Source organism: Squalius cephalus, assembly GCF_949319135.1.
Source record: "Squalius cephalus genome assembly, chromosome: 10".
Lineage (NCBI taxonomy): Eukaryota > Metazoa > Chordata > Actinopteri > Cypriniformes > Leuciscidae > Squalius > Squalius cephalus.
Genome location: NC_137131.1, coordinates 7,248,290 through 7,471,095, shown reverse-complemented (window position 1 = coordinate 7,471,095; position 222,806 = coordinate 7,248,290). Strand labels below are relative to the sequence as shown.

General features: G+C 36.7%; 11 protein-coding genes across 23 annotated transcripts; 7 read left to right on the top strand and 4 right to left on the bottom strand.

Moving 5' to 3' along the window:
• The first annotated feature begins 4,957 nt into the window (after positions 1-4,957).
• Positions 4,958-30,517, top strand: cfap20dc (CFAP20 domain containing). Its single transcript, XM_079884710.1, has 17 exons — positions 4,958-5,037; positions 5,139-5,228; positions 5,975-6,068; positions 6,607-6,679; positions 6,966-7,080; positions 7,239-7,392; positions 10,507-10,656; positions 12,107-12,286; positions 12,451-12,564; positions 13,075-13,206; positions 19,964-20,277; positions 23,796-24,110; positions 26,109-26,279; positions 26,925-26,996; positions 27,913-27,974; positions 29,635-29,726; positions 30,220-30,517. Exons 1-17 carry the CDS (start codon positions 5,017-5,019, stop codon positions 30,330-30,332), a joined length of 2,262 nt encoding a protein of 753 aa, XP_079740836.1. The 5' UTR covers positions 4,958-5,016; the 3' UTR covers positions 30,333-30,517.
• Positions 30,518-33,095: 2,578 nt separating this feature from the next.
• LOC307166089 (protein FAM3C) lies at positions 33,096-37,908 on the top strand. Its single transcript, XM_079884229.1, has 9 exons — positions 33,096-33,492; positions 33,575-33,667; positions 33,770-33,808; positions 33,902-34,025; positions 35,531-35,589; positions 35,792-35,842; positions 35,955-36,039; positions 36,144-36,270; positions 37,564-37,908. Exons 1-9 carry the CDS (start codon positions 33,480-33,482, stop codon positions 37,657-37,659), a joined length of 687 nt encoding a protein of 228 aa, XP_079740355.1. The 5' UTR covers positions 33,096-33,479; the 3' UTR covers positions 37,660-37,908.
• On the top strand, positions 37,851-45,024 carry LOC307166091 (protein FAM107B). Of its 2 annotated transcripts, none has more exons than XM_079884231.1 (5): positions 37,851-38,305; positions 39,457-39,523; positions 39,923-40,127; positions 41,701-41,848; positions 42,949-45,024. In XM_079884231.1, the coding sequence occupies exons 1-5, from the start codon at positions 38,282-38,284 to the stop codon at positions 43,063-43,065; spliced, it is 561 nt and encodes a 186-aa protein (XP_079740357.1). In that variant the 5' UTR covers positions 37,851-38,281; the 3' UTR covers positions 43,066-45,024. The 2 variants fall into 2 exon arrangements, with proteins under 2 accessions (XP_079740357.1, XP_079740358.1); XM_079884232.1 differs by having other exon boundaries at positions 38,099-38,305; positions 39,457-39,514.
• Positions 45,025-49,345: 4,321 nt separating this feature from the next.
• Positions 49,346-73,091, bottom strand: camk1a (calcium/calmodulin-dependent protein kinase Ia). Of its 3 annotated transcripts, none has more exons than XM_079884894.1 (12): positions 72,971-73,091; positions 70,214-70,324; positions 57,626-57,757; positions 55,728-55,802; positions 55,452-55,590; positions 54,453-54,579; positions 54,088-54,163; positions 53,340-53,452; positions 52,948-53,026; positions 52,759-52,846; positions 51,830-51,998; positions 49,346-49,750 (listed from the first exon to the last, which is right to left on the bottom strand). In XM_079884894.1, exons 2-12 carry the CDS (start codon positions 70,297-70,299, stop codon positions 49,659-49,661), a joined length of 1,176 nt encoding a protein of 391 aa, XP_079741020.1. In that variant the 5' UTR covers positions 70,300-70,324; positions 72,971-73,091; the 3' UTR covers positions 49,346-49,658. The 3 variants fall into 3 exon arrangements, with proteins under 3 accessions (XP_079741020.1, XP_079741022.1, XP_079741021.1); XM_079884896.1 differs by having other exon boundaries at positions 49,346-49,740; XM_079884895.1 differs by lacking the exon at positions 72,971-73,091 and adding an exon at positions 72,591-72,679.
• Positions 73,092-73,966: 875 nt separating this feature from the next.
• On the top strand, positions 73,967-88,657 carry pbrm1l (polybromo 1, like). 7 transcript variants are annotated; one of them, XM_079883852.1, is made up of 30 exons: positions 73,967-74,083; positions 74,865-75,010; positions 75,108-75,205; positions 76,039-76,186; positions 76,354-76,506; positions 76,603-76,719; positions 76,864-76,932; positions 77,167-77,265; positions 77,353-77,438; positions 77,516-77,607; positions 77,774-77,981; positions 78,082-78,223; positions 78,328-78,410; positions 78,537-78,816; positions 79,247-79,352; positions 79,446-80,109; positions 80,718-80,929; positions 81,057-81,251; positions 81,442-81,599; positions 81,987-82,229; positions 82,323-82,468; positions 82,577-82,734; positions 83,295-83,478; positions 83,646-83,853; positions 84,198-84,396; positions 84,803-84,895; positions 85,645-85,809; positions 86,333-86,400; positions 86,965-87,166; positions 87,850-88,647. In XM_079883852.1, the coding sequence occupies exons 2-30, from the start codon at positions 74,876-74,878 to the stop codon at positions 88,011-88,013; spliced, it is 4,875 nt and encodes a 1,624-aa protein (XP_079739978.1). In that variant the 5' UTR covers positions 73,967-74,083; positions 74,865-74,875; the 3' UTR covers positions 88,014-88,647. The 7 variants fall into 7 exon arrangements, with proteins under 7 accessions (XP_079739978.1, XP_079739980.1, XP_079739977.1 ...); XM_079883851.1 differs by having other exon boundaries at positions 73,969-74,288; XM_079883850.1 differs by lacking the exon at positions 73,967-74,083 and adding an exon at positions 74,261-74,432.
• A 522-nt stretch (positions 88,658-89,179) lies between these two features.
• stau1 (staufen double-stranded RNA binding protein 1) lies at positions 89,180-103,709 on the top strand. 2 transcript variants are annotated; one of them, XM_079883787.1, is made up of 15 exons: positions 89,180-89,373; positions 91,261-91,545; positions 93,176-93,297; positions 93,380-93,560; positions 95,963-96,113; positions 96,255-96,426; positions 97,242-97,337; positions 97,417-97,629; positions 98,871-99,014; positions 99,441-99,587; positions 100,324-100,399; positions 100,538-100,860; positions 100,941-101,063; positions 102,562-102,641; positions 102,794-103,709. In XM_079883787.1, exons 2-15 carry the CDS (start codon positions 91,356-91,358, stop codon positions 102,879-102,881), a joined length of 2,106 nt encoding a protein of 701 aa, XP_079739913.1. In that variant the 5' UTR covers positions 89,180-89,373; positions 91,261-91,355; the 3' UTR covers positions 102,882-103,709. The 2 variants fall into 2 exon arrangements, with proteins under 2 accessions (XP_079739913.1, XP_079739912.1); XM_079883786.1 differs by having other exon boundaries at positions 89,201-89,373; positions 100,535-100,860.
• A 969-nt stretch (positions 103,710-104,678) lies between these two features.
• rdh20 (retinol dehydrogenase 20) lies at positions 104,679-109,317 on the bottom strand. Of its 2 annotated transcripts, XR_013822548.1 has the most exons (6): positions 108,774-109,302; positions 106,091-106,189; positions 105,833-105,981; positions 105,343-105,474; positions 105,009-105,188; positions 104,826-104,890 (listed from the first exon to the last, which is right to left on the bottom strand). XR_013822548.1 is itself a non-coding variant. In XM_079883788.1 (5 exons), exons 1-5 carry the CDS (start codon positions 109,224-109,226, stop codon positions 105,065-105,067), a joined length of 957 nt encoding a protein of 318 aa, XP_079739914.1. In that variant the 5' UTR covers positions 109,227-109,317; the 3' UTR covers positions 104,679-105,064. The 2 variants fall into 2 exon arrangements, 1 of the variants encoding a protein (XP_079739914.1); XM_079883788.1 differs by having other exon boundaries at positions 104,679-105,188; positions 108,774-109,317.
• A 3,263-nt stretch (positions 109,318-112,580) lies between these two features.
• Positions 112,581-119,518, top strand: LOC307165808 (somatomedin-B and thrombospondin type-1 domain-containing protein; the record flags this gene model as incomplete). Its single annotated transcript, XM_079883789.1, has 5 exons — positions 112,581-112,863; positions 114,680-114,871; positions 115,335-115,410; positions 116,871-117,053; positions 118,559-119,518. 5 exons carry the CDS (start codon positions 112,581-112,583, stop codon positions 118,674-118,676), a joined length of 852 nt encoding a protein of 283 aa, XP_079739915.1. The 3' UTR covers positions 118,677-119,518.
• Positions 119,519-122,019: 2,501 nt separating this feature from the next.
• Positions 122,020-157,413, bottom strand: kcnb1 (potassium voltage-gated channel, Shab-related subfamily, member 1). 2 transcript variants are annotated; one of them, XM_079883785.1, is made up of 4 exons: positions 157,144-157,395; positions 156,442-156,496; positions 154,421-155,082; positions 122,020-124,503 (listed from the first exon to the last, which is right to left on the bottom strand). In XM_079883785.1, exons 3-4 carry the CDS (start codon positions 154,994-154,996, stop codon positions 122,575-122,577), a joined length of 2,505 nt encoding a protein of 834 aa, XP_079739911.1. In that variant the 5' UTR covers positions 154,997-155,082; positions 156,442-156,496; positions 157,144-157,395; the 3' UTR covers positions 122,020-122,574. The 2 variants fall into 2 exon arrangements, with proteins under 2 accessions (XP_079739911.1, XP_079739910.1); XM_079883784.1 differs by lacking the exon at positions 156,442-156,496 and having other exon boundaries at positions 157,144-157,413.
• A 1,041-nt stretch (positions 157,414-158,454) lies between these two features.
• ptgis (prostaglandin I2 (prostacyclin) synthase) lies at positions 158,455-168,728 on the bottom strand. Its single transcript, XM_079883602.1, has 10 exons — positions 168,584-168,728; positions 168,341-168,464; positions 167,405-167,580; positions 166,693-166,839; positions 165,621-165,745; positions 165,303-165,484; positions 162,070-162,208; positions 161,120-161,301; positions 159,562-159,713; positions 158,455-158,721 (listed from the first exon to the last, which is right to left on the bottom strand). The coding sequence occupies exons 1-10, from the start codon at positions 168,646-168,648 to the stop codon at positions 158,577-158,579; spliced, it is 1,437 nt and encodes a 478-aa protein (XP_079739728.1). The 5' UTR covers positions 168,649-168,728; the 3' UTR covers positions 158,455-158,576.
• Positions 168,729-212,532: 43,804 nt separating this feature from the next.
• On the top strand, positions 212,533-218,626 carry oxtrb (oxytocin receptor b). Its single transcript, XM_079884025.1, has 4 exons — positions 212,533-212,677; positions 212,990-213,118; positions 213,717-214,773; positions 217,810-218,626. The coding sequence occupies exons 3-4, from the start codon at positions 213,852-213,854 to the stop codon at positions 218,034-218,036; spliced, it is 1,149 nt and encodes a 382-aa protein (XP_079740151.1). The 5' UTR covers positions 212,533-212,677; positions 212,990-213,118; positions 213,717-213,851; the 3' UTR covers positions 218,037-218,626.
• The last annotated feature ends 4,180 nt before the right edge of the window (positions 218,627-222,806 follow it).

The following is a 222,806-nucleotide window of genomic DNA, read 5'->3' as shown; positions in this document are numbered from 1 at the left end:
TGATTTTCTATCAGAGTTAGTACTGGCTGCATATAAAGTCCTAATTGTTGGTGATTTTAATATCCATATATAGATAATGAAAAAGACGCATTGAGATTAGCATTTACAGACATTCTAAACTCTACTGGAGTTAGACAACACGTGTCAGGACCTACTCATTGTCGTAATAATATTATCACACAGAATCAATGTTGATGCCGTTGAAATTCTGCCGCAGAGCGATGACATCTCACATCATTATTTAACTTAATTTAGCCAAGGTTGCAAAGTCGACTCTGTGTTATAAATATGGTAGAACTATCACTTCTGCCACTAAAGATTGATTTATAAATAATCTTCCTGATCAGTTTCATCTTGTCAGCATCCCAGATGGCTTAGAAGAACTCGATGTTGCAACAGAAATGATTGACTCTCTCTTTTCCAGCACTTTAGACACAGTTGCTTCATTGCGCTTAAAGAATATTAAAGGAAATAGTCCAACGCCCGTGGTACAACGAGCACACTCAGTCCCTTAACCCTCACTTAAGAGAGCAGCCAGAAAAATGGAGCGTAGCTGGAACAAAACAAAATTATATGTTTTTCGGACTTTGTGGAGAGAGAGCACGATTGCGTACAGAAAGGCCTTAAAAAACTGCAAGATCTGCTTATTTTGCAACACTTTTAGAAGAAAACAAACACGCCGCCTAGGACCGTATTTATTCGAAACAGTGGCTAAATTAACAAAAAATAAAGCTTCAACACCGGACGTTTCCAAACAGCACAGCATTTATGACTTTATGAACTTCTTTACTTACAAGATTGATAATATTAGAGAGAAAATTATAACTATGCAACCGTTTACTACAGTATTGCATCAGGCAGTGCATTGTCGTCTCCCTAAGGAAAAATTTAATTCATTCATTGCTATAGGAGAGGAAGAATTGTCTAAACTCGTTAAATCATCTAAATCAACAACATGTATGTTAGACCCTATACTGACTGAGATGCTTCCAGAAGTCATAGATCCTCTTCTTAATATCATTAATTCATCTTTGTCACTAGGATATGTACTGAAAACTTTTAAGCTGGCTATTATTAAACCTCTTATTAAAAAAACGCAACTTGATCCTACAGAATTAGTCAATTACAGGCCAATCTCGAATTTTCCTTTTCTGTCAAAGATACTAGAAAAGGCAGTATATCCTCACAACTATGTGTATTCTTTTTAGAAAGAAATGATATCTGCGAGGATTTCCAGTCAGGATTTAGACCGTACTATAGTACTGAGACAGCTCTCATTAGAGTCACAAATGATTTGCTCTTATCATCCGATCGTGGTTGCATCTCTCTATTGGTACTGGATCTTAGTGCTGCATTTGATACCATCGACCACTACATTCTTTTGAATAGACTCGAAAATTATGTTGGCATTAGTGTAATTGCACTAGCATGGTTTAAATCATACTTATCTGACCGTTATCAGTTTGTTGCAGCAAATGAAGAGATGTCATATCGATCAAAAGTTCAATATGGAGTACCACAAGGCTCAGTACTAGGACCGTTGCTGTTCACTCTGTACATGCTACCCTTGTGAGAAATCATTAGGAAGCATGGCATTAGTTTTCACTGTTATGCTGATGATATAAGCTCTATATTTCTTCGCGCCCCGACGAAACGCACCAATTCACAAAATTAACGGAATGCAAAGCTGATATAAAAAATTCGAATGACTAGTAATTTCCTACTACTTAATTCTGAAAAAAACAGAGTTTCTAATTATTGGGCAAAAAACCTCTGCACGTATTAACACGTCTAACAATTGATGGCTGCTCTGTCAAGTCTTCGTCGTCGGTTAGGAACCTGGATGTGCTCTTTGATACCAATCTTTCATTTGAAAGCCACGTTTCTAGCATCTGTAAAACCGCATTCTTCCATCTTAAAAGTATATCTAAATTAGTTAGGAACAGTTAGTTCATGCATTCATGACCTCAAGGATAGGTTATTGTAATGCTCTACTGGGTGGTTGCCCTGCATGCATAATAAACAAAAACGCAGAAACACAGCAGCTCGAGTTCTTACCAGAACCAGGAAGTATGACCATATTAGCCCCGTTCTGTCAACACTGCATTGGATCCCCATTAAACATTGTATACATTTTAAAGTATTGCTGACTACAAAGCACTAAATGGTTTAGCTCCGCAGTACTTGAGCGAGCTCTTAATGCATTATAGTCCTTCACGTCTAATGTGATCTCAAAATTCCGGCCAGTTGATAATACCTAGAATATTAAAATTGACTGCTGGTGGTAGAGCCTTCTCCTATTTAGCACCTAAACTTTGGAACAGTCTTCCTAACATTGTCCGGGAAGCAGACACACTCTGTCAGTTTAAATCTAGACTAAAAACGCATCCCTTTTTACCTGGCATTCATATAGAACATTACATTTCTATTATTCAAATCAGTTAATTGATTATTAGGCTGCATAGATTAGGTCAGCCGGAACCAGGGACGCTTCCTATAACACCTGATGTACTTGTTATCATAAGAATAATAGCATCTAAGCTAATGTTAGTCTTTCTGTTTATTCCGAGGTTTACTGAAGTCAGCTGGATCCGGGCTATATCCAGATCAGATGGTGGACCTGCGCCTGGACCCATCCAAACTTTGTTGTATTATTTTCATGTTATCACTGTGAAGCTGCTTTGATACAATCTGTATTGTAAAAAGCGCTATATAAATAAAGGTGACTTGACTTGACGTTTGATTCACTTGATTCAAAACTGAAACAACATACACTTCAGTGCAAAATAATGCACCATACAGTGAATGAGATTACTGATGAAAAATTGAGAATGTGCTTGACTAACTGAATCAAATAGACTTCATTTGTTAAAAGGTCATTTTGTACTGAAAATAATATATTAATAGATTACAACCGATAAAAACCAAGTTCAATTCTGGCCTTCAGATAACCATGGAAACATTTCAGCTTTATCTGAGTATTAAAATCAACCTTACACTGAGTAAATGTAAGCCTCAGTGCTCTCTGGTGGTTGGCCTTTACATTCCTATAGATATTAATATATAGCAATGATAATAATGAACGATTTCTGCATAGCAGACAGTTCTTCTTGTAACTGCTTATTAAAAATAGCTTAATTAAATGCTAAAGGCATGTTATTTTAAGTTATTTAGTTACTTAAGTTATTTAGTTATGAGATTATTTAAGTTATGAGTTATTTAAGTTATGAGATTTTTTTTATTTAAAAAAAAAAGCTTTCTAATCAATATGCAAAACGCATAACAGAATACACAACTCAACATTATTTAAACACATCCACACCAAAACAAACTTATAATTCAGTCAGTGCGCAATGTTTCATTTACATGCTGAAATAAATTAACATCAGGAACAACACTCATTCTAAGTGCATAGTTTAAAGGCACTCAATCATTTTTTTTTTAGTATGAACTCTGCAAATGTATTAAGCCAGAAAAATGATGTAAATGTATGTTTGCATCCATAGGCCTAAATAAGGCTATTCTTATAGGAAATGACAGCTCAGTGGTCACCTGTTACCTATAGGTAATTACAAAATAATGGGGTAATAATTTTCAGTATTCAACAGATTGCCTACATTCACAATGAAGTGGCACTCTTTGTGGTTTTGTATAGTGTTGTTAGCTTATTGATTGTAGGGTGTCTATTCAGGTATGTTTCAAGCTGCCATCAAATTACATATTTGACCTTCAGTGACAATGGCCTTAATTTACATTGCTTAGTAATAGGCTTATTAAAAACTGTCCAAAATCCAATTTGGGGAGCAGTTTGCAGTTGCTGCATCATTAGTATTGAAATGCATGTAAAGACCCACCATCTGCTCAAAGTTAAACCTTTGTCACACACAAACGCAAGACACGCTTCTCTCTCTAAATTATCTGTGGATAGGAACCTAACAGATAATATTTCTTTTTTTCTTTCTTTCTTTTGCACATTGCACAATGCATACTAATTCTCTGTTGATGCCAGTCTCCATAGTCACAGGGTAAAATACTGAAAGTTTAATCTCTGACTTACAAAAAACGCATGCATTTGACATTCACCATTCAACAATGATGAATGATTCACAATGCACTTAAAGCAGTAGGTCTAAGGTGTTGCAAGACTTTGGGGAAGATGTTATTTCTAACACATGCAATTGCACTGTCATTCAAACCTCACTAGTCAACTTTCTGTGTCTGCAATATTAAGACATTCTCCATGAGTAAAGAGAGGCATATTCAACATGACATAGAGAATGTTCAGGTAAAATCAAGTTAATTAATATAAATATATAATTGGTGATTGAGGAGATCTCCTCCTTCTATGTAAAGCTCTTTGAGTGCTGAGAAAAGGGCTATATACATGTAATGAACTATTATAATATAATATAATATAATATAATATAATATAATATAATATAATATAATATAATATAATATAATATAATATAATATAATAATATGGCCAATTCATACTAAAACAATGAAATGTATTAATAAAACTACACATAGCAATTATATTAATTGCTTAGAATCTCATTCTATTTCAATTCTATTTCCGGAATATTCAAATTCACATTACAGGTTTGCATAAGGAATTGGAATTTAAAATGCATTCTCTATTTATTCCAGAGTGCCACGGTGACAGCGTCCCGTTGCCATGGAAACGACCTGCCGCTGCACTTGCCTGTGCTGTGTGTATTAGCTAATCAGCTAACCAACTTAAGTGTTTTATTATTAAAGCGCTCTAACAGCCTAAATGACTAAACGAACCGAGAATTTTTAACACTGTTTTTCGTTCTGCTGGGTGAATGTGGTTAAAATGTGTTGTGCGGTAGTCTGATAGTTAACGTTAACGTTACCATTATGAAGGCGACTGCTAGCTGATATTAGTTCTATAGAACCGTCATTGTTCTGCAGTGGTTATGAATCAGCTTTTGTTTGTCTCGAAGAGGACATAATAAAGCATCCTTCACAATTCAATCTTTTGGCAGCATGTTTAGGAACGATTATCAGGTAATGTGAGTGGGCACTGAACTGTAGCTGCTAGTTCTATGCTGTATTCTGCAATTCTTTTCAGTGCTTTTCATTGTGTGTGTGTGTGTGTGTGTGTGTAGGGTGGTCTCACGGTTGACATCTTCAGTGCACAAGGAAAAGATCCTGTGGCAAAATGGAAACTATATGGCAGAAAACCTCCAATAACTAAAGTATGCATGTTTCAGTAATGACAGATTTTGCCATAATGAAAAGAAGAAAATGGAGTTTTTTAACTGGTCATAGAAAATATATAGCCTACAATATTTTTCAATATATTTTTTAGTATCATCATATTTTGCTGTGTTTCATAATCGTTTTATTCTAAATTTAGCTTAAAAGCCTACAATATAAGCAATGTAATGATGGCCTCCCATTTTGACAACTTACCTCATAGTAATGGGGGCATGTTGTCACAAGGTCAGCACGTGTTCAAAGAACTTATCTTTTTTCCCCCTAGGCAATTATATGTAGCCAAGACTCTAAGGCATGTCCATATAAAGAAACTGGCCTTCAAAAATAAACATAAAAAGAAAAGAAAAACCTTGGAATAAATTATTAAAAACCTTATTCAGTGGAGTAAAAAGGGACACACATTCATAGAAACACAGTTTGCATTCCAGAATCTGCCCTGTAAATCATCTCTTGAATTGGATGATGGCTATTATTTTACATTCTCATCTACTTGAAACATATCACGAGTAGCAGCAAAAAGAAGAACTAAAATAATACCATACCAGAGAAACCTGCACAGACCCTTGTAACTTTAAATATCTGCAAAAAGTCCATGCATTGCTTTTATGTTTATATATATATACTGTATATATTGAGATATCGTGGGTACATACAGTAATACTACTGAGGAAGATTATTTGAAGCATCTGTTTTATTATTTATTTTATCTTCTCTTTGTTAACAGGTGTTTGATAAAGAAGTGAAGGGCTTTGTATACAGTCTTGAAGGCAGCAGTCAAACACACAAGATGCAGTTACCTAAGGATAGCAAGATGGCTCGTAAGTGCTGTCAAAATCAGAATAAATCAGATTTACATTTACATTACATTTCAGATTTACATTTGCACTTACAGATTTCACATAGCTAACGAATGGCTAGCTTTAGGGCTCAGATTAATTTTAAAGATTACTTAAGTATTCTATTATAGTAAGGCTACTGTTTTTTTAGGTCTACAAAGCTAGATTAATCTTTAAGATTAACGTTAAACTGTATTCAAACATTCGTTAAAAAAGTAAAGAAAAAAGGCAAACCTCACAGAAGATACAAAAAGCTTACATAATATATTGTTAATATAATATATTGCACCTTTGTTAAAAGTGCCAAATTCTATTTTTGAAGTTTTAGCCTAGATCTGTTACTGTACTTAAGCATCTTCACAACATTGCTTTCTCATTGCAACAAAAAGATCAGTTTAATAATGCCAAGTGTTACCGTATTGTCATATAGGGATTGATTATTGTTGAATCACCAATTATATGTGTCTCTTTGTGCGTATCTCTTTCATATCTTAAAATCTCATGTTTCTTGTTCCCATAGTTGGTCTGATTCAGAAGTTTCTGAATCTACAGGTCAACATTCCTTTGGGAAAAGACTTTTCCACGGAGTTTCTGTAAGTGTTTCTTTTTAAAAATTAATTTAAAATTTAGTGTCATTGTTAACAGGTTCATCCGACATCTATCTTCAAGCTACTGAAAATAATCTTGTTGTTGCGCTGCTATGATATAGTTAAAATTCAGGGTGTATTACCATGGAGAGTGAATTAATTCACACTTTCAGGCATGCAGATACCACTCCTACACATTCTTGTTCAAACACACATGAGAAAATGATTAAAGATCTTTCCATCTGCTTCACAGAGCAAGTTATTTAGTTAACTTTGTAATGCTGTCTTCTAGAGTGACTGATGAAGAGCACCTAAAGAGAAGACTCTACTTGTCGACAGTTCATAAAGAGCTCTCAGCAACCCCGTTGCATGCGAGAATACCTCTAATGTGCCTCAAACGAAATACTGTAAGTCCTGAAGAACATTATGCGCTGCTGCATTCTCCACGACTATCTGCAAATGAGCAGTCAGATCATTCTGTCTTAGCTCTGTGAGATACTTTGTAACATGACCTGTAAAAAATGTTCTGGAGCTAGTATGATAAGGTACTACTGTCTGTGTGCAGTGGTGTAATCTGTGTATCGATCTGGACTCCCTCACCACTGAGATATTCAGAGGGAAGCGCTTCCTGTCTCTGGATGGCATCATCATCTCCGCCTGCTGTAAGGTTCGCCGCATCTTCACGATGAAGAATGAACCAGCAGACTGCGTAGATGGAGGTTGGGGAAAGCTTTACTTGATGGATACCATTTTGTAGCCCGCTTTTTAAAGTGTTCGTATTATGCTTTTTTTTACATTTTCGACTTTCTTTAATGCGTAATGTTGCTGTTGGAGCATGAAAAGTTTGCAAAGTGTGCAAAGTCACAAAGCACAAAGTCACTCCAAAGGGAGCTATTCTTAATACAAGTAAGCACTGTTTCTGAACTCCCTGAAACGCCTCGATTGTAGTCTTCAGTTTTCTTCTGGAAACGTACACGTCACAATATTCCTCATTTAAATAATTCCCGCCCAAGGCATATGCAAAAAAAAGTGCAGAGGCCTGGTTGAGTTAGTTAGAGGTGTGTTGAAACTCACGGTTATGGTACGGGACGTGACATTTCCGAAACATACTCGAAGCGCTTGACCAATCACAACACACTGGTCCAGCCAACCAATCGGAGCACATTGCGCTTTTTGGAAGGAGGGGCTTCATAGAGACAGGAAATCAAGCCTAGCATCGGTTCTGGCAGTCAAGCTCGCATACACGTCTACCTATAGGAATACAATGCCTTTCATCCCTATTTAAGGTCCAATCAGTATTATCAGCAGATTTAATTACTCTAATTACCCTCCTCAATCCCCAGCTCCTCTTCTCGTCCAGACAGGACTTGGCCTTCTGATATTCCTCTTCGATTCAGACTAATTTATAATAATAATTTGTTACATTTATATAGCTCTCTTCTGGGTACTCAAACCGCTTTACATATGGAAGGGGGGAATCTCCTCAACCACCACCAATGTTCAGCATCCACCTGGATGACACAACAGCAGCCATATTGCGCCAGAACGCCCACACACACCCGCTTATTGGTGGAGAGCAGAGAGAGTGATGAAGCCATTCAGTATATGTGGATGATTAGGAGGCCATGATGATGGACAAAGGCCAATGGGCAAATTTTAAAAGAACATCCTGGGAATTTTTTTTTTTTGTGACCACAGAGAGTCAGTACCTCAGTTTAACGTTTCATCCAAAGGATCGTGCTTGTTACAGTACAGTGTCCCCATCACTTTACTGGGGCGTTAGGACCCACACAGACTACAGGTTGAGCACCCCCTACTGGCCTCACTAACACTTCTTCCAGCAGCAACCTGGTTTTCCCAGGAGGTCTCCCATCCAGGTACTGACAAGGCTCAACCCTGCTTAGCTTCAGTGGGCAGCAGTCTTAGTCTGTGTCTCTCCACCAAAGTGTTTTTTCCCCACGTCTAGCATATTTTTCCAATTGTTTTCAATGGGAGGGTCGCATTTTTAAATAGGCAGGAGTGTAAGGAGGCGCTGAGTGTCTATTTCTATTATTTTACCAGTCGCCGAGAGTTGAAGAATGTTCAACTTTGGGTAAAACGCATCGCTCACCACTGACACTGTCACTTTTTACCCAGCCGTCCAATCACAATGGAGGAGGGGCGGGACAAAAACCACACCGACCAACCGCCACATTCTGCTTGTACAGCGTCAACAGATGACAACAACAAGCATAATAATGGAAAAAAGAGTCAGAACAAATACTTAACATTGTATCTACATTTTTAAATAGAAACAATACAGAAACAAACTATCTGTGAGATGAGATACTAGTAACACTACCGTGGATATTCCGTATCATAGCAAGCAAAGCGTCTCAACTGAAGAAAAAAAAAAGAGAAAATGCTCTCAAGCACCCACAGCTAGGCGTTTTCAGCTGAGCACCTAGCAGTTTCAGCTGGCTAAAAACGCTTTGGTGGACATGCGGCCAAAGGGAGTTATTGCTGCACTCAATTGGTACTCACCGCAGAGTCAAATGACGTCCAGCTCCTCCTCTCTGGAGCTCTAAGGGGGTGGAGGGATAGAGTTGTGGGTAGGGTTAGGGTGTGGTTGGATATTCTAGCTCCACCCATTAGGCCCACATTACATTCGCTAGCTACACGTAAGCTCCAGCCATTTGCCCTGCAGTGCACTCCCTGTTCTTATCTATGCTAGGCTGCATGGATGGTTGGAGAGTTCTTGCCCAGAACAGAACCACACCACCAAATTGTATGCTAATTGTCAATCATCTTTGACGATAGTGGTCCTCCTGACAGAGCTAAACTGAGCGTTACTGACAGACTGGAAAGAGAGGTGGTGCAATACTGTGAAATATGTGAAAAATATGTTTTTTTGAGAAATCAAACTTGAAAACCTATTCTAGGTATTCAGAACCTATTCTACTCCTAACTCCAAAAGACAAAATCAAGACATTGAAAAGGGGCATAATAGGTCCTCTTTAAAGTAAATTGTGTTAAGTGGCACTTTCCATTAATAGGGTAATGGTGTACCATTACTTTAATTAGAGCACAAAATCTAATGTTAAATGTAATGTTTAGCATGTGTCCTACATTTTGTTTGCAAACCTGTTGCTGCATGACTTTTCTCCTATTAAAAAAAAAAAAAAAAGAAAAATCCATAAACTTCCTCCTACGAAAATAAATCAGTTTCTGCAGCATGGCAAATAAAAAAAAATATCATTCCATTTTCTCAAAGATTGCATTATTGACTGCATTTGTTAAGCACACCCATTCAAACCTGTTTTTATAGAGAGGAAAAAATATAATATTTGTGACATTTTTGACATGTATGACAAGCATTTTTTTGTTGAGTTTATGAGAAATACGTTTATCAATAACAAAAAAGCAAACTAGTTAGTCACTAGTGAATAATTTAATGTAGGCTATAAATATTTTTTTTTGTATATTTAAAATAATTATATTTATTATGTGTTATACTAATATTTAATATTAATTATACAGTCAATGTTAATAATGTTAAAATATTAATTAATACTTATTTTTCACAAAAAATGAAATTAAACTATTCATATTCACAAAAAACACTGACAACAGTGTTGCAAAATGGCAAACCTCACAGAAAATACAAAAAGCTTAAATAATGTATTGTTTGACCTTGGTTGAAAGTCTGAAAGTTAAGCACCTTTTCACTGACCCTTTCTTGAAAAAGATAAAAAATTCATGGAAAGTGCCAAATACTTAGCCTTACTTTTTGACATTAAAAAAAATTGCTTTCTCATTGCCTAAAAACATTTACTTTTTGTATTTTACTCTAGGTTTAGGTTTAGAAATAGGAAATGGTCCAAAAGAGGAGATTCCCAGGAACTGTCAGTTTCCTAGTGAAGTTCAGCATGTTGTCCAGCTGGTGAACATGAAGACACTGGGACAGACTGATTTAAAGGGAGGACCTGCGAATTCAGATACTGGTCAGTTCCACATGCAAATACTTCATCTTTCAATGTAATTTCCCTTCTTTACTAAGTTTCTATGCATTTCTTTTTGAGTCTTTAACTCAACTGAGTCATAAAGTGTTGTGCTTTTCTCCTGTTCTTTGCTAAACAGAAGGTCAGTCCCCTCTGCAGAACTCTCCTGCTATTTGCTGTCTGTTAGTTTGCTGACAAGAGACACCTCTTGCCAAGAGAGCTCTAATCATCTCTCTTTAGTCACATACCTGTCCACTCTGCCAGCCCAGTGAGACCTTCATAGCTGTTCTTAGGGTTTTTATTTATCCAGACATCTGTTAGCCTCACATCACAGTGCCAGACTGCTGTCATCTCACCTTTAGATTCTAGAAAAAGAATCAAATAATGCCCTAGCAAGATATTAACAAGAGGTCAACTGACAAGAGGTGAACTGACAAGAGGTGTTGGACTGTAATGAGATCATATAAAATGTTTCTACATATACAAATATCGCAATCTCTAGTTCTACATTAATAATTTTTTCCCTGTTTTATCACCTAGTAACAATGTATCAAAACACCGTGGGCCTAGTATGAAACCGTGTAGTTGTGGCTCACAGCTTTGGATCCTGAGCTGGCTGTTATGCTGAAATGACAAATGGCAGTATTTTGTGTTTTGCTGCCAGGTTGCCATGACCTTAACACTGCTTTTTCTTGCAGCGTTGCACTAAATAACAATTGAAAATATGCCAATTCCAAACCAACAGATGGCAAGGGCCTCACAATTACAAGGATTATGAATATGAAAGCAGTTGTATTGTCATAGAGAATGCCGAGATGTTGTTAGTTTAAATACAAACAATATTACATTAACTATTTTAATACATCGTCACTTTGCTTGAATGGCAGATGTTAGAATACTCAGGGGTTAATTTGGGTTGAAACAATCCACCTTTGAATAGAAATTTTGCTTGATGTATTAGAAGTTATGCAATAACTTTACATAGACAAGAACCATAGATGCTTTTATTTTATTCTGATTTTATGGTTGATTTTTTGCAGACACATAAGGGATAAAGCCTGACACATGGGGTTATAGTCAGAAAAATCAAATTTTTCGATATGGAAAAGTTATTGAACCTTTAGACATAATATTTTAATAATGTAAAAAAAAAAAATTAAGTATTATATCTTATACATCAGGCTTTTATGGCTCATATATTATGATATTGTGAGAATTTGGAGCCCATACTCGTGGAGGAAAAAAAAGCACCACTATATAAACACCTATATATAAATATATAAATATATATATATATATATATATATATATATATATATATATATATATATTCTTTTTTAATCAAAGTATTGATCATGTTGATAATTTAGAGGCCTTAGAAATTTGCCTGGGCTATAGGGTTAAGTATATCAGCTAGGATTTGGTAAGCGTTTTGTGCATGTCTGTTTTCTAGAAGAGACAGGTGGCGTCAAGGCATCCATCACAAGGTGTCCTACAACCCAGGATTTCTCCCATATTGCTTTTGGTTCAAAAGTTATCGGACCTCCTCCGCTCACCGCCAGGAAGAGCAGCACATCTACAAATAGGAAAGAAGAAAGATCCAAGTCTGAATTGAGCCTCAATACACCATTAGGCAAATACATATTTATTTATTTTCTTGATACATAACATCTAAGACCTAGTGAGAGTAATGAAAATTTTAGTTCAGAGATTAGATTTTTAGTAATGATACATGAGTTGATGTAGTCTGGGGAAAGCAATCATTTTTGTACTATTATATTATGTTTCCAAATATAGGCAGAGCTGAAAATGTTCAGCCACGACCTCCACTTGAAAGACCGTCCGCTGAGAGAATGGGATCTAGGATACCACAGAGAATCCACAATGCAAGGAGAGAGAAACACAACACAGGTGACTTTATTTAAGTATATTATATACCGAGTCATTCAAATGTGTGGGGTTGAGACGAAATCCTGAACACCATGATACATTTTTTCAGGATTCTTTGATGAATAGAAAGTTCAAAAGGACAGCATTTATTTGAAATATAAATCGTTTGCAACATGATAAATGTCTTTACTGCCACATTTGATCAAAATAATGTGAATTAAAAAACTGAGCTCACCCCAAACTTTTTTTTTTTTTTTTTTGTAAGATGTTAGGTCACTCAGCTTTAGTATGTTCATATGTTTTTGTGGACTTTAAATATTCTTTGTTTAAAAGAGCACTTTTTATGTTTTTCAGTATTGATGTTTTGCATTTGGCAATCAAAATTAGCACTTTTTTTATTTTTAGAAATGTTAATCAGACCCTCCCCAAGTGCTAAGTGTTCTCTTGAATATAATTCCTTGTTGACTTTTGAAGTCTGCTGCTACTACAAAGTCATTGGATTTTATTTTAGTCTCATATGTACTCCCTAAGATAAAGAAGGTGGCAAAATTAGCCTGAACCCAAAGGGACCTGAGCTTCAAGGAAAAATTGCATTATCCTCACTTCAAACTCTGGGCTCTGATTTAACAGTAGAAGATGAATTAACCGATCCAGTTCTGCAAGGTGAGTAATTATGCTCCTTACATGTTACATGTAATAGTAGAGTAGGTTGTGTGGCTTGTTTAGGAGAGGTGGTCTACTTTTAAAATCATTAATTTAATTCTTAAGTGATCAGGCATATGATTTTCACCCGATGGGTGATAAAATGGGTGAAAGAAAATATAGACTTGTAAGCCTTTAAACATCCACATAGCAATCAACCACCCAGAAAACCACAGAAATTAACTAGCAACACCCTGACAATTGCCCAGAACACCCTTAAAGGAGAACTCCGGTCAATTTTAACATTGAGCTCATTTTTGTGTAAATTTGGAGTGCTGTCAGTAAAGAGAACAACGACAAAAATCGGTGTTGCCTACACCGTGTTATCCTCTTTTTAAAATTTGCACCCTGTCGACTTCAATGGGGCAAGTTTTAAACCTGCTTTTAGCCTCTTAACATCCTTGATGTGTCATTACAAGTGCACAGCCATGTTAGATGATTCCTTCAGAGTGAACACGGGTGAATCTGACTGCAGTAGATGTGAAAGATATGAAAGATACTTCCTGTTTTCGGTCCAGTGGCGGAGCCAGAGGGGGGTCCGGGGTCCCCAAAATGTTATTTGCTACTGGCAGTTGCTGATGCTGATTTAAAAAAAAAACTACATTCGCCGGCAGCGCGGCGCGCGCGCAGTTTTCAAACGGACGAGCAGAGGACGAGAGATGGTTGCAAGATACCGAACTTCACCGAATAAGAAAACATCATATTTGAAGTAAGTTTTTAAAGTTTAGCATCAGGGTGGTTTGCTCCGAATAGCCTACATTAGGCCTAATACACGCATATGCATTAACGCATATGCATTACCTTGCCGTGTGTAGCCTATGTTACAGTATACAAATGTTCTAGCTAATGTGAGGATAGGAGATCAAAACGCAGGCAAAGAAGAGCAGAAACAAGCGATATCATAATGCGATCACTATGAAGCTTTATGGGTGTAGGGTGTTGATGGACTCGATCTACTGTGTTTGATCATCATTATGAATCTGATTTAGATGTAGTCTGATAAAAATGCGATTTTCTCAGCTTTTTGCTCATGTTGCTTTTTATGAAACTTGCCAACATTCAAGTGTTGATAAAAAAAGACGCACGAAGCTAGAATAAAACAATTTTTTTTTTTTTTTTTTAAAGAACAGGGTCTGATCTTTCTTTTGGTATGTTCAGATATTCATACAACAAAATTTGCTGGGGTGCCATGAAATTGTGAAAATTATCACACCATTTTTTATAGGCTACTGGCAAGAAAGAGGTAAGATAAAAATGTTGGTAATTGGATGATGATTAGAATATGAATATGATTGGAATCATATTTTAAATTTGTCATATTTTTGAACAAGGTCAATTAAACATGAAAAGAAAGGGAGAGATATCAGAGTACTTTTTAAATAAGCACAAACATCATTTTATGAAAAAAGGTTGAACAAATTGCAACAGAAGCAAACTCAAATAATTTTGTATCCTCAATATGTCCTGAGTAAGGAAAAAAAGTCCAGAAGAATCCCATTAGGGGAAAGTTTCGAAAACTGTTTCTGGGGATTCACTTTTTATTTTACCTTTTGTCCTTTGCATTCTCCTTACCATTGTCTCCTGTTCTTCCCTCAGACTCATCCCCCAGAAACAGTCCCACGGACCCAGTCCCAAACCCAATCTCTTGCTTCTGTTGAGTTTGCTTCTGTTGCAATTTGTTCAAGGTTGACCCCCATTTTGGCTTAAAATGACTGGACTAACAGGCAGATCAGATGCAAACAGACCCCAGCCCTTGCATCACCACTGGCTAGTCAGAGTCAGTGTGGTCAGACTTCAGGACCAGCAACAGGTCAGAGCATCTACCAGACACAGGCAATCACATACCCAATTCAGGAATTTAAGTTGAGATGATTTTGCCAGATTAAAAGGATAGTTCACCCAAAAATGAACACAATTTTTTTTTATAAATTAAATAATTACAATTAGAAAGAATAATTATAAATTATTATAAAGAAAGAATTATGTTGTATTAAATCTTCCTAGGATAAGATTTTATATTGATGGGCAATACAATTGTTTACATTTTTCAAGTACATGTCTGCTTGATGCCTGCTATATCCAATTTAAAAAAAAAACTTTTTTTTTTTTAAATTGATTTTTTTTTGTAAATAAACGCAGCAGTACATAACAGACACATGCTACTCTATCTTATCTCCTTGGTGCTTCAGCTTTGTTTTCTGCAAATATTTTGGATGTTCAACACAAACAGAGTGACCCAATTCCTTCCATAAGCTTTTCCACTGTGTGTGTGTGTGTGTACTGTGTACCCCCGAAAGTATCAGTGGCCACCCCCTGGCCACCCCATGTATAAAACTCTAGTTCCGCCACTGTTTCGGTCGAAGTCCACAGTAGTCGATTGTCAAGTTCACGCGCGTGATCATAGGTAACTAAGCAACAGTGGAGAACTCGACAATCGACTACTGTGAACAGGAAGAAAATACAGGTATGTGCGCTGGCTGAATTAACATCACTTTTATTAATATCTTTCACATCTACTGCAGTCAGATTCACCCGTGTTCACTCTGAAGGAATCATCTAACATGGCTGTGCACTTGTAATGACACATCAAGGATGTTAAGAGGCTAAAAGCAGGTTTAAAACTTGCCCCATTGAAGTCAACAGGGTGCAAATTTTAAAAAGAGGATAACACGGTGTAGGCAACACCGATTTTTGTCGTTGTTCTCTGTACTGACAGCACTCCAAATTTACAAACAAATGAGCTCAATGTTAAAATTGACCGGAGTTCTCCTTTAATAACACATTGTTATGCCCAGACACCCACCCATTGTGATGGCGATTTTTGCACAGGAAGGCATCATTCACATTTTCTAAAGGTAGGGTAGGCAATTTCGGAGAGGCTAGCAATAGCTTTGAAAGCATAGATCCCATCCTCTCTTCAGAGCGCCCTCCAAAGTCACGCTTCCTTCAAAACAGATGAGACCACTTCTATTATTAATTGCTATCAGGATTTGAAGAGAGTTACACCCAGTATAACAAAAAGTGTTTATGAAATACATTGCCTACCCTAGCTTTAATGCACAGATAATGTACAAATGTAGTTTTACATGAATACAACTCCAATTATGGAATAGTTTGTGAACAATTTAGATCAATCTAAATGTAAATTAAACATGTATACAACTACAAAATGTTTCTAAAACTAGATCTGTACATCCATCCTGATCTCTCAGAGTTCAGCTCTACTTGTCTTGAAGTACCAAAGGCCTAGCAAACTAAACATACCAAATGAGTGATTCTGGAAGCCGCCTTGATGCCAGCGCTGAGAACACGAGCAGTTGTTCCACATTAACAATCCTTTCCTGCGGAGTAGGTCTAACTCTAACTTCCCTTTAGCAGAGGAAAGAGAGTTCATTAGTGGTAATGGGACATTAAGTACACTGTGTAGGTCAGAAAGAAGTCTCTGGGGTTCAGGCAAGCTTGCACCGTGGGCAATTAGAAAAGGTGATTACAATATAAGCCTGTTCAAAAACGTGCCAGGAATCGAAATATGCAAAACCCCTTGGAATGGTAAGAGCGAAGGCAACTCTTGAGAGGTGCTCTGTGAGCGTGCATGCTTTAATTAGATGAAATGATACTCTGTGAAGAGCTTAATAGAGCCTTTACATCACTTTATCTGACATGGCCATTATGTTGCCGTTTTCGTATTTCATCTTGTTTAGCTGACAACGTCATTATGATCCATGCATGTAAGCAAAACAAACAGAACAAAACACAGGCCAACAACCCATTAGAGCTGAATCTCAGTTTCACAGCTGTTTCTCTTAGACAGCAATGAAAATAAATGGAGACAAAAATGGAGTGATGTATCAAAGACCTTAGTGATAAGTCATAAGTCTCTGCTAGACCTTCAAAAGTGTCTCAATAGTCTCAAACTGTGCTCAGAATCTTTGCCAAGATTTCAACTGAAGTCGGATTTCAATGTAAACGTGAACATTTCTCATCAAATTCGTACAAAAAACAGATTATTTGAGAAACATTTTTAATCAAATTTTATATTTTTATATAAATTTTATACCTCTATGTCAACAACTGTCCAATTTGTTTCTATATCTCATAAGGAATCTTCGGAAAAATAAGTTGATAAGTTGTCCTATAACGCTTTTTTACGTGTGTAATGTTGCCGTTTGAGCATGAAAAAGGTCTGTAAAGTTACAAAGCACAAAGTCACTCCAAAGGGTGTTATTCGCAATATCAGTAACACTGTTTCTGAACTTCCTGAAACGCCTCGATTGTAGTCCCGAAGTTGTTGACCAATCACAACACAATGTTCCAGCCAACCAATCAGAGAACACTGTGCTTTTCAGAAGGAGGGGCTTCATAGAGACTGGTACTAAACAGAGCATTACTGCCAGACTAAGAAGAGAAGTACTGCAGCAATGTAAAATATGTGAAAAATAATGTTTTTGGAAAAATCAAGAATGAAAACCTATTCTAGTAGACCCCAAAAAACTAAATCAAGACTTTGAAAATCAAGCATAATAGATCCTCTTTAAATGAAACAGCCGAGAAGTCTTATGAGCTACAAAAGTAATAAAAACTTTTATTTGCTGTGATATGACATTGCATTCATCTAATAGTCCACAAAACATTATGAGAAATGTAGTGTCATCAGTATGACCTGTGCATTTGTGGTGGATGATGATAGTCATCAACCGGAGTAATTTAAAGCGCAAAACAATTTGTTCGGCTTTTCGATACCCTTTATTTGTCCTTGTCTCTAGGTACGAGAAAGTACAGCTCAGGTTCACAGTTCACACAACTTCACAGCGGTTTAGTCAGACTTTTTACTGCTCTGCATTTTGCTGAAGTAGATCAAAGCTCTGTACACTCACAGAGCAAATTCATCACTTGGTCTCTGCGGTGTCTTTTGCTCCCTGCTCTCTGGGTGTCTTCTCTTTGGTATGAGGGCATGCAGACCCCACAGGCACACATCGCCCGTCTGAATTATGATCTTACTGTACCATTGCTCCCTATCTACTAATGATGCTGTTTTTGTGTCAGTGGGAAAGCCAGAAAGTATCCCCCCACACACACACTCTCTCCCCTATTCCCAAACCCACACACACACTGGCAAGTTAATACTATTTTCTCTTTATTCTCTTAGGACCGCGCATGTGTATTCCTGCCATACACATCTTTAAAATATTCTTTTAATGCATCTCCCCCATTTATGTATATTTTAAGGCGTAATTAAAGCATAATGCTGCAGTTATAAAATCCAGAACAAATGAAAGAGGTTGGACGTATCCTATAAATTTCTACTCGCACACAGTTGGCAAGCGTAGTAGAATCTATCTCAATCTTCAAGGTTTCTGGTTCTGCTCTTATTTGCATATGCTCATTAGAATGAACGCAGGCGAGGAACATGAGTGCCAGTATAAAAAATGAAAGACGAAACATTATGTTTAGTAATTAGATCTCCATTATTGATCTTTATAGAGACAGTAAGTCAACGGAAAAAAGAGGAACAAGAAGTAGAAGTGTTTTCTCAACGTTATTACCATTGTTTTCAATTGGCCTTTTTTTACAGAAAGGTTGCACTTAAATAAACAAGGAAATTCTCTATGCTCAAATGATTTTCTGTTTCCTCTAACTGTTATTGTCGAAGAAATTGTAAAAACAAACAAAAAAATATATACACTGCCTTTCAAGCATCTGGTGTCAGTAAGAGTACAAAAAAAAGTTTATTCTTTAAAAAAATTTTTTTTAAATCTTACCGACCCCAAACGCTTGAAAGGCAGTGTATATAGAATTTGTATATAAAGTGTATATAATAAAGTTATGCTCTTGTGATTAAATAGCTGCATTTTTCAGCATCATTCCAGTCTTCAGTGTCACATGATCCTTCAGAAATCATTCTAATATGCTCAAGAAACATTTCTTATTATCAATGTTGAAAACAGTTGTGCTTTTTTTGTTGTTGTTGATTTTTTTTCTTTAGGATTCTTTGATTAGTAGAAAGTTTAAAAGCATTTGTTTGATTTTTTTTTAAATGACGTCTTTTCTGTCACTTCTATTCAGTTTAGTTTGTCCTTGCTGAATAAAAGTTTCCTTCAGCCATTTGTATACTGTCTGCCAAGGCAGGTTGCCAAGCCAGCACTTTGCATGTCTTGTGTCAACACCGACACGCCCCACGGAAGAAAGGGGTGGGGTGAGCAGTTGCTCATTATCATTTAAAGAGACATGCACTGAAACGGTCGCAGTGAACAGAGCTGTTTTCGGGGAGGTAAAAGGGTGGTGTTTTACACAACCATTGAAGAATTTTAACCAAAGTATGTTACAAACTTTACATGAAGACCCTAAAGAATCATACCAACTTGTGGAAAATGGGCATCCGATGACCCCTTTAAGTCCCACACTTTCAGTGCATTATACTTGGTTTGACATCTTGAAAGTGTCCAAATACTTTTTGTCTTAATTTCAAACAATATATTGTTTTATCAACTTAACGAAACGTCTTTGTGAAATTGTTACTTGAAAGGGGTTTCAAATGTATTTTTACTGTAAATTACACTTTTTTTTTGTTATATGATGCACAGGCCTAAGACCTGTAAATCAGCCAAGTAAAGCCAGACAGAATTTCAGAACAAAATACTAACACATACAAAGTACAGCACATTTAAAATTGCAACAAATGGTGATGTTACCTGTAAATCTTCCTGTCATATTTCTGCAGACTGTGCTTCTAGTGTGGATACATTTGGGTCAGCCTTCAAGCCTCCATGTGCTGCTTCACCTCCAGAGCGTGTGCTGACTACAGATGATGCTGACCTTTGTGACACAGAAACCGAGCTCTCTCTCTGCGACGAGGAATACGAAGAAGAAGTCTTCACTTTCTCCTCATGCCCTCACTCAGCCAGACGGAATCAGGCTAGCAGCAACCCTGTTGAGGATTTGACCTTTGGCCTTAAAGGTCACAAGCTGGTAACAGAAGGAGAGCGTAAAGATGCACGTCTGGAGGATGATTTCTTGTGTAGTGAAAGTGAAGAGGTATGGACACATAGACCACACACACAATTTAAAATGCAGAGACAGCAATACATTTATGGCTTTGAAAATAATTGATTGAACAGTTTGCTTCTGACATGCAATTAACAGATTCAAAACATTCAGAAAGTTGCTCAAGTAATTTGAGTATTTACTCTATTTGGTTAACAAGAGCGGCTAGCAGAGCTGCACAACTGATAATTAGAGCTAAATTGTGTTCAAAATAAAAAAATAAATAAAGTAAGCTTTTGGTCTCGTCCTACTCAGCTTATGAAATCACTAAGAAAAACTAGTTTCTGTCGGATTGGTACTATTTCAAAGAAATTAAGTTGAGATTTGTCATTTAATTCATTATTATAGAAAATTGACAGACAGACAGATATTTGAAAATGTCCTAACCATGAAAGTACTTTTTAAGCAATTAAATAAAATAAAAAAAATTAAAAATGTGCATATAAGGTCATCTTAATTTTGTCAATCCTGTACACTTTTTCTGAGACACCTCAAGAAATGATCAACTCTTCCTTTAATGCCACAGATGTAGTGTAGACATATGCAACCACAACATCAGAAACAATTCCCCAACTCCTTAACACCTGTTGCCTGCATTGTTTTCTTTCCAAGTTTCCTCTCAACCGACGTACAATCTAGTGGAATCAGCTGTTAATGATACACACACAACTTGATGGTTCCCCCCAGGGTCCCTGCCACTCTGTTAAGTAAATAAAGAAAACCATCAGTTTTCTTCAGTTCAGTTCATTTCTGACGAGACGGCATTGAGCTCCAAGGTGCTCCTGGGTTCTGCGTCCATTGAGAGGATCATCATTCATTTATTTGCAGTCTGTTTCGTCTCCTCTTGGGAAATCATTCTCATCTTTGGCATACATATGTTCCTCTGCACTTAATTAGAGATTTTTGATTGATACCACTGACAGATTTATTTGTTGTTTATTTCCCCTTCCGTTCCCACCCTTGATTTTTATTTTAATCTTTGTTTTTCATCTTCCAAAAAGCAGATGTCTGCATTTGTCTACTCATTACTAATGGGAGTTGAAAAAAATAAATGATAAATAAATGATTTGTTTGAACATTCTGAACATTATGTTTATGTTATACCTCTATAACTTGCACCTGTGTGATATTAAATCATTTCCACTGGAAGCAGAGGTGATTACATTCGCCTAATGACTTCCATTAATGCCACAGAGTTGTCAAAAGAAGATAGATGAAGGCGTAACATTTTGAAATTCATCTGTAACACATCTTAATAACCACTAAACACAACCTGAGAACATTCACTTTCTTAGATAACCTGCCTCGCTTAAATAAATTCATTGCAAATAGATATAGGGCTGCACCAGAATGATGCGCGTTTACTGAATGTCAGCACTACTCATGGTGAGAGGAGATTTTATTTTATTTTTTAATCCAAATAAATGCCAAAATATTGAAACCGGTCCCTCCAGGGGATATGAAGATGGAAAGAAAGAAGACAAAAACTCAGGCTGATTTGATGGCTCGGCTGGCCGTGCCCTTTTAGTGAGGTTGTCATCATTAGTGTGAAGCTTGCTGTTTAAGACCATTAGTGTAGATCAAAGCCTCACTAGTTTAAAGACCTTATCTGTTCCAAAACAGAGCAGAGACTGACAACTTTCCGGGCACAGTGTCGCCCTGATTAATTACAGGTAACTCTGATGTTACTTCGCGCGCGCCAGACTGTCTTGCGTTTGTGGCTATTAATGCGTTTCATCTGTGACAGCGTTGGCGTTTGTGGCTCTGAGATCCTTGCAAGAGATTTCATCATTCTCTTTATGACTCCATCACAAGTTTGTTATTAAAATTGATATTTGTAGTTTTAGAGGGAAATTTGATTTATTAATGCCTTTCCTTCCTTGTGTTAATATCCCAGGCTGAAAGAAGATAACCGAACGGAGTGCCGTTATTAATCTTGATATTTCATAACTAGTGATGATTGCTAAGGGAATTTATTTTCATTTTAAATTAAGCCTTAAGGATCAAACTTTAGTGCATAACTCCCCTAGTGAAAAAGAAATATACTAAAATGTAAATGAAACATATTTATTTTATGCTAAGTATTTTATGTACTTAATATAAATACCCTGCAATTGTACTTTTAGTATACTAAATTGGTATACTTAAAGTCTGCTAAATTGGAACAACTAATTTTGTACTTAATGCACTTTAGTTATCCGGAAATAGTGCTGGAATCCAACTAAAGATATGTTTAAGTATATTTGATTGTGCTAAAGTTGAACTATTGCAAGTATACTTTGTGTGCACTTTAAATATCGTGCATTTAAAGACTGATGTTATACAGAGATCATACTATACTAATATTGATATTAAAACACATTTTAGGATTAATATTAAGAAATGTGCATTGTGCGATAAAGAAGTACTCCAAATAAAGTTTAATTATAATATTTATATCAGTAAGTCTCAAACGATATGTCAGTAAATATGTTAATGGATTCGTAGTATATACTTAGTATGAAATAAATGTATTTTAAACACACTTTGGTATATCATTTTTTTCCTTTGTGCAACAGATATGAATAATACCTCAAATCGTGTTGTTTGTTGAGGACATGTGTGCTATTACATATTCTTTACCTGGTGGATGAGAAAACGAGCAGAAAATCCCATAGATTTTTTTTACATTAAAACCGACCGGAATATCATAAAGTCTTAAAGGAGCAGCCAGCGATTTCTGAGAAATGCTGTAGATATTTGAAATCACCAAAACAAACACGCCCCTACCCAAAAGGATCACACCCCTAACTTGATAGCTCCGCCCCCAAATTCACAAACACGCTATGCAGCACAGGTACCTCCCCCCTCAAGAATGGACACGCCCCTTACTGCTGATTGGCTACAAGTGTCTTTTGGTGCTCTGTCCAATCCACTTTCAACAGCGTTTTTTAGAAATCCCTTACTGCACCTATAAGGCCCATTCACACCTAGGACGATAACTATAACAATAATGACAAAGATTTAGTTCTAAAAATCGTTTTAAATACATAATAATAGCAGAGTCCACACCACACCTGTATCGATGACAGCACGGAGAAACGGTATCGTTGGAATCACTTTCAGAACGTTATTATTCCAGCTGATGAGCGATAAAAACATTGACAGGCAATCAGAATCCATTCCTCTTTAAAGAGCTCAAGCATTTAAAGTGGCAGACAAAAAACCTGCAGCACACGCTTAAAATAAACAGAGCGTGATCTTTTGTTGGTTTGGATGCTAGTTATCATTATATTTACCTTCATAATTATCATTCTTGGTGTGAACGGGCCTTTAGAGCTGAAAAGCGACCATCTAGCAACCATCCTATCATCAGAACACCTTTACAACCTCGTAGCAATGAACTAGCAAACACCCATTTATCTAACATCAGGCTTGTATCATGTTTTTTTTCTTAAAATTTTAAAAATGTCGTTATTTCATTCAAACTATTTCCTATAATAACAATCAATTCTTTTTTCCTTTTACAGGATGAAATGCAGACAGAGTTCCTCCATTCCATTACTGCTCCCCCACCACCTCCTTCAATACAAAAACACACAGTCCTACCAGAGTTCTCTTATGAGCCAATTAAGACTCAGGCCTCCACAGTCCGGCATGTCTCTAAAGGACCAAAGAAGCATGAACCCATGCGAATAGCACCAACCCGCTGTCTCTCACCGAGTTCCTCCAATAGACTGGATCGGTCCGAGGCTGGTAGACCACTGCCTGATGGAGATACCAGGATATCTATCAACAGATCATCTGTGCGAGAGATCTCACTGAACAATTCTGGGCTCCAAAAGGTGAGCCTGTTCACTTGTCTTAGTGTTTTTTTCCATTCAAAAAAAGTCAGCGTGGTCTGATAAAATCAAATCTACACAAGCATATATACACAAAAGAAGACATTTTGAAAAATGTCTGGTTTTTTTTTTTTGTCTATACAATGAAAGCCAATGGGGTCCAATGTTGTTTAGACTTAACATTCTTCAAAATATCTTCTTTTGTGTTCTGCAGAAGAAAGAAATACTTACAGATTTGGAATGACATTCATTGTTCGGTGAACTATTCCTTTGAGGAACTGCCAAAAAGTTGCAAGCATAATTTAGGTAAGATAGAGAAATGGGCCTCAAAATAAAGCAACCACTTGGGTTTTGTGGAGTGAACCCACACAAATCACATGGCCTGTGTTGGCCATGTGGATGAAATGTTTCTTAACCGTAGCAAGCATTCAGGGTTAGAGGGGATCAAATCAAGCACATACTTCAGCTAAATTAGTGCACTCCAGCAGAGTGGCTTGTTTATGAGGGCCTCGGTTTCTTATTGTAATTTCAGAACTGGTGTGGTTCTTATCTTCCCCAGAGGCTGGATATTTTAATCTGAATCCATTCAGATTGAGGGGAGTGGGTTGTGCCCTTGTATTGCAAATGGCTTGGACATAATGTTCTTTTGTCTCTGTGATTTTTAAAAGCATTTTTTAGGGGTTTTGAACTCCCAGGGAAATGGTTTTGCTCAGAGGTCGCTCTTTCTTAGCTCAGGGGTTACGCTACAACAAAATTACTTTGCCTCGGACATTTGACCTATATAGAAATAGACACAAATGAGACAATTGAGTCATGAGTCAAAACTTTGGAGTCTTGATCAGTGGGACTTCACCAGTATTGATGTACTAATGTGATGCTTCCATTGCAAAGCCAAAAAAAAAAAAATAATAATAATAAAAAAAAAGTGTTTAAATCTAATCTATTGAAGACGTCAAATAGATTTTTTAGGCGCGTCGAAAGATCACCACAGACACAGTACAATCCACATGGGATAATCTCACAGTATAACAAGCAGCTGTACATATGATACACCAGTGTTTTGCCAGTTTACCTCTTTTAATTATTTTTATAACTGTATCCACTGTGTGTCCGACTGACTGCACAGTATTCTTCCTTTTGATTCTAAACTGAACTCAAATGGCACTGAGAATTGGATAAGAGAGAAACATAAACCACTTAATTGGGGAAATTGAAACATTAAATAATGCTGATGGACCTGGGTCTGTGGAGTAGTGAGTTTGATGTGTCAATTAAACTTGAGATTCTGTGGGGTGCGGAAACAAATCAAAAATGAATATTTTGTAAACATTTACTCAACCTATATGTCAAGAAAAAAAAAATATTTTTTTGTCCATACAATGAAAGACGATGGGGTATAATGTTGACTCCTGCTGTATGGACAAAAACAGTGTAAATGTTCTTCAAAATATCAGAATATCCTGAAAATCCTGAAAAGCAGTAGACTTCAGCTAAATCTGTATTTGCTCTCCATTTCATCTCATTGAAGCCTAGGAGAAACAACTAGGAAATCAAAGAGAACTCATTAGTGTTCTTTCCTCTCTTAAAGGTTGGAACATGTTTGTTAAACAGAAACTAAAACTGGTTCAAGCATTCTGCACAACTACCAGACTCTCACTGCAGGTCTTAAATGGTGATCAACTAAATGGTTTAAATAGAGTTTGATGTGGGAATGAGGATCATTACGGGTGCCCAATAACACTACTTTCCCCCATTTAAACATGGCACATAACTTTGATGCTGCTGAAGTTTCTGGAAGGTCGCTCCTAGATCCAGGTAGGACTTCATATAAGTGGATTTCTAAGCAGCAGGCAGCCGTCCCTGCTGATGTCTTGGCCTTAATGGGGGTGCCAATTAGCTTGCAAGCTATGATTGATTGCTTGCTAATTAGCTATACCCAGTAACGATTTGTCTCACTGCAAAGTGGCACTGATGAAGTAATGAGATTTTGGGGCTTTACAGGTGAGTGTCGATGGGAGAGTTCAACCTTTGGGCTCCAGCAGGTGTGATCTGAGGAGAAGTCAAGATGAAGAGGACGAGGATGAGGAAGATGAGCTACGAATATTGGCAATTTTGAAGAGAGAGCAGGAGGAAGAAGGAAATATGGGCAGCCCAGGCCTTAGCGCATCACAGGTAGGATATTCATATATCACCCTAAAATCAATATTATCAATATAGTTATTTTATCATTTTTTTAATTTTTTTTAATATTTTAATATAAATATTTTAAATATTACCATTTTTTTAAATTTAATATACACGCTATTCAAAAGTTTATTTTTATTTTTTATAAATATTTTGCTTTGGAACTTTCTATTCATCAAAGAATCCTGAAAAAATATACCACAAAAATATTGAGCAGCACAACTGTTTTCAACATAGATAATAATAATAATAAACATTTCTTGAGCAGCATTTTAGAATGATTTCTGAAAAATCATGTGACAATAAAGACTGGAGAATAATGGCTGCTTTCAATTGTAATAATCCCCCCCCCCCCCCACACACACACAATTTTACTTTATTTTTGATCAAATAAATGCATCCTTGGAGCATAAGAGACTGTTTTGTTTTGTTTTTTACAAACCCAACCCAAATTTTTCTGCAGTTGTGTGTATAAATATATACAATATAGAATGGGTGTCTTAATGATACTAAAAACACTTTCTGTTTGCAATACTTCTAACTTGACTGATATGACACACCAGATTTCCAGGTTTTGTGAGATTCAATCATATATCAAAATACCAGTAAATAAACACTTTTATGCTCTTTTAGGTTCACCACTGCAACATAAGTCTGAGTGCAAGCAGCGATGACACCTCAACCTGGACTCAGTGTATTCCTTTGGTGGGCTAACAAACACACACACACACACACACACACACACACACACATACAAACACATTGCCACAATTGAGGACAGCTTGGGAAGGTCTAAATTCCTCCTTCATCATTAGGCCTCTCAGTTATCCAGAGTAATTTGTATGGATGAACTGTAGCTAGCGGGCAAATAACAGAGTGAATATTAAAAACTGGTTTCCTATAAAGAAGGGCAATCAAACAGTTTATATAAAATAAAAAAAAACACTGATTAGAGTGAAATAAACTCCCATGGCATAGCAATATCAGACCCTATCCATCAGTTGTCAATGTGGTTGTCGTCTGTTGATTAGAAAGATATGAAGCAACTGCTAATCATGCCTGGTATTGAGAAACTGCAAATTATAAGACTGTAAGATTGTGAAAACATAGCAATACTGCCACCATCAGGTTAGAAGACCTTGCACAATACTCGAGTGCTTCTCAACTGGTTTTGCTGCAGGACCCAGATTTCACATTGTAACATAATTTATCTGGCAGAAGTAAATAAAAATGTTCTTAAAATCAAACACCAAAATGTATCAGTATCAGTATTACTATGAACTGCATAGGCCCAACAATATGCAACATTATTAAAGTGACACATGCTGAATTGGACAACTGACAATTTTGTAAATGCATAAACAACAGCAGAAGTACGACTCTCCAGCCTAACACATGGAACGACATTAGTATTAAACTCAGAACAGAACTGCAACCCGATTTTGATTTAGGACCCACCAGTTGAGAACCACTGCTCCAAACTAAAGAGGCTTGAATCATTATTTAACAGCAAGGTAAACAGTTATCCAGAACATATTTTATTTTCCAACTAGACTGGAGCTAATAGTGTTAAAGAACCAGATTATAAATACACACTACTTATTTTCTCTGTGGTTTATAGCCAGTGGATCAAGGCCAGCACTATCAGAAAGAAATGAACCCTCTTCTTCACTCTAATCCCAGGTAAGAGAAAAATACAGATTTTTAGCCTCACTAAGTCTGTAAAGTTCTGTATAACTCTAAGCCATTATTCTAAGCTCTTAAGTGTTGAGGCTCAGTCGTGAATGAGTAATTTCAGGAACTTTATCATGCAAGTTCATAAGAGAACTCTTGTTAGCCCTCGGGCTCATGCACTTCCAACAATTCTGACTTCTAAAAAGTGGTAACGAAATGTGATAGGAACAGGGTAGCTTTTGGGCACTGAACATTTTGATGTTTCTATTGACAATTTTATCCAGTGGTTCCAGGGTACTAAAAAGAACTTTTGAACATCAAAGCATATAAAAAAGAAAGCATGTGGTGTGCTCCACAAAATTTGATACCAGTCTTCAAAAGATTTGGCTGCCATTCATTATATGATGAAACTGTCAGACTGTCATTACAGAGCATTGCAACTTTTGTCAAAAGTCTCCTCATTCTCCTCACTCCTCAGTTTTTGAATTACTTGAGAAATAGGAATAATAACAACAATAATGCCAATAATTTTTGTTATTAATTATATGAACAAAATGATATATATATATTAGTGTTGTCAAATGCAACTAACATCAATTTTTGTGCTTATATAATATGTGTGTGTGTATATAAACACAAACTTTTATTGATGCGCATATATATATATATATATATATATATATATATATATATATATATATATATATATATATATATATATATATATATATACACACAATATAAAGATATAAGATAAAAATCAAAGAATAGAGAACCTACATTTAATAATGAAAACAGATTAGGAGGAAACTAATTCTGTTATAATAATAATAATAATAATTTATATTATATTTTATAATTAATAATATTTAATGAATTATATAAGCAAAATAATAATAACAAACATTACTACTATTATTATTATTATTATTAGTAGTAGTAGTCATATAAGTATATAAATAAATATATTTTTAAAGATAAAAATCAATAAAGAAAACCTATACTGCAATAATTAAAACATGGTTTATGAGGAAACTAATTCTGCATAATGTAGGACCTTTAAATGTAAATGAACTGATCAGAAAAAAAATTGGAGGTCATTTTATTATTTTATATGCACATTTTGTACAATCCCACAGCATAACTATGGCTAGTTTCGTACGCAAAACTTTTCCTGTCAAGGATTGCTGCCCACACTGCCACGCCTCGGTGATTAATTAAGCATGGCTGTCAAGGACAATGAATAACCAGGAGTTATGCATGTGCTCAGAGGCTTGCATGTGTCACCTAGCTGTCACCGCTGCTGCAGAGCTCACTGGGAGGTCATCATCCACCTCCCTCCCGTCCCACCAGGGAGCCTGTCCATCAACACCACATGGTGCCTTGAAAAGTGTCATGTAAATGAGAGAATATGAAAGAGAGACTCTCTGCAGAAGGGTGTCTTTCATTCACAACCCGTGAACGTAACCTGTAAGCAGCAGAGCAGGAGTTTCAAACATGGGCTTTGGTGCAGCTTCGTACAATGATTCCAAAAGCTTCATTATAATAAAACTATATATCAGTGTCCATATAATATAATTCAGTTTTAGTACTAGGACAGATGCTCATGCCCCTTCAAGAGCTGTTTTATTTTAATATTTTAATGGCTATATGGTTAACCCTCTTGTAGAGAATGGATGGATGTCCTTAGCCCTCCGATAGTTCATCCAAATCAACAGATGGCCGATGAAAAAGGAGACCACAGCAAGGGCTCAACCAGAGGTAAGACAGCAGAAAAATCCCCATCCTGGGCGCATATGCTTTGTTGCTAAAAATATATCATGATCTAAATTTCACTTGCACAGAGAAGATATGTGCTCAAGTACAATTACTTTCATGATTTTTATGAACCCACAGTGATATTTCTTTGACGGTACTAAAACAGCAGGGTCTTAAATTGCAGTTGTTACTGCTCAGGAAGAAGAGTTTATACACTATATGGGGTAAATTGTCACAATGTGAACCTGCTATTAAATTGCCTATGAGAAATTATTGAATGGCTGTAATGTAAAAAGTAAAACGATTTTGAAAATAATTGGAGAAATGCAAAGGGTAACCTACATATATACAAATATAAAAACACAGATAGAGGAAAATAAGCAGTTATTTTATTTTGTTTAATTGAACTTTTGACTCAAACCCTTGTAACAACTTCCAAACTTTCCCTGAATTTTCTTATTTTTCTATGTAACTTTTTTCTCTATGCTATCCACAGGGTCTATGTTATACGACAACCGTGGAGAGGAAGAGTTTCTCAATTTGATGTATGATCCCTGCCTCAACTGTTACTTTGATCCACAATCTGGGAAATATTACGAACTGCTCTGATCCCGAGATGAGCAACATGTTGATCAATACTGCCACTATGTATGGTTTTAATTCAAGCACTATAATGTCCTTCCTAACAATGAATTTAATGGGTGTATATTTCTTGTAACTGTTTCTAATGTGATAGTTTTTTAGTGATCAATTCATATTCAAGCATGTTTGAGCTCATAACTGAAAAGTTAATAAACTATATGATTGAATCCATTTCAGAGTTTATTTTAGTTCCAACTTTTTATTCAAATTTATAGAATTGTTCCTAGACAGTAAAATGTACAACTAACTTAAATTGTAGATTATTTGTTCTAATTTGAATCACAGGTTTTAAATTAATCTCACTTTTTAATTAAAATGAACATAAAAGCAAAGCCACTATGATAATAAGACAATCTCTGTCTGCAACAAGTTCTGCAACCTTTAATATTGACGGAAGTCGAGCGCGTTCACGATTGACCAATCACACGCCCGTTGCTCCTTTACGTCATTTGACAGGTAGAATCGAATCACTAGGAAGTAAACAACTATAATGGCGAGAAAGTGTTTGAAGGTAAGCCACTGCTCAAATATGTTACTAAATTTGATTTTATATAGTGTTTTTTGGGAGCTCGCCTTCGCTTTTCCGTCATATCGCGAATCCAGACAGGCAGAAAGTTCGGAGAAACCCACCTCAGCAGCACCAAATGTTCAACAGGTTCGTTATCGACTTTCTTTCTCAACTTACTTCCCTGTAAGTTCGCATACTACATACTGACTACTGATGTCTTATTTTTCAGGTTATTAGACTCCATTCAGGGGTGATCGCGTCTGTTGTGGTCGTTACAGTTGCTGCAATAGCAGCTGCTGTCTTCATCATACGAAAATACTGCTGTCTGAAGAGGTATAGAGATATGTAACACTATGTGCTTTATGTGACAGTGCAACCTAACCTTTCAGTCCTTTCACCCAAAAAATATTTTTCAATAATTTACACGAAAGTTAATAATAAACTTATTAGTCCCTACAAAGTGATAACTTCATTTTGTGGAACCTGGTTTATATACTGTACACACACATATATGCATATACAGTCTGTCTATCTATGTGTGTGTGTGTGTGTGTGTGTGTGTGTGTGTGTGTATATATATATATACATTTCTATATAAATTTTTCTTTTTTTCTTTAGTAATGCAACATATAGATACTCAGAACTGCGAGAAATAGAAGAGCAAAACGCAGCCAGAGAGGAGGACGATGATTCAGATGAGGTTAGTACTTGTGGCATGTTAACAGTAGTTTATAATGGCTTTCAAAAACTGTATATACTTAATCACTTTTTATTCTTACTCTAGCTTTTCTTTCCACAGGACCTTTTGGAGTGAATCATGTAGCACAATCTATCCTTCAAGTTTCTCTTCCATTTTAATACTGTGACTTTATATGGCCAAAAGCATCACATGGGTCATTTAAAAACCACCAGGAGTTCCTGAAATATTTATCTCTGTTCTACCATTTTTCAGCACGGATATGTCCACCAACCAGTTAAATTTAGCTGGTTACATTTCGGAGGATTAATTGGCCTTAAAGAACTGTGGGGAAGGGGTTCAGAAGCGTTAAGATGCACATTAGAGATGAAAGTGACTGTGATTTAATTTCAGGCAAATAACTTCTGAAAAGAGCCGTGGCAGTTGTCGGTTATGGTGCCCATCGCTTAAAATTTGGTCATTGCTACTTTTTAAATGCACTCCTTGAAATATGTATTTAGTATTTTCTTGAATTTCTCAGTGCACGAGGAACGTTGCACCAAAGTCTGTTACAATGATTGTTCCTCTTTATTTATTGTGTATGTGTGTGTGTGTGTGCCTGATCTTTGCTTGACCTTAAAACAGCTTCTCGCTTTAATCTCAGGGTTGTTCCCACTGGATACTTTGAACAGTGCCACTAATACCAGAAGCACATCTTAATAAGTGGTTAACTGTAAACTGTCTTATCAACTGTAATGTTGCTGTAGAGTTTGCACTCCAGTGCCTTACTGTGTAATTTAACTGTGGTATGCGAATGAACAATAGTCTGCTTTACTATGCTGATAATGGTATTTACTATTGGCAGTGTTTGACTTTACCTGTATGTTAAGGTTATAGTGTTGAAAAAGCAATATTATGTGGGGCCCAGAGCTCCATAACTGTGTTTCTCAGTTCTTGATTTGGAAGTATTTTTGATGATTGAATTCTATATCTTTAGATGTTCATGTTTTCACCTGAGACTCAGATGTTTCCCCTCTAATGAATATGGTTTGTTTAACTGAGCAGGAATAAAATTATATACATTAATATTCCATGTGTGTTTGAGTATGCATTAACTGTTTTGTCCACAAGAGAGCAGTACACAATTGTAAAATCAGTGTGCATGCAATGACACTTCTCATCTGCAGCCATTTAACCAGCAGCCATATCACCCTGTAGCCCAAGACTGGTTGCCCACTGAAGCTTAGCAGGGTTGAGCCTGGTCAGTACCTGCATGGGAGACCTGAGAAAACCAGGTTGCTGCTGGAAGAGGTGTTGAGGACAGTAGGGGGCGCTCACCCTGTGGTCTGAGCACCGTCCTTCGCATGAGACGTTAAACCGAGGTCCTGACTCTCTGTGGTCTTTAAAAATCCCAGGATGTCTTTCGAAAGAGTAGGGGTGTAACTCCGCCGGCATCCTGGCCAAATTTGCCCCTTGGCCTCTGTCCATCATGGCCTCCTAATCATCCCCATATTGAGTTCATCTGTCTCCTCTCCACCAGTAAGCTGGTGTGTGGTGTGCGTTACATGGCTGCCGTCGTATCATCCAGGGGGATGCTGCACATTGGTGGTGGTTGAGGAGATTCCCCCTTCCATGTAAAGCGCTTTGAGTGCCGAGAAAGGCGATATATAAATGTAACGAATTATTATTATTATCTGCCTAGTTGACAGTCGGTTAGTTGAGGAATTACATTGTTTGAATTTAAGGCTGCAAATGTACCACGCCTTAGGGTACATCCTGTTGAATCAGGTTTCACGGGCTCTGTGAACTTTCAAACAGGAAACAACTCCGAGGTATAAGAGAGAGATAAAACACATTTCTTGTGGTTTGAAATCATTTTAATGTTGCATCAGGCCCTCGAGAAGCCGAGAATAGTTTGTGCTTCCAAAAAATGAGACTTACAGGTAAAGAAAAAGTTTTTGGCATTTCTGATTAATTTGTGTGATCATAATGATGACATATTAATTGTGATATATTCATTTACAGACTGTGTTTATGTTCTCGTAACAATGCTGATCATCTTAATATGGTGTTTCGCCGTCAAATGGTCAAACCACCAAGATGCTGCCAAACGATCATGTATGGTGACAGCTTGTGTCATGCATGAGAACTTTTGTTAAACCATTTCAGTCTAATTACTGTTATATTTTAATATGTCTAATAAGGGCCTTTATATTTCAGATGAAGTTAATGGTTTTGTGACAGACTGTGATAATCCAGGTAAGATTAATTTGTATGTTTTTGTGGATGGGAGTTGCATGGGTGATTGCAGTACTGTGTTTTTTCATGCAACTTGTTCATTTCTCTGTGCAGGTCTGTTTAAGGCTCATTTAAATTGCTGTCCACTTAAACACTGCCCTGCCAACTACTTCCCATTCCACCTTTACAGCGGTGTAGCCGATGTGGTGGCTGCAAAAATCTGCCTTAACAATACAACGTAAGAATCGTTACATCATAGCTTATTTATGAGAGACTAATACAGCGATAAAGGGATAGTTCATAGTTCACCTCATGTTGTTCCAAACCTGTACCTGAGTTTCTTTCTTCTGTTGGACACAAAACAAGATATTTTAAAGAATGTTGGTAACCAGACATTCTTCAAGTAGCCTATCTTCGTTTGTGTTCAACAGAAGAAAGAAACTCATACAGGTTTGGAACAACATGAGGGTGAGTAATTACTGACAAAATGTTCATTTTTGGGTGAACTATTCCTTTAAAGGAAGTTACAATAATCACCCAAAAATGAAAATTCTGTCATCATTTAATCATCCATATGAGTAACAGTATATAGTAGATATATTTTAAATAATGTTCATGCTGTTTGTCCATTTATCTGTTTGAAAGCTTACAGTGGTACAGCTTTCATTTATTAAAATATTTTTGGTGAATATGTTAATTCATCAATTGCTTAGTTCATTATGAAAACAGGTCAATTTAATCAGTTAAAAAGTATAAAATGGTTTAAATTAGAGGTCTGCGCGGGACTGTTTTTTAAGTCCCGCTCCCGCCCGCTCCCGCTGGGGTTATATCCCGCACCCACCCGTTCCCATATATACACTATTTGTTCACCCGCTGTCTGCTTAGAATAATTTTCTTCCCGACCCGACCATCCCGCTTTAATATAGATCTCCCAGAATTTCACTTGTACATTTTCACAGAGAAAATAAAAATGTAGTCTGCACAAACATTTTATTATTATTATTTTATTCGCCTTGTCAATATACAAAATTTAACATTTTGCTGCAGACAGTAGGGGAAAAAATATCGCAGCGAAAAAAAAAAAGAAGTGTAGGCTATTATTTTTATTCGTATTATCAAAATTCGTAACATTTTGCTGTTAAGCAAATACAATCAATGCATGACAGAAAGAACCGTTACTGGTCCGTGCGTGCAGCGCGTGCATAACGGTCCTGAGTAGCCTACAGGGCAGACTGTAGCCCGGGTGGTCGATAAGATTAAGATTAGGTAAAGCGAAGATATGCTGTTCTGAAAGAACGTCGGCGTCGGGAACGTGATATTGAATGACCGACCGCTCCCGTTCAAATTACACCAGAGTTACCGACCGCTACCGTTTTTTAGTCGGAAATTTAATCCCGCGGCGCAAAATATCTGGTCGGGTCCCGCGGATCCCGCGGGACAGCCGCGGGAATGCAGACCTCTAGTTTAAATGTGGCTAGCTGTTGAACAAGCAAGATTCAGATAATTACAAATGTACTGTATGAGATTATAACAAGTTGGATTTATTGATTATAAATGATATAAAACTAGTTGAGTATTTAAAGCACATTGTTTATAAGTACTATTACAGAAATGTCATTAGGCTACTTTATTAATACATGACTGACAAATATGCATCACAATGTGAAAGTGAGTAAATTACACAATTTTTCATTTTTGTAATGCTTATAGATGTTAAAATAGCACAAATATTCTTCTCTACAGCATCATGGGTGGCATCAGGAATAATGCAGGACAAGGGCTGAACATTGTGATAGTAAATGGTTCGTTTGCTACAAATAATTATGCAGGATTTAATTTTTTTTCTTGTTTATTTCAAAACATTTGAATTTTGACATGGAAATAAGTTTCATATTTTAAATGTGTTACTATATTTTATATGTATTTTTATACATGTTTACAGACAATTCATAATAATTATGGACATAAAATTCAATTTGAATAATTGGCTCTTTTTTTTCTTAGGTGGAACCGGTGAGGTTTTAAGACATGGTTGCTTTAATGTGAAATCTAAAGGTAGGTCTCTTAATGGATTTGTGCATGCAAGAAATCGAATCTATTAAATCTAAATTTACTTGAACAAATTAAGCTACCTTGACATACGGAAACACTTCTTTTATCCTTCAAGATCCCGAGGAATTACTTGCCTATCTAAAGACCCTAAAGCCAGGAAATATAGTGCTTGTGGCCTCACACATCGACCCTACACCACAGTAAAAATCTGACAGCCTTCAGACACCATCGACATGATTAACTAGGGTTTTGAGTTGAATAATTCATACATGTCTGACTTCCACTGCCACCATCTCTCTTCTAGACTGACTGATGAGATTAGAGAGATATTCACTGCACTGGGCAGCACTATGGTCACATCCCTGAAGCCCAGGGATAGCTGGGTATTCGCCGGCACCTATGGAATAAAGGAAGCTAGACCTTTTGAAAAGGTTGGAACGTCTTGTTCTTTTTTATTCCTTTTTAATTGCTTTCACAAACTGAGCAATGAGCTATTTTCTGTGTTAATTTCAGTCATGACAACTCTCGGGATAGTGTCAGGAAAACATTTTATTAATGTAAATGGAATATACATAGTTTGCTGCTGCAGCTAGAGAGAGGGAGACCCCTCCATAGCAGATCTAGGCAGGTGGTGCTGGGGAGGTGGAGGGCTATAATAAGAAGAGTTAGTCCATTCGTTTGGATGCGTCGTGGTTTTAAAGGGAAATAGTAATTAGGGTGAACACAATCCCAAAATTGGGAGCTTTGTCCCGCATCCCGCAAGACATTAGTGTCCCACGTTTCGTCATGTTGTAGATAGAGGGAAATAATCAACCCACGCATTCGTAGAGAGGGATTTTTCTGCTGAGGACAACTGCGTGGATGAAGAAAAGGAACCATGTGGACCTCATTAAAAGTCATTAAATATAGCTACACCAGCCAGGACAACAAAAACATACAAGTTCAAGATGCACTAAATCTGGGAAAAATGCATTTATTGTTTGCATAGTCTAATAAAGGAAAATAAACTAGTTGCTACTTAAAATGTGACACTTACTTATACTAGCATGTTATTCAGTTCATCATATTTAGTAGACTGAATATGTCCAGTAGAGTAAATTACATTGTATCACTCGAACCTGGGCAAACTGAGTGCCAGTCACAGAGCTGGTCACAATTAACAAAGCTTACTGATGATTTAAAACGTTATTCCAATGTGATGGCTTCCCAACTAATGTAAATCAATATTTACATAGTATAGTAAATTTATCCCTCACTCACGTGTCCCGCATTGTCTCGCAAAATCACATACTGTCCTGCAATAGAGCAATAAGCAGGTGGTCACCCTATAGTAATGAATGCGTGAAACTGATTGGCTTTGGAAGTTACAATGAAACAACAAATCAGAATGTGAATAGAGATTCATGGCTGAACTATTCATTTCTATAGAATTAACGTCTATTGTACAGTGTTATTTTAGTATTATGCAATATACTATATTATACCATTATATATATGCAGAGAGAGAGTTTAAGTTGTGGTCATTTTTATTTTATTAATTTTTGTACTTCAACTTCAACCTATTTTAGTTAGTTTCCAAGGCAGCATTTCTATTTTTGTATTTAACATTTCATTTAAATTCATTCCATTTGTTTTCATTGACATTTATCAGCTTTGTTTCCATAAATGAAAGTTTTTATCCACTGCAAAACATTTAAATAGGTTGTTTTCTCTGTTACATTTAGTTGATTCAAAATGATGTGGAGAGGAACGCGTATGGAGACTGGCCTGAGATGGGGGAGGTCATTGGCTGCTTACCCAGAATAACTGAGACTGAATGAGTCTGACACATTAGCCAACCTTAGATCACCACACTTCTGGGACATTTGAAAATGGGACATTAACAACTCTTTTTGCCATCTTCCCTCCCTAAGCAAATAAAACTGAAGGAATAGTTTACTCTCATGTTTTTCCAAATCCATATAACTTCCTTCCATAAAACACACAAGGAGAACTTTTGCATATGTTCAGCAACATTAAGAGCAACATTCTGTCATGATGATCATATTATAAAGCAAATAAAAATTGTGAAAGATAATAACAGAGCTGATTCTTTTTCTCACACTGAATGCCTTCACATTGGTTCTTTTATATCAAGGTAACACTGATGCTGTTGATATTAACAATGAGTGGAAGACGGGAAAGTGACATCAGTTTTAACACAATCTCTCTTTTTCTCTCCCCCTCCCTCTGCTGGATTGTAGTACCAGTTAGGGCACTGTATGCAGTCTGGGTTTGCTAAAGTGTGCTTGTGTTTGCGTGTGCGTGTGAGGGGTTTGCTTGGAGGGATGTAATTTCCCTCCTGCTTCTCCTCTTGCTCTGCATGAAGATAGCAGGTGGAATCCCGAAGAAGTTATTTCTGGAACAGTCCTGAGGCAGTGAGTGCTCTGCACCTTTGGAATCATGGGAGTGACCCATGGAAAGAAAGTAAGGATATTTTATTCCATTTTGAAGAACCGGTCTATTGCTATGTTATGAGTGTAAGAACGATAAAGAACTCTGATTGTAAATGGACAATAGACAACGTTTTAGGCTTAAATTTGTGAAATGTATTAGTTGAGTGTTTGTTTTTTCTGTTCATCAAATTTTTTCTGTAATCTAAAATACATATATATATATATACTTAAATGCGCACATTAAATACACTAAACTATGAGTTTTGAGTTCATTAGTTTCAGTTCTTAAGAATATGTGTGAAATCAAGGTGTGCAGAGTTGTTTTATTATTATTTATATAGTTTCATAGTTATAGCTTTTATTTTCAGTTTAATTTTCTATTTATTAGTTTTTTTTAATATTACAATTTATTTTTATTTCAGTTTAACTTTTAGTTCAGGAAAGATTTGATTTTTTTTAGATTTATGTCAGTGAATTAAAACGGCTTTTAGTAAGCCGTAATAGCAGCTAAACCTGCATTCTTCTCGGCTCGAGACATCTTAATCTGCATAGTTTACATGTGACTTTTCAGTGTAAAAAAGGCATATATTTGGTTGCAGTAACTTTAACAATAACTGATGTACTTTCCTTTGGTTATTTAGTCCAAGGACTCCTCGTGACTTTCCTGACACAATCACATTCTAGACAGCAGATTATGAAGGGAAAATGGAGAGTTTGTTTGGCAGGCCCAGTAATGAGGTGGCTAAATGCCAGCTGGTCCCAAAACCATTTTAGCCCAATATGATCAACCCAGCGTGGTGTTAACACACACACACACAATGCCTCCCTTGTGTTAGTGCAAGTTTCTCTCAATACACAGGGCTATTGTCCTCTTCATCAACAGCTTTAGTGATTATTTTCGATCGTTTGGATGCATAGATAAGGATGAGACAGTGCAATATCCACTTATTAACATAGTAATAGTGATAGCATGTTTTTTGGATACTGCTTATGATGGTAATACCATGGTATATAAATATGTTAATCGCACAGTAATATGGTATATATGGTACAATGATCACTATACAGCTCAGCACTGTGAAAAGCAGAAGGACACTGCAAAAGAAATGAAAGATTTGTCTTCTGTAATTTGTGTTGTGGTTAAATATAATGACTAACTATAATATCCATATTCTCCCACAGGCAGATCATAATCATCAAAGTCCTAATTCTGCCTGTGCTCAACCACTTATTGGACCTGGTGAATCAGGTTTTCTGTTTTTTATATTATTTGTTGCAATTACATGGACTAATGCACTGTAAAAAAAAAAGATGTGATCAATAAATCAACAAGTTTTTTCTTTAACTCATGAAAACAATTTAAACAAGTTTAAGTTTTATGTAAACAAAAAAAAAAAAAAAAAGACTTGTACAGCCAATTTGATAAAAATTGAAGGCAGCAACTGAATAAAGTTGAATTATGTGGATTTTCATTAATATTGCTCATTCTTTCTTAAACAATGTATTAATCTTTGGTGAATTTGATGCTACAGTCCTGAGAGGAATCCTATTTTTTTTTTGATGCAAATTAGCTCGCGATTTTCACCTGGTGGATGATATTGGCCGTTTTGTAATAGAAGGCTCTCTTTTGCTTCTCTCCCTCCATTAGATTTAGTCTCTGATCTTGGATCAGTGATAGATCCTGATCAGACGTGGGCCAGAGAAGAGGATTTAGACCAGAGCAAGTTGCTCCCAGAGCAAACGGACAGCGGTTACTATGAGGAGCTCATCAGGCCCAAAAAGCTCCACAATCCCATCAAAGCGTCCAAGTGCCATCAGGAGCTCCAGCGAGAGCTGATTATTACACACAAAAGGTGCAAACTGACCCAGATTTTGAGCTGAAAGCATGTTCACATTTTGAGGCATGAACAAAAGCTTAGTTTCAGCCTTAAATTATCACCTGACCCAATTTCTAATCTCACTTCAAACATGTGCCCGCAGCTGAGTTTATGTCTCCTTTGCATGTACATGTTCTGTCCAATAGATAGCAGTAAAGTCAAAGTTGTGCTTGCAGTTAAAGTCACCATGAAATCAAAATTGACCATTTTTTTTATTTCATGGAATATTGCAGTTTTATAAAAGATTTTTCCATGCACATCATTATTTTTTTTAAATTAATGTGCCCTCATAATCTTTAATAAAAATAACCTCCTCTCCCTCTTGCAGTGACATCTCTTCTCTTCTCTGATGATGTGTCACTCACATGACATCACAGCAGTAACAAACCACAATCGTCCAATCAGTTCGCGATGGACAAAGTCAAGTCCCGCCCCAATTTTTTTTTTTGTTCAAGAAGCCATTCACTCAGATATACTTCAGGGAAGACTATCTCAACTTCCATTTAATGCTGACTTTAATGTAGTTTGTGTAGAGGCTCTTCGGCGTGGATACTTATAAAAAGTCCTAATGCATTTTCTGAAAAATGAAATGATCGCTACATTTGGTGTGTTTGCTATTTGAAGTGAAAACAACTGATATCAAAACCGACACTACTTAATTCCTTAAAACACTCATAGCAAAGGTTCATCAGTACGTCATTACGAAAACAATAATCCTTTTTATCTTCACATCCATCAAGATGCCATAACTGGCTTTACCTCTGAAAAGGTTTTCCTTTTGATTGACGTCACTAAGGCTGCGTGGACTGTTAACCAATAGCTAATCAGTTGAGGTGCGTTCAATCCATATCAGAATTACCATAATTACGAGAGTCCACCTTGTAAACAGCGTTTACGTGGTTCACATCCTCATAGAATTATCTTCTGAGAGCTTCAACTTTTACCACATGACCACTGTAGATAATTTTTCCCTTGATAGTGTTGCCATAGAAACACACAATTCCGAGTCTAAGGACTTGAATGACTCCGAGTTGAACGCCATGGGTTGTCATCACATAATTAAGGCAATTACGACATGGCGCAAACGCAGTATTATTATTATTATTATTAGGCTATTGTATTTGTTTTTGCACCTTTATAAATTGAGACAGTCTTTTGTTCCCTATTGTGACGTATATCCGGAGTTAAACGGCTTCTTGAACGAGAAAAAATGTAGGGCGAAAGAACACGTCAATCAGAGAATAAAAGAGATGTCATTGCAAGAGGGAGGGGAAGTTACTTTGATTAAAGATTTACAGGGCACATGAATTAAAAAAAAAAAAGTTATGTGCATGGATAAATCACTTAAAATAAATACCGTAATATTCTGTATATTTTGATTTCATGGTGACTTTAAGGATGAACTTGATCTTCAGCCTCCACATCCTGATCATTCCCTTTTCCAGCCAATTACAATGAATAAACTATTTCTATAAAGAAATATATATATAAACACTATAAGTAACAATAACGTAATATGAGATTTAGTAACACTTATCCTATCTATCAGAGGAGCAGTGATGGAGGAGAAGCCAGAGTTACAGAGAGTTCTTGAACAGAGGAATAGAGCTCAAGCTCTGAAACAAGAGAGAAAACAGGAAGAAGGAAAATCACCCCTGGAGCAGGAGTTACTGAAGAGGCAGATGAGGTTAGAGAAGGTAAAACCTGAAATAACACCCCTCAAACGAAATTGATATGAGTATTCATATACGGTATTAATACTGTATTAATGAAATGCTAGGAAGCTATTCAAATGACTCAGAATATGCCCTGATTTTGTCCAGAAAATATTGATCTTTATGGTTAACTTGATTTCACCAAGTAGAACATTTCAATCAACCAATCAGATTTGAGGGATAGAAGGGTTGGGAGCTTCTACACCATTCCTATTCACCTATCATTTTCCTCTGATTTTAGGGATATATTATGGGTAGGGAAAGGGTTAGGACTATGTTTTTGGACAGGAATGTTGATCCAGGAACATGCCTTAATTGGCAAAATCACAGCGACCGATCTTTGGTCCAAAAGTTGTATTATGGATCATAATGTATATAACCATTTTCTATAACTTGCTCCTGTATACAGTAGTGTCTAAAAGTAATGTCTGAAGGGGATATTTTTGTTTAAAGACCCTACAAGTTCAATTAAACCATCAAAATATGAGGAAAATATATATTTTTAAAATGATGTAAAAACAAAACACTAAACTCAGTTAAGGTATTTATCTAACACAATTATTTGACAAAAAAAAGGCAAACTACAACTACATGTTTTATTTTACTATGCAAAAAAAATGCATAGAAAAACAAAAAAGCTCACAGCAAAAAGTATACACCGACTACAACATCATCAGTTATTAATATTTCATTGGTTCTCTCTTTTGTATTTGTATGTGTTCATAATTTCTTTGTAAGACAGCCCGGCCAAAAATTATGTCCACACAATTTGGCATGTTTCCTTATGTTATCACCAATAAAAAAAAAAATTTCACCCAAAAAATGAAAATTCTGTCTTTAATTACTCACCCTCATGTCGTTCCAAACCCGCAAGTTCTTCATTTGTGTTCCGAAAACGAACAAAAGCCTTACGGGTTTGGAACGACATGAGGGTGAGTAATTAAAGACAGAATTTTCATTTTGGATGAACTAACCCTTTAAAGATATTTGAATAAAGGATGTAGATTTTCCTAGGCTGGACATCACTTTTGGCTATTGCTGTATACCAACACCTCATATAGAGATTATTTCATTCTTTTAAGCTTGAGAGAGAGGCCGTTGAGCAGAGGGAAAGGTCAAAGGGCGCACCTGAGTTCATTAGGGTCAAGGAGAGTCTGAAGAGGACAGCGATCGCAAGTGCTGGGGAGAAAGAGCTGTAATCACACATCTACAACATCATAGATCTACACGAGTGTTGATGCACCTCCAGCTGATGATTTGACAGTTCTTCATTGTTTAGAAAGCTTGGGTTTGGATTTTGAATGAAATCAAAGAATGTGAAAGAACAATTTTGAGGACAAGAAAGTTGGAAATGTTGGCTAATGATATGTCAGTGTTACAAAATGTTAGGTACTTATAATGGTCTCATAAGATTTCATGTATTGCACCTTAATTGCTGAGTAGCGACTGTCATTTGCACACACAAGAACAGAATAACTCCAACTGGAACTGTATCTAGTGTTTGTGTATAGAAATGATTCGTCTGCCATATTTATAGATGACACACTTTTATGCTTTTTAATGGAGTTCCTAACAAATCTTGGGTCATGTAATCCTACCTACACAATGCAATGTGTATGTGAACAGACAGCAGTCATGTCCACTTTTTCCACAGTTATCTTTTGTTGTTTAAATATGTTTTAAATAATTTGGTATGTTCAAATGCACATACTAGTTTTGCAGTATTCATGTTTTCTATGTGCACGTTATAACATGGATCTCCTACTACGTTTAACATAATGTGCAGTATACAACCAGAGCATAGGACACTGTATCCCATAATGCAATGCGTTAAACTTGATTTTCCATTTCTAGCATGACGAATGAACTGCCATTGTCAATTGCAAATTATTAACATCTCTTTTTCTTGACTTACTATTTGATCAGACAGGAAAAGGTTAGATTACACAAAATTAGATTCAATTGCAAGAAAAAAAAAGTATTTTCTTATGGTCAGTATCACTGCATAATGCAAATTTCTTTACAATTAAGTCATTGTTGATTTATACTTTCTGTATAAGTGACTTTTTACTGTTTTGAACGTCTCTTTTATCTAATTTACAGATCAATAATGACCGGCCTCTTAAATTGCTTATCTCTCATAATGCAGTACTATCATGAAAACTTTTTCGTTTTATTTCAATTCGCACAGGTATTGTATTACTTTTTGAAACTGATAGGCCTCACTGATCTGAGCAGTTCCAAAAAGAAACCTGTGCAAAGTGAAAGTGAAAACAATTGATAGAAAGATTGAATCCAACATTTGGCAATAACATACCATAACAAAAGATTTAGAAGCAATTTTTTTTCAGCCAGTCATTTTTGACTGGGAACAAGGTGGGGAAAAAGTAAAAAAAAAATATCAAAAATATTTTGGAAAGTTATACCCTGTGTGAGTAAAGTCAGTAAATTTTAGTCCAATGCAATCACATTAAATCTAGGGAAGGAAATAGAGAGGCTAGCAATAGAGCTGGTAAGTCCCGCCCCTTCCGCTAACCCCACTGGACCTCTAGGTTGAAAAATCGTCAATGCAAGTGAATGGGAGAAAAGAATTATTTTCTGGTCCCGTTTGAATTTTGCCATGAATGTGAACATATGTTGTCTGTGAATTTTTAATATAATTTTTCGTGTAAAGAATGCTACAATTTAGCTGGTAGAAGTTTGATACGGTTAGACTGTGTGAGAGCACTTTGTGGACTACAACTCTTCGCTGCTTTCGACGCGAATCTGAAGAAAGAACAGCCGATTTGGTTTGAATGTTGACATTTGGGTACAAAACACACAGGCATCTCGATCTGTCTCCATAGATGATCGCAGCATTAGCCCGTGATTTGACAAGTGGAGGGAAAATGTGTTATGGGGTGACGTCACATAGGCGACATGTAGTCTTTCTCGTTATGTCTTTTCCACAACTGCTAGCCAAAGAATCATACAATATACTGTCAAACTCGTAACATGAAAAATTATATAAAAAATTCACAGACAACATATGTTCACATTCATGGCACAATTCAAACGTGATCAGAAAATAATTATTTTCTCCCATTCACTTGCATTGACGATTTTTCAACCTAGAGGTCCAGTGGGGTTTTACGGATGGGCGGGACTTACCAGCAAGCTAGCTTTGAAAGCATAAGATCCCAACCTTCCTATCAGAGCTCATTACAAAAATAGCCACGCCTCCTTGATGAACGCGCAAGGCCAGAGCAGAGTATCATGAGAGATGGCGTTAAATTACCTCATGTCGCAAACCACATAGCCTAGCATTACAATAATAATTAACGTAAACAACTTAAAGAGTTCTAACTGACCACTGCAGATTCATTTCAGCATTGATAGTGTTGACATAAATCCGAGTCTAAGGACGCAAACAGGTCCGGGTAACGTCTCGGGTTGCCATCTTGTAATTACGGTTATGGCATGTCGTGAACGCAGCATAAGCTCTTTGTTTCGGTTCAGGAGGAACTGTAAAAGATGGCTGCTGTTTGTTTGCGGCGCTCGGTGACTGTCTGTCCTCAAGTCTGCATGGAGCAGGGTGCGCGGAGATATGCAAATACATACTCTGATAGGCAGGTAGGACATCGTATCATTGCATTCGGACCGAACATTTTTTGGTCCTGAGACTTCCAATATTTAGACCACTTCTATTATCGATTGCTGTTAGGATGTGAAGAGAGCTTCAACCAGTATAACAAAAAGTGTTCATGTAAAACACTGCCTACCCTAGATTTAACTAGCATTTTCAGGAAAAGATAATCCTCTCTGGGTTAAAACGACCGGAACATAACATGAGGGTTTGCTTAAGAGCTTTTCCACTCATATGATGCTGACATCATAAAGCACATGATGTTGATCTCTCATGATGTAGCCTATGTTTTGGCTAACAACACAACATAGTTTTTTGTAAATATGTTTTGTACATTTTCTTAGTCTTTAAATAAAGAGATTTTGACATGTATTACAGTTTGAGTGTATTTTCTGAAAGTACCAACCACAGTCTGCCTTTGCATAGCACTTTGATGTGAACTTTATTTGCATTGTACACAAAGATTTTACTGAACACACACAATGCATAGACAAGGAGTGTTTATTCATAACGTGCTACTACCTGTATATCTTTAAGGGTACAAATCATTGGCTCTTCGTAACTCCATCGATAACACATGATGCATTGCATCCATACATTTGTAGCTTTTACAAAAAAGATATACAATATATGTATACATCTTCTTCCTGTATAATACACATACTGTATTTGTGTCTACTCTACACTTCCTGAACTTTCATGTGAAAAAAAAGGTCAAAACTGATCAAGGGAGGAATGAATTATCTACTAAAAACCCAGGGTGTAGCTTTCTTTAGTACTTTTCAAAGCCAAAGTAATTCATAGATGACTTCTAAATGATATTTAATCAGCCCTTCTGAGGCAGTTTGCATAATTACCATAATTACTATAACTGATTGCTGAACTGCTCATTAGACTGATGCATTTTTATACTTATTAAATCACTTATAGCACTAGGGTTTTAAGCAGTTCTGTTCACGGGTTTAAGAGGAAAATGTCTCTAATATCAGGGATTAGCTAAATAAATACCTTGTTTGGTCACACTTTACATTAGGTGTCTTTAATTACTATGTACCTACACCAAAAAATAAATACAATGTACTTATGGTGTTCATATTGTATTGCAAAACCCTTCAGCTGCTATTGAGGTGGGATACGGGTTTGGTTAGGGACAGGTTTGGTGGTATGGGTAGGTTTAATTATAGATAGAAATCTATAGAAATGACAGAAATTAATTACAGCTATAATTACATGCAGGCATTTAAAAAAATATATAAATACAATGTAAAAACATGTATGTGCACAATAAGTGCATTGTATCAAATCATTCATTTAAATGTTTATAATACACAGTAGTTAAAGACACTTAAAGTGGGACCCATTGATTTTTCTATTATTATTTTTTATTATTGTTGGCTTCAAGTAAGTAATGTGCTCAAATTGGCACGCATGCTGTATACTGATGAACAATGTTCTTTTTGTTTCAATCCAGTTTGAAAGTAAGGCCAGTATTGAGTTCTTAATATAATGTTAAATCAACCTTTTTGTTTTTAAATATAACATGTATATATTTTACAAAGAAAAAACAGATTAAGTCAAGTGTCAATATCTTGTTCCCTCTGATTTCAAAATGACATGACCGCAATAGTCTCATTTTTCATTTAGCATAGTGGAAAAGATATGAATATGTATATTTTATGTTTTGATCATCGCTCTTGTAAACATTTTTACGAGGTCATGCAAACATTAGACGTCTTCTGCACACGAGAACAGTGCAGATTATGGCCAGCGACCCAAACAAAAGATCAGCTCACACAACATGCACTGGAAAAACTGATAACCATAGACGGATAAATCATTTTGGTTGCAAACTTAATCAGTGTCACGACAAAGAGTAATCAACATCTGTTCCAAAACCTTCCAAGGCAGCATCGTAATTTAAATATAATCTCATAAATCACTGATTAAAAAGCAACAAATAGAGTCTCTCATGTGACGCACATACAAAACTCATCTCACAATTGATTAAAGTTTGATGCCAGTATGTTGCTAAGCTAACTTTAAAAAAGCATAAAGTCCTGTTCACACCAAGAACAATAAGTATATAGATAACTATATCAGCTGCAGTTTTTCGCTTTAAATGCTCTTTAAAGCAGGATGGATTCTGATTGGCTATTTTTATCATTCATCAGCTGGACAAAATCATTCTGTAAGTGATTCTAACGATATTGTTTCTCTCTGTGCCGTTATCGTCATAGTTGTGGTGTGGACAGCTGCTATTCTTTTATATTTAGAACGATTTTTAGAACCATATCTTCATCGCTAGTTATCGTCCTTGGTGTGAACAGGCCTTAAATCTAGATAGCTTTTCCAAATATTGGGTTAAATAGTAAGTACCCTCTAACAAAAATATAAGAACGGTTTGCTAATGTTCCCATTAAGTTATGAAAACTTTATTTTGAATGTTCTCAATGTTTTTTTCTTGGTTATATGAACGTTAGAGAAAACATTCAGGGAATATTTTCTCTATTTTATTATTTTGCAAGTATTATGAGAACGTTACTTTTGAATGTTCTCTGAACCATCTGAAAAAATGAGTAAGTAGTAACTTTTAGTAAACAGACCAATATCTAACTAAAATGTTTCCATGAATGACATATTAAATAACATTTTTGTGCTAATGTTTTGCTAATGTTATTAAAGACCAGATAACTTCAAATGAACATTCTATTAACGTTACTGGAAGAATTCATCACAACTTTAAAAGTTATCTTGCCAGAATGCCCTATTGGCCTGTTAGATGGGTTTTTTTATTGATACTTTTTGGTATTTAATCAAATATATTTACTGAACTTGTTGCACTGCATTATGAGATTGCCTTCTCCGCAAAGATTCTTGTCCAAAATAAGGTGTCTTAAAAGGCAGCATCATTTTGGACCAGGAGTGTTTATCCAATGCATCCTCACTAGGTTTTGAAATGGAGCTAGACTACTTTTGCCCCTTAAAGTCTAAAACTGGAAATTAAATCTTATTTGAAAACGTAGATTATCCAGGTTTGATACTGCATTTAATCTGGGTGTAAAAAAAGCTTTTTTTGTGGCTCAAATCTCTTAACCCCATCACGATTACCCAACTGTTCTGTCCACATGCTTCATATGAAGGTTTATACCCACAACAAGATCATGTGATATCCGTTTGAGCTTGGAAATATTCCTAGTCTGACTCCAATATGCAGTTTTTTACCACCAATTTGCACTCCAGAGCCAGTCTGAACCAGATCACAAAATCAACGACATGGACATCTACCCAACAGACTTTATAAAACAAAACCACAATGGGTTAAGCCATGAAAGGTTAAAAGCTTGTTTCCACCACTGAAAAAAAAAAAAAAAAAACTTTTTGTCTCGAGATATAAAGCCTGAACTGCAAGAAAAAAAGTTTGAATTGTGAGCTGACTTTTTTTCTCAGAATTGGACTTTATAACTCGCAATTTATATCTCACAATTCTAACTTTTTTTTCGCAATTACGACTATTGTGATATGAAAAATGTCAGAATTGCGAGATGTAAACGTGCAATTGTGAGAAAAAGAGTCAGAATTGTGAGATAAAACGTCGCAATTACCATTATGTATATTTTTTTCTCTGGAGGAAACAAGCTTCCATATGAAAATGTATTAATGATGACTTTATCTTGACTTCAATGACTTTATCTTGTTTCCTCGTGAATTTATCGCCTGAGCAAGTGGGGCTTATTAAGACATTAATAATTATTAAGACTGTATAACTAGTGGCTTTCCAAGAAAGTCCAAATTGCTACAGGGTACAGACCTGAACGTTTTCTTTAAAAAAAATAAATAAAATAAAATAAAATAAAATAAAATAAAATAAAATATTTAAACCTTACATAACATATACAACTTAAACACATTTTTGTCTTTGGTTGGGGTACAGAAATATTAATCAGACAAAATTAAATAATGGTTAAAATAGAATTACATATATCTGTCAATGAAATACCCAAGTCTGAATGTCTGGAACAATCACGCTCTCCTCATGTCATGTCCTACCAGCAGCACTAGTGCATGTTACCAGGAAAGCTCTGTGTTCCGGGTCAGACTGGAGCCGTAGACGTGCATGTGTGGGTTCCTCTGGGTTCCTCTGGGTTCTGCTGGGCTCAGAGTTCTGCTTCAGATCCTGCTGGTCGGTCGGCAGCAGTAAGCACAGCTTCTAAGACTATCCCGATCGGCACTGCCTCGACGCCCGTCTGTACTGGGGGAATCTAAACATAAAAGTTAAATGAAAATTAATAGCAGTAGGATCTTATAGTATATAAAATAGCATTTAGCCCGTGTTGTTATTGTAAACTATTAAAACTATTAACCCTCTGGTGCTGCTCGCTTTATTTTTATTTGAACTATTTGAACTACTTTAAAGGGATGGTTCGGAGTAAAACCAGAAGCCTTTTTTCCCTTGGTCGAACATTTTTAAAGTTAGAGCTTATTTCGAGATATCAGCCGGATGGCTTAGTGCAGGCGCTAACGGATCCAGGGATGTATCTCGTAAATTACCCCACTAATAATGCCCAGAATGGTACCAAACTTCTACAGTAGTACAAATAGGTTCTGTACTCATAAAACGAGGCATTGGAAAGTTTGTAAGTACATCAGGAGTTTATTTAAATAACACTTGCCTGATGGCTTTTGCTACCGCTAACCCGCACGTCGAGGTCACTTCCATGACTTGGGAAAAGAACGTAAAAGTCCTTGCAGAAAGCGATGCATAAGGATGTAGTGTAACGACGCCCAGTTCCAGGAATGCACTAATATTTTGTTGGTAGTACCAGTTTGCAACAATTATTAGTTGTCAACACTTCGAAAAAAAAAAAAAAAATTGTTGGATATACTGGCTTTCTGCCAAGACTTTTACGTGCTTTTCCCTAATCAGTGAAGTGACCCCGACAACCGGGTAACGTTAAGCGGTAGCATTAGCCATCAGGCTAAGGGGGCGGGAAAATGAAACAAAAAAAAGTTATAGAAGTTATAGAGACAAAAAGCCTGCGTGCTCGAAACGTAAAATGTGTGAGAGTCCACTATTACATTTTTTGCATTATTTACATTTAAAGGGGCTATGTGTAGTTTTTCTACTAAAATGAATCCTTTTTTTATTGCCTGTGTGTGAAGGGGTTGTAATCTCACATTAAAATGATCCACTTGGCAGGTTTTGCTATTACCTCTGAAAGCAAGTATTCCTATTTCTATGTGAAGGCTCCGGGTCGGATTTACCGCAAAATCCAGTGACGTGACTGAGACCTGCATGCGCGCTCCTGAGCCTCTCGCCTCGTTTTCTGACTTTGCATCAACGGCGACGACACTGCAACTTATGACATGGAGTCTGCTAACACTAAGAAATGACCTGCTCCCAGCACAACACAGACTCCAACACATTACATAGGCTAAATGCAGTCAATGTAACGTTATCATGGTACGAGCATGGAGCATTGGTTCAACGTCAAGCTGATAAAAGCAGCCTATTATTGTAACGTTGCAGTGGGAGTTTACCTGAGTTTCCAACATGTTGTGTGATGCTTTCTCCGGTGTGTTGCGTCTCAGTCTGGCCGATACCCAGAGTGCTCGCTCATGAGTTCGAGCACGCGCACGAGCACTCGCTTGTAAACAAATTGGTTGCAATCTGAAACATCACCACTAGAGGCCGCTGAAAACTACATATAGCCCCTTTAACAAACTCTGGTGCTGTTTGGTCATTTTGATTTGTTTGATTTTTTTAACTTCATCAGAATGGTACGAAACTTGATAAAGGTTTTGGCACTTGCTATGTGAACACACACACACACACACAAATAAATCATGGAAATTATTAGAAAAGGTTAAATGGTCTTAAAAAAAATAGCCACGCTTGTACGATTGTCCTATGTATGAATGGGAACTAGTGGAAACGTTTGATACTGCGCCCATACAAAATCTTACCGAAAGCTAATTTTTGGAGATATCAACCTCAAATTTGGAACACAACTTCTTTAGATTAATGGCTTTGATTTTCCCACAGTCTTAAAGTAAAAAAACTGAAAAAAGCACACCAAAGCTCATAACTTTTAACTGGCTGATGGAAAAGTATTTCTAAAAATCTAAATAATTAATTCCCACAGTACCTCATTTAAACGTCTTGCGGCAGATTTAAGACCGTGTATTAAAATGTAATGCCTAGCAGAAAAAAATACAAATATTTAAGACTTTTTAATGCCCTGCGGGAACCCTATACTAAAATTGGGACACATTAATTCTTGCATACTGTTTAGGATGGATTGTATGCGACTTTCATTCGAGAATGATCTCAAACTTACTGCTCTCCTCTTCCTCCTCCTCCTCCTCCTCCTGGTCGAGCTCTTTAGCGGGGAGGAGCAGGTGTCTGTGGTAGGGGCTGGTGCTGGTGATTTGGCTTGGCCCCTCTAGGCTGGTGCTCAGCTGCAGTCTCCGCATGTGTCGAACCACTGCTGTCGCGTTGAATGCTTGCTGCAAAGACAACAACAAACAATAACGGGCCTCTAAAATATGTTTACAAATTAGATTAATGAGGACAAAACTTCACTAAACATGATTTGTAGCAGCCTATGAAATGTATCATGTCACATGTAATCAGTGTTTCAATCACAAAAAGACATTAACTAAAACAGCTTGTAAGCAATGTCACGTTACATTAAATTTACCTCAGGAAAACCATTCAAAGCCCATAGCTCGGTAGTTAGCTAGAAAAATTAACTCTAGTGAGGAGCATTTTGCTAAATATATGCAGTATATTACATATAATTATATTTTTATTTCACCAGTTCTTGAACATGTAATACATGTTTGAATAAATCCATCCAATGTCATTATTATTATAAAAACTGACTTATGTGCAATTTAAATGCTTGTATAAAAATCTGTTGTTAATTTGAACCTGAAATATAGTAATGAACCAACTGATATGGCTCCCTGTATTAGTTGTTGTTAGAGATTAGTAGAATTTTTTTTTCCTTTAGAAAAACTGACAAGTACTGTACTTGATAATTATCCGGAATTTGATTGAATCGAATCGCATGCATGTGAATCGAAATCGAATCAAATCGTGAAATTTAGTCAATGACCAGGCCTAATAGTTATTCTTTCTCCTAAAATACCCTATGTGTATTGTAAGTTCTTCCAGCCTATTTCAAAGAACATCACCAGGATGTGTTGGGGTGGAATTGCAAATTGTGAAGAATTTAAAAGAATGATGTTGTGGGATTCTCACCTTCCATTTACTCTTGGCAAAGTTCTTCTTGATCTGAGCGCTGACAGACTCATGAATGTTCCTATCAAGAGCCGTGTCTCCGGAAATCCTTCAAAAGTAGAGATGGGGGATGGATTACAAAAGCAATTTTTGTGAAAAGATATACCGATAGTCAAAACACGCAGAACACTTATTTTTAGGTAATCCTACCATGGATGCTGTAAAGCCTGATCACATGTGTATCTCTGAGATGAATCTTTCTCCATCAAGTGACCGATGAAATCCTTCGCTGGGATGGAATATGATCGACAATATGTTGTCAAACAACATTCAAGCATCAAGAAAATAGAAATGTCCAGAATAGAGCTCAACAACAGTTTCAAGAAAGTGTTCGTCACTGTCTGCACTCCTATTGGTAGATTCTGCAATACGTCGCATTGCATGAAAACAAACTCGGCTCAACACCGTTGCATCACTAATGGTATTTTTACCTCTGAAAACCTTCTGTTGAGCTCTATAGGTGCAGGATCTGAGCTTTTCTTTCACATCAAAGCATCTCAAGATAATGATACTGGATTATGATTACAATTACATAGAACTACCTGAGTCAGAGATGTCGTCCCAGTACGGAGAGTCAAACTCATACTCTGCTTTGAGAATCTGCTCGAACAGCTTGGCATCGTTTTCATCGTAAAATGGAGGGTAGCCACATAAGCTGCAAAAGACAATGCTTTGTAAGATCAGCTGACTGTAATTTATCCCTCTTATGATTTGGCTATAAATAAATAAATAAATAAATATGAAATATTGATTTAGATTAAAATAAGAATTTATGTTGATTCATTATACATATCTAACCACAAAATGGTATGAATGAATACATAAATAAATGAGGACTCACAATCAATACTAATAATTAAATTAATTAAATTAAATAAATATATTTGTAAATTTAAAAAAATTTACCATAAATAAACAAATAAATGAATATGTTGATTCATTACAAATATCTTGGTTATCTAAAATGTTTTTAAAATGGAATAAACGAGCACTGACAATAAATACAAATAATTAAAATGAATGAAATAAATGAAATAAATATGTTCGTAATTTAAGAATTTACCATAAATAAATAAATTAATTAATTCCTATAAAATTAGCAATAAACAAATAAGTAAATCAATCAATCAAACAATGAATAAATGACTATGATGACCATATGACAAATGACCATACATACAAATGTATTAAATAAATTCAAGAATTAAAATTCAATGAATAATTATAAAATTGACAATAAATAAATAAACAAACACTCAAATAAACATACAAACATCAAGAAATGCTTACAGAATATAAGAAATCACTCCTATGGACCAACAGTCTACAGCTTTACTGTATGGTTTTTGTGCCAAAACCTCTGGAGCTGAGAGAGAGAGAGAGAGAGAGAGAGAGAGAGAGAGAGAGAGAGAGAGAGAGAGAGAGAGAGAGAGAGAGAGAGAGAGAGAGAGAGAGAGAGAGAGATTTCAGTGTTCGTTTTATTCCGTTTAGTTCACTTTCCTTTTAAGCGCTGTACAGAATGAGGGCAGCATCAAAGAGGCTGTTTAAAAATGTAAACACTAGACATTGTGCAGCATTTCAAATGACTGAGAGCCTCTAAAAACAGACACATTACCTTACTAAAGACGGTAAGTGAATATAGCCCTCATTCATACCTACGTATCCAGGTGTCCCACAGGCAGTTGACATCACACTTCCTGAGTCCTCGATCTTAGACAGGCCAAAGTCACTGATCATAATATTGGAGTCCTCCTCTATACTGTAGTACAACAGATTCTCTGGCTGCACAGAAAGAGAAAGAATTCATCTGAATTAATGCTGAACGTTTCCCTTGAATCACATTAAATCAAGTCACATCTTACTACATTTAATGCACAGCCATTTTCATATGCATAACCCTGTGTCCTAATCAGATGTGACAAATGATAAATCATATATCTTCCATGTTAAATGTGCAATATAAAGTAGCCTACCGTTCAAAAGTTTGGGGTCAGTCATTTTTTTTTTTAAAGAAATTAAAACTTTTATTCAGCAAGGATACATTAAATTGATCAAAAGTGACAGTAAAAGCCTTTTATAATATTACAAAAAATATTTTAAATAATGTTATTTTGAACTTTCTATTCATCAAAGAATCCTGAAAACTTTTATTATGGTTTGCACAAAAATTTTAAGCAACACAACTGTTTTCAACATTGATAATAGTAAGAAATGTTTCTTGACAACTAAATCAGCATATTATAATGATTTCTGAAGGATCATGTGACACTGAAGACTGGAGTAATGGCTGTATGGCTGCTAATATTTCACAATATCACTGTTTTTACTGTATTTTTTATGAAAAAATGCAGCCATGGTGAGCTATATACAGCATGCGGTAAGCGATACACTAGTATACCATTCCGAACAAAGCCTATTTCTGTCACATTGCTAAGCATCGCCTACTGTTAAAATCTCATTGCTCTGCACTTCTGCTCCACACAGCTGAATATTAAACATTAAATACTTTTTAATTGGCAGTGATTTTGTCCCTTTGTGGCAGCATTTGGCTTTCACCGAGGACAGAAAAAACATTGAATGCTGAATAATTTGTCATATTGCGCCTGCTTAGAAAGGCAGAGTGTGATTATAGGGAAAGAATATGTAAGCATTACCTTCAGGTCTCTGTGCACAATGCCCATATCATGCAGATACTTCACTGCATCTAAAATCTGACGTATGAGTTTGCTGGCATCTCTCTCAGTGTAGAAGCCCTTTTCAACAATCCTGTCAAAGAGCTCTCCCCCTGAAACACTGTGAAGACCCACGCAAACAAACTACAATTAGCACCTCCACTATAATGACACAAGCATTCAAGACACTGCAAATTAAACAAACATCAGACAATATCTTGGTTGGTGTGATCTTGAGTGGTGAGATTTTAAACTCACAGCTGCATGACCAGATACAAATGTGACTGACTTTCGAAGATGTCTTCCAGTGAAACAATATTCTCATGCTTTATTCTGAAAAGAAAGAAGAAGAGACAGCAATGATTAGAACTAGAGTTGTCAAAAAGTACCGACTTTGTTACCAAGTCGGAACCGAAATTTTCAAAATGTGATGCTTTGAGCGCTGTTGAGCGGAATCGGAAACAGCTCTGATTGGCCATTCATCGGGTCATCGGATATGTCTGTGATTGGCTACAATGATCAGCTCTTCAAAAACGTGTTGTAAATATACATCAATGACGCTTAAAAATTACGTTTAAAAGCAAGCGTCTATTAGCGGACTGCTTGTGCTTTTTTCCCGCTCCCGTTTTTTAAAACACTTTCAAACAATTCCGTGTGCTCCCTTGAGTTAATCATTGTAGCCAATCACAGACATATCCGATGAACGCGTGAACACAATGGCCAATCAGAGGTGTTTACGATTCCGCTCAAAGCGTCACAATTTTACAATTTCTGTACCGAATTGGTACCAAAGTCGGTTCTTTTTGACTAATTAGAACAGAAAATTGGCATTTAGACTTATCATATTCGCCTGACGGACAGTAAAACGGCTGAAGATCCAAACATTGTTTAATGCTCTAAAAATCTTTTTATGCTCTATCATGATGGCTTTCTTGCCATGATGGCCTATTTTTATATCATTTTCTCAGTGTCTTTAATGAAGCTACACCGGCCATAGCCTACTGTAATCAGACATTTATAATATTCTGCTCCATCTCCATTTGACTTCCACTCTTTTGGTTTCCTGCTTTCCATTTGATTACAGTTTTTCACACCAATGGTGGAATTCTCTCTCTCTCTCTCTCTCTCTCTCTCTCTCTCTCTCTCTCTCTCTCTCTCTCTCTCTCTCTCTCTCTCTCTCTCTCTTTTTCTTTGGTCCCTCTCCTTCACAATACTGCTGCGGGGAACCTCCATACCATCTCAGCCTCTGTGTGTGCTGTTGCCCTGGCAACAGAGACACTAAAAATAGGACTATCTCCAGTACTCTTGACATTTCCAGTGCACACTTCTACGATTTCTCAAACTATAGCACATTTTTATAGGATGTATAGCATTTACAAGAGCTTTTCTTCTCTCAAAGAGCAATATGGCTCTTAAGAGGAAAAGGAAGAGACCTTTCAGCATCTTGACTGCCACTTATTCTTAACACTAAAGAGTCAAGATCTCGGCAGCATCTGTCATGGCTATAGACATTATTCACAGCAGCGCCATCTTTGATTTTTAATGGGAATGAAAGCGAGGTTTTGAAGGATAGACACATCTCTTCAGTGGAGACACTAGGGGGGCAAGTGAAGGCCAATCAGATCAAACACTTTTAGTTTTTTACAGTGAATGAGTGTGTGCGTGGTAAGATATAAGTAGCTAAACATTTCATATTTGGCAACTTTTTTTACGATGGAAAAGTTTAACGACCCATACAGTGATGCAAACTACTCAACTTTTTTAATGTAATTTTGCCATTTTGAATTGAAAATATACAATCATTTAAATATTTATATTAAAAGAACGAGTAGAAACATAATTGTCAATGAAAATGTATTATTATATAACGTTATTATTGTGTGTATTTTAAATGTAAGTAGCCTACAAATCAGTTAATTGTAACCTTTAATATTATAGTGATGTACCAACTGGGTTTCTCTGTATAGTTTTCTTTTTGCAAATCATTTCTTTTTACAAATCATGAAATTTGTGCCAATGCCCGGCCATCCCTTATGAAAAAATGATCTGGTCTTCAGCTGGTTTAGATGTTTGGCATGCCAGTTGCCCATCCTGCCAAACAAACCAATTTAGACTGTTTTTTTAATGCAGTAGTTCATGAGAGAGTCGGTTCTGACCTGTGTAACACAGCAATCTCATTCTCAATGCTGTTCTCCTTTCCCTCCAATGCTTTCTTAGGGATGCATTTAATGGCCACGAGTCGCTGGGTCTTCTTCTCCTCAGCCAGGAACACCTCAGAGAACGCTCCCCTGGAGAAAAGCAAAGATGGAGTTAGTGCTGCTGGACATTTAACTTTCCCCATTGGACCCTTACGTTTTTTATACATTGACTTGAGAGTACAGAGAGTAGAGATAACCCAATATATCAGCCAGGACTGCATTTCTCAAAAGTAAATGCACCAATGGTCTCTATGATCTACTTAGGCTGCCAATGCTTTTGATAAACGCAGCTCAGGCTGACTAATACAACATTTCAAGATGATCGGCATCAGTCAATAATAATCAAATTCAAGAATTGTAAAAAAATATTCTTTTAATAATCGTAATTGTATCATGTATATCAATTATATTAATTATACATATACATTTTTAAGAATTGTAAATATTTATTGTAAATGGTAAATGATAAAAACAGCAATTATTATATGTTCTAAGTTTGCCACCAATATATGATATAAATATGGGGTTTGCCAGACCTGCAGTTAGGAATAAAAACTGAGAAATAAATGTAAAAAAAAAATGCATACGCTACCATTCAAAAGTTTGGGTTCAGTACAATTTATTTAATACTTGTGAGGGAAGTCTCTTCTGCCCACCAAGGCTGCATTTATTTGATAAAAAAAAAAAAAAACTGTAAAAACAGTAATATTGTGATATATTACAATTTAAAATAACTGTTTCCTATTTTAATATATGTTTAAGACTATTTAAAAATTCTTCACCATTCCTATGATGGCAAAGCTGAATTTTAAGCATCATCATTATATGCTTATATGCTGATTTGCTGCTCAAGTAACATTTCTTATATTTATCAGTGATGAAAATAATTCGTGGAAACCATAAAACATTTTATGATTCTTTGATGGAATGTATTTAAAAAGACATTTTTTGAAACATTATAAATCTTAACTGTCACTTTTGATCAATTTAATGCAACCTTGCTCAATAAAAAAAAGAATTTCTCTAAAAATATGTAGGAAAAAATGGACTGACCCTGAACAGTAGGCCTAGTGTAACAGCTCTAAAAGTTAATGCACATATGTTTTTCTAAATCATTGATGGAAAAAGCAGGTAATTTGTACCCGTCAGCGGTAACTCAACCCTGGCTGTTGTTCAACACAACAAAAAAGGGACTTAAACAGTTCTATCACCTTTTTCCCATGGTATTTTTTTCTTTGTGTGTTGTTTGTGCAACAGAAATATTGTGAACAGCTGATATTTTATCAGGTCATACTTGTCAGGTAGGGGAAGATGAAACAGTGTGCTGTAAGTCTGCACTCTCCAGAGGGACACAGGTTGTGCCAGAAAAAGACAAACAGCACAAGCTGTTTAATCATCCAAGTAATATTTCCATGTGTTTAGGCATCTGTGTATGTTTTTGTCTTATTCAAGCATCCTTTCAGGTTTTTAGCCTTATATGCAGACAAACACATTAATTCTCACACTCTTCCTTAAACACAAAGCTTGTGTGTTAAAACAAGCACTGTCATGTATAATCTAGCTGCCCCAAACACACACTCCCTAAACTGCCTTCTTAATCACAGAGGGAGCAATTAAACACAATTTGCCACTAAGGAAAAGAGAAATAAACAAGTCAGAGAATAAATGACAGTAGAGGAAACTTTCACTTCCTCACTCCCAAGGCTACATTTCATATATAGCTGTTAAATTATAATATATTTTGTATCAAACTTTTCAAAATTACAATCTCCTAAATATGAATACAAATAAGTACAAGAAAGTTTTGCAGCACCATGATCTTAAAGAGGCCATATTATGCCCTTTTCCAAAGTCTTTTGGGGTAAACTTGAATAAGTTTTCATGTTTGATTGTTCAAAAAACGCATTATTTTTCACATATTTTACATTGTTGCAGCACCTCTCTTCCCAGGCTTTCAGTAACACTCTGTTTAGTTCCTGTCTCCCGGTTCCTCCTTCTGAAAAGCACAATGCGCTCTGATTGGTTGGCTGGATTAGTGTGTTATGATTGGTCAACCACTTCATGTTACGGAAATGTCACACTCTTTACCATAACTGCAAGTTTCAACACACTACTAACTCAACCAGACCTTTTTTTGGGGGGGTATGCCTTGAGCGGGATTTATTTAAATGAGGAATACTGCGACTGCGATGTTTGTTCCCGGAAGAAACTGAAGGCTACAGTCAGTCGAGGTGTTTCATGGAGTTGAAACAGTGTTCACTGATATATAGAATAACCCTTTGGAGTGCACTTTGTAACTTTTCAGACCTTTTTTAATGCTCAAACAGTAACATTACACACTAAAGAAAGCTGAAAATTTAAAAAAGCATAGATAGTCTTTAATAGTATAAGAATGAACTAAAACTAAATAGAACACCCTAGAAAACCACCTAGAACATGCTAGCAACCGCATAATGATGCCCTGGGAATCACATGTAAAAACACATTAATGTTTACATTACAATACACTGTTCGGGTGCTGAGAGACTTGAAAGCATTATTAGATTAGCCAAAATGATTTGAAGAAAATATTTGCAAATATTCATTTAAAACTCTCAAAATATGTGTAAAATAAAAAAGGACAAAAAAAAAAAAAAAACATGCAATTTGAGAATGACAGTAAAATTTGTCTGAATGTGTGGGCCCAGTCATTATGCATCATGTGTGCAATTGCCAGTATTTTAAACATATTTTTAAATTTGTGCCTGTTTCATTGCATAACCCTGTAAGAGGATGATTTCAATTAAAAAGACATTATGATATGTTGTTGTTGAGATAATACAAATAAAATGGAGGACTCCAATGACCTGGAAGCCACACTAGTGAGTCATGGTCACAGCAGGGTTGTTTATTGAGAGAGAGCATCTCATACAGCGCTGCAGCTGTCAACAAACTTTCTACTGGACTCGTATCACAGAGTTATCAAAGTGCCTTAAGTGGAGTGAGGGGAGTGTGTGTGTGGGGGGGACCAAAAGGAGGTCGGGAAGAAAGAAAGAAGAAAAGAAAGCAAGAGGAAATGAAGAGAGCGAGAGCTGTGCTGTTGCCGTGAGACATGGTGTAATTAAGGCCTCCCATGGCTCCCTGTGGGTAAAGGAGGAGGAAGATGGGAGAGAGAATGGAGATTAGGAAATGATACAAGACAGCCTGTGTGGGTGTTTGGGTCTGTAAATAAGAAAATTGTTTCGCAGAGACATGTAGCTGATGGAATGCCTTACATATGTTATGAGGCCAATAATTTCCCAACAGCAGCTAAAATAGATAGAAAAAATGCCCACGGTGTAAAGTGTTTCTTTAGAGAAAACATCTACACTGAAAGGAAAATGACAAACATTCATATTCATAATACATGAATATTCATAATTCACAATTCATATTTACATTACACTGTAGTGTTTACATTAGATCAAATGTTTAAATATGGTACAACAATGCTGAGGGACTCCTACTGGCAATTATTAGATTAGCCAAAGAGAATACATTTTACCTAATATTTATTTAAAACTTTCAAAATATGTATGAAACATGTTTAATGAAGAACAACAACGCAAGGGCATTTTGAGAATGAAATTTGTCTGAATGTGTGGGCCCAGTCACTTTGCATCATGTGTATTTGAAAATCATACTGAAAAACATAACATTTTCTGAAGATACAGTTATTTAAAAATATGTTTGCTGCTTCATTATTGTTATGTCCTAGTGCCGTGGTTTCCAATATACATTTTGTTATACCCCTGCACCCCTAGTCCATCTCTGGTTCGTAAACTTTATGGGGGCTCGTCCGGGATCTAAAATACCCATCCCAAGACATTGGGAAAAAAATATGTTCATTGGAACTATGGTTTCGGGAAACTCTGACTCATTGAACTATACTGATAATGACGAAACTTGTGACCATAGTTGGCTAACGATGCTTTTGGGAAACGCACCCCTGGTAAATAATCTGTAAAGCAATAATACAATCATTCAAAAAGTTAGTGTCAGAACACGGATTTAATGTCTCTCATTATTATTCAAATCCCAGAAACAACTAAATTTTGTGTCTATTATGCTTTGGTCTTCCACTATAAATTCTCAATTTAATTTAAGTAAATTTATTGAATACCCTTATTTAAATTCGTTTTTTTCTTCTTCAGCAAATACAGTGCTATGCATAAGTTTAGACACCCATGCTAAAGTTGACTAAAAAGAGGAATAAAAAAATCATCTTTTGGAAATTGAACTTAATGCCTTAATTAAAAAAATTAGGAAAAATCCAACCTTTAAGGACACCAATTTTCTTTGTGAATGAATAATGTATCGTAAATAAATAAATGTTCTTCCTTAAAATACAGGGTGCATAAGTCTGGACACCCCTATGTTAAATTCCCATAGAGGCAGGCAGATTTTTATTTTTAAAGGCCAGTTACTTCATGGATCCAGGATACTATGCATCCTGATAAAGTTCCCTTGGCCTTTGGAATTAAAATAGCCCCACATCATCACATAGCCTTCACCATACCTAGAGATTGACATGGTTTTATTTCAGTTAGCCTAATAGCTGGTTTGATTTGCATTGAGAGATGATCTTATGGAAAGTACTCAGTGCTCCATGTACCATGTACTTAGTACTAAAAGTACTCCATGCCAATGGAGGCTAAGGGAACTTTATCAGGATGCATAGTATCCTGGATCCATGAAGTAACTGGCCTTTAAAAATAAAAATCTGCCTGCCTCTATGGGAATTTAACATAGGGGTGTCCAGACTTATGCACCCTGTATTTTAAGGAAGAACATTTATTTATTTACGATACATTATTCATTCACAAAGAAAATTGGTGTCCTTAAAAAGGTTGGATTTTTCCTAATTTTTTTAATTAAGGCATTAAGTTCAATTTCCAAAAAATGATTTTTTATTCCTCTTTTTAGTCAACTTTAGCATGGGTGTCTAAACCTATGCATAGCACTGTATTGATAATTTATAACAAAAAAGATAAACTTGCTACTTAGAATCACACAGGCTCACTACAACAAGCTGTTATTAATAATTAAAGAAAAATGCAGCATGAGTGGCCCTGTTTTCTTTTTTTATGGATGTCTTATTAAGGCTTGGGAGCTTTTTTGTAATTTTAGATTCCCTTAGAAAGCCGTTTAGATTTGGCTATAACTACTGACTGAAAAAAACATTTTGACATCATACCAACCTGACGAAACTTGCTAAATAAAACTGGCTTCCTGATAAACTAAGCGTAGTCAATACAAATTCTCCTTTCAAAACATCGGCCTCATTTTGTTGAGGAAGGTTGGGCATCAACAAAGGGACCTTCCAGACAAAAACAGCTTAGAAATTTAATTCATCCTCCTTCTGTGACATAAACTTTCATCTAAAAATAAAATATCTCATCCTGTCACTATAGCAACCAGTCCCCTTTGACCTCATATGCCCACTTTGTAAATAAGATGAGCACTGTGAGCGGCTGAGAACAAAACAGCAAAGTCAAATGTTTGAATTCTGTAAGCTTTGAAAGAGCACAAAGATAAACCGTACTCATATTTTGTTTCCTAAATATTTTCAAACATCAACTAAACACTGAAAAAACACAGAAACACTATCACAAACCTGAAATACTAACCTCTCGTCTTACAAAAAAACATACCTTCTTCTTACAGAGGTAATATAAACAAACTGTTATTTTCATATATTAGTTAGCGCAATGTCTTGAGCACTTATTCATATCATGTCATAACAAAGTCTCCAAAGTACCACCGTTCTTCATTATGTTGTTAACAGTCATGTACATTTGTATAAACTCTATAAATTACAATATGGAAAACAAGCAGACTGGATATAACTGTTAACACAACTCTTTTTATGGCTAGACAAAGTCTCTCAGTAAATGTAACATTTACATTTGTGCCGATTTGTAAATGTTCACCATGTTTTTAACCATCCTCTATTTAATCCATGGTCGCAGCTAGATAAACCAAAGCAGATACAATTTCCCCAGAATAAATCAATTGACTCCACTCAAAGAATTCACGGATAAACCAATTCCATAATCTACTTTAGAAAAGAGGCTTTCTGTCAACATTTACAGTTAAATCCTCTGAACAACGCCTTACTGGCAAACTAGTCATAACCGCATCACGCTTTGAAATCAAAGCTGGGTTACAGGTTTGCTTATGCAGAGAAACCGTTCCATTTTGTGTCTACACTTGCATTAATGCGAGATTAATAGTGCAGAACAGACAAAAGAACACCTTATGATTAATGACCAAACAGTGTGCGGTCTAAGAGTACAGAATGACAGAAACCTTTTGCGCAACCTTTCTAAAGATTAGCCTGGTAACATTTCCCACATTTACAAATACAGCTTCTGCATTTCCATTGGTACACCATACATCAAGAAAGGTCTCAAGGATTTGGACTTTCCCATGATATATCACTCTCTCTCTCTCTCTCTCTGTTTATTTCTGCTGATGGGGCAGACAGGTCCCAGCTGCAGCAATTTTGCCTACTACACAGTCCGCTTTAGTTCATTCAGCTCTCTGTAGAATTTGTTGTTTGCCGACAGAAGAAAACATCATGGCCTGTGGCTCTCAGCACAAAACTAAAATTGCTCATTGACATTGAGCACGTTTACATGCACACCAATACGCTGGTAGCTACCAAAAATCAGTTTATTGAAATAAACCGATTTAACAGTTTACATACAAATCAATAACCTGGCAATGCAAGTACAAGACTGTATTAAAAAACAGGTTATTCACCAGTGGTGACTTCAAAATGTCAATGAGAGACTTGCACAGACTCATTCTCCTCTCATATTTGAAGTTTCTACAACTGTACCACTTGTCTGCCCGAGATGAGATCACATTTTTTTATATTAATGTCTGTCTGAGTTTTCGGTATATTTCTCCTCCCATAGTGCGAAACTCCTCCCTCGCTGTGGCTGGATACGCTTAAAGGCCCACTGAAGTGCCTTAGAACGTGCAGCTTTGTATGATGTGTTGACGTAATTTCCACTGAAACAGGAAGCTAAGGTGGGGCATATTGAATGGCTCCTCCCCCTTTTCAAATAGCCAATAGCGTTTAGTTTACCTCACAGACTGCAAGTCGTACTTGACAGCACCATGGAAGCGACATTTCATTCTTAACCAACGTACAGTTGGAAAACGGAATACAATTTGAACGTTTGAGCAGCCGAACACACATCTCTAACCCATATTGCTCTGTGACGTGTCAACGGTCGCTTTGGCCAGGTGGTATCTGTAGCATAGGGAGCAGGACGCTTTAGATTCCAGAGAGCATTTGATTGGACAGAATTACCGGTGATGTCATAAAAATCCGTGATACATTTTAGTGGAAGTGAGAGACTTTAAGTTCTCCTAAATGCGAATTTTGTCATTGGTTTGGAACACACCAGCTTATTCATTACCAAAAGCTAACATATTCATACTAAAAACATTTCAGTGGGCCTTTAAATCTGCTGTATAAGGACGCTTTCCTGACACATCACACATGCCCAGTTCAAAAAGCCGACAGAACCCAGGTTAAGGTGTTTACATGCCCGGGTAATGGGCAAAAATCTAGCTCTGTCGCTTGGTTTATTCTTAAGCTGTTTATGATCTGATAAAGGAAAATGGTTACATGCGTTTACATAACCACACGTGTTGTCGGCTTATTAAGCATAATCGGTTTAAGAACGTGCATGGAAACGCAGTTCCATTTGTACACTAACTGCACTGCTCCAGTCCAATGCAAGAATATAATACATGTAGTCATAGAATCAAGCGGCTTGTCCGCAGACATGCTGACCGTCTGATGGATGTGACAAGCAAGACTGATTGGCTGGCTTGGATAAAATTGTCTGCCAAATGTGTAAATATATAAATGTAATGTACTGCAAGTTCCAGAAGTCGGGGAGCACACAGGTTTTTATCAGTTTGGTGAGAAACAATTCATGTTTGCAAGATACATACAACGGCTTTAATTTATTAAAAGAATTTGTGTAAAATCATTCTACTGTAAATTGTCACATTAAATGCAATGCACTTATTTATGTAACACTATAACACTAGAAGAACTAACACACAGTCTACACTAGAAGCGACCAATGTCACATTGCTTAAGGCTGTCAGTACTGGAAGTGACACTCAGCTTCGACACCTCAAGGCTTGACTTCAGGAGCAGTCACTTGTTTCCTACTTTATTTTATCAGAAATACATTAAAAATGACTTTGTATGAGCTATTTTATAATCACATAATGCAAGTGTTGCATAAAATCATGGTTAGACTTGAATTAGTAGGCCAGAATATACGCTAAACCGTTTGAAAGTTTAGAGTCAGTATGCTTTTTTAAAGTTTTTTGAAAGAAGTCACTTATGCTCATCAAGGCCTGCATTTATTTGATCAAAAATACAGTGGAAGCAGTAATTTTGGGAAATATTATTTCAGTTTTAAATAAATGTTTTCAATTTTAATATCTTTTAAAATGTAATTTATTGAATTGAATTCAATATTCAATTAATTTCGAGCATCATTACTCCAGTCTTCAGTGTCACATGATCTTTCAAAAATCATTCTAATATGGAGCACAAGAAACATTTATTTTATTATTATTATTATTATTTATTATGTTGAAAACAGATGTGCTGCTTAATATTTTTTTGTGGAAATTGTAATACATTTTTTCAGGATTCTTTGAATAGAGCAGCATTTATATGTAAAATAAATATTTTAACATTATACATGTCTTTACTGTTACTTTTAATGTGTCCTCGCTGATTAAAAGTATTGATTTCTTTCAAGAAAAAAATCTTAAATGGCCCCAAATTTTTTAACGGTAGAGTATAATGTTTCATAGCAGTCAATTAATGAAATTTGTAACTAAATAAAGTAAAAAAGTTCAAAAGGGAAATTCACCAAAGTGGCTGGAAAACCTGTTCGATAAATAGAAAAGTGGGATCCGTCAACTGAAGGTGCATTGCAGTTTGCCACAAGGGACACTTATTTTCAGACCTAACCAATCCTAAACATCACAAAAATGAAAATAACTGCGGTTGGCCACTTTATAAGTCATGGAGATGGTCTCTTTCTGTTGAAGTAGGTATTTCTTTGCCAGAATAATGTACAAAGTGGTTCATACTATATACTGATAGTCGAACACCAAGGTATTAAAGTCGGCATGATACAAAAGATGCAATAGTCGTATCCTCCCTATCGTATATCCGAGTGAAACGGCTTCTCAAACAAGAAAAAATGTAAAGCTGGACTTGGTTTTGTCCATCAGGAATTGATTGGATGGTTGTGTTTTGCTATTGCTGTGATCACATGTGAGTGATCCGAATTCGGAAAGGCATGGAAAATGAATAATGCATTCTATGGAGCCTCCAAAGGGACACGGTTAGGCTTGCTGCGGTAGTCGGTTACATTACAGTACATCAGATTTCACTTATCACAAAAGGATAGTAAGGAGAGCTGACTGACAGGATGATGTTGGAGGATTTGGTGCGCAACAGATCCTGAGCATCATTGACAAACATCTTATCTTGTAAAATGAGGGGTCAGTACCACCGCTCCCTATAGACAATGTACACGTGATCGCAAATTGGAAAGTGAAAGTGAAAAGCTAGAGTGCGTTCAAAATATTTTTTCCCATCACCGTGTCCCTTTAGGGGCTCAGTGGGGGGGCTCATAGTATTCGGCTTCCGGCACAACTATGTGAGTGACAGTTGGTCCCGCCCTCGCGCCAGTAAACGCATCATCAGAAAAAAGAAGAGATGTCGCCGTAAGAGGGAGGGGAAGTAATTTTCATTAAAGATTACGAGGGCACATGAACTAAATAATGGTGTGCACGGATAAATCATTTATAATGAATACTGCAATATTCCATAACAAATACGAATTTCATGTTGACTTTAAGGACTGAGGTATTGGTACAACATAGGTCAAGCTTAACAATTGCTCCACACAGTGATGCTAAGAATTTATCTCTGGTGATTGTGTAGCATGCACAGCTCCAAAGAAGGGGATTTAACATGAGGCTGGCCATGTGAACTCAAGCTGAAGTAAGCATGCCCAAATGATTATGTTATGCCATCTGAAATAGCAGTCATTCTGGCCGCAGGAGGGGAGAGACACTCATAACAACCCCCTGATGAATATTATATGCTTGTGTATGTGTCTGGGAATTCATCACAGCTCTACACTAGTGACTTTCCCCTCAGCAGCGCCTTGGAGGTTGGCGATGCGCTTGCACCCAGTATTCGCCGTCCTGTATCTCACATGCTTCGTGAATGTCACTAAGATGCGGCATGGCAGATCAGTCTGTCCATCTGTTTATCCCTCTCTCTGGCTCTCGTCCTCAGCCACGTCACCCAAGATGGACCGAACGTGACAGTAAATGTACACACTACACCCACGCACTCTGAGGTATAAATATAACTGTGACACAAAAGGGCTAGAGCACTTAGGGTCGACGAACGCTCTACTACAACTGGCTTCAGATGAATAATAGAAGCGTTTTAAGGTCTCTCACTACATGACTTCAAAACAAACTGAAATTTTTTGTAGTTGCTTTTGCAGGAAAACAAGCAGGAATAATATAAATTTAACAAATTCCCAATATTGACGGCAAATGAAAGCCCTGCTGAGTGCCACACTGAGGTGTCATTAATCACACCCGGCAAAGTGAGAAAAAGAGGCAACTGCTCCAACAGAAAATGGTTTCTGATGACACTCAGTGCCAATATATTCTGAATATTGTTTTCATAATGCCAACATGACATATTGCTATTCTTAACAGACTAAAACAAATGAAGGAGATCTACAGAGGAAGAGCAACAGAAGAAGATTAGATATGTAGGAATACTTGTTGATACCATAGTTGCAGGTGCGATTCAATGATGGTGGAATGATTCCCATATAGTACTAAAACACTAAAGATGTGATTTTCCTGTACTCATGATGTCCTTTCACTGATAAAAATGATTTTGTGGTGAAGTAAATACTACAGAAAAAAAACAATGTAATTTACATGAAAAAGTTAGTTCAGGCAAGAATAAAAAAAACGAAGTAAATTCTATATTAGTACTCAATTCAAGCGTGTAGAAATGAAAATGTAAATATCAACCTTATAAAATTAAGTAAAATTACTCAACTTTTCTGATACTGGTGTTCCCATCATGCACTGGGCCTTGAATAATTAATTCACTGATTTTTCACTGTTTTCCAGCTGTATTTACACTGTTTTATCATTGCTTTTGTTGTTAGGATTAGAAACTTGACATTTTGTGACATTTGGAGTTCATTTTCTACTCAAAATGACACATTCAAACACAAAAACGATCCATCAAATGTTACTGTCATTGTGTATTGTCTGCCAAGTATTGAGGTATCTGCGTTCACATGAAGCACAATCTCTAATCTGTAGATATGGTGTCTCACACAATATCTATTGTATTAATATATTGTTTGAGTGAAATGTATTGCAAAGGAAACTTCAACTAAATAGATATTACTCAACCTTTTACTAGCAAAGTTAAAATTACTTTCACTTAACTTAGTTAAGTCGAGTTTACTTCATTCCATATGTGAAATTTACTTAAAAAATATGTGTGCAAAAACTTGCCAAAGAAAAATTAAAACACTGTTTTTTTTCAGTGTAGATCTAATAGGGAAGCTATTAAATCAAATCATGTTTGGAGAATTATCATTAACTATGACTACAACTTACAACATAACTACAACTTTTAAAACTATTAAAAACATAAATAAAATATTAAAATATACAAAAGTAGAATTGTTACGGAGCCCCTAAAGACACATGCTGGTGTGAAAACATATGAGATGGGAGCAAAATATTTATTTAAATTATTTTGTATTCACTCACAAAAGTTATGTACTTCTGGGGGGAATGCAAAAGTATTGACATATATTTTTTTCCTCCCATCCCATATTTGTTCCATATCCATGTCTCTTTAGGGCAGGTTTGGGCAACTTTGGTCATGGAGGGCCACTGTCCTACAGAGTTTAGCTCCAACCCTAATCAAACACACCTGAACAAGCTAATCAAGGTCCTCAGGATTACTAGAAAGTTACAGGCAGGTGATTTTTTCAGGGTTGGAGCTAAACTCTGTAGAACAGTGGCCCTCCAGGACCGAAGTTGCCCATCCCTGCTTTAGGGGATCCATACCTTGGCAACTAAGTGAAAATAAGTTTAAGTTAAGCACTAAAAATACTAACTGGAAATGAGTGAAAACTAAAACTGAACTAAACCCAAAACTGAAATAAAAATTAATTAAACTTGAATAATTATTTTTAAAAAAATAAAATAATAAAAAGATCAACAAATCTACTACAAAAAGCTAACTCAAAATATGAATAAAAACGATAATAGCATATTAAAAATGCAAAGATAACACTGACTCAACTGCCAAATGCAAAAGGCAATTGCATAAAGCATTAATCAAACAAAGCTCTGGGCACTTTCATGGTAAATCGAGCAATTAATTTATTAAACACTCACGTCCCCAAGACCTCCTTGAAATCGTAATTTTCCTTGATATCGGTTGTCTTCTTTTTCCATCCATTTTCATCCTCTCCTAAAGGCATTGTATAGTTGATTTCCACTCAGGAACTAAAAAAAGACAGAAGTAGAGGTCAATGAATAAGTCAATGAAAAAGAAAATGTATAAGTTTAATACAAGACACAGACACACAGAACAGAGAAAACAATGTTTTAAAAAACCTGGATGTATATTTAGAAGAGTGTTTTTGGTTTCATGGCTATTATTAAATCGATTAAATTATTAAATGGATCAATGTGATTCAGCAGTATTAATGCTCCTCTGAGGAGCCACTACTGACACACACTTATTGATATTTCTAACAAGCTAGGTCGAATTAGGCTACATGAAACATGTAGTACAGCATCACACTGCAGTAATCTGAGCAGGTAGTGCATTCCATGAGTGAGTGAGTGAGTGAGTGAGTGTGTCTGTCTACCCATAATTTCCCCTTAAAAAGGTTTTTTATTTTATTCAACAAATAAACTCTCTCTCTCACACACACACACACACACACACATATATAATATACACACATATATATATACACACATAAATATATATATATAAAACTGTAAAATTTACAACAAAAAACAGCCAATGTTGTGACAATGTTTCCAGTTTTACAGGATGTCTGTATATTTTACAATTTATAACAGTATATTTTATTAAGTTATACATCCCCGGTTTCACAGACAAATCTTAAGCCTAGTCCCAGACTAAAATGCATGTTTGAGCGGTTTTAACTGAAAGCAACTTGTACAAAAATTTCTTAAAATATGTCAGTGCCATTGTTTTGTCTCAAGATGCACACCAGTTTTTCTACGGCACATTTATAAAAGCTACTTAAATAAATGTCCTACTTGAACTAAAGCCTAACTCTGACTTAATGTAAGCCCTGTTTGTGAAACCAGGCCATAATGTTTATACACCTACTTTAACTACCAAAAGCTGCCTTTTTACCTTAGAATACTGATAACCACCACAATAATACAGGTGGCACAATAGAACATGATGAATCAGAGTTCATTGTAAGCGGCTGTTAATAAAACATGGCTAATACTCATATAAAGACTATGCACAGAGTCATACACAAAACACTATCAGGGTAACACACATGATGACACTAAAATAATGCAATAATTTACTAAATAACATAAAATGTAACACAAAATACACTAATGCAAGAGCATCACCAAGCACCACCATGTTTAACTGTAGGCAGTGTGTTCTTTTCAGCATATGCTTCAATCTTCTTCCTCCAGACATACCACTGATCCATAGAGCCCAAAAGTTCCAGTTTTGTTTCATTGCTCCACATAACAGAATCCCAAAACTTCTGTGGCTTATTTATATGATTTTGAGCAAATTGGAGACTCTTGTACATTTGGGTCAGTAGTGGTGTACGTCTTGGAGTTCTGGCATGCGTTTAGTATGTGCCTTACTGTGCAAGCTGAAAGCTCAGTGCCTGTTGCCACCAAGTCTTGCTGCAGGTCTTTTGCAGTCACTCAAAGGCTTTTCTGAACCTGCATGCCTTCTCAGAAATCTGGTTGCAGCCATTGATAGCTTCCTTTTTCTGCCCCGTCCAGGAAGTGTAACCACTGTCCCTTTAACTATGAACTTGTGAACTATGCATTCATCGGTGTCTCTAGGAACATTTAGTGCCTTCTCTATCTTTTTGTACCCTGTTCCTTGTTTGTGAAGGGCGGTGATATCTTCTCTATTTTTTTTAACCATTCTTTTGACTTATAGCCATATTTCTAACATGCAGTCAAACGTGACACTCAACAAACCTAGCCAGTTCAGATATTTCATGTGTTCAAGCTCAAGCACACCTGGTGCAACTAATGAAGCCCTTGATTAGCTGGATCAGGTGTGCTTGAGACAACACCTATTTTGCAGATTTGTGCTGTTGTGAGGGATTCTATTTTTTTTTAAAAGGTAACACACACACACACACACACAATATATATTACACACTCTCTTTCACTGACCTTTAAAAAAAAAAAGAAAAAAAATCTTTATTTCGTACCCTGTTCATAGAAATTGCCAGACAAAATAACAAACAACTGAGCAGATCCGGCAACCCTTAACTCTCAAATTTATGCACATCGTAACTTTTATGCTTTCAACATCTTACAGTTACTTAGAGTAATCCCATGATGCTTGAACATGTATCATAGTAATTACATGCTATTATATAAACATCTGTACATTACTTTTAGCAAAGGAATACACATAGGCTACAACAAAACAAGGCTAAAAATCAACTATGATCTTAGGAAAACAGCTGTTTCACAGATAAATTGAAAACATACAATTCACAAAAACCCTTACCAATGTCTCAAAGTGCTCCGCATCTCGAGTCATTGAACAAGCAATGCACTATGCCAATGGATGCATATTGTTCGTGTATGTGTATAAGTGTGTGTGTATTCAGACACTGCGCATATGCGCATGCAGGAGTCTGATGCCACCTGCACTAATAATCTTCTATGAACAGACAAGGAAACTACATGAATTGACTGAAAAAAGGATGCGTTTTCTGTTTTAAATCGACGTTATCTTACACAGACACCTAATGCAACTGTCTGTAGGCTATTGCCCACATCATGCATTAAAGCTTGTGGCATTGCAGAAGATTATGCTTCTACATTTAAATCAGTTCATGCACATCAACCGCTGACTTCGAGGAAAACTTAAAATAAATGCAATACCTGATCGACTGCTCCTATGGAGGGATGGTCCTCTTCTGGCTCTTTATCTATCCGCAATTCTCTTTCGATGCAATAGTTGCGGGATCTACCCTGACGTCAAATAGCGAGTGGAGGAGGCGTCTTATTTGAATGATTCAATATAATGATACAATCCGGACTTCATGATACTATTCCCGAGTGCCATTCGCAGAACCCTACAGATTGTTGGACCACAATGGCAAATGACTTAACATTAACAAATTACAGTCAATGCATCAAGAAAATAAATAAATCCCCCAAAAATCGTTCAAAGTAGGCTACACACTTTTATTTTTACTTGTATTTTTTTTATCTTGAATTTGCACATTTATATAATTTTGAGTTAGTGTTTTTTTTTTTAATGAATTAATTAATTTATTAAGTAGGCGCAGAATGTTCAATTTGTGGCCTAAAGGCCGAAAAATAGCGTTTTCAAACAAATATTGGGTTCCCATGTAAATTTCCACTGTTTGTTTTTAAAGAATGCAGCATCTTGTTACAGTATTTCTAAAGATTCCTCGAAGGTAATTAATCAATTAAAAATGACACTTTTAAATTATATTAGAAGGCCTCTAATTTATTCTTTAGTTTTTCTTTTTTTTTTTTGTCTTTTATAATAGTAATATATTTTATACTATAAAATTATTATTTTTCATTATTATTATTTATTATATATCAATTATTCTTAAAAGATTTTTCTTTATTCAGCTCCATAACTATTTTTTTAATCCTTAATTCACTGGCTATGCTAAGTTTGATTACGTTGTAATTTTGGGAAAAAATGAATAAATAGAAAAAGAATACATTCTGGATAAACGAATAATTGAAAATAAAAAATTAAATCTGCTGAAAATGCTCATATTACCTCTAATGCCGTTTGTTTTCATTTTTAGTGAGTAGAAAAGAATATTCATTATTTAAAATGTTCTACATTTTCGGAAGTGGGGAGGGGCTTCTTGAAAGCACTTCCGGTTTCTTATGACGAAAGAGGCGGGACTTTGTTAGCTGTCCTACTTGCTAGCTAACAGTTGCCCACTTTGTTGCTACTGAAGGATAATTCCTAACTGCGCCAATAAAGTAGCGATTTTAATACGGGTAGGTCAGCGTATTTCTAAAGCCTTTTGTTCCCGAATGCATTAATTAACTTCAGCAAGATTAATATAAGAAACCCAAGTGCGCTTAGAAGTGAGTGAGTACGGGAGCACACCTCGAGACCGCTCTTTTGTTTGACTGAAAAACGGAGTGTCGATTGGCTGTTGGCGTTTAGGGATTGTTTACCGGAAGATTAGCACGCGGCTAAGTATGCTATTCCACACAACACTGCACATGCATATAGTCCAAAGCATAATAGCTTCGGTTATTGGCTGACTTCAAAGCTGGTATGAAAGAATGCATATGGGTGATGAATTAATACCCAAACCTTTCTTTGTCCTTCCTCAAGCAGGTGAACTGTTGTTTGTTTATGACTAGTAGCTCGTATAGACATTGTAAACAACATCTTGTATTGCTAAATAATACATGGTGAGGTACACATTTACAGTTAATAATGTTAGTTATGTAGTGGCATATAAAAATGGCATCTTTATAATCATGAAAATATTTCTTACTCTAAAATATTCCATTCTCTTTGAGCAATTCACAGTTGCCACATTCAAATGACAGAACGTTTTTTGGTCCTACTGTTGACATGTGCTCACTAAAAAGTATAACCATGTAAATTTATAGATAGATACTAACGATTGGTGCCTACGGCTTGACACACATGGAAATCTTCTCCACGAAATGATTTTTTTGAAGATCTCCATCAGGAATGAACATTCATTAGTCAAAAGTGGTGGAAGCCCTGTGTCTAAAAGGATGTTTGGGTCATAAACAGGTACTGCTTCAATGGGCTCCAAGAGAAGACGAGCCACCTCTCCCTCCAGCAGTGCCAGCGGAGGAGACTTCGACGATGCCACCTCATCCACCCCAGTCAGTGGATGGAAGAGGAGGAGAGCTTCCACTACTCCTTCTGTTGATCAAGTGAGTGCATGGGGTTTAGTGTATTCACGCTGCTTGCTTTGGCACACAGTTTAAATCACAATTTTTTTTTGTGACTTTGAATGTATCCCATCTTTAGATTGCTGTGTGCCATGAATTGTACAACACTGTCAGAGATTACAAAGACGACCAAGGCAGACAGATCTGCGAGCTCTTTGTTCGTGCACCAAAGAGGAGGTACGCGTATATTCCTTGCCTTTGAACATACAAATGCCAGTCAAATGTCTGGACACACCTACATGTTTTATACTTTTTTTTTTTTTTTTTTTTTGGAGGAAATTCATAAAACTGAATCTGATCGCATTCAGGGTTATTGTAGTCAACATAAACCAGAACAGACATTTCCGTTACTTGAAGTAAAATGTATGTTAACTGAAGTAAAATAAGTGTTTTGTTTTTTTTTCAGCTAATTGCCAAGGCAACATTTCTCAGACCTATTGAAAATAAATAACAAAAATGACAAAGACCACACAACAAAGTTACCAAAACTAATTTTCAAATGTTAATAAAAGCAATCTCATTGATACTAAAATAACACCGGCCCAATTTTTTCATTTCACAAAATAGTGTTTTTTTCTGGAGAAAATGTCCCAAAGTGTTTATATTGTCAGAATCCACTGTCCATTAAACATATTTTGCTGGACTGTAAATTTTCTTCCCCTTTGAGGAACTTTGAGGAACTTTTTCTTTTGATACTTTTAAAAAGGTTTTTAACCAAGTAAATCCAAATTTAGTCTTAAGTTTTTTTTTGGAGAACCTTAAACATCTTTAGTTTTATGTTTGAATAACTAAACGTGGCTCTCACCATGAACATAATCATAGAAGCTGGCATGGTGTTAAAAAAGGAAAGAGAAAGAGATAAAAAAGTTAAAGTAGTAATCACACTTTATTCTGTTTAATTCTTTTTAAAAATGAATTTTACAATCTGATGAAATAAATAATACTGATTTAATGCATGCAATAGAAAGTAACGTGCGCCTTAACCTCTCTTCCTATATTTCTTGTTTTAGGAATCAGCCTGACTATTATGAAGTGGTGAGTCAGCCCATAGACATGATGAAGATACAGCAGAAGCTCAGGGCTGAAGAATACCAGGATGTAGAGCAGTTCTCAGCTGACTTTCACCTGCTTATTAATAATGCCAAAGCTTACTATCAGGTGGGTTTGCATTTAATATTGAAGTCTCTGACACATTAATCAGTGCAGTCTGTCCAGTATTATAGACTGCTGATTAGCCATGGATGCATTCCACGAGCAAAACTGTTCAGCATCACAGCCACCGTCAACTCTGTAATGCTAATATACCTGTGGGTCTCTTACAACAGGCTGACAGTGCAGAGTATAGAGCTGCCGCTAGGCTTTTGAATGTCTTCCTGTCCACCAAGAATGAACTGCTACAGGGAGGGGAAGGAGAGGAGGCCGATGATGATGAGGAAGGGGATGATGTGGAGAACCCAAGTGCTTCCATGGAGGAGGAGGTGAAGATTTTTCCTATTTGTGGATGCTAGTAGTTTTATTTCTGTGCACATCCAGACTGATATCATCTCTTTCCCCTCTGTATGTCTGCTCAACAGAGACCACCAAGCTATCTTAAAGCCATACTGGAGCAGCTCTTGGAGGCCATTGTGTCATGCACTGATTCCTCAGGGAGGCTTGTTAGTGAGCTCTTCCAAAAACTGCCCTCCAAATTGGTGAGACCCAAGTTTGTGTACTCGCTTAATAAGGATAATCTAGTTTATAACTTTAATCAAATCTGACTTAAGTTCCACTTTGGTGTTGAATGTAGTTTACTTACATTGATTCATTTCTTCTTTTGCACATTCCTTCCTTCCCAGCATTATCCAGACTACTATGCTGTAATAAAAGATCCAATAGATCTGCGCACTGTGGCTCAGAGGATACAGGTATTTGAGGCTTTGAAAGCATTCTATCGCACAATAGCAATGGAAATATGCACATTTGGAGCTGGTATAATAATTTCTACCATGACATTACTGTCAGAGGCTGTTGATGTAATATATCTGTCATAATTGTATGTAATAAATAATAATAATATGATGTAAATTTTAAAGTCTTTGTTTAAAAATGATTATAACCTCTTGGCATCTTTATAATAGTAATGTTTTGTAATGTTGTAGGCGGGACATTACAAATCCATCAGTGCCATGGCCAAGGACGTTGATCTTTTGACGAAAAATGCCAAAACCTACAATGAGCCAGGGTCACAAGTTTTCAAGGTTTGTGTTCTTGTGTACCCTTGTTATCTATCATCACATACATTGAGCTAATTTTTATTTAACACACTCATTTCTATCTTTCTAAAGGATGCAAACACAATTAAGAAGGTATTTTCCCAGAGAAAGACCGAGATTGAACAGGCTGAACCCACTAAATCCAGCCTCCGTATCAGGTATGTCCTTTTTTCGTAAGCTTGTTGTTTTGAAGAGGCATGTTTTGGTCTGTAACACGTTTTGTGTGTTTTGCTAGAAACCGGAGGTCTGCTCAGGGTGACCGCCTGTCTGCCATCACTATGGCTCTTCAGGCTGGATCTGAAAGTGATGAAGACTCAATTCTCACAGGTTGCAATCCATAGTTCCCCTTTGACATCCATTTTCTAAGATTACTCTATAGCAATCTATTTTAGAGAGCCTGCCAACTCTACTTATGCAAAAATACATTGGCATGGTCCGCTTTTGAATGATTGTTCTTTGAAGTACCTTTGTCTGTCCTTATACTCTGTCTCAGGCACTGTGCGTTTTGACACTGGAGAAACGGAGGCTGATTGTGGTCTGAGTGCTGGTGACCCAATCCTCCAGTTGTACCAGTCAGTGCGAGGAGCACGAAGCGTTCAGGGGAAGCTTCTAGCTGAACCGTTCCTCCAGCTCCCAGTAAGAAGGGAATACCCAGACTACTACCATCAGATCAAAAACCCCATCTCCCTACAACAGATCAGGTGTGGATAACACGCATGAATATCTGATTATTTTAATCTTAAAGGTTAAAAAAGTCAAGTTTACTTTACACACTCTTTCCATGTTTTACATTTCTTAAAGGGATAAAATGAAGAATGGAGATTATGATGGAGTTGAGCAGATTGAGGCTGACCTTACACTCATGCTTGAGAATGCTAAACGCTACAACATGCCCAACTCCACAATATATAAACGTGCTCATAGGTTACAGCAAATAATTCAGGTCAGTCTGCTTTGATATACTTACAGTTCTGTTCCATAGCCAAATGGGCTAACTGAGGAATGATAAAATGAGGGTTAATTCTTTGGTTTTAATTTGTGTTCTAGCAAAAGAAAAGAGAGCATCGAGATGATGATGAAGGAGATGTCTCTACTGCAAATTCTGACGTAGGAAGTAGCAAAAGGAAAAGGTGATTTTTGTTGTTGTTGTTGTTGACGACATCACTTGCATTATTTTCATGAATATGACTTGCAATCAGTAATGAAAAATCCTTTTGACATTCTTACTTTTTGCTGACATAATCTGATCCTAACAGCCACAAGAAGAACACCAAGAAAAACCGAATGAAGACTCTGTATTCTGCAGTGACTGAAGCACGTGAGGTAGGCAGTGGACGGCGCCTCTGTGATCTCTTCATGGTGAAACCCTCTAAGAAGGACTACCCAGACTACTACCAGATCATCCAAGATCCAATGGACCTGCGTACTATCGAGAACAATATCCGCACTGAGCGTTATAACAATGAGGATGCACTTATGGATGACATGAAGCTTATGTTTCGCAATGCCCGCCACTATAATGAAGAGGGATCTCAGGTGGGCATTGTGACTACTCAAACTGAATGCTTTTCAACTTTATTAAATCAACTTTAAAGTTAAAATGCACAATCGATCAAAAGTTTGGGGTCCATAAGATTTTTTTCATGAAAGAATGTTTAAGTAAATGTTAATGTTTAAGCACCAAATCAGCATATTAGAATGATTTCTGAAGGATCATGTGACACTGAAGACTATAGTAATGTTGCTGAAAATTCACTTTTTTACTTATTTCTAAAACTTAAAAAAAATTGTAACTACTTCACTACGATAAGAATGAGACTTACGGAGGTGTTAAAGGAAGAGTTAATCCAAAAAATAATATTGTGTCATTAACTCACGGGTTCAAACCCAAATATAGTCTTAAAATCTAATAGACCTAATAATTTGAAGTTTATGTTTGTCATTACTTTTTTTTTTTTACCCACAGGTTTATAATGATGCAAATATCTTGGAGAAAGTTGTTAAGGATAAACAGAAAGAGCTCGGCCCTCCCCCAGAGGAAGATGACGTTGGCTCTCCCAAACTCAAGCTTCGTATGTTTTTTTGGGGGGCAAAAATACACTTAAATACAAATACACTAATAGAGACACAAATATTAGATTTAACAAATGCCTCTCTTTTTTTAGGCCGTAGTGGAGTTGCAGCCTCCCCTAAAAAGGCTCGTACACAGACAACACCACTCCAGCAGAAGCTTTCTGATCTCTACGAAGCCGTGCGCAATTTTACAGACAATCGCGGTCGGCGTCTCAGCGCCGTTTTCCTGCGTCTGCCATCACGTTCTGAGCTGCCTGACTATTATGCTGCCATTAAGCGTCCCATTGACATGGAGCGTATACGAAGCTACATGGTACAGGGGCGCTACCAAGACATCGACTCACTGGCAGAAGATTTCATCCTTATGTTCAACAACGCCTGCACCTACAATGAGCCTGAATCTTTAATATACCGTGATGCTCTGCTGCTCCATCGAGCCTTTCTGGAAGCCCGTCGCCGGATTGAGGATGAAGAGGATGGAGATGAAGGTGGTCTGGGTGGTTTGTCAGTTGCCTCTCTCGTGCGTGAGCTCATCCGTAACCTCTTCGTTTCAATGATGGGGCACCAGGATGATGAGGGCCGCTGCTATAGTGACTCTTTGGCGGAAGTTCCCGCCATTGACCCCGCTAACCCAGAGGACCCACCCCTCAATCTAGAGATTATTCGTAATAATGTGGATCGCGGCCGCTACAGGAGACTGGACGTGTTCCAGGAGCATGTGTTTGAGGTACTGGAGAAAGCAAGACGTCTCAACAGGTAAGCAGTGAAGAGTGTGAAGATCAGCTTTTCTTGTCATCATTATAAAAACGACTCTGTCCTGATTCACTCAGTCTTAAATTGTACAAATATCTTTCTTTCTGTGGAATTATGGAAGTATGCTGATTTTTATAAACTGAAAGGGAATGGGGTTAGGCTTTAAAAATGACTAAAAACACCTAAGTGTCAAAAAAAGGCTCCATATGACTTGTTGGCTATGTGCCAAGTTTTTGAAGCCATGCGATAGCTAGCTTTGTGTTTGGTGAAAATCTTCCCTTGCGTCGTATGTTTCTCAAACATCACTCCTCAATTCAGCAGTAAGTCATATTGGACCATCGTTATGAGCTGTTTGTTCATTTTCAAAAGTTCATTGTGTGGAAAACCGTTGCCTGGACATTCTGTTAAATTTCTCCGTTCATGTTCCATGGAAAAAAAGATATGTGTTTGGAATGACATGAGAATGAGTAGGCTACATGAGAATATCTTCATGAATAATTCCTTTAAGCTCCATTTTTGTCTAACAGTGTGAAGTTTGATGTTAGAGTCAACATGAATTGAACTTTGAAAAGGTAATCTGAGAATTCATAACAGCTATTGTGTGTTATCAGGACCGATTCTGAGATCTTTGAGGATTCTGTGGAGTTGCATTATTTCTTTGTGAAGATCCGTGACGAGCTATGCAAGAATGGAGAACTCTTGCTTACCCCAGCACTGAGCTACACATCCAAACATCTGCATTCCGACATAGATCAAGAGAAGCGAGAGAAACTGCCCCAAGAAATTGAGGAAGACCGACTGAAACAGGAGGAAGACAAAAAAGGTTTCCAAAATTGCTTCTAGCATTAGTTATGCATGTAACACCCCAGGATACCTTTTAAAGTCTTGCTGCTAAAATTACTCCCAAATATAGAAGTGTTCTAATGTGTACTTTGCTTTTATGATTTTAGCTCTTCCAGATGAGGACAAAGTAGAGGGTCCTGCAGGAAGCCAGTGGCCGTCAGGTCCTCAAAGCTCATATAGTCAGGACTGCAGTTTTGAGAACAACACCTACAGCGTGGGAGATTGTGTATATGTTCAGCCTTCAGAAGCAAATTTGCAGCCCCACATTGTCTGCATTGAGAAACTCTGGAAGGATGAAGCTGGTGTGCACATCTTCACTTTTTCTTTAATTGCTGCTCCTTGCTAATTCTCTATTTCTTTATTTTTTACTGATGTATCACCTCCATTTGCTGTGAACTTATGTCAAAACTCGCTGTCAAACTCATAATTATATATTTCTTTTAAATCATCCATTTTTTTGCATTAACATTTGGATGTGTTTGTTTTCTGCAGGTGAGCAGTGGATGTATGGATGTTGGTTTTATCGTCCAGGAGAAACTTTTCATCTGGCCACTCGTAAGTTCCTGGAAAAGGAGGTATTTAAGAGCGACTATTACAGCCGTGTGCCTTTCAGCAAGATCTTGGGGAAATGCGTTGTGTTATTTGTAAAGGTGAGTAACGAGCCACATTCAAAATATGTTTTAGATGGATTAATTAATAAGTTTATCTCACAGTTTCATAGACAAAACTTAAGCCTAGTCCCAGACTAAAATGCATTTTAACTGAAAGCAACTTGTGCTGACATTTCTTAAAATATGTCAGTGCCATTGTTTTGTCTCAAGATACAAACCAGCAATGTTTTTTTCTAAGGCATGTATGTATAAAAGTTAGTTGTCCTAATTGAACTAAGGCCAAATCCTGGCTTAATCTAAGCCATGTCTTTGGAACCAGGCCTATATGACCAAGAGGTTCCCAAAATACAGCCATAAGCCACAAGAGGCTCTCAGGCTCTTAAAGTATTGTGCGTTTAAGTCTGTTGAATGTGGGATTTTTTTTAGGAGTATTTCAAGTTGCAACCAGAAGGCTTTAAACCTGAAGACGTCTATGTCTGTGAATCCCGCTACACTGCCAGGACCAAAACCTTTAAGAAGATCAAGATATGGTCAATGCCGTCAAACTCTGTCAAACTAGTCTCTCGGGAGGTTCCTTTACCTGTAGTCAGAGTTGCGTCCATGTTTGTCAGTGCAAAAGATAAAGTGGCTGCTCTTCCTGATGGAGAGAGTGGTGGCTTCATCGAGAAGGTATGAATGATTGATTTTGAGTACAGTTCTTATTTAATTCTTATTTAAATTGATTTAGCATGTAATTTTTTTTTTTTTACTTACTCTCCACAGGAGCGAGAAGATGTTCCAGTTGAAGTGGCCAATGGGGAGCCGGGTTGCCAGTACTTTGAACAGCTCCACTACAATGACATGTGGCTTAAAGTGGGTGACTGTGTCTACATACGTTCTCATGGACTGGTGCGAGCACGAGTTGGCAGGTGGGCAAAATCATGCTTATTTTACCCAAAGTTCTCATTAACCAGAAAGCTTTGACAGTAATGTAAGTGTACAGCAATAGTCTGAGTTGTTATGGTTTACATGGACAGGATCGAGAAGATGTGGCTGCGGGATGGAGCAGCATTCTTCTTTGGACCCATCTTCATCCACCCTGAGGAAACAGAACATGAGCCAACAAAGATGTTCTACAAACGTGAGGTGTTCCTCAGCAATCTGGAGGAGTCATGTCCTATGACCTGCATCTTGGGTATGGGTGCCATGTGAATGAATTTATTGTAAATGCAATGAAATCCTAGTTTTATATTTATCAGATTGTTGTCCATCCACAACCCATAGCCCACCAAACTGTGGGTGTTCAAGCTGTGATAAAGGCATTTTGCCAACCATTATTGTCACATGCTGGTGCCTCTGGGATCATTATCATACTGAGAGACTTTTTATTTCACAAAGACACTAAAAATACAATTAAGACCTACTTCTTGTGGATGTCTGCTGTGATTTTATGGTATAAGACTAGCCACCTCAGAACCCTGAATTCATAATTGAAGCAGTGAAGGGTCGCTTGCCTTGAAAAAAGAACAAAAAACACCCAAGTGAAATAAATGATAGCAGTTTCAGGAGCAAATTTATCATGTTGACACTTGTTTTATCATATGACTGTGCTTGCTTACAAATAGGATTTATACTGGTGATTAAGTGCTTGAACATTTTAATATTAATTCCTTTGTTCCCTACCTTTTCTCAGAAAATTCTTAGAATAGAAAACTTACTATAGACCAAGTTTTTAATCTTTGTCTTTTTTCACAGGGAAATGTGTGGTCTCTTCTTTTAAGGACTTCCTGTCCTGCAGGCCAACTGAATGTCCAGAGGAAGACGTGCTCCTGTTTGAGAGTCGTTACATTGAGAGTGAAAAGCAGATGAAGAAGTTTAAAGCACTTAAACGTTTCTCCATCTCAGCCAAAGTGGTTGATGATGAGATCTTCTACTTTAGGTGCATTTTACTTTCCTTCCTTTGTTTCAGTGGGAAGTATCACACAGCCAGAGTGTGTTTATAGAATATGAATAGGTTATTTAAGAGTTTTTTAGTATGTCTTATTGCTGTTAGTAAAAATCATTGATTGTTTTATTTACTAACTGTTGCTTTAAATTAATTTTCAGGAAACCCATCGTGCCTCAGAAGGTGCCATCTCCCCTGCTGGATAAGAAGATTGAGGAGCTAGAAGCTAAGTTTGCAGACATGGAGGATCTGGATGAAGATATGGACGACCTGGATGAAGATGATGATGAAGCAGCAGTGACGCCCTCAATGCCACCCAGTCAGGCATCCGCAACAAGTGACATGGATATGCCTTATACACCACCACAGGTACTTCATACTCCCTAGAAATCAGCCTTTGCACACACTGTCCAGTTTGACGATATTAACCATTTTCCGATTATGGATGCATCACATAAATGTTTTTACAAAATTGCCTTAACCAAGTTAAACATGAAAATAAGTAAACATGAATCGATGCTCTTTAATATTGTAGATATTGTGATTGCTGTCTGTTTTTTCCTGGTAGTTATTTATTGACTCTTATCCTTTATTCAAATTCAAGTTCTTCAACTGTCTAATTTTAAGATGATCAGGCTCAACTTTTATTCCCCATATTTCATATTTTTAACAGTAGCTGTCATTTTCTTTACACCCCTGCTTACTATGCACAGTCCACGCCAAAGATAAAGGGTATGTCCAAAAAGGAAGGAGCCAAGCGCAAGATCAACATGAGTGGCTACATCTTGTTTAGCAGTGAAGTTAGGTCTATTATAAAGGCTCGTCACCCTGATTTCTCCTTTGGAGAGCTGAGCCGACTGGTGGGCACAGAATGGAGGAACCTGGAAGCTACTAAGAAGGTGGAATATGAAGGTACATCCTCAACACTTTTTGAGAGGTTGCACTAGTCCGTTGTTACCATAGTTACTAATTTCTATTAAGATAAGTATCCTGTCATACTCAAAGCAATTTTTACAAATCATTGCAATGAATGCAACCAATTCTGTCGCAATATAAGAGATGCATTTGATTTTTCCATGTGTCCATGTCTGACATTTCTTTTCAGATTTTAAATATGATTATTTTTCTTTCTTAAAAACAGCCAGCAGCTTGATATTTAATTTGCCCCCAAAAAATGTACGAGTAGCTAGCTATGGTAACTTGGTGTGTTTTTGTTTTCTTCTATTTGCATAATGCTTTGTATATGGCAACTGTTTATCTTATGGACAACATTACGTATACCGAAGAATCTGTAATCCAGTTATCAATGTTTTTCCAGAACGAGCAGCTAAACTGGTAGAGCAGCAGGAACGGGAGAGGGTCCTTCAGCAGCAACATCAGCAGCAGCAGCAGCAGGCTTCCCCAAGAGCAGGTACCCCAGTCGGCACAATGATGGGAGTGGTGCCTCCCCCAAGCGCTATGGGGATGCTTAACCAGGCCATGCCACCTGTGCCAGGTAACGCCAAATCTCCCCACCTTTGCTGAAAGAGACAGATGCAGCGTCCGGGCACCCTCCAACAATTCTCGTCCATTTGAATCTAATACCTCAACTCATCAATCATGTCACTATCTTCTCCATACCAGCGATGTGCCCTATTAATTCTGATTTAGTTAATTTTATTAAATGTCTTTTTTTTTTTTTGTCTTTTGTTTTTGAGTATTGCCACGTTCTTTTCTCTTTTTGCATGACAACCTTTTTTTATTAACCAGTAAACATGTAGAGCTCTTTTTTTAACAAGGCTGAATTAACCAGATTTAGGCCTGGTTTCACAAACAGGGCTTAGATTAAGCCAGGATTAGGCTTTAGTTCAATTAGGATATTTAAGTAGCTTTTATAAACATGCCTTAGAAAAAACATTACTGGTGTGTATCTTGAGACAAAGCAATGGCACTGACATATTTTAAGATATGTCAGAGCAAGTTGCTCTCAGTTAAAACGGCCCAAACATGCATTTTAGTCTGGCACTATAAGCCTAGGATGTGAAACCGGGGGTTAAATATTCACACTTGTAAAACTCTTTCTTCAACATTGATGTTAATTATTTTATAGTTGCATGACGTTTTAGTCGGCTGCATGTCATCAATGCATGGATTTTTTTTTGTGCTATCTCCTCACCCAAGGCATGATGGGAAATTATGGCCCGCCCTACATGCCTATGCAAGGTCCTTCTGACGGCATGATGGGCATGGGTGGCACACCACCTCATCCCATGGGGGTGCCCCAGCTGCCTTCCCAGCACTTCCTTCTACCAGGCATGGCCGGGTACCCTGGTATGCCCCATCCGGGTAAGAAGCACCCCGATTAGTCAGAAATCCCACCTGAAGATCTTCTGACCAGCTCCAATCCAAATTGAAAAATAGGAAATCTGGGTTTATCTTGGTTTGAACTCATGGCTTTGTTCCAAAAACCAGTGAGCTGCCTAGACAGCAAGGCAACTTAGATATTATCTAGTTATACTGAGCATAACAGTGTTTCTGCATGATCTAATTTTAGTTATATCCAATTCATAGGGTGGGAATATTCACACAACACCACTAACATGCTAATGATTTTTCCCTCAATGTCTCACTTTTTCTTTACACAAGATTTGTCACCTCCATTTCTCTCTGAATCTTTGTTTTTTAGAAACACCATTTGTTTGGGGAAAATGTAACTAGTAAAAACAATATTATTTAATTTATTATATAATTCCTAATATAATTAATTCAATCAGTGCACATTATTTGCAACCTTATTCATTGATGTTAAAATGTAAAGTTACGTGCAGTCATAACAGCATTTCTATATTAAAGACTGTTTCCTTCTCAGGAGTGATGGGTCCAGGAATGAACGGTATGGCTGGAAGTCCTGGTCCTGGAAATCATTATGGCATGCAGGTAAAGAATATATTTATGCAGCTTTCACTAGTGACACTAAAGCAGATGCAGTTTGGGACGAGTTTTCTAAACAACGTTTGAGTTACAATTTATTTATTGAGTTACAAGTTATCATTCAGCGTCTGTGATTTCATTTACCGATTCAGGCGGGACTAACATCTCCATGTTTAGGACAGAAGTGCGAGTGATTTGGCTCTATTTATTAATTGTATATATTATTTTTCCGTCGAATACCATCCATATTGAAACCAAACTAAAGCATGCCGAAGATTGTTGCGCAAACGGTAGCTCAGGAAGGTAAAAAAAAACATGAGGAGAAGCATTAGGGTAATACAACTTGAGCAATCACAGACATTCGCATTCGGACGGGCGTTGAGTTTGCCGAAAAACAGTAGGTAATTTGTCCTGGTATTTTTACAGAGGTTGTGTGAGAAAAACACACACTTGGGAGATTCGGATGGGATTAAAATCGTACGTCTGTGAAACATTTCTCTAACGACCTCCTTGAAAACTAGTCCCGTCCGAATAGGACTTCTGCCTTTACTTTTCTCTTTGACCTTTCAGATGGGTGGATATGGGCCAGGGCAACAAGCTCCACCACCATATCCAGGTCAAGGTCAACCAGGCCAGCATCCAACCCCACCTATGTTTGTCGCCCCACCTCCAAAACCCCAGCGTCTTCTGCATTCAGAGGCTTATCTGAAGTACATCGAGGGCCTCAGCGCTGAATCCTCCACCATTAGCAAGTGGGACCAGAGCCTTAAAGGTAAAAATCATGTGTGTAGAAATTCGAGAGTTGTTTTATTTTTTTAAATAATAATAGTTTTACTCAGCCAGGATGCATTAAATGTATTCTAATTGTAATTACATTATAATAAACATTCATAATGTTACAAAGGATTCCTATTTCAAATAAATGCTGTTCTTTTGAACTTTCTATTCATCTAGAATCCTGAAGAAATTTGCACGAAAATATTAAACAGCACAACTGTTTTCAGCATTGATAAGCATTTCTTTAGCAGCATATTAGAATGATTTCTGAAGGATCATGTGACACTGAAGACTGGAGTAATCAGCTTTGCCATCACAGGAATAAATTACATTTTAATCGTTATTTAGCAATTTTATTGTTTTACTGAATTCTTTGGCATTGTATATCAAGTTAGAATGGAAATTATATATTGTGCCTTACAAAAGAATTGGCATTGTTAAAGAAATTACTTATGTATGGTTTAATTTTTTCCCCTTTTCCCTATGCCACACTTTTGTAATATTTTTCCTCATATAATGTTGGTGTCTTGTAGCAAAACCATTCATAATTAGTTCATTTAAATTATCATTTTCTTTGACTGTTAGATTTAAATTGGCTGTAAGTCTTTTGTAAATGACTTCTGTGATGTTATAGCCAAAGCAACTTTGAATGATTCTTTCTGAATATCATTCCTTCAGCACAAAGAAAAGACTGCCGGCTCACCAGAGAGCAGGAGAGCCGTCTCCCTACTCACTGGCTGAAAAGCAAGGGTGCTCACACTACAATGGCAGACGCATTGTGGAGACTCCGAGACCTGATGATGAAAGACACGCTTAACATCCGGCAGGCATACAACCTTTAAACATTTATGTTCTACCCCAAATCTCAGGACTCTAATTTATGCAAGACTATTCTCCTACCAAATCTTTCCTATCATGACTCAAGATGTGATAAAGTATTATGTACTGTCAGAAATGTTTCAGCAATAATTATATCTCCTAGTTGTGTGCATATGTGTGAAAAAAATAAAGCTTTTAGCCACCTCTTTAGGTACGTATGACGCACTGGAATGAAGTCACTCGTGAAGCAATTTATAACTACTGAAATGGATTTGAGAAATGTGTCGCTTTGACTGTTACTTTAGATGAATTCTGGTTGAGTTTATGGTGTTTTTATATTGCTGAATATATCACCTCAAACAATGGCATCACCAATCCTCAAAGTTCTCTGGCTATGACCACTCTATACAAAGGCTTCAAATGGGCAAAAGTTGTAAAAGGTCACAGTAGCATTTTATAAATATATTTTCTTTTTATACAGAGGCAAAAATAAGCTGAGTTCCTCTTTATTTTACTGATAATGTAATTTGTTATTTTTTCATTGTGTACATATGAAAAAGCCTGTGATAAATGCTTTGTTCTGCAGTGCTTATTGAACACTGTTGCATTAATTAATTTCACCAATAAACAGCATTTCAAAAGGATAAAGTGTACTTCAAGCATGACCAAAACATGTTTGTGAGAAGATTGAGTTACAGCCCCTCCACCCACCACCACTAACACAAGGCCCGGCTCACCAAACCACATATCTAACTCGGCAGATGCAGATAATGTTTAAATACAAGTAATTAAATAGCCGAATGGTCATTTAAATTATTTAAAAAAATATTAAAAAACCTTTTCTCATAATTTTTTTAAATTTTTTTATTGCACTTCAAACTAACAAAGTCAATGTACAGTCAGAATTGCAATATATACAAAATGGAGAAAACAAAAACAAGCAAACAAACAAAAAACAGACAGCCAGGGGGAGGCTAAACATTATATAAAAATATCAAAGGATTCACAAACCGAAATATTTTTAATTGCTTTCTTATTGTGGGAATGAAAGATAGTTTAGATATATAATTGCATTTCTTTTTCAAGAACCAAAAACAAAGGTTTGGTTTTATTGTACTTACATTTATGTATATGGAATTTCCTTTTCTCATAATTTTAACCCCTCAAATAACTGGCGTGATGTCATTTCCTGGCAGGGGCGGAAAATATCGGGCTATTCTCTTTAGTGTTTGCCCTGTCTACACTCACCCTCTCTACCTCTTTCCCCGTTTTTTCATACTAAACCAGTCCAGAACCCCTTAAAAAAAGACGAAACCGAACTGACACTGCGCTTTAACATCGTAACTCATGGAGTAAATCACAACCGGGGAGAAATAAACTGAGGTGAGCTTTATTCAGCAGGAGCCTGCTGAGATGCGCGAGCTGCTAGTGTGTTAGCTCGAGCCATTCATATCAATGGATCTTCTCGCATATTGCCATAGCTGCTTTTCACTAAAATTCACATAGAATATTATGTAAACAGGGCTGATTTGGTAATGTCATGCTTGGTATAAATGTGTATAGTGGGTGTTTGTGTATATCGCTGGCTTCGATACTTTGCTTTGCAGGGGTAGGAGGAGTCTTGACAGCTGATATTTATTTTCAGTTTATGCGGTAGTTTTAAAAAAATCAAATATGTTAAAATTCAGTAGACTTTGCATACTGAAGTGTAGCAGGAGAGTATATTGTGCATACTAATTATATTTAAGCTGTGCTAATGTTAATTTATGAAATATCAGTTTAATTTTAAGTGACTGCCTGACTACTGTGTTAATGGATGTGTTAACCCCTACTGTTATATTGTCAACTTTTTTGCATATGTCTTTTGTTCTTGTTATTGAGTAGGCTTCCAGGAATTGTCAACGAATAAGAGCTCGTTGCCATGTCACTGTAAAATTCTGTGATCAAAACTTTGCTGGAAAACCTGTTCTATGGTCTTCTAAATGCATTTTGCACTCTGATTGATAGTTCATACTTTTTTAGCAAGTGTGCTAAAAATGCCCACCTTCAGATTGCAGTACCGTCCTTTAATGATTTTTATGGAGTAAATGTAAGAATAACTCTTATATTTTGTTTGGAATATTTAAAGATGAACATTTACTGGACTAAAGCAACTTCATGTTAAAATGTAAGCTCCAAATATGATATAACAGGCTTTTCAGGGACATTTAATTGTATATCTGTCAATCATCATTGTATTGCACTACATTAGCCTATAGGTTTTGCCCACCAAAATCTAAGGGTTTAAAATAAAACATGATATTTGGAGATACAGAGTGACAACTATATGTGTAGGCTATGCATTTTATGTAAGTAGTCTGTTATAAAAAATCTCTAATAAAAATGTATTTACACTATAGGCTATTAGAGTTTTCATATTACTTTTTGTCCATATAAATAACTGCAACTGCACCAAATTACATATTTTTTTCTCCTCTGAATATTTCTGAGGTGTTTTTTCCTCCTCCCTGAGTATGAGCTCCATATTCTCACTATATGAGCTATAAAGGCCTTATGTATTAAATATGATACAAAACATAAAACACATATGCAAACTTTTTAAAATATTTTTTTATCTAAAGGATCAATAAACTGTTAAAAAAAATTAGATCTTTCTTAAATCCTTCTTTAAAATCTTCTGCTAATAATTCAGCTTGAATAATTTAACTTGGACTCTTTTAAAACTTTTGTAGATCATTGTGTTGCTACGTTTAAATCTGTATACGCTGTTGGAACACCAATCGCCATTCAAAACCTTGACAACAGTTATGGCAACACTGGAATATTAAAATTAGTCTTCTTTACTTTTAAACAAAACAGTATCACATCAATAGTGGCAGTGCAAAGAAGTGAACAAGAACGATTCATTCACTTAACAAATTGTTCATAAACACTGATTTCTTCACAGATTTTTCACTACTAATATAGATATAGGCTACACTGCCAAGACAGTATCGTGATGTATGTATGCGTAAAGATGCAGCTTTTCATTTACTTTGTCATCCTAAAATCTAAGCTTACCAAATACTTTATGAACATTACTCTTTTGCTTTAGCACTAATATTTCATTTTTTTTTGGAAATGCAAATGTAGATTGATCTTTTGGTTGATTACGCATAACATGTCTATGATAACGAATTTTGATCCTTTTCATTTTTCCACTCTGCAGGTAGAGCTTTGCAGTCCTTCATTCTACAAACCCACTTATCTCATTCTCTCTCTTTCACATAGGCTACAACCCTTCTTTAATAAAGTTCTCTTCGTACCTCACGGCAAAGTCTATACCTGGTCATTCAATCAACCCATCTTCCTACCAGCCAATCAGAATGTCACAGCTTCAGTTCCAGACGCCTGTCAACACTGCACCCAGTGCCGCCCCTTTACAGCTGGCCCCGCCCCAACCTGGGTTCAGCATTCCCTGTGCCACTGCTCCCTTACCCTCAGAGAGTGCCAGTCACCCTTTACGAAACTCCGCCCTGCCTTCTGCATCCGCCACGCCCTTCTGCAACCCCACAGGTTGGTGATAAAGTGCTTGGTACTTTTTTAGACAAAAGGCATCGTTTTTTGGCTTTTAGCAAGAATATGTTAGCCTTACTGTCATTGCTCCAAAATTCGAATTTAGTAGATATAAGCATTCAAAACTTTGTCTCTCACTTCTGCCAATATGAATCAAGGATTTTGATTACATCACTCTTCTCGTCAGATTTCCTGTCCAATCAAATGCTCTTTAGAATCTACATTGTCCTGCCCCCAAATAGACGCTGAATCTGGGGCTAAAATTCGGTCACTTGTTTACACATTTTCTATTTTCTACATTTACTATTTTCTACACTATGGAACAATTCAGACAATGTAAATATGCTTTCCATTGGGGCGAATGAAGTCTGGTTTCGCGTTATTGTCACGTGAACCACTGCTCTGGTCCAGAGACACAATAGCACAGTGCAGATCATATGCGCGATTCGGCCATAGAGAATCGGCGCATACCAGTAAACGTATCGGACCCATTTGAATTCTACACAGAATTCTATATTTTAAAGCTATATGGAGATATATTAAAATATATAGAAGGAAACTGCGGCTTTGCCGAGCTCAATGGCTCTGGCCCAGCTGTGATATTAACTAAACGCTATTGGTTATTTCTAAAAAGGGGCGGAAATGTTCAATATGTCCCACCTTGTCGTCATATTTCAGAGAAAATTATATCAACACATTGAATAATGCTGCGTGTTTCAAGGCACTTCAGTGGGCCTTTAACTGTTAGGACTTGAAAACTTGAACATTTGAATTCTTCAGCTATGCCCAGGCCCACATGGGAATCTCAAACTTTTTTGTAAAGATTACTTTTAATAACATATTTCGCATCCACAACAATGGTTTGAAATTGTCTATTTAAACATGTTGAAAAACTACAGTTCAATAGTTTGGGGTCGTTATGGTTATTAAAATAAATTAATAATAAGTTAATACTTTTATTCAGCTAGGATTCATAAAATTGATCAAATGTGAAAGTAGAAGGGTCCCCGGAGGTCAAGGCAACGAGTTGATTGAAAGTTGATTCAGGGTAACCAGTGGCCCGGTTCTCTGGAGGGCCGGGTTGGCTGGGACAATAACCCCGGGCTTAAGTGTGGGCCCCCCAGGTTCGCCTGGTGAAAAGGTGTAACATTTATAATGTCACAAAAAAATTCTGTTTTAAAATAAATGCTGCTCTTTAAAACTCTTACTATTAACCCAAAATATTATGCAGCACAACTGTTTTCAGCATTGATAATAAGAAATGTTTCTTGAGCACCAAATCAGCATATTAGAATGATTTCTGAAGGATCATGTGACACTGAAGACACTGAAAATTAAGCTTTGTCAGGAATAAATTACATTCTAAAATATATTAATATAGTAAACGGTTATTTTAAATGTTATTATTTCACAATATTACTGTTTTTATTATATTTTTGAAACCTAAAATTATTTCTTTTAAAAACATTAAAACATCTTGCCACCGACCCCAAACTTATGAATAGTGTATTTTTCAGGCTTTTTTAATGCACATGCAAAAACATCAGTACATGGTTTTACCCTGATAACAAAATTATTTTCTTGGATTGGTTGAGTTTTAAAATGTTTTCTTTTTGATTTATTGATTTAGTATCTAACATGGCAAACCCTAAAGAGAAGACCCCAATGTGCTTGATAAACGAGTTAGCCCGTTACAATAAGATCCAACCTGAATACAAGCTACTCAGTGAACAAGGACCAGCCCACTCCAAGGTAAGACTTTACTATATACACAAACACACAAAACTATCTCTTCCCACCTGTCTGAATTTTCTGATGGTGTCTGTTGGGTCAGATTTTCTCAGTGCGGTTATCTCTGGGGGATCAGCACTGGGATGCAGAGGGGACCAGTATCAAAAAAGCCCAGCACTCAGCAGCATCATGTGCCCTTGCCGAAACTACTCTCCCCAAACCCAGTCACAGAAGCCCCCGCCACCCTGGCAAGAACCCAGATGGGATCTACAAGGGCTCAGAGTGTACGTCCAAATTTTTATTTTAAATTTTCTTTATCTTCTCAAAAGGACTAGTACTACGGAGCCCTGCACATGAAATGTGGTCAAAAATATATGTATATATATATTGTGGCCACGAATTAAGAACTCGTTTAAGTAAGTTGTGTGCACAATATAATAATTCATTCCCTCATTTTAAAGGGATAGTGAAAATTCTGTCATTAATTACTCACCCTCATGTTGTTCCAAACCCGTAAGACTTTCGTTTATATTCGGAACACAAATGAAGATCTTTTTGATGAAATCTGAGAGCTTTCTGTCCCTCCATTGACAGCTACACAACAACCACTTTGACGCTTCAGTTCATAAAGGGATCATAAAACTAATCCATATTAATTGAGTGGTTTAGTCCAAATTTTCTGAAGAGACACAATTGCTTTATATGATGAGCAAATTTAATTTAGGCTTCTATTCACATAAACATTCATCAACTCACACATCAGTTGTGGTAAACAGAAGCTCAAGCATGTTCGCTTGACGTGCGAGAACCAATGAGGTTCATTCTCGTGTTACACGGCACGTTTGAGCTTCCGCAAGAACCAATGAGGTTTGTTCTCGCGCGCCAAACAAGTTCGGTTGAGCTTCTGTTTATGTTCGCTAATCAATATAAAGCGAACAAAGTCTCTTCAGAAAATTTGAACTAAAACTAAACTAGGTTCGTTTTACAAACTTTTTGAAGCGTTGCGTAGCTGTCATTGGAGGGACAGAAAGCTCTCAGATTTCATTAAAAAGAATCTTCATTTGTGTTTCAAAGATGAACAAAAGTTTTATGGGTTTGGAACAACATGAGGGTGAGTAATTAATGACAGAATTTTAATTTTTGTTTGAACTAACACTTTAAGTAAATCGTGCAAACTATATAATTTGTTCCCTCGTTTTAACTAAATCGTGCGCATTATGTAATAATTTGTCCCCTCGATTTAGAAAATTGTGGCCACGGTGTACTAATTCGTTCCCTCATTTTGATTAAACTAAAACAAGGGAATTAACTATGACCTCGATTTAGTAAAACAAGGGAAGGAATTATTATATTGTGCACATGATTTAGTAAAACGAGAGAATGAATTAATATATCATGCACACACTTTACTTAAAACGAGGCAACGAATTGGTAAAAGGGGCTGACGCATTAGTAAGGCGTGGTAATGAATTGTTAATTTGTGGCCACGATATTGTTTTCCTGCATGTCATGTGCAGGGCTCCGTAGAGTATCACCCAAAAGTGAAAATTCTCTCATCTTCACATTGCCGAAACCTGCATGAATTGGGCTGTCGAGCTCCAAAAAGGCAAACAGTATCGTAAAAGGAATCCATATGATTTGCTTTGCTTTAGCAGGCTCTGTGTTCTGCAGAGTTTAGCTCCAACCTTAATCAAACACACCTGAACCATCTAACCAATTTAGGATTACTTGAAAATTACTGGCAGGTGTGTTGGAGCAGGGCTCTCCAGGAGAAGGGTTTGCTACAACTGCTTTAGAGACTTCAAATGTACAGTCACATGAACTATTTTCATACATGGTGAGTAGATGATCTTTGATTTTTAATTTTTGGGTGAACTATTCCTTTAAAATTCCAAATAAATGTCTACTTTGTTTCCACTTATTTTAACCTTGAATGTATCTGTTGGAGTTAATCTGTCTTTGAAGTAATGTATTGTTTAATGTATTTTTATTGTTATTTATTTATCATTAAATTGATCAAAAGTGACAGTAAAGATATTTAAAATGTTTCGAAAGATTTATGCTGTCCTTCTGCACTTTATATTCATCAAAGAATCCTGAAAAAAAGCATCACAGTTTCCACAAAAATTTTAAGTAGCACTATTTTTAACACTGATAATAATAATAAATGTTTCTTAAGCACCAAATCATCATATTAGAATGATTTCTGAAGGATCATGATAATGGCTGTGAAAATTCCCAGGACAAATTACATTATTATTATTATTATTATTATTTTAAATATTATCCCAAATTACAGTTCAAATGCTTGGGATCAGTAGGGATTTTTTTTTAAATTGATCAAAAGTGACAGTAAAGACATTTATAAGGTTACAAAAGATTTCTATTACAAATAAATGCTTTTATTCTGAACTTCTTATTCACCAAAAAATATTAAGCAGCACTACTGTTTTCAACTTTGATAATAATAAGAAATCAGCATATTAGAATCATTAATGTAATGCTCATGTACAGGCTGCTGGAAATTCAGCCTTGCCATCAGAGGAAAAATTACATTTTAAAATTGTAAAAATATTTCACAATATTGCTGCTTTCACAGTAATAGAATAAACCCCATGTAGGTCGAGCCCCATGAATGTTAGCAGTGCAAGCAGCTGTTTGACATGCATCTCTCTCTCTCATGCAGATAACGTAACCCACACTGTGGAGCTTAATGCACTTTGTATGAAGTTGGGCAAGAAGCCCATCTATAAGCCTATAGATGCCTACCATGGGATGAGACCAGCATTCAACTACAACATCAGAGCACCTGGCCCTTATGCACGCTCCATGCAGCAGTATGCACTCTCTATTTAAATATTTTGCCTTTGCTTATTGAATGATGTAAAATAGAAATGTTGGCTAAGATAGCCAGTGATTAATCTTATGTTTTGGCAGAAAAAGATAATATTATACTATTTCCCTTTTCTTTTGATCAGTTATTACTACCCATTTCCTCCTGTGGGGCCAGTACTGTATCATATGGAGCTGTCTATCGGTGGACAACAGTTCCACGGCAAGGGCCGCACGCGTCAAGCAGCCAAACATGATGCTGCGGCCAAAGCTATCAAATACCTGCAGAAAGAGCCAATAATGCAGCAACTGTCTGAGGTGAGTTCATATTTATAACATGATGAATTGGCTGATAGTAACGCCGGGTACACACTACGCGATTTTAGCCCCGATTTTCACTCGCCAACAGTTTTTGTCAAATCGCAGACGTATACCCAAAATCAGAGGCAAATCTTGACAGTCACGTAGTTTGTATGATCAAAAACGCGTCGCCGATGCCTGTGAGATATTTAGCATGTTAAATGTCTGGACTTGTCTGCAACTCAGAGTCATGTAGTGTGAAATGTGTTTTGACTGGAAATTACATTGGTGATGACCTACAGCCAATGAGAGAGCAGGATTCAAGTCAAGGGAAAGTTCAGGGGTATGAGTCATAGACCTGCAACAAAAACATCAGCATGCATGGCTTCTCTCCTTTATAATATTCTTTTTTTTCACTGTAAATTGGTGCACAGACAACTTGGGTCACATGCTTCTTACATGCATCATTTTAACAAGAAGAAATCCTGTCTCATGCATGATCTTACATTTATTTCCTGTATCAATTCTAGTGTTTGTTTGGGAGCGGAACGTAGACCAGACAGAGCTATCAGCGAGTAACATCTGACCCCCCCCTAACATGTCACCAATCTGTCATGTAATGTGCACACAACAGCAACTAAATGGTACTCCAGACAGTCGTGTAGTGCGAGAAGAACAGCGATCCAACAACTTTGAAAATCGTGCTGTGTGTACCTAGCATTAGTCATTCTTCAAAAAGGGCTGCTTTCAATTCTTGAACCTAGTAAATACAAGCAAAATGCAATTATATGATCTATTTAGTTAAATTGGGAATAACAATCTCTGTCATGTAGATGAAAGAAGAGCCAGTACAAGAAAACCTTAACAAATCCGAGATCAGCCAAGTGTTCGAGATTGCACTGAAGCGCAACTTGCCTGTGAATTTCGAGGTATGTCATGATCCCATCATGCATAGGCTACCAAACCACAAATTGTTCACTTTTCTTTAATTCTCCTCACTGTATACAGGTGCTAAAAGAGGCTGGGCCTCCTCACATGAAGAGCTTCATGGTGAGGGTTACTGTGGGCGAGTATTCAGGGGAGGGGGATGGCAAAAGCAAGAAGATCGCCAAGAAGCTAGCTGCCATCGCTGTGCTGGAGGAGCTTCGCGGACTGCCTCAACTACCGGTCACAGACAAAATACCACTACGCATTAAAAAGAAAAGCAAGTCCATTATTAAGGTAGATGAGGACTTATACTTTGATGGGTTAATTTGATGGCTAGAGTGCTGTTCTGTTCAAAAACTAAAAAAAAACTGAATTGATTTGTAATAGTTTGGCCTATTAAAATGTTAAACATTAATGTAATTATTAAAGTACCAAGTTAGAGTGTTCTTTCTAGTTATAGACCAGTACATCAGCCTGGGAACTTAAATTCTTTTTTATCGATTATATTTAATTCAGAGAGCATTTATTTGGCCAGTGACTGCATGTGCCTGATTGGCCAATTAGCTAAAGTGGTTTCAAAATGTACCAACTGCCTTAATGGATAAATCTTGTATACAAATATTCTTTAGTGATTTTGTTATACTACTGTTGAAAAATTTGGGGTCAATAAGATTTTTTTAAATGTTTTTGAAAGAAGTCTTTTATGCTCACCAAAGCTGCATTCATTTAAAGATACAGTAAAACTGTATTTTGATGAATATTTTGAAATATTACAATTTTAAATAATTTTTCTATTTGTAATGTATTCCTTTCAGCAGTCCATTACTATAACATTTCTTATTATTATCAATGTTGAAAACAGTTATACTGCTTAAATATTTTTGTACAAATCGTGACATTTTTTTTTTTTCTAGGATTCTTTAATTACCTGTAAATACCAACAAACAGCATTTATTTGAAATAGAAATCGTTAACATTAAAGGGTTAGTTCACCCAAAGATGAAAATTGTCATTACCCTCATGTCGTTCCAAACCCGTATGACCTTCGTTCATCTTCGGAACACAAATTAAGATATTTTTGGTGAAATCCGATGGGTTTGGAATGATATGAGGGTGTGTGAGTGAGTAATGACAGCATTTTCATTTTTGGGTGAACTAACCCTTTAAAATTGTCACTTTTGATCAATTCATTGTTGCTGCCAAATTGAGTATTAATTTCTTTAAACTTTAAACATTGACCCAAACTGACCCAAAACTTTTGAACAGGTGTACATATATGGGTGAATTCCTTTGTTTAAATATACAAATTTGACAATGTAGCTGAAATATCCCTAACTTAATTGATATTGTCTCAAATCAGGAAACGAGTGATGATACCAATGCAGACACTGGCTGTCATTCAATGTGCTTTTTCAGGCCTTTTATTGAATGAATTAAATTATTGGCCCTTTCATCATATTCTCATTAATCTAAATGTATTGATCAAGTGTGTCAATATGTATCTCTTTCTTAATGAATCTTGCACCCGCTCTCAGCTGCAGACCAGTCCCGAGTATGGTCAGGGCATGAACCCCATCAGCAGACTGGCTCAAATCCAGCAGGCTAAGAAAGAAAAAGAGCCAGAGTACGCGTTAGTGACGGAGAGAGGTCTGCCTCGACGCCGGGAGTTTGTCATGCAGGTACTCATCAGAGAGAAGATTCTGTTCTCTGACGTTTTTATAATAGTTCAGTGCACATTTTGTGTGAAGGCCATGTTCTTCTGGCCATCATTTTCATATACAACCTGCTTGTCAGAAATGTTCCCGGAAAAGTAATGTGCCCCTGTATCGCTTTCTGCTTTTTCTCTCATACTGAGTTACTCTGTATGGAGATGGTTTCTTAAAATGTTCATGCATTGTATACCCTGAAGAAGGCTCTTAAGCTGAAATGCGTTGGCATTTCTTAGTTTATTAAAGTTCCCCTTACCACTAGTGTTGCTGGATTCCCTTTTTGCACTTTTTATGTTGTCTGCTTTCATGCACCTTGTGAGCTGATAAAGTCGTTCCAGATCTAGCCTTACTAGTACTTACTGTTTTTTTTTTTTTTTTTTTTTTTTTCTCACTCAGGTGTCAATTGCGGGTCAGAATGCAGAGGGAATGGGTCCTAGTAAAAAAGTGGCCAAACGAAATGCAGCCGAGAAGATGCTGGAGCTTCTGGGCTTCAAAGTGCCTCAGCCACAACCATCCAAACCGGCATTGAAAACAGATGAGAAAGTGAGTGTCTGCTTATTAACAGCATTTACTTTGTATCAAAAACATGGTGAAAGTAGTTTCAGGGGTTTTCAAACTGGGGTCCTGTGCCTGAAGGGACTGAAATTTTTTTTTAATTTTATTTTTAAGGCTGTCAAAGTTAAGATTTGATGTTTAATCTAATGGGTTTTTTTTTTTACTACATTCATCAAAGTTTACATTACTATTTCATTCTTTGTAAATACTGGTCAGAGATCATTACTTTTACTTTTTAATTTTATTCACATAAGTAGTTCTTAACGGTGAGCAAACAAAACAAATCTGGATATAATTTTGTGTAAAAAGTAAAAACTAAAAGGTAAATATTTGCCAGATAAAACATGATCTGGAATAAAAAAGAACAAAAATATTTATTTTACAACAATATAAAAGCCAAGTATTTCATTTGGAAAATAATAATTTACATTTGTTTTTATAATATGATGCCTAATTTTATCACCCAGCTGAAATTTTTGAATACAGGGAAAATTTTTGCTGCTATATATGTGGAAGGGGGTCATCATCATATTTGGGTCTCCTTGGCATCAAACATTTTGACAACCCCTGAATTTATCCAGAAAATGATTATTTGCTCATTTTCATCTTGTTCCAATCCTGCATAGCTTTCTTTCCACCATGGAGCATAAACAGAAACGTATGAGTGCCAAGTGTTAGTGTAAAAGGTTATAGAGTACTTTTATTTTCATTTGTCTTTATAAAGGCACCTGCTAAGAAACCTGGAGATGGACGAAAAGTGACCTTCTTTGAACCGGGATCTGTGGACAAGACTGGTCTTGGTATGTGTTGTCCAGTCATTTGTCATATTCAGCTGCTATCATCAATATAGATGTGGTCATATGCACATGGTCCTTGTATCATTGTTCATTTTAGTGAATATTATTGCTTGCGATTGACACTTGCGTTTCTCAAAGCAGTCAACAAGGAGGAAGATTTCCGAATTCCTTTCCTCAGCCATCAGCAGCTTCCTGCTGGCATTTTACCTATGGTGCCTGAGGTGGCACAGGCGGTGGGTGCCAACCAGGGACCCCATGCAAAAGACTACGGTCGCACAGCTGCCCCCAACCCAGCCATGGCCACAGTAACTGCCATGATTGCCAATGAGCTGCTGTACGCTGGCACTTCCCCGACCGCTGAAGGTATACTAAAGACCAAAAACAGCTTGGCACACAGACCCCACGGACCCCTTACCAGACCATCCGAACAACTCAGCTACCTGGCCACTGTACAGGGATTACAGGTATTGAATATAATGACAACACACTTATCCTCCCCAATGATGTCGCTCAACCAGTCTATTTTTTTTTTTTTTTGTCACAGGTTGAATATAAAGACTTTCCCAAAAATAACAAGAATGAGTTTGTGTCTCTGATCAACTGCTCCTCTCAGCCCCCTCTCATCAGCCACGGCATTGGCAAGGATGTGGAGTCCTGCCATGACATGGTAAATAGTTTTTTAATCTTTTTTTTATTAATTGATACATTCAGCAAAGAGACATTACACTGATCAAAAGTGGAAGTTAAGGGTACGTTAACGTAATGATGTACTAAAAACAGAAAAGTTTATTGACTACAGACGACAACATTGTCAAAGCGATCCCCGTTCAAACGGACCCGCGACAAAAAGACTAAAAACGCTGCCAGACCAGTAGTTGGCGATGTCACTTTGTAAAGAAACACTGCGCACCTATAGACTGAACACTTAATACGCATGCGCATTACGTCACCATTTTCACAAATTCGCATTTTTGTAGTTTACACAGAGACGATTAACGGTATTGTTTTCAAAAACATGCACTTTGAAACCCCGTTTTCAAACGTTTGTTTTTTCAGGCCCTCAGAATGCTGTTGTCGTGTAAATGAATGACCAAAATGCATGAAAAGTTTTTAGTTGTAAACTCTTTGGTAAACGGCCCCTTAGACATATGGTGGCACATTTACTAAACGGCAAATTAGCGTGAGCGCAATTCCAAAAAAGTGCAGATGGGGGTGGAAAGTTCTGCGTGTGATCTACTGACAATGTGCACATTAAAGAACACAGATGCAGCTGGATCATTTCCATAATGACCAACGCATTCTACCAAGAGCTTGGTAATCGATATGTTCGGATGACATCTTCTGGCATTCCAAATAAATGAACAGGAGTCTGTTCTCTGCAATACTTCTCCAACTATCCCATGTCAAGCCTAAAATGGGTTAAGACATGCTTTTTTGGGCATTAAATAATTGCACCAGTAAATTGATTACTGCAAACATTAATTAATCATGTTGCATGGTTCATTTTAATCTGCTCCCATAAATGTTGCCTCTGACAGTAAAAACTCCTACAAATGTTTATGCAGTAAGGTCAGCTGCAAAAATAACTGTCCACGCCTTTTCACTGCTAATTTTATCTTTGGTAAATAAAATGCCAAAAAAGGATTTGCGCTAGGTCTGACCCTAATAATGTTACAAAAGATTTCTATTTCCAATAAATGCTCTTTTGTACTTTCTATTCATTGAAGAATCCTGAAATAAACAAAAAAATGTATTACGATTTCCACAAAATATTAAGCAGCACAACTGTTTTTAACATTGATAATAATAAAGAAATCCTACTTGGGCACCAAATTATCATATTAAATTTACTTCTAAAGGATCATGTGACATTGAAAACTGGAGTAATGGCTGCTGAAAACTCTGCTTTGCCTTCACAGGAAAAATTCAATTTTAAAACATTAAAATATATAAACCGTTCATTTAAAATCGCAGTAATATTTCACAATATTACTATTTTTAACTGTATTTTTGATCAAATAAATGCAGCCTTGGTGAGCATCAAATACTTCTTTCCAAAACATTTAAAAGTATTTTTATCTTGGTGGTGTACTTTAAATATTACTGTGGAAGATTTATCTCTACTTGTATCTTGCTTACTGCAATGCCTCTTTCTCTCTGGACAGGCTGCTTTGAACATCCTGAAGCTCCTGTCAGAACTTGACCAGCAGTCCAATGAGCGCACAGCTAATGGACCAATGTCAGGGTCAGTATTGTATGGCCTTATTAATTTTACATGAACATGAACTAGTTGTATTGATATTGGCATGCATTCACAGTAATGTTCTTTGTAGATGCCTTCCAGAGTGATTTGAACACAGTTTTTAGAATTCTTCTGACCCGTCTCCCCCTCCACAGGTGCAACAAACAGGACCTAGAGGGCAGTGCATTATTAAAACCGGCTAACACAAGCACCATCGGAAAGACTCTGGATGGCACAGTGTAGAATTGACCATTTGATTGGTCGCTTTATTTGCGAAACACTACAGAAAAATCAGAAGCAGAGTTTTGATTGGCTGCTCAAAAAGGCCTTTGAGTGATTCTGAATTTATCTTGGATTTAAATTCATTTAAAGTATTCAAAACTTGCAGTTGAACAAGATTGAGAGATGTTGATGTTTAATGTGCACATGCGGTGAAACATTTTTAAACGCTAAGGCTTTGGAAAAGTCGCCTCATCATATCCAGTGAAGTGGTGGTTTTGTTTTTGTTGTTAAATTGTAAAATGATAATTGTGAAGTTTGACGATTAGATTGGCTTTTCTTCATTGTTCAAAGGAAGTCATGTATTCTGTGTCATAATTTTATTTTATTGCTTTTATTTTTCTGTTTTTTTTTTTGTTTTTTAAACGTTGTATTATAGGAACCCATCGAGTTGGGTTGTATTAGCGCTGTTGTGAAGTGCAGTATAAAACCCCGTTGAAGGATATGATGAAGCTCTCAAACACATCTCTGCTGTGGCGGTTTTTCTTCAGTGCTTTTTGAGTTACGATGACGACCATAACACTCTCAAAAAAAAAAGTCATCTACATTTTCATGTAGGTCTGGGAAAATGTTATTGTGACTTCAGTGTAGAGCGTGTGGTGGTGTTTTTTGTTTTGTGTGTGTGTGTGAGAGTGAGTGAGTGAATGTATGTATAAAGCACGATATTGTTCAGTCATGTCAGTTAAACATGCATTCTCCTATCAGTGTTGACCCCACCCACTCTCTGCCAGTTGCATCCTGTTTTCCTCATGGAATACGAGTAAAAATGATGTGCCTCTTGCACAAAAAAAACTGTGTGTGTGTTCTGTAAATGCTACAATTGGGGATCTCATGGTCATGGAATACCTGTAAAAATCAGTTAATTTTAAAATTTAGATTTAAAGGCCTAAAAAAGGTATCTGAAGAATATCTAGAAAAGCTATATTTTATATTAGGAATCTATCTATTTTATTTATTTACTTTGCTTAAACCTTTCAGCTGTGCTGCCATTCTGGATTGCAGAAAAATAGGACACGGAAGGAAGTTCAACACTCTTACTTGAGCAATAAAAAACTAAACAAAAATTAAACACGTGATGTTTAATTAGTCATTTTTGCTTATTAGTATAGTTGAATTGGATCAGCGAAGGCCAGCGGCAAAGACAATGGTTAATAAAGTGAGATTAAATACATAAAGTATATTTGGGTAATTTAACATTAAATTGCAGGTTTGCATAATATTCTGTTTGCATTTCACTGTTCATATTCATTTTTAGGAACACTGAATCTGTTTATGAGCAAGTGAGAAAAGTAGATGCATGGATCACATTTAGTCTAGAACAATATGTTCACACAGCGCACACAACACTTCACTTACTCATGAATTCTCTCAACATGGGGACAGGAGAGGTGTCAGTCAATAAATGGGAAAACAAGTTCATTTTTCAAATAAGTTACACGTTACATTATTTTAAAAAATAAGATTGAAAAATGAATGCGCTACTTTACTAGTTACTTGAAAAAAGTAATCTGATTACAGAACTCGCGTTACCCCAAACATTGAGAGTGAGTGTGTGAAAATAGTTTTTTTTTTTCATTAATGTGTTTTTTTTATTTCAAAAAGGGACTGTGTACATTAATCAACATTCCTGAATGTAAATGTACCCAAATTGGCCCAAAGGCTAGTTTTCGTTGGTAGTCCCTGTGCTAGATGTTGTTAGGGCAAAAAACTAAAGAAAAGAAAAGAGAAAGAAAAACAACAACAATAATAATACAACCAGATGTGGAACTTGCGGTTTCTTTTATGTTTTTATGAACAAGTACAACAAGCAATCGTTTTCAATTGGAAGCCACAGGAAAAAAACACCTGTACACTCTTATTTAAATAGGTATTATGTCCAATGACCAGTCCCAATACAGTTGCATAAAAACACGTTTCAGATGTGAACCATATCAGTGGTTGTTGAACGGCTCACCCACGAGTGATTAGCCAGCCTGAAAAACAGAACAGCTAAATTGGGCCTAGATAACCAGAAGAAACCCATTTCACTTCAAACAGTGACATACCCACACATCCATAATAATATAAACGAATTCAAAGAATATTCCACACATTATTTGCTGCAGCTGTTCAAAAAAGACCCGTCAAATTTATAGTGTTCCAGATGTTTAAGCAGCCTTTATTGGGCCATTGGCTGCTCTTTTCTTCCTCATGGACTCAATGAATGGGTACATGCACTGGTCTGAACCCATAAAGCGATACGTCGCCACATTGGACTCCCATGGAAACAGGCTGCAAAGACAAATGTCATTCAAGTCAAATGCCGATGTGTAGGGCATCAAGGTTTGCTCTTGTATGGTGCCATAAAGGAGGCAGAATTATTTAGTATGATGCAGATGTGAATAGAAATAAGACTTCAAGCATGTTGATGTTGGTCTGTACTCACGCTCTGGCCAGGAAGGGCAGGTAGGTTATTCTGGGGATGCACACTAGCGGCTGGTCTATGAGAATGGCATTCATAGCCTGCTGTACGCAGTACAAGGGCTCCAGTGGAGGCAGGATCAGTTCAACCTCTTCCCTGTAGGGGGAGAGAGACGGCAACAGTCGAGTACTATGAAGGGCCATTTACTGTGATTTATACGTTCAGTGTAGACCTTAAGTGCAGTGCACTTGATATCTGAAGGATCATGTGACTCTGAAGACTGGAGTAATGCTGCTGAAAATTCAACTTTGCATCATAGGAATATATTACATTTTAAAATATATTCAAATAGAAAATGTTATTTTAAATGTATTTTTAAAAATACTTATTATAATTAATAATACTGGTTTTCTTGTATTTTTTAATCAAATAAATGCAGCCTTCTGAGCATAAGAGACTTTCAAAAAAAAAAATTTTTAATTTAATTTTTGAACAGTAGTGAATATACACTGACCTGATCCTGCAGCCATCAAACATGCCAGTGTCCACAACATAAGGGCACACAAGAGTGGTCTTCACTCCATCCACGTCCTCTTCCGTCAGCAGTTCATGGGCCAGAGACTCATGAAACCCCACCGCAGCAAACTTACTGGCACAGTAATCCTAAAATTCACACATACAGACACCACTAGATTAATGACATGAAAATTAGGAATAAATCAAACATTTTGAAGGTGGGTTCTGAATACTATGAAAAATGAGCCCTTCTCACCTCTACACAGGCTGTGCTGAAGAGTCCAAGGACACTGGCTATAGTGATGATGTGGCCATGATTATTGGCCTTCATCTGAGGGAGGAACGCCTTGACAGTCTACATGCAGACAAACAAAATAAAGCAGTTTGACATAGATATACCCTTAAAGGCATAGTTCCCCTTAAAGTTCCCCTATGCTATTTTAAAGGTTCCTAATTTTGTTTTGGAGGTCTCCTACAATAGGTTTACATGCATCCAAGGCCAAAAAAACTTTTCAGATTCAGTCTCTCTAAAACCCTCCTTTCCGAGAGCCTACTCTGTTCTGATTGGTCAAATGGCCCAGTCTGTTGTGATTGGTCTACCACTTACAGCACATGTCGGAAACTAAACGTCCATTACCATATCTGAATTTCAGCTCCGGAGGCTTGCTCAGCTCTTAATACACAGTGGTACGAACAGTAATGATGGTGTTGGTTATATCATATCAGTTTAACCAAAGTCCTTATCATTTGGAAGTGCATGCAAAGTGAATTTGCTTTCATAGCACAGAAAACTGCGTCTTCTCGACATGTCTACAACACAAACCTAACTCTTCCAGGAGCTTCAACTAAAGTGTTTGAGGGCGAGTCAAAGTAGACATTGTTCACGAGCAGCCAATGAAGACCATAGGCTGGAATTATGAAAATTTGTTACAAACCTACGTAGGTTTGTGCAGGAAGTAATTACTGACGACTCGTTTCAGGCAGTTCAGAATCGGTTCTTTCTTTTGGGAGACAATAAACCTGCACTTTGAAACTTTGCAGACCTTTTACATACAGTACACAAACAGCTATATTATCTTATTATTATATTATATTATTCTATAATATTTGAAAAAGCATAATAGGGGCACTGTCGTTCTAAATTCGTATGCTGTTGGTTTTTCTGTTGAACACAAACTGAGAATTCTATAAGAATCTTCATGCAGCTCAATGAAAACATCATAAAAGAAAAACACCATAACAGCACAATTAAAGTAGTCCACATTCGCTTTATTCTACGTCTTCTGAAGACATACGATAGCTTTGTGTAGTGAAGAGATTGAAATTTATGTTGTTATTCACTGATAATCCTCCCCACAGGCAAAGTTCTGAAATCTCATTTGGTTTGGTTAGAATTAAGATTTCTCAGACATTCCATTATATCACAATCAAAAGCATATGACTGAGAATGAGATTTCAGAGCTTTGGCAGAGGGTATTTGGTTTTGGATTTTGAGAGCCATGATTATTATGAATAGCTGCATGAAGGTTCTTCAAAAAAAATTAAATAAAAATTTTCCTACAGAAAAATAACAACATATGTGTTTGGAACATGGAAGGATGATAAATAAAGACTGAAGTTTTCATTTAATGAATATGTAAGCTATGATCTTACACAGACCAAACTCACCATTTTCAAGGCACTAACAAAAAATTAACACCAAGGATGTTTAGAAATGTACTATGGTAGTACCATGGTATTCTTTGTAAGGTGATCATTAGTTTAAATGGTAGTGCATGGTGCTAGAATGGAAGTTTTATCCTAACAAATGCTCAACGAACACTAACATTAACACATGTGATAAAATGTAGATGCACTGTAAGCTGCCTTGGAGTAGTGTGCCTGCCTACTGAATACATCTAAATGCAAAGAACCATAGCATCACCATCACTGAATGTTACGATCTCTTTTTGGCATCCAGTGCACACATCAGCTCAATGCTAACGTGTAGGCTGCTAAAAGATTGCTCAATGTAAGCATTAATCCACTTCGTACGTGGTCACGGTTATTTGCATTAAGAGGATCAGAGTGAGACTTTCGCTTGGTAAGAATATGTTTTATCAGAGAAGGGCTGTAAATAAGGCTAAAGGGATAAAATCAGGTAGGCCTAATTCCCACATTATGCATTCTATGCATATCAAGTAATACAAAGGCAAAGCAGCTTTATTTACTTCTAATCCAATTATTGTATTTGTTAAACTTCGGCATGTATGCGGAATGTAATTCAGTATTGTACAAGGTGTTCACATGGCATTGTACTATAATTCTCATCATTCTCAGCTTAGAAGATTCATTAATGTTGAGTCTAGGATTTTTTTTAAATGCTATTTATGCATCTTTATTTCTTCAAAGTCTATTGAGGTTTTTTGTCACTAAATTAACATTTAAGCAAATCCAAAGAGACTAACATGGTGAATTCAAGGCGAGGTATCCATTTTATAAGTTCATGCATTCTCTGGGAGTTGAAACCTTGACCTTAGTGTTGCTAGAGCCGTGTTCTACTGTTACAGGAAAATTATAGGCCTATATTATTATTATTGAAAATGAATTATTAAAAATTATTTAAAAGTACATATACTTTTTTTTAAATGAAGATAAACATATGTTGGTCACCCTCCGGTTGTGTTCCGGTAATTTTGACCTGGAAAGGGATTTATCCCCCAAAAATAGTTACCATTGGACTACATGCAACTTCCTGACTGTATATAGCATAAGCAATTTAAAAGGCCATTTAAAAAAAGGGGAATTTAAAGATCATTTAAAACACACACACACACACACACACACATCTTGGAACCAGGAAGATCATTGCAAAAACGGCTAAATACATCGTTTGAGATCATTTGTTTGAACTTTGAGGGTACCATTTTTTATATTTTACTTCAAACTTACAATCTTACCCAGAAGAGGGCGTGGCAGTTTACTTTCAGTGTCCTCTCCACCATGGTATCTGGGCAGTCCAGGAGTCTCTCACCGGCCACCACCCCGGCATTGTTCACCAAGTAGGTCACATCCCTTCCCACATCCTTCCGTACCTGGTCGGCAGTGCGGTACACTTCTTCTCGGTTTGTCACATCCACCGTGTACGCGTGTGCCTGGCCCCCTCGCGCCCTCACCATCTTGGCTGTCTCCTCATTAGCGTCTCCGTTGATGTCCCACAGCACCACTTCTGCGCCGTGTTTCGAGAACTCCAGGGCGAACAGGCGGCCCAGTGCTCCCCCAGAGCCGGTAATTAGCACCAACTCGCCGTCTATGGGCTTCGTACGTGGTCTCAGCACGATGCGCAGACAAGAGCGCAGGATGAAGTACACTACGTCCAGCATCATCATCTGTAAATCCATTAGGAAGATCATGGTGCCCAGGTAGATGTGTGTGATTGTTTGAGGTAGTGAGTGAGACAGCCAAGCTTGTCATTGGACTAGCCATGCCTTCCCCTCAGAGGCTGTTTAAATACTCGTCCTCAGGATTAGGGGAAAAACCTCAAGCCACTAATTAAACTGATTTTTGCTGTGAGAAAAGGTCTACTGCAAGACAGGACAGTGCCCTAAGGGAACACGGTGATGGAAAAAGATGCAATGCTCACAAAAGTACTGTGTTCCTCTGATACACTTTGATACAAAATGCAATATCCTTCATTCACCTCGAATGGCTGTCACTGATTATTTCGGTAATCGAGTAATCGGCTGATTATTTTGAAGATTATTCGAGTAATCTGATTTTTTTTTTTTTTTGTGGTAATAAAAATAGACCAAAGCAAAGACTTAAGCCTTTAAAATGATTTAAAATACATATAGTAAAAATGAGGCAATCATATTTGGTTTAAATAAAGTATCAAAAGCAAGTAGGCCTAATCATATGGTTTCATAGAACAACACTGTTAAAATACATAATATACATAATATAAACAATAATCTTATGTAGCCTACATTATGTATTATAACAAATGCCTTCAGCACTCCACACATGCAAATGATAGTTCGTAGAGCAACAATTACTGTGAATGGAGCCTCTCTGAGACGCATGTAAGTAAAAAAAAATAATGCATGTAAATCGCATTAAACCTAGGGCAAATGCCTTTTGTGAATTCAAAATAGCACTATGAAATAGTATGGTTTTTAAATTGTTTTAATACATTGCGCAGCCTTAGAAAACGGTCTAAGTGGTTCATGGATTCTCATCCGTTGAATTCACCAGGGTATCTGTACTGTACAGAATTTGTGTACACAACCATTGTATAAAATTATATAAAATATAAATAATCTGATTCTGAATATGTTAAAGCAGAAGAGTGGTGCTGTTCAGCTTCTATAAATCTATAGCAATTGTCTAATGTGCAAGTTTAGCAATGGCTAGCTTGAATGAACTATAAATCTCAGCATATTGCAATATTACATCAAAACATAAACCTTTAAACACTATCAATACCCACTTTCACACAAATTTATAGTCCTAACCAGCAGTGCCACAATATTATTGTTGATAATGTGATCTCATGTATGCTGAAAAAGCCACACTAAAACATAATGGAACATCATTGAGTTCCCTGAACCACAAAAACAATCCTGTGGACATTTGAAAACCACAACTGATATAATAGTAAATTCATTTTAGTAACTCTTCTTTTATTATTTAAAGAGTGGAATCATATAGGACTATGGAAGTGTTTGTGCTGTAAGGAGATTATGTGTGCGTGTAGCATTAATCTGTGTTGGTAATGCATTTGTAAGGCAATGCAATTCTTGCATGTTTTGAACAGTGTTAGTCTTGTTTAGTTATGGACAAAGCACTGTAGTCATGGATGGATCAAAGGTCTCCACCAGGTATTGCAAGCTTTAAATCAACTTAACCTCGCTTTTCAAACTCGCAAATGTCAAATTAATATTTATTTTAATGATATTTTGCATGGTTAAATCACATTAACATACTTTATACACACAGATACAGTATATCACATAGAAAATTGAGAGTTTTTTCTATTAAAAATTCAAATAATCACATGGTCAAAACCAGTGTTGGGGTAACATTACAAGCAACGTGAGTAACGTAATCAGATTACTTTTTCAAGTCAAATTACTTTTACATTTACAACCAAATACTACTTTTTCAAATAATTAACACAAGTTCTCACCCCTGTGGTTGCTAGTGCGCTCTTGCTGACTATCAAGTTAATGGTAAACAAACTGGAGTTACATGACATTGTTTACAAGCTGTTTTATTGGTTGAAACTCTGATTGAGCGATTACATGAGAGACATGATACGGATTTCGGCAAGTTGGACTGTATTCACCATATTTTCTGATATTCATTCATGTTTATTTCGTTCTTTAACGTAGTAAAAGTAAGATTCGCGTTCACTCGCGCTTCGTTTCGCTTGAACTGTGGTGATCTCGCGCGCCACTTCAAAGAGCGGCAAAACGGTATTTATCGTTTGAATTTTGTGATGAAGTGGACATAATTTGAAAGCTGAGACTTTGTTTCATATCGCAAGTAACAAAGCACAAAGCTTATTGCGATTTATTGGGCAAACATTCATGATATAACCTGAAAAGTGACCCACAGTCTCTGTTTCAACTTTCCCTCTGTACAGTAAATTTCCTTCAGCCTGAGGCTTATTCATTTCACTTACGGTGTGAAAGGGCCTTTACATTTGACAAAAATATATATATTTTGTTATAAAACAAAACAAAACAAAACAAGCAAGCCCAACTCAAGTAAGACAAAGTAACGCAAAAGTAACGTAACATTCCATTCCACAAAAAGTAACTAATTTACACAATTTTAGTAGGCTACAGTACTTATGTAATGCAATATTGTAATGAATTATTTTTAAAAGTAACTTTCCCCAAAACTGGTCAAAACTCATTTTAACATAACAGCATTTTTGAGTGTAAGGACAATTGTATTGTTTTTACTCTTAATGAAGCACAATTAAATTACAAGGACCTAGACTATAAATTAATTATACTTGAGACAAAAAAAGCCCAGTGGAATTCTATAAACTTATGTGAATACATGCAAAAGTTTCACAATATCAAAGCTCCCCTTATTTGTACACACACATCATTATGCACTTGCACGTGCCCATTTACCTCACATAACTTTTAAGTCCCTCTTTCTCTCTCTTTGCATATGAGTCATGGGAATGTGTATATTTGAGGCCCTACATTACAGCAGTGCCTATGGTATTGTTCTTTCTGCATGAATAGCCTCTAGCTACAGGAATTAATTTAATCCTCCCTTTTCACGTGTTTCAGCATCAATGGGCAATACTGGCCAGCTAAGGAAACATTGAAGAGAGTCCTCAAACACAAAATCAAAACTACTGTATATCCTAGAACAATTGTATTGGCTAAATGCAAACTGTTTTAGGTCATCCGTTACCTGCAATCTTTATCATTTATACAGGCCATTATTTTTTAAATTTGAAATGTAACTGCATAAAAAGATCAGTATACATTCTTCAAAATCAGAAGAAAGTCAGTCATGCGGGTTTGAAATGGCATGCAAATCATGACTTTTAGATTAACTAATCCTCTAACTTTGCTGCAAATGGTGAAGACATGAGTGTACTCAAGAGACTTTGTAATGAGTTTAACTCACCTTAAGTGCCATGAGGCCAAAAAAACCAAAACCAAAACCTCTGACTGAGCGAATTGTCACCTAAAACAGGCTGGGTAAATGTCACATGATAGAAGTCAATTACATGCATGAGATCCTCAGATGAGGGGAGCAACATATTCAGGCTGCTCATTATCATGTCAGCGTGCAGCTCCAGGGGCTCGTGGATGCTTTTCTACCTCGCTGTGCTGGTAACACTGGTGTCCCAGAGCGAAGGAGGTTGTCAGGATACAGGACTGTGTTGCTTTGGACAAAACCAGTCATGTATTACTGAAGACTGGAGGAAAGATCGCTCCTATGGGGAATGTTACTGCGACCAGGCATGCAAGACGACATTGGACTGTTGTCACGACTATGACCTTGCTTGTCCAGGTTTCTAGAATTTCATATTTTTCAGATGCCATGTATTAAAATTATAAAACAGATTCAGGCTGCTATAGGCCATGTCTGTGAGGCCAGATTTTATCCACAGCTTCTTGAACAATTTTAACAGGTTTAAAATGTATATGAAAATAAAATATTGATTGGTATTGTCTTAATTATAAACACACTGGCTGGTAGCGCAAATAGATTTACCTTACTGCACTTTGTTATTCTTATACACTGTAACAAATTATTTTCATGATTTATCACAATATTTTTTTCTTTTGTCAACAACTATGATAATTTATGTGGTTCAGATAACATGAGTTTCTGTTGATTAAACCAATGTCCTTCATCATATTAACTCAAATTTCTAATTTCCATAAACAATTTTAAGGAACCAAGTTACTTACTTTTTTAAGTTAAACCAACAATAATTTTTTTACAGTGAGGTCATTTCCCTATAGTGGCTAATGAATCGGAAGTCTCGCACATTTACTGAAAATAGCTTACTTTTGCATTGCAAAATAAAGTGGATGTTTTTATATGAATAATTTAGATGAATGTGTCAGGGATGTGCTGTAACTATATTTAAAACACTGGAGGATTGGACAAAGTTTTCAAACATCTTTTACTGCAGATTGTTTTGTGATCCTGTCACATTGTAATGTGTGATGGCTCAGTTAAAAACTACACTGGAGAGAGTAAACCTCATTTCACATGCAAAGAAGCCTTAAAGGCACGGCAACGACAACAGCCTGCTTAGTTTAAGTTTTAGAGTGAGGGTGGAAGACTGTCATCCTAGTCAACAGGGAACGTTATCAGAACTTTCAAGCAAAATTCTCTTAAATTTTTTATCAAAACGTCTTCCAGTAACATTAATAGAACATTTGTTGTAAGTTATATGCATGGTCTTTAATAATGTTGTTAAAATTTTATCAAAAAAACAATGTTTATACCACATTTTGAACATTTTCACACCTTAATGGGAACATTAGCAAAACGTTCGTAGAACTTATATTTTTTAGTTAGGATAAAAAAATTAAAAAAACATATTACAAGTGGTTTTGAGTTAAGAAAATAAAATGTATGATATGACCCCTTTAATATATTTCTGTTGCTGCTGCTGCTTATCATGTCTGGGCAACGATTAATCGCGATTAATTGCATCCAAAATAAAAGTTTGTGTTTACATATTATATATTTTGTATACGTATTTTATATAAATACAAACATGCATTTATATATTTAAGAAATAATTTATATTATATATACATACATATATTTTATAATATATACATGCATATGTGTGTAATATAAATTATGTATTAAAAAATATATACAGTATATACATGCAACTATTTCTTAAATATATACATGCATGTTTGTATTTATATGCAAACTTGTATTTAGATTTTATAATATAATATATACATGCATATGTGTGTATTTATATATACAAAGTAATTATACACAGTACACACACATATATTATGTAAACACAGACTTTTATTTTGGATGCGATTAATCGTTGCGCAGCACTTTTTAACCCCGCTATAACAGGAACGTCCCTAATGTTCTGGTAAGGTTCTCTCAAAGTTATGAAGAAACGTTCTTCCAGTAACATTAATAGAATGTTTGTTCAAAGTTATCTGGTCTTTAAAAATGTTAGCGCACAATGCTTCATTCATGAAACGTTGGTTGGATGTTTTTTTAACTGGATGTTTTGAAAGATTTCATTTCTCAATGGGAACGCTAGCAAAGCGTTCTAAGAATATATTTTGTCAGCTGAGAATCTGACACATCCACTATGTGTGTGTTTTAGCCGTGTCCTGTGTGGTGAGTGAATGGAGCGTGTGGTCTGGCTGTCTGGAGCCGTGTAAACCCACACTTCGCAGCAGGTGGAGGCAGGTGATTCAGGAAGCGCGTAATGGAGGCGAACCCTGTCCCGCTCTCCATCAGACCGCAGGCTGCGCAGAGTACCGTGATCAACATGGCCCCTGCCTGCAGTCACTGGGTATGGTAATCTATAGCTCTGTGAAACATCCTTTGCCATCCTTCAACACAAATGTCAAATTTAATAATCAACAGTGGATCATATCTTAGATTTGAGGTCAACCCATTAGATCCATAATAAAAGCAACTGGTCGTAATGATTTATACAGCCATTATTTTTCCATTGAATTGTTATTCTTGGATGGTACACATTACATCCCATTAATCTTATATAATTACATTATCAGTACATAGCCTGTTTCTGAGTGTAATCCAATGATGAACTGTAATCATCATCATCAGTTCATATGCTCTAAGCACTAAAGCAACAATCTAAATGCCAGCTTTTACCCTGAACAACTGTATAGTACATGAATGTGCTTTTGAAAATGACTTGTGAGACTGCAGGTGAAATATGAGGAAATATGCATTAAAATCTCTCTTTCATAATCTTTGACCTACTCCTTTGTCTCATTATTTTACAGTCCCAGCTCTCATCACCACGGGTGGCTATGGAAATGCACGGAAAAAGAGGGATATTTTTGACAACAATATCACAAGGTAAGTTCTGACAGTTCAACACTAAATTGTAACGAGAAGTTGCATGGTGGTATTGTTTTAATCTCACTATCCACCACTAAAAATAGTACACATACCCTGACGATACAAAATGTATTTGTTTATAATGACATGTACCTTTGTAGCAACATAGTTGTCTTTGATTAGTACAGTAATGTTTAAAAGTTTGTGAACGGTAAGACTTTAACGTTTTTGAATGAAGTCTCTTGTGCTCACCAAGGCTGCATTTATTTGATCAAAAATACAATACAAAACAGTAATGTTGTGAAATATTATTACAATTTATAATGTTTCTATTTGAATATATGGTAAGACTATTTTAGTGACGTAGTTACACGTTACTACATGTACTTACTATAGTAATAACATAGCCGCTTTCCGACCGGAGGAACCTTTTCACAGTTCCTAGAACTATTGGCTAAACTGAAGTACCCGGATGTCGGCGTGCTCGCACCGCAGGAACTAGGAACGATTTTAGTTCTAGGAACTCCATTTGGAGGAACTAATTTAGGTCCTACTTCAGAGTAGGGTCTAAACCAGCACCCACCATTTTTAAAACAGCTAGAATGTAAACACACAGATTATAGCCAATACAGATATTATTTACTCCATAAACTAACTATACAAACATGGAAAACAGTGATAGATGGGTCTCTAAACCTTTATGCTGAAGAGAAAATCCAACTCAACTTTGAGGGGACCAAGCCAAACATGATTATGTTTATCTGCCCAGCCAGCAACACTGGACATCAACCACACGACATAGGCTAATAACCTTTTTTTCATATACTGTCTACTTTCTATAACAGTTCTATCTAATAACATATTAAACAGTACTGTTAGACAGATTGCTAACTAATAAACACAGAGAATGCAAGCATTGTTTGCTCTGGCGTTCTCAGCGCCGCCAAAATAAAGGTCACCGTGCTTGCGTCACTCCCTTACCCCTCCTACCAGTTCCTATGGCCACTTGGCCAGTGCGAACGCAAACAGCAAAACAGAGTTTGGGGGAGAGTAGTTCTTAGAACTGTTTAGAAGTGGACAGTTCCTAGAACTAAGTTGGTCGGAACTACTTGGTCGGAAAGCGGCTAATGATGCATAATTACAAGTAACTAACCCTAAACCAAACCCTAACCGTAACTCTTTAGTAAGTACATGTAGTTAATTAATATTACACAGTATAATGTACACAAGTACAATGTAACTACTTAAAATAAAGTGTAACCGAATATTTTTGTATTTATTCTTTTGATGTCAAAGCTACCACTACTAATCTTTAGTGTCACCTGATCCTTCAGAAATGATTGCAAGATGCTGATTTATTGCATCCTTGCTTAATGAAAGTATTCATTTCTTTCAAATAAAAAATAAAATAAAAATCTTACTGACCCCCTTTTGAACGGTAGTGTGTATACGTAATTTCTGTGTCTGTATCGCCTCAGTTACTGTGTGGAGTTTGAACTGGCGTCCCTGTCGGCGGGTTGTCAACGCAGCTTCAGTCCTCACACACGTTGGATGCGGTACCTGAAGGAGGGGCATCAGGTGTGTGTGGAGTGCCAGCCACCAGCACTGGCCCAGGGTCAACGCTACTGCTCCGGGGATGGGGAGAACATGGGACAGGACAGGTAAGAGGAGAAAGACCTGGATTTTTTTATTTTTTATTATTCCAGGCTCCTTTTTTCTAAGGCACATTTATAAAAGCTACTTAAATGTCCTAATTGAACTAAGGCCTAATCCTGGCTTAATCTAAGCCCTGTTTGTGAAACCAGGCCTTGGTAGTATACTCCAAATACATTTACATATTTATGTACTTAATATAAAAACCCTGCAATTGTACTTTTAGTATACTAAATTTGTATACTTAAATTTGGAACAACTAATTTTGTACTTAATGCACTTTATTTATCTGGAAATAACGCTGAGGTCCAACTAAAGATATGCTTAGTATATTTGATTGTGCTAAAGTTGAACTATTGCAAGTGTACTTTATGTACACTTTAAATCTTGCATTTAAAGACTGATGTTATACAGAGATCATACTATACTAATAGTGATATTAAAACACATTTTAGGCTTAATATTAAGAAATGTGCATTGTGCAATAAAGAAGTACTCCAAATAAAGTTTAATTATAATATTTATATCAGTAAGTCTCAAGTGATGTCAAAAATATGTTAATGGTTTTGTATTATACTTAGTATGAAATAAATGTATTTTAAATACATTTTTGGTGTAGGATGTTTTCTACTAGGGCAATCATTGGAATAAATGTTAAAATACACATTATTTCAAAAGTATAGCCACAAGACTACTGTGATAAAATTAATCTTCTCATAGAGTGAGAAGATAAAACAAACGCCCACAGGAATTGCCAGAAGCAAACTCCCACTGCAAATGTAGGATTTAGACAGCCATAATACTCAAAGAACACACTATTATGAATGGAAGAATGAATATTCACTATCGTTAAAAAAATTGAGTTCGATAAGATTTTTAAGAGTTTTTGAAAGAAGTCTCTTATGCTCACCAAAGCTGCATTTTTTGATCAAAACTACTGTAATACAGTAATATTGTGAAATATTATTACAATTTAAAATAGCTGTTTTCTATTTTAATAAATATTTCAAATCTTTTGTAACATCATAAAAGTCTTTACTGTCACTTTTGATCAATTCAATGCTGAATAAAAATAAAAAGCTGTACATTTATTACTTGAGCTGTAAATCATTATGTGTTCCCTAACTAAAAACCAAAAAGCTAAAAATAATTTCAAATGGTCTTGATACTAAGTCTTGGCCACTAGAGGGAACCATGAGACATCGTTAAATATGTAAGTGCTTGTGTATAAAACACAATGTACTGGTTTGAGGTCCTCATTTGGAGCACTCTAGAGCCTTGTTATGTTTTTTTAATAAAAAGAGAGTAATCACCTGTTTAATCTAGTCTACATTTAAAACCCTAATGCTGCTGGGGTACTGTTTTAATGTAGTATTTATAACCAACACATAAAACGCTTTAGGTAGGGTTGAAACTCTTAACCTAGCTCAAGGACATCATCAGCCAGAGCAATACCCATCACTCTATCTGTCTTCCTCTATCATCTCTTTCCATCACATTCTCACTCTCTCAGGAGGTTGTCTCTGCAGTGGCAGGCCGTGGGGAATCCTCAATGCAGAGGGGTGTGGAGACGAGTCCGTCGACGAGACTTCTGTTCCTGTCCCACTGTACACAGTTTTCTCTTCATCTAACTCGCACACTTTAACTGGGTCATGAAATTTCAAAGAAGTGATGATAGAATGTAACTCAAAGCAGCTCTAGGCTTGTAAGCCTAATGATACAGTTGATTACAGTACGTTATCAAGAACAGATTCAATATTAGTCACAGAAAATTCACATTTCCTCATAAAAGACTCCTTACTAATGCTTGCGCCCGTTATATTATGATTAAGTAATGCGTTTTAAGAAGTAATTCTCCAATGCATGAATTAAAAACTGTATTTTTCAAGTGTGAGATAAGTTTTCAAATGCTTTTTGGGACCTTAGGGCTACACCATTTGAAATCATGTGTATAAACTCTAATGACAAAACAGAATAATAGGTAAAATTAATCATCTGTATCATTTATTTGATTTCCAGCCAACCAAGGGGGGAGGGGGGATATCTCTTCTTCATACTGCAAAGAAATCTAAAGATTTCAGGACATTTTGACACATTTTTGGCTCTTTTTCCTATATAAGACAAGGAATTGGCTTTTCGTCACATACAGAACAAGTTACAGCTTCAGAGGTACGACATGCATTAAACAACATAACACACGTACAGAAACAACGGCATAGAAAGTCAACAGGTAGAAAGATTACAAAACAAACAGCCTTTAGACCTACAAACAACATTGTAGAAGATTTAGGGGAAGGGAGGGATTGTAAACAGTGCTCTCTTTTTTTTAAGTTCCCTGGAAATTCTATGTGGATGCTTACAGTAATTTCTTTTCATCATGAAATGCTTCCTAAATTTCATACTACTAGTTACCACTGTTATTTTACAATTTCGTAAGAAAACAACAAAAATCAAATAAACGAAAGATGTTACTTATTTGTGCTTTCTGGTTTGAATGAAATACACAAATCATAAAAAAAAAACCTCTCATAAATAAACTGAATTAAAAGTCAAAGTGCCTGTTATATAACACGTTACTGTAAATCTAACATAAACATAAAACATTTTATTTTCAAACAGCGTCCATGTTGATGCTGGAAGCATCACTAGGTCGTCACAGTTTGACAGCTTTGTGAGCAAATTTTAATACCACTTAATTTAAAGGATTTTATAAATGTACCATGATGAATTGCAACCTGCACTGTCGTGTGGGTGGGTATTCTAGACAAAACACCTTTAATGCCATCAAACCATCCAATAAGACACTGACATTGTACTCAAATTACTGATTGTCATCACTGTTTTTAGACTGGAGTCAAAAAATATCCCACATATAATCACCCATATATAATTCGCTCTAATTTTTGTTAATGCTCTAAGCACACTGCACTGCAAGTGTTCCTCGTGGGACGTAAAATATTCCAGACATTACTTTGTGAGATTTATGGATCCATGGATCATTAAAAAAAAAACAACAGGGTTGACACTGACCTCAGGGCACAGCCTAACACAGATACACAGCAAAGAGAGTTTTGAATGGCTTCAGTAAGGTCACATTTTAGTGATAATGTTCTCTCCGTATGAATCTACTGAATGAATAGGGTATTGAATGTGGATCACACACCCGGCAGATCATGGATATTCCATAATATCCACATAAAAGACCACTAATTGGAGCAAGGGACCTTAGCACTCAGAAAGCAGCTTCCTCTCCACACCATTACAGTAAGCAGTACATGTTGTTGCATTCATAAATTATTCTGGATAGAGCAGAGGGGGAAGATCCCTCTCACTTGCAGTTTTTTCTCTCCTCCCATACACACCCTCCTCCCGCTCTCTTGCAGAAAATTGGTATTCCGTTCACACCTCACTTCAACTCAGCTAAAATCATTGAGACAGGGATGGAAGCATACACACTCACAAGTCTCGGTAGAGGCCGAGTTTCCCCCCATCATCTTTGCACTCCCCAGATAACACATACATATTCTAAGAGACAAGTACATTCTGACAGTGTGACTTTTAATGATGGTACGGATGCAATTGAGTATGCTTTTTTAGTCTAATTTAGCCCTCTCTATCCCAGTTTTCAAATTCAATATGAGTGCTAGAAGGGAGGGCTTGTGGTCACCATGGAAACTGGATATAGTCGTCTTCAGGACATCGTCTACATACCTGTGAATACATGCTGGACTATGTGGTTACAAATTGGTGAGGATGGCTGCGATGGCGATAAGAATAAAATCTTTCAAGGATATTAAGTTTGTGCAGTGTAAAGGGATTGTATCAAATTTGGAGATAAACATTGCCATGCATTATATACTTTATTACAGAGCTCGCTATCAAAAGATAAATGTTTGGGATTAAGTGGTGGTCATCTTGGTCACATTGTATATGTTGAGCCTGAGGACACAAAAGGTCCCATAAAACCTTTTATTAAATCAAATATTTTAAAATAAACACTCTCCCTGGCAATGCAAAAGTATGAGACCATCTCCCTCATTTCATATGATCATCTAGAAAATACTTTAGAAATATATATTTATTCTTATATTCAGAAATATTTGTGTTTGAACAGTATCCACTGCTATGAGATTGGTAAATCTAACTGAAATCTTGAATTGACCTGAAGTTTTTCAGTAGTTTCTTTGTCAGATTTATTCTAGCTTTCCATCGCTTACCAATATCTGTTAATAACAGGGCGAGGTATGTGTTGTCCATTCGTTCTCAGTGTTGCTTCTGTTTGGGCTGCCAATGTGCATGTGCTACGTAGTTGTAATATGAAATCATAAACATGGGCTTTTGTAATAAAACCTTACACATGTAAGCACAAGTGTATCTTCGGTAACTTTCTTAAAAAGGTATAGTTAACTTACAAATGAAAATTCTGTCATCATTTACTCACCCTCTTATTGTTCCAAACCTGTATGGATTTCTTTCATCTGTGGCCCCAACGGCTGCCCAATGGCCCCCCAAAAAAATATTATTTTGTTTTACACAAAAGAATTAAATCCTCACCATCAATGAAATGTGGGAGACTAAACAATGACAGAATTTTCAGTTTTTGGTGAACTATCCCCCTTAAGCTTTGCCATATTAGAAAAAAAAAAAAGATGACACACAAGTAGGTACATGAGGGGGAGAGGTAAATTTAAACAGATTTTGGTCTCTTCCGATGAAACAATTGACGATTTTTTCTCATACTGATGAATATGACACAAGAAATATGTGTGATAGATTTCTACAGATAATCTATGTCTATATAAAAATAAATAAATCAAGTAGAATCACACAGCATGTGAATATATTTTGAAGAGTGAGCTTGTGTGAAGGAATGTTGGTTGTTATATACGTGCACATTATCATACCATCAGCCCTCCCTATATTAAATACGCTTGCACACAAAACACTCATACTGTATGCAGACCCATTACTGCAGTTAAGTAAGGCCAGTTTATTAGGGGATAGGGGAGGGGTGCACTAGTAAACAGAGTATAACATGTCTCTAATGCTAATTTTTAAGGTGGGCTGTGGACAGTGGCTAGCTGACGTGGGCAGTGACGGACCGTCCCCCTTGATTTACCATACACACCTGGGCATAAATGTCTGGTAAGTTTTCAGCCTCAAGCTAATTAAGCTTTAGCATAAATCCTGTTCTTTCCAAAAACAACCATAAGCCAGATCTGCTCTGCCTTTATCTTACCCCTGCGATGCGCCAATGCAGGCTTGCTTACAGAAGAGGAAAAAGGGCAAGAGGTGTAGGCAGTGGTGCATCTTCAAGATCCTGTCCCTTAATGATGTAACATGACCACGGTTTTCCAGTTAACTCTCCCGCATAAAGTCACCAGGGTAAGCCCCCTGGTCAGATGCCTCTAAAATTAATCTCCATTGTACATTAGTCTCCGCTTTCTCTAAAGTCATTTACTGAACTTGGCCTTTTTTCTCTTCACTTTTTCTTTCTTTCCGCGTAGTCCAACTCACCACCCTGAGGCCTCAGAGGCCCTTATCAAAAGCGTTGGAATGTCCCCTGTCCCCTTTGGGCCTCCTTGAGTTTTCTGAAGCCACATGGTTCTCATGGCTAACACTTGGGCTACTTCCCAGTGGAAATATGCAGTTCTGACCTAGCAGCCTTTGGGCAGCTTCCAAGTGGTTGGTGGCCCCCTGGTAACCACTAATTCGAGGCTTGGAGCTGAGGCCACCAAGCAGGCGCTCTGATGGGCCACCCTCACGCAAGTGCTCCTCGTCATCTGTGTCGGCATCGATGTACTTGCTGATGGATGCATCATGGAAAGTGAAAACTGCAGGGGTGAGTGCCTTCTTCTCTGGTGTCTTAGGTGGAGTCCTGCTGCTGGCTGTTGTGTAGACTGACACCTCTGGGCTTAGGATAGAGAGGTCAGAAAGAATAGAGCTGTCAGACAGAGGACCACCGGATGGACTGGTCTCGCCACAATTGCGATGATTCACCCTAACCGCATGCATTTTCTGAGAGTTTATAAGCAGAACTTGTTGTCGCGAACCGTCGGTGTTGAGAGGTTTAGCACCAGAACAAGGTGGCGTGAGCATGGTATCATGCTCCAGTGTTGTCTGCAGGCTTGGATTAGCACTGACTCGACCAGAGAGGCCAGAACCAGGACTGTGGGAGAACCGAGAGCTCTCTGGGAGTGGCAGACCCCCTGCCGGACTGTAGGGGAATCGTGGATTCTCTAAGAAGTCTGTTGCACAGCTGATATAACTGTCAATGCTTGATAGACTTTTCATGTCTACCACCCCTTCACGACCCCCATTCAGTGGGTCACCTCCTTGACCTGGCAAAGCTCCCAGCTCAATTTCATCCCTTCTATGGCCTGCTCGAGATACATTTTTGTCTTTGGTGTTCAGGTTGGGCTGTGACTGAGTCTTTGCCATCTGGTTGTACATCTCCTCTAGTTTCTGTGCATTAAGCCTCTGCGGACTAGAAGCTCCCGCCTTGCTCGGTGAACCTTGGTCTGGGTTGAACGAACGATTGGAACTGGTCTCTGAAGTTGCCCTCTTAGATGACCATTTCCATCTACTTGGTGAGAGATGGTTGTCCTGGGTTCTCTCACCCTTGTCCATGACCACCACATCCAGAAGCTCTGTACCACGGTTAAACGCCTCTCTAACATTCATGGACACTATGCTGCCATTGCGTTTGGCTCGCTCTAGAGCCTCACGTCTCTTGATGGCCTTCTCTTGCCGTTTCTGTTCCTTGTAGAATTCAGAAAAGTTGTTGACAATGATAGGAATGGGTAGGGCAATGACTAAAACTCCTGCTATGCAGCAAAGCCCACCTACAATCTTACCCAGAAGTGTCTTAGGGTAAATGTCTCCATATCCCACAGTGGTCATGGTGATAGTGGCCCACCAGAAGGAGGCAGGGATGCTCTTGAACTTGGTGTCATCCTCGTCCTTCTCCGCAAAGAAAACCAGACTGGAAAATATCATGATCCCCATTGCTAAGAAGAGGATAAGTAGGCCCAGCTCATTGTAACTCCGACGCAGCGTAAAGCCCAGTGACTGCAACCCGGTGGAATGACGTGCCAATTTGAGTATGCGCAAAATCCGCATGATTCTAAAGATTTGCACCACCCGCCGTACGTTCTGGAATTGCAGCACACTCTTATTGGACTCTGTCAGGAATATGGTGACATAATATGGTAGGATGGCCAGCAAGTCGATGACATTGAGAGGACCTTTAAAGAATTTCCATTTGTTTGGTGAGGAAAGGAAGCGAAGAAGATATTCCATGGTGAACCAAGCAATGCACACAGCCTCCACATGGGCCAGCTGGGGATTATCAGTTGTCTGACCAAACTCGTCTGTGTCTTGCAGCTCTGGAAGGGTGTTAAGAGACAAAGCGATAGTTGAGAGCACAATGAATAGGATAGAAATGATGGCCAAGATCTGAAAGACAAAAAAGCAAACAAAAATACACTATTAAAAACAAGAAAAACCTTCATAGAAAATAAATAGTGAGATTTGGGTCTCAATACCTCTAACATACTGGTAAAAAAAAAACATTGTATGTAGTGTAGTGATGGATTGACAGATTATTTACACTTTGTGAATTTTTCAAGTTCTAACCATAAGAGAAATCCAACACTGGTGCTTAAATAAAGACTGCTGTATTAAAAGTCTGAAGAAATGCACAGTGGCAATTATGGATGTAACAATTCCACTAAGGAGTTTCTTCTTTAATTTCTTTTTTTATAGTTGCGTTGACAGGATTAATTAAAGTGTGATAGACAGAGAATGACAAAGTGACAGAGAATGATTTTAAAAAAGTGACAAGTTAGGTCTAGGTAAATCATAGTAACTGAAAATACATTTTTCTTTGTGACTATGAGTGGGTTGTTATACCACTGTTGTGATTTGTAGAAAACATTGTTGAACCATGCTTTACACCAGAAAACCTGGTTAGACAGCCCTGTGCTAAACAAGTTGTCGACTACATTGTCAGTCAAATCATCTACATAAAATCCAAGTCTTTTTACTCACTTCTGAGCAGTCGAACAGCTACACTGAATGCCAGGATATTGCATAATAATGGCTTTACCTGTGTTATGTTAGGTCAAGAAAGCAGTGTAAAGTAGTAATACTGAGAGGGTTGAAACATTTTTGAAAAATGCAGAAATGTTGTGAAACACTGAATAACCAGTAAAACCAGAATACTGTGGCCAGTTGCATAAACTGTTAAGACTAGTCTTACAAGTTAGTCATCCAATTTTATTCTTTAAGACTGTTAATAACTTTTTAAAGTCAGTAACATAAAAACGTAGATTGGTCTAATTTGACACCGAACAGTAAGACTGATTACCCCTAACTAACTTCTAGTTGATCATACTAGTTCTTAAGACACAGTCTTAACATAATGGCTATGTTTATGCAACTGGCCCCGGTTAGTAGACAAATCCACAACACAGTCTAATTATTCAGACCGAAAATCTGGACATAGATTTTTGATTAAAATCATACTAAAACTAAACTCCTAGTAATTAAATCACTCAGTTTATTGATGAACAGAACTAGCAACTAAAACAACTAAATTGGGTGAAGTATTTAATTTTCTAGCGATTGAAATAACAAAGAGGACTTGTGTGAGGTCTCACAACTAAAACATCAGATAAGATCTGTCCTGTTCCCAAAATAGTTCCCTGTGAAACTTTCCAGAAAGAAAAAAAACTGTTAAGCTAGAAAATTAGAAAAAGATCTGTAAAGCTTTAAACCTCCCACAGAACAACATAATGTCTATTACAACAAAATGGCAAACACTTGGTACAATCCTACACCACTAAGCCAACAAAGAGGCTTTCGTACCAAATAATTTAATAAGAAAGGCAATTGTTAGAGAAATGATCATGACCCCAACAGTAGCCAAGGTCTTTGGCTGAGGTGCTGTTTATACGACACCGTTTTCAATTAAAAACGTATAACTTTTTATTAGTTTTGGCCATTCGTTTACATGACGAAAACGCGAAGTTTTGAAAACGGGTTTCAAAGTGCAAGTGTTTGAAAATGGTGAAAAACACGAATCTCTGAAGACGATGACGTCATGCACATGCGTATTACGTGTTAAGTCTATAGTGTTTCATCGCCATTTAATGGCCTGGCAGCAGAATACAGTGTTTTTAGTCGTTTTCGCTGATCTGTGTGAAGAGACTCATGTGAAGAGATCGTTTTGACAATGGTGTCGTCTGTACCCGGAAAAACTTCTGCGTTTTAAGCATATTGTTGTCGTGTAAATGTATCCTGAGATAAGAGAAACTTGGAAAAATAAACTCAAAAATCGCTTCATAAACTATTCGGGGGAGTGGAAAGAGGAGACCACTTAGGGAAAAAGCCTGGAACAACTCTGAATGCTATAAGCAAAAAACATGATGGTGGAAACATCATTGAGGATTCCTTGTGAGTCAGTTTTGAGTGCATAATTCTAATGATACACATACTATTTGTGAAGAGAAATATTGTCACCTACAGCCACTCTGTTTATGAATCTCTAGCTTCATTCTCTATTCCCTATTTTAGCCTGCTAATCTCGCTTTGTCCGTATTATTCACCTTCACATGAATAGTATGGAAATCTTTTGTGACTCATTGCATTTGTAGGTGTTTCTCTGTGTGTATTAATGTCTAAGAGGAGTTGATACCCTCCAGTCACGTGACTCATGAGGGTAAATTAGAAGCAATAATAAGATTAAAGACATCCCATAACCTATAAACAGCAAAGATTAGCCTTTTATTTATAAGCTTGCCAAAGCTTCAGCGGCATTATTTCCACACCGGTATCAGCAACCACAATCTCTACTAAGTCATACTGGAGCTCCCACCCCCCTTCTTTTTTATTCTCACTGTGTAATAAAAGGCGTTAATGTTAGCTGGATGTTTGTGATGTCAATGGTATATATTCTATTGCTGCATTCCATTCTAAGGTATAAAGTTTTTTATTGGTCCTAAGTGGTTAGCAGTGGTGTTCTGGTCTTTAAAACACCTCTATAAAAAACAAAGAATTCTAATAGAACAACATTTTCAGTTTGTTATAATAGAAAAACCCTTTCAGTTTTTCTAATAGAATAAATTTAGCTTCAATTCAAACATTTCTCATCAAATGTTTCCAAGGCCAAATGGAGACCAAATTAATACCTAAAAGAAACATGACGGACAACTCCATTACATCTGAGCTATGAAAGAGCAACCTCTGAGCAACAACAATTTACTACAGCTTTGAATGGTTCTGAACCCTGAAGGTAAGAAGAGAATCCATTTGTAGGTCATTTTCTTGGCTTTTTACATCAAACATGTGTGTGCACATGTGCGTTACAAAGTATTCTTAATGTTAAAAAGTGAAAAGGGCAACTAAAAAAAGACAGTCCACTTCAGTGACAATGAATGTTAAATGGGAAGTACATGTTAAATGGCTTCAGCACATATTCTCAGTGCACAATCAATTGAGCCATTGACCAAGTGATAATCTGTTAATAATGTCTGTACACACTCAAGCTGAGGAAGGCATAACAGGGTCAACTCCCTGTGTAGAGACAGCTAAGGATGCACAGGGAGAAATCCCAGTCTTTTTGCATCATCTCAGGTGAGTGGCTCATTATCACATCCAGTGAGGAGTTTCTACAATCATGTACAAATTATGTTCTCATGAGACACACAACAAATACTCATATGCATACAAATACACACTAGCGTGTGAAGGCTCCAAAAGCTGCACAGCAGGACATCCCACAAAGAGCAATTCAATCGCATGCAATCCCACAGGAAAGAAAAATCACAAATGAGATTCTTCTTTAACAGACACAGATATATATATATATATATATATATATATATATATATAAATATATCACATATGACAATATGACAGTTTATTATGTTTTTTAAAACCATCTATTTATGTTTCTTTTTATTACAGTTCGGTAATTTCCATGATCAGGTTGTTACCTGCAGTGACATCACTCTCTTTTGGATGCCAACAGCTTGTCAGAAAATCACAGAAACCGGTACGGATCTTAAATCAGTCACAATATTCAATAACGTCTCTATGGTCTCAGGGAAACTATACATTACGCGTCAGAGAGCACGCGTGGTTTAAAAGCTACAGTAAATGCATAAAAGCAATACTCAATACTTTACCATACTCAAGGAATATGTGAACATAAAAAATCATGAAATTATTTTTCACCATTGTCTGCCAAATCAACATGAAGGAAGCCATGTTGTTGTCATGTGACAAAAGAACCACCCAATGTTTTTATTTTTACATGAGGTGTAACTCAAAGAACATATATTTAAAAAAAAAAAAAATGAAAGGACACAAATTATCTTTATTTTCTAAATGTACATAAAAAATTATATATATTAATAATATTGTGATTTTTATTATTAAATAGAGCCAATAAATTAAAACGTATGATGAAAATGGTTTAAATGTCACCCTCCCCCACATACCCCTCCAAAAAACAGTATAAAACCAACATGAACACAAAGAGGAAATTGCTATGAACTTGCCACTTGTTTTTTTTTTAAAGAGATAAAAAAGAGGTAAATATAATCCTGCATAACCCACACGTTCAGCAGATGTTTCTGTGACTCTTCAGTGAAACCTCCTCCTTTGACCTTGACCACTGACATTCAACCACTGCTGCAGAATTGTCATGGCAACCTTCTTCAAGCTCGGTAGGAGGCAGTCACATGAAGAGGTTTGTTTGAAAAGTGTAGAAGTCTCTGTCCCTCTTATCATCAGCATCAACACCATGCTAGACTGGTTGCTGCTTATAAACATACAGTCTGAAGGTGTTAATGGGGGAAATTACAGTTGCCAGTCCTGTACTAATCTATTCTGTAATTTTATCATGGGGTGATTCAGAGGTCATGATGATGGACAGAGGCCAATGGGCATATTTGGCCAGGATGCCGGGGTTCAACCCCTACTCTTTTTTCGAAGGACATCCTGGTATTTTTAATGACCACACAGAGTCAGGACCTCGGTTTAACGTCTCATCCGAAGGACTGTGCTTGTTACAGTACAGTGTCCCCATCACTATACTGGGGCATTAGGACCCACACAGACCACATGATGAGCACCCCCTACTGGCCTGACTAACACTTCTTCCAGCAGCAACCTGGTTCCCTCGTTTCATCACGGGTGGGGATACACACGAGTTGTGTGTTGTTTGTATGGGAGTGGAGCATGCCCAGTCCTCACTTGAGGGGGCTGATTGCGACCATTGTGAGAAGCTATCTTTGAGAACGCTTCGCTCCTGCCGGGCGCTCTTCGAGGATGGTGATTCGGCACGCGTTCCCCACTGTTCGGGTACTATTCGGGTGCGACTTAGATCGTGGGGTTTGCAAATGGATCTGGATTTGTGAGGGCCCAGCCCTTTCTCTGCCCTCACATGCCAGGTCTAGTGCCTTATCTCAGGGGGAAGCACACATTGCAGTTTCTTCACCCCTGGATGAGGTACCGGTACTGCAGCTATCCAGCTCTGAGGAGTTGGATGTTGTTAGTATCGAAACAGGAGATATGGAGGACTCACCGCCTCATACTAGGGGTGCAACGGATCAAAAAACTCACGGTTCGGATCGTTTCTCGGATCAGAGTCACGGATCGGATCATTTTTCGGATCAGCAAAAAAAAAAAAAAAAAGACAAGACAAATAAACACAAGTTTTGTTAAATTAAAATATCAACAGTGGGAGCGCGACGGGTTCATTCCATGAAGCGTGACTATAAACACACTGATAGCGTTTGTGATGGTTTTAGCCCGGTCTGATTGTGCAATGTTGAGCAGCCTTCGTTTTCACTCCTGTCAGCGAAACACCGGGGTGATGTCGCTTCAAATGCGTGGCCATGCTTGATGTGTTTTCACGGATGTCTCGATACCACTTTTTCACTTCCGATACGATACCGATGCCGCAGCTTTGGCTATTTGCCGATACCGATATCAATCCGATATTTTTATTTTATTCTTGAACTAATACTACTAATAATAAAATATATGGAAGCACTTTGCTCAATTAGCCACATAAAAACATCTCACTCAAATGGAGAACAAATACTTCTCCAGTATATAGTCCACAACAACAGTTGATAATGAAAGACTGTCACCCTTTATTCAAAAGACCTTGAGATATGTTTGGTAATTGTAGGCTACCTGAATGAATTAAAAAATTTTTTGCTATATTTCAGATCAATATATTTGTTTCCTTCAAATTTTAATTAACTTTAACGTTATTCTCATCTGAATTATAAATCATTTATTTCTGTATAAAATGATACTACCATTAAAAACACATTTGATTTTCTTTTTTAATCAATGTAGATTGTGTAACTTCAAAATAAACAGATTACTCTGTTCATTGTGATTATATTGGCTGAATTTATAAAAGTTTATAAAATTAAAAGGATATCTTTGCTTGGTGCATTTGGAAACAAAGCTTATCTATTTCTAAATGTAATCGCGTGCATCGCATGATGATTATATTGTCCGTGTGTTAAAAAAAAACTTAGATTAAACACACTCGCAACAGACACACCCCAAAGCGGAGGCGTTATAGCGTTGCCAGCGGCACTGAGCGGAGTTTTGCCGCTGTAGTGGACACGCACCGTTACGCGAATAGAGCGTCAAATTCGCGTCTAGTTCGATGCTTGAACAGTTTGAATCCTTTCGCGCGTCCAAAGCGAATAGGACGCGCCGCGCGCGTATAATGATAAAGCGAGCGTTTGAAGCGAAATAGACGCGTGTTCCAGGGAAGCCAAAATGCTCCCATACAGGGGATTTAAATGACGCGGGGCGTTCAAGCTCCTCCGTTCCTCCGCTCGCCATGACCACGCTGTGTGTGGACTGAACATGCGCACAACTTTTTTTTTTCATAAATTAATCCGCGGATCACCGAAGATATTGATCCGAACGGATCACGGATCAATGATGATCCGTTGCACCACTACCTCATACTCCTGCATATGAGGAGCTTATGGAGGTTGTGACTTGTGCTGTCGCTAAGCTTAACAATGACTGGTCAGCCGAGAAACAAGAAATACATCAAAAGAGTAAACTAGATGAAAGATTTCTACCATCTAGGTCACAACCTCCTCATCTGGGATTGCCTTTGTTTCCCAACCTCCACATCGAGGTGTCGAGGTTGTGGAAGAAACCCGTTTCCTATTGTGTTTTCAGCCCCCAGACATCTAATTATTCTAATATTTTGGGGCTGAAACACCATGGCTATGTGGCGATGCCCAGGGCTAAAAAGACGCTTGCGAGCTTTTGCAAAAGGAGGCTATAGAATGGGTTCCTCCTTCCAGCAGGGAGTCAGGGTTTTACAGCCATTACTTCGTTGTTCCAAAAAAGGATGGAGGGTTGCATCCTATTCTAGATCTGCACCAACTAATTCCCACTGTTCAGAAGCATAAGTTCAAGATGCTTACACTCAAACAGATCGTGTCACAAATTAGGTCCGAGGACTTGCTTGTCACGATAGATCTCAAGGACACATACTTCACGTATCCATGCATCCACAAGTTGGATGCAAGTTCCTGAAGTTCGCTTTTGACGGTGAAGTGTACAAATTTTGAGTTCTTCCTTTCGGCCTAGGTTTATCCCCCCACACTAGGGCTGAACGATATTCTGTTTTAACATCGACATGGCAATGTGCAAATGAGCAATAGTCACATCGCCGGAACATGCGAAGTGTGAAGGGTAGTAGCACCCATGGTGTATTAAGAGAACAGTAGCACCAGGGTAGCACACAGTAAACACGAGTTTGTTGTATGGCTTTTTGCTGGGGTGACTTGCACGTTCCGCGTGCTTGCACAGTGATTGGTTCGCTGTGCCGCAGCTCACCGCTCACAGCCAACATTCACTGGCAATCCTAAATGGGCGACGAAGAGGATCCGCCAAAAAAAAAAATTTCGTACCAAAAAGAAAGTCAAAATCAGCTATTTGGGACTATTTCGTCTACAAAAAGTAGGATGTTGACCAAAAAGAGGTACTTTCCTGGAGTGTTATAAAGTTGTGGATGGTTGTCTTTTTTAAAAAGTCTTTTATTTTTCGTGTTCGCATTTATGAGGAAGAAACAATGTTACGTGACAGTTCTCCATTACGGACGCGACCGTTATGAAAACGCCACTAAAAGACTGCTTTAAAACTTTCACAGAGACCTCAAACAGAAAGCAAAAAGCCTTTCTTTAAAGCGAATTTCGTTTTGTATTAATTGTATCTTAATTTTAATCAGTGTTTCATTATCCAATTTCCTGGATTTAATAAATAAAAAGTAAATATAGCAGACATAATCACGACATGGAGGCGCCAGCGCCTGAATCCATGAACCGAAACTCAGCGTATAAGGTAGCCTACTCGCCTCACACACCTAAAAAAAAAAAAAATATATATATATATCTATTATCTACAGAAATCTCTACTTTTAAACAGAACCATTCAAAACAAAATAATACTATGTAATCCATTAGAAAAGTGCATTTCTCTCCTGCGCGATCACTACTGCGAAGATCGCGAGTCAGACTATCGTCAACATCATCTTTACAGAAAACACTTGTTTATTAATAAACAATAAAAATGACTCATTGTAATATTTTACATATTCATAATCATTACTTTTGCTGGTTCTTTGTGACAGCTTTTAAGTGCCGTTTACTGCATCAGCACCGAAAACAGAGACACAGAGAGAGAGAGAGAGAGAGAATAAGATTTTTTTTACATAAATATTTTTTTCGAATTCTGACAGAAATATGTTCTAATTTTGGAATAAAATATGAAGTGGCCTTTTTGTCACTTGTAATGAAGCTTGCTTATTAGTGAAATTATTAATATCATGGAATGGTAGGCTAATTATTGTCTTTAGCCTGGATTGATGGCACGCAATATCGCAATATATATCGTTGGGGAAAAAATATCGCAATGTAATTTTTTTTCCAATATCGTACAGCCCTACCCCGCACTTTCATGAAATGTGTGAATGCAGCTCTGGCTCCTCTGAGACTACTGAATTACATTGATGACTGGTTGATTCTACCTCAATCCGAGCACTGGGCGGTTCGGCTTTGAGATGTCATTCTCGCTCACATGAGAAAGTTGGGGTTGAGGTTCAATGCCAAGAAGAGTGTGCTTCTTCCAGCTCAGAGAGCCACTTTTCTAGGCGTGGTTTGGGATTCGACGACGATGCAAGCACATCTTTCTCCTGCTCGTATTGCGTCAATTCTCTCAGCCATAAATGGGGTAAAACTAGGCCAGTAACTCACTGCCAAACAGTTCCAAAGACTGTTGGGTCTCATGGCAGCTGCATCCAACATGATACCTTTTGGCCTGCTGTACATGAGGCCCCTGCAGTGGTGGCTCAAAACCAGGGGTTCCCCTCCCGAGGAGAAACCCGCTCCACATGATCAAGTTCACGCGGTGATGCCTACGTGCCTTAGTTATGTGAAAAAAACCTTGGTTTCTTTCCCAAGGCCCGGTGCTGGGGACTCTTTGTCGTCTCGTAACGCTAATGACAGATGCATCCCTCACGGGTTGGGGGCATTCATGAGTGGTACACTCTTAAAAATTCAGGTTCTTAAAAGGTTCTTTGTTGGGGTATATGGTTCCATGAAGAACATTTAACATCCAAGGAACTTTTCCATTGCACAAAAGGTTCTTTGTAGCGCCAAAAGGTTCTTTAGATAATAAAAGGGTTCTTCACCATCAATCTCATGTGACCTCACATTGTTGGAGTAAATTTTTGTTTCCCATACATTGATTTATTTGTGGTGGCCTGCCACAATATCTGCACTGACCGCCACAAATAGATTTGTGCTTCCTATGTTAACTAGACTGTAGCGGCGTGCATTTGGTCAGTGATGCATTATTTTCACATTTGCATAGTTGACGATTACAGCATTTTTTTTTTCTTGATCTGTAATGAGATGAGTTTGTAAACTTGTTTTCCGCCCTAAATAAAAGCTTGACTTTTACAATATATGGCTATCACTGTAATAGTAATAATAATATTAATAATTATTATTATTAGTAGTAGTAGTATTATGTAGTGTAAGACTGAGACAATTTAAAATAGGTTCGAGTCCCATTTAAAGTTCAGGTACAAGTCAGTCTTTTTCTTTGTTCAATTTGTACACCGAATATGGGTAGGAGCTCTTAATTTCAAATGAAGGGTTCTTTGCATTACCGAAAAAGGTTTTTTGTGGCACTAAGAAAAAAAATAGGTTCTTCAAGGAACCTTTCAGTGAAAGGTTCTTTGGGGAACCAAAAAAAGTTCTTCTATGGCATCGCTGTGAAACCCCCTTTTTGGTTCTTCCTGACACCTTTATTTTTAAGAATATTCTTCCCTGGCACATAAATCGGCTGGAATTGATGGCTGTGTTTCGAGCACTCACACACCTCCTCCCAGACCTGAGGGGCCATCATGTGCTTGTCCACATGGACAACACATCGGTAGTCTCCTACATAAACCATCAGGGGGTTCTGCGGTTGCTTCACCTATACAAACTGGCTCACCAGATCCTCCTGTGGGCCCAAGGGAAGCTGCTTTCTCTAAGAGCAGTTTATATCCCTGGGCATCAAAACCACAGAGCAGACATCCTGTCGAGGCAGGGGCCCCTGTGAGAGAAGTTTAGTCAAGCGGAAGTACCTGTTTGCATCTCAAGAGACAACACACTGTCCGATGTGGTTCTCCCTCACTCATCCAGCTCCTCTCGGACTGGATGCCATGTAATGGCACAGACGTGGCCGAGGTAGTTGAGGCTATTTCACCTATATATAATGTTGACGTCAACGGTTAATTTTTATTGTAAATGGCAATCATCACTATCTAAATGAACCCCTAACCCTAAGTACTTGCACATAACACATCATTATAGTTCAAATAATACAAGTTGAGGAGAGGTGTGATATTACTTTTATAGCCCATCAGACTTCTAACAGATGATAAATCAGGTAATAATATTTGGACCTTTATTGAAGAATGGGCTCGAGACAAATCTAAAGACAAGAATCATATTGACTTGGGCTAGTAAGCAACCATTCAAAAACACCCTAGCAACTAGATTGACAGTGATTTTGCAACTGCCCACAGTGACCTAGAAACATGGCTATTTGCTTTTAGATAGTTACATTCCTTCATTTACATCATTTACTTGAATGTGAGCAATCATTTAAAAAGTTGCAACAATGTGAGAAGCCAGACAGACCCATACTTGTGGAATGATAGGGGAGAGAGAGAGATGAGCTTCTGATAGTGTTGCCGAACACGCCTTCACGTCCCTCTGAAAGTGACACTGTCGCCATGGTTACCAGAAGAGACCATGTCTTCCACATTTTCCACCAAACGATGGCATGACAAAACACTCAAACACACGTACATATTCTCCTGAATATCAATGTGAAATGAGTTAAAATCCTTAATAAATCGTTCAGTTTTTAGTACTGCCCTTGAAGAAATGTCCTTGTCTTTATCTTCTGTTTGTCTCTCGAAACAGCTCTGACCTGATGCTGGAAGACAAGGTTCGGCTGTATCTGTAAAGCCCTTGAGATACAGGGGCAACAGCTGTGTCCTCGTGCGTTCACACACACAGACACAGAGCTAGATGACCTGAGCGACTGGTCCTTGGCAGAGCCCTATTTTTTTCGTTCATTATTCATTTGTCTGCAATGAGAGGGAAAATCCAGTCACAGAGTCTATATATAAACCTGCCCAGCCCCTCATGTAGTTATTAATAGCTCCAGTCGGGCAGCTTTGGGATCCTACAGGAGTGCTCTCTTAGAATACACACACACACACACACACGCACACACGCACGCACGCACGCACGCACACACAAACACACACACCTCATATAGAGATCCAACAGACAGTATGTGGAAATATTTCATGCTCCAATTTTTATGTTTTTCATTGTAGACCATCAAATAGAATTGATAAATAACTAGATTTCAACATTTTCTGATAGCTGATACCACAAGTCTCTATGATGTTCAGATCACTACATATGACACAAGTTCCTCCTTCAGTGTGCAGCTATAGGATATAGTCATGTTTTAATGTACATGGGTTCAAATTTTAAGTCTGGTTGCTTTGAAAAGTAATATCACAGCCCTCCTCAACAAGCTGCATTATTTGAGGAATCATTCGTCTTTAGCAGAACTGGTACAGGATTCTATACACACCAAAATGCAATATTAATGAACATTTTGTCATCATTTACAAAACACAAAATAATATATCTTGAAAAATGTTGGTAAAACCAAACAGTTTTGGTTCCCATTGACTTCCATTCTATTTTTTTAAGCCTTTAATGGAAGTCAATGGGAACTGTTTCGTTAGCAGCATTCTTCAAAATATCTTCTTTTGTGTTCCACACAAGACAGAAAGTCATTCAGGTTTGGAACCACATGAGAGTGAGTAAATGATGACAGAATTTTCATTTTTGGGTGAACTATCCCTTTAACAGTTCTTAATCTAAGTATGAGAAATAGTTATGATTCTGCACAGTGTAACTCATCTCTCATTTCATTTGTGTGTCATTCAAGAACATCTAATGATGAGAAATCAGACACGTATCTATCACAAATACGCAGTTATGCACCAGTGACTCTCTCCGAGACACACCCGACCACACAAACTTGCTCATACATTTAACATTAGACACTGGCACAAAGAATCAAACACGAACAAAAACAGCGGTACACAAAGTAAACACATGCACATACGCACGCCGCTGCTTATCCTGGCAGAGACAGCTGTGCGTTCAAGCGTCGCACAAGACACAGTTGCTATGGTGACAATGACGACACGCTTTTTAGCATTGCAGGGATGGGAGAGAGAAAAGAATGCATGTGTGTGTGACTGTGAGTGTGTGCCTGTGGAAAATAAGACAGTGGCGAAAGCATTTACAGAAACGCAACAAGCTAAAGATGAAAAGTTGAGACGTGGAGAGCAGCAACACATCCTAATGTAGAAGAACTAAACGTTACAATATGAGCGAACACACCCAAAAGTCAATGAATCATGTAATTTGACTCTTGACCTTAATCTTTTAGTTTAAAGTTTAAAGGCAGTAACACCATGCAACAAAGAGACAGCCTTCAGGATTACACTTAGGTCAAGGGAAAGGTAATTAAGAGAGGCGTACCGCAACCGCAGCAATCACATTATTTTTTAATGTATCTCAGAGAGTAGTCTTAGTTATTTTCCACATGGAATCTACATCGGTTTCACAAGAGTAACTACTAACAGTATAATGCCCATTTTCAAGAAACTGTGTTATTTGCTGACTTATTTAATATTTAATTTTTAGCATACTGAAAATAGCCACATTATTTGATAGCTTGGTTGTATCATACTTGGGACTTTTTTTTAAAAAAAGTTCAGTAATAATTTCTAATGATACATTAAAGTTTGGGATCTGTAAGATTTTTTTATTGTTTTTGAAAGAAGTCTCTTCTGCTCATCACCAAGCATGAATTTGATAAAAAAATACAGTGAAAATGTGAAATATTATTACAATTTAAAATAACTTTATAAAATTTAAATAACATTAACATTTTAAATTGTATTATTACAACTTAAAATGACATATTTTAATATATTTAAAATTAATTATAAAAAAAAAAAAAAAGTATTTCCTGTGATTTTTTCAGCTCTAATCCTGTCACATTGGCTAATCCTTCAGAAATCATTCTAATATGCTGATTTGGTGCTCAGGAAATATTTCTTATCACAGTTAAAAACAGTTGTGCTGCTTAATACTGTTGTGGAAACCATATACATTTTTTTCAGTATTATTTGATGAATAGATCAATTTAAAAGAAGAGCATTTATTTAAAAAATGCTTTTTCTGTAACAATGTAAAAGTCTTTACTGTCACTTTTGAACAATTTAATGCTTGTTGAATAAAAGTCTTAGGCCTGGTGTCACAGACAGGTCTTAGATTAAGTCCAGGATTAGGCCTTAGTTCATTTAGGACATTTAAGTAGCTTTTATAAACGCGCCTTAGGGCTCGTTCACACAGAATGTGTTTTTGCTTTGAAAAACGCAAGACACGGGAAGTGGAATGGGGAAAAAACGTTTTTTTTTTTAAAGTTGAACTGATTTTAACTTGAGCGCCAAGTTTTTAGAACGCCGTCACGCACGAGGCGCTGCAAAAGACTCAAGACACGAGCGCAACCTTTATACACGTCCGTCTAGTCTAGCGTCTCGTGCGTGACGGCATTCCAATGCGCTATTTTCCATTGTTTTTCTATGTAAACACACTTGTGTGTTTACATAGAAAAACAATGGAAAATAGCGCATTGGAATAGAAAAACGCATTCTGTGTGAACGGCCCCTTAGAAAAAAACATTACTAGTGTACATCTGGACATATTTTAAGATATGTCAGTGCAAGTTAAAACAGCTCAAACATTCATTTTAGTGAGTCTGTAACTAAGCTAAAGCCTTGTGTGTGAAAACGGGGGTCAGTGTAACTTGCTGACCCCAAACTTTTGAACAGCAGGCACAAATGGCACCATTTCTTGAGAAAGGCCTTTTCAATGTTTTGGTTCCACTCTAAAGACTTTAAGCCCCCCCCCCCCCCCCCCTCTCTTTCTCTCTTGCATCTGCCTTAAGAACTACACACCCATCCTTGAGTGCCATTTATTTTGTACCCCTGGCCTTTGCTTCCCTGTCAAATCCATTCCAGCAGCGATCCAATCTCTGACACCAATAGAAGGGTCTGCACTAAAGATGCTCTCCGTGCTTCAGCAGGTCTTGTGTAGTGTGTTTTACGGTCGTTTCTATTGATTGCACTGACTATAACGTAGCACGGTGAGCGCTACCTGTCACTATAAACATGACAAGCCAAGTGGCAGGGACAGAATAAAATGACTGTTTTGAGCGGGAAACTGTTGAACCCTGCTCCCTTTCTATTTGCCATTTCTGTGATTTATTAGCTTGTTGCTCATTCGAATGGAATTTATACGCAATAGGGAAAGAAATGGATGGATTTTCTCAAACAGTGGATTTCAAAGAATACATTACTTAAAATTTAAATTGAATTAAGCCATACTGTATTCTGATTAATAAATTCAAGTAATCATAAATGATAATGCATATAGTAATATTTGCTGAGAAAAGACTAGTGGTCGACCGATATGGGATTTTTAATGGCCGATGCCGATGCCGATATTGAGAAAGCAATCTGGCCGATTGGCCGATATGAGGCCGATACAATACATGTGAATACAGTAAATGAGAGACATAAAGAATATTGGTGAAACTATGAACATTTATTGTACATACTATTTATGCAAAATTCTTTTTGCAATAAAAAATATTTACTAAGAAATTAAAATGTAAACAAAAAGGTAAGGTAACACTTCAATAAATAAAGTTTTAGTGCAGCTTCTTGTCTGCTTTAATATTTACAGTCATTTTTTCAGTCACATAAATAATTACTGCTGCTTACTGCAGGTTACAAATAACATTTATCATTAATGAACCAATCTAAACAATATTCATAATGACAAAATAGTATGTGAAATTACATACATTTTATGTACAATACATAGTTAAATATAAATCTCACATAGTTTATTTACACTATTTACTTTAAACAGGTTGTTTTACTTCAAGTATATTTAAATAATAATGATTTATGTGTTTAGTTTTGCTTGTTTGTTTCTTTAAAACGTTGCAAGCATCACATGTATTTGCATGACATACATGTCATGAACATATGAAAATGTATACTACACACGATATTACGCCAATCATGGATAAATAAATACAGTAGATAGTGAATAACATTTTCAAGGATTTATTTTCAAACGTAATATAGTGTTCTCCTCTCATCCACCTCACGCGACCAACTGATCTGTAATGAACGCGACCCAGCTTTTCCGTGCACGCGAGTCCGTTGGAAAACAGCGTCTAGTTTAAATGTAACCCGAGAACAACGCGCGTATCTGAGTAACAGCCAGTTACAGGATTTTTCACTGTTTGTGAGGTAAAATGTTTTCAGTTTTGTTTGAATTCGTTTATATCACATCTGTGACCCCCACTGGAGCTACCGCTGGGCTGCGGATCTGACATATCACGGTACTGTTTGAATAGACTCTGCTGCACGCCGGAGTGTTTTTGTGTGTAACACAATGTAGCGTCAGGTTAGAAAGCGAATGCGAATGGTCATTTACTGTGTCTGTCAGATGTCTGCTTCACTTCTGAGTGGCTTGTCTTACGGTGCTGGGCGGAGCAGAGCGAGTGTATTCAGTTCATTCACGCTCGCTCTGTTCGCGTCAGTGGAAAAAAGCGCTAATGCACAGTCACAAACTGTTTTGAAATATATCGGCCAAACGGAAAGATTTATCGGCCGATGCTGATATCTAAAAAATTCCAAATATCGGCCGATATATCGGCCTCGGCGATATATCGGTCGACCACTAGAAAAGACATTACTGTGGTAGATGAATAACACACCTTTAGAAGTTAGTATATTGTTTGGGTTGGGCGATTAATCGCATCCAAAATAAAAGTTTGTGTTTACATAATATGTGTGTGTACTGTGTATAATTATTTTGTATATATAAATACACACACATGCATGTATATATTTAAGATTTTTTTATTTATTTATATATAAAATATTTATATTTATATATAGGCTAATATAAATTATATATAAATATATATACACAGTATTTACATGCAAATATTTCTTAAATATATACATGCGTATGTGTGTATTTATATATACAAAATTATTATACACAGTATAATTAATATACTGATATATGCGATTAATTGTTGCCCAGCCCTAAATTTAATAGTACATTATGTGGTAACTGTTTCACATTAATGAATCACCAGAAAGGAACAACGCAATATCAACATTCTAGTAACTATGAACTAACAAGAAACTCTGATTAATGAATTAGTAAGCAATAGCGAACAGTTCAAAAGCAGTAGTTCACTATTAGCTAATCAAGTAGGTCACTATTAGCTAATCAGTAAATATATATTTTTTTAAATAAGTAATTGCAAACTGACAGTCCTGATTTCATTTGTTTCTCTTCAACAGCAATTATGAGACCAAATGTAGAATTTTCCGCTCATTTTTAAAATCTTCCTGGTCTACTGCCATTTGTTATGACATCCACTTCAAACGTTATAACTTTCTTTAATTCTACAGTAAGTAAATCCACTTCACAAGCTTATTACTCTTCGACAGTGATGCCATATAAATATACATATAAGTTCAAACACAAAATTCTAAAGATGGCTGAGAACTTGTTCCTCTGACGCATAATCTCAGTAATGAAAATGTGCTCAAAATGGCCAAGACGGCAAATTGAACACATTTTCTCATTGGATTCTTTTAAGACCAAATTACCCCTCACACGTACACCTTCCAGTTTATCACACGCTCACTCTCTTCCTGTTTCAGTCAAGCTCATGACTCGATGGAGTATTAACGGCCTGGGAAAGACTTCAATAGAATGAGACACCATGTTCCTCTGTGATATGCTGACAGAAACCATCTTTGATTATCTCTCTCTAGATTAGCCTTCTCTTGTATGCCGGAACTTTCTCATCATTTCATAATCACTAACATACAAGATGTGTCTGCTAAATTAGCCAGAGCTCACCTAAGTTTTTTTTTTACCTTATCTATACAGCTGTTTCAAACCTTGTGAACCAGTCTAAGGCAGCATTACATGTATAAATGACAGAAAAGGCTATACCAGAATGTATTGAGAGTAGAGGAATATGTTGATTGCATCTTTATAATGAAAATAAAATATTTATAATTTATATATAATATTATATTAAGCAATGTAAACAAATAGTATTATGAAAATATTATTAAACAATATATTTGTAAAATATAATACAATTATATAATCATTTTTATTGGAAGGCAGTTTGTCAGGTCTTGGAACAGAGCTTTTGGACTTAAACTATTGCATATTTCTGTTCTGATGCTAACCATGTAAGCATATACTTCATATTGACCGGGCTAAATCGTATACCATAGTAATACCTTTGGGTAGGGTAATGAAGGCCAGTAAAGGGACTCAATGCATCAACATTACATAAACCTTGTGTCTAATGTCATGTGAAAAGGTTAAATAACCATGCCAGAGAAAAGCCCTTTTATTTTATTGTAGGTCTGCTATTACTTATTCCTCTTGACAGTAATATAGTTTTTTAGAGGGCACAAGAAATTACTCATCAAATCATGTTAATTAAAAGCTGTGCGCCTGTTTCGGATTTGCTGGTTCTGTTTATTTTCATAGGTGATTTACACATTACGAAAGAAGCTCTATTATGCATTATGCAAGTGCTCACATTTCTGGAGGTGACAGATAGTTCTTGAAAGGCAATTAAAGGTGTATACTGTAGGCGTTTTATTTAGAGTACCACACACACATTGTCCCTGCTACCTGACAGATCTCTCAAATGGGTGTCCTGAGACATCAGGGAGGGGCAAGTTACATAAACTTAGCCACTATGTAAGACTGCGTATTAAGAACTAGTTCGACAAACTAGCAGTTAGTAAAGAGGTAGTCTTACTTTTCCAATTCCGATTAGACTAATCTACCTTTTTATGTAGCTTACTTTAAAAAGTTAGGACCAGTATTGAAGAAAAAAACCCTAATGACTAACTTTTAATACTAGTTCAAGCAGTTTATGCAACCGGCCACAGACGTGTCTTTGTGACAGCCTTTGACACTGTAAACAGCGATAAATATTCAGTTGCCATTCAAAAACACTCACGGCTTGTCAATTTGCGCCTTCAGGGTTGATTACAGCAGGTTTGCTGACACGTTTTTGGAGGGTGGGTTAGTGTAGATTAAGGGAGTGTAGATTAAGTTAGCCAGGCAAAATCTTCTGTAGAACCTTTTTAGAAAAAAAAATGGTAACACTTTACAATAAGGTTCATTAGTTAACATGAACTAAGAATGAACAATACTTCTACAGCATTTATTAATCTTAGTTAATATTAATCTCAACATTTACTAATACCTTATTAAAATCAAAGGTTGTATTTGCTAACATTAGGTAATGTACTGTTAACTAACATGAGCAAACAATGAACAGATGTATTTTTATTAACTAACATTAACAAATATTAACTAAAATGTATTGCTCATTGTTAGTTAATGTTAGTAACTAATGTTAATTAATGAACCTTATTGTAAAGTGTATTGTAAAATTTAAATATGATGTTTCATTTACAACGATTCAGCTGTCAGCTGTTTAATTCATGCTCTGGAAGACACAGTATTGATGCAGTGAAAAAGATATGTGTAATGTTAGCCTTTGAGTGTTAAATGTTAGCTGATGCAACAAGCAAACTAACAAACAAATGACACAGTAACTCAACTTGGTATGATGAACAGTCTCAGCAGGTTTCAATGAGAGGTAGTATTGGAAACAGACTGGTCAGGTTGTGTTGTCCTTGGGCTTTGCAGAAGCTAAAAAAGAAACCATGAGCCCAGCCCAGTCGACAGAGATAGCACAGTATTGAGATAGCATAGTATTGACATATTGTCTCCGGGGACACTGAGTACAGGGCGACCAGGGCCGATTGCGAACATGAACCTCTGCTGATTCAGTCTTTCTTATTTGTTTCGTGTTGGTTTAACAATGCTATGTAGCACAGTATCAACACCCTGTACTAGGGCTGGGCGATAAATCGATTGTATCGATTAACTCGAATGTGTAGTTTACGTCGACTTGTTTGAATGAAAATCGGTTTTCTCTTTAACAGCCGCCGACGTGCCCCTCTGGGCTCCCGTAGTTCCGAACGGGCTCAGCGTTTGCCATAGAGATACACAAACAACATGGCAAATGAACAAGTCCGCGACAGCACAAGCACACCCGCCAAAAACATTTACAAACTGAATCTGAAGGGCTGCCAACTCTCACGAATTCACCGTGAGACTCACGCAGTTGTCACTTTTTACACGCTCTCACGCCACACATCCATTTTCTCACACAGTGAAAAATCGTGAAGAAGACACTGACACCGACAGAAAAGACAGAGAAGGCAGGGTTTCCCGCAGCACTTTGGAACTAAGGCGGCCGCCTAAGCAACACACGCCTGCCGTCTTAACTAACATAGTCAAAAAAATTTTTTTACATCGCTTTTAAAAAGCTGGTGCTTAAATTAGTGTCAATTCATCCTTCGCAGGGAGTTTGATTGACATGCAATCTGAGTCTGACCAATCAAAATCCGACAAAGCAGTCAGGAGAGTTGGCTTTAACTGAGGCAATCTGTCACGACACATTAAAGAGCCACAAAACGTTAGGCCTATTTTATTGTTTAATTTTCTTTGACTGACCAAATTTGAAAGTTGAGACTTTGTTTCATATTAAATATTACCTGCTTGGTCCTGTCTGTCAGCGCGTTGTCAGTGTCCTCTATTTTTCACTGCTTGAGAACATGGGTTGAATCCGAAAGTTTAAAAATAAAATTAATTCAAAATAAAAATATGACTAAAACTAAATAAAACATTTAAATAACACTCCAGGTCTCCGCACAATTGTGCGGAAAACTTTGAAAGCCGTGTGACCGGCCAACCGGTAAGAAAAAAATAAAAGATTAGGCCTATTCATGATTATTAGACTACCAGTAAAATAATCCTCCTGGCGCCAGGTCTGAGTGAGTAATTTACTCTCTTACCTTTGTTCTTTGATTAACATTAATTACACTATAAGACCAGCCGCTGCTGACAGAGACGTGATCTGACACGCGTCGCATTTTCTCACAAATCTCTACGTTCATTTAAGACATTTAAGACTTATGAGGACACTCGACAAAACGGACATTTTGGCATAATTTGTGTGTTATGGTTTGTTCAAGCCCGAAAGAGAACTTGATACTGACGCGTGTCTTTTCTGTGAGTCGTGTGTGTGTGTGTGTGTGTGTAATATAGGCAGGACTTACAGTGCGGTCTCTTTAGTCTTGTCGTGCTTAAATGGTTTAAAAGTATTCACATTAATAAGAGCGTGATCATACAATGCTAGTCAACTGGTAACAGAAAAAAACGGATACTGCGTGATTGCGTTAAATATTTTTAACGCTTTAAACTTTTTTTTTTTGCGGTGCCGCGGTGGGCAAGTGTAGGGCTATCGTAGCAAGCCTAGATCTTACTCATGCTTTTCACATTTCATATAATCAACATAATGAAATCATTTTTATTTTTTTATTTTATTTAAATATAAATATGAAACTAAATCGTTTTCTTTAATGACTGGGCTACAACATGTAGGCCTATAGTCTACAGTACAGATACATTTAATGTTGGAGCGGGATTTGAGTGAACGCCGGTGAACATGTTGGGTACATGTTGGGTACCCCCCACCACACCACCACCTTAACTAACACATTTTCTGCGGGAAACCCTGGAAGGTTACTATTGATATGAAACAAATTCTCAGCTCTCAGATTCTGTCAATTTAATTACGAAATTCAAACAATAAACACAGTTTTGGCACTTGTAAATGTGACGTGACAGATCGCTGACAGATCTCAGTTCAAGCGGCACGTGAACCGATCATCTGTTAGGCTACTCTTTACTACTAGTTAATAGTAAATAAACACGAATGATCAATAGGTAATTTGAAAGATACAGTTCAACTTACCGAAATGTAATAAAATCGATCGATCAGTGTTTTTCAACCGCGGAAAGAGGTCCATAAAACAGCTGGAGAACAATATGTCACGTAACGTTACATTTAGGCTACCTCAGGAAAGCCATTTAATGACCATAGCACGTTAGTTGGACTTTAAAAAATTGCTATAGAGAGGAGTATTTTGCTAAATATGTAAACTATATGACATATTTATTATATTTGTATCAATATCATTAAAATATTATAAGGTTGTTATTATAAAAAACACATTATATTTAATTTGAGATGCTGACAGGCATTAGGTGAGATTTTTTTTTGGGGGGGAGAAAATGAACATAACACATTAACGTATACTGTACCTAAGATTTATCCAAAGGAATCAATACTGAATCAAGATCAGAATCAAATCACAAGAACTGAATTGAATTGAAATGATTAAATTTGTGTCAAGCAATAATAAAAACAGTAGCATACCAGTCATTGTACCATGTAAACATTGTGTTGTCTGACACAATAATCTGTTGTCTGACAAAATAATTTAATAATAATGAAAAATAAAAACAAAAAGCCTCCAGAAAAAAAAAAAATGCATCGACTGCAACATAATCAGTAATCAATTAATATATTTAATATTATAATACTCTCTTGTTTTTGCATGTGTTTATAAATTCTTTGTACAGTATGACAGTCTGGCCAAAAATTATGTCTGCAAAATTTGTCATGTTTAATTGCATTATCAGAGATAAAACAATTGACTCAATCACAACTATGCAATATCCTTACAAAAATCTTTAACAAATTTTTTATAATATTTGAATAAAGGATGAAGATGTCGATTTTCCTATATGCTGGACATCACTTTTGGCCGCTATATGATCGTTTTGATATACTGGATCGTTTAATAGCCTATATATTTAGTAGATACAATGTATATAATATTATGTTTATATATCATATTTATCTACAGTATATATGATCACTATGTTTTTTGCCTGATATGCTGGATATATATATATATATATATATATATATATATATATATATATATATATATATATATATATATATATATTAATTCTTAATGAGTACACGTGATAGAGACAAGACGAAAATAAGATATTAACTGACATCTATAATCTACCGTAATCTTCCAGATGTAAGCACTTAGAAGGTTAGTGACTATATAGAAAGGATCAGTGCCTATATATGTAACACATTAATCATTGGAAAGTGGGAACAGGTGCATTAACATGATTCATTACAGTACCTAAGGATCATGACTAAGATGGGAAATTAATCATGAATAATCTACCCCCCAAAAAAACTACTTTGGTTGCTATAGTTTCCCAAAATTCCATTAGCTTCTCTTAACAAGCAAACACTATTGAGAAAGAAAAACGTGACACTGACTGACAGTGGCATTTCCTACACAATATGGTATTTCTGAGTCTGCTAAGCATGCTGGTCAAACTTGCAAGTTTGAATGAGGAAATCAATGTAAGCTTCATTATGTACTCACTGCACACTACATACTCTTACTTCAACACAGAAACACAAGCCATTGCCCTGGAAACCGATGGAGTTTGCCATGGCAACAGAGGCTCTGCTGCCAATTGTGTAGGTGAATGGGAATGCTGTGATTAGGGATGGATTAACACTTACTGCATGTAGACCTATTGAGAGTTAAACAATTTATCAGAAATTTTATCCTTTTTAAATTGCTATTGGACTACAGCACTCAAAGTATAGGAAAGTAACTTCTAGAAAGCTTTGATTGTGCCTAAAAAGGCTAACAAATACAATTATGTTCGCAAAGAAGCAGAAATAGGTTGTTAGCCTTAATGGAAAAGCCCTTAAAGGGACAGTTCACCCACAAAATCTAAATTCTGTCATTTACTCATCTTCATGTCGTTCCAAACCTGTATGACTTTTTTCTTCCGTGGAAAAAATCAATTCTAAAGACTTTTTGCTCTTTTCCATGCAATAACAATAAATGGGAACTAAAGTTTTCAATAAACGATAATATTGTCGTTCTGAGACCATTTTCATTTAATATATAATGGCATAATAATGCAGGTACACCTTTTCAACGATCTATAAACTTTTATTTCTAAAGAATATTAAACATTGAAAACGGAAAACATTTTAAATATCCAAAAAAATGAACAAAACAACCAAAAACAATGAAAGCAATGGACTCTTAGTGTCTGTTAACAAAATAAATGTCTGTTAATAAATAAAATGGATGTAAACAAAATTGCACTTCAAAAAATATTAAACATTAGGCTTTAGACATTAGGCATAAATAGTGATACATTCCATAACAGGCAAAACTGACAGTTAGGACCTTTGTAAACAAATTAAAAAAAGCCTCAACAAGCCATATCGCACAATTTTGCACTGTTACTCCTGTTACTTTGTCCTCCTGTTACTTTGTCAAGTGATTGTGTACTGTCGGGAAGACGGAGACGCACTTTATTGCGTGTATGCTACGCACTGAAAATACTTGGTTAGGATTAGGGGTGAGGAGTGCGTGCGTATTACACGCCATAAAGAGCATATCATATGCACGCAAAAACTATTTTTGGCGTATAAATGGCACGAGAAATAACATTCGTGGTATAGATACGCATTTTCATGTGATCGGGCTCGCTGTCGCAACTCACAATTAGCGTCTTCTCTTTCTCCCGGCAGTAGCCGCAAACAGTCCCGCCGGCGCTTTCCCATACAAAGACCATGTGACTGATAAGCGCCGCGGCGCCGCCTCCCCACACAAAGACCATGCAACTGACAACAAGAGGGTTCACTCCTCCTATACGCTAAAGAACCGAGCGAGAGTGGTCATCCAGTCTCTTTGGTAGAGAGAGAGAGACGAGGAAAACAAACAAGCATGCAAATGGAATTATCGCGGCCGGAAAAATTATCGAGCTCATTTTTTTTATCGTGCGATTAATTGACTTATCGACTATCGCGACAGGCCTAGTTTTCAAGCTTCAAAAAGTGGTCTGACTTTACTCCAGATCTTCTGAAACAAAATAATATTTCTGTCAGAGACAAGCCATAATTTAAGTCTGTATACTATTAACTGATAGTCTTCCATTTCAAAGAGTTGTTCAGTCAGCCAAGTCAATGAGTCAACTTGATTCATGATTCTGATTCATTTTGGGAATAATCTAAACGTAAACTGATCTAAACAAATCAGACATCACTATTTATCACTATTAAATTTCTGTCAGTTTTTTGTTTTTAAACAAAGCTATCATATGGCTTCAGAAGATTTGACCCCCCCCCCCCCCCCCTTTCTTTTTTCCCCTCTCTTTTAATTGCATGGAAAAGAGAGACCAGCCCATTCTTCAGAATTTCTCTTTTTACGTTCCACGGAGGGAAGAAACTCATACTGGTTTGGAATGACATGAGGGTGAGTAAATGATGACAGAATTTTCATTTTAGGCGAACTGTATCTCTAACTGTAGCACGAACCTGTTCTTTAATGTCAAAGCCAGACACGCTGCTCCAGAAAAGTCGCTTCTGTTAATGGCGAGACACTGACATGAGACTCTTTTTTCTGACTCGCGGCATGTTTTTGGTAACTGTGCGTGAGAGAGAAAAGAGCGAGCCACAGCCGAGCTTGAAAACAGCCATCTGATTCATAACTATTTTTTGGTGTATGATGGTAAATTTCTCTAGAGCTCTGCAGTCACATCTCATTTCAACAACTTGCATTGATGGGTCTGAAAAAATAATTACACTACTCTATTCATTAGATTCCAAGACTGCCTAGCCTCCTAAATGCTACAAATCACCTCCTAATGAGGTGTGATAAAAATGATTAATTATATATGCAGAAATATGGGCCTGGTATTAATTAGATGGGGCCCAAGCGCCAAAGAATGTCATCTTAAAAACGACAACACCACAATTTTACTCTCATTGCTCGGCAATGCATAAATTAAAATTGCACCAGTTAAATGTGTTATCCTTTATGAGATCATGCATAAAGGCACATCATGTGATATCTTCCCTATAAGTGGCCAGTTCAACATGTTCAACAACGACAGACACTTTACTCACCCACTTTCACAAATAAGGTGAACGAGATGCGATAGAAAGGCGATTAGGGCTGATTGCACAATAACAAGCCTCATGGCTTCCTAGCATTTAGATACAAAGCTCACAGAGCATTAGATGATTCATATAACACTGTTGTGATTCTTGATTACATGATTCACAATAAAAAGTTCACATCACAACTTCTGTGTCACAGGTAATTAGGCGATCCTAACCGCAGCAAACCACAGGTTAAGGCCTGCGTACCACGACGAGCTTCACTGAGCAGCTGCCGAGTGCAGCACGATAACTGCAGGACACTTTCTAATAATGCATGAGTGTTCAACTTGCACATCAAAATAATTCATTGTGGTAACAATAGCAAAGCATAATTACAGGCTGTTTTGCTAAATGACTCTTATATGGAGACAATGTAACTGGCAATATTATGTTAACTTCTTATTTATAGAACTATTGGGTCACACTTTAGTTTAGGGCCCAATTCTCACCATTAACTGACTATTAACTTCAGCTTTTTCCTCAATAAACTCCTTATTACTGCTTATTAATAGTAAGGTAGTGGTAGGATTTAGGTATTGGGTAGGATTAAAGGATGTAGAATATGGTCATGCAGAATAAGGGATTTATGTGCTTAATAAGCACTAATAAACTGCCAATGCCCTAAATGCACGCTAATAAGCAACTAGTTAATATTGAGAATTGGACCCTAAGGTGTTACCAACTATTGTATAGAAGCAATATCACTTATTGTTGTTTAAAAAGTGTTTTCTAACTAATATCATATCTCTTTAAAAGATAATTTTGAGTGGAGCTTATATTTTAGCTTTATTGTACTTTAATGCATATTTGCCACTGTATGCTAATATTTACAGTATGTTACACATTACACTTCTTGCCATTTATCACTTTCAGCAGGCTACAAACTGTTACACTATACCTGCTATAGTTATGATTTTGCAACTTGGAACTATTATTAAATTAATCTCTTACTCATTAACAATGGAGTTTCATATATTACACAAATTACTCATTTCCTGTTGTGTTGACTAAAGGATTAATGAACAGGGTGGAGCTTTGGAAATGATTAGTAGCAATTTCAAATTCATTTCACTTCATCCAATCCTATCAATTCATACACTGAGATATAAATGTCACTTTTATTATCTGAACTGCAAAGGAATAGATTCCAGCCCTGGTCACAAAAGCGGAGTGTTTCCGTAGTTTTCTATTTTTAGGTTAGACATCCTGACATTAGACACCTTTACAGGCACTAGTCAGATATCTTCATAAATTTTGCATTGATAGAATGGATGGCTTATTATCTGTATCCCTCATAAGAATTTATGTCCCTTGAACATAATAGTAATAAAAATGCAGTAGTATTAGGCTAACTAGTGAAGGAGAAAGGTTGTCTTTCTCAAAATAAACAGGGTCACCTTCATTCGTGCCATATGGTGTTTTAATTTTTTAATAAATCAGAGGCATGATAATAATCATATGACACTTGAACTAGATCTGTGGAAATGTCCTTTATCAACTCTCAGGTATCGCAGAAGGCTTTGAAAGCCAGAAGGTAACTGCCACCATCTGAGCGCTGCAAGGGCTTTTAGAAGGACAATGGCTGTAAATAACTACATCCAGTAAGTGATTACTTCCTTTTAAACCAAATAGAGACAGTAAATAAGACTGGTGTTTTGTGACATCTCTGAGAATCAGGAAATATCCACATCATCAGGCACAGGGCTGGGTCGGAACTGTGGGTCTTGAATAAAAGTGATGCGCTGAATCATAAATGTCCTCTTTGAAAAGAACATTTGCTAATTACTCCGTCTTGACATGTTCGTACTTATAGTCTGAACTCACAGCACCACCTTTAATTGGGATTAATCTTGGGTGATTTGACATTCTTTGCATTTGGTAAGTATTCTAATACCAGGTGCCTCCTCCAGGTGCAACACTTACAGCAATACACTCTAGACCATGTCCATTAACTTTTAAGAATTTAGGTTAAAGTCCTTATGAATTTATAAGAGAAATATTTCAGATTTCACTGCATGGCCTTACCACACAATACTAAAAAAGATTATATTAGACTGCCATCATATAATTTAAAGTGACTATTTCAAATCTAGAATGCATGTGTATATATCACTGTAAGAAATATATCACTGTTAAAAAATGGGGGAAACACCTGTAAAAAAGGAATACAGAAAATTCTTTCATATTAAACTGTACATAATCTATGGGCCCTATTTTAACGATCTAAGCGCATGGTATAAAGCGCAGGGCGCAAGTTCACTTAGGGCGTGTCCGAATCCACTTTTGCTAGTTTAATGATGGGAAAATTGTTGGCGCTAGGCGCATGGTCTAAAAGGGTTGTCCCTATTCTCTTAATGAGTAATGGGTGTGTTTTGGGATTTACGCGCGTTAAACCAGAGTCTCATCTCCCATTCTCTTTAAATGGCAGTTGCCAACAATGCGCCAGAACACACCTCGTTTTCAGACCAGCACGCCCATGGGTGCACAAATGGGCGCAAATGCATTTGCTATTTAAACAACGTGGCGCAGGATGTGAAAATGATAACTGCGTCGGACTGAAACTAGCAAAAAACACTTGCATCGCGCTTGGCGCTAAATTGCGTCGGGTGTAAGATAGGGCCTATGTGTATTATAACACATAGTTTTTCAACTTTTTAAATCACCTAAATGCCAAAGTTTTTAAATACTCCTGTGGTGTGAATAATTAATTACTTTTTAATAATTATTAGATCATTTGAATAATAGAGAACATGTTGTTTAAAATATTTAAACACATCACACCCAAAGTATTCCCCAAATGTATTTCATGTTATCTACGCATGTACTCGAATCTGAGGACCTGCGCTTAAAATTGCATAGATTATAAACGCACAACTCAGGTTTACAATGTAGTTAGTCAATACCGGTAATAAATGGCACTGAATATAATAAATTGCATGTACAATTGAATTAAAAACAACATTTACTGCCTAAGCATTCATGCCTTGACTGAGGCATCACAGCTTTGACCATGAGGCTTCAATACAAGGTCCTGAACTTAAAGCAAATTGCCACCTTCTGTCTTGTAAACTTTATTAATTAATACACTTTTAGAGGCAACTAAATAGAATGGTAATGCAGGACTAGTAAATGCAGATAAGGTGAAGTCTAGCTTTGAAATATGACCGGGCGGTAATCTGCAATGATATGACGGCGGTCTGACATAATCTCATTGTGCGGTAGGGCCATGCAGCAAAATCTGATTTGAGACAGATGTAGACAGAGCCCGTTCGAGTGAGAATGAAGGGGAGAAAGGAGGGGCTGAAAACAGAATGGGACACAAAGTCTCATGGAAGATAATTAATGTGACATTTCCCTGACATTTAGCCAGAGGTGCATTAAAGGAGCCTGAAGAAAGAGAGGGGGAGGGGGAAGAGTAAAAAGCCAAAAAAGAAGCCTGACTCTTTGTTCAGTTCTTAACTGAATACAAAAACATGTGTGCACATGTGCCTAAAAACAATGGTCCAGTTTAGCCATAAACCCGTCAAACACTAACTTTGTCCTTTAGTGACATAGTTCTTCCTTTCAAAGTGATAGAGTCATATCTCTGTTGCCTGGTAACAGGAAGGACAGTCTTACACTGAACTGTCCCTCCCAATCCCATGTGACTATATATATATAAACACAGGTACACAATTATAGAATTAGAGCACATTAAATAGATGGCCAACACAGAGTGAGAATGCAAGTTTACAGAAAAGCATTGCATCTCTCACAATACCATTCGACCAAGATGCTGTTCTTATTGATCCCAGATGTCAACTAAAAAGGATGTAGATCCATAGAGATGTCAGACCTGCAACTATGATCGACATATAGAAGGTCTGAGTCTAAATGTTTACATGGAAATACTGAGTTTTGAATTGTGTGAGAAGCAGGAGAGTGCCACTCTGTTGTGATTGATTACAGGACTGAAGCAATTTGGTTAGAGTCCAAAGGCTTGAACTGCACTTTTTACATCTCCCTCTTAAGCTAACTGAGTGTTGAGTGTTTTTTCTTCTTCTGATATCTGAAAATCTATTTCTGATATCAATAATTAGGAGAGTAATTTCAGATATCTAAAATGGCTTTCTTACCAGTAAGTAACAATCACATTCATGATATCAGAAATTAACATTGTCACTAGTAGTGACAATCAAATTATCAATATCAAAAAGTAACATTTTTACTAGTAGCAATTCAATTGCTGATATAAAAAATAAAGGTTTTAACTAGTAAGAATTGTATTTCTGATATGTGAAATTGGAATTCCAACTAGTAAGAAATAAATCCTTGATATCAACAATTGAATTTGAATGGCAGCCTGTGATGACATTTGACATTGTTGATATCAAGAATGAACATTTATACTAGTAAGAATTTCCTGATGTATAAAAATTGCCATTGTTACTAGTAGGAAATCTAATTCCTGATATCAAGAATTAGCATTTTAACTAGTGAAAATTGAATTGTTGATATCAAGAATTCATATCCTGCATGGAAATGAATATCAGTTGGATAAGATGCTGTCAGCCTGCATGTAGCCTAAGTTAGTGATGCATACCTTGGCTGCTACAGACGAGCCCGGTTTCTCTAGTAGGTCCCACAGTTTCTTCCTTTTCTCTGAACAACACGTATTATCAAATTCTTCGCCCTCCCGGTCCTTCATAGTATCCGCTTCCCGCTTGAGCTCCTCGTTCATCTGCTCTTTCTTTTGGTGGTACCGGGCCTGGCAACACGACTCCAGGTAGATCTCATCCACCCCCCAGTAGTCCAGCTCCATGTTGAAGGACAGGGCGCACATTTCCTCCATCATGTGCAACTTCCCAGTGCGGTAGAAGTTCAGAATAGACGTGAACGCCCCAGGGTGCCGGTCAAAAAAGTACTCGTTGTCGTCCAAGCTGTAGTCGTCGCATATGTCCATGAGTGATTCGTGGGTTTTGCAGTCTCGTAACTTGCCCAGTCGTGTGCGCGGCAGTCGGTCCAGGGTTCTCCACAGGACCTCGTGCGGCAGACCCCCTACGTTGAGTTTGACACGCCGGTAGCACGACATGCTCCGGACTATATCCGCAGGCTCCGGGGGCAGAGAGGCCGTCGAGCGAGAGCCAACTTTACTCATTCCTGCGGAGGGTTTATCCATGTTGTTATTTGCGTAGACTACCCTATGATTTTGGTCATGGGACAGGCGGTACCAATGGTTCTCCGAGCTGTTTCATTCTATTCGGGCTGTTGAATAAAGGAGAAGCAAGAAATGAGTTTTAGTATATTGTTTTCTGAAGTTTTATCCCTTCTTCTAAATAAATAAATTCCCAAACAAATTACTAGCATGAGCATGTTAAAAGTCTGACTGCTGAACAGGTTAAGGAACCGAAAATCAGGAAAAAAATCTGTTATATTTGCATGACTTTTGATTAACGGTTCGACGCGCATTTTTCGAATCCACAACGCGCGCCATCCGTATTGTTCGATTCGAACGAATGATTCTTTTTAGTGAAACAAAACCATGCAACTGGACCAGTGTAATCTGATTCCTGCAATACACGTCTTTTATGAGCCGGTTATTTTCATCGAATTAATAATAATATCCACCTTATTTTTCAGGTAAGCGCGGGCGCTGCCATTTGTAGGCAAATTTTATTGTGTCTGGCTTCCGTTGTCATTCGCTTCCACAGCTCGTATGCTACTTGATATTGCAAACTGGTATTTCTCACTATATTAATTTAATATTGTCTTAATTATAAACACGCTGATTTGTAGCGCAAACAGTTTTACAGTTTACTGCACTTTTATTCTTCTTGTTATTTCCCTTAAGTCTCGCACATTCAGAAAACACCTTACTTCCGCATTGGAAAATAAGGTAGATAGCGCGACGTACCAAACCGATGGTTCGAATCCTAAACGAATGACTCAGTTCGATTCTTTTCAGTGATTCAGTAGACTAAGAGAGCACGAACAGTGTGACTAGAGCCGGGTTTTTTTTAGTGAATCCAAACATACAGCTCGAGCATTTAGTGAACTGCATTTAGGCTACTTTTAAAAAGTGTGTAAAAAGAAGTATCTGTGTAAGCCCACTTTTTGAAAGAACTGTTCAATTAATTTCTGCCCTGTTGGGATCTGAAATGATCTCGTATTTTGACTATCGAGGGCAGTGAGAGCAATTCGAAGTTTTAAATATTAACGTTAGGCTACTAAATGAATCTGAAGTAACTTACAAGAGAGTGTCAACGGAACCGTTAAGGAAGCGGAATCGCAATTATTCAATTCCTAAATCCAAAAGCCTTCGAGGTCGCTGTCCACCAACGTGGTGCTGAATCGCCTGCTGCTTTCCTGATGGCAGTTTTTGTCGAAGTTAAACGCCCTCGCCTCTTTGTCTCTTAAAACTCACGAAAGATCATAACAAACATTTGAATCCAAATATTGGAACGCACGTGATCCACCTGTAATCTTTTGAAAGGAACAGGCTATTTAATCATCAACATCATACGCTGCGGTTTGAGACTCCCCATATTCCTTTTGCTGTAAAGTATTAAAAGACTCCATAAACTATTAAGTAAAAGACTTAAAGGTTATATTTAATTTCCATACCTTGTAACTAAAGAGTTAAGTGTAACGTCGGCTGGAGCCCAACCGTAGCCTACATCTGCAGCAGCAACAACAACATGCAAAATAGGAGGAAAACATGATGACATGATAGACGTTTTGGTTTAGCCTTTAGTAGCCTACACAATGCGAAGCTAATTAAAATGGATTTTAATGAGCATCGCACGTCTTTTCTTGGATAAAATGCTATTATTGCATAAGGCAGTCAACACATCAATGTGTCAATGCAGCTGCGCTTATGATATGATTTCATTGATCTCGTGCACTTGAAGAAAAAAAGTGACGCTAAATACACAAAGCACATTATGCGGGACCAACAAAGGACATATTCAAAACATTTTGGCAATGTGCTATCATAAAAGATATTAAATATAATTTAAACGTTGTAGGAGTGGCATCCAGCAGTATTGATCCTGCATCATACATAGAAAAGAATGCATCTTCAGACGTGTTAAAACAACATTATAACCTAATTGCAGCTGTAGTTATTAGTATGGCATGTTCAACTGCATAAAATGCAATTAAATATTATTTATAAAAAGCTTATAGCTCATCCACACAGCATGTCACACTTTTCTCATTAGGTTTTCGGCAGAAATTTCCAATGTGATCAATAATACTTAAGCATACGGTAAACATATATAAAAACTGGGTAGACTGATAAATATCGGTAGAAAGAAAACCCACCTTAATTTGTGAAGACTTATTGCTGACAGCGGTGAGAAATTAAGCATTTAAAAGGGCGAAAACGCAGGGACGCCACAGTTTAAATAAGCCAGTACACAGCAGCTCGTTCATCTTCTCCAGACATACACATATCGCGCCGCTCGTGGAAAAATATCAACAAGTCTTGGGGTGAATCCACACTGTTTTCGTTCACTGATGTCTAACATCTCTTGCGTGAAGTCGACAGCTGCTTTCCTTGCAGATGTCTGGCTCGCCGTAGTCTCGCCGCCCAATGGCAGAGAGACGACGCGCTTAACCCTTGCCAGCACCCGGCACCAACAGGCTCTTGGAGCAGCTCCTTGCGTGTCGTTAAGAGGAACCTGCGTGAAAATGGCGCCTGGAGATAGGGCAATACCGAAAACTAGCCACTAACTAGTCATATGCGTTAGGAAACACATCAGCTTTTTGGGGCAGTGCTCAAGCAACCTATGAGTCAGTTCAGCCATAGCTGCAGCTCCCTGAATATGTGAGTTTGATTTAATATTTTACCAAGACGAAGCACAGCAGCGGTACTAAGATGCTCTTGGGTCTCCAATCATTACATTCAAGAAGACCTTATATTGAATTTCAGAAAATAGAGCAAATTATCTATCCGAATTATTTTGAGGGTAAATATTATCCTTGACAATCTGTTGAGATTGACTTTTCTGTCTTTAAATTATAGTGATGTAGTGTAGATAGGTGCAAGCATGATTTGTTACCTATATGCATTTAAAAGATTGCATGAACATGAGAAACAAGACTTTTGTCTCAAAATAAATGTGATCATTACAGGGTTTTTCTCTAGAAACCTAAATCTAAAACAACAACAACAACAAAAAAAAATTAGATTTTAGAACATATATTAAATTCGATTTTTTTTGTTGTTGCACATAATGGTTCAATTTCCCAGCAAACAGGTGGTTCTTGTTGCTATTAAGTGTTTTAGGAGAAAAAAAAATCAAAAGAGGATTTTACCCTGGGGTAACCTATGTCCCTTTAACCTAGTAAAAAGACTGTAGACAGATCGAAGCTTTAACTTTGTTGTATAACAAAGCAGGTATGCATTTTCCTAAATCTGACCATTATTCACTGTAGTAGCACATTTACTTCGGTTTGGCATCATATTGACCCTGACAAACAAAAAAATGCAGAAAATAGAATAAAACATCTGCGAGGTGATATAAAGCAGGTTATCAAAATTAAAATTGCATTAGAAAAGTGATATGGGGTGGGATATTTCTTCCGAAATGTAAGAATAGTAAATCCAAAAGAAATCATGAATGACTAAACCAGAGTTAAAAAAAATACAATATTTATTATTGCAATAAGTATTCAAGACATTGCTAAAACATTGTTGTAAAAAAGAATATTGTTATCTGTACAGTTTTAATAAGATTTGGCATATTAGCCAATCAAGATCTAATTCTGTAGCGGATCTCTAGATCTCCCGCTGGTTGAAGAATGCCAAAGCCATATCGGCTGGGGTCTACCAATGGCAGCGTTGCATTCTTGTTACATAGCTCCAGATCAAATCGAGCCAAGATTGTGAACACAAGCCTAAAGGGATTGGAAAATGAGAAAATAATTCCAAATGTCATTATAAGTTGCTAACAGACAGAAGCATTAAATAGGCAAAAGCTTATGGATGTACTTAGAGCAGGTGTTGATAAAACAAGGACTAAAGTTGTGGTCACATTAGTGAAATTTTGCTAATAATTTTAAAATTGGATAAAAAAGATCCATTGATTATTGTCAATAGTCTAGAAATGTATGAAACACCGTTCATACATAAGGCACTTTCAAACTAAGCAGCATTTTGTTTGTCAACGCGATGAATCCAAGGAACCAACTTGAACACAAGCAAACTTTTTCTCCCTCACTCCAAAATCCCAATCGTGTGGATTCCTATTGAAATTATTGGAAAATCTTGCACAGCAACAGTAAATGTGACTGCACTTTAAAGAGGACCTATTATGCCATTTTAAAAAGTCTTGATTTTGTTTTTGGAGTCTATTTTAATAGGTTTTCAGACTTGAATGTTAAAAAACCCCATTATTTTTCACATATTTTACATTGTTGCAGCACCTCTCGTCCCCTTCTGTCAGTGACACTCTGTTTAGTTCCTGTCTCTATGAAGCCCCTCCTTTAAAAAGATGCTTATGTCTTGGGCAGGATTTATTTAAATTTGGAATATTGTGACGTATACGGAAGAAAATTCAAGACTACAATCGAGAGAATAACTCCCTTTGGAGTGACTTTCTGCTTTGTAACTTTGCAGACCTTTTTTAATGCATTGCTCAAACAGCAATATTACACACTAAAGAAAGTTGAAAATGTAAAAAAACAGCATAATGGGTCCTCTTTAAGTGTTGATGTGTTGAATGCTATTATACTCACTCTTTAATTGCACTAACTGCAAATTGCTGTCCTGGACACAGGTTGTCTTTGGTCCCCCAGGGCATGGAGGGATATTTCACCCTCACCCCTTCCTTAAAGAAGTCCTTCTTCTCTGTCCCATCTGCATTAAGGAAGCGGTCAAACTGGAACATCTGTTGCATTACAAGACAGGCAGAGTTAAATTTTTGATTATTGTGTCTTTGAGTGTAAAATTAATACAACATAATGGTATTAGTAGCACCTGCCAACAACATTAAGACTGTCTTGATGAAACACTGTAAAGCAAGAAACTGTGCTCACATGATATGTTTGTGAGACATGTCCAATGTTTGCTTGCAGGAACAGCATCTTGCTGTGCTGTTAATCAATTTACTATTAATCAGTATGCTTGACATATAAGCTTGGATCAGATCTGTAGTTCACAGTGCCAACACACAGCACTACGGTGTGCAACGTCAGCATTTTGGCCTACAAAGTGGTGTGAGCGTCTGTTTCTCACAGATAGTAGGAGCAGCAGCAGTGTCTATAAACTGTGGCCCCCTTCCCCCTATTTGTCTTTGTGCCAATGACAGCACTTGAATGGCTAATCCCAGATATTTTACTAGATTAGCCCTTTGACCTGTGCAGAATGTAATCCAAGCTTGATCATAATAGTGGACGTCAATAAAGATAAATAGGTTTAGGTTATGTCAATAAGTGAGGCGTGTTAATAAAGCAATAAGCAATACCTTATCTGCAAAAAAAAAAAAAGAAGCTCTTAGCAGACAGATTTGAAACAGTCAGTTACGTCTAAAAAATAAGTTAACATTTTAGAAATGTGAACTTGACATCTTGATCCTAAGGAAAGTACAGAATAAGATTAAATTCAATTTTTAATTAAATATATTTTTTCTAGTTGGTGTTGCTATATGGTTGCAATGTTATTAAATTAAAATAATATGTTAATTTAATATATATATTTTTTATATTTAAATTTCCCCCGCATTTTCTAATTGGTACTTAAAAACTCACCAACAAGATGTGGTTGATAAGGTGTTAAATTAAATTCACATATATTCCTTTCATTTTATAACAGTTATTTTATTTTTCATTTTCTGATTGGTACTTGCCCATGAAAAAGTCACCAACACGATGCAATGGTGTTGCTGTGTGATTGTTAAGGTGTTTGAGTTGTTTTTAAACATGTTCCTATGTAGTTGTTAAGAGTGTTGTAGGTGGTTTCTATGGCATTGCTATTTGGTTGCTGGGGTTGCCTACTCTGGCTTGCTCTGGGTCAAACAATTTGAAAAGAGCCAACCACCAAGTCTCTATTATATTCTAGATGTGGCTTGGTACCTTTATGTGAGTCTATGAAAATGTTAAGGCTGTAAAATAAAGCAGCGTAAGCGCTTGAGTCTATTTCAAATGCACCTATTTTTGAAAAAGTGAAAATCAATACACGTTTAAAATTGATCTCAAATCTCGCACAGATTTTCTACAGGTAATAAATGATTTCTCCCCCAAGTGAATCTCATCTTTCTGCCTGATTGAGTTCAGGAAGTGGAATCTGAGAGTGCACCTCTGGCTGTTGGTGGATCTGCGGGTCCATTTGAGGGCTGATGAAGGGGAAAACGCACAGGCGATCGCCCTGTCGGAGTTGGTATTCTTGGCCAGTGCTTAAATGAATCTTCTTATCTTTCATCACTTCTCTAGTGATTAGAGCAGCTGCAGTTAGACGCAGAGTCTCTTTAAGAACACTATCTGTAAAAACAAGTGACATTTAAAAAATTTGATTTTAATTTGAAATGGAATTGGTTTTGTAATTCCCATCTTGAAATATATATAAGCACACACACAAATATTAAGCTGTAAATATAATTAAATACAAATATTGTGCTGTAAAATACACACATATATTTACAAACGTTTATGTTAGTGACACCCCTAATATATATATATTATATTAAGGGCTGTCAAACGATTAATCACATCCAAAATAAAAGTTTGTGTTTACATAATATATGTGTGTGTATGGAGTATAATTATTTTCTATATATAAATACACACACATGCATATATATTTAAGAAAAATGTGTTATTTATATATAAAAAATATATATATATATAATATAAATTATATATAATATAAATATATTTACACAGTATGTACATGCAAATATTTCTTAAATATATACATGCATGTGTGTGTATTTATATATAGAAAATAATTATACACCGTACACACATATATTATGTAAAAACAAACTTTTATTTTGGATGCGATTAATCGCGATTATATATATATATATATATATATATATATAAAAGTTTGTAAATATATATATATTAGGGGTGTCACTAACATAAACATTTGTAAATATATAATATGTATATAATGTGTATTTTACAGCACTATATTTGTATATTTATATACACTTAAATTTTAATCCAGGATTCAATGGCAGAAATCGATGTGCATATACACAAGATTTTCTATGGATGATAAGCTATCTCACTGATGTGACCTACCAAACACTGGAGTGTTTTTCTGTCTCTCTTCTGGACGGAGGTGTTTTCCACCTTGGATTTCCTCTCTCACAGCCTTTAGCGCTTCAGGGTGGGTGAGTAAGCAGCCCAGTACCCAGAATGCAGCGGGACCTGCGTTCCCCTGAGGACATAAACATACCTTAAATTACTTTCAAACCAACCACTAAAAAAGGTTCTTCTGACACTGAATATTTTTTACATGAAGTGTCTGGCTTTACTTGATCTAAAGTAAACTTATTTAATTGCCTGAAAACCAAGAGAGAGTCACCTGACACACTGACATGTCACAAGATGTAAGACATTTTTATATAATTATAATTATTATCAATACTGCTGTCAGTGTGTGCAGAGCAATGCAGTTAAACCTGTCATACAACAATTGCTGGTGGTTCAGAGAGACTCCGCACTGACAGTCAAGGTCAATGAGGGATTAAGACTCTGAAACAGACTGTTAGGTGAATCTGTCTGTCAATAAACCTGACAAAGCAAAGCACTAAGAAATGCTTTCTATGTGAGGACATTCCTATGTGATTACCATTACTTTTGAACTACATTCAAAAGTTTGCGGTCAGTAAGATTTTGAACTGTTTTTGAAAGAAGTCTCTTATGCTCACCAAGGCTGCATTTATTTGATCAAAAATACAGTAATATTGTGAAATAGAATTACAATTTGAAATAACTGTAATTCCATTTGAATATATTTTAAATTATAATTGATTCCTGCGATGGCAAAGCAGTCTTCGTTGTCACATGATCCTTTAGAAATCATTGTAATGCTGATTTGGTGCTCAAAAAACATTTCTTTCTATTATGAATGTTAAAAACAGTTATGCCGCTTAATATTTTTTGTGGAAACCGTGATACTTTTTGTACATTTACAGATACATAAATGTACATTTATTAGCATTTTTTTCAAATTGATTTTTTTTAGTAATACAGTAAAAGTCTTTACTGCCCTAGTGCATTTGCTAAGGCATTGTTGGGTGGTTGCAACACCTAGGGTGTTGTGGGTAGTTTCTATGATAAAGGCCCATTCACACCAAGTACGATAACTATAACGAAAAAGACATCATTTAAAAAAAAAATTCTTAACGTAAAAGAATAGCAGAGTCCACACCACAACTATATTGATAACGGCACAGAGAAACAATATTGTTGGAATCACTTTCACAACAATATTTTTCCAGCTAATGAACGACAAAAACATTGACAGCCAATCAGAATCAATCCTGCTTAAAAGAACTTAAGCATTTAAAGCAGCAAAACTGCAGCACGTGCTTATAATAAACAACAATGTTCGTCGATGTGGACGTTATTGTTATAGTTATTGTTCTTGGTGTGAAAGGGCCTTAAGTCTTTTATATTCTATTTGATTGATTTGTCTCTTTCTTCCTTCAGTGGGGGAAATTTTAGGCCTTATTGCTTAGAAAAGTAATAGCACAGTTCTCTTCAACAAGCTACATTATGTTTTTACACTATCATTCATGTGCAAAACACAAACTATAGGGGATGGGTTGTGTGCCAAAGCTTAATACGTATGGCTAGGAGTTAACCTTAATCCCTAACCCTAAATATGAGCAATAGTCTGTATTAGCAAGCACCACAAAGTATGCATTGAAGCTATTTCTCTTTAGTTATACTGCTCTCATGTGGTTACATTAGAGTACTGCTGCATGATGGCTTAAACAATGTAAATCTATGCTCAAATTTAAAAAGGAATAGATTGTCATTCTAAACCCATCTTACACCCCTATGCACGTAATAATTCTGTCAAACTTCAGGGAAGCATGAACACCTCCTTTGCATAATTCCCTTCAGTTACAATAGAATCATTCAGCAAATGTTGTTTGGCCTCAGGATGTATCGTTTCAGGTGTGCTTTGGGCAGCTTGTCAAATTTTGTGTTCATGTACTCTGGAAGTGTCAGGAACTCGAGTGAAATCACACACTGTGCATTCCACAGGTAACAGGCTCTTTTGTTTGCGGTAAGATCACAACGAGTGCAAAAGCGCCTATCCCTGTGGCAACTTCAAGGTGTTTGTATATCACCACTATGTAGTCATGAATGATTATGAATGATATCATTCAAAAAGAATTCTAAAAGGAATAGCTCCCCATAATGTTCATGATGAAGAACTACTACTTTACCCAATAGTTCATGGTATTCCAACCCTTTATTTTTTTTAGTTTTTTTTAGTTTTCTAAGTAAAATACAAAAGGAGATCTTCCATACAAGGAAATGAATAGTCATTTAAACTGCCAAACTCAAAAATAGACAAAAAAGCACCATAAAAATATCTATATTTGAAGTCTTCTGAAACCATATGGGGTTTATTGTTATGGAAAAGAACAGGGAATTGAGGTATACTATTCTAAAGCTAAAGAAATGCTGTTCTTTTGAACTTTCTATTCAACAAAGAATCCTGAAAAAAAGTATCATGGTTTCCAGAAAAATATTAGGTTGCTCAACTGTTTACAACATTACTAATAATAATACATGTTTCTTAAGCACAAAATCAGCATATTAAAGTCCCCATGAAATCAAAATTTACCCTATTTACTTTGTTAGCGCATATTACTAGTCTTGTGGTGAACAATTAATCAGTGCAAGTAAATATAAAAAAAAAAAAATTTTTACCATGGTAATCTTTAATCAAAATCTGAAAAGTTACTTCCGGTCTGGAATGGCGTCTTTTTCTGATGACGTAGGTTTGACAGCTTGGTTTGAAAACGCTTAACCACTCCCCTCAAACCATTAGTCTGCTATGAGCGAGAGATGGAGAGGAGGAGCGCTAAGTAAAACCCTGCCCTCTGTTCAATATTCCGTTTCACTTGGAAATACGTCACAACACTGGAGAAAAGTCGTTTGCAACTACCGGTTCACGGGGACTTTAAAATGATTTATAAAGGATCATGTGACACTGAAGACTTGAGGCTTTGCATCACAGGAATAAACTACATTTTGAAATATATTAAAATAGAACCGTTATTTTAAATTGTAAAAATATTTCTCAATATTACTGTTTTTGCTGTATTTTTAATCAAATAAATGCAGGTTTGGTAAGCATAAGAGACTTCTTTCATAACTTTTGAATGATAGTGTGTGTTTACTATTACAGAATGTGTTCTTGTAACTATTTTGCAATGCATTTGGATTTTTATGCCACTATGTGTTGTGAAAGGACAACTACGTGATACAGACAGGGAGAAACTCACCTGTGTGACCCATAGCTGAAGCAGCATTGCTCTCCTCTGAGTCTCAGTATCAAGGCCTTCTTTCTGAAGTTGCTGTACATAGTCTCCCAACCATGACTGGTGTTTTGGTTTTCTATCTAAACATTGTGGAGTCAGACATTTCCACAGTTTTTCTCGTGCTGAGTTTGCAATTTGTTTCTCCGCTAATGAATGCATACAACAACAACAACAAAAAAACACAGGTTAGTTATGTAATTATCATCTAATGAAAAATTAATTCACAAAGAAAAAATAATGTAAGAATGAACATCTGTTTTTCTTAACAAAAACCTGCATTACCTTTGTTTACAGTAGTTCGAGCCAGTTTAGGTAAAAGCTTGTCAAACCGGCGAAACTCCTCGTAAACTTCTGTTAGTGCTGCACTATTGTTCTTCTCTACTCCGAATACAGTGAGATAGCCAGTCCTGCAGAGGGAAAAAAAGACAGGAAATGATAGGTATGAGGATATACAGCACACATTTAAAAACAAAACAAAAAAAAAACTAGAAAGCCGATTAAGTGGGCCTTAATTGTTTTGCACTAAATCCAGTTTTTCGAGACTGTTAAAACAACATTTAAGCATTTGATTGGTCACCATTGTCACAAAATGCCACGTTTTACTGCATGACCTAAAGGCATATATGAAATAATCAAGCTGCACCTTGTGGAGGCATGACAGACTTATCTGTACAATAGTAAGTGATAATTATTGTGCCAGCTTTTGGGTGGGACAGTTTCTGCTAGTTGATGGGTCTAGAATGATTGCCAAATCAAGTATTTAGCCAAGCAGTGTGCAGGTGAAGCAGTTTGTCACAATGACAGTGCAACGGATCTGTTGTGTAACTTACAGCTTTATATAGAAAAATAAAATGAGGTACAAAATTAACCACTCGCTATAATAACGACCATAAATATGGTTATCAGGGCCATTGAGATTTACTACAAACTTAATCATCAAGTTTTAGTTTTAGAGTGCATTTTCAACATGCTTCCTGCTGAGTTCAGCTCTCTAAGTGTGACAAAAATAGTAACTCTACTTGCAGCTGTGGTTCTGCTACATGTAATCTGCTGATCATTTCACAAGGCTTGTGGTGTGTTTTGAAAACGTTGAAAACGCAAGAAGCAGGTCGATGGAATAAAATAAAAATTGAAATTTAAAAATTCAACTTCTCTTAACTTGAGCAATATGTTTTTAGAACACCGCGTGATGCGCAAGACGCGAGTGTAATGGTTAAAGACGTCCGTCTAGTTCGTGTTTACATTATAGAACAATGGAAAAGTTGCATAGATGAATGGAAAAATGTGTTCCGTGTGAACAGCCCCTTATAGTCTTAAAGGGTTTCTAATATGTTGATTTTAGAGGTTGACATACTTGAAGAGCAAGCTGTAGCAAAAATTAAAGAGTCCATCTTTTTTCCACTCAGATTTCTTAAGGTCATTTTCTGAAGAGTCCATGAGCAGGTGGAGGTTGGTCTGCATTGAGCTGCAGAGTTGAGTCAAAGCGGTCCCCTGAAAATACCTAGTCAAACACACACAAACACATACTGTATATGTATTTGGTTCAAATGAATTGATGTTTCAGCTTTCATATTTGTTATCTTATCAAAGAATCTATTTAGCATCTTAAAAAAATATTTCTGTCATGACAACTCTCTGAATGTTTGGCATGGTAATGGATATGACAATGTTAATATGTTTGTTCTTGGCAGAGTAGATCTGTTATGCTGCTGCTGTTATTGCTACTGCTGCTTCAGAGTAAGTACAGGACTTGCTACTGCCAATACATACATGGCATGCTGCTACTGTACAAAACATACATGAATTAGCCATAGCAGATAGTAGGTGGAGCTGGAGAAGGTGGAGGGTTTTTAAAAGCGCACTGCAAACTGCTACAGCAAAAACTGACCAAGTATTTGAAAGTTTAGCAGCAAGCTCATTGGCTACTGATACAGCAGGAGCCAATCAGCTGTGCCCTATTGAAAACGATGCCTGCACCATTCTAGAGTTTCATGACAGAACTTTGTATTTAAAGCAAATTCTCAAGATTACATTAGTTCAGAAAGAGCGACTTATCAGAAACCTACATTTCTGCTCTTTCCTTCTCAAATTCAGGGTTGTGATTGGGCAGATTTAGGCTGAAGATTCTCTTCATTAGGATCTGAGCATAGCCAGTCTGGTCAAGCGTGTTCACATCTGACAGGACTTCATCATAGCAGTTAGAGTCCAACAGAACAGTGATGTATTTTCCTGCTGCACGCACCTAGTTCACATTAGATCAGTGTGGTTAGTGCTAAATATGGAAGTAAGCTGACACAGGAAATGTTATGAAATAGAACAAGATTGTTATCTTAAAAAAAAACACTCTAATACATGTATGTAAAATCTAGATAAAGATAAGAAAACAGCCATCTAAGGATAGTTTATGTGTAAAATACATAAGGCGAATTATCACAATTGCTAATATTTATTAGCCTATATTTGCAACAAAATGTCTAGTTATTTGAACCTTACATTTCGGAATTAAGATTCTACAAACCTATATGATTTCATTAGCCACATGACACGTTGCATTTGTAAAGTGTAATGTTAGGATTATAAGAATCTTACGTTTTTCGGGTGACATTTTTAGATATAAAGTCACAAATATGTCAAAGTCAGCAAGAAAGACCCTGTGTGTCCATGTAGCTATATAATGTACATGTAAACTGTATTTTAAGGTAGTTGATTGGAAATTTAAAGCAATCTCACATGCTTTACTTCATCTAAAACTATTTTAAAAAAAGCATTTTTCTAATTTGACCTTTGATCAGTTGAGAGACTACGTTAAATATTAGAATTTTGAACTATTTAAATGAACTTTAAAAATGCTAAAACGCGATTAAAACTGAGTAAAATGCTAACCTGTATTCCCTGTTATTCGTCAGCTGCACATTAACAGAACAAACGCCCCTTTTGATAGACTGCTGATTGAATGCTGGTGTTATTTTACTGTACTAAAATATGACCTAACAAGAACTCACTGTAAAAATGTCTCCGTGCTTCTGTTTCATCCGAGTCAGGAATTTAGCAGCATCTTTTCCAAACTCAAGCGCGTGACCAAGCCAAGGAATCATTCCTTTATCAAGAGGAGGTTCATTTCTTCGTCTGCAAAAACGACATGTTTAATTCGTAATTGTTTGAGATGTATATTTAAAAAAAAGAAAGTTTAATTCTCTATGAAAGTATCGTTCGTCAGACTCGCGAGCTGGTCTGTCTGGACTCACCTTGTGCGTCTCGCGTACAAAAACAGAACAACGAGTCCCAGCAGGAGAAGCGCAGTCCACATCATGACGAGCTTGTGCCTGATCTTCTGCACTGCTTCCCAGAGTTAAATACTCAGCTGAAACCAACACTAACATACGTCACATCACATCTCATTACGAAATTCACAACTTTCGAAGCGGTGGGCGTGTAAATGTCTGAATATGACTTAACCTGACGATGACATCTACTGTCTGTCACGAAAGTTTCAGTGGAAACAACACGACTGTTCGACACGATGATTAGCGATAAAGCATTCAGATAAAGCAGATCAATACCTACTTTAAACTTATCATAAACACGAGTTTGCGAATTACCTATGCAACGACGTTTTAGTTGTCAGATTTTTAAAGGATTTTTCTGTTGTCGAATCGGTGTTCCTCTCACATTTGTTTTCCTTTTGCCTCCTTTACGTCGTTATTCGTTAATAATAAGACTTTAGGTGATACACGATATATGTAGGAATATTAAAATGGCACATAGTAACATATGGTAGACTAGGCTACATGTTTTGCCAAATGTAGCCTAAGCTATTCTAAATGTAGGATATTGCCAAAACCATTGTTTCAAGGTCAACAAGTCTAAAATGAAGAAGTTACACAAATATTTAGCAACAATTCATGACTTCTCAGCAAATGAATCATCATTAAATGGAATGTCAAACAAAACAAAACCATCCACATAATTTTCTTGTAGTTTTCTCACTTATGATTTATTGACAGACACTCTTATATTTGATGAATGTTTGCTATGGCTTCTTCATTATATTCTGGAATTAGTCTATACTTGGGTATAGATGTGTGTATAATAATGATCAGATTTCACCTAGTGAGTATGGGAAATCTTTTGACATGAATCATGTTAGGTGTATCTTTTATTGTCCAGCCATTTTCAGAGATTAAGGGTGTGTGTGCTGTCTTCATGTTCTATCTACTGATGACGAAGTTCATCATTGTAGATGTGTTTGCTAAATGACAGGTGGGGCATTTTAACGATTCAACTTGATCTGTCTTTGATCTGTCTAATGTAGGAATGGATCTGATATACTCAATTTGCTTTATGGGTATCTAGATTTATTAATATAACCTACAAGTAACAATAACAGTTTTTCATAATAATTAATAATAATAATAATAATAATAATATAATTATTATTATATTATATTATATATACTGTGTGTGTGTTACGATAGGTGACTCAAAAACAAAGAAGAGCTGGATCCAAATGCTGTGAGTTTAATAATAAAATAAACATAACAACAAGTCCAAAACAGGGAACCAGGGAACAAAATGAGTGCACCAAACATAACATCCATGTAGGACAAGACGTGACAAGGAACACACACCAAAAAAACAAAAACAAAAAAAACTGGGTTTTAAAAAAACAAGGGGTAATTGCCAAACAAGACACACCTGGGAAAAATCAAAGAACTAATCAACAAGAAAAACTACAAAGAACTACAAAACATGGCGCAGAACAGGATATAACATAAAAGTCCACACAAGACCAAGAGAACACATTGCGGGATCATGACATGTATATAAAACAACAAACAAATATTACACATAAAGGCCTATACAAAAAATAATACATTATAAATATTCATAAAACAAAGAAACAATATAAATACAAATTTAGAGAGTAAACGATCAAAATTACAATTTTAAATCTAAGACAAATGCTTGTCAATTTCTGACTGTCTAATAGCCTGTCACGCCTACGTCTGGGCTAAGGCTAAATTCTTTACCAAGAGTATTTGTAACAAAGCTCATTGTCAGTGAAATCAAAAGCTTTTAGGCAACATGAGGATTATGCCTATTCAATTTCCAAGTCTTTAGAACAGAATGGCTGACTACAATCAGTTGATAAGCTGTTAAAAAAGCATTGCAGCATTAAACAGTCCATAAGGTGGCGACTGAGTCACACTCATAGGCTACTGAGCTTCTAGTCCAATGTTCTGCTATGCCAATTCTCCGAATGGTAATTTGAGAATTTGTGTTAGAAAGAATTCTATTGTGCTATATGGAAGAAAGAATGAACTTTGTGGTAATTTTCAAATACGCCTAACGGACTACTTGCACAAGTACTTCCGCGTTCTAGTTAAGCCGCTTTCCGACCAAGTAGTTACAGGAACTTAGTTCTAGGAACTGTCCACTTCTAAACAGTTCTAAGAACTACTCTCCCCCAAACTCGGTTTTGCTGTTTGCGTTCGCACTGGCCAAGTGGCCATAGGAACTGGTAGGCCTACATAGCGGGAGTTTCCGGTTAGAGCGTTCAGCGCACCTGACATATTTGAGAATGCAGATTATCACTATGTTTTATGGCTGCAATTGATTAAAACGATGATAAATGATCTCTGCATTGATTATCTTGAGCCTGCTGAAATGTTCCTATAAATATATTTTCTTTCCAACTGTGCATTATGAAAAATAAATAAGCTAAATACTAAGCTGCAGCATATGCTCATCTTCTCATTAACAGTTTTTTTTCTCTTTCTGACATTTCATACCTGTTGGGTTTACATTTTTAAATGAAATTGACTAAAAGGATTGCTTGTGTGTGCTGGTGTTTATTCCAGTCTTTTAAAATAGTTGAATGAATGAATGCTCCCGAGGTGCCTGCAACGATGCTAGGCTATTTAATCAATAACGTATGTAGCGTAGAGAATGACAGTCAACTATGAATATTAAAGCATTTTGGGCTAACATGTAAATAGTGAAAAGATTGACATTGAAAAATTTCAATGGTTAAAATATTTAACAAATGTTCCTTGTTATAATAATAACTGATGTTATTCATCTGTTCTCATAAACTTCAGCGTCGCGGTCACTAGTTTAGACGAACACTGACACCCTGTGGTGAAATAATGGCGAATTTTTAACACCTGCTGCTTTCTCAGATCGGCTTGGGTTGGATTAAAACTTCTGCACACAGTAAACATCAGAAAATCCCTTCTGTCAATAAAAATTGCCAATTTTTTTTATTCTTATTGAGGACACTCGTTTTAGGTGGTGTTTGTTCAACTCATTTTTACCATAGTAGGCTACAAGGCTACATTGAAAGTAAAAATAACCGGAAATAAGTAAGACATACTATTTCCAAACGGAAGTGCGTCACGAAGCTCAGTGCAACGTGGTCCATTACCTAAGTGTAATAGGTAGGGGCAGAACCGGCTCTGGGTAGGGGGAGACCGGGGATGGTTGTAACATGGGGAGAGTAACACCATTAATTCCACCAATCACTTCAGGATTTTCCTACATCCTCCCCGATCTAGCATGGTGATTGTCAAGGCTGGAAACAGGCACATGCAGAAGAGAAAAACAGAGTTTGACCAAGACTATATTTTGTTTAGTGTCTGTACTATTGCCGATAAAATTGTATTTCAAGCAATCCTAGGTAAGGGTAGGTAAACATTGGCTGACAGGGGTGGGGTGGGTTGTAACACTTATTTAAAAAGTGTTACAACCACCCCCTTACTAAGAGTATAACTAAGAATTTTCTTGATTTAAATGTTTTTAAAGAATGAATAGGGCATGGAAAAGAAAGACTGACAGAGGTGTCTCTGCCAGTGTTTTAAATAAAGTGGTTTGCATTGAGCTATTTAACAACTCAAAGCCAAAGAAGGTTTGGGTGAAATGCGCCCTATGCAGTTTCTCGGACCATCAAGCCTGCACTCCAGGGTTACCAGCATCATTCATCTGTCAGAACTGTGACTCTGATTAAGAATATACACACACTCACACGCACATTTGACATGGTATTTTTTGTTAGATTTAAAGATGTACAAAGATTTGAATTGGTTCCATTTGTAGTAAACAAATGTGAGTAATAATTTGACAAAAGTTTGAGAACTCAAGCTAAAAAAAATATTCGAGTTATAGGTGCTGAAGCAAAAAGTGTTACAACCGTCCCCGGTCTCCCCCTATTGTAATTTTAACTCTTTCCCCACCAGCATTTTTTTTTAAGTTGCCATGCAGACACCGCCAGCAATGTTAATCTTTTTCACAAAATTCCATGGCCCCCAGAATATTTGTTGTATGAAAACATGCAATAGGCTATATCAAAAGAAAATAGAGCATCTGTTTTTAAACAACACCAACAAAAAAAAAAAAAAAAAACATGTTATATTCTAGCTTCATGCATTTTTATTTTTTTATTTTTATTAACACTTGAATATGGGTAAGTTTCATAAAAACTACAACAACAACAACAACACCGTTCATGTCATAATGCTTTTATCGCTTGTTTCTGCTCCTTTTTAGCACTTGTCAAGTCGTGCCATTTCGTCAACTGTCAATGACGTCGTATTCACATTACCCTCGATTTCTGATTTTACTTCCGTAGAAACCATGGAAAGCCCTTTTTAATATATTATGTGGTTTTTTTTTTAGACAGGTGAGCAGCAGTTTGGATACTTTTATCAACAGAAAATTAATTGTTATATTGCTCTTATGTTTGTACCATGCATCAACACTATTTGTCAATTATCTAGCATAGCTTAATCAGAAAGAGCTTTATTTGTGGCAACAGTAATACAGCATTTTCTCCACCAATATATTTAAAAATTAATTACATGCCATTTAGCAACACAAGGCATCCAGCTTTTATTAATATGATATTCTAATATCGATCTAGCTTGCCGCAAAGTGCAAGTCATACCTGCCTCTGAGCGAACACAGAGTAACGTTACAATAACTTTCAACACACTCAAATGTATTTTAGTATGATTGTTTTTTGAACAAGTAAAACAGCGCTGCGTTACCCCAAAATTAGTAATTAGTATTTCAGGACTTGCGAGCGGCTGTTTAATTAGAATTAAATCAAATGAAGGGATCAAATGTAACTGAAACAAAGTTCAAGTTCAGGGAAGAAGGAGCTCGGACGTTAAACGTAACTTTAAACATAAAATAAACAAACTACAAAATGAAAGGAGTGGTAGTGCCCGACTGTGGCATATTAGCATAATAAAAACAGCAATGTAAAATGTCCTAGGCTTCAAACTCCCATTCAAGGCTCATTCACGCCATCATCAAGTTACGCCTTTGTTATTGTTTTGAATAAGCGACCTCTAGCGCCGAAACTTACATACTGTGCCTTAAAAGTCATTTCATCTGACATATTAAATATATTTGTGACCCTGGACCACAAAACCAGTCACATGGGTAAATTTTCTGAAATTGAGATATATCATCTGAAAGCAGAATATATAAGCTTTCCATTGATGTATGGTTTGATAGCATAGGACAATATTTGGCCGAGATACAACTATTTGAAAATCTGGAATCTGAGGGTACAAAAAAATCGAAACATTGAGAAAATGGCCTTTAAAGTTGTCCATTTATGTTTGTGATTTTGCTGCATTCACTCACAAAAATAAATGTTTTATGTCTTTATTGTAGGAAATTTACAAAATATCTTCATGGAACATGATCTTTACTCAATATCCTAATGATTTTTGGCCTAAAAGAAAAATCGATTATTTTGACCCATACAATGTATTGTATTGCCACAAATATACCCATGGTTTTGTGATAGGGTCACATTTTCATATTGCCTCCCCAAGTCCCAAAATAAAAGCTGTCAGTAATGAAACAAATAAATTCTTATTCAAATGTCTAAGTTCAAATATTTAATCAGGTTATACACCATTATATTTATTCCCATGAATGCCTGCTCACATTATGAAAGTCTTGATGGGATATTGCTCAGTATTTCACACTTAATTCTATGCCTTTTCTCCGCTTGCCTGCCAGACAAGTCTGATAAGATTTGTAACAGGGCTTATGTACCCAAACTGATCAGGCCACCCATGCAATAATGGACTGCAATGTTTTCTGGTCCCAGCAGTTCAAAGGCCACACAAACTAACGAGGCATTATGCACAGGGGTGCACTAATCGATGTGACAAAAGCCTCGTTTGACTGCCGTGATCTCTCTAAAGAAAAAAAAAAATTCACTGTGAATAAGCAGAAGAAAGCTGAAACCTTGGCACCACTCATGATATGCACTGCTTAATGTCTAGATCTATAATGTCTCTATTCAGTGGCCTCAAAAAGAATTTGTCCACACTTTGACCAAACTTAAAATATGAATGCCACTGCATTTATGACAAAATATGAAGTACTAACCTAAGTTTAAGGAAGGTTTTAAAAGTTTTGACAGAACGCGCCAATATGTTTTAATAGATTGTGGGCTGAAAGTTTGAAATGATGCCCGTGTAGCAGTGGCTGAATGAATACTGACACGAGCGCAAATACTTTTTCCTAGGAGTTAACAGAGGACAAAGGAAGACAATTGATTGAAATGTCAGAAGAACTTGACAAATTATAATATTAACATGATGGAACACATTCACAACCTGCTCAAAACATCTACAGAACTTCTAATCCATCTAATGAAACTAGTTCAAAAGACAAGACCAGACTTGTTTACATTGTGGCCACATAGAAGTTCCAGTTTTTCAGTTATTCAAATGTCCTTTCAAATTTCCACTGAAGAATTTCCACTGCCTCAACAAGCTAGATATGCATCTCGTGGGCAAGGAACTCATTTATATTTGTCACAATTGTAACATTCAATGGTAAGGCATTTAGATTTAAAATACAGATAGGTAAATATTTTACTCTTTTCCAGGCTCAGTACATTACTGATAAACGTGGTGAATCACCTGTTATTGTCTATAGCTAAATCATTGAGTTCACAGAACTAATAGATCATACCATTACAGTTTTATGCAATTTAGTCCGTTTTCTTTTAAATATATAAACTTTATATTACATATCTATTTTTTTTAAACATCCTTCTTTCAAAAATATATTTTATTTGAATTAAAATCAACAAATGTAACTTTCCCCCCATTATTCATTTATTACAAATTTTCAAATGGCTTTACATAGATTGTGCCTCTCTTTATGTCTTTTATCCCAGACCAGACTTTTAAGTAAACAAAGAGTAAAAACAAACCATTTTAACATTTATTATGTAAAATTACTCAATAAATAATTTTTACACCAAGACTTATAGTTTTGCCCCTAGTGATGTTTTATCAAAAGGTATAAGAATGTACTGGCTTACCAAAGTTCGTCATTTAAAAAAATGACATTTCTCATGTGATGCATGTGTAACCACTGTTGGACACTGTCAGACAAAATAAAGAAACTAGTGCAAACGGTTTGTTTGAGGAGAGTTCTAAAAGCCCACAGGATCAAAAGTACGATACGAAACACTCTTATCATACTATAACTCAATGTACGGATGTCTCTTACTGTGAGGCAGCTACTAGAGGCTTCAATATGCAGCTTGATAATTAAAAACATCATTAGTTTCACCACGTTATGCCCTGAAATCAGCATGCAGACAATGAAGCAATCAAATCATTTACTTCTAAAACCGATGATAGCGAATTATGTAAATACAACAAATTGCATAAGAACATCCACCACATGTTCACACTTGAACACAAAGGCTTCATCGGACATGAAAGAACATTTCCTCATTAGCTCTGGCTCCCCGAGGATAAAAGAATTGGGAGAGAGCTGGTCTTTTAATCCTGCTAATTGAATCAGTTGACAAAAGAAATGGGGGGGAAAGTTTGACCTGACAGATTCTGTAAGAGAACTTGAGTGCCCCCTTTTACCCCGAAAGGGGTTAAGATGGCTGTAAGCTAAGCCAATATTGTTGACTGACTGTATGTGTGTGTGTATTTTGCTAATTTTGTCCATACTGTACAGCTTTTAAATGAGCAATTCACAAAAAAAAAAAAAAAAAAATGCAGCATCGGAATAGTTTAACATGATTATCTTGGTTAGCACACACATGTTTCCATGATAATAAGCTCCTTTGTACATCACACAGAAGCAGAACCATCTTCCCTCAGTTCCTGTATTGTCTGGCCAAAGTTCACATTCTTCTATCAGTCTGAATATCCAGCAAGCTGATATGAGAGCTTTGAGTTTCTCTGGCAAAGTGCTGCAGTCACTCCTTATTGCCAGCATGGGATGATGATTGGAAAAAAGAAGTGTAAAACGTAGAATGCACAAATGCCGTATTCCTTTTCAGAGTGTCCTGCTGATATAATGCAATAATTCCTCTATTTCAGACATCTGGCTCAGTTTCTGAACATTTTGACCAGTTCTTACTCACCCAGCAGTTCAAATTACCACAGCTTGCATGTTAACCGTTCACTCTCCATAAGCAATAGCAGCTTATTCTCCTGTTGGATATTGTTCATTTTATAAAATCAATAATACGCTCAAAACACAATAAGTGTTTTCACAGTCTTTTTGGCTGTCTGGATTTTTTTTTTAAAAGATAGAATTAAATTAATTCCTTTAGTAAGGTTTTTCAATTATCAGGGATCACACCGACCTGTAGAGATCATTTAAGCAACAGTTCACTTAAAAAAAAAAATGAAAATCATGTTATTATTGACTCATGTTGTTCCAAACCCATATACAGGTTTTTTTTTTTTTTTTCACATGGAACTGGAACACAACAGGACAATCTTCATGCAGCTTTTTTTTCCATACAGCAATTTCCATGAATTATCTATCAAGCTTCAAAAAGACATAAAAGCAACAACAACAACAAAAAAAAAAAAAAAAAAAAAAAAAAAAAACAATAAAAGAGAATAAAATTTAAGAGCTGCAGCAAAGTGGAAGATTTTCAGTGAATAACATAATTTGGCCAATCAGCTTTAGAAGACTTGAAGAATTTTGACTTGGAGCTTGATAGACACGTTCACAATGAACACTAAGACTGTCAACTGTCTAACAGACTGTTAAATATTGTCTCCTTTGTATGTCACAACGAAAGAACTGTAAACCGAAACATAAATTGTTTTCATTTCAAGTGTTGCTCCTGTAAAATGATTAAAAAAACATAGTATTTAAAATAATATACAATGCAGGCAGTGTTCAGTGTTCTAACCAAATACTGTATCTATTATGTGAGGATGTTAAAACATCTGCTACATGACTTTCAGATTACAACTTTTTTTCATGTTAGCTAGTACATCCTTTATAATTCACACTTCAGTTCATTCAATTCGCTCTTCCTCTCCTACTAACCCTTATCTTTCTCATTTTTTCACCAGGTCATGAATAGTTTAATGACTATAATAATATACCTGAAAGTTAGTTCCTTTGAAGCAGGAGGGCACACATTAGGATCACCCCAGGGTCATTACAGCACTGCTAGCAAGAACGGGCAAGAAAATGAACTGAGCCCTTGCCTGGTGCGACCTGCTGATAGACTGACTTTAGGCTTTCTTCACTGGAGTAATAATGCTTACGCAGATCAAGGCTTCCTCTCCAGTTCAGGCAGCTAGCAATTAATCACTAGCCAATTACATATTCAACAATGTAATTATGTATTGCATTACTTATCACCAGAGGTGGAAAAAGTACTTCCTTACTTGAGTGATATACAGATACTACTGTTCAAATATTACTCCGTTTCAAGTGAAAGTTGTAAAGACCGATTTTTACTTAAGTAAAAGTACAGAAGTACTCGTTTTTAAAAGTACTTAAAGTAAAAAGTAAATGTCAATGAATTGTTTTATTATTGTTGCATTGTTGTATGTAATACTTACAGTATCTGAATCTATGCCTGCCTACCTACCCTCATATTAATATCACATTTATTTCAAGAATACAGTTCCAGTAGTGGGATTGAACATCCACAATGGTTTCGGACACCCAAATGACTGTTCCCTCAAATAGTGCCCTATTTAAAGTTGTTTGGCTTTTAGTATGAATATGTTAGCCTTACTGTTATCTCTAATCTTATGTGCTCCAAAACGATGACAAAATTCGCATTTAGAAGACCAAACCCAACGTTGAAAATGAAAATCAGGTTGATGTCCCAACCCAACGTCAGATTGACGTTAATCTCTAATGTTGGACAGACATTGTATTGTGGTTGAAAATGAAAATTGTGTTGACGTCAGAAACCAACATCATTCTGTCCGACGTTGGATGTTGACATCAACCAGAGGTCAGGTTCTGACGTCAATCTGATCAAATTTCCAACCAAAATGCAACCCCTGCAACCAAAATCATCCCCTGACTGACATTACTACTTTCTACTCAAGGACCTTGAATGAAATGTAGTGGAGCAAAAAGTTTCCAGAAAAAATAGCACTCAAAGATACTCAAAAAGTGTACTTACAGTCCTCAAGTAAATGTACTTTGTTACTGTCCACCTCAGCTTATCACTAATTACTCTCTAAATCCCATAACAACCTCGACCAGTAAAACAATACAAGGTTAGACACAAAACAGCTCTTTTAATTCTTTCAAAGAAATAATATAAAATTGCATAAATTATACTTGAATATACCAAAGTATTTACAGGGAGAAGGTTACATTAAAACACACATTTTAACATTAGACTAGATGTTGCATCCACTATAAATCCACTATTGTTTTATAGCCTATACAATAGTCTATAATGCAATTACATCAGAAGTAACTGTAATTAAATTACAGAAAATATAAAAATTGTACTTCTAACTTTACTTTTTCATGGGAAAAGTAATTAAATCACAGTAATTAATTACTTAGTAGTGCATTACACCCAACATTGAGTTCAGTTACCTAAAAATCAGTGATTCAATTCACAAAAAGAATCAATGCGCTAATAATAAAGTGTACCATTTAAAAAGTATTAATCATGTGTTGTTAAGATAGCAAAACCGTCTTTTGAAGCATAGGTGTCGGAACACCATTCAGGATTGTTCTGGCCTAACTGAAGATGTAGATATTGCAAAATCCTGGAAATAATTTGGTTTCAGGAGAGACTTCCTTGTGCTAAAGTAACTTTAGTTCAAATGGCCACATAACTAGATTAGTCATGGATCATAGAGAATTTAAAATGTCAGTTGCATTTGTGTAGAGACCTTGTATGCAACTGACACATGGATTGAGTTTAATGTATGCTGCATTTTTTTAGCAGGGTCCATGTTATTGTCCAGAGATGGCAGTTTCGTTTCTTGGTTATCAAATGCAGATGACCATGCTGTTTTCCCACGTCAGACTGGGAATATTGTAGGCATAAAGACACATTTATTTGTTTGTTTTGTCATCATCCTGTTTCTGGTCCCACAGTTTTGAAGAAGGAAGCTTTTAGATTTACTTTTGTGTGTTTCAGCAATCACAAATGCACTTGCATCTACACACAGAGGTCAACACAGTATTTCGCCTATATTAAATTGTAGGCATTACAGCATTTATTATGAACTCAGATCTAGGTCTCTGGTCATACCGTATCATCTCACAATAACAAAACAGAATGTATATTCTGTATATATAGTTTTTTATTTTTTTCAAAGAGCAGATTTAGAACAGCATGAGCATAAGAAAATGATGAATTTTCACTTTTAATGGTTTGACTAATCCAGATTCAAAAATAGAATTTTCTTAACTATTCTTGACTCTTAATTATTCTAGCTTATCAAATGCCCCTCACCGACCTCGTTCGCACAGCCTCATTATTGGGCAAAGCGGTCTCATTTATAAGTTTAGATCTGATAAGTCATCTGGAAGTTAAGCTTATAGTCATGGGATGGTTATTTTAATCTGAATTCCACAATTTTCCCATTTACCGAGTAACTCGTCTGAGAAAAAGATGGCATACTATGTTTTTTCCCCCACTTTTTCCACAACTCTCCTCCTGTATTTATCTAGTTTAGCATTCTCCTCAGTCACTGAAAGAAAACCTGTCTAAAACAAAAGCAAATCAGTCGAACAACAATGCTAATTACTTGTTCTTTAAAAGGTCATCTTTCCCTTTCATAGAATTAGCATATGTTAGTTTATAATTGCTGCACTGCACCCTGAGTTAGTTTCCTTGACATTGTTTCAAATAGCACAATGATGCTTTACTTTAAATCAGAAAATAAAACAAGCAAATATAGTTTTCTTGTGAGTAGCTCTAAAGTTAAGCCTTGTTGATTACAAGCTATTATTAATATGCACCATCCGCAAAAAAACATCTCACTTTGAATTATATGGTTTGAATCCTAATTTGCACTTATTACAACTGATTTGAGAGCAGAACATGCAGATGTAGCGGATCTCGTCTCACACCACAAGAAAACCCCCACGACACCACTGGCTTCGGTGGACCACGTCTGCAGTTTATTGACAAGAGGACAGACAATTAACACACACGCCTTCAGGTTCACTCTCTCTCTCTCAGCTGACTCTCTCCAGTCACAGGCTGTTCTGAGAGCAGGCGCGACCGGTCCATTATCAATGACGTCACTCACAGAACAAACTCAAAATGTTAATTATAAATAAAAATACACATTTTCCTTGTTGCAGAGCAAAATAAAAATTGCATTGAGAATGTTTAAAGTATTTGTTTTGACTTATATAACCGATTTAATTATTGAACAAATAAAAGTTTGCTGGAACAGTTACCATGAAAAACTCCATTCACTACACAGAAATACACTTAATTTTTGTGTATCCTACTGGGATGCAACAAACAACATTAAGAAAGTATATGCAATGAAAAGAACAAAACAAAAGCTGTGAGACATATGCCTAAAAACTAAACTTAAATTGCTTGATAAAAATACCAAGATGTGCATAAGAATCAACCCATAACGTGTATTACATGAGTTTACAGCAGTGTAAAGGCAGACACAGATTGCTATTAGAAGCACAAAAAAACTGCTGCAACACAACTATTTTGAATAAAACATTTCGGAACTATGGTTATCCGGACCACACCTATTTGGGTAGGGTGGGTTTAGGTTAACCGTATAGAGAGCCTAAGTCCCTCCCCTTCCGGTCGACCACCATGGGACCTTATTTCGGAAAAATATTGTATGGGAGTCAATGGCTAGAGACAACAAATATTTTGATCTCGTTTGAATTGTGCCCTGATTTACACATATGATGTTTGTCAATTTAAAAGATACATTTTAAAGTCAAGAAAGTCGCAGCTTGATGTAAAACTGCTGAGGTATAAGACTGTGAAAATACGTAATTACAAAGACTACAAACCCAGAAGGCGCACATGGGACGTCATACCTTTTCTCTCAATGAATGAAGCTAACTTTACTGAAGCTAACGTCTGTCATTTTTTCTATAGTCTTACATTATAATCGTAACGTTACGCCGTCATGCCTGAGTGTTTTGAGCCAGAATACACACATACGAGCAACGGATCTTGTGACGTACATAGTGCGAGACGAGAGATGTAGTTCATTGAGCGATTTTCACATAAAACTAAACGTTACTCTTCTGTTTTATGACAAACTGCGACTTTCTTGACTTTCATAATTACCTTTTAAATTGACAAACAGCATATGTGTAGTTCAGGGCACAGTTCAGACGGAATAAAAAGATAAGTTATCTCTCGCCATTGACTTCCATACATATTTTTTCCGAAATAAGGTCCCATGTGCCGGAAGCGGAGGGGCGGGACTTAGGCTCTCTATAGTACATTTACGTGTGGTCACGTGTGGTCGTCCGGATAACCGTATAGTACCAACATTTCAAATCAAGTTTTTTTTGTTGTTGTGTCAAACTGCTGAAGATGCTGAATAATTTTTTTTCAGGCATTTCTTTTTGCAGCAGCCTCATGCCGGATTTGTTGTGTAGCCTAACTCCTACACCGGATTAATGGACAGAAGTAACGCGCGTCGTAAAGGTACACTGTGTAACTTTTGGTTCCTGGGATGGTTTTTGCGGGAAATTTCGTACAAACTTCATTCTCCCGTGCATGTCTCGTCATATCCATAAATAGATAAAAGTTGCTCCAGTTACTTGAAGCGTGTATGGTGTATGGAGGGAGTGACAGTTAGTAGTCTCAACGTTGACATGGAGCACGCTAAGTCTCGAACCTTCGGGGAATCCCCCTTTTACAAAAACGCCAAACAGAGTCTGTTGGCAAAAAGAGAAGGAGACAGCACTCGTACTAAAATGAGAAACAACTTTGGCTTGGATTTTTGAAGATGGCGAGAACTGGGGGATTTCAAATGTTGTGGTAAAGTGACACGGAGATTGTGTTTTTATTTCTCAACAGCAGGTGAGTAAGGTAATTTGTATTTTAACAGATAAGTTGCCATGTCGCTCTCTAAGAGTTCATTGTAAAGCTCTATCGATTGTGAAGGGTAGCCTACGTGGTTGTTGTTGTAGCCAGGGCCGGAGTGGGGCCACTTTTCAGCCCGGGAGTTTCAGGCCCAAGACCGGCCCAGTTTTTCCATGGTGGAATTCCAAATTAGCACTTTTTTAAAATTGGATAAATGAAGCAACAGTTCAGCTCGTACTATTGTGTAGTTAGTATTAATACCATGGGTAAACAAATAATGTAAAGGTTAAATAATAATTCACTTAGACTTTATAAGAAGCATAAGAAGCAATTGCAACTTTTTCACACAATTCTGACGTTATATTTCGCAATTCTGACTTTATATTTCGCAATTCTGACTTTATAACACGCAATTGCTACTTTATATCACACAATTCTGACTTTATATCTTGCAGTTCTGACTTTATAAGCAATTGCGACTTTATTTCACACAATTCTGACTTTATAATTTGCAATTCTGACTTTATAACACGTTTTATGATTTTATATCACACAATTCTGACTCTATATCTGGCAGTTCTGACTTTATAAGCAATTGCGACTTTATATCACACAATTCTGACTTTATATTTCGCAATTGTGACTTTATAACACGTTTTATGACTTTATATCACACAATTCTGACTCTATATCTTGCAGTTCTGACTTTATAAGCAATTGCGACTTTATTTCAGGCAGTTCTGATTTTATATCTTGCAATTCTGACTTTATAAGAAGCAATTGCGACTTTATATCACGCAATTCTGACTCTATATCTCACAATTCTTTATAACACGCAATTGCAACTTTATTTCAGGCAATTCTGACTTTATATCTCACAATTCTGACTTTTTAACACGCAATTGCGACTTTATTTCAGGCAATTCTGACTTTATATCTCGCAATTCTGACTTTTTTTCTCATGTAAACTCGAGATAAAAAGTCGCAATTATCTTTTAAAATGTTTTATTCTGTGGCGGAAACAAAGCTTCCATAGCCTACCTCCTGGCCTCTTCCTCCCATCCATCCTCCCTGACGCGTATACCGTTACGGCCGGCCCAGGCCAGCTATCAGTAGGCGCCGGCGGAGCCGCGGTAGCCTCCCTGAGAAAACGTTTTGAAAAGACTGGCTATGGACCCAACCATTTCTATAGGAGGGGAGGGGAGAACTCCCTCACATGGTACAACCCATGCTGAGTTGCGCGCTGTGGTGGCAGAATGCGGAACAACGTGTGTATCCTAATGTAACTAATGTGACATTGAAATGTAAAAAAAAACAACAAAAAAAAAATCCTCGACCGGCCCAAAAGTGAAGCGGCCCACCGGGAATACTCCCGATTCTCCCGATTACCCACTCCGGGCCTGGTTGTAGCCTACTAGAATTGAACTTCGGTGGTTGATGATGAACAGTACAAGAACAAAGGACGCATGATCGCTTAAGGCTGAAATCTCGCAAACACTTTTTTTGGCATAATTTTAATAAAGTTATAAATATCTGGAGAAAGCCTGTAGTGGCATATTTAAAGACCCCCCAGTGGTGAAAATCATGTTTTTAATGTAGTTTATGTCTATGCGGTGTTTTTATTATTCTCTGAGCCAAACTATGTGCAAATTCATGATTCAACAACATTGCTGAGTATGTTCTCCTTAAAACTGCAATGAAAAAAGTCTCAAAAACGTGGTTTGAAATTCTTACTTCACAAACTACTTTGTAGTAGCCTAACCAATTATGTAAATTATGTGCCGGTGGGCTTTGGTTTAGCATTTATTGCATATTAGCATCATTAACTATGCTCTGAAGCAGGGAAATCTCAAGAGTAGCCAGGTTATCCTGCTATATTTTTCTATTGATATGAAAAATCAGGTAGGCTACATTTAGCAATATAGCGGTAGATTTGTGTTATAATGTTATGATGAACTATGGTTTCTCCACTGATGTTTTAAGTTGTACAAAGCATTTCTAAGGATAGCCTACTGGTTTTCAGAAGGCAGCTGTCTGACTCCGAGATGGCGAACGGGAACATGGTTTGTGTAACATTAGAAAGATATCATTGGCTGTATTAAGCAAAAGGCTAATCATATGAATTACCGTTATGTGTCCGATGTTGTAAAGATCGAGGCCTGCATAAAACGCATTACCATTCTGATACATTGACTGATACGAGTCAGTATAATTCACTCTTCCACTTCTTCTTCTGAATCAGTTTCTGGTTCAAACATATGGCTAAATTAAATCAGTATTTCCATTGTCATTGTGCAGCGTTTACTACAATAAAGTTGACCGAGTGGTTCTCTGAGTTAGTGTGAGGGAACTGAGGTGGGGCTCATTTGCATATTCATGGATACATTTATGCATTCAAGCTATTTTATGGCATGAAGAAATGTTTTCACTGGCAAAAACGTTTAAATATGTAATTTTGGTGATCAAAGATGAGTTTTAAGGGATAAAAATTATTGACTGCAGGGGATCTTTAAAATAATCTTAATTTTAACAAAGTGTAAAGATACATACTTATTTACACAAATACTAAGTAAATACAGTATTTTAATAGGTTATGACATCTACAATGTTGTTTTATTTATTTTGCATTGGATGGTGCTGTCCCTGCCTAATATATGCTGAACGGTCAGTTCTCATAGTTCTCACTCAAGATGTGTTCTATGTCCTTGTGTTCCTCCAAGTTCTTTCTTTCAAGGTAACCTGTCAAGACCGCTTTCCAATAACACAAGACAATAACACAAGTCTTTGCATTCTTAGAATTGAGAAACAGCCAGCGTAAAGCTAAAATTATCTAGGCAAAGTTTAAACGGGGTCTGTACTTTCAGATGTTCAGTATTGATTTGTTTTTCTTGATAGCTTGCAGGTGTTTCCAAGCCAGCCACGCTTGAACACGTAATTGGTGATCGCTGTTGCTCTGGGTGATGCTGACAGGTGCACACTGCAAAATGACTCACTTCCCTCCCCTTCTCTCCTCACTTCTCTGTCCACTCACTTCTAAAACAGTCAGGTATTTTCAAATTGTTCTAGAATGACCTTTACTTCATCAGACTGATGTTAAATGACTCAAATTGAACCCCAAGTTTATTGGATTAGTCAGTGGATAGAGGGTTGGCTGTGCTTACCTTGATTTAATACTGATAGATTTTTCTTATTCTTTAAAATTATTATGCAACAGGGACACAACATATTCCACAAAATCTAAAAAAAATGTTGCCAATAAATGAGTGTTTATAAATGCATTTACACCCTTATGGACTGACATACTCTATGATTATTTATTAATCTGATACAATAGATAAATAGCCAGTTAACAGCAGCAAATCGAAGAAAAAATAAGTATAATATTGAAAAATGTATTGACAAATTGCACCATTTAAAGAAAACAAAGTGTAGCTCCTTCATTACTGACTGTTAGACTGAGTGCCAACGCCACTAAAACTCCTTTGGTAACTATAAATGAGATCTATTTAAGCAGGCGGAGATGGTTCCTCCTCTGTTCAGGTGTAAAATATTGTTTATTTTTTTGGGGGAAATATTTTAGATTAAATGCAGGATGTTTTAAATTTCACAAGTATTTATTATAGAAATTAGTAAAATATAGAAAACATTCCATTCTCCTATTGAGAGCATCATTATGCATGTCTCACGTTGCTTGCGTGTGGTATTACGAATTGATGCTGGAATGGATCGCATTGAGAGGTGAATGGGCCAGATAGTGTATCTCTGCCCTTTTTCATTTCCTGTAAGTGAAATACCCATGGTGTAAAGTTCCAGCAGAGATGGAGAGATTTTCATGGATATGGGCAGAGATAAGGAATAGATTGTAATAGCTGTTGGCTGCCTGAGGCTCATCATGCCTTGCATTCTAAACAGGGCTTAACTTTGAGTATTTCTGCAACTGATAGGCTCTTGTGAGTGGTTCAGTTCTCATGGAGATGTTTATCCAATGACCTCCCCCATGTATTTAAGCTAATTAATGAGGTGTCAAAGCCATAGAAATGAGAATGAATCCTTATGGACAGGAATTGACATGATGTATTGCAATGGTTACTTTAAGGTTTTCTTTTTTGATTCATGTTGTCACAAATAGCGCATAGGCTATTCCTTAGTAAGAGGATGTGCATTGGTGTTTTTTTAATGCCAGATCATTGAGTATTCCCGCCTCAGGATCGTATCTGATTGCTGAAGAAGTGCGAGTCATTCTCTGCTGGGGAAGATTGATCACCCAGGTTGGCATTGATTTATGTGATACAAACAAAATAGCTTAATATATAAATATATAAACATATAAACAAATAACAACTTAGGTGGTTACACATTGCTCATTGATTGCTGAACTGGCAGAAGAGTCATCTTTTGTAGAAAACGTCAAAGGTCAAGAATCTGTCATTTCTTTATTCTGTATGTATTTCTTCTGTGGAACACAATACAATATAATTATTTTTGTCTTTACAATGAAAGTCAATGGAGTATAATGTTATTTTGGACCCCAGTGACTTTCAGTATATGGACAAAAACATTTTTCAAAATATTTCCTTTTGTGATCTACAAAATAAAGAAACTCATACAGGTTTGAATTGACATGAGCGTGAGTAAATGATGACAGAATTAACATTTTTCGATGAACTACTCCTAAGGGAACGCAAAGCCTATCAAGGAATTTCTTTGGAGATTAATTACGAAGCCATATAGACTTTTCAAAGCAATCAAGTGATAAATGCTATGCTCTGTATAAAGCTGGCTTGTTTTAACATTGAAAAAGTACATCACCTTTAAGGCTTAAACTGATAATCTTCCTCTCTGTTGGACCACTCCAATTTAATTCACGCTTCCTTTGGCACCACTATGCAAATAATTGCGTAAAGGATTTGAAAAACATTACCAGAAATGAGATTTAAGCCGAGGGGATTTCGATCTGTTTCTCTCAAAAAGACACCATATGGCTTCAGAAGACTTTGAATAAGTATAGAAGCTTATCGGCATAAGATAGATAGTGTTTCACCTTTTGTGTTTCACAGAAGAAAGAAAATAGTATGAGACAAGAATGTTAGGGGAGTGACTATTTTTAGTGAACTATTGCTTTGCATCAGATATTAAAAGTCACTTTCATACTCCCTCTCATTTGTCACTGTCTACTGTATTGAATAGATTTGAGTACATGTATAATTCATAGTCTGTATTTCTAAGGTAGCAACAAAGAATGTTAAGCACACATCTGATCATCTGTTATGAATCTGATAATGAGATAATTAATTATAATATATTGCAAAGTACTCTGTATTGCAAAGGAGTGTGCCGCTACTGTAGAGTGTGTGGGGCTTTGGTTCTGTCACATCTACCATCTGTCCTGCAATGAGAGACCCGACGACTATGGTTTTGTTTTGGAGAATAAATCCAATCCCGTCCCTGTGACTCGATTCGGCTTTATATTGACATCGTAGGGTGTGGAACGTGGTGAGGAAGACTGATTAGCTCTTAGCCACTGCATCTCATTTATCCCAATTACACAGAAGACTGCTTGTGTAGGCAAGCTATAACTAGAGGAGTTACGTTGGTAATGTCACCCAGATGGTAGTAAGGTTTAGGGGGTGTTTAATGGAGGCCAGCTATTTTCAGCTGTGCAGTAAATGTCACTCCCTGGCCTCAAGAGGCGCACTATAGCAACTGAGGCTAGAGGCTGCAGTCTTTGACCCTGTTTACACCTGATATTAACATACGTTTTGGTCGATCGGATCACAAGTGGACGACGCTAAATACAGGTGTAAACGGGGTCTAAAACTTTTTAAGCTTGTCACTTTCGACCACTTCCAGAGGTAGTCGAAAACACATTTGATCGGATTGCTTTCGTAGTGTAAACGCTCATGTGGTCGAATGTGTTCGAACTGCCACAGAAGACCGCCTACTGACCGAATGGTAAACATTATGGGAAGTGCGCTAGCCAGACTAAAGAGCCAAATTTGGTATGAAAATTTGCTACCAACTACTACCAAGCACAATGTTCTCTGACCATTTCTGATTTCTAACACGCACTCACCGCGTTTGGCATCGTCTTGCGGCTGTCAGAGCAGAAACGAAAGCTGCTACCCTCCATATGGTTTTGCCGTCGTGTAGATCTGAGAAAAGATCTGAACAAGCCTATACATTTACCTGCACATAGACCCTCCGATTGGAAGAATGGCCAACACTGCTATTACATTTAACATCAATTCACTATAAGCTTTAATTCTACTATAAGCTTATATCTACTATAAGCTTTCTACTATAAGCTTTAAGTTTTAATTAATCAGTACCACCAACGAAATCTGGGGCAAGTAAAGAGGTATTTTGTCTAAAGCCTTTCTCTGTCGCAGATGTGCAATCAGCTCTTGTTGCTTTGGACCCTAGTAAATCTCCGGGCCCGGACAGTCTAGAGCCTTATTTTTTGCGAATAGCTGCTAATTTTATTGCTAAACCAATTTTAATTATTTTTAATCTCACCTTAGTCTGCAATGAGATTCCATTAATCTGGAAATCGGCCTATGTACTCCCTCTTTTAAAGGGTGGTGATTCTGCCCATTTGGATAATTATAGACCGATCTCTAAGTTACCAATTTTAGCTAAAGTTTTAGAAACTCTGGTTGGTGATCAGTTAAAGGATTATTTGGTTTCCAACCACATTTTGTCTGACTTACAGTCTGGGTTTCGAAGGCAGCATAGTACTATTACTGCAACAATGAAGGTCATTAATGACTTTATTGAAGCAGTGGACTGTAAGAACACCTGCGTAGCTCTTTTTATAGATTTATCTAAAGCATTTGATACAAGGGATCATTGCATTTTATTGGAAAAGCTACATAATATTGGTTTTTCTGACCATACTGTAGATTGGTTTACCAATTATTTGGCAGATAGAACTCAGTGTGTTTATTCGGACAATCTCAAGAGATAATACCATTGTACTTTTTTGTTCCATTGTTGTCTTTGAACCAGAACCGGTTCAGATTTTACCTTTTGTGAATCCTAAAACATTTAGAATTCAGACTTCATATGTCTGACAACAAGGAAGCAAACTCTGCCAAATATTTTAATCATTCTCTCATCCAGATGAAAACAGCCCATCATAGTCTTCCCATGAGAAAACAACTGCCTACTGGTTTCCCATAACCAATTTTCCAGGAGGTTTAAACTTCTTCAAATGTACTCCGGATGGTCTGTTTTTTTTTATTTTAGTCATGGAGGACAATACATGCAATGTGTACAAAGTATGCTTGTCGTGACTTTACCTCTCAGTTCTTATTTCTTCTAACAAACCATATATGCTTCTAAAATGTGTGTGTTGTGTAATTTGTGGCTAGAGTCTTCCACAGTTTTCAATTTTGTATTCTAAGCTTTGAAAAGCAGACAAAGACAGTGAAATCTCATGAAAATGAATTATAAAATGAAGCGTGAAATCTGTAGTCAGATCTGTGGGTCTTCACCTCAGCAGTGGTGCAAGAAGGATCAAAATCTGCTCTGAGGAGAGCTTAGCTGGATGGGAAAGCCCTACAGTTTATTTTAAACAAATCTTTGTGCACACAAAGTGTGTCTAAATAGAGTCATGCCATCTCAATTTGATATGGGGGGAATAGGGTGTTGGGATGGGAATGATCATTGGAAAGGTTGGTGGTTTGTGCAAGAAAGTGAGAGAGCATAATAAACATCTAAAAATGTTTTGGCCATGTTTATATACATGTATGTACTTAAATATAATAAGGCAATCCCGTATTTGCAGTAAATCAAAAACTGTCTGGAACAGATTATAAAGTTTCAGGCCATTCTAACTTTGAAATACATTTAAGGAATTAAGGATTTGAAAGATTATTCAACAATGATAGTGAGACTATTGCTACAAGTTTCTCATCTATTTTATGATATAATACAGATTATGAAAACTGATAAAAATATTTCTTTGGGTGTTCACACTTGGCATGTTTGGTTCGATTAAAACGATCTCTGGTGCGATTGCTCTGTTAGTGCGGTTCAATTGAACAAGTGTGAATGCTGCCATCCGAACTCTGGTGCGCACCAAACAAACGCACCAAAAACAGGGCGTGATGTCAAAAGATGTGACTCTAAAAAGGACAAAATGCTCAAGCATACCTGTTTTCTCTTGTTATAGTCGCAATGTTGCCCAATACAGTTCGTTACAGGCATCAGAACCACGTCTCCTCACAGCAGATGTTCATTTGCGTGTGTGACGGAGGGATTCCTGCAGCTGTTTTAACTCTTTTACACATTTTTATAAGCTCTTCACGAGTTCTCAGCTGGTCAAAAAGTACTATCATATGTAGGCTAAGCACATACAATAAACGTATTTAGCCCAGCACACAGCATTGTTTTCGATGTCCGGTAAGTTACTTGACGAAATATATGTCATAAAAGCAGACCAATCAGTTTGTATCCCTATGCCTTTAGGTTCAGTATTAAAATTGCCAATGTGAACGCTAAACGGACAAGGACTAAATGCTTCTTGTTTTTTTGGTCCAGACCAAAAGAACCAAGCAAACCGAACTACAAGCGTGAACACACCCTTATACGAACTCTGGTGCGATTGCTTTGTCGATTAATTCGTCAACTGAACCCTGGTGCACACCAAACAAGCGGACTGAGGGTGTGTGTACACGTGCCATGTTTGGTTCGATTAAAACGAACCCTGGCGTGATTGCTCTGTTAGTGCAGTTCATTTGAATAAGTGTGGACGCTGCCATACAACCCTGGGGCAGACCAAACAAGCTGACCGAGACTGCTGAAAAGAGGGGTATCGGTCCACTTCCAAACAAACTCCGGTGCAGTTTTGGTGCGGGACTGAAATATGAGAGCAACATGGACATACTTGGGCATACATAGTTTTTCTCGTCATAGGAGCTACATTACCCAATACAGTTCGGTACAGGCGTCTGAACTGCCGTTTCCTTGCAGCAGAACTTGGGTTGTGTGCAAAGGAGGGATTCCTGCTGCTGTTTTAACTCCTTTACACATTTTATAAGCTCTTTGTGAGTTCTCAGCTAAAATACCATCATACAATTTGCATGTTTAGCCCTATAACACACAGCATTGTTTTGGATGTTCGGTAAGTTCCTTTTTTTGTATCTTTAGGTTCAGTCTTAAAAACAACAGTGTAAACGCTAAGTGTAATAGGACTATATGTATCATTTTCTCTTTTGGTCCGGACCAAAATATCCTAGAGAAAACTACAACTAATTGTGAACACCCTCTGAGAACAGCAAAATGTTTCAAACCAAAGTTTTATTTTTCTGTTAATCTCACTCTTTTTGCTAAAACTGAGACAAGGCAGGGGTATTTTAGGTACATGAGGCAATCTGTCTCTTGAGTTCACACTTACATATAATTTAGTAGAGTAATTTAGTAGAGTAAATATGCATATTTGTTGTCCAGGGGGAGGGCTCCGAGTTCAGAATTCTGGCCCGAACCCAGAGTACTCCCACCGGTTGTGATAAGAATAGTTTGGACTACAAGTGAGGAGATGGGGCGGTGGAGGGATGCTGATAAACTGTCTGCTGTATACCTTTTATAGTTAATAGTTGATTAATTGAATGTGCTCCTCTCGCGTTAATCAGGTTAATTATCTGAATGTGCTCATCCCGAACTTTGTTTATAAAACATCATTTATTTCAAGTACAGTCTTTATACTTTTAACGGACCCAGATGGATGGATGATATTTAGTTGAAATATTCCCTCCAGTGTTTCTCATATGTTTGTCAGGGAAAAGTTTTTATTTTTCACTGAAAAGTGTAGTCAGAAGTGAATTCTGAAGTAAAAACTATATATATATGTATATATGTTTATATATAAAATTTTTTTTTAACCAAACTGAAATAGGACTGCGTAGTTTATTCTCAGCCTCCGACAATGTGCCCATGGACAGCCCTTTTGTTGAAGAACAAAAATCACTGGATTTGGATCTGATCTTTGCTTTGTGATTGTGATTCAAGTCATGTCACCATGTCACAAGAATAAAGCCATTACTTTTAAAGAAGTCATGGCATCAAGACAAATGACTTCCCATGTGAACAAACTAGAATAAGCTAATTAAACACAAACCGGCTGAGTAGGAAGTGATTACGTGTTTCGGCCTCTATCGAACCATGTGGGGCTCCAATTATAAATCTATCAGAAGCTGCGACCTTTTCTTCAACTTAGTTACATGCCATTTAGCAGATGCTTTTCATTCCAAACAACTTAAAGCAAACTAATTGCTCTGCTTGAAGTAAACCTACTTTAAGTGGCTTGCTCAAAAGCAAAATGGGGATAATAAATACTCATTCTCAACTACTCAAATACTCAACTTCATCACTCTTTACCAAGCTGAATTTCACTAGCTATGTTTCCATCCAAAGTTGCAAATTTATTCCAATATTGGAATATCAAAATAACATTTGAGAATAAAGCACAGTGTTCCTGAAGAGAACAAAATCGTCATTTCCTGATAAACTGGCGCTAAAAGTTGCTGGAGTTGGAGAAGTCATGGGGTTTGCTTCTAAATTACAAGTGTGAAGCGTTCCTTTACCCGGGGTGAAAAGGGTTGTTTAGAACGAAAAGTGTGAAAAGCCCTAAGGCAGGGTTCACCAATCTCGGTCCTGGAGGGCCGCTGTCCTGCAAAGTTTAGCTCCAACCAGCTCCAACACACCTGTTTGAAAGTTTCCAGTATGCCTAGTGAGACCTTGATTAGCTGGTTCAGGTGTGTTTAATTGGGGTTGGAGCTAAACTCTGCAGGACAGCGGCCCTCCAGGACCGAGACTGGTGAACCCTGCCCTAAGGTCTACTGAGAGGGCAAGAAATGATCAAGAGTCAAGACGTCTAGCGTGGTTCAATCAGCCCCTGCTGGTAGATGCCGGAACTGTCTGTACCATTACTGCATGTGCACAGAAAGCATCTTTCTCAATTCTTTATCCTTGTTTCCTGACAAAATAATTTATTGACAAGCAATTTATAAATTGCATATATTTTATTGTATGTTTTACCAGTTAAGCTTACATGGACTTTTTTTTTACCGACTGCATTCGATGTCACAGCTCTTGTTTAATTAATAAGGAATAATAAAGCAGAACATGATTCAGTTCTGGGTTTTACACACTACAGGGATGGGAAGACTAACCAAACGCAGATGAAAAGTCTCAATCAAGGCAAGCGTTGTCTGTTTTAGGAACTAGGCTACTTATCTTAGCCTAAATCTGCTGAACTGGCTCATAGCTAAATAAATCACTTTTAAGTGATTACATATGTTTGCTGTAGATAACAATCAGTTGTTTTGTTTCATTTTCCCTTTGCTCTTTTAGGATGCCCAGTATTCACTCTGAAATGACTATGAAAGCTCTGTTAACCTTAACCAAACATTATTTCCAGACAACAGATAATTATTTCTGCTCAGCTGCTGCTCCAGCTCAAAAGACAATTACAGTAGTGATAAACTGTACCAAGGCCTTGACCACCATGTAAGGGTCCAACTGTCTGAGCTCCATGATTTCCTGGCTCATTAAATCTTCCATATGAATGTCTTCATTCCTTCAAAACAATTTGACTCGATTACCTTTATGCACCAATGAAGCAGCATGTTATAAGATGAAGTACTGAAATTAATTTGGATATACGGTGCAAGCGCTGATCTCTAAGATCAAGCGAAGTCTCTCTTTGCTCAGTTTACCGTGGTTTATACCACACAAACTTCTCGTTTGATCTCCACATCATAAGTCATGAACACGTTTCTGAGCCCAAATCCACCTAAAACAGGATTTGAAATCTAGAATGCAGCTTGATGTGCATGGTTTAAGTGAATAGCAGACGGGTAATCATGACATTCACATCAGTGTTTGATGAAGCGTGTTCTTTATTACTCCGATTACGAGGTATAGTTAGAATGCTTTGGCTTGTAGGGCTGTCAATCAATTACAATTTGTGAACAAATAAACATTTAATTGCGTATATTGTGTGCTGAGAAATCCCTTATTACAAACTTTGTTTCATGCTGCATAATTGTTTTTTTGTATAGTTAATTTAAAATATATAATTTATTAAAAAAAATATTATTTTTATAGTTTTGATTTTAACCTGCAATATTGACAACTCTCTGGCCATTGTAATTCAATTTTGAGACTTAGATCTTTGAAATGAGTTAACATAAAAATTGCATTGCACTTTTATCAGTTGCGTTACATTAATCCTCATTTAAAACCATCCTTTGTCATACATATCTCCATATTTAGAAAGACAAATGATTGCAATAAACTGAGGTAAGAATTTATCAGTGCAATGGATCCCCCTTGTGTTTTGTGTGTATGCTTGTGCTCATTTTAATTAAATTTGATAAATGATCGGTTGTTTTAATATGTAATGAATGAAAACGGCAGACTTTTATATACTCAATATGTTATTGTGATAAAATGCGGAGCTGGGAGTATGAGGGATCGAGCAGGTTGATGATGACCTCACACTCCAAACATGTTCAGACACTTGCAGCTGATAATGCAGATCAGGATTAGCTGAATCATTGTGACACTAAATGCTTGTATGATAGACGCAGTTTAATTCTTGACAGTAATTTAATGTGTTGCAGAATGTATCCATATAAAAGAAAGCTTGTAGGTGTGGTTAAATCTGAGCCTGCACAATTTCCATGACATCAATCGACGTGACCCAATTTGAAGATTCCTTGAGGTTTTTGTGGTCACACAGTGGTATCCATTTGAGGTATTGTCCTTAAAAATGTCAAGTCAACAGTAGAACAATATAGGTTGGAAATGCGCATATTATTGAGAAGTGCTTTAGAATGACACATAAGTCACACTTTGACAATGTGACTGAAGGTAATGCATGACGCAGAGGATATGCAGAGGAGGAAAGAAAGGCCCTTGACATTTGAAGATGATTGTTGAACACTCAAGTTAAAATCTGTGGCATTGCCAGAGAAGGAAAAGTACATATTAAGTTCATGAGTCAGAAGAAGCATTCTCTTCTGAATCATGGGAAAACAAAATACAACCATTAAAGAGCAGATACAGAAATTCATTTACTTGTAAGAAACATGACTGAGATCAAAATGGGAAGTATTCACAAATGGATTTAAAAGCTGCCAAAGACCACATTTTATTTATCAGAACACTGAATGTCATAACATTTATTTTTTTAAGGTGTAGATGAAAACCCTCAAATTTTGGCTGCAAAAAACTCTTCTACATTATTGCTCAAAAAAGAAAAATGGCTTTTTGTGACAACATGCCCCAATATTGGCGTGTGAGGTCACACTATTCTGAGGTTATCACATATGGAAACCTGACCTTGAATGAGCTTTAAAATAAAGCAAGCTGTGCCTTACCTTTTGAATGAAGAGCTTTTGTGGCTTCATGTGGGGATTTCTTCATGTGACATGCATTAGATGCTAAATTACAGGTGAAAATGAAAGACGAGTGCTACATTAGCATTTGGAAGCCACTTCCATTTGTGTTGAGTAGGGTTCTTGTTGTATGTGAGTGATTGAGCGAGTAAGTTCCCTGCTGTTTCAATGCTAAATGAATGAAATGACAGACCCATGTCCATTATATAGCACTTTTCCACTCAATGTATTTGAAACCTGCAAATGGAAGATGAGTGTTTCATAAAAAATCTAGGACACTGCTTGTACTTGTTAATTGGTTTCACTGAATACTTAAATATAATGTAAACAAATAACCAATTAGGGTATTAAACATTAGTTTTTAACCATATCTTGATAAACCTTCTTGCAACAAGATTGGATTTTTAGGATTTATTTGTGAACTATTCCTTAAGCCTGAATTTTCTGACTTAAGATGCTGATAATTAGGTAGATAAATTATGTGGGACAGCAAATGCATAATGACATGTATCATAATTCAGCATTTGCATAAAGTCTGCAATATTTTGCTAAGTTATCTAGTGAAGAAAAAGTGTGATAGGTATTTCATTGGCCAGGCAATTTTTGAAAATTATCTTAAGATCTTTTTATTTTTTATTTTGTTTTTGAAGAATTGCCTCAGTAAGACTGCTTTGACAGAAGAGACAAACACATTGAAAGTGGAAGATGGCCGATTGATATTCAGACGATTGCTTAAACAAGTTTGAATAATGACTGTGAAGATACATCGTTTAGTTATTCTGTGGCCATGAATTATTTAAGTAATTTTTTCTGTAAGGGAATTTACATTTAAGACCCGATGGCGCTTCACCTCTTCGGTATAAGCTGTTAAACAGGCATTTGACCTGCATTTTTGACTGCTGTGGTATCTGATACACACTTGCATTTGTTAATTTTGTGGTTATTTAACTTATCAAATTTACTATACTTAACTGTACAATATAGTCATTAGCAAGACCTTCAAGCATTAAATGAATGATTAATTTGTTATGCTTAAGTAATTGTGTGTTAATGGAAGCCTAATGGAAATATGTTAAAGGGGGGGTGAATTGCTGTTTCATGCATACTGAGTTTTTTACACTGTTAAAGAGTTGGATTCCCATGCTAAACATGGACAAAGTTTCAAAAGTTAAGTTGTACGTTTGAAGGAGTATTTTTGTTCCAAAAATACTCCTTCCGGTTTGTCACAAGTTTCGGAAAGTTTTTTTCGAGTATGGCTCTGTCTTACGTAAGATAGAGCGGAATTTCCTTATATGGGTCCTAAGGGCACTTCTCCGCGGCCACGCGCGCACTCGTAGACCAGAGAGAGAAGAGAGCGAAAGCAGTACGTTACCTCAAAGCGCTATGCTCGGCTTTTAGGGAAGTCAATGTCACCAAAGAAGTGGGTTTTTGGTTGGCAGGGCAAGACAACCCTGCACAGATTCCCAAAGAACCCAGCGTTAAGGGAATAGTGGATGGAGTTTGTTTTTTTCGAAGCATCAACGGAGGTTGTGCACGACTCTTTGTTCCCTGCATTTCGACGATGATTGTTTTATAAACAAAGCCCAGATCGACTTATTTGCAGATCGTCTAATGCTTAAGGATCGAGCAGTCACGGTGAGTAAACTACTTCAAATGTCTCTCTGTGTTGTTGTTAGATCAGTTAGCACAGCTATAGCACACCGCCCACACGGCCCGCCCCCAGCCGCTCGGTTTTTTCCGGAAAGACTCGGTACAGCCAATCTTTAACTTATAAATATAATAAAACTAAAGACGTTTTGGAGATATGAAGGATGCAATACTACTCTATAGGTACTCAAGATTAACAGGAGATTGAGTGAAAATGAGCATTTCACCCCCCCCCTTTAAGATGTCTGCAGTTTTAATGTGTCTGACCTCTTTAGTTTAATTTACAACAGTAGATTATATACAAATGTGCTGATATACAGATGTCTCTGCGTATGTTTGTCTGCTGAGATAAAAAGTCAAATTATATGTCTGCAAAAATGCTATTTTTCATCGTATCGCTCTATTCCTTGGTAACTACATTAGCAAGCCTAAATATATTAGCATGCTCACAAATATGAAGATCTTGAGTTTAGGCAATGTCAGTAATAATGTCATGTATCATCACAGCTAGATTTGAAACAAAGCATTATGTATCTGTACATGCACATACTGTATCACACAACGCCTCAAACCAGAGCAATGCATCACGACTTTGAGGCTTTGAGTGATAACCGTAAGACGGCATCATTTGCTTCCTAATGGTAACCGTTTTTACCAAATATAATTTCTATATATTTACATTTATTCATTTAGCAGACGCTTTTATCCAAAGAGACAGAGGAGAGAAAGAGGTATTTCTATGAAAGACAAATGATCTATTCTACTGCTATTAGTAATTGCAAATGCCATTAATACATGAACCCCCGAGTAAATTAATTTAAATACTTGATGCATCCAATTGGCAAAAACGCATGAATGAAAAAAAGATTGTGAATCTACACTGTCAAATGTAGAAATTCCAAAAAATCTACTGGCAAATTCCCCACTTTAAAAGATTGAATGTGTGTGTTCACTTAATTATCATTATTATTTCCAGGGTAGTAACAGAGGACATTCAATAGGGTTTAAAGACTTTTGAAGGGGTAATTCATTGCTGGCAAAACATTTTAAAGTTAGTACCACCTGACTGAAAAAGAAAAAAGTCTGTTGTCTTCCTGTTTTTTTTTTTGTTTTTTTTTAAAGAGAACTTCAACACCCATAATGGACAGGGAATGTTGCCATCTAAGATCACTCCCAGTCTGCTACTATTGAATAGGCTTGTGTTACGACCTGTTTATGTAGCCTATTGTTTTTCTATTTTTTTCTGTGTTCTTCTTCGCTTCCTTGTTTTGTCTGATTTCAAACAGGTTATCCAATGATGGGCTGTAAGAAAGCCATTGGTTGCCCAATCGGGGCGTGGCCTTTATAAGGATGCTGCTGGAACTCGTCTGGGAGCTCATTGTTGGTTCGGTCGTACTTGGGTTGAGAGCTCCAGAATCCCTCCTCTGGCCGATGATCAAATTTGAATGTATTAATTATGTTAACTAGTTCAAGTGAACGTGCAACCTTTTGTAACATAAGCAACATGTCCTAAAAAGTGTGGAGCGTAGGGGTGTCCTGCCTTGTTTATTTTGAATTAGTTTGAGCTTTGTTTTTGGCAGGGAGTTAGGTAAGTTAATTTCTTTTGTTATTGGATTAGGTTATTCATTTTTCCCTTTTTTTTGGATTGTTTTGTTTGTTATTTTGCCCTTTGGGACACCCTGAAGAGATGCTCTTTATTTCACTTGTTATTCTTTAATAAATGTATTACTTTTTCTGCTTAGATTGTATGTGTTTGATTATCGACCGGAGTGATTCGTTGCTGGGATTCCATTTCCACAACCCAACATTATTTATTACGCCTCTTTAGTGTTTTTATATTCCCCTAGAGTCAGGGCGTAATACTTGACTAGAGTAATACGATCTTGCTCGAGTAGGAAATACTTCTTTTGCAAACTTTTAGTCACAATGGTGTTGACTTGTATTGACATCATAAAATGTTTGCACATTTCTGAACTAGAAAGCTGTAAGGCTATTCCAAAGTATTGAAATATATTTTTACCTGGCCAGAGAAGTTGAAAATCGACTAATTAACAGTCTGTACGCATTTTTGTTAGCATGCCCCCTCCGGAATAAATCAATTGCTGTAAGACTTACACATCCTATGCAAAAATGCTAATTTATAAATAAACTATGTTGTTGCATATGACAACATTTAAATTAGCCCTGGACATTATTTTCGCTTCATTAATATTCATCCCCGGTTGTTAACAACAGAACATCTTGGAAGATAGAGTCTGCAGCTGAGACCAATTAGCGAGAAGAGAAAGATGACCACGTGTATATTTGCAGAGCACATGCAAGGTTATCTTTACTGCACAAAGGACGAACAGCCTCCAAGGTGCACATGATTTTGCTCTGCACCTCACTGATCCCGTGCTAGTACACTAATGAGTGTATGTGTGCTTGTGTTGTATGTGTTCATAATTATTGTACTCTGGAACTGACCTTGGTCACCAAGCTAAATTTGTTGATACTGGCAACCACATGGTTTATATAAACAACAACAACAATAATAATAGTAATATTTTATATTTTATTATTTTGCATTATCTTGGCTGCCACTGGTACCCCTTACAAAATTGGTACATGTCTGCCTGTTCATGCCCCCTAATGTCATTGCAATTCCTGTGTGTGTGTGTGTGTGCTAAATGACACAACAAAGTAATATAAATGGATTGTTGGCAGCATTAAATTGATGGTGTACACAGTCTTTGGTGGCCCAAACTCACTATGGGTTTGTACTGAATTACAGTTGCAAACACTATAGCACCTATTTTGGAGCAATCATTCAGAGCAGAACATGATTTAAAAGTTATATGTCAGTTTTAAAATGACCAAACCAACAGTTACAACACAGGTTTTATCATAGCTGTGTTTTAGACGTAAAGGCATTCTACACTGTTCTTATTGATTGCCTTTCCTGCTTTGAAGCGAAAATGAACAGGGTGTTTTTTCATAGTTCTTTAAATTTCTTTGAAAACATGTATGCAAAAAGTCACAATTGTTTGACTGGAGACTATATCAAACCGTATTACAGTAAATCATATTACTTGATAAAGATTTAGTTGTTGAGCCTGTTTTTCAGCAAAGAAATGGGTGGGACGCTAATCCCAAAAGATTAACAAGAGCATGGGAGGAGTACAAAATAGTATGGGAAGAAAAATTCAGGGTTCCCCCTTTTTCTTTTGGGAAAAGTGTGCAATATTGGAAAATCTACCCCACAACATGGATTAAGAGGCTGATTAATGTTTCCTGCAATGTGTCATAACCTTTTATTATTTAACTACTTCCCATGCCAGGAGACACAAGATATTGTAAACTGTATAAAAAAGATTTGTAAATAAATCAAAGATTATTGGAGTATGTTTTACAAGAAAATACTATTTCAGGCTTTTTTAAAAAATTCACATTTAATTCAGTGCTTCTTGTAACTTCTTTGTAATTCTTCGTGAAAATTAATAGCAATTAAAAGTTACAAAGTAAATCCTTCACCAACATTTTTTTGTGAACCGTTTTGCTCCTTATGGAAACTAGTTTATTTAGCTGTTACTACAGTATGAAATCAAAATGGACAATTCTTTTTTTTTTTTTATGGAATATTGCAGTATTTATTATAAATGATTTATCCATACACATCATTCTTTTTAAAATTCATCAAAATCGAATCAAAATAACTTCCCCGCCTCCTCTTTCAGTGTCATCTCTTCTCTGATGATGTTTAATTGTGTGAGGGCGGGGCAACCTGTCACTCACATGACATCACAGAAGAACAAACCACAACAATCCAACGATCAATACCCGATAGACTAAATCAAGTCCCGCCCTACATTTTTTCTTGTTCGAGAAACCATTTCACTCAGATATAGGGGAAAAAAGTTCATCACAGTTTCATGCTGACTGTATTGCCAGACATGTCCTCTGTTGAACTAAGTTTGGCTTCATCTCACTTTTAATTAGCTTCGTGAAACATGTCTCATCGGGCACAGTGAGTCATCAAACTGGCATTTGGCAATCTGGATGATAAACTGCAAGAAAACGTGACGATGACAAAGAAGTTTTACACAATTTTTAAACAGTTTAAAGTTTGCCCTGAATCCAAACACGAATAGCGATCAGATCTTTTGACATCTCTTCAACATTGTAAATAGACCACCATGACCAAAATCCCGCTGGCATTTGGCAGCGACAAGACTGATTTGTTATACTTATCAAGAATGATTTGACTGTGGATTGAATTTATGCTGAACATAAAAGGCTTCACTTACACAAATGAACCATGTTTGGTAGTGAAAATATAGTGGCTGATTCTGATTCTCATTTCATTTTATGTTTGCACAATGATGATGGGTGATTGTGAGTATTTCTTTTTTTGTATGTACTCTAAACTAGTCTTATAGATTTAGCTCTGTTCACAAAAGTATAATCTTGGCTGTTTATTTTATGCATTCTCAGCACATTCATTTATAAGTGTTGCTCTACCACTGGAAATTCCCTTTGGTGGTGAAGCTTTCATCTGCCAAGATGTATTTCCCAGGCTCCTGCTGGTCTCAAAAACCTGCAAGACATCTCTAACTTTATCCTTTGTAGAGCTTCAAGATATTTATGTATTTTGTCGAAATGGGGCAATTCATCCTCAGGCCTTCAATGCCTGTGTAATTATTCTTGAATGAGAATGTTCTTGGTAGGATTTTTATAGTTTCAAAAAAAATAAAATAATAATAATTCTGTGCTACAATATTTAGGGTCACATTAGGTTAGGCTAAATACAGGCGTAAATGTGTTATGACCTGATCATGTAAAGATCTGATCATTCAAACCACATTTGGAGGTAGTCAGAATTGCATGTAACCACACTGTAAAAAATTTCTAACCCTCCCAAATCAAAAATTTCAAGTGACCGATAACATCTACATTTTTCAATTGGCCCAAGTGAAATTCTGTAAATTATAAAATTAAATGTACAGATTTTCACTTGGGCCAATTGAAATTTACAGAATTTCACTTGGGCCAATTGAAAAATTTAGATGTTATCGGTCACTTGAAATTTTGGATTTGGGAGGGTTAGAAATTTTTTACAGTGCATATAATGTATGTGTCGTGTGCACATATACGTATGTACTGTATGTGTGAGTATATGTGTATCATATATTCATATGTGGTTATGTATTCCTGTGATGGCAAATCTGAATTTTTAGCATCATCACTCTAGTCTAGTGTCACATTGTCCTTCAGAAATTATTGATGATTTGATGCTCGAGAAACATTTTTTATAATTATGAATGTTTAAAACAGTTGTGCTGCTTGATATTTTTGTGGTAATCATGCTACAATTTTTTTTTTGCAAGATTTTTTGATCAATAGAAAGTTCAAAAGAACAGCACAGTTTAATGCTTCCTTGCTGCATAAAACTATTAATTTCTTATATATAGTTCTTTAAATATAAATACAATAAACTGAAGCAACCTGCGCTTGGCCTTGAATTTCTTCTCTTATCAACCCGTGCACACTATACTGTAGCCTACCAGTATATCAGTTTATGCAAATGAAGAAACATGTTTCCAGAACACTTTCAAAAGTTCTTCTGATGTTAATTGTTTGTGCAATAGAAGGCTTTTCGAACACTCCAAGGAACAGTCTGTTCTAGGCAGGGAGAAGTCAGATCAGCACGACTAATTGTATTTTCTATCCTGAACCGCACAGGTGATAAATATATAAGACTTTCTAAAATCCCTTTCTAAAATCAATCAACTTTTAAAGCACCACCGGTGCTTTTACATGTCAAAAACAAAATACTTTCCTTCATCTTTCCTCGTTCCATTTTTATATGGTGCAGTATGACTCCCAATGTTCTTTTGCTGTTATGCATAATTTATTCACATCTACCACATTCTGAACATGTAACTTCTGTCAGACCCTGACAGAAATACACACATCTTCATTTTGGGTCTGCCAATACATTTAAACTGATGAGAGAAAGTGTTGTCACTTCTTGAAGTCTGCCTGTCTAAATATCTGATGCAAATCTCAATTAACGAATCTCCAAGAAGATTGATTTAATGTCTCTAGTGAGATCGGTATGATTTAAAGGGGTGGTTCAGGATTTTGGACATCGGACCTCATTTCCAAGTTAGCCTGGGTGTTATTTATCAATGGAAACAGTTTTCAAAAATTTTCACCCAGTCCTCCCAGTTGCATAGTTCGCCGGTGCTAGGCTAGCGCGAGTCAACGGTAACTGCTAGCCTGCCATTAAAAACAGTTTTACCCACTCCACAGTACACCAAAAGCAAATAAATTATAACGCCAGACTATCGATGTAAATGTCTGTTGAGAGAATAATGTTAGAAATTCATCGCATTGCAATAGTTATACTTTGTTCCCTGTATTTATTAGCACAGTCTACAGCAGCGGCGGAGTGATATTAAGTTACCTACATCCCGACTGTAGTGCGCTTCTGTTCTGTGTTTACTTTTCGGCGCAGTACTAACCGGAGCAAAGTAAAATTCCGCCGCTGCTGAGAAACTAGTTCCTGTAAATGTAATGCGATCATTGAGATGCAAGAGTAGTTTGATTTCTAACATTATTCTCTCAACAGACATTTACATCGATAGTCTGGCGTTATAATTTATTTGCTTTTGGTGTACTGTGGAGTGGGTAAAACTGTTTTTAATGGCAGGCTAGCAGTTACCGTTGACTCGCGCTAGCCTAGCACCGGCGAACTATGCAACTGGGAGGACTGGGTGAAATTTTTTGAAAACTGTCTCCACTGATAAATAACACTAACTTGGAAATGAGGTCCGATGTCCAAAATCCTGAACCACCCCTTTAATTTGAGGTACTTGGCAGGAAATAAAGAGGATGGTTTCAAATCTCATGGTTTCTGTGGCCTGAAATCCAATTGGAGGCCTGTGGTATGAGGTACAATGTCAGATTGCTTACACGGTCTAAATGGACATAAAAGCTTTTAATAATGAAAGTGAAGTAAGATTTTTGCCAACTTGTTCAGGTGACACTGATCAGCTTCACATCTGGTCTCTGGCCAGTTTTGTGGATTATTGACTCTGGGAGTTTTGGTTACTTACTGACCATTTTTTTGTTGTTGACCTTTTGGGTTCTCAAGCATCATACTGTGGGTATTAAAGTCAGATGGCTTTCCTGGACACATGGTCTCTCCATAAAAACAAAAGGCAAGAAACAAAACAGAAACAGTTCCTTGAAGCAAACTCTGAGAGGTGTTTTTTTTGTCCCTCTAGTGGCAATAATCAGAACTGCAAAAATAATGAAATCTTCAAACAGGTTTCCTAAAACACAAATATTTTTTTATAAAAAATGTTGGTTGAACACATCTGTTATTTATTAAATAAATAACACATAAAACAAAAAAATAATTGTATTTATATATATTTATATATATATATATAATATATAATCTTCTTTTCAACTTATGTATTTATTTATTTATTTTAAATCCCAATTTCTTTGGAAAACGAATGTTTGTATTACCTACAGCTACAGAGAGCATTTACAAAAGGTCACGTTGTTTCCTCTTCCTGAAACACGTTTATGGATCTTAAACAGATTACAGCACTTAAGATGGCCAGATGAGATGACTGTCCACTCTGAGCAAATGCTAGTGGCTGCTCATAAACACTGATTTTTCCATCTCTCAACAAATTCTAAAGACTGTTGACCTTTCATCTGGTTTAATAGCACAGTTGTGTTACATAAATGCTTTGCTACAGAAACTGTACATTGAAATCAATTAAGATTACAAATGCACAAATGAGTTTTTGTTAATTTATGGAATGGCTGTATACTTGTTTTCTGATAAACTTAGAGCCTCAAATCACATAAATCTGAATATTCTGACTGTTTTTTTGTTTTTTTTATACCACAAATTAAGGATTGAATCTCCTGAGTATGTATGAGTCACCTAAGAGCAGTCTGTAACAATATTCTGATTTTGATTACGAAAACATGTTTTCTGCAAATGTGAAAATCTTGCAGCTCTCATTCAGGGAATATGACTTGTACTGGCATTTACAAGGGGGCATTGGGTTTTGTTATATCGTGCGGAAAGAAAGAAAGTGTGAGAGGGTTAAAATTGACTATCCATTATAAAAAAATGGACGCTGATTGTCCTGTCCCTGGAAGAATGATTGTAATTGTGGATTTAAGTACACAGGTGTGAAAGTCTGCACGTGTACACCATCTACTGCTTTTACTGCTCACTCGCACGTCAACACAGCTCTCATGCACTGTTGAGCACACACACACACGCGCGCACGCACGCACATTGTCAGGCTTTAAGCTTAATCCAATAAGAACAGTATGTGTCTCAGCTTCAGATCTGTGCATTACACTCAGTGAGATACTTCATTTCTCAAATACCATTTCTCATGGGAGTTTCACAAGATTTTCCAAGCATGAATGTTTCCCTTTTCAGGTAGTTTATGCTTCTGTTGGTTTTTACTGACTGGTTTTACTGTACATTATCAACAGTCACAACTTGAATCCTTCAGGATTATTAAGATGTAAAGATATGAGTAATGTGAAATGTATTTCGGAAAGGTCAAATTCTCCTCATTCCTCCTTGCTCATTCAGTTAAACACAAGTGAGCCTGTAAAAGGCGGATACACTAACAGTCAAAAGTTTGGGCTTTTTTTATGTTTTTGAAAGAGGCTCACCAAGGTGGCAGTAAACAGTAATATTGTGAAATATTATACATTTTTATTTTTAAATACATTTGTAAAATGAAATTTATTCCTTAATTTTCAGCATCATTACTCTTATACTTCAGTGTCACATGATCCTTCAGAAATCATTCTAATATGCTGCTTCGGTGCTCAAAAAACATCTCTTATTATTATTATCAATGTTGAAAAGAGTTCATATTTTTGTGGAAACTTGTGGAAAGTATTCTTTGATGAACAGGAAGTTCAAAAAAGCAGCATTTATTTAAAATAGAAATCTTTTGTAACAATGTAATAATCTTTGCTGTCACTTTTGATTAATTTAATGCATCCTTGCTGAACAAAAGCATATTAATAATCTTTAAAAACCAATTTGAGAATGTCTCATTTCTTTTATTTATTTCTTTTATCCATTTTATCCAAAAAACATCTGCTTATCCTGAATGTTAATACTTGACTCATACATTTTTTAGTTTGTTTTGTTTTTACGAACTGTTACAAATCTCAAAATCTAAGTTAAACCAAATATTTTCACCCTAAAATGCAGGAACACAGGAGCATGGAGTGTGCTTGTTCTGGCTCATGGCTACGGATTACTTGATTGACGGTAAGGTACACACTGTACAATATGAAACAGAGCGCAGTTGATGCCTCCTCAAACCCCAAACTGTAATCCATATACACATGCAATGATGAAGCCCAGATGGATCTGTCCTGTCCGGCTTTAGCAGAGTTTCTCAAATATGATGAAGAAACTTTTCCCATGACATATAGTGTTTAATCACTCTAGTTTAGTTCAATTTCATTGTTCTTGTTTTTTCTGTTAATAAATTTTCAAGCAGACAAAAACCAGAGCTAAACGGTACAATGAAGAGCAGATTTGGCCCGGCAGGATACAGACCACAGGATCTGATTGCTTTGATACTGAAAATTCCGAGGTCTTTATTGCTATCATTAGTGGTGCTTGCTTGAGATATTTCAAAGCCCCTATTTTAAACTTTGGTGCGTCACTGGTCCCCTCACTGTTCATGCTGATATCTCGTGTGAATACCTGACATGTTCTCATGTCGATTCATAACTATTTTACATTTTGGCAAATTAGTGGTTGATTCATATGAGTTAGTACAATCTCATTCATATGTTTTCATACAATCTGCGTAAGCCCCACTGACGATTGGGGTTAGGGGTGGACCTTCATGCTTATGTTTTTTTTTTTTGGATTTCCATACAAATCACATTATACAAATTCATACAGAATCGCCACTTTGAAAATGTGACTTCTGTTTGCATAATTTTCCTGTTTATCACTGTAAAGCTGACTTGAAACACTGTATTATAAAGTGTTATATAAATAAAGGTGACTTGACTTGACATAGGCCAGTAAGTAATGCCTTAGCAACCACCCAGAACACCCTAGCAACCACTCAACACCTTAGCAACTGCATAGCAACGTCCTAGCATAACAACGGATTCTTCGGAAAATGTAAAAATCTAAATGCATATATGTTCTTTTCACATGTTTCTCAGAGTGCCAGGCTAGATGTGTGTTTTTTTCCATTATGCACTCATTCACTTAATGTGATTTCATGTGCTTTTATGGCCAGTGATTTAGGCCTCCTGCAAAATGGCTGTTTATTGCTCCAAAGATTTCAGGCAGCATAATAAGCAATGCAGTTCAAAATGCAGAATGAAGCTCATTGGCCAATCAAATTTACACTCATAATCTATTTGACTCTGAGAGCAGCTTCTTTGGCATACAATGTGGGATACACACAGATAATTTACAATAGTTTACGTTCAATATTCAACATTATTACTATATTAAATATAGCACAATAAAGCATCATATAATACACAATACATACTGTATGGAGTGTATAGTATGGTACAAGACATAGTTGAAATAAATTCTGTAATGAAAGATGGTACAGGCTGATGGGTCCTTAATGGAACCTGATGATATTGATATTTTTAACAATGGCACAAGCTGATTGGTTCATGTTGCATCTGCAGCCAATGAGCTTTCTGCTCAACATTTAAACAGCTGGTTAGCGTTCACTAGAGTTCATCTGAAACCCTCCACCTCCCCCAGCTCCACAGGTTATTTTATATATACTATTTGTGCAGCAGCGTGTCTTATATACTCACAGCAGCATATCGTTGTATGCATGTTCCTGTACGTGCTATGCAGCAGCAGTGTAGCAGATCTATTCCGCCAAGACCAAATACATTAACACAGTTATATCCATCACCATGCTAAAAATCTTCTGAGAGTTGTCATGAAAGAAATATGTTTAATACAATGTAATTTAATTAAAGGTAGAGTAGGCAATTTTGGAGAGGCTAGCGCTGAAAGCATAAGATCCCACCCTCCCTAGAGGGTCTCCAAAGCCGCCACTCCTTCAAAACACGAGCGGCACACAGCAGAGTTTGCAAAGCGACACGAGATGAAGAGACTGTGTTACATTACCTCATGTCTTAAAGTACATAATATTACAATAATAATGAACATAACCAGCTTACAGATCTCTTACTTGTACCACCCGACTGCTGCAGATTCATTTTGACGTTGATAGTGTTGACATAGAAACGCATAAATTCGAGTCTGATGACTTCAACAGCTCCTTGTAGAACGTCACGGGTTGCCATCTTGTAATTACGGTTACGGCATGGCGTGAACGCAGCATAAGCTCGTTGTTTTAGTTCAGGAGGAACCATAAAAGGCGGCTTCTGTTTATTTGTGGCGCTCAGCGAGTGTCTGTCTGCGACTCTGCATAGCCTCATTGACGCGCTGATGAAGTGTGATGTCTGTGCGAGCAGGGTGTGCGGAAACAGGGGCGCCGTTATGGGGGTGCAGAGTATGCTAGGCATATGGGGAAGCTAGGGGGTCCCAAATCACGACTCACCGATTTTTTGTTTTGTTTTTGTGTGTAATTTTTTTCTTACATACACGAACACGTTAACTAATACGTAGTAAAATTAAATAAAAATCTGTGAATTAATTAGGAAGTGAGTGTGAGCACGCTCTCTCGTCACTTCAAAATACAGTCTGAAATTATTTTCTTTTCTTTTTTTTCACGTTAAAAAATAAATACGACCTCACGTTGTGTCAATCATGTTTACACACTGCCTCCGAAACTTTCCAACTAAAAAATCGGACCGAATGCAATGATTGGACAAAATTTACTTCCACGGAAGATATACATACTGTACTGTACATGGTTTAATATTTAGACCACTTCTATTGATTGAATAAGTGTCAATAAAAAAATTGGCATCTGCAAAAAAAAAAAATATATATATTTGTTTGGTTTTTAATTTAACTTAATTTAAAGTGGGATGTAAGCGTCAAGGTACTTTTTGATTGACATGCCAGCATGCATAGTACATAACTTAATAGCTGAGTAAATTAAAAAACGCAATGAATATGCAGTTTTAACGCACATGCGCTGTTGGATGTCTGAATGAATGTAAATTATCCTGCATGCAGGGGTTGAATATACTCAATAGATTTCTAATTATCAAAGTGCAGATGATTTTATGCAGGTATAAGGGCTTCTGTCTGGGGGGAAAAACTGGTTGTGACTCTTTCTTTTCTGTGATGGTTTTGAAATACATCTTGTAATGTATAGAGACTGAAAGATGTCACTGTTCTTGCAAACCTGTAAAGGTCCTGATCCTTCAACCAAGTAGAGATCAAACCAATTTGGACAAAATCATTGTTGGAAATGTACTGATCTGTATCATCAAGGCTTGCAGCAGTTTGATCTTTGAAAATCACTGGCTCAGAAAACCGTTGTACCTTTCTTTTCTTGAAGGTGTTTGCTATTTGAGGTCCTAGGTAATTATGGTTATCAGAAACCAAATGTACTCAGTATAGAATACAGTCAGGTGTAATTATCCTGTGTGTAGTCTTGTCCTGTCTATTTTCTTGTCATCTGTGCTGTGGATAGAGCGTGGCATGTGTACTCAGCATTACATTGATTAGTATTCAGTCTCTAAAGCAATAAACATCGCGACTCCAACTAACAATTTCCTTCATTCTCTGCCTCAGTATTTGCATTTTATCCGTTTGTAAAGATGGAGCGTTTAAAGCCCAAACTGCTCAATTTGATAAATATTCCATTTGTATGAAAACAGGTTTTGAAATTTGAAGCTGTGTGGATAAGTGAGGGACAAAATGTTCAGCATGGTTCACACAACTGTGCCACTATTGCAGAATCAACCTCTTTATCTAAAGGAAAAAACATTTCTTCCCCTGAGATGTGTGGTTTTCCTAAACTGCTCTCTCCTAAGGCAAATCCTGATTGCTGTACATGTATGCGCTTTTTGTGCCAATGAAGATTTAGACTAACAATGCGTATAAATCTTGGTGTTAACCAGTAATGTAAACAAACAGATTTTTCTCATCAGTTTGATGAGAAAGCCCCATTAAATTTTGATAACTTTATTTTAAGGTGCGTAGTTACATGTTACTACGTGTACTTATTAGGAAAACAGTAAATTAAGTAACTAACCCTAAACCAAACCCAAACCCTATCCGTAACTCTATAGTAAGTATATGTAGTAAATGAATATGAATAATCAGTACTTGTTTGAGTAAGTAATACGTCACCTTAAAATAAAGTGTAACCTAAATTTTCTCTGTTCTTCTAAGCATTGAAATACTTGTATGTACTGTTATTCATACAGAGCCAGAGGTCTAAATTCACTGGGGCTGGTTCAATTTTTGTATGTTTTTGGAAGAAAAATGCTCGCTATAGTGTAGTAATAGTGTTACTGTTTTCCATTTTAATATATTTTAAAATGTAATTTATTCCTGTGATGGCAAAGCATCATTACTCCAGTCTTCAATGTTAAATCATTCTAATATGCTGATTTGGTGTTCAAGAAAATGTTGTATTATGATCAATGTTGAAAACAGTTCTCTTCAGTTTTCTTTCTTTTATGAATAGAAAGTTTTCTTTGAACTCAAAGCACTTTGTAACATCTTTTGTAACATTATAAATGTCTTTAGTGTCACTTTTGATGAATTTAATGCTGAGCAAGTATTTTCTTAAAAAAAAATATATATATATCTTACTGACCCCACACTCATTTCACAAATTGTAGATTTTCAATAGAAAATTCCAGTTGACCTTGAACTTTATGATGAAATGTTCAAACAATGCAAACCAAAATAGAATTGTTTTGAGTCAGGTAGCCGCCTTAAAGATACCCTGTTGAAAACACAGTACATACCTGGTGACCAATATGCTTTAAGTTTTAAATGATGGTGTTCCCAACTTCCCACCAGCTCAACCATTATCATCATGTTAGAAATTCATGCTGGTCTAATCTGGTCTTTTCAGCAAGATACTCAGGATGATGTGCAATCATAGTGCTAATCAGTGGTTTATTATACGTGTTCTCTTTGTCGAGAATGACATCAAAATTACCATTCATGTTACAACTTATATAATTATTTCAAATTGTCTGAATGGGTAATGTATAATTGTGTTCGTAATTTCATTAACAAACAGGGCGGAAAAAAGTCTATTTTGTGATTCCTGTTTTCTACACAGAATTCTACAAGGACGTTTTCATAAATGTATTGAGAAAAACACATGGAGGTGTATCGGAGGGGGTTACATTCTCCATTCGTCAGGAAAGAAACTATTTGCGTATGAACTCTCTGAATATTTTTTTTGTCTGTATGAAAACAATGTTCAACTTCCGAGACTTGGCTAAATAAGGAATTTATGTGAATATTATTAGCCTTGAAAAATAATTGGAGCGCAGCTTCACTGTTAAATAAATGTTTGTTTCTTGTCGCAGTAACCCAGCAGACACGTTTCTCAGGCCATTTTTTCCCCTCACTGTTTTAAATTCAGCCGCTCATCTGCTTCATTTGCAATGAAGACCAAATAAGTGATTATTCTGAAATGTCAGTCTTGACTGATCTTGGTTTGGGTTTGTCCAAGCAGGAATATTTTATTCAATATGTATGACCGGTTATAAATTTTAATCAGTGGCCAAACTGGCTGTGGCAAAGTTGAACTCAAGTAAACAGTGGAAAGTGTCCTGAAACTCTCAAATTTTCAGCTGGCAGACTCTGTACCTGACAGGGCATTAAGTGAAAGACATGCAGCAAGTCATGAGGAAGAAGTCAGTGTTTGTCAGAAACAATGGAAACTAATATTTAGAGCAGTGGAAAATGCAATGAAAGGACAGAACTGAACATGACTGAACGTGGGATTCACCGGGTGAGTAATTAATGACATAATTTTCATTTTTGGGTGAACTATATCCCTTTAAAGTCAAAACAGCTTTTGAACTTCCCCACTATTATTCCTCAGGAGAAAAGATAACACACACTGAACTTTTCTAACAATGTGCCCCAAAAGCAGAGCATATTGTCATAGTATACTGGGAAATTGCTACATGTTAGCTGCTTATTGTCTCTGCATGGTAAAATAAACGTATTAATCCAGCAAAGCACTCAGTGGTAGAAATGTGTAAGTGCAGCAGGACAAATCCACCCAGTGCAGTCGCATATAACTGTGCTCTGCTTTCAGGTTTGTGCAGACAGACCTGCTGTATCCCAGAACCCATAGGAGAAAATAAACGCTGCAGTTTTGCTATGAGCAATACTTCCATTTCAAACCAAGACATACAGAATGAATCTCTTCCGAAATACATTTCAGGTAGGTTTTTTTTTTAAACTGCAATTGTCACAATAATACGAATGTTTAAAATTCTATTGTATTAATTTATATCATAGTAAACTGGTATTATTATTTCCTATTAAAATTCAAATTTAAATAGCGTACTGTTAATAATAAATATTGTTTATGCTCTGTGGTAAAGAAGACTTTCTACCCCCCAAAGAAGTCAAAACAAAAGGCTGTTTTTAAGTAGTATTATATTTACATGCATGTATGTAAGTTTAAATTGGCGTTTCGAATATTTCATTAACCCTTAAAAGTTAATCAGGGCGCATTTTTTTTTTTTTTTAATCGCGTTCGAGGTTACTATAGGAGCAGTGTCATATCCTCGTCAGTCGGAACATTGACAAAACATAAACCCCGTCGTTATTATAACTTTTTATATTACAAATATATCTCATAAAAACTGTAGTGTTTTGTTTAAAATGTTTTCAAGATAGTTGACTGTAAGCTAACTGCGATATAAAGACAATTTGGGTTTCACAAGACAGCGTCTTAAAATGATTGAAATTGTCTTTGAAAAAAATCAACCACTTTGAGATCATTTTAAACATCTTAATTAACGTTTATTTTGCAGTGAACTGGACCGAATTTTTGTCATCGACACTTACTGCTAATTGCCCATCATAACGGCATCCTTCGACTCATGTGTCACGATATATAGCGCCTGGGAGCCGCTACAAAGCGCGCTCATTCGCGCATTTTACGCACGATGGAGAGCCTGCTGAAAGACGTGATTCTCTGGCACTTCAACGACTCCTGGGTGAATTCAAGCAGGGGAAACGACAGCAGGGGATCGAACCAAACCGTAAACCCTCTCAAGCGCAACGAAGAAGTGGCTAAAGTCGAAGTAACCGTCCTTGTGTGTATTCTGCTGCTGGCGCTCGCCGGCAACCTGTGCGTCCTTGTGGCTATCCAGACGAGTAAACACGGTCAATCGCGGATGTACTATTTTATGAAACACCTGAGCATTGCTGACCTGGTGGTGGCGGTTTTTCAAGTTCTTCCCCAGCTTATCTGGGACATCACCTTTCGCTTTTATGGACCAGACTTTTTGTGCCGCCTGGTGAAGTACCTACAGGTGGTTGGCATGTTCGCGTCTACTTACATGCTCGTGCTGATGTCTATCGACAGATGTTTGGCTATATGGCAGCCTCTGCGATCCTTGCGCCGTCGAAGGGACCGTTTTTATGTTTTGGCCTCTTGGATTATAAGCCTGCTCTTCAGTTTACCACAGATTTACATCTTCTCTCTCAGAGAAGTGGGTGATGGGGTTTTCGACTGTTGGGGGGATTTTGTTCAGCCCTGGGGCGCAAAGGCTTACGTCACATGGATTAGTCTCACCATCTATATCATTCCTGTAGCTATTTTAAGCGTTTGTTATGGACTTATTAGTTATAAAATATGGCAAAACTTTAAGCTGAAGACCCGACGCAATCAGTGCCTGTCGCTGACCCCGCGACCCGCCAAGGGCACCGCGCTCTCCCGCGTCAGCAGCGTCAAGTTGATCTCCAAAGCTAAGATCAGGACGGTGAAAATGACGTTTGTGATCGTCCTGGCTTATATTATCTGCTGGACGCCGTTTTTCTTCGTTCAGATGTGGTCAGCCTGGGATCCAATGGCTCCAAGAGAAGGTTCGTGGAAATTCTGTTGATCAACAGGTCATAAAATGTGTAAAATACATAAACATTTTAATGCAACGTAGGTTTATTGTTATATCATTAGTAAAACATCACTTATCACTTACATATTTAAAACCATTTGTTTTAAGCAAATATAATACAAGCACGTTTTTAAGCAAAACATTTCACCAAAAATATACTTAAATTGATATTTGGCTATCTAAAGCAATGAAAATTATACATTTTGAATAATGCTGTCAAATCGATTAATTGCGAATAATCGCATCTAACATAAAAGTTTGTGTTTATACAATGTGTATATACATGCACACACACGTATATGTGCATAGCTACATACACGCACACACACACACGCACACATATTATATGTACACACACATATATTATATAAACACAAACTTTTATGTTAGATGTGATTATTCGCGATGTTCCAACAGTCATGGGAAACCTGGAAATAACAGGGAATTTGTGCCTTAAAGTCATGAATATATTTTGTATTTGGCGTAAATTTCTGTTGCAAATATGCTTTTATTTTTAGTTATGCATCATATGCTCATATTTATAATTAAAAAAAAAAAAAAAAATCCTTATAAACTACTGGTAAGACCATGCATGGAAATGTATTGGGAACCCTTGAATACTTTTTTTGGCCCATCAAGGCAGTCCTAGATCTTGCCCTCAAACAATTTACATCCATGTAATCTCAGAATCAGAATCAGAAAGAGCTTTATTGCCAAGTGTGCTTGCACACACAAGGAATTTTTCTTGGCACTGAAGCTTCCAGTGGACAAATACAAATACAACAAGAAACAATAAAAATTCTAAGAATAAAAATATGAAAAAGTATAAAGTCACAGTTGGGTTTAGTCAGAATAAACATTTACAGATTATTAACAGTATTTTGAGTAGTATGAATAAATAATAATCTGTAGGTTATCCAACTTTCTGGTCTATGAGTTTCAAAAAGCTTGAGAAATCTATTATATGGCAATACAAAAAGATGTTTCAGATATACAAGATGGTAATACAACAAGATGTTTCATGCTCTTCATTGTAATGGCATTCTCCTCCATTCCCCTACAGTCATTTCTATTTAACTTCATAAAAATTGTGCTCTAACAAATCCAAAAGTATATTTCAGAATAAAATAGAGACAGAGAAAGATGAAAACAAGTTATAGCGGTTCAAAGCTTAAACACCCTCAGGTGGTTTTGGTCCAGTAAATGTAGCATGACATCAAAGCAATCCTATTTATCCTGACAAGATCTTTAGGAGTGCCATTTCCGTGTAATTTCATAACATAATTTGTGAGGAGGTCTAGTGCTGTTGTCAAACCCACAAGGCCCATATGAAGACAAACTGCAAGGGATCCATCTGCTACATATATCCTTTTCCATTACTCCTCCACAGTAAAGTTAGACGGGTGAAAACGAGTGCAATCAAGATGCTAAATGTGCATAAGTGGGCTGCTGCAAAAGACTACATTGAAAATGTGGATTCTACATTTTTATTTAAGATTAATAACATAAACAATGTTTCTTATGAAAAAAGAAAACAAAGAAACTATACTTGTGCAATAGAACACAATAGAAGTATATTTTCACTAGTTTTCATAAACATAGTTTATATACATAGGTTTCAAATCATGTTTAAAGAAACAGATGAGAGATTTTATAAAACAGACTCTTTCTTATGAAACACTGCATTAAGACGACACTTTCTCCTTCTCAGAGTCTAGGCTTTAACTTTATTAGCTGAAAGAATTATCCATATACATTTAAAATAATCGGATTCAAAATAATATCCAATAGGCATTGAAAGGACAATAGAGATTAAATTAGATATTAAAGTCTCACATAAAGTATCATCCAAAAATGATTATTATATTAGAACATTTGATCATTATTTTAATCATTACTATGCTCATGTCTTTCATGAGTGTGCTGTGTGCTGATTTTTTCCTGTGAAACAGAATCTGAAGAATCTGCATGCTGCTCTTCCCTTATGGCAGATTATACAGACCATGGTTTTTTATTTTTAAGAGAATGATTAATTTACAAAGGTACACATCCACCCCCTACCCATTTATCAATCCATCATGTGAACTTATTTCAGACTTACTTTAGAGCAGAGAGTGTGTTTAGAGACAGCTATAAATCATGCTGACATTAAGATTTTTTGGTTGCACTTTATTTTACATTACGTGTACTTGCAATGTACTTACAGCACCCACACAAATACTGTGTAACTAGGGTTAAGTTATATTTAGGGGTAGATTCAGGGTTAGTACCAGTTATTACCCAGTTGTGTCATTACTATGATAAGTGCATAGTATGTACATGCGAAACAGGACTGAAAAATCAAGTGCTACCCTTTTTTTTTATTTTTTATGATTCAGTCTGCAGATCTTGACCCGACAGAAACTCTCATTCTACTGTAATTTTAGAGCGGCAGATCATAAGTAAATCTATCTATCTATCTATCTATCTATCTATCTATCTATCTATCTATCTATCTATCTATCTATCTATCTATCTATCTATCTGTCTATCTGTCTGTCTGTCTGTCTGTCTGTCTGTCAGGGCATTGTATAGAAAGTGATTTTCAGAGCATCAACCGTGATATTAATACACAGATTTAAATGATTGTATATAATATATATATATATATATATAATTTCAGTTTATTAGCCATTAACATTTGATTACAGGTACAGATTCTTGCCATTATAGCAATTTCTTCATTTATTTCACATTGTACCACCAGCAATTTTAGAGCGGCAGATCATAAGTATATCTATCTATCTATCTATCTATCTATCTATCTATCTATCTATCTATCTATCTATCTATCTATCTGTCTATCTATCTGTCTGTCTGTCTGTCTGTTGTATAGAAAGTACATAGATTTTACATAATCTTTGGTACAATTTTAATCAAGTACATAATGTTCATATTTAATAGTCGCATGACTTGTGTGTCATTAACTTTTTTATTTTTTTATTTTTATTTTTTTTGCCTCTAATAGCTATGGCATTCATCATTGCAATGCTTCTGGCCAGTCTAAACAGCTGTTGTAACCCCTGGATCTACATGTTTTTCGCTGGTCATCTGTTCCGGGATCTCATGCAGCGCTGTCTAATGGCATCTCACTGTGGCTGTAAGAAGCAGTGGAGATCTGAAAGCCATTCAGGCACGGGTGCAATGAGGAACACCGGCAGCCAGAAGAGTGTGACACAGTGCTCTACTACATGAAAGAAAGCTGGAATACCTGCAGTTCGTATATAACCATCATGGAAAGAACAAGAAGATTACATAAGCTAAGGAATCATTAATATGATTTTTACACATGTGGTGCAGAGTAGACGTCAGCTACATTAGCCATGCAATCCTCTTCAGCCTAACATATGTATCTTGACAAAAGTATAATGCTTGACCTGTAGCAGTTTTTGGTACAGGAGCCATTTACATCTATCCATGCATTCTCCAAACCGCTCAAGACCCGTTCACACCAAGAACGATAACTATAAAGATAAATAGAATGATAATTAGATTAGCATCTACATCAGCGGATGATATCCATCTGTTTATTCTTAGCATCTGCTGCAGTTATGTCTGCCACATTAAAAGCTCGAGCTCTTTAAAGCAGGATGGATTCTGATTGGCTGTCATTGTTTTTGTCGTTCATCAGCGCTATTATCATTATATTTGTGGTGTGGATTCTGCTATTCATTTAGAACAATTTTTAGTTTTATATCTTTATCGCTATTATCATCATTATAGTTAATGTCCTCCTTGTTGTGATCGGGCCTTTATCCTTTGTATGCTTAAAGAAACAGTTCACCAAAAAAGAAAATTCTGCCATTAGATTAAACACTCACACACACTGTCATTCCAAACCGGTACGCTGTAATTTTACACAAGAATTTTCACACAATGACAGATTCTTGCTTTTGGATGAAATGTATCCTGTTTAAAAGGGTTCAAGTATATTAAATAAAAGTGGAGGTAGGCTAATGGAGAGATGCTGGATGGAATCCTCACAACAATTAGGTGCTTGTATCCTGCATGCATGAGTTATGAAGCTCCTGGTACAAAAAAAGGTCTTCGATTTCAGACTTTATATTTTCAGATCAAGCCATTGTGTTAAGAACTAACAGTTAGTTAGTTATGGGGTTATTCAGTCTTACTTTTCGGTATCAAATTAGACCAATGAGTTGGTCAAATTTTATGAGTAAGCGGTTTATGCAACCGGCCCCAGGTAACATTTAAGCGCTTTAAATACACTGCAGTTAAATACAGCATTTGACCTGTTGACCGTATCTCTCTTAACTTTTGTCATGTCAGCACCTTTCATTCTAGTATATGAAGTTATGAACCACACTTTATAAAGTCATAAATTCAGAACGAGCACTTTTTCCATTTTGTATGTGAATGTGGTTTTTTTTCACTCACTTTCACATTCTTTTAAACCCTTTTGATTTTCTCTTCATTTGTAGATCACAAAATCAATGCAAAACTTTGCTATATTCCAAAGCCATGCAATAGTTTTAGGAACAGACATGCCAAATGTCATTTGCAGTCAATGTTCAAACCTGACGTGTCATGAGTTTGGATATGCATGTGCACAAATGACATCCAAGAGCTATGGCAGGGTTCACCAATCTCGGTCCTGGAGGGCCGCTGTCCTGCAGAGTTTAGCTCCAACCAGCTCCAACACACCTGTTTGAAAGTTTCTAGTATGCCTAATGGGACCTTGATTAGCTGGTTCAGGTGTGTTTAATTGGGGTTGGAGCTAAACTCTGCAGGACAGTGGCCCTCCAGGACTGAGATTGGTGAACCCTGAGCTATGGGGTTACAGTAGCCTACATATAATTTTAAAGGGGTCATATAATGCCATTTTTGTACAAGCTAATATGATTCTTTAGGGTCTAAATTAAAAGTTTGTAATATACTTTACTTAAAAATTCTTATTAGTATTGTAAGAAAACACTCATTTTACCTGGTCAAACAGCACGCTGTTTAAGTGCATGTGTCTTTAAATGATAATGAGCTTTGCTCAACCCGCCCCTATGTTCTGTGCTACACCGTTTGTAACACAATAACCATAACACGTTGTTCATTATAAACGTGGGATTATGAATTATATTGAGAACGTCGTACATAGAAAACATGCCGTAATGTACCCTGAGTGTAAACAGCCGCATTCATCGTGAAGCGTGCAGCAAGCGATTTTCAAAGATTAATATAAAGGTTAATAAAACGTTACACTCACTTCTTCTTCTGGAGGTGCAGCAGGAACACGAATAGTTGGTATTGATCCTTTTTTCAGGAGCAGCTTCTTAGCAAAACCAGCTTTATACTGACCCTCGTTTGTAAAGCAGTCTGGTGTGTGAAATGATTCGCGCAAACATGAAAGCATGGACATTGATCGTGGGGAATATTCCCTTCGAAAACAAAACTCAGCCACTGCTCTTCAGCGGTTCGGATTTAGGAACATCAAAATGACTGCTGTGATCGTTATTACACCCAAGAACAGAACACCACAATCGCTTAGACGCCATTCTGCTCATAGACAGTGTTCCTCCAGCTATCAACAATGAACGCGCCGGTCCGCGCGGGCTATGATTGACAGCTCGCTCACGAGGGTGCGAGGGCGGGTCTGTGTTGAAACGCTGCTGTCAATCAACCATCGTGGGAGGGGCGTCGGGAAAACATATAAGAAGATTAAAAAAAAAACACTGGATGAATTTTTTGCATTTTATGATGGTTGTGTACAGGCACTGCCAACACACATTTCAGTACAATCAACTTGTAAAAGTGCATGTACCATTATATGACCCCTTTAAATGAAAAGCTTTTGCATGGATTCAGAAGACTTAGAGTAGCCTATGTATTACTCGTGACTTTTGTGGTGCTTTCATGAAGCCTGACGACATGGTAACACGATGCTTTCCTCATAAAGTTAGATAAGAGCAGCTCAGAGATCAGTTAGAGAGAAGGCATATGGATGTGGATGTGAGGGTGAGTAACTTTTTTTGTGATGTTCAACAGTTCCCACATCAGTATTTTGTAGAAATATTCTGTAAATAAGGCTGTCGCTGTGATTCATTTGAAAAGAATAAAATTGTATTTATTAAATATTTTTGTGTTATAATAAGTGCATTTGACTGTGAATGTGGATAAGAATGAGCATGATAAATTGCTGATGGAAAATGTATTTGCTTCTTGTATGACAACCTTTTCAACTGATTTAGAATCTGAACACTCACTGACAAAACAATCAATTTCAAACCATGGCTATAGCGTTAAAGAATACATTCCAGTTTTCCTGGTTACCAATGAGAAGTTGTGAGCCCATAATAAGAGTCAATTATTCTCAATATGAAACCAATCTTAATTTTCAAGAACGGAAGAATAGGCCTGACAGCTTTCTATTTGTTGAATGAAATGGCATGGCCAAATATGCAATTTAAACTGGGATGAAATGGGTCACGTATTTGGATTTGGACTAAATTTAAATCGATCTTGGAACAATGTTTGGTTCATTAACAGAGACTGCACATTTTAATTATAAATTATCTAATATAACCACTTCATACAGACCCATCAGTCATATCTTTAAAGTCTAACTTGGGACAGAAGCACATTAAAACCTCATTATGAATCTGTGAATGTACTAAAAGTTTAAACTCTTCCTTTGGCAAAAATCCATTTAAGCAATATTATAAATTATTTGACAGATAATTAGACAAACTCTTCAGCCAAATGATAAATCACAGTTTATGATTTCCAATCTCTCAAAAAATTCCCAGACGTAGTGCTGTCTAAAAACCTCATTGATTACAAGTGAACACATACTGACACCTAGTGTTTAAATACACATTTACTGCAAGAAAGTGCTATTGCTTGTGCTCTTCAGTTTTTCTCTTGACAGTTCATTGTTGCAAACACTATCTTTGCTATTTCTTTTTACCTTCAATATCCCAAAGATATGACTTACCATGAGATTAACTACTAAACAGAAAATGGATATCCAGATGTTTGAATAAAGACTCAAACTTTGTCAAACCAGCTAAAAAGTTAAATTGTATTATTTTTATTTTTTATTTTTTTTAAATACACTCCTCAAAAGTATGGGTTTGGTAAGATTTTTCAATGTTTTTAATGAAGTTTCATATGCTTACCAAGGCTGCATTTATTGGTTCAAAAATACATAAAATTTTTTAGTTTCAATGCTGAAAATGACTTTTTGTGGAAAATGTGAAAGAAAAAAAATCTATTTATTTGCAATAGAAATCTTTAATGGGTGTCTTTACCGCCACGTTTGACCAATTTAATGCCTCATTGCTGAATAAAAGTATTATTATTATTATTTTTAAATAACTTTTAAAGGGTAATATATATGCAGCATCATTTACAGATTTTACCGAACAGTCTTAAAACATTTTAGCTGTCTAGCCTCTTAATTTATTGAACATTTACTGTGTTATGAAACTTTTTACACAGATTCTTTTCTTGGCCGTGGCATACTTATGACATTCCTCTTCTTTTTTGATAAAATTGTGGCCAGACTGGTCTGCTCACATTAGGATGAACCCTCTGTTCTGTGTTTCATAACATGATCAGAGTAGCTCTTATCCCATTTGAGCCTCTTCAGTCTCGCTCCCTCTCAACTCTCCTCTTCCACCGTTCCTGCATGCTCACTTCTCCTCTCGCTCTTTCAATGCCTACCACTCTCACTCGCTCCTCATCCTACATCTTTGCTCTTTCTCTCCATCTCTTTTCCCTCCTCCGCTCTTCACCGCTTCCCTGTCCTTTCCCTCTACCCACTCCACTCTTTTGAAATATCAAAGTTGCCTCCTCAAAGTTTAAAAAACACACAAGATTGTATATTTTAATATTGCAAAAAAAAAAAAGAAAAAAGACATGGGCGACAGTGGAAGAGAGCAAGCAGGATACCTTGCCTATTTTTTTTTTACATTTTTTTTTTATAATAGGAGAAGGTAGGGTTGCGAGGGCACA

What these genes read in the sequence shown, in the direction of transcription:
- ptgis (XM_079883602.1), bottom strand. Translation starts at nt 168,648, where the DNA reads ATGATGTGGACTGCGCTTCTCCTGCTGGGACTCGTTGTTCTGTTTTTG. An exon ending in TTGTACGCGAGACGCACAAG is followed by an intron (nt 168,465 to 168,583) that starts GTGAGTCCAGAC and finishes TCGTTTTTGCAG; the next exon opens with ACGAAGAAATGAACCTCCTC. An exon ending in TGCTACAGCTTGCTCTTCAA is followed by an intron (nt 165,746 to 166,692) that starts GTATGTCAACCT and finishes TTCCCTCTGCAG; the next exon opens with GACTGGCTATCTCACTGTAT.
- stau1 (XM_079883786.1), top strand. Translation starts at nt 91,356, where the DNA reads ATGTCACAGCTTCAGTTCCAGACGCCTGTCAACACTGCACCCAGTGCC. An exon ending in CCACTGTACAGGGATTACAG is followed by an intron (nt 100,861 to 100,940) that starts GTATTGAATATA and finishes TTTTTGTCACAG; the next exon opens with GTTGAATATAAAGACTTTCC. An exon ending in GCTAATGGACCAATGTCAGG is followed by an intron (nt 102,642 to 102,793) that starts GTCAGTATTGTA and finishes CCCCCTCCACAG; the next exon opens with GTGCAACAAACAGGACCTAG.
- oxtrb (XM_079884025.1), top strand. Translation starts at nt 213,852, where the DNA reads ATGGAGAGCCTGCTGAAAGACGTGATTCTCTGGCACTTCAACGACTCC. An exon ending in TCCAATGGCTCCAAGAGAAG is followed by an intron (nt 214,774 to 217,809) that starts GTTCGTGGAAAT and finishes TGCCTCTAATAG; the next exon opens with CTATGGCATTCATCATTGCA.
- rdh20 (XM_079883788.1), bottom strand. Translation starts at nt 109,226, where the DNA reads ATGATCTTCCTAATGGATTTACAGATGATGATGCTGGACGTAGTGTAC. An exon ending in ACTGCCACGCCCTCTTCTGG is followed by an intron (nt 106,190 to 108,773) that starts GTAAGATTGTAA and finishes GTCTGCATGTAG; the next exon opens with ACTGTCAAGGCGTTCCTCCC. An exon ending in CTGCCCTTCCTGGCCAGAGC is followed by an intron (nt 105,189 to 105,342) that starts GTGAGTACAGAC and finishes TTGTCTTTGCAG; the next exon opens with CCTGTTTCCATGGGAGTCCA.
- LOC307166091 (XM_079884231.1), top strand. Translation starts at nt 38,282, where the DNA reads ATGGGAGTGACCCATGGAAAGAAA. An exon ending in CTGATTATTACACACAAAAG is followed by an intron (nt 40,128 to 41,700) that starts GTGCAAACTGAC and finishes CCTATCTATCAG; the next exon opens with AGGAGCAGTGATGGAGGAGA. An exon ending in GGCAGATGAGGTTAGAGAAG is followed by an intron (nt 41,849 to 42,948) that starts GTAAAACCTGAA and finishes CATTCTTTTAAG; the next exon opens with CTTGAGAGAGAGGCCGTTGA.
- cfap20dc (XM_079884710.1), top strand. Translation starts at nt 5,017, where the DNA reads ATGTTTAGGAACGATTATCAG. An exon ending in TGTGTAGTGAAAGTGAAGAG is followed by an intron (nt 20,278 to 23,795) that starts GTATGGACACAT and finishes TTCCTTTTACAG; the next exon opens with GATGAAATGCAGACAGAGTT. An exon ending in CAGGCCTTAGCGCATCACAG is followed by an intron (nt 26,280 to 26,924) that starts GTAGGATATTCA and finishes ATGCTCTTTTAG; the next exon opens with GTTCACCACTGCAACATAAG.
- camk1a (XM_079884896.1), bottom strand. Translation starts at nt 70,299, where the DNA reads ATGCCTTTAGGAGAGGATGAAAATGGATGGAAAAAGAAGACAACCGAT. An exon ending in TTCAAGGAGGTCTTGGGGAC is followed by an intron (nt 57,758 to 70,213) that starts GTGAGTGTTTAA and finishes GCTTTTCTCCAG; the next exon opens with GGGAGCGTTCTCTGAGGTGT. An exon ending in TGGGACACCTGGATACGTAG is followed by an intron (nt 54,164 to 54,452) that starts GTATGAATGAGG and finishes TCTCTCTCTCAG; the next exon opens with CTCCAGAGGTTTTGGCACAA.
- kcnb1 (XM_079883784.1), bottom strand. Translation starts at nt 154,996, where the DNA reads ATGGATAAACCCTCCGCAGGAATGAGTAAAGTTGGCTCTCGCTCGACG. An exon ending in GCTCGTCTGTAGCAGCCAAG is followed by an intron (nt 124,504 to 154,420) that starts GTATGCATCACT and finishes TTTGTCTTTCAG; the next exon opens with ATCTTGGCCATCATTTCTAT.
- pbrm1l (XM_079883849.1), top strand. Translation starts at nt 74,378, where the DNA reads ATGCATATGGGTGATGAATTAATACCCAAACCTTTCTTTGTCCTTCCT. An exon ending in GGAAGTAGCAAAAGGAAAAG is followed by an intron (nt 78,411 to 78,536) that starts GTGATTTTTGTT and finishes TGATCCTAACAG; the next exon opens with CCACAAGAAGAACACCAAGA. An exon ending in CTCTCCCAAACTCAAGCTTC is followed by an intron (nt 79,353 to 79,445) that starts GTATGTTTTTTT and finishes CTCTTTTTTTAG; the next exon opens with GCCGTAGTGGAGTTGCAGCC.
- LOC307166089 (XM_079884229.1), top strand. An exon ending in CACATCGACCCTACACCACA is followed by an intron (nt 36,040 to 36,143) that starts GTAAAAATCTGA and finishes TCTCTCTTCTAG; the next exon opens with ACTGACTGATGAGATTAGAG. An exon ending in AAGCTAGACCTTTTGAAAAG is followed by an intron (nt 36,271 to 37,563) that starts GTTGGAACGTCT and finishes TGTTACATTTAG; the next exon opens with TTGATTCAAAATGATGTGGA.